Below are 260,022 nucleotides of genomic sequence, written 5' to 3'. Positions count from 1 at the left end.
TACAGTCGGGGCCATAAAAATTTGGACAGTGACAGAATATTGGTATTTTTGCCACTGTACACAACCAAACTGGATTTGAAATGAAGCAACCAAGATGTGATTAAAGTGTAGACTTTCTGCTTTAATTCAAGGGGTTTTACAAAGCTATTGTGTTAACCGTTAATTTAGGAATCGCATAATGAAAACATAAGGATTATTTTTAATACTTGATTGCAAGTCCTTTTCAGTCAGTGACTGCCTGAAGTCACCCATGGACCTTACCAAATGGTGAGTTTCCTTCTTTGAGATGTTTTGCTGTACCTTTTACTGCAGCCACCTTCAGTGGCTGTTTTTAACCCCGCCGACAGTAGTCGGAGGGGTTATTATTTTCACCTGCGTCAGTCTGTGTGTGTGTGTGTATCTGTCTGTCTGTCTGTCTGTCTGTCTGTCTGTGTGTCTGCAAGATATCTCAAGAACCAATGGATCGATTTGGACCAAATTTTGTACATGTGTTGCCAATCACCCAGGAAGGAAACCATTAAATTTTGGAGGTCAAAGGTCAAGGTCATGGCAGAACTTCAAAATTTTCGCCCAATGTATTTTAATAGGGAAAAGGCGGGGTTTGCACTCGTTAGAGTGTCCCTGTCTAGTTTTTGTAATAAATTAAAGCTGAAAGTCTACACTTCAATCACATCTTGATTGCTTTATTTCAATTCCATTGTAGTGGTATACAGAAGCAAAATTACAAAAATTGTCATGTTCCATATATCCGACTGTACATTTAAAGTGTCTGATTCAGAAACACTATTACGCCATTACCTCAGCATGATTTGGCTGACACATGTAATTTCTCCTCTGACCTTGCATCTGTGTAATTATTGCACTCAGTTTTTGTGTGCGTCAGTATTTCAACTAAAGTTATAATTCTGCCTATGAAACAAATAGCACTAAGGAAAGAACACAGACTGGGCTGTTTGTCTTTGTATTTATATTGGTTCTTGAGATCTTATGTACTTGTTTGGCATCATCTTCCAGTTGTATGATGTCACTTACTGTGTTTTCTTCAGCAAACACTGAAAATGGTTAAAACATTCATTCATTCATTCATTATCTGTAGCCGCTTTATCCTGTTCTACAGGGTCGCAGGCAAGCTGGAGCCTATCCCAGCTGACTACGGGCGAAAGGCGGGGTACACCCTGGACAAGTCGCCAGGTCATCACAGGGCTGACACATAGACACAGACAACCATTCACACCTACGGTCAATTTAGAGTCACCAGTTAACCTAACCTGCATGTCTTTGGACTGTGGGGAAAACCGGAGCACCCGGAGGAAACCCACGCGGACACGGGGAGAACATGCAAACTCCACACAGAAAGGCCCTCGCCGGCCACGGGGCTCGAACCCAGAACCTTCTTGCTGTGAGGCGACAGTGCTAACCACTACACCACCGTGCCGCCATGGTTAAAACATCTGTCAGCATTCTTGATCCTACTGTACCCAAACATTGAGGACACATCTGCTGGTGAATTGCCAAAGAGAAAGAAATGAAAGACCCATCATTCAGTGCAACAATGTAGCAGTGGCGTATCTTTCAGTTATTTAAAATTATTGCATATTAAAATCTGAAAAAAGTGGAAAATGAGTAATACAGTTCAAATACGGTTAGGAGTTTTAGGTAAGGGTGTTCATTCAAGTTCACTTTTTACATGGTAGTCTGGCAAGAACATTTTTCCCAGGAAAGCAAACCTGCACTTCACATTCTCAGAGAAACAGGTACACACTCAAAATCAGCAGGTGACTCTCCATAGGGACGTGGTAGCTAAGTGGCAATTAGGGCTTTGTGGGTTTCTGTATAATTTATTACAGAAAGATAAATTGTCCAATTCCATTACTAGGCATGTTTGACAGTGAGCGACTACTAGGTCATCCCTCACTCTGTCCTCATACTGTATATCTAAACGTGATACATGTAGAAATTAAGGTATTCATTCCTTAGACCATGATTGAGATATGCCGTAACGGACATGTTATTAAAGGAAGAGTTCAGCTAAAAAAAAAATTACACAATTTTCTCTTTAAGTCAAATGCAGATAATCTACGTTTGTTTGTTTGTTTGTTCTATATGCACTTCTTTAGTTTTGCGTTGGCGCTATTATGATAATCTACCTACAAGTAATAGAAGTTGTAGGCTGACTCACCAAAATATTTTCTATAAATAAAAATAACAATCTTTATGGACTTGCGTTGAATGAAAGTGTTAGTTGCATAATCTCATTTTAAGATAAACAATTATGTAACTTTTATTTTCTTACAAATTTAGACTTATCATTTTGTACAACTTCTTGTACAATTCCACAAAACGTCCCAAAATTCTTGTCATTCTCCATAACCACTTATCCTGTACAGGGTCGCAGGCAAGCTGGAGCCTATCCCAGCTGACTATGGGTGAGAGGCAGGGTACACCCTGGACAAGTCACCAGGTCATCGCAGGGCTGACACAGAGACAAACAACCATTCACACCTACGGTCAATTTAGAGCCACCAGTTAACCTAACCTGCATGTCTTTGGACTGTGGGGGAAACCGGAGCACCCGGAGGAAACCCATGCAGACACAGGGAGAACATGCAAACTCCACACAGAAAAGCCCCTGTCTGCCACTGGGCTTGAACCCAGAACCTTCTTGCTGTGAGGCGACAGTGCTAGCCACTACACCACCGTGCCGCCCTCTTGTCATTCTTCACAGAATATCAAATTATGCTAAGAAAAAAGCTATTCTGCTTGTAAATGCTGGCTACTCCAGGTCAAAGTTTTGCTCATGTATTCAATATTGGGGCGGCACTGTCGCCTCACAGCAAGAAAGCTCTGGGTGTGAACCTCACCGCTACCGGGAGCCTATCTGTGTGGGGAGAACATGCAAACTCCATCTGTGTGGGTTTCCTCTGGGTGCTCTGGTTTCCCCCACAGTCCAAAGACATGCAGTTAGGTTAACTGGCTACTCTAAATTATCCGTGTGTGTGTGAGAGAGAGAGAATGGTTGAGAGGAGAAAAGCTCTATAAAATAATCCAGTAGAAGGCAACGGGAAACCACTACTGTAACTTCCCTAGAAACTTTGATGGAAGTCAGGGCAGCCACATCATTGCAGTGCCATGCCAAATAGCGAGTGAGTGAATTCAATATTGTGTCGTAGGTGTTTTGACACGAATTTATGAAATATATTGTAGATAAGCGGCTTCTTTTACAGCCTCATACCGGTATGAAATGAAGAAAAACGCTGAGTATCTTTGCATACTTGCCAACTCTACCGATTCACGAGGTAGTCTACTGATCTTGAAAGGTGAATCCTGCCTACCGCTTTTAGTTCTAAAAACTACCGCATTAAAAATAATCACTGAACACTGTTGGATTTGTTCTTCTGATCTTGTTTCAGCTGTTTTCGGCACAGGGGATACAAGTATATAGCGTCAAATAGTCCTATGGAGTGAAGCAGAGAGCCAATGGAACTGCGCAATGATGTTGAATCTAAATTGTATCGCTCTATCGCACCATTCCATTGTTTTCGTTATGGCTCTAGCCAATCAGCAATGAGCTCACATGTTCCAACAAATCACATTATTATGTGTAAAAACCAAACACACTCTGGTGATCACAAATAATGCAAACTCTGAATTAAAGATTCGCGATGACAAGTTTAGGGCGAGTTGCTCATCAGATCATCCATGCATTAAAGCATTGAGGCAAGGTGAGAAGCATGCATTTTGTGAAGTATGTAGGTCTGATTTCGTGATCAATTTGCTTCAGATGTGGCACTCAGAATGCAGGAGAATGTGCTTTTTTTTTTTTTAATTTTTCATGGGGAGGGCATGCCCCCGGATCCCTCTAGAACGGCACAACTGTCACACAATGTGATCTACCACTCTTCATTCTCAGAGGGTTGGCAAGTATACCTTGGGTAATGGACTACATTTGGAGTAATGTTAAAAATTTGTGTAAATGTGAATTTTCACCAAACTATTCATGTAACCTGTACAGTAAAGTGTTCTCAGTGGGGAAACAAAAGACTCTAAATAAAATATGGCTTCAAGGAGTTTGCCTTTTCAGACATGGTATATAGCAAAATCTTACACATATAACATTCAGTAGCCCACACAACTTTAGACATCCAGCTCATGGAATATGATCACTCGCTGAATCACTTCTCCCATGACAGTGATCCAAGGAGGTCCACTTGAAAATGCGTACCGGCTCAAACAGTTTCACTTCCACTGGGGAGGAAAAGACTGTGATGGCTCTGAACACACTGTCAGTGGGAAGACCTACGTGTCTGAGGTGTGAACACAAATTTGCGATTAAAAAAAAAAAAATCACCAGAGCCAATCTCTGTCTCTCAAGTTTTACTCCCATCTTTCCTTTCCTACAGCTACATCTGGTGCATTGGAATGCTGTGCGCCATCGCACGTTTGGTGAAGCCGCTGCAGCTCCTGATGGCTTGGCTGTGCTGGGCATCTTTTTGGAGGTTGGAGCTTCTAAAATGAATCAAACCATTATATATTAAACATTTTTTATTATTAATTTATGGAAGTTCATTTAAAATACACTAACTGGTCAAGGTGAAAATATTGTCATTTTCACCTAATTGGAAAATATCTTTATTTTGGTGGCAGTAGATGGTATTCAGAACATTTTGTGTGAATTTACAAATAAGAATCTAACCTGATTAGAATGGCGGCTACAGTTATCGACAGTCCGTAATTATCGACACTTTTTTTCAGACTTACCAATAAAAAACAATTTTACAAAGGTAAGTTTCAATTACAGCAGTTATTATTAGTTAATTAATCACCCAGAAGACCCCCCTCGCCCTTTGATCTTATCGTCTGATGATACAGCTCGTTACCTAAGATGGAATTTTTTCACATGATCAGCAATTTTAGGAAAACCTGGATGTTATCATCGCAGGTAAGCATGGTGGAAAGATCATGGGCATGCTTTTACTTATAAAATTCACCAATATTTTGTGATCTCCTTGTCGAAACCTACTTTGTTTCTTGCTCTTTCATTTAAGTCACCATTTTGTATCTAAACGTGCGTTTGAGAAGTCACGTGAGGTGTCGATAATAGGGATCACTTTCACCAGTATCCACCATTATCGACACCCTGTGGAATTAAGTGACATTTACAACTGTTATGGATCAATCTTTGTGTAACATTGTTGAAGTAGATGAAGTACTTTAAAAAAAAAAGTGCTGTAATTTATAATAATTTTTTTCTGGTTCATATCATAATGGAATGTTTCTAGAGTGTTTGGAATCCTATTGCAATAAATAGAATTAGACCAGAATTAAATTCCTAGCATATAAAAAAAATGACATGGTTGAAATATTCAGATTTTTCTATTCCATTCAGAACATTTTTTTTTTTTTTTTTGCAGTTTGTTGTAAATATCTACCACATATTACAATATCAGTAGACATTTTATATTTTGGCTTGAGGAATGACATGTGACCTTTGACCTGGATTTTCATGTGGTTACAATGTCAATTTCCTGTTGACATTTATTGGTAAACTACAAAACTAGAAATTAATACAAACAACAGTGAAAATAATTAGAAAGTGGAACAAAAAGATTTTCTCACACAGGTTAAACATTATCCGCTCATTTGTTTACAAACATTAGAATTACTTCCTCATTTACGTAAGCATTGACATCAGTATATTTATATAAAATATATTTTGTACTAAATATAAGTCTACGGTGGTGTAGTGGTTAGCGCTGTCGCCTCACAGCAAGAAGGTCCGGGTTCGAGCCCCGTGGCCGACGAGGGCCTTTCTGTGTGGAGTTTGCATGTTCTCCCCGTGTCCGCGTGGGTTTCCTCCGGGTGCTCCGGTTTCCCCCACAGTCCAAAGACATGCAGGTTAGGTTAACTGGTGACTCTAAATTGACCATAGGTGTGAGTGTGAATGGTTGTCTGTGTCTATGTGTCAGCCCTGTGATGACCTGGCGACTTGTCCAGGGTGTACCCCGCCTTTCACCCGTAGTCAGCTGGGATAGGTTCCAGCTTGCCTGCGACCCTGTAGAACAGGATAAAGCGGCTAGAGATAATGGGATGAGATATAAGTCTATGTAAAGCAAATTTTAAATAAACTGTTTTGTTAATACCGCATACTGATTATTTTTTATAAATAATCATCTGGATGTCGATAATTGTGGAAAAGTTTCGATAACTGTGAAACGGTGTCATGTGATCGGGAATCAACTCTCCTCCCCCCCCCCCCCCCCCAGTGGAAGTTTGAGTAATTATTCATGCACAATATGCACAATTTACATATTGAAAGTCTTTTCTACTTTAGCAATGGCCAAAAGATCGTTAAGGTGTCAATAATTGTAGCTGCCACTGTAGTAAGTATGCATACAGCAGTTCAAACGGGGCTTTATGAAATTCCCAGGTTTTTGTGCAACATAACCCTTTTAATTGTATTTTGGTGTGGTTAATTACAGAAAGGAGATGGACACAGAGATCTACATACTATAACTGATGCCTTGTATATGGTCAAATTCAAGGTATGTTTATGCTGTCTTGGGCACATGCAAAGAAATGCTGTAAAGCAAAGATGCCTTCAAAAAATAATGAAATTAATGTTTATACATCAAAAATGCTATAAAGTAACAGTACTGGGTTAACACCAGTTTACTTTTTCAATTTGGGCAGTTGGAAATTCACTGGTAAGTTTTATTGAACATCTTGGATCTGCCACAATGGATCTTCTGGAGAATTTGACGTCATCAAAACGTTAATGCCAGCAAAACCCAGCAGTTTTCGTGATTTTTTTTTTTTTTGTCTGTAAAGTGGTCTATTGCATATTATTATACTTACAGTACACACTTTTTTTTTTTTTAGAATAAAAACATTTATTTTTTTCGCAGTCCAAATCCTGCGCTCTGATTGGCTGGCGAGTGGGTCCATATCCTACGGTACAGACCCCAGTTACGGACCCCGGTTACGGACCTCTGGCGACTCGCTCGTTCACAACAACAAACATAGTAGAATTTTTTGTCAACATTTATCTTTTTTTTTTTTTTTTTATAAGATTTTCAAAAATTCCCTGAGGAAGAAGAAATAAAATAAAACATTTCAGGAGAAAGCTAAAAACCTGTAATTTGCTAACACCGAGCAAAAACATGGCTGAATTCTGAATGACTCCTATTTGTATAAATAGGGGACTACATAGGCGGCAAAATGTTTTTTTCCTGCCATGGAAGTGCACTTGTATACTGAGGAGAAAGCAATTTGCATTACAGCCGTGAATGAGGATTCAAAATGGCGGCTTGCCTCTGTTTTCCCTTTCGGGTGCTCTCGTTTTCTGTTAGAATTTGGTAAAGAAAAAAGATATATATTATTTACCAGCTTAAGGTCGGTCCGTATGGTGAAATACCGTGACCTCGGCCTCGAATACTGATCTCGGCCCAGAGGGCCTCGGTCAGTACTTTCAAGACCTCGGTCACGGTATTTCACAATATGGACCTCCCAGCTGGTAAATAACATGTATGTATTCTATTCCCTTCTAGTGGGTTTATTGATGGCATGCAATATTGTTACATCGCTTTTCCTCCATGTATTACGCCACTCTCCCCAATGGAGAATGAGCGTGCAGTATTGTTACAATATAGCACATTGTCAAGACAACACAACGTCACATGTTGGAGACGTAAAACTTCCATGCTAGCGAGTGACTGTGACAGTTTGTAAACAAACATGGCCGCGAGGTTTGCTTCGTTAAAAGCAGAAGATTTTGAGAGAATTTTGGCTGCCAGGTCGCTCCGTTGTGTGTAGTTGCCAATGTTGATTTTAAAAGTAACTAAGTAAATTACACAGGAAAAATAATATTTGACTTGACTGCGCTAGCATTGGCCTTCGCTAACACCACACCGGCTGGAAGGTAACTGTACTGCTGCACTAACAGCACCGATTCGTGGGTAAGCTAGTGTTGGCCTTCGAGAATGCTGATATAAAGAGTGTGTATGTATAATAATAATATTGGCTGGCTTTTTTTCGTGGTCTCTCAGATATATTCCATTCAGCTAGCATGATATTAAACTCCTCCGACTCGTTCACTATCATGCTAGCTGAATGGAATATATCTGATAGACCATTCAACACCAGCCAATATTACTTAAATATGTTGCTTTCTTTACTGATGTACAAACTTTCTGTAATATTTTCTTTTTTGTTGGAAAGATAATGTTTGGAAATCCCAAAATGTTTTTGTACTAACTCAATTATGCAGAAGTTATTAAAAAAATCTGTTTAAGAAAATTTGTACAAAAATATTTAGTGAGAACATTTAAAAAATTTTAAAAAATCATGTATTGAGAGAGATGGTGCTTGCTGCATTTTCATGTCCTCATCACCATCCTTGCTGTATACACTCAAGCCTTGACTTGTTTTATTCTTTGATTTCAAGGGAAACGTCGCAAATTTCAAAGGTTTCAACCCAAAATGCCTCCTACCTTCTAGTCTAAGGTTTTGGACCTACCCTGGCTCTTTGACCACTCCTCCACTGTATGAAAGTGTCGTATGGATCGTTCTGGCTGATCCTATTACCGTCTCGGAGAAGCAGGTGGGTTACCTACCTTTAAACACCTGCAGGTCTGTGTGTTTATGCATTTACATCTTGCCACAGGACTTCCTCATGGTAGACAGATTTTCTCTGGTCCTTGACCATCATATTGGTTTCAATCATTTGGGTACTTAATGGAGAGGTTAGCCAATGGAAATGCATGGTGAATCTATGGCCAAAAAAAAACAAAACAAAACACCTTTCCTCGGGTCAAGATCAGTTTGACATCTGTGTGAAGTTTGCCATTTTAGTTTTACACTGGAGCTATAGCTGGCTAATAATCATGTTGAGTAGCTGGCTGTGAGTATCAGATCTTGCATCATGCACTTGCATCGAAACTGAGGTTTTTCAGGAGCTCAAATTGACCTACTTATGTGGTTTGTAACAGTGTAGATTACTGATATCTTTTAAAACGCACTACAGGCATTTCAGAGCTAAAAATAATCACAACAGCCATGCTGAAATTAGAATCACTTTTCTTCCTCTGCACATAATTTAGTGTCCCTTCATGTAAGGGTTAGGTTCAAGTGGGAGTTGTGACCCAAAGTTTGGTTTGCATGATAAAATTAAATCTGAAAAAGTATGTACAACCCCGATTCCAAAAAAGTTGGGACAAAGTACAAATTGTAAATAAAAACGGAATGCAATGATGTGGAAGTTTCAAAATTCCATATTTTATTCAGAATAGAACATAGATGACATACCAAATGTTTAAACTGAGAAAATGTATCATTTAAAGAGAAAAATTAGGTGATTTTAAATTTCATGACAACAACACATCTCAAAAAAGTTGGGACAAGGCCATGTTTCCCACTGTGAGACATCCCCTTTTCTCTTTACAACAGTCTGTAAACGTCTGGGGACTGAGGAGACAAGTTGCTCAAGTTTAGGGATAGGAATGTTTAACCCATTCTTGTCGAATGTAGGATTCTAGTTGCTCAAGTGTCTTAGGTCTTTTTTTGTCGTATCTTCCGTTTTATGATGTGCCAACTGTTTTCTATGGGTGAAAGATCTGGACTGCAGGCTGGCCAGTTCAGTACCTGGACCCTTCTACGCAGCCATGATGCTGTAATTGATGCAGTATGTGGTTTGGCATTGTCATGTTGGAAAATGCAAGGTCTTCCCTGAAAGAGATGTCATCTGGATGGGAGCATATGTTGCTCTAGAACCTGGATATACCTTTCAGCATTGATGGTGTCTTTCCAGATGTGTAAGCTGCCCATGCCACACGCACTAATGCAACCCCATACCATCAGAGATGCAGGCTTCTGAACTGAGCGCTGATAACAACTCGGGTCGTCCTTCTCCTCTTTAGTCCGAATGACACGGCGTCCCTGATTTCCATAAAGAACTTCAAATTTTGATTCGTCTGACCACAGAACAGTTTTCCACTTTGCCACAGTCCATTTTAAATGAGCCTTGGCCCAGAGAAGACGTCTGCGCTTCTGGATCATGTTTAGATACGGCTTCTTCTTTGAACTATAGAATTTTAGCTGGCAACGGCAGATGGCACGGTGAATTGTGTTCAGATAATGTTCTCTGGAAATATTCCTGAGCCCATTTTGTGATTTCCAATACAGAAGCATGCCTGTATGTGATGCAGTGCCGTCTAAGGGCCCGAAGATCACGGGCACCCAGTATGGTTTTCCAGCCTTGACCCTTACGCACAGAGATTCTTCCAGATTCTCTGAATCTTTTGATGATGTTATGCACTGTAGATGATGATATGTTCAAACTCTTTGCAATTTTACACTGTCGAACTCCTTTCTGATATTGCTCCACTATTTGTCGGCGCAGAATTAGGGGGACTGGTGATCCTCTTCCCATCTTTACTTCTGAGAGCCGCTGCCACTCCAAGATGCTCTTTTTACACCCAGTCATGTTAATGACCTATTGCCAATTGACCTAATGAGTTGCAATTTGGTCCTCCAGCTGTTCCTTTTTTTGTACCTTTAACTTTTCCAGCCTCTTATTGCCCCTGTCCCAACTTTTTTGAGATGTGTTGCTGTCATGAAATTTCAAATGAGCCAATATTTGGCATGAAATTTCAAAATGTCTTACTTTCAACATTTGATATGTTGTCTATGTTCTACTGTGAATACAATATCAGTTTTTGAGATTTGTAAATTATTGCATTCCGTTTTTATTTACAATTTGTACTTTGTCCCAACTTTTTTGGAATCGGGGTTGTATTTAGTTTTTATAACACTAATGTATTGTTCTATTTTTAGCACTGAACTAAACAGTGTCCTTTGTGCTTCAGTTAGCATAAACCTAACGAGTACAGTTGTGGTCAGAAGTGACCTGCATGTCATCTTGGATATGAAGGTCATGGCAATATTTGGGCTTTCAGTAATTTATTTGAACTGTTCTTTTTCTGTGGCAGAATGATTGTACAGCGTACATCTTTAATTAAAAAAAGCACTAGAATTTGGTGCGCAAGTTTTAATTTTCTTTGGGTTTTCTGAAATCAACACAGGGTCAAAATTATACATACAGGGTCAAAAGTTTACATACGCTCACTTAGATTATTATTCAGAGTTACTGAAACTTCCAAAATGTCTCTTATCTTGCCAAGGCCGAGGTCTCTTAACTTCCTGTTAGTGATCATGATTGACTACAGCTGGTAGCTTCTCTGTGCCTTCATAAACAGGGTTTGTTTACAGCACTCATTGGATTGACCAACACACAATACAATAGGAAAGTCCATGGGGCTCAGTGCAGATCTGAGAAAGAGGATCACAGATATACACAACTCCAGAATGTCTCTTGGAGCCATTTCTAAACAACTGCAAATTCCAAGATCAGTTCAAACAATTGTATGCAAGTTATTGTGAGGTGTAGTCACTTTGCCAAGCCACTTTGCTTCAAGAAAATCCAATCTGTCACCCTCAGCTGAAAGGAAATTGGTTTGGATGGTCAGGAACAACCTGGGAACCACCGTGGCACAGCCCTGCCATGAACTGGAAGCTGATGGATCACGGTCTACAGTTCAGTGAGTTTTACATCACCATGGACCAAGAGGCTGCTATCCAAGAAATAACCCCCTGCTCTAAAATCGACACCTTCAAGCTTAAGTAAAGTTTGAAGCTGTCCACATGGACAAAGAAAAAAGCCTTCTGGAGGAAAGCTGTATGGTCAGATGAGACAAAGATTGAGTTGCTTGGCCACAATGACCACCATATACAGAGGGGCACTGTAACAAACAAGCCCTGACTTCAACCCTATTGAAAATAAATGGACCGTGCTTATAAGTCGAGTCCATGCCAAGAAAAAAAAATTAATTGAACTCTACCAATTCTACCATGAAGAGTTGTGAAATATCCAACCAGAATTCTGCCAGAAGCTTGTTCATGGTAAACAAAAATGTTTGGTCAAGGTGTATCTTGCGAAGAGACATTTTACCCAAATATTAGGTGTGCTGTATGTATATTTTTGACCATGTATGTATAATTTTAGCCCTGTGTTGATATCAGAAAACCGAAAGAAAATTAAAACTTATGCACCAAATTCTAGTGGGTTTTTTTTATTAAATATGTATGCTGTACAATCATTCTGCCACAGAAAAAGAACAGTTCAAAGAAATTACTGAAAGCCCAAATATTGCCATGACCTTCATATCCAAGATGACGTTCATGTCACTGTATGTAAACTTCTGACCACAACTGTATGTAGCAGCTATTCCAGGCCTTATGTTAACAATAGGAGCTTTGAAGCTTTAGTAGTTTATTTTGTATGAACAATCATTTTAACTCTGAGTTACTAAAAATAGTGTCAGTTTTATCCTCCATGTGTACAAATACACACTGTTCCTGCTTTATGATGTTAATAGTTCTCATGTGTTTGGGCTTGACATACATTTGTCAGCCTGCACATTTTGGCAGTGGAACATTTGTCCAGCTAGTATTTAATTATAGAATATAGAAACGGGGCGGCACGGTGGTGTAGTGGTTAGCACTGTCGCCTCACAGCAAGAAGGTCCGGGTTTGAGCCCCGTGGCCGGCGAGGGCCTTTCTGTGTGGAGTTTGCATGTTCTCCCCGTGTCCGCGTGGGTTTCCTCCGGGTGCTCCGGTTTCCCCCACAGTCCAAAGACATGCAGGTTAGGTTAACTGGTGACTCTAAATTGACCGTAGGTGTGAATGTGAGTGTGAATGGTTGTCTGTGTCTATGTGTCAGCCCTGTGATGACCTGGCGACTTGTCCAGGGTGTACCCCGCCTTTCGCCCGTAGTCAGCTGGGATAGGCTCCAGCTTGCCTGCGACCCTGTAGAACAGGATAAAGCGGCTAGAGATAATGAGATGAGATGAATGAGATGAGACATATTTAACACATCAGCGTGTTTATATAAGGACAACACAGTTTGTGTTAATAAATGTGTTGAACTCTATAACACAGTAACTGTGTTGAACTATTTAACACACTAGTGTGTTAAAACAACACAGTTTGTGTTTTTATTTATTTAAATAAATAAATAAAACACAAACTGTGTTGTTTTAACACACTAGTGTGTTAAATAGTTCAACACAGTTACTGTGTTATAGAGTTCAACACATTTATTAACACAAACTGTGTTGTCCTTATATAAACACGCTGATGTGTTAAATATGTGTTGTTTTTAACACATCTCTTTTGAGAGTGTTGAAAGTTGGTATATGTGTTGATTAAGTAATGTGTATGTACCTTTTGATACTAAGAAATATGAGATTTTAATTTCTAGCTCCCCTGGACTAAAGGTCAGGTGGGTTTATGCCATGGGCTGCTGAGGTCAGTGTAAAGAGGTAGGGTTGGTTTCCTGCAGCAGAACTTGAAAAATGTGACAAATAATATCTTGAAACTTGGTATATAGTTGGTATATAGGGTGGGGGATATAGATGACTCTGTCTTCTTGTTTTTAATTACTATTGACTTTATAAACAAAACAGTCCCAGTCAACAGTTTAATACTTGGTAATGTCAATAACGAGTGCTCTGAGAGCACAATGTCTCCCGCTGGCAACTATGCCATAAATCTGGTAAAATGTGACTGAATTGAATGAAATTACAATATGTGTATTACCAACATATAACAAAGAATATTGTCAAGTTTCGTGAAATTCCTTGAAAAATTGTGAGAGGACTTGATTTCAGAAGGTGAGTACCCTTACCGGGACGGACGGACGGACGGACGGACAGACAGACATTGTCCATCCATCCATTATCTGTAGCCGCTTATCCTCGGACAGACATTGCCACGATATAATCCCCCCTTCAGGCCTTTCAGCCAGCAGGGGATAAAAATTAACCAAAAATTCATTTTTCAAATGATCATATATTGGAAACAGCATGGCAATGGCAGATTGGGTGACACATAACTATAATTTTCAGTCATTTTTAAAATGGGTGTTAAAATTGGGGTCTGAAAAATATTTACTAACAAGAAGTGCTTAATATTGTCCTACAATGAAAGAAAGCACAACTTTATTCATCACAACTTGTGCATTTAACAAGTTTAACTCTGCATTTAACCCATCTGAAGCAGAGAACACACACATGTATGTGAGCAGTGACCACACACACATACCCAGAGCAGTGGGCAGCCATGCTAACAGCGCCCAGGGAGCAGTTGGGAGTTGGGTGCCTCACTCAAGGGCACCTCAGCCCAAGGCCGTCCCATATTAACCCTAACCGCATGTCTTTTGGATTGTGGGGGAAACCGGGGCACCTGGAGGAAACCCACGCAGACACAGGGAGAACATGCAAACTCCACACAGAAAGGCCCTCGCCGGCCGCTGGGTTCGAACCCAGAACCTTCTTGCTGTTAGGCAACCGTGCTAGCCACTACACCACCGTGCCGCCCCACTATGTCCCATCTAGGGTGTATTGTCTTGGACTACAGCGTTCCTGGGACAGGCTCCAGATCCACTGCAACCTTGAGCCGAATTAAACTGCTACTGAAGAAGAGCCCCTGCGAGTGGCAAAACCTGTGTAAATGAGCTTCTCTATGTTGAGGATGTGGCAATATTCTCAAAGTATTACAGATCTTTGAGATACTTGACAATACTTTCAGAAGATTTGGCATACAAATGTCCTCAAGCAAGATTGAAACTATGGCATTCAATGTGGATGAATCCATCAAGGACAAGAAGTCCTTAATAATGGTCAATAACTATGATATCAAGAATGTCAGGAGTTTCCACTACCTTGGATATGAAATTACCAATACTAAAAACTCCTCTGCATTCTTACACCCTAGAGTCTCTTTTTCCTTCTAGAAGTGGAATGAGCTGAAACAGGTTTTGACTGGGATGGCACAGTGGTGTAGTGGTTAGCACTGTCGCCTCACAGCAAGAAGGTCCTGGGTTCGAGCCCAGTGGCTGATGAGGACTTTTCTGTGTGGAGTTTGCATGTTCTCCCCGTGTCTGCGTGGGTTTCCTCTGGGTGCGCCAGTTTCCCCCACAGTCCAAAGATATGAAGATTAGGTTAATTGGTGGCTCGAAATTGACTGTAGGTGTGAGTGTGAATTGTTGCTTGTCTCTGTGTCAGCCATGCGATGACCTGGCGACTTGTCCAGGGTGTACCCCGCCTCTCGCCCATAATCAGCTGGGATAGGCTCCAGCTTGCCCATGACCCTGCACAGGATAAGTGGTTACGGATAATGGATGGATGGATGTTTTGACCGATTGTGAGATTCATCTGAGCACACGCATGAATATTTTAAATGCATGTGTCCACTCTCGGTTGCTCTATAGTACCCAGGCATGGGATCTTTCCACTAAAGAAGGACAAAAATTAGAAACAGTATGGAATGGTTTCCTGAGGAAAATGGTATCTGGAGGGTATACTCACAAGAATATCCCCCCCACGCAAAGATATGAAGAAAGGAATAAACCCAGCAACTCAAGTCGAAGGTCAGCTAAACTGGGCTTTTAAGATATCCAACCAGCAGTTGTATGAAATCACTAATTCACAGCCCATTCAAGGGTTCTGCCATTTACAGTGAGCGAGTCAGAGTTTTATTTACTCCCTCTGAGTGAGGGGCAGTGGTGACTCAACAGTTAAGGCTCTGGGTTACTCATCTGAAGGTCATGGGTTCAAGTCCCAATGCTGACAAGCTGCCACTATTAGGCCCTTAACCCTCTCTGCTCCAGGAGCACTATGTCGTGTAACCCCTTGTTATACTTCGCTCTGGATAAGAATGTCAGGTAATACTTGGCTCACGTTTGCCGAATGGAAAATGACGCACTACAGAAACATTGTTTTGTTTGACGTGTGTTTATCAAACAAGACATGGAGAAAAGTGGAAGACCTGTTGGTGATTGATTAGCAGCAGGTGCAGAAGACAATGATGGACAAAAAAAAAAATTGAATGTCTATTGGAACATTGGCCTTGGGGCGTGCCATTGGAAAACAACCATGTGCCACATAGGAAGAAATTATGATGAGATGAATGAAGGGCTAATGTATTACTTTGTACGGTTGTCATTGTAAAGAAAAATTCAGTCAGTAATTACTCAATGACATAACTGCGGGAAAAGTCTGAGGTTGACTCTTGATCATCTTGTCACGGCCTGTAAAGCTGTAAGCCATTAGCACTAAACGAAAGTAGGCAGAACGTTGTAGTGCATTCATTTTTACAACTTGGCCAGCAGGTTTGTTCCATAAATGCAAGCCTATTCTTTGCATTCTTCTTATTGAGAGACCACTTTTGTATTTGAAGTTGTCCCATTGATTGACTCGGAAGTCAATTTTTCCAGCTATATATCAGTGTTACTGATTACATTGTGGCTAATATTCATCAAGCTTTCAGTGTCCTGATACATTTTTGTAATCTCCTTTCTATCCTATCGTTTCCTGCGTACAGGGATAGGTGTCAATACAGAGTTCAGTAAAGAGCACAGATGCAATTCTGAGATGCTTTGAAGTCTCAGGAATGCAGGTCAAAGGTTTTAGCTTTTATTCTGAGAAACTGTCACTCCTGGTGAGTCACAGCAGTGGAGTCCTGCATGTGTGCACAGCAGTACAGCTCATACTGCATGTCTCCTCACAAACACCATTTATTCTGAACGCAAAAATGAGTCTGAATTTGATTTACATGTACGCAGTTCACAAATTAACGAACAGAGCAGTTGGTTAATAACGTTTTTTTTCTATGCTGCTTTTCTAATGTCGACCATTTTTGCCTTTAGTTTACCTTGTGTCTAATTATTTTTCTCTTCCAGAGAGCTCACTGTGATGGTCTCTTCTTGCTAACATGCAATCGATTATACACAAACTGCACAAATTTACAACTGCACATGAAGAATTGCAAGAAACTCCATAACCCGTATTTGAATTTTGAATGTTACCAGTGGATCAGTTAGAATAGAATATATCAGGGCCTCACAATGATGACAAAAATAATAATAGGGCGGCACGGTGGTGTAGTGGTTAGCGCTGTCGCCTCACAGCAAGAAGGTCCGGGTTCGAGCCCCGTGGCTGGCGAGGGCCTTTCTGTGTGGAGTTTGCATGTTCTCCCTGTGTGCGCGTGGGTTTCCTCCGGGTGCTCCGGTTTCCTCCACAGTCCAAAGACATGCAGGTTAGGTTAACTGGTGACTCTAAATTGACCGTAGGTGTGAATGTGAGTGTGAATGGTTGTCTGTGTCTATGTGTCAGCCCTGTGATGACCTGGCGACTTGTCCAGGGTGTACCCCGCCTTTCGCCCGTAGTCAGCTGGGATAGGCTCCAGCTTGCCTGCGACCCTGTAGAACAGGATAAAGCGGCTAGAGATAATGAGATGAGTAATGGCTGTTTTATTCAATACTGAAATCGGGCAGTCTGGCAACAGAATAGTTCTTCTGCACTTTATCATGGCCTACAATAGAAATGTACAATATTATTTTAAAGCTTGATAATTGATGAGTGTGGGCAGCATGGTGGTGTAGTGGTTAGCACTGTCTCCTCACAGCAAGAAGGTTCTGGGTTCGAGCCCAGTGGCTGATGGGGGCCTTTCTGTGTGGAGTTTGCATGTTCTCCCCGTGTCTGCGTGGGTTTCCTCCGAGTGCTCCGGTTTCCCCCACAGTCCAAATATATGCAGGTTAGGCTAATTGGTGGCTCTAAATTGACCGTAGGTGTGAATGTGAGCGTGAATGGTTCTTTGTCTCTATGTGTCAGCCCTGCAATGATCTGGTGACATGTCCAGGGTGTACCCCACCTCTCACCCATAGTCAGCTGGGATAGGCTCCAGCTTGCCCATGACCCTGCACAGGATAAACGGTTACGGATAATGGATGGATGGATGGATGGATGGATGGATGGATGGAATTGATGAGTGCATTACAAGCTTTTGTATACATATCCATAAAATCCATCTGTAAATATTTTACATCACAATTAGAAACTTCAAAACAAAAACTGTTGCAAGTATCAACTGCACTATAAAACAGTTGCAGTAAAAATCTGAATGTGTTCAACAATAATCATCAGGAAATCTATAGCGACGTGAATTTAATAATAAAGGGATTCATTTTGCCATATACACCCGTGAACTGGTTCAGATCCCCTGAGTCCATGCTTTGAAGAACCACTGAGCGATATTAACCTGTTTCGTGTGTGTGTGTGTAAGTAATTGCAGCAATATACCATGTTATAAGTACTACATGTGTAGACTGATTCCCAAGTCTTTGAAAAATTTATACGTGTGTGTTTTATTTTCACCCCCTATAGCCATGTTACATACCAACACACAAAGCACTCGCATGTCTTTCTTTTCATGTCTGCAGAAAATTTAGAATTGCTTTGCCTTGCCTTCAGTCATCCAGTGCCATCAGGCAGTGGTGAAACATTAACAAAATGTGCATTCCATGTCCCTCGCTCTTTCATCACTGCCAGTTGATTTGATCTGTTAAGGCTCGTCTCCATCTCAATGAGAGACTTCGATGTAGTGTGTGGTTTCCCTTTTCTACTTTTTGGCACTGGAGACCACACGAGCAATACTGTATTTAGAATAAACATGATCTAAACACTTCACTGTGTACACTCTTCCAAAAAAAAAAGTTTCCTTGTTTGTCCTTCAGAATCGTGGGGTTCAGTTCCTATAACGGACTGTAGCAGGTGTGTTTGGGTCGAACCGCGCTGGATGGGAAGCATTCAGAGTAATTATTAATATGGCACATATGAACCCTGTTTTCCCTCAATCCCTCATCTGCTACACAGAAGATAATGGGTTTGAGAAACCCTTCTGGAAACTAAGAACCCTGAACTATTCAAAGAGCCCATGAGGAACCCTTGTGCACTTTATGTAACCTAGCTTTCTAGAACCTTCTTGAAGCATTTCTAACACATACTAATCAATCTTGACTTATCATTTTTTCCTTATGGAATGTTTGTCATCTTAAGGGTCTTTTGCAATACTTTATCAACTTGATTAAGGCCAAAGCATCACATCAACCTGTTAGTTATTAGTTATGGCTGGGGTCTTGCCCAAACTGATAATCACATCATCAGTTTTTCCTCTGGCTAATCAGACACAAGGCACACCACCACTCTTGCTAGAGCAGTTGGGGGTTAGGCGCCTTGCATTTGGCCATTGCTTCACCCCCAAACATCAACCTGACTGTCTTATAAGCAGTAGAATATTGCTGCATTGCTGTCTGATGCAATTTTCTGTTCAAAAAAAAAAGGGGGGGGTGTACCCATGTACTGTATTTTGATAGCTGTAACAGGACATCAGGGCTGTCTTAGGTTTAATGCAGTGTATGTAATTACATTTGCATGAACTCCTGGTTTTTCAATGAGAAATTCTTTCTGATTTTGATTCTAGCTATGTAGAAGCGAAGTCGACAGTTCCTGTGTAATCTGTATGTAGGAACTGCCAAATTGGTGTTTGATTGGCAATATAATTGGCATGGGAATTATATAAAAGTCTTTTGTTAAAATACGCTTACGTACTTGCACAGCTTTGGTAGCAGACCATCCAATATTAGGTGAGAAATATTGGAACAGAGAGTCTTGAAGTAAACAACACTTAATATTTGGCTGCATATCCTTTGCCTACAATAACTGCATCAAGCCAATGACCCACTGACATCACCAAACTGTTGCATTCTTCTTTTTTCTTTTTTGTGATGCTGTTCTGTGCTTCTACTACAGCTTCTTTCAGTTGTTTGTTTTGTAAAGTTTAAGTGTCCTGTTCAGGTGGTGAAATGCATGCTCCATTGGGTTAAGCTCTGGTGATTGACTCAGCCAGTCTAAAACCTTTTACCTTTTCCTCCTGATGCGTTGGTAATGTGGTTTGTGTCATTGTCTTGCCTTGCTGCATGATAAAGTTCCTCCCAATCAAACTGGATGCATTTCTCTGTAAATTGTCAGACAGAATCTTTTACTTCTCTAGTCATTCTGCAGCTACCATCATGAGGTATGCCGAGATCAGACTACATGAATTCAGCCTAGTTTTGACATAATTTTGTCACAGCTGACAAATTTCCAGTATTGGGCCCAAATACGAATGTTGGGAATGACAAACGGGCCTTGTAGTGTGACAGTCAATGGATAGCGATGTGGTATCTGGGATGGCCCATGACACCCTGGTGAGAAGTCTAGCATGTCAGACTTTTTTGTACAACCCTGATTCCAAAAAAGTTGGGACAAAGTACAAATTGTAAATAAAAGCGGAATGCAATGATGTGGAAGTTTCAAAATTCCATATTTTATTCAGAATAGAACATGGATGACATATCAAATGTTTAAACTAAGAAAATGCATCATTTAAAGAGAAAAATTAGGTGATTTTAAATTTCATGACGACACATCTCAAAGTTGGGACAAGGCCATGTTTACCACTGGGAGACATCCCCTTTTCTCTTTACAACAGTCTGTAAACGTCTGGGGACTGAGGAGACAAGTTGTTCAAGTTTAGGGATAGGAATGTTAACCCATTCTTGTCTAATGTAGGATTCTAGTTGCTCAACTGTCTTAGGTCTTTTTTGTCTTATCTTCCGTTTTATGATGCGCCAAAAGTTTTCTATGGGTGAAAGATCTGGACTGCAGGCTGGCCAGTTCAGTACCCGGACCCTTCTTCTACGCAGCCATGATGCTGTAATTGATGCAGTATGTGGTTTGACATTGTCATGTTGGAAAATGCAAGGTCTTCACTGAAAGAGACGTCGTCTGGATGGGAGCATATGTTGCTCTAGAACCTGGATATACCTTTCAGCATTGATGGTGTCATTCCAGATGTGTAAGCTGCCCATGCCACATGCACTAATGCAACCCCATACCATCAGAGATGCAGGCTTCTGAATTGAGCGCTGATAACAACTTGGGTCGTCCTTCTCCTCTTTAGTCCGAATGACACGGCATCCCTGATTTCCATAAAGAACTTCAAATTTTGATTCGTCTGACCACAGAACAGTTTTCCACTTTGCCACAGTCCATTTTAAATGAGCCTTGGCCCAGAGAAGACGTCTGCGCTTCTGGATCGTGTTTAGATACGGCTTCTTCTTTGAACTATAGAGTTTTAGCTGGCAACGGCGGATGGCACGGTGAATTGTGTTCACAGATAATGTTCTCTGGAAATATTCCTGAGCCCATTTTGTGATTTCCAATACAGAAGCATGCCTGTATGTGATGCAGTGCCGTCTAAGGGCCCGAAGATCACGGGCACCCAGTCTGGTTTTCCGGCCTTGACCCTTACGCACAGAGATTCTTCCAGATTCTCTGAATCTTTTGATGATATTATGCACTGTAGATGATGATATGTTCAAACTCTTTGCAATTTTACACTGTCGAACTCCTTTCTGATATTGCTCCACTATTTGTCGGCGCAGAATTAGGGGGATTGGTGATCCTCTTCCCATCTTTACTTCTGAGAGCCGCTGCCACTCCAAGATGCTCTTTTTATACCCAGTCATGTTAATGACCTATTGCCAATTGACCTAATGAGTTGCGATTTGGTCCTCCAGCTGTTCATTTTTGTACCTTTTAACTTTTCCGGCCTCTTATTGCCCCTGTCCCAACTTTTTTGAGATGTGTTGCTGTCATGAAATTTCAAATGAGCCAATATTTGGTATGAAATTTCAAAATGTCTCACTTTTGACATTTGATATGTTGTCTATGTTCTACTGTGAATACAATATCAGTTTTTGAGATTTGTAAATTATTGCATTCCGTTTTTATTTACAATTTGTACTTTGTCCCAACTTTTTTGGAATCGGGGTTGTATTTCCTTTTCTTTTTTTTTCGTTTATTTAAAAGGGACAATGCACATTAATCAACATCTCCATCTGAATTAAAAATGTAAATGTGCCAGAGTTAGCAAATTAGCTAATTTTCATCTGTAGTCCCTTGGCAGGTCAGTACAGCAACATAAAACAACAGCAACAACAACAAAAAACAATACAAGCACCCAGCACAAAAATGAGTAATTTTGTATAAGAGTGATGTGTGACCTGAGGGCTATTCATGGTTACAATACTGGTTAATTTTGATCCATCTCTTAAGTCTGGTTTTAAAAGTTGTATAATTTGAACTTTCCGTTACCTCACAAGGAAGACTATTCCAGTAGTTAGAGGCCCTTACTGAGAAGACTGTATGCCCTTGTCGAGTTTGACAACGTCTATAATGTGGTCCTTAATGGCCATGATTTCAAGTTTCTTGACCCTCCTCCTGACGACACGCAAGGACATGAACAAAGATTGGCCTCAGGATAAAAGCTGTAGTGTTGCCAGTATCACAACTACGGTAAGACACAGCAAGCATTTATGGCACCATGATATAATAATCTGACATGGCGACCATCATGAAAGATAAACATTGTTTAGTCTGATCCTGGCGTTACATCATCAATAAAATTTAGTGAGCCCGTTCCAGAACCAGTCATGCAAGCCATAATACTCCACCATGCTTGACCAATGAGCTTGTATGTTTTGGATCACAAGCAGATCCTTTCTTCCTCCACACTTTGGCCTTTCTCTTACTTTGGTTGAGGTTAATCTTATTTCCAAGATTTTGTGGCTTATTTTTCTTTGCCAATTCCAATCTGGCTGTCCTATTCTTACTGTTGACTAGTGTTTTGTGTCTTGTAGTATTTCTGCAATATTGTTTTTTTTTTTAATGGTGGATTGTGATATCTTGACCCCTGCCCTGTGGAGGTTGTCAAAGATGTAACGGTGTTGTTTTGGGGGTTTTCTTCACAGCTCTACAATGCTTTGTCCTCAACTGCTGTTAATATTTTTTGGCCGGACTATTTAATGTACACATGAATAGTCTGTGTACTAATCTGTGCCAAGTTTCCCAAAAGCATCATAACACAAAGATCATCGTTAAATGGTAGAGCGAGCAGCACAATGAACACTTTGTCTCCTACTTAAGAGCCTTTTAGCATTAATTATTGTTAGTACACTAGTGGTGGTGGTAGCTACCCCCCAAGGGCATTGCAAATTGTTGTATTTCTGGGTTTCATGTGACATCACAGCCGCCTCATTAGTTATTCAAAACTTTAGCTGGTGGTCTACCAAAGCTCAGTTGATGAAGCGTTTGTACGGAGAAGGTGCATTGCTCGCATGAAAAATGCCTTACGCTTGCGTCGTTTTAGGTTGTTCGAATTGATCAAACCGTGAAACTGATAAAAGTTTCTTCAGGGTTCCCTGTGAACTAATAAAGGGTGAACGAACACAGGATTTCACAAAAAGATGTTGAGAAAGGTGGCTTTTGAACCTCTCACTGAAATCAAAGGGAGCCGAGTCGAAGCATGCTCAAGTTTGCAGTGACCACTTGGTGAAAGGTTTGTATTTCCCTCTCAGTTATGTCCTTATTGTTTAAGTACTTCTCTTGCTATGTGTCGTTATTTTATGGTACTTTTTTTTTTTTTTTTAAGTCATGAAGCACTAAAGTCCCCAGCTGTTTCTTTGTTTACTCCTCACTCCTCACAAAGTCCATATGCATGAAGGTTGCGACAAAATTATTACCCAGCCGTATAGTTACAATGCGCCGTGATCACTTCTCTGTCTTGTTGAACTAAGATCCAGGTCTTTAAAGGGGTTTCTGATGATCTTTGTGAATGATTTACCTGAGAGATAAGAGCCAACACAAGTGAGAATCAAGCCAACTGTTGTTTGTTTACACTTCAATTTGCAGCGCTTCATTGTAAAGACGTGAACAAAAAGCTTTAAAAAAACAAACTTACACGGGCAAAAACTATACAGGACTCATTCGGCAGCGACTTGATCCCGAGGTCCTTTACCCAGCCAAGAAAAAAAGTTGTAAGCCTCCATACTCTTCCATGCTTTCATCTGTTTTGTGGTGTAGAAGGATGTCTGCAACACCAGATAGTTTGAGATGTCGGGGAACTCGACTGAAGGGTAGTTTTCAAGATTGTATGACAAATCCTTCTTTCCCAGACTGTAGGGGTCGATTCCATTGCACATAGCAATTTTCTGAATATATTTAAAGCAAGCAGTGGCTTCTAGATTACGAGCGTACTCTGATAAGTTATCGCTAGTTGTTTGTACTACGGCAGGTTTAGACCACCAGCTATTTCATTTCCAGTAAAACCGCAAAGAAAAGTCACGTGACTGAAACCCAGCAATTGGCTGTGTTGAATGGCTGTGATTTTTCTTACCCCTTTTCTCAGCTTCACAATGGTTTGCGTTTCTCCCATAGACAACTGTATGGTCATTGATCTATTGGATCAGATTCACCTTTTGATCTCCAGCTCCATTGTCTTCAGTGTACAGCAACAAAAAACAAAAGAATTGGTTTTGCTGTTCCAGTACTTTCAAAAGGGACTGTAGCATTGTTTTACACTGCTGACTGGTGAACATTTCAACGAGTTAGCAAACCCATATCAGAGGAAAATAAAAATTGCAAATCAAAATACTTAAAATCCATATTTTATCTTTTTGCTCTCAAGCACGTGTATTCTTATGTTAGGAACTGGATTGTTGCATTTCTAATGTTCTCCTTTTCCTTCCTAATGGCTATAGATGGGGAAGTTCAGGATGTTGCTCTTTAACACTGAAGAGGAGGAGCAGAGGAAACGCATGGAGAACAACATTCGCCCTCCACAGCCGCTGAAGGGAAGGACAGTCCGTGCCTCCTTTCAGTAGCCAGCCAGTCACCATACTGACACTGAAATGTTTTGGCGTCCTATTTCTGCAACTCTGAAGTCTAGACACTGTTTGTTTTTATTTAATTGAAGTCAGGCATATTGTGAGACTCAGTAAAATGATCAACCCAACCCCAATAAGCACTTAGGAAAGGCATCACTTGCTGTGTAGGCATACATGTTACGTCATAGCCTGCTGAGAAACATAAATCATGTATTGACGATGAGCTGATTAGATATGAGCTGAAGATGCAAAAATACAACCAGGTATTATATTTATTTTTTTTCTCATTGTGGATTTGCTTTTCTATCAAAAGGATGAATCGTAAAACAGTAGAGGAATGATGTTTTTACAAGTCCTTCCTAAAATGCATTGAGTGCCAGAATGAGTCTTGCAGAATTTCTATAATCCATCGTGATCAGACTTATGCTGAGTGAGCCACCCTCAGTTGTGGGCAGTGACTCAAACTTCATGAGCCAGGACAAGCCTTCAGATTTTCCACAACATTTGGATAGTAACCCACATCTGGCAGGTCACACTTAATCTCTTCACCGCTTATTATCCTGGCCAAATAATGGAACATGACGAAATAATCCAGAAATTTCCAGGCTTGTAATCTAACAAAATGTTCCGTTACTGGAAAAGATTTCTTTGCGTTCTTTGTCCTTTACAAATTTAATGCATTTTGCTAAGCTTGTATTTTCACTACACCATGCTCTTTCTCCTTTATGATGATTCATTTCATCTCATTATCTCTAGTCGCTTTATCCTGTTCTACAGGGTCACAGGCAAGCTGGAGCCTATCCCAGCTTACTATGGGCGAAAGGTGGGGTTCACCCTGGACAAGTCGCCAGGTCATCACAGGGCTGACACATAGACACAGACAACCATTCACACTCACATTCACACCTACGGTCAATTTAGAGCCACCAGTTAACCTAACCTGCATGTCTTTGGACTGTGGGGGAAACCGGAGCACCCAGAAGAAACCCACGCAGACACGGGGAGAACATGCAAACTCCACACAGAAAGGCCCTCGTCGGCCACGGGGCTCGAACCTGGACCTTCTTGCTGTGAGGCGACAGCGCTAACCACTACACCACCGTGCCGCCCCACATGATCATTTATATTGTCCCATTTTTAATTGGTATTAACCCCATCGATTAGCAAGTCATATCTAGGTGGTTAGTCAAAATGAGTGACTGAAATTTTGCTAACGCTTATAGACAAACTAGTATAGGCTTCCTATGAAGTAAAATTAGTGGAATATTTCTTATCCAGGCGGCATGGTGGTGTAGTGGTTAGCGCTGTCACCTCACAGCAAGAAGGTCCGGGTTCGAGCCCCGTGGCCGGCGAGGGCCTTTCTGTGCGGAGTTTGCATGTTCTCCCCGTGTCCGCGTGGGTTTCCTCCGGGTGCTCCGGTTTCCCCCACAGTCCAAAGACATGCAGGTTACGTTAACTGGTGACTCTAAATTGACCGTAGGTGTGAATGTGAGTGTGAATGGTTGTCTGTGTCTATGTGTCAGCCCTGTGATGACCTGGCGACTTGTCCAGGGTGTACCCCGCCTTTCGCCCGTAGTCAGCTGGGATAGGCTCCAGCTTGCCTGCGACCCTGTAGAACAGGATAAAGCGGCTAGAGATAATGAGGTGAGATGAGATTTCTTATCCAAATATTGGCTGTCTTTTAAAAGTGGAATTAAGATTTTTGATGCTATTGGGTGTATGTGAGGTCTCAGTTCTCCAGAACACTCGAGCCTGACTCAAGCCTGACAGAATTAGAGAGCCATTGGACCACAACTGATACTGAATCTCAAAAAAAAAAAAGTGTGACATCACAATTTAAAGTCTGTTTTGCATGAGTGTTGGGATTACTCATACTGTTTCTTCTTAGGCGTGATGCTTTTTTGAAATCCAGATCAGCTAATTAATATGGTTTTAAATCTACAGAAGCCTGGAATGCTTTCAAAAGAGTTGATTAAATTTGCATCAGAGATTAATGCTGCTGCAATTATTTAGTCCATTCTTCACAAGGATGTCTGGTGGCTGCTTCAAAATTGTTACTGTTTATACTGAATCAATACTATTCTAGCTGGGTTGTATTGTGTAGAATGGATGAAAAACTCGGTCAGTGCTCTGAAAAGAGAGGCTCTGTTTCTACCAGTATAACCCTTAAAGAATACTTGGACATTACTATAAAGGGCGTTATGGCAGCTTTATATTCTTTATTTAGTTTAAAAAGTTTTCTTAATTTAGACAGACTTTATGGATGGGTTGCTAGCAAGTATATGATTTCTTGCACCAGGCTTTCAGCTTCATACATAGTTTGTCACGTGTCTGTGTAGTCATAATATGGGTTACAAAGAGCTATCTAATAATTAAATAGTCTCCTAGGGTGAATCGTTGAATTTGTGCTTGAAATTAGCTATTTATTGTCAGTTAGTATCTTGTGATTGGAAAAATGTTAATTACAATAAAATTAAAACAATTACATTTTCACTGTTTTTGTCTTTTCTATTTTATACATCACATGTTAGAAACACTCCCAAACCATCAGTTGATTAGGAGAGATACTTGACTGGCATTAGTTACTTATTCATGTTCTGGTAATCTAAGACGAGTGTTGAAGTTTCACTGAGGATCTCTTTGGGTCCATTTACCCAAGCACAATGATTACATTTTCACTGTAAGAGGAATAAAATGTATATCCTATTGTTTTGGGATAAAGAGTTGGCGGTGGGAGGGATATTCAATAAGAAGAGGGATTACCCCTCCTACTGCCAACTCTTTATCCCAGAACAATAGAACATGCATCCTTTGATGGCCATTTAATTGTCCAAATCAATGGAGTGTATGTAAGTTTTTGTGCTTGATATATTCCTGAGATTTAACAAAATCACCTCAAGTGACCAGAACAGTTCGTCACAATGGGTAATGTTTTTTCACACATTCCAACACAGTTCCAAAACTGCTTTTTACAACATCTTCATTTATCTGTTGTTGTTTTTTTTTTAAGTACAACCATGACATGCATACTACATAGATATTGTAGCTGAACTTGTGCTGAATACAAAAAAGTTATATGACTTTTTGAAAATACTGCTTAGGTTTGTTGAAATTGACAACATCAGAGCATGCCAAAATCATTAGAGTGCCAGAATATGCCCTCAGACCCCAGAGGGTTAAAGTAATTGTGTTCAGTTTTGGTAGTATGATACTTTTGGGGATCTAGTAATGAAATGTGAATGCAAGTCAAATGTTGCAATGCCCTTTACTGCCACTTTGTGGCAAAGGAAGAATTAACAATAAATATGCATCAATTTTTCTCAGTGTAGAGAGATGCAATGTTTTACGAAGGTTTATACACTCTTGGAAGTGTATGATTCAGGGAATGTGTAAATAAAGAGAGTTGGTCTGTATGTTGCAATTGCAATATGATACACTTGTTCCAAAAGGGACTTCTGGGTCAAACAGGTGTCCAAAATCATCTCATCTCATTATCTCGAGCCGCTTTATCCTTCTACAGGGTCGCAGGCAAGCTGGAGCCTATCCCAGCTGACTATGGGCGAAAGGCGGGGTACACCCTGGACAAGTCGCCAGGTCATCACAGGGCTGTGCATAGACACAGACAACCATTCACACCTACGGTCAATTTAGAGTCACCAGTTAACCTATCCTGCATGTCTTCGGACTGTGGGGGAAACCGGAGCACCCAGAGGAAACCCACGCGGACACGGGGAGAACATGCAAACTCCGCACAGAAAGGCCCTCGCCGACCAAAGGGCTCGAACCCGGACCTTCTTGCTGTGAGGTGACAGCGCTAACCACTACACCACCATGCCGCCCCGTCCAAAATCATTTTAGTTGTTACTTTTTTGCATATTAATAGTAAATATATATTTTTTTAAAAGTATCATTTAGACACACCTTCTAATTCAATGGTTCCCCCCCCCATCTTTATTAAGTCACTTCCTGTCTTAAAGTAATGATGGATCTCATCTCATTATCTCTAGCCGCTTTATCCTTCTACAGGGTCGCAGGCAAGCTGGAGCCTATCCCAGCTGACTACGGGCGAAAGGCGGGGTACACCCTGGACAAGTCGCCAGGTCATCATAGGGCTGACACACAGACAACCATTCACACCTACGGTCAATTTAGAGTCACCAGTTAACCTAACCTGCATGTCTTTGGACTGTGGGGGAAACCGGAGCACCCTGAGGAAACCCACGCGGACACGGGGAGAACATGCAAACTCCGCACAGAAAGGCCCTCGCTGACCACGGGGCTCGAACCCAGACCTTCTTGCTGTGAGGCGACAGCGCTAACCACTACACCACCATGCCGCCCCGTCCAAAATCATTTTAGTTGTTACTTTTTTGCATATTAATAATAAATATATATTTTTTAAAAGTATCATTTAGACACACCTTCTAATTCAATGGTTCCCCCCCCATCTTTATTAAGTCACTTCCTGTCTTAAAGTAATGATGGATGTTGTTTCTCTTTACTTAGTTGAGCAGTTCTTGACATGGATTACTACAGTTGTGAAATAGGGCTATTTACTGTATTTTTATTATTTACTGTTTACTGCTTGATCTCAAAAGCAAGAAATTGCACTAATTAATTTTTTTCTCGAGGCACCTGTTAATTGAAAAGCATTCCAGGTGACTATCTCATTAAGCTGGTTAAGATAATGCCAATAGTGTACAAAGCATCATCAAGGTAAACAGTGGCTAACGTGAAGAATCTAACATTTGTTTTTTAACATTATTTTTGTTTACCATATAATCCCTACATGTTCCATATGTTATTTCATAGCTTTGATGTCTTCAGTATTGTTCTACAATGTAGAAAATAGTCAAAATACAGAAAAACCTATGAATGAATGGGGTGTACAAACTTTTGACTTGTTAAATAGGTAGATAGATATTTATTTGTATAGCACTTTTAACAAACCAGCTTTACAGTAATATATAAATTTTAGAAATGTATCCCTGATGAGTAAACTAAAGGCAGCTGTGCCAATGGAAAACTCCCTGAGATGACATGAAGAAACCTTGAGAGGAGCCAGTCTCAAAAGGGAACCCATCCTCATCTGGGTGTCACTGAGTAGTGTAATTTATAAATAATTTCTTTTCTATAATTGTATACTATATAGTCATAAAGTGCAATTGTGTTAACAGGAACTAATGAGCTTATGAACAACTTCTTGAGTATATGAGCATCAGAGTCATTTCCATTTCTACTGTATTGAGTTCATGTTATTAACTGTTAAATAATGGAGACTTGGGTGCAAATAGTTCTTCGCAATGCAGCCCTACGTGTAGCGTGCAGCATGCAGCGTGCAGCGTGAACCTTCTATGGCCCAGCTGCCTTAGGCTAACCCGGAACACCCCACAAGATATACCATTTTGGAGATGTTCAGACCCAGTCATCTCACCATCACAATTTGGCCCTTATCAAAGTCACTCAGATCCTTACACTTGCCCATTTTTCTTGCTTCCAACACATCAACTTCAAGAACTGACTGTTCTCTTGCTGACTAATATATCCCACCCCTTGATAGGTGCCACTGTAATGAGATAATTTATGTTATTCACTTCAACTGTCAGTGGTTTTAATGTCATGGCTGATCATTGTATATATCTGGGGTCTTCAATGTCATTTTTCATTTCAAAATTCACCACACATTCTCTATTGGGGACAGAGGGGACAGGCACCCTCTTCTTCCACAGCTACGCTATGGAAGAAGAGGGTGTGTGTGTGTGTGTGTGTGTGTGTGTGTACAGGTGCATCTCAAAAAACTTGAATATTGTGGAAAAAGTTCATTTTTTCATAATTCAGAAAGGTGAACATTCATATATTCTATATTCATTACACATAAAGTGAAATATTTCAAGCCTTTTTTTGTTTTAATTTTGATGATTATGGCTTACAGCTCGTGAAAATCAGAAACTCACTATCTCAAATTATTAGAATATTTCATTTTGAGTTTGAGTAAATTACTATTCAAACGGTATAAATACCATCCAAACTGATACCAGCAACAAGTCCAAAAGCCAGGGTCTGTCATGGTATGGGGTTGTATCAGTGAACTTGGCAAAGGTGACTTACAATTCTGTGATGGCAGCATTAATGCAGAAAAGTACAGTGAGATTTTGGAGCAACATATCCTGCCTTCAAGACGACATCTTTTCCAGAGATATTTCAACAAGACAGTGCAAAACCACATTCTGCACACATTATAAAGCCGTAGCTGTGGAAGGAGAGGGTGCCTGTCCCCTCTGTCCCCAATAGAGAATGTGTGGAGAATTTTGAAATGAAAAATGACATTGACGACCCCGTACTGCTGCACACCTTAAGACCTGTTTGCAGGAAGAATGGGACAAAATAACACCTGAAATGCTTCACTCTGTGTGTGTGTGTGTGTGTGTGTGGGTGGTCGGTCAGAGGTTTACATACACATAACCTCATGGATGTCATGGCAGTATTGGGCTTTCAATGATTTCTTTGAAATTTTCTTTTTCTGATTGTTCAACATACATCTTTAATCGAGAAAAAAGCCAGAGATGACTGTGACCAGCAAAACCTCCTAAAGTAAGCTGCAGAAGAAAAATAAATGTGGGAGGAACTACACTCAAAGGGAAACCCATCCTCTTCTGGGTCATACAAGATAGTGGGTTTTATCCCTCATATTCAAATAAGTCCTGTTGTCTTTCTTACATCCAAGGCTGTGTTACAGTATTACAGAGAAAAATATAAGGCATTGACTTACATTTATTCATCTGGCAGACATTTTTATCCAGTTTTTATCAGTAAGGAAGAATCCAATCCAAACACAGAGATAACCAGCTAAGGGTTAAAAGCCTGATTACTGCCTGGCTCAAGGGCCCAAATGTGGCTTGCTGACAGCTGTGGAATTTGAATTTGACCTCTCAACATTCTGGATAATTACATTGTCCCAGGAGGCTGAGAAGCAAGAGTGAAGAGAAGCTGAGAGAAAAGTTGTGTTTGATGAAAATATGTCGTGAAGGAGGAATGAAGAACAGCAATGATAGACTGTATAATCTGCAGGACGAGTGTGGAGCAAATAGCAGCACCATGTTGTTTTGATAATTTATTAATATTCACAATCAGGAAGTCATCCTAAATCCACATTTTATTCAAACTTAGATTTGGGAGCAGTTTTCCAACTGATGGTCAGGAAGCTGGCTGTGTTAACTAACCTTGTCAGACTGTGATTCATATCTCGGCGTTGAGAACAGGCTGCAGCCGCAGGCGGTGTACTTTAGTATGTTCATGCTGTGAGTGGAATATTCTCAGGCTGTGATTTGTTCCATTAGGTAATCAGGCCAAGGCTCATTTCACAGGGAGAAACAGACTAATGAGGAGTGGAAGTGCAGAAAAGAAAAAAAAACAGTATAGTTAGCTACACAAGAGCACACCATCTAATGCTTGTAATCAATCAAGATGTTTATTCTGAGTGAACTAATTTGAATATTGGCTATTTTATATGTGGCTCCCCCCAAAAAAGCACCGAACAAAACAATAACGGGTGGTGGCGGCGGCGGTGGTGGTGGTGGTGATTTTTTTTAGCTCAAACAATTTAACAACTTTTTTTTTTTAATGGTCATTTCAGTGACCATTGGAATTGTTCTAATGTCTTACATCCCCCCCCCCCAAAAAAAAAAAAAAAATCTGGATTTGGATGTATAAAACATACACTGCTGTTGGATTTTGTTTGTATGTTGGATGGTTGGTTGGTTTGTTGGCATAAATTGCATGTTCTGCATATATTCTGCTGGTTGTTTGTCACATTGTCCACAAGATAGCAGTGTAGACCAAAGTTTATCATTTTGTCCAAAAAGCTGCCCCAACTAGAAAAAGCTCTGATATTGTACTAATAATAAAGCATGGATTCACCATAATTCACCATTGATTGATTCACCATAAATTTAAAGCTAGTCTCAACAAATCAGGTGTTCTCTATCACCATTCATATTCATACAGCATTGGAGATACGTGCTAGTTATTGTTTTAAAAATAATGACCTTTGTCTGTGAAGATTCTCAGTCATCCAGGTCATAGTAATACCACAATAATGACCTTATTTTTTTTTTAGCCTATTCATTTGTTAGATATCTTCTTTTTCTGAGGAGGTGTTAGAATCAAGCCACATCTCCATTTCCAAGGTCATGCACTAGTAATGATATATCAGCATTTCAGTGATGAGGTCATTCTTTTGAAAATCTCATGGGAGGCCAGATCTGCATTTCACATGCCTATTGTTTGTCACCTGAGCAGTCTTATTCACAGCTATTTTCAATGTACATCTTGATTAATAATGAATGAGGCATGGGTGTCTATTTAACATATGCAGAAATAGATCTCCCAGAATAGCAGCACTGAAGTACCTGAGCAAGCAGAAAATATATAGGCACGATCAATGTGGTGTGTAATGTAAACTGCTGTTCGGTTCCATTGCTTGTATAAATAACTGCCATCAGATTTTTTTTGTCGCAGGGGATATCAGTTATATCTACTGACGTTACGCTCCAAGCTGATGGAGCATGATGAGTATGACTGAATCCAGATACATTTCCACACAGCCTGCTGCACTCTTACATTGCCTTCAGGAAATGACACATGACATAATGCTAGTAGTTGGTTGAAAGCATGTGTCTGGTCATGCCTGTGTTATGTCCGGTCATGCTTCTTTGATTACACCTGTTAATTATTTAGCTTCGATTCTTTTGATTTCATGTCTTCCAGGCATGGCAGACCAATCAATAAGAGACATAAAGAATTTATAGAGTACACATTGTTTTCTTTTCTATTGGTAGAGGTTATCCAGTTTCTTTTCAGGGTTTGGTCTCAAGGGACAGCAGGAGCTCAGTTAAGGTTGTGTGTGACAGCAGTGGCAAAATTGGAATTGAAAAAAATCAGGGGGGGATGGTGGTTTGAGACAACAAAAGGGTTGAGGAGTTGGAGCTATACATTGATTTAAATTCTGTTTTAGTTCAAGAAAAAGAACAAATTCACTAAGTTAGCAAATACATAAATAAAATGCCATGGACATCTCATAAAATCCAGTTTAAAAGATACAACAACAACAACAACAATAATAATAATAATAATAATAATAATAATAATAATCCCTGCGATGACCAGGCGACTTGTCCAGGGTGTACCCCGCCTTTCGCCCATAGTCAGCTGGGATAGGCTCCAGCTTGCCTGCGACCCTGTAGAAGGATAAAGCGGCTAGAGATAATGAGATGAGATGAGATAATAATCCCTGCAATGACCAGGCGACTTGTCCAGGGTGTACCCTGCCTCTCGCCCATAGTCAGCTGGGATAGGCTCCAGCTTGCCTTCGACCCTGTAGAACAGGATAAGCGGCTACAGATAATGCCTAGATGGCTGGCTGGATGAATAATAATAATAATAATAATAATCCATTATCTGTAACCGCTTATCCTATGCAGGGTCGCAGGCAAGCTGGAGCCTATCCCGGCTGACTATGGGCCAGAGGTGGGGTACACCCTGGACAAGTCACCAAATCATCACAGGGCTAACATATAGAGACAAACAACCATTCACACCTACAATCAATTTGGAGCCACCAATTAGCCCAACCTGCATGTTTTGGGGGAAACCAGAGCACCTGGAGGAAACCCACGCAGACACGGGGAGAACAAGATAACTCCACACAGAAAGGCCCCCGTCAGCCACTGGGCTCAAGCCCAGAACCTTCTTGCTGTGAGGCGACAGTGCTAACCACTACACCACCGTTATTATTATTATTATTATTATTATTATTCTATGCTTCTATTATTTATTATTCTATTATTCTAAGCTTTATTTCTGTTCATTTTAATGTTGTTTTATGTTGTTTCTATCTGCCTTTTTAATGATGTTTCTACTTTGTAGCACTTTGAGATTTGCTCTAAATGTAAAGTGCGTTACAAATGAAATGTGTTATTATGATTTATACAGGGGACACACTTCAACATAGCTGTTCTCCCAGGTGCCCCAATACAAAATAAAACACAAAATTATAATGAATAAAATAAATTACAATTCTTTACAATATGAGATACAATATCAAACAATTCAATAGGATTCCAATTCTTGAAGAGGCCAATATATCTTTCTATTGAAAAAGACCCGAAAGACTGAGGAACCTGTTAATTAGTTAGCTAGCCGGTTTTAAATGTAATAGCCTAAAGACAGTCAGCATACATAAGATATCTTAGGTGATACCACATAACTTGAATCTAAAAGAGACAGTTTTCACTTTCTTTTATTTTTATTTTGTGAGTTTTTTAAGGTTGTAATGAAAGTTATGAGTTTGAATCCTATTCACTCCAGAGTCATTGCTGTGCTCATCAGAATGAATATGTAAATGATATTATGCTTTGCATTGTTCTAAATTACATAAGTCTGTTCTTTAATTAGAGTTCTTACTTTATTATTTACTGTTTAATGTGGTTTTAGTTGGTTGTCTTAGTTTACTAATTTTACTGGTTTTGTAGTCATGTTACAACCCCAAATCAGAAAAAGTTGGGACGGTATGTTGAAATTGAAATTAAAACTGAAAATAATGATTTGTAAATAATCTTTGACCTGTATTGCACTCAGAATAATACAACAGCTCATTATTTGATGTTTTACCTCATGATTTTTGCTGTTTTTTCAAAGTAAACATTTATTTCAATTCTGATTCTTGCAACACACTTCAAAAAAAGTTGGGACAGTAAAGCATTTACCACTTTATAATGTTAACATTCCTTCTCACAGCACTTAAAAGATGTTTAGGGACTGAAGACACCAAGTGATGAAGTGTTTCAGATGTTATTTTGTTCCATTCTTCCTGCAAACAGGTCTTAACATGTGTAACAGTACAGGATCATCACTGTCATATTTTTCATTTCAAAATTCTCCACACATTCTCTACTGGGGACAGAGGGGACAGGCACCCTCTACTTCCACAGCCACGCCTTTGTAATGTGTACAGAATGTGGTTTTGCATTGACTTGTTGAAATATCCCTGGGAAAGCTGTCGTCTTGAAGGCAGCGTATGTTGCTCCAAAATCTCAATGTACTTTTCTGCATTAATGATCAATCACAGAAGTGGAAGTTACCTTTGCCAAGGGCACTGACACAACCCCATACCATGACAGATCCTGGCTTTTGGACTGGTTGCTGATGACAGACTGGACGGGCCTTTTCGTCATTGGTCCAGAGCAAACATCGTCCATTTCTTTTAAAAAAATATATACCTAGAATACTGATTCGTCTAGTAGACATTTCCACTGTATTATTGTATTGTAGTGCTTCACAAAGGTTTACCAAAGTAATCCTGAGCCCATGTGGTTATATCAGCTATAGATGAATGACGGTTCTTGATGCAGTGCCGTCTGAGGGATCAGAGATCACGGGTGTTCAGCTTAGGCTTGGGCCCTTGCCCTTTACACACTGAAATTCCTCCAGATTCCTTGAATCATTTAATGATATTATGCACTGTAGAGGGTGAAATATCTTCCTATCTTTCTTTGAGGAACATTGTTTTTAAACATTTCAATAATTTTCTCATGCATTTGTTGACAAACTGGAGATCCTTGGCCCATCAGTTCTCCTCAAAGACTAGGCTTTTCCTGGAGATTGATTTTGTACCGAATCATGATTACAGTCACCTGCTGACATCACCTGTCTCAAATCACTTCATAATTTAATTGTTTTACGTCATTACTAGCCCTAAATTGGCCCTGTCCCAACTTTTTGTGGAATGTGATGCAGGCCTGAAATGCAGAAATGGATGCATATTAACAAATGAGCCCAAGTATATTTGGGCATATGCAGAATGAACCCATGATATTTCTTGTTTTGTCTGGTCAACTTCATTAGTTGACCAGACAAAACGTGAAATAACTTGGGTTCATATCGTCTGCAGTGAAATAAAGTAAATTATTATGTATCTACTGTACGTATATCTATATAATATTTATCAAAGTAAATTTAGAAATCAACACATTCCTTTTTTATTTGCATTTTCCATACTGTCCCAACTTTTTATGATTTGGGGTTGTACATATTACAGTAAGCAACCATGTAGCTAGTGGCAGGACATGCTCTCCATCAGCATCTTTTATGAGGCCTATGATTCCTTTTTTTCATATCAGAAATGTTGTTAATTCCATGCTGTTTATTCATCATATCATTTTACCGCTACTATTTCAGTTAGTTTAATTTAATAGCAATTATTATTTTGGTCTCAATTTAGTCTCAATAATTTATACTTTCATTCACATTTATTCAAGTGTTTTCTCTTTAATAGTTTATCATTTATTAGTGATCACTATAATAAATTAAGCACAGTGCTATGACCTAGAACTCACTCTGCTCCAGTGTGCTTAACAAGTACACAGCATCCGTGTTAGCTAGAGAGACCACTTGTCTGATTAAGTACCCTTCTAATTTTATAAACATTGCATTGTTCCTTCAAGGATCAACCGCCTGTGGGCTTGTATTTATGGCTATAGAGGGCAGGCTGTGAAGGCCAGGTCACACACACACACACACACACACATGGTCGGTCTCTGCCTCATTTCACTGCAGGACATCACCATGGTTACAAACAAACAGGCTGACTCTTACCTTTATCACTCTCCCTCTCTCTTTCTATCTCTCTCTTGCTCTTAACTTGCAAGCTGTCACATCAAAAATAAAACAGATTGCAGGCCCAAAAATATGCCAGATTTTCTTTCTACATCATGTATCTACTGTACTCTCCTTTTTGAGATTATGCTTGTTTATTGTGAGTCCTGTTTTGATGTGAGGTTCAGGTACAATAAAAAAAAGCCTTGACCTTGAGTTTGAAACTTAAAGGATGCTTTGTAAAAGCAGGACAAATGAATTCGGCCTTCGGAAAAACTAAATCATGCAGGGTCACAAATGGCTTTACCGTCTTTGAGCCACATCGTAGAGACTGTTATGGAAGAATAACTGAAGTATAACTGAAATGAAACAGATTCATGCTTGTATCATTAATATTTGATTCGCATTGGTGTGTACGTTGAGGTTGGGAGGGGTTACATATTCAATATTTGGCATATAATTCCAAAAATCTTTTTATCAACTCTTTTGGCAGTAGAACCATTTAATTTGAGATGGAACCAAGGTCAAGAGTACAGGTGTTCAGAATATCCATCCATCCATCCATTATCTCTAGCCACTTTATCCTGTCCTGCAGGGTCGCAGGCAAGCTGGAGCCTATCCCAGCTGACTACGGGTGAAAGGCGGGGTACACCCTGGACAAGTCGCCAGATCATCGCAGCGTTCAGAATATAATAATGTCATTTCAGTGCATTTGAATTTTTTTTTATCGAGACCATTATATTTTTTCACAAAATCAAGATCAGTATAATAACAACACTATATTCTCCTTCATTCTCAGTGACCATTTGCCAGTATTCTTCCATTTTTTTTCAATTCCATGCTTGAAGGAGTGATTTGCAGAAATCATCAAGCTGTTGTTTGTGCTCAGTGTTGTTGAACAGAACTCTACTGAGCTGATATTAGAGATATCAGAAGAGATAAAGGTGCTAATCTAAATGCATAAAGTCAGGGTTTGAATGCTGGAGGTGGCAAAACTTTCCAGTCAAGCTCATAAAAAATGTCAGTCTGATTTACAGCACCAAATACAACTTGACCCTGGTTTTGTTTTTATTTTATTTATTTACTTGTTGTCCCATGACTTTTCCAGCAAATCGTTTCACACCTTAAACTTATAGCTTTTCATGGAGTTATTCATCTTAAAGAAAAGGAATTATTTATTAAACTAAACTAAAGTGAGACAAAGTCTGGACTCGCCAACAGGACAATGACAAATAGGGGTAAATTTCCAGGTAAAATATATGTGTGCCAGAATTAACTGGATCAAGATATCACAGTTTATCTACTCAGAAAACCACTCTACTGCCATCCCACACACATATACCAGTCAGCAGAGCTCAGCAGTGTGGGATTACATTATAGGCAAATGAGACTGGTGGAAAAATGTGGCACTGCTAAAAACTGTTGGCACACTCACCCGGTGCACATTGCTGCTGATTCACTGATATATTAATATAGGATTTGATTCACTGTCTTCATGGACACCCTGAAAAACATTACAGATGACACATTATGACCGTAAGGCCAGCTGCCGGATGAACCATTCACAAATCTCACACATGGTTGGTGATTACTGGCTCTGAGGAATCCTTATGACCTTGTGTCACATATTATATGAGAAATTAATTGACCAAACATTCATTATGGTATTACCAATCAGTGCAGCAATGTTCTGGATAATATAAAGTTAGTTGCTTGATATTTTCACTTGGTAAATGTGAGTTGGTGACATTGCACCAAGGAAATGACATCACATGCATCTATCCTCTGATCTATACACAATTTTTTTAAGGTATTGTTTTTCTGTATTGATTCTCTAACTGTAACCGAGAAAAATGTTGACCTTAACTGGATGGCCCCTCCATATTTCTTGCTCTATCACAAGACTAACAGTCATCTTGAAAAATTCATTGTCATTAATTTTCATTAATCCCTATATCCTGGTCAGGGTGATGACATTTCTTTTACCTTTAACCCTATTCTGGGAAACGTCTGTCGAGCGTTTGTTATGCACCAGGAGTAAATTCTTCCAGGAACATCACCACAAGGGTGCACTAATTTAGCAGAATTGCCTGTGGGACCGTCTCCAGTGTACACACTACCTTGGCCTTGTGTGTTGTTCACACTATATATGCTTATTATCTCTTGAAATCCCATCACACACAGGCTACGGAGGTCAGTCATGCACCCGTCACAAGTTTCCATCAGCAGATCAAAAAATAGCACGTCAATGCCTTTTATAAATCGAAGCGCGCCTATAAAAAGAGAGGTCGGTCAGAAGAGATAGTGGTGTGACCCTATCTTTAGCTTTATTTATGTCCCAGTGTTGACAGCAACACTCATAGGCTTTCCACTCACCATGCTGGGGATCATGAGTCTCATGGCTCTGTGTTGCTGGAAATCACTCTCTTGGGAGAAAATCCCAAACACAAATAATTCTAAAAGCCCCCACATTAAACTAATGACTAAAGACAGATGGCTGACTTCTCTCTGTGCACTTACTGTTTATTTTTAAAATGCCTATTAAAATAAATTGTGCACAATGCAGCAAGACTGACGGATTTTGTTCATAAGGAGGATTTCTGGAAACTACAATTTCATATAAATAAAATGTATACTGTAACTATTTTCCCTGTTCTGCTGACTAAAACAGTAATCAGCTAATTTAGACAGGCAACAAACATGAGGAGCAGTATTGCCAAATGGAGATGGAAAAACTAAAACACAAATATTGCACTGTTATGCAATATAAATGAACATAAGTTTCTTCCAGCTTGAAATGTGTACTGAAATGAAATCCCTTACAATGCAATTTAGAGATTCAAATAGTGGAACTAGATTCAATGTTTCAAGGACAAGGGGACATAATTTGAGAAAAAGCCACAATCCATCATTTGATAGACTCAGTAAATGGTGTGTGGAGGGATTCTAGGAACTAATGGTATGAGGCAATAGTTTAACAAATAAATCTGAAATAGGTATTCACCTTAATCTTAGGCTGTACAAGAATAAATCATGATGTAACAACAAAAAATGCTATGTAAGGAATAAAACACAAATATTTATAATTATCATTGTTATTATTATGGGTGGCACGGTGGTGTAGTGCTTAGCACTGTCATCTCACAGCAAGAAGGTTCTAGGTTCGAGCCCAGTGGCCGATGGGGGGCCTTTCTGTGTGGAGTTTACATGTTCTCCCCGTGTGTGTGTGTGGGTTTCCTCCGGGTGCTCCAGTTTCCCCCACAGTTCAAAGACATGCGGTTAGGTTAACATGGGGTGGCCTTAGGCTGAGGTGCTCTTGAGTGAGACACCAAACCCCTAATTGCTCCCCGGGCACTGTTGTGCAGCTACCCACTGCTCTGGGTACGTGTGTGTGCTCATTGCTCGTGTGTGTGCACGTGTGTTCGCTGCTTCAGATAGGTTAATTGCAGAGAGGAATTTTACAAGTGTACATGTAATGAATAAAGTTCTGCTTTGTATTATTATTATTATTATTATTATTATTATTATTATTATAAGAAAAGCAATTCATGACAGGGTGGTGTGATGCTGTTACCACCCGAAAGTTGATTATTTAATAATAACAGCACATCGTAAAGCATTTTAATCCTCCATAGTTATTTATTAAATAATACTGCATTATACCTATTAGTTTATAGTTACATGTCATAGTTACATTGTTGGAGAATGGCCACAAAACATGTTAATTACCACTTATGAATATTATAACATATAAATGGTATATTCCTTTGCTTTGTCTTAAACTTAATGAGACAGAAAAAGTTTTAGCTCGCCATGGTACCAATTAACCAGAAAGCACAAAGTCCTTAGACTTTCCTGTGGCAGAAAAGGAACTGCTTCACCTTTAACTGTTACACAGTGATGACACTGGAGACTCCTTTCATAAATATCTAAATAAAAAAAAAATCACATGAACAATTTATATATATATATATATATATATATATATATATATATATATATATATATATATAAAGAAAAAAACAACAACAAGAAGAAGACGGGTGGCACGGCAGTGGTTCTGGGTTCAAACATCATGGCCGATGGGGGCCTTTCTGTATGGAGTTTGCCTGTTCTCTTGCATGTTCTGTGTGGGTTTCCTCCAGGTGCTCTGGTTTCCCCTACAGTCCAAAGACATGCAGTTAGGTTAACTGGCTACTCTAAATTGTCTGTAGGTGTTAATGGTTGAAAGGAGAAAACTTCTATAATAATCCAGTAGAAGACAATGGGAAACCACTACTGTAATATTCCCTAGAAACTGGTGGCTGGGAAAGCTGTCAGAGTGACCACGTCACTATTGTGATACACCAGATAAATAGAAAAAACAAGACACTTATTAATCTGTTTATCTATTTGGCTTAGATAAATCTATGATTGGAATTTGAGCTAGTTTTGCCAGCGTTACTCACTCACACACTTCCAGTAACCTCTTTATTTCTGATCAGGGTTGTTGTGGGTCTGGAGCCTATCCCGGGAACACTTGGCATGAGACAGGAATACACCCTGAATGGGATGTCAGTGTTGCATACTTTTAAAAGATGTGCAAATCCTAGGAAACTGTATTTCTGCATTTTATATTTATATATTAATAATCTCACAAGTTTCCTATTTGAGTAATTTCATACTCACACTGTCACTATGGGATATAATGTTGGTATGCTGTTTAATGTTCGTTAATAGAAACCAAAAGCACCTTAGGACTAATGATCAACTGTGCTCCCCATGAAGTCCTGTCGTAGTTTCCATTGTACAGGTTCAGTAATAGTTCTGCTTATCCAAGGCTCAGTAAGCTGCTTTTGGTAGAATGATACCTCTCAATTCAAGACAAGCTGAAACAAGAGGGAGAAGGGCAGACTGCCATAATGTAAGGGACCTCAGTTGATTTAAAGCTTTGCATACCAGGTGATATCTAGAGAGGGTTGTGTGAGCTTTCGTACAGCAGATTGAACCAAGTCCAGGCTTGCTGGATGTCCGACCAGGTGTGGAAACTACATTGGGAAATTTTACAATAAAGGTCTCAATATGCCAAGACATAAGACACAGGTTAACCCAGGGATTTATACACAGCTGGAAACCATTCATTATGTTTGTCATTCTGAAGAAGGAAACTTAGATTTATCCTTCCTTCCTTCCTTCCTTCCTTCCTTCCTTCCTTCCTTCCTTCCTTCCTTCCTTTATTTATTCATTTAACTTTGTTAGATTTACTATTTGGATCCATATTGCATTATTTACAAACATATTTATTCCCTCGAACATGTATTACCAAATTCAGTGGCAGTCACCTTTAACCTGTTTATTCTCTTCTCATCAAAATGCAAAACACTATTTTTCCAACATGAAAACTTACATAGCCTAATTTCATTAATAAACATGACATTTAATCTTCATCATCTTCATCTTCCAGAGATAAGCGTATCCAGGGTCAAATAACAGTGATAAAAATGGGTAAAGTTTAATTAAAAATGTAAAGGTGATGGAATTTCATTTGCTCTGTCATGTGAGAAGAACTTTTGAGGCTCTATTTACATCAATAATGAATATATTGCTAATAATGTAAAGTATACACCCAGACTATTGGGTATTTTACAATAACCTTTACAATTTATCCTATACAGCAAAGAAAATGGATCATTGACAGTTAGTTTATAAAACTCATGTTGATACAGTATGTCTTTTGTGTACTCTGTGTAAAATAAAACTGTACAATTATTAGAAGGTATTTTTGTATTTTATATATATATATACGATATATATATATATATATATATATATGAATAAAGACAGGGCAGCACGGTGGTGTAGTGGTTAGCGCTGTTGCCTCACAGCAAGAAGGTCCGGGTTCGAGCCCCGTGGCCGGCGAGGGCCTTTCTTTGTGGAGTTTGCATGTTCTCCCTGTGTCTGCGTGGGTTTCCTCCTGGTGCTCTGGTTTCCCCCACAGTCCAAAGACATGCCGGTTAGGTTAACTGGTGACTCTAAATTGACCATAGATGTGAGTGTGAATGGTTGTCTATGTGTCAGCCCTGTGATGACCTGGCGACTTGTCCAGGGCGTACCCTGCCTTTCGCCTGTAGTCAGCTGGGATAGGCTCCAGCTTGCCTGCGACCCTGTAGAACAGGATAAAGCGGCTAGAGAAAATGAGATGAATAAAGACGTATTCTAAATGGTAGAAGATAGAAAAAAACATAATATAAAATATTATTTTAAAGGTAGACTGCCTTTCAGATTTTTCAAGTTTAGGTCATAAAAGAATTTTCCCTGACACCCAATTATTATTATTATTATTATTATTATTATTATTTTTTTTTTTTTTTTTAGTGGACCAAAAGCTACTGAATTCGAATCACAGACTTCCAATTGTATTACTTTTTTTTCCTAAAAGAACTATTTAATGAATTTAGAGCCACATGGCCCTAAATTCTCCGCCATTTTTTTCTTGCTTCACCGTGACCTCATTCAAGATACTATGTCATGCATCACATGGTGGGCTTTCCCCATTCGTGTAAGGCATTATGGGATACAAATTTGAAACAGGAGAGAAAAATGGAGGACATGAGCGTGCGAATGAAATGTGAAAGATTGACTACAGTAACATAAAGCGAGAAGAAAAGACATTGTGTTGCAAAGGAAAGGAAACGCAGGACCAAACTAATAAATATCGGCGGTCAGCGAGCACCTCGGTGTGATCAGCTGTTCATTTAGCGACAGAATGATGGAACTGTCAGTGCACGATCAAAGGTAAACCTGTAGATGACAGTAATGCAACACTGGATGTCAGCTGCCATAAAAGGCAAAAGATGAAGAAGATGACAACGACTCAGTAAATGTGCATACTGACTTCCTCTGTCTGCTTGACTGCACAAAGTGAGCGACTTCATGCACATTATTTGCTCGGGAATCTCTTCAAATTAAATAACTTCCCAGCCATGGAATGTCCTGTTTTTTTTTTTTAAGATATTACAAAAATAAACATATATCACAATGACTAAATTTCAGAGGGAACCAAATTTCACCAATTTTATGAAATCAAAAGGTTGTCAAGCTTTTAACGTATGTATGAATGTTTAACTCCTTGAGGATCCATTGGTGGGTTCAGACTTGCATTCTCTACACCCTTAGCTAGTAACCAAGAAGAATATTATTAGGCTTATAGTTTACTGAATAATTTATTGTAGCTGCTTAACAATAGATTTTAAGATGAATACGTGAATAAGAAATGAGTCTGGGGAGATAAATTAAGCAGGTGGGTGGGGTGGTAATGCTAAAAACAAATCGAAATAACTTATTTCCCCCCAAAATGGGAATGGGGAGGTATGAGAATGTACTCTGCATCTGTGTATATTATTCCTGTACTGTATTTCTGAATGCAAAGTCACTGTGATGAGGGTACAGAGTGATCACTGCTCAAGAGTTCAACAATGCAATTATCCTACTGGCCACAATAAACTTTTAATGCAGTCATATCTGGGCTAGTGCAGGAAGATAAAAACCCCTGATAGTCCCCTCTCTGTGGGCGGTAGAGTGAAACTCTATATTAGAGAACTGTTCTTCACTCACTTGTACCAGAAACGCACGTCAAAGGGGCATAGGTTTAAAGAGAAGACGTCAGTGTGTGGAAAAACAGTTCAAGGCCTGCCATAAAAACAACTAAAGCTAACTGAGAGACAGCACAAGTGGCACCTGGGTGCGCACAAAAAAAAGGGGGGGGAATCTTTATTTCCTTCTTTTAGGATATAAAAACTTTGGCACTGAGGCAGTAGTACACTGAAATAAAGTGTACTTTCTACTTAGGTTTGTGGAATGTTTTTATAGCCTTTTTTTTTTTTATAGTTTTAGAGCATTCAGACGTTCTCTTAGCAGTGATGTTGTGTACTGGACTGACTTAGATTGCCCCTACCCTTACAAAAAAGAAGTTTATTCAAGTGTGCTTCTAGTATACTTCTTTTAAACTAAAAATAAGAGAGTATGCTTTCAGTTTACTTTTTATCTACTTATCAGAGATATACTTAATAAAGTTATACATTATACATCCCCTCCTAGAACTGCCACCTTATTGTGGTGGAGGGGTTTGTGTGCTTGAATGATCCTAGGAGCTATGTTGTCGGGGGCATTACGCCCCTGTTAGGGTCTCCCAAGGCAGACAGGTCCTAGGTGACAGGCCAGACCAAGAGCAGTTCACCAAAACCCTTATGGAGAATAATCAATCAAGGACCGTGACGTCGCCCGGTATGGCGCAGCTGGGGCCCAACCCTGGAGCCAGGCCCGGGGTTGGGGCTTGTATGCAAGCGCTTGGTGGCTGGGCCTTTGCCCACAGGGCCTGGCTGGGCTCAGCCCGAAGTGGTGACGTGGGCCCGACCTCCTGTGGGTTCACCACCCACAGAGATAGCCGTAGGGGGCCGGTGCAGTGTGGATTGGGCGACAGTCAAAGGCAGGGGCCTCGACGACCTGATCCCCGGACACAGCGGCTAGCTGTTGGGACATGGAATGTCACTTTGCTGGGGGGGAAAGAGCCTGAGCTTGTGCGGGAGGTTAAGAGGTACCGGCTAGAGATAGTCGGGCTCACCTCCACGCACAGCTTGGGCTCTGGAACCCAGCTCCTCGAGAGCTGGACTCTCCACTTTTCTGGAGTCGCCCATGGTGAGCGGCGGCGGGCTGGTGTGGGCTTGCTTATAGCTCCCCAGCTCAGCTGCCATGTGTTGGAGTTTACCCCAGTGGGTCACCTCTCTGTGCCTTCGGATTGGGGAGAGGGCTCTTGCTGTTGTTTGTGCCTATGGGCTGAATAGCAGTATAGAGTATCCGGCCTTCTTGGAGTCCCTGGGAGAGGTACTGAGAGGTGCTCATACTGGGGACTCCATTGTTCTACTGGGGGACTTCAATGCTCATGTGGGCAACAACAGTGACACCTGGAGGGGCGTGGTTGGGAGGAACGGCCTCCCCGATCTGAACCCGAGTGGTGTTTTGTTATTGGACTTCTGTGCTAGTCATGGTTTGTCCATAATGAACACCATGTTCGAGCATAGGAGTGTCCATAAGTGCACGTGGCACCAGGACACCTTAGGTCGGAGGTCAATGATCAACTTTGTTGTCGTTTCATCTGATCTCCAGCCCTATGTCTTGGACACTCGGGTGAAGAGAGAGGCTGAGCTGTCAACTGATCACCACCTGGTGGTGAGTTGGATCCGCTGGCGGAGGAGGAAGCCGGACAGACTTGGCAGGCCCAAACGTATGGTGAGGGTCTGCTGGGAACGTCTGGCCGAGCACTCTGTCAGGGAGGTCTTTAACTCCCACCTCTGGGAGAGCTTCTCCCAGCTTCCGAGGGAGGCGGGGGACATTGAGCCTGAGTGGACCATGTTTTCTACCTCCATTGTAGACGCAGCTGTTCGGAGCTGTGGCCGCAAGGTCTCCGGTGCCTGTCGTGGCGGCAATCCCCGAACCCGGTGGTGGACACTGGAAGTAAGGGATGCTGTCAAGCTGAAGAAGGAGTCCTATCAGGCCATGTTGACCTCCGGGACTCCTGAAGCAGCTGATGGGTATCGGCAGGCCAGGCGTGCCGCAGCTCAGGCAGTTGCGGAGGCAAAAACTTGGAACTGGGAGGAGTTTGGGGAGGCAATGGAGAAGGACTATCGGTCGGCCTTGAAGAAATTCTGGCAAACCATCTAGCGCCTCAGGAGGGGGAAGCAGTACTCTGCCAACACTATTTACAGTGCGGGTGAGGAGCTGTTGACCTCGACTGGGGACATTGTCGGGCGGTGGAAGGAATACTTTGAGGATCTCCTCAATCCCACCATCATGTCTTCCATTGAGGAGGTGGAGGCTGAGGATTCAGAGGTGGACTCGTCCATTACCCAAGCCGAAGTCACTGAGGTGGTTTGCAAGCTCCTCGGTGGCAAGGCACCGAGGGTGGATGAGATCCGCCCTGAGTATCTCAAGTCTCTGGATGTTGTGGGGCTGTCTTGGCTGACATGCCTCTGCAACATCGCGTGGCCGTCGGGGACAGTGCCTCTGGAGTGGCAGACTGGGGTGGTGGTCCCTCTTTTTAAGAAAGGGGACCGGAGAGTGTGCTCCAATTATAGGGGAATCACACTTCTCAGCCTCCCAGGGAAGGTTTACTCCAGGGTACTGGAGAGGAGAATTCGACCAATAGTCGAACCTCAGATCCAGGAGGAACAATGCGGTTTTTGTCCTGGTCACGGAACACTGGACCAGCTCTATACCCTTCATAGGTGCTCGAGGGTTCATGGGAGTTTGCCCAACCAGTCCACATGTGCTTTGTGGATCTGGAGAAGGCATTCGACTGTATCCCTCGTGGTATTCTGTGGGGGGTGCTTCGGGAGTATGGGGTTCGGGGCTCTTTGCTAAGGGCTGTCCGGTCTCTGTACGAACGGAGCAGGAGTCTGGTTTGCATTGCTGGCAGTAAGTCAGACATGTTCCCAGTGCATGTTGGACTCCGGCAGGGCTGCCCTTTGTCACCGGTTCTATTCATAATTTTTATGGACAGAATTTCTAGGTGCAGCCAGGGGCCGGAAGGAATCCTGTTTGGGAACCACAGGATTTCATCTCTGCTTTTTGCAGATGATGTTGTCCTGTTGGCTTCTTCAAACCAGGACCTTCAGCATCCACTGGGGTGGTTTGCAGTCGAGTGTGAAGTGGCTGGGATGAGAATCAGCACCTCCAAGTCCGAGGCCATGGTTCTCAACCGGAAAAGGGTGGCTTGCCCTCTCCAGGTTGGTGGAGAAGTCCTGCTTCAAGTGGAGGAGTTTAAGTATCTCAGGATCTTGTTCACGAGTGAGGGAAGGATAGAGCGTGAGGTTGACAGGCGGATCGGTGCAGCCTCCGCAGTGATGCGGTCGCTTTACCGGTCCATTGTGGTGAAGAAGGAGCTGAGCCAAAAGACGAAGCTCTCGATTTACCAGTCGATCTACGTTCCGACTCTCACCTATGGTCATGAGCTTTGGGTAAGGACCGAAAGAACAAGATCGCGGATACAAGTGGCCGAAATGAGTTTCCTTCGCAGGGTGGCTGGGCGCTCCCTTAGAGATAGGGTGAGAAGCACAGTCACTCAGGAGGAGCTCAGAGCAGAGCTGCTGCTCCTCCACATCGAGAGGAATCGGCTGAGGTGGCTCGGGCATCTCTTTCGGATGCCTCCTGGACGCCTCCCTGGGGAGGTGTTCCAGGCATGTCCCCCTGGGAGGAGGCCCCAGGGAAGACACAGGACACGCTGGAGGAACTATGTTTCTCAGCTGGCCTGGGAACACCTCGGTGTTCTTCCCTAGGAGCTGGCCGAGGTGTCTGGGGAAAGGGAAGTTTGGGCTTCCATGCTCAGACTGCTGCCTCCGCGACCTGGCCCCGGATAAGCAGATGAAGACGAGACGAGAGACGAGACGAGATGAGAAGTTATACATAACTATACTTGGTTTATACTGAAAAGTATATCGAAAAGTCGAAGTATATTAAGCTTATACTTAAACGTTTGATCAAGATATACTTAACAAAAGTGTAATAAAGTATTAAAATATTTGTGCTTTATGTTTATTGTGTACTTACCCTGTAGTTGTGCTTATCCTTTTGACAGTAGCCTATAAAACACTTCTTTTTCACACATATTGGCTTCTTTGTGATATACGGCAGCATGTTTTAAATCCCATCTTTTAAACCTACATGTACCATAAGTTTGTCATCAGCTCTGGGGTGGAATAGCTTAAGAGTCAACAGTGTTGGAACTTAAACTTATCTTTTATGTACATAGTGTTATTAACTAGATGTATATAACCAATAACTAATAGTATATTTCCAATATGATGTAAAGTATACTTTTATAAACTAAAAAGTGGACTAGAAGTGTGTAACGAGTAAACCAATAATATATTTCCAGTATACTACAAAGTATACTTTAGTAAACTAAAAAGTGGATCAGAAGTATAAAACAAGTAAACTCATAGTATTATTACCAGTATACTATGAAGTATGCTTTTGTAAACTAAAGAGTGGACTACAAGTATAGAACTAGTAAACTACTTGTGGTATACTTGCAGCACAAAATAAAACATACTAGCTGTATACTCAAAGTTTACTTCTCTTAGACTTAAAGTATACTTTTTATAAACTAAAAGTGGGCCGATTTAGTCCCAAGAAGTATTAGATTAGTTTACTTACAAGTATACTGTAAGTACATTGATATCAGCATACTTGGTACACAAATGTATACTTCAGGAAATATACTTTAACTTTACTTAAGTATCCTTAATAAAATGAACTTGAAGTATACTTCTTTTTGATAAGGGTAGTTTGTCCCCCTTCACATCATGAAAGCCTTTTAAAAAAAAGTCCTCGATGAGCCCACACCCCCATTACTACAGCACATATGTGAAAAAAAAAGGATTTCTCTAAACAACCCACATTATTACTACAACCTGAATCAGAGACGAAACACACACCTACAGTGTAGTAACTGTGAGTCAATAGACTACTAACCTACAGAATGTTACAGATTTCATATTCAGCCCACTCATATTCAGAGCAGTGGATGCAATCCCACTCATTGTAGTGGCCTGTGTGTTCGTGATTCTCTGTGTTTACGCCAAGCCTGAACAAGAACTCTGAAGGTGGGTGGTATGAGTGGGTGGCTGAGAGATGGGCAGTGGATAGAGGGAGCAGGCAAGGCTGGATTCATATTCGAGTCACCTTTTATTATAATATGACAGTTGACAGCCATGCCAGATGATGGTGTGTGCCTGTTGCTATTCTGAAGTCCAACTCAAATAGCAATGTTAATGCACGAAAGTGGTGTAATGGAGAAAAAGGGAGATCAGAAAATCAAAGAGAACAAAAAGGTACTGTAGATATTATACCAAATAAAGATGATAAAAAGAAAGAACATGGCTTCCATGCTCTGATGGCAGTGCTGTCCTTTCTCTCTCTCTCTCTCTCTCTCTCTCTCTCTCTCACACAGACACACACACACACACACATATTCCATTGACGTGATTATTAACCTAAACCTAAAAAAAAAAATGTTTTCATGGTGGGAGACCATCTGATGTTCCCACAATTTCAAGATGGTCAGATATTCCTATCCTTATAGGCACATCTGGTCCCCACCAAGATATAAAAACATATCCCCCCTTTCCACATGGACACACAATAAAGACCTTCTAAAAATGTCTATCACTTATTGCAGTTACTATAGTGACCAAGACATAGTAGTGGATGTATGTGGAGTAAAAAAAAAAAAATAAAAAGAAGGAATCGGCCATTGGTGGGATTCTGGAAATCTGGCAAACAGCAAAAATGACAAAAAAAATTTGGTTTAATAATCATGGCTGTAAAAATGTCAGTCTGCATAAACATAAGAAAAAAAAGATTTTTAAAGTTTTAAACATGTCTGTACCATAATGCAATGGATTTGTAAACAGTCAGATGTGAAATAATCTGCAATGCACAGGTGCTGTCAGGGGTACGATACAGATGGAGGCAGAAAGTTTAAATGCGAATAGAAAAAGTAGGATTGTTCGCCAAGAGAACAAAACCCACTGAAATAATCCTTGACCATTTCAGAACTGTGGTAAGAGCAAACAGCAGTTAGTCAACTAAAGTCGAGTATCATGGTCGCCTCACTGCAAGAACATTCTAGGTTCAAACCTTGTAGCCGACTGGGGCCTTTCTGTGGAGAGTTTGTGTGTTCTCCCTGTGCCTGTGTGGATTTCCTCCAGGTGCCTTTCACAGTCCAAAGACATGTGGATTAGACCGGCCACTTTATTAGGTACACCTATCCACCTGCTGTTTTATGCAGTTCTCTAATCAGTCGATCCCTTGACAGCAGCACAATGCATAAAATTATGCAGATACAAATCAAGGGCTTCAGTTAATGTTCACTTCAAACATCAGAATGGGAAAAATTGTGATCTCAAAGTGTGACTTTCACTGTGGCATGGGTGTTGGTTTGAGCCATGGACTGGTTTGAGTATTTCAGAAGCTGCTGATCTCCTGGAGTTTTCACACACAATAGTCTCGAGAGTTTACACAGAATTGTGCAAAAAACAAAAAACAGTGAGTGAGTGAGCGACAGTTCTGTGGGTGGAAACAAACATCTTGTTGATAAGAGAGGGTCAGAGGGAAATGGCCAGATTGGTTCAAGATGCTAGGAAGGATATAGTAACTCATAGCAACTCTTTACAACCGTGGTGAGCAGAAAAGCATCTCAGTATGCAATAGCAGAAAAACACATTGGGTTCCACTCCTACAGCCAAGAAAAGGAATCTTAGAATCAAAAATAAGTTCCTATTAAAATGGCCAGTGAGTGTATATTGCCCATAGGTCTGGATGTGAGTATGAATGGTTGTTTGTCTCTTTGTTAGTCCTGTGATGGATTGGTGACCTGCCCAATGTGTACCCCATCTCTTGCCTGAAGTCAGCTGGAATTGGCTCTAGCTTCCCATGCAACCCTTACACTTAAACAGTATAAATAAGGAATGGACGTTACAAATATTGTTTATAAATAAAGTAGGCTACAAATGTAGAAGTAGGTGGGACATTTGCATGACATAGCCTGTTTTCTCATGATGATATTAAATTAGGCTACGATAATTCCAAATAAGATGACAGAGATAACAGAATATTTGAGCACTCCAGCTCAAACTTATGCTGTAAGCATATTCCAATATATATATATATACAGTGGTGCTTGAAAGTTTGTGAACCCTTTAGAATTTTCTATATTTCTGCATAAATATGACCTAAAACATCATCAGATTTTCACACAACTCCTAAAAGTAGATAAAGAGAACCCAGTTAAACAAATGAGACAAAAAATATTATACGTGGTCATTTATTTAATGAGGAAAATGATCCAATATTACATATCTGAGAGTGGCAAAAGTATGTGAACCTCTCGGATTAGTAGTTAATTTGAAGGTGAAATTAGAGTCAGGTGTTTTCAATCAATGGGATGACAATCAGGTGTGAGTGGGCACCCTGTTTTATTTAAAGAACAGGGATCTATTAATGTCTGATCTTCACAACACATGTTTGTGGAAGTGTATCATGGCATGAACAAAGAAGATTTCTGAGGACCTGAGAAAAAGCGTCATTGATGCTCATCAGGCTGGAAAAGGTTAGAAAACCATCTCTAAAGAGTTTGGACTCCACCAATCCACAGTCAGACAGATTGTGTACAAATGGAGGAAATTCAAGACCATTGTTACCCTCCCCAGGAATGGTCGACCAACAAAGATCACTCCAAGAGCAAGGCGTGTAATAGTCGGTGAGGTCACAAAGGACCCCAGGGTAAATTCTAAGCAACTGAAGGCCTCTCTCACATTAGCTAATGTTAATGTTCATGAGTCCACCATCAGGAGAACACTGAAGAAGAATGGTGTGCATGGCAGGTTTGCAAGGAGAAAGCCACTGCTCTCCAAAAAGAACATTGTTGCTCATCTGCAGTTTGCTAAAGATCACATGGACAAGCCAGAAGGCTATTGGAAAAATCTTTTGTGGATGGATGAGACCAAAATAGAACTTTTTGGTTTAAATGAGAAGTGTTATGTTTGGAGAAAGGAAAACACTGCATTCCAGCATAAGAACCTTATCCCATCCGTGAAACATAGTGGTGGTAGTATCATGGTTTGGGCCTGTTTTGTTGTATCTGGGTCAGGACAGTTTGCCATCATTGATGGAACAAGGAATTCTGAATTATACCAGCGAATTCTAAAGGAAAATGTCAGGACATCTGTCCATGAACTGAATCTCAAAACAAGGTGGGTCATGCAGCAAGACAATGACCCTAAGCACACAAATCGTTCTACCAAAGAATGGTTAAAGAAGAATAAAGTTAATGTTTTGGAATGGCCATGTCAAAGTCCTGACCTTAATCCTATCGAAATGTTGTGGAAGGACCTGAAGCACGCCGTTCATGTGACGAAACCCACCAACATCCCAGAGTTGAAGCTGTTCTGTATGGAGGAATGGGCTAAAAATCCTCCAAGCCGGTGTGCAGGACTGATCAACAGTTACCGGAAATGTTTAGTTGCAGTTATTGCTGCACAAGGGGGTCACACCAGATACTGAAAGCAAAGGTTCACATACTTTTGCCACTCACAGATACGTAATATTGGATCATTTTCCTCATTAAATAAATGACCAAGTATAATATTTTTGTCTCATTTGTTTAACTGCTTTCTCTTTATCTACTTTTAAGACTTGTTTGAAAAGCTGATGATGTTTTAGGTCATATTTATGCAGAAATATAGAACATTCTAAAGGGTTCACAAACTTTCAAGCACCACTGTATTAGCACGGCCTTTCTTTGCGGAGTTTGCATGTTCTCCCAGTGTCTGCGTGGGTTTCCTCCAATTTCTCCTGCAGTCCAAAGACATGCAGGTTAGGTTAATTGGTGGCTCTAAATTGACTGTAGGTGTGAATGTGAGTGTGAATGGTTGTCTGTGTCTATTTGTACAGGATAAGTGTTTATGGATAATGGATAGATGGAAAATAGAGGATATTATTATTAAACAGAGATGACTGTTGGATGAGAAGGACTCCTCAATAATCTGTTAATCTGTAGGCTGTATGTAATGGCTTATATACATATAGACAGTTTTAATGGTCATATTTATTATTTATATACTTTAATTAGGGTGGCATGGTGGTGTAGTGGTTAGCGCTGTCGCCTCACAGCAAGAAGGCCCGGGTTCGAGCCCTGTGGCCGGCGAGGGCCTTTCTGTGCGGAGTTTGCATGTTGTCCACGTGGGTTTCCTCTGGGTGCTCCGGTTTCCCCCAAAGACATGTAGGTTAGGATAACTGGTGACTCTAAATTGACCATGGTTGTCTGTGTGTTGGCCCTGTGATGACCTGGTGACTTGTCCAGGGTGTACCCTGCCTTTTGCCCGTAGCCAGCTGGGATAGGCTCCTGCGACCCTGTAGAACAGGATAAAGCAGCTAGAGATAATGAGATGAGATACTTCAATTATTTGTTTATTCATTTTCAGTCAGTGTTTTATCCTGGTCAGAGTCATGGGGAATACAGAGCCTATTCCAGGAACAATAGGTGTGAGGTGGCAGTTGTTTGCGCAGCACCAAGAACATACACATTCACACACACATTCACACACAGGGGTAATTTAGCATATCTAAACCTGTTGGCATGTTTTTGTGAAGTTAGGGGATACTAGAAGAAACATAGGCTGACATGGGGAGAACAGGTGAAACTCTGCACAGACAGTAACCCAAGCTCAGGCTCAAACTGGGAACCCTGGAGCTGTTAGGTGGTGATGCTACCTGTCTCGGCCTATTATTATTTATTACATATTAACTAATGAAATAAAGCCCCATAATGGTGTTAAATGTGAAAATAAGAATTACATTAATGGTGTATTTTTCCCACATTCTCCATCTTTATATCTCATCACTTGTGTCTCACATTGAGAGCAAGGCCAATTCTAATGGCCACACTGTCTGTGGGAATTTATGTCACCAGTGATGAAAGGATGAATCATACACTGTTGGCATTAGATCTGAATGTCACAGCAAACAAATCAGTCGATGATATAAAGATGCATTGATTGATGGAATCTGTTTCGTCCTTCAAACAGTCATACACTGATGAGCGTCAGTCTTTGAACCCACACGCTCCCAGGAGCAAGCTCTTTAAAATTCATCAGAATTGATTGCATTCATTGTGCAAATGCAATATATCCTAACCACTAATTAGGTTCTGTGGGTGAATCATCTCATCTCCATACTGGCACTTGGACAAAGGCAGACCACTTGCCATGTGTGGCATTCAAAATTCTCTGCTATTCAGTTAACATGGCCAGTCACTATTCACACAACAACTGAAAGGTCTATTGCATTAACCCTAACTATTTTCTTCCTTCCTTCAGCTGGGTGGCAATTCAAAATTGCCTTTCTGAAAATAGATGGTCACATGTTTATATGGCTTGAAGGTTCCTTCAAAAACGTAATCACAGTCATCATCGACATTGTGGTTATTGTCGTCATCCTCCTCCACCTCCTGCAAACCAGTAGTTTACAGATTCACATGTAAAAGAAGTCTTCCAACCCATGTTCAATTTGACAGAGACGGAAAATGTCAGCTTTTTTGCTTTTAAAAGAGAAGGAAGTAGAGAAAAAAAGATTTAAAGTGCACATAATTATAGCTCTGGCCCTTTCAGAGGATCCTACAGAGCACAGACCTGAATGTACATCTCATCTTTTCAGGGACAGACTGCTGTTGCTTAGCAAATAATGGTTGCAATGTGTCTGAGGTGAATCTTCATGGCTGCATTAACAGCTAGTTCTGTGGCACTCAAATATATCAAATATATTACACAAGAAAACCAACAGTATGTGGAGATGCAACTTAAAATCCTTAATTTTAGCAAAGAATAAAGGGTAAAGAAGTATAAATACAGAGAGTAAAATACAATTGGATGTGCTATTATAAGAAAATAATCAGTGACAAGCTGGCGTCACACCATTGTTTACCATCCTGATGTTGATTATGTTCCAAAACCAGTACATCCTTGTGGCAGTGGGGGCGTGGTCAAGTGTCGGTCTGTGACCGGAGGGCGGAGTCAGGGAAGGTAAGTGGCAGAATCACTACACCTGATGTGAATTAACCTGTGTTTGTGTGTCTTCCCAGTAACCACGCCCTATATAAGGAGAGAGAGAGGGCAGAGGAAGGGAGCTCTCTCCCGCACCAGAAGACTTGTGTGTGTGTGTGTGTGTGTGCGTGCCCGTGCGTGCACGACTGGGAGAGTGTGAAAAGTTAAAGCTGAAAAGCAAAAATAAAAGAGTTTTGGAACTCAGTTCTGGCCTGCCATACTTCTGTGCTCCACCCACCCACGCTGACTTCTACAGTGGTGCTGAAACCCAGAACCAAGCACAGAAGAGAACAGCCCCATGGAGTCCTCCCCCTTCGCAGACCTGATCCACGCCCTCACCACGGCCCAACAGAGCCAGCACCAGGCGCTGCTTGCCCTCTGAAAGGAGCAAGAACAACAGTTCGAGGCCCTGGTGCTGGCGCAACAGGAAGATCGTCAGGCGTTCCGGCACCTCCTCGCATCGGCAGGGGCCACCATCTCCACCGCTACGGGCCCACTCCACCTCACCCCCTTTTTTGGCACCAGGAGTAGGGGTTGAGGTGGAGTGGGTCCAGTGCCATCGCCCGGCGTAGCTGGATCGGGCCATCGAGTTGGCGGAGGAAAAGAAACTAACCAGGATTCCCTCAGTAGCGGCGAGCGAAGAGGGAAGAGCCCAGCGCCGAATCCCCCGTCCCGGAGCGGGCGCGGGGAAATGTGGTGTACGGAAGCCCGCATCTCCCGGCACGGGCCGGGGGCCTGAGTCCTTCTGATGGAGGCTCAGCCCGTGGGTGGGTGGAGCACAGAAGTACGGCAGGCCAGAACTGAGTTCCAAAACTCTTTTATTTTTGCTTTTCAGCTTTAACTTTTCACACTCTCCCAGTCGTACGCACACACACACACAAGTCTTCTGGTGCAGGAGAGAGCTCCCTTCCTCTGCCCTCTCTCTCCTTATATAGGGCGTGGTTGCTGGGAAGACACACAAACACAGGTTAATTCACATCAGGTGTAGTGATTCTGCCACTTACCTTCCCTGACTCCGCCCTCCGGTCACAGACCGACGCTTGACCATGCCCCCACTGCCACAATCCTGAAGTGCTTTATACCGCTATTTGACAACTATTACAATACTTTTTTATTAATTAAAGAACAACATAATTTATTCTATCCACATTCACTGGATATGAGCAATCATGCGCTCTGATTGGCTACTCCACTACTAGGCTATCAGTTCATATACCTTGAGTAGAGAAAAACAAAATGGCAGAGCATGTTGCTGAACCAACCGAGGACCAAATAAAAACTCTACTTGAAAGCAAAACCCCTTAAAAATACAAAAAAGCAACAAAATATGGAATGAAAGTATTTGATGATAAGAACTATCTTTTTTATTTTTCAAGAATTATTATTATAGCATTTTTCACAAATTGATCCTGTCATTTTGCCGGTTTGTTTACATTCTAAGCGGAAATAATTTTGTTGGACATTTTGTATAAAGCTTTTATTTATCAAATTTGCACAAAATAAAAATGCTCTGTTTCTCAAAATCCAGTGAATGTGGATAGAATAAAACAGTTATTCCACTCAATCTCGTTATGCATGGCTCATAGCTGACTCGGTGCTACGCTCGAGTACAGTCGGCTATCAGCTCATGTACGACTCGATTTAGTGGAATAACTGTTATACATTTAATAATAATAATAATAATAATAATAATAATAATAATAATAATAATAATTTAAATTTATATAGCGCCTTTCTCAAAACCTAAGGTCGCTTTACAATTATAGGGGAAAAAAATCCACCAAATAAAGGTCAGGGTGTCATTCCAATGGTGTAGCAGCCACAGTCCCACCAAAAGGCACACGAAAACAAGTCCCACACTGCCAGCACAGCCGCCACGACGGCACCGGGTAACATCACTCGGAACACCATGCCATAGATCCACAAAGTGAGCATAGATGCACCGCCATGCAGAGTGCTGGTATGTCCCAAACCTCCTGCACAGCCGCCACAACGCCGCCGAGCAACATCGCTTGGAACATCACATCAAGCACTAAAGCACTGCTGCACAGAGCGCTGGACAACCATGATGTTAAAATGAACAACGAGCTCACTGCAGTCCATAGCTAGGAGCGCAGGCATCACTCACGGTGAACCAAGGCCTGGAGGGAACCGACGCCCAAAACTGGGTCCGGAGCTACACCACAACCGGCGAACAAAAACACTCAAACAAAAACAAACATTAAACTACACAAACACAAAAAAGAAAAACAAAAGAGAAAATAAAATAAAAATAAAATACAAAGCTCCGGTGAGAAGCAGCAGCCAGAATGTGCACAGCGTACTCTCAACCGGAAACGGAAATGCTTATCCATAAGGGAGCCATTTAATGTTGTGGAATGTCCATAAAAGTTATTGCCCATTATCAATTACATTAAAACAGCTATAAACAGTCACTCCCTCACCAGCTTCTCTCTTTTCACTCACTTGAAATTCATGAGAAAAAAAAGTCTTTGTCTCAAAGACTCCCATGGTGTAAAATTTAATTACAGCTTTACCTATGACTGTTGCAAAAAAGCTGACACCGGAGACTCCCTAAAAATGTTAAATAAACACAGAATAAAACCAGAAACCATCATAATATCAATGATTACACCATCCATCCATTATCTGTAGCTACTTATCCTGTTCTACAGGGTTGCAGGCAGGCTGGAGCCTATCCCAGCTGACTATGGGCAAGAGGCAGGGTACACCCTGGACAAGTAGCCAGGTTATCACAGGGCTGACACATAGAGACAAACAACCATTCACACCTACAGTCAATTTAGAGCCACCAATTAACCTAACATGCATGTCTTTGGACTGTGGGGGAAACCGGAGCAAACCCACACAGACACGGGGAAAACATGCAAACTTACTCCATACAGAAAGGCCCCCGTCGGCCGTTGGGCTCGAACCCAGGACCTTCTTGCTGTGAGGTGACAGAGCGAACCACTATGCCACTGCAATGATTACACATTTATAAAATCAGTTGATGTGAAAGATCCACCATACAAATAGAAACAATAATGAACTGAAACAGGCGCATTAATACAAACTATGCAGTCGGAACTGCAGTTAAAAAAAAAAAAAGCCATGTTGTTATAAAAATTTAATCAACACCTTTTGACCAATCAGGTTCAAGAATTCAACAGTGCTGTTGTATAAAAGTATACTGCATGTATATAACCAGGAGTATTTCTATTTCTATATATTTGAGCCTTACCCAGCAGACACCACCTAACTGCACCAACCTACATGTCTAATGTGTGCATACAAGATGTTAGACTGTGTTACTGAAGGTTATAAATTGATGCGTGGGTTGACAACAACTGTCTTCTGTGGAGTGCTGTGTTACTGTAATGCCCTTCACAATGGCTGTCAGCCAGCACATAGCTCTAGCTCTTTCATAGCCCTGACATCATCCTGCACCTGGAAAAGCTTTGCTTACCTCTTCCAGAAAAATCACTGTTCCTGGAAGAGCTTCTCGCCTACAAGAAGACCCCTGCCTTACACTGCCTATTGTTAATTCAACAAATAAGTCATACAATGAAAATTCTATGAAATTGTGTGTATAACTCATATCCCTTTCAGCAAGCTGTCTGGTGCCGAAGCGTGACTTCCTGGGAAGACAGCATTTCTTTTTGTAACAGCTGGGGATGAGGGAAGGAGGGGGCCACATGGCAACGGTTGCTATAGAAGAATTGTGACAAGGTGTAACATTTATTCAGCTTTATCACTCTCATACTTATCAATGGCTAAAGAAACATTGAATATGCTAAAGAACAGTGAATATGTACGATGTACAGTGGTGCTTGAAAGTTTGTGAACCCTTTAGAATTTTCTATATTTCTGCATAAATATGACCTAAAACAGCATCAGGTTTTCACACAAGTCCTAAAAGTAGATAAAGAGAACCCAGTTGAACAAATGTGACAAAATTATTATACTTGGTCATTTATTTATTGAGGAAAATGATCCAATATTACATATCTGGGAGTGGCAAAAGTATGTGAACCTCTAGGATTAGCAGTTAATTTGAAGGTGAAATTAGAGTCAGGTGTTTTCAATCAATGGGATGACAATCAGGTGTGAGTGGGCACCCTGTTTTATTTAAAGAACAGGGATCTATCAAAGCCTGATCTTCACAACACATGTTTGTGGAAGTGTATCATGGCATGAACAAAGGAGATTTCTGAGGACCTCAGAAAAAGCGTTGTTGATGCTCATCAGGCTGGAAAAGGTTACAAAAACATCTCTAAAGAGTTTGGACTCCACCAATCCACAGTCAGACAGATTGTGTACAAATGGAGGAAATTCAAGACCATTGTTACCCTCCCCAGGAGTGGTTGACCAACAAAGATCACTCCAAGAGCAAGGCGTGTAATAGTCAGTGAGGTCACAAAGGACCCCAGGGTAACTTCTAAGCAACTGAAGGCCTCTCTCACATTGGCTAATATTAATGTTCATGAGTCCACCATCAGGAGAACACTGAAGAAGAATGGTGTGCATGGCAGGGTTGCAAGGAGAAAGCCACTGCTCTCCAAAAAGAACATTGCTGCTCATCTGCAGTTTGCTAAAGATCACATGGACAAGCCAGAAGGCTATTGGAAAAATATTTTGTGGACGGATGAGACCAAAATAGAACTTTTTGATTTAAATGAGAAGCATTATGTTTGGAGAAAGGAAAACACTGCCAGCATAAGAACCTTATCCCATCTGTGAAACATGGTGGTGGTAGTATCATGGTTTGGGCCTGTTTTGCTGCATCTGGGCCAGGACGGCTTGCCATCATTGATGGAACAATGAATTCTGAATTATACCAGTGAATTCTAAAGGAAAATATCAGGACATCTGTCCATGAACTGAATCTCAAGAGAAGGTGGGTCATGCAGCAAGACAACGACCCTAAGCACACAAGTCGTTCTACCAAAGAATGGTTAAAGAAGAATAAAGTTAATGTTTTGAAATGGCCAAGTCAAAGTCCTGACCTTAATCCAATCAAAACGTTGTGGAAGGACCTGAAGTGAACAGTTCATGTGACGAAACCCACCAACATCCCAGAGTTGAAGCTGTTCTGTATGGAGGAATGGGCTAAAATTCCTCCAAGCCGGTGTGCAGGACTGATCAACAGTTACCGGAAATGTTTAGTTGCAGTTATTGCTGCACAAGGGGGTCACACCCGATACTGAAAGCAAAGGTTCACATACTTTTGCCACTCACAGACATGTAATATTGGATTATTTTCCTCAATAAATAAATGACCAAGTCTAATATTTTTATCTCATTTGTTTAACCGGGTTCTCTTTATCTACGTTTAGGACTTGTGCTGAAAATCCGATGATGTTTTAGGCCATATTTATTGCAGAAATATAGAAAATTCTAAAGGGTTCACAAACTTTCAAGCACCACTGTATATACAGCAGTTTGGGCAACTATTGTTGTTGAAGATGTGTCTTAGAAATAAAAGTTACTTACTTACTTACTTACTTACTTACTAATATCACCTGAGCAACATCAGTGAATAATATACTGATAAGATTTGTCTATTTATTAAAACACAAACCCAAATATACTGTAAATGAGACCTAAATTTTTTCCTGGTGATTTTCATGCTTCTCATTAAGCATGCTTTAATCATCAGATACCAGAAATAAGCTATATTACCCATAATGTTGGTGGGTAAATTTAGACTTGGCATTCACCTACATTTGGTGCAAAGGGCAAAAGCGTGGAAACTCTCAACCTTCCAGCAAAGCTTTATCTCTGGGATAAGGCACCTCACAACTGTGTGTGTGGGAGTAGGCTGGCACATTCCCTGTATATGCATTAAATGCATGTGTAGGTGGCATTATGTGCTAACCCCCCCGCCACCGCCCCATGACCTCCACTTTCCCCTTTATTTGAGACTTTGAGAACTTACAAACTATTTAATGAAACAAAAATCAAAATAATTATATATTTACAGTGAACGAAAGTGAAGGTGCCTCATCAGTGCATCTTTCAAGTGGAGAGCTCAAAACATCTGCACAACTGTCAATCACTCTGGGTTCATATGTCAAGTCAAGTCAATTTATTTGTGTAGTGCTTTTAACAATAGACATTTTCACAAAATAGCTTGACAGAAAAATAAAGATTTTATTCATATGAACTAATACATTTATTCCTAATAAATTTATTTATCCCTAATAAGCAAGGCTGAGGCAACAGTGGTGAGGAAAAACTCCCTCAGATGACATGAGAAAGAAAGAAAGAAAGAAAGAAAGAAAGAAAGAAAGAAAGAAAGAAAGAAAGAAAGAAAGAAAGAAAGAAAGAAAGAAAGACTCAGATACAGTCTCTGTGTTTAAGTATAGGCTAAAAACATATTTGTTTACTCAAGCCTTTTATTAGTAGCTTTTTATTAGGGTAAGGAACAGATCTGGAGAGTTCTTGGGTGTAAAGTATTTTGGTAAACTGGGATGTATGGATGCTGTCACCCCCCCACACACACACATTCTCACATGTTCACTCGGGTTTATTGATGGCGGAACGGCTGGGTGCTTTATGTCCCAGGGCTCCCTCATGTCTGCGGTACCTTCTGGCTCTCCCTTTGAGTTATGCTGTCATAGTTAGTCCTACCGGAGTCCCTGCTTGCACTCAATGCAAAATGTGTACTGTTCTTACTCATTAAGTGACAATGGGCATACCTAATTCTCTCTCTCTCTCTCTCTGTCAAGTTGCATGTCGATCCTGAGACACCAGTGATGCTGACCTCTTCTATCCTCGAACCTGCCTGATCCATCCTGATGCCCTACTTCTGGCTGGAGTTCTCATCACTTCACTCCTGTGGAGGATGGCCCCATATGGACAGTCAAAAGAGGCACTTAGAAGACAGCTCTGGACACTTACAGTTTTGCTATGATGGCTGAGGACTACAATTCCCATGATAACGTTAGGATTGCTATTGTCATGAACACTTCTGCACTCAAGTCACTATCAATGAACAGTTGATAGTGTCTACAAAATAGACTTCATGTTAAAACTACAATGAATTTCCCAGTTACACAATTGCACTTTTTGACCATATAGGGCACACTTATAGAATGGGTTCCCAAATGAGGATGGGCTCCCTTTTGAGTCTGGTTCCTCTTAAAGTTTCTACCTTATGACATCTCAGGGAGTTTTTCCTTGCCACCGTCGCCTCAGGTTTGCTCATAAATGTGTTAGGGATAAATGTACTAGCTAATATGTTTAAAATCTTTATTTTTCTGTAAAGCTGCTTTGTGACAATGTCTATTGTTAAAAGTGCTGTACAAATAAATTGACTTGACTCACCTTGAACTTGTATTTGAAAGTTCTTTATTTGCCACATACAGGGGGCTATAATCAGGGACGGCTCCAAGAAAATGTGTGAATGTGTGTGGGTGGGTGGGTGGGTGGGGGTGTTATTATTAAATCTGCGCCAGATAATATTTGCAGTGATATTCTTAATTGCAAACCTTGACTGTGCAAACCTTATATTACAAATGGCAAAGACACATAAGACCTGTAAAGCACATAAGACACATTGGACATAAAGTGCACAACAGTGCAGGACAATGCTCTGTGTTGTTTTCATGCTGCTGTAACATTTACCTGAGCATAGTAGTGAAAGCAAACTGTATGGCTAGAGTCCTTGATTGTCCTCCTAGCCTTCTCTCTGGATCACTGGATGTAGATGTCCTGCAGGTCTGGTAGCTGTTCAACAGTGGTACACTCAGCTGATCGCACCAATCTTTTCAGGGCTTTGTGCTCCAGACCATTGGTGTTTCCATTCCACACAGTGATGTTGCCTGTCAAGATGCTTTTAATGGTGCTCCTGTAGAAGAAGGTAAGGAAGCAAGCAGGCAATCGGAACATCTGTGAAGTTCAATTTCACAATCTATCAATCTGTGAAGGTAGTAAAGGTTCTGTTACGCTTTATTCACCACCTTGGTGTGTGCAAACCTCCTCAGAGATCTGAATCCCTAGATATTTAAGTGTGGGCCGCTTGTCATTGGGGCCCCATTATCAAGAGTATCCAGTAGCTTTTCCTGTGCTTAGCCCTTCGAAACACTATTGTGAGTGCTATAGTGCTATTGGCTGGTAGTCAATGAGTTAATGGTTTGGTTCATTGTTGATTTTTATTAAGTGGAAAAGACACATGCTGAAAATCACTTGCAATAGAAGTAAGGAAAACAAACAAACAAACAAAAAAGAAGGTAAATCCTGTTAGCATAATGGTGCTGCTCAGAGTTGTCTTCCCAGGTTGGCTGGCTTATGTTACCCAGGGAGGGACAGATTGACTGCAAATCTGTGGGGCTCATGGGGTATTTCTGCTTAAATGGCAGAAGGTCCTGCTGAAATAGCAGAAATAGCTATTGCTTAGCAAGAAAAAATAATTAGAAAGAACACTGCATGCAAGCTGGAAATTATTTAGAAAAGAGTCGAGCATATTAACATACCCGCCAATTCTCTAAATGGCATTCTTGCTAGGCATTCATGTTAGATATTTCCTGCTTGTCCCTTTTTACAAAGACCTACATATGTGTGATATTACCTCCCTCAATATGCAGATGCTGAATATATATTGTATCAAGTTAATTACTGGTACAAGCTTCTTGGTACTGGAAGGCTTCTCTTATTTGGCCAGCTAACCTTCACTCGACTCCTACGTTTCTGGCAGCGCGAAACAGTCCTGGGTGATGGAGAGCGCTGGAGAGGGGCTAAGAGGCTGAGGACCTATTAAATTAATCAGGCAACTGAACTGTTGTCTCATTTGCATAGATTAAATGCAGCTATAAATAAATGCTGATATTTGTTCAACTCTGGGTATTTGCAGGTGTCTGTTGAGCTCTTTATTCTTGCCTGCCAGTCTGATCATCAATTTTAGGCTGCCAGCTTTCCCTTGAGTTCATGTGTGTTGAGAATATATGATAAGAGCTTTTGGTACTGTATAGAGTGAGCCTCAGTAATGTTATAGCACTGCACTGTTTAAGCTCAGAATTAGTGATAGCAGAAAGGGATGTCTACCCACAGCTCTAATTTTATTATGATGTCATACAAAACAGACAACAGAGCTTGTAAGAATTTTCCTGACATTTGAGTTTACTCTGAACAAACAGTTTCCAGACTATCAATAAGTAAACTTGCGTTGGATATAAACGTCATTCCTTGCTGGTGCAATCAGGGAAAAAGAAGAAGAAAAATAAACTCTAAAAAGAATCTTAAGGACGAGAAACTGAATGGAAGGAAGTGACACATATTTTCCACAAAGTTAAAAAACCCTGCGTCATGGGGCGCTTCATCAGCCTGAAGAGTGTTTACAGGCTGAAAAGTGTCTACAGCTGCTCTCTTCTTGGCACAGAAAAGGACATGCATATACAGATGATGGAATCTTTCCAAAAGTACAACAGACAGCAGTACAGATGACATTAACCCAACTGCAGGTTTTGGGCCATAGCAAAATTAGCTGATGTTCAATAATCCTTATTATCATTCATTGTTAGAACTTACCACCATCTGTATTTTGATTGAAGTGGATTTCAGGATCATAAAATACAGGTAAATCTGATTTTGGATTCAATAATAGAAAGAGGTCAGAGGGTCCATCCTCTGTTATTAGAGCATCCATTTGCAGTAAATTGCCTCCTGAGGCCAGGGTGAATGACAGCGTTGTTACAAATCTCAGCCTTTTCCATGGCTCGCCTACTAGCTGAAACATTTTGATCCTAAGAGAAGGAAAACAAGGCCAGTATATCTAAATATAGTGTCTGCCTCTGTCTCAGTGGCCCTAAGGTTTGACCCATACTGAGTCTTTTTGGAATATTCCACTGGGCTTTTCCTTTTTCAAAAATTACACATACACAACCTTTCATTGCCTTGTGTGCTTTTTCCATGTTGAGAGTTCAAGAAGCTATTTGAGGCTTTTTAAAGCTAAACCTGTGTATTTTTATATTGAGACGCATGAATGAATATAAATAATCACAGTTATTTTTGGGTGTGACAATGCCATTTTTCCATTATGATCTCTTGGAATAAACAAACACTTGGTTGAGCTTTGACAGTCCAGTGCTTCTGAATGAAATCTGCCCTACTTGCTTACACATGGATTTTGCAGGTGAACTGCCTTTATTTAGTAATACAGATAAGGCAAGCATGATGAATAAGTGAATGACCGGTTGCCAGAAACACATTACAAGCAATTGAGGGGATGCATATTAACTGCACATGATAATGCATAGCCTATACCTGAAAGTAAATCTGATTTATTTAAAATAAAAGGAGGCTAGATACAAGGAGACATCAGTGGAGCATCCCATTAGCAGGTTTATTTATAGCAAACTACAGGTTTATATATAGCCTGCTTGGAAGGTCATGTAGGTTACACTCTGCTGTTGTCATCCTGCAATAATAAGGGGTTACATGGGTAATCTTTCCTGCATCCTTAACTCTGGTGTTCATTTTATCTCCAGAATGGATGAATTAATTTCTTCATCTAGAAAGCCTTCAAAACAAAGATGAACATGAACGAGTTTCAGCTCTCAGCAACCCCTTTAAAGAATAACAAACAGCAGATATTTTTTTTCCTCACTTTTATTACAATCAGATTTAACAGATGACACAGTGAAAGGTGTAAATTAATTAAATGTGTGATTATTCATTTAAAGTTTTTTTTTTTAAACATAATGAAGTATAAAAGTAAATAGAAAAGATAAATACAATTGTAAAAGGGTGAAGTTACCACACAGGCTCAGATTAAGTAAACAATAGATAATCCTGCTAATCCTAAATGAAGGAAGACTATAATCATATATGACAACACATAAATAACAGTATGCACTGTCTGGTTTACAGTACTAGTAGAAAACCTACTGTCCATAGAAATATTTCACAGTCCTGCACCTTCGGTCACCCTACACTATACATTTTTCATTAGCTCAGTAATTAACTCTTCATACGGTATAATATGTGCTTTTAATACAGGATGCCAGTGAATTGTACAGTGCAAGGATACTTCAAGATGAGGATTAAGATTAAGAAATAATCAGGCAAAGCATGATGGTGAGGAAACACTTATTGCTGCCTTTGTGTTATTAGTGTGTGCTGAACAAAGGATCCAGTTGATTGATGAGTTACAGTGAGACGCGGAGAGGCACTGTCTCCTGATTGGCTTTTCCAGCCGGTGGAGATTTCTGGTAGGACAGTCGCACAAAAATTACTATCAGTATGATCCCTGTTAATAAAGAGACAAAGAAATGTTACCTCCCAGATATCCTATAACACACAGCATCTTTCTTTCTGTTCACGATGTTAAACTTTAACTGACCGAAATCAGATATATTGCACTGCACAGGGTGTACACAAAACCTACCCATATAGGATAAACAAATAATGTGAGATCATGATATTTACTCTGTACTACCGTCATTATTATTAAAATTATTTCCAAAGGTAGTAACATTGTGGTTAAAGAAAATTAAATTAATTAAATTATAGTGGTGCTTGAAAGTTTGTGAACACTTTAGAATTTTCTATATTTCTGCATAAATATGACCTAAAACATCATCAGATTTTCACACAAGTCTTAAAGTAAATAAAGAGAACCCAGTTAAACAAATGAGACAAAAATATTATACTTGGTCATTTATTTATTGAGGAAAAATGAACCAATATTACATATCTGTGAGTGGCAAAAGTATGTATGTGAACCTCTAGGATTAGCAGTTAATTTGAAGGTGAAATTAGAGTCAGGTGTTTTCAATCAATGGGATGACAAGCAGGTGTGAGTGGGCACCCTGTTTTATTTAAAGAACAGGGATCTATCAAAGTCTGATCTTCACAACACGTTTGTGGAAGTGCATCATGGCATGAACAAAGGAGATTTCTGAGGACCTCAGAAAAAGCATTGTTGATGCTCATCAGGCTGGAAAAGTTTACAAAACCATCTCTAAAGAGTTTAGACTCCACCAATCCACAGTCAGACAGACTGTGTACAAATGGAGGAAATTCAAGACCATTGTTACCCTCCCCAGGAGTAGTCGACCAACAAAGATCACTCCAAGAGCAAGGCGTGTAATAGTCGGGGAGGTCACAAAGGACCCCAGGGTAAATTCTAAGCAACTGAAGGCCTCTCTCACATTAGCTAATGTTCATGAGTCCACCATCAGGAGAACACTGAACAACAATGGTGTGCATGGCAGGGTTGCAAGGAGAAAGCCACTGCTCTCCAAAAAGAACATTGCTGCTCATCTGCAGTTTGCTAAAGATCATGTGGACAAGCCAGAAGACTATTGGAAAAACGTTTTGTGGACGGATGAGACCAAAATAGAACTTTTTGGTTTAAATGAGAAGCATTATGCTTGGAGAAAGGAAAACACTGCATTCCAGCATAAGAACCTTATCCCATCTGTGAAACATGGTGGTGGTAGTATCATGGTTTGGGCCTGTTTTGCTGCATCTGGGCCAGGGCAGCTTGTCATCATTGATGGAACAATGAATTTTGAATTATTCCAGCTAATTCTAAAGGAAAATGTCAGGACATCTGTCCATGAACTGAATCTCAAAAGAAGGTGGGTCATGCAGCAAGATAACGACCCTAAGCACACAAGTCATTCTACCAAAGAAAGGTTAAAGAAGAATAAAGTTAATGTTTTGGAATGGCTAAATCAAAGTCCTGACCTTAATCCAATAGAAATGTTGTAGAAGGACCTGAAGCGAGCAGTTCATGTGAGGAAACCCACCAACATCCCAGAGTTGAAGCTGTTCTGTATGGAGGAATGGCTAAAATTTCTCCAAGCCAGTGTGCAGGACTGATCAACAGTTACCGGAAACGTTTAGTTGCAGTTATTGCTGCACAAGGGGGTCACACCAGATACTGAAAGCAAAGGTTCACATACTTTTGCCACTCACAGATATGTAATATTTAATCATTTTCCTCAATAAATAATTGACCAAGTATAATATTTTTTGTCTCATTTGTTTAATTGGGTTCTCTTTATCTACTTTTAGGACTTGTGTGAAAATCTGATGATGTTTTTGGTCATATTTATGCAGAAATATAGAAAATTCTAAAGAGTTCACAAACTTTCAAGCACCACTGTAATTACTGATTTGTATTTCATTATTTATCATAGAATAGATTTGAATAAAATTATTTCGCTGTACAATGCTCATCTGAATATTTTTTGAATATCCATCTCATTTGCTTCATATATTTCTTTGAAACATTAATACAACAATTAGCACTGTGTTAATAACATTAATATAGCTCTAATTAATTAGAGTGGTGCTAACCACTGTCACCTCTTGAATACTTGATACTCTGTACACTACTCTGAAGAGTGTAAAACACTGTTTTTGGAATTACATTTGGCAGTTTATTAGGTATGTTTACCTTACAGTGTCTTGCAAAAGTATTCATCCCCTTGGTGTTTGTCCTGTTTTGTCGCATTACAAGCTGGAATTAAAATGGATTTTTTTTTTTTGGGGGGGGGGGGGGGGGGGGTAGCACCATTTGGTTGACAGAACATGACTACAACTTTAAAGGTGCAAATTGTTTTTATTGTGACACAAACTATAATTAAGATGAAAAAACAGAAATCTGGGGTGGGCATAGGTGTTCATCCCCCCAAAGTCAATACGTTGTAGAGCCACCTTCTACTGCAATTACAGCTGCAAGTCTCTTGGGCTATGTCTCTATTAGCTTAGCACATCTAGTCACTGGGATTTTTGCCCATTCCTCAAGGTAAAACTGCTCCAACTCCTTTAAGTAAGATGGGTTGCATTGGTGTACAGCAATCTTCTAGTTATGCCACATATTCTCAATTGGATTGAGGTCTGGGCTTTGACTAGGCCGTTTCAAGACATTTAAATGTTTCCCTTTAACCCACTCCAGTGTAGCTTCAACAGTATGTTTAGGGTCATTGTCCTGCTAGATTGTGAACCTTCATCCTAGTCTCAAACCTCTGGCCGACTCAAACAGGTTTTCCTCCAGAATTGCCCTGTATTTAGTGCCATCCATCTTTTCTTCAGTCCTGACTAGTTTTCCTGTCCCTGCAGATGAAAAACACCCCCACAGCATGATGCTGCCACCACCATGCTTCACTGTAGAAATGGTGTTCTCAGGGTGTTGGGTTTGTGCCACACACAATGTTTCCCATGATGGCCAAAAATGTAAATTTTAGTCTCATTTGACCAGAGAATATTCTTCCATGTGTTTGGGAAGTCTGCCACATGCTGTTGGGCAAACTCCAAATGCATTTTCTTATTTTTTTTTTCTTTCAGCAATGGCTTTTTTTTGGCCACTCTTCCATAAAGCCCCACTCTGTGGGATGTACAGCTTAAAGTGGTCCTATGGTCAGATTCTCCCATCTCCGCTGTGGATCTTTGCAGCTCCTTCAGTGTTATCTTTGGTGTCTTTGTTGCATCTCTGATTAATGCCCTCCTTGCCTGGTCTGTGAGTTTTGGTGGGCAGCCTTCTCTTGTCAGGTTTGTAGTGGTGCCGTATTCTTTCCATTTTGCTATAATGGAGCTCCCTGGGATATTCAAAGTTTGGGATATTGTTTCATAACCCAACCCTGATCTATACTTCTCCACAACTTCGTCTCTGACCTGTTTGGAGGCTCCTTGGTTTTCATGTTGCTTGCTTAGTAGTGTTGCAGAGTCAGGGTCCTTCCAGAACAGGTTGATTTATACAGAGATCATGTGACAGATCATGTGACACTTTGATTGGACCTAAATCAAATGGTGCTAACCCTCCAAAAATCCATTTTAATTCCAGCTTGTAATGTGACAAAACAGGACAAACACCAAGGGGGATGAATACTTCTGCAAGACACTGTATATACTTACACACACAGACCATTTTATCAACACTGCAAACTCAAAGTTAACTTTATTTCAAGTGAAACAAACAAACAAACAAACAAACAAACAAACAAACAAACAAACAAACAAGCAAGCCAGCAAGCATTTTTAGTACAGCATAAATTAACTATTCCACTTTACTTATTTAATGCAGTCAGTTTGCATGCTTTTCTTTTTAAACTGATTCAAATTTACGGTACAGTGAAGTGAACCTAAATTCACTGCAACATTTACTGCAGTGCACAATTTGCAAGCCCTCTGCTTCTTCTCATAATTAAAAAACACCACCACTGACCAGACATCATTTGGCTTATGGATCATTTTAAGCACTGCTGTGACACTGCTGTGAGAGTGAATGGCGCTTGAATGAGCGCATCAGGCGCAGTAACATTTGAAAGGTTGATAATACTAATGGAACAAAACCAATTCTTGGTATTGCACTTGGATCATTACAATCAAATCCTTGTATGTTGTGAGAAAGCGACCATTTTAGACAGAGTTGGGATTCTTACCTATAGCTCCCAGAGTTCCGAGCAGGACACCCAATGTGGACTGGATAGTGGGCATCCCTGCAAGTTGCTTTGCTGCAGTGCGGCAGTTCCCTCTTACGTTACATGTGCATACAGTTACTAGTAGTGGAGAGGTAAAATGTGAATGTTTGGTCTTTTTTACACATAAAAGAGCAGAAGTGCACTTAGAGATGTGACAGACTAGGGTAGATAGGAGCAACACTTTCACAGGTTCACCATGTCAGCTTGTACAGGACAAAAAAAAAAAAACACCTCAAGTACGCAACACACACAGATGAGCACCTACATGCTCACACACACACACACACACACACACACACACACACACACACACACACACACACACACACACACTTCTATCTTTGTGGGGGCACTCACTGACAGAGCATTTCCAAGCCCCTTACCCTAAAAGGCATTTCACTACTAAATGCTTACTTCCAACCCTTACTCTAACCCTAACCTAATTCTGACCTGACACTGAAAACTAAATCAAACAGCAATTCCAAAAATCAATTCCAGTCCTCAATATATAGCTAATACAAGTACTCTCTCTCTCTCTCATTCAATTGCACACATTCCCATCAACAGGCCTGAGTACTGAACCGCTGAATATTAGCTTTATATGGAACTTGACACACAACGGAGCCTGTGCTGTGACCAAGCAGCATACATCAGAGAGTGTAATGTGAACAAAACCAAATGCTCAGAGAACGCCTGGTACACTGGTTCAGCAAACCAAACAGACTGGGTTTATTCTCTGTCCTGAAAATCTGTTCCACTACACCTACATTTTCTGTGTTTTTCTGCTCTAATACAATTGATCCAGATGTGACAGGCCTGAAGAATGGAATCAGCTGTACTTGAAGAGGGAAAACATAAAACTGTGTGAAGACACTTTTCATTCAGGGTGTAAACCTCAGGCTTCTACATGATAGAATACAATTCAGTAGTTTCCTCTCGATATATGAGCAACTTTGCTCAGAACCTGAGGGCATGACAACCATTAATTCACAGATGAGAATCACATAAAGGAGGACTATTAAAAGTGAGATGGTCTTTCGATTTCATAAAATCGGTGAAACTTAGTTCCCTCTGAAATTTGGTCATTGTGATATGTTTATTTCCGTAATATCTAAAAAAAAAAACCCAGGCCATTCTGTGGCTGGGAAGTTATTTAATTTGAAGGGATTCCCAAGCAAATAATGTGCATGAAATTGCTCGCTTCGCGCAGTCAAGCAGACAGAGGAAGTCCGTGTGTGCATGCGCAGGTTTACCTTCTTCTTCTTTTGGGTTTTACGGCAGCTGGCATCCACAGCATTGCATTACTGCCATCTACAGGTTTACCTTTGACTGTGCACTGACAGTTACATCATTCTGTCGTTAAATGAACAGCTGCTCACACCGAGGTGCTCACTGACTGCTGATATTTATTAGTTTGGTCCTGTGTTTCCTTGCTTTCACAACATAACATCTTTTCTTCTCGCTTTCCGTTACTGTAGTCAGTCTTTCACGTTTCATTTGCACACTCACGTCCTCCATTTTTCTCTCCTGTTTCAAATTTGTATCCCACAATGCCTTGCGCAAACGGGGAAAGCCCACCACATGATGCATGATGTAGTATCTTGTATTGCGTCATGGTGAAGCAAGAAAAAACAGCGGAGAAATTAATTAATTGCTCTATTTTAAAAAAACTAATAAAATTGGAAGTCTGTGATTCGAATTCAGTAGCTTTCGGTCCACTAAACAAAAATAATTGGATGTTGGGGGAAATTCTTTTTATGACCTAAACTTAAAAAATCTGAAAGGCAGTCTACCTTTACCGGTAAGTATCAGAGTTAAGGGCAAATCACCCCATGAGCGTATTTACACATCAGTTTCACTTTAAAAAAAAAAAAAACAATTGTCTGTCCTTTTATAATCAATTATAATTGATAATTATCTCATCTCATTATCTCTAGCTGCTTTATCCTTCTACAGGGTCGCAGGCAAGCTGGAGCCTATCCCAGCTGACTACGGGCGAAAGGCAGGGTACACCCTGGACAAGTCGCCAGGTCATCACAGGGCTGACACATAGACACAGACAACCATTCACACCTACAGTCAATTTAGAGTCACCAGTTAACCTAACCTGCATGTCTTTGGACTGTGGGGGAAACCGGAGCACCCGGAGGAAACCCACGTGGACACGGGGAGAACATGCAAACTCCACACAGAAAGGCCCTCGCCGGCCCCGGGGCTCGAACCCAGGACCTTCTTGCTGTGAGGCGACAGCGCTAACCACTACACCACCGTGCTGCCCTTGATAATTATAATTAATTAAAATTGAATTTGTTGTAATTAATTATAAATAAATTACTACTGATAATTTAATTTAGATAATTAAGTTAAAATCACTTATATTAAAATAATAATTGATTTATCATTGCAGCCTTGATTCTTTAATTTAATCCAATCCAAATGTCACAGTTACACTCCTACTCTACACTCAATTAAGATTAAGAATACACACTATATAATAAGTGCTATATGCTTTTAAAATGCAGGCTTTATATCTTATTGCAAATGTCATCAACCTGTACAAAACATGTATCATAAATGAAAAGGATGATCTTTCAAATCATGTTATGCGTATTCAATTTCTACAATTCATTGAACACATTTAGTGACCTGCAGTGAAAAAGTCACAGCCTCCGATTAGATGGGACAGTTATGTCATGCTGACATCAAAGTAACCTTTTTTTCCTTCACAACTCTATCACTGTAGATATACTGAGCCCTGGACATACTGACTTACCAGGCAAGTTAATGAAGGTGCTTCTGGGAGGAGAGCTGCTATCTGAGATGGTGAAGGGCACCGTATAAACATCAGGGGTCAGATAGTCGATATTCAGAGACAGGTTGGTGTGAGTGTCTGTGGAGAGTAAAGAGTATTGAGATTACAGCACTCATGAATGAACTGAACTTGGTGCAACCACCAGCATCTGCAAATTTTGATTAATTCATGATTCTGTGATGGTTGAAGTAATATCCAAACTTTAATTACTTTGCAGATTTCTTCCAGATTGAAGACAAAGCACATCCAAAATGGGCTCAGCTCTCACCCTCTGAATGTGTGTGTGGGATTTGAACCTTTATCTCAGGAGCTCATTATCTCTGATGAACCACTACAGCCTAAATTGACTTGCAAGTCCCGTTGAATAAAAGTGTCTGTATTTTATGTGCAACACATAAAAGTATTTTAATCATTATGGTGGCTCCACACTAGGCATTTTTCCTCAACTGTCAGCACACGTTTTACATGAAACTTGATTAGAAGTGGCTACAAAGCACAATGCGACTGATTTTAAAAAAGTGCTGCCACTAGAGTTTTGTTTGTCGTATTGAGGAGCTTCCAAAATTTGGAGAAATTTCAACTTTTCAGAAAAGCACAGAATGATGTCAAGCACTTTTTTGTTATCACCCTACCAATCTGGCTACAGCTCAATGAGCAATCTAGAAAAAAACTACACAAAGGACATAGTGTCAGTAGTGAACTGATGAAGCCTATGCAGGGCATTTCGAAGTTGAACTGCCCATGGCAGCCATTTGTAGGGTCATTCTAAACTTCAGTGATGAAACTCATTTCTTTCAGAGAGACATTCACAAAGAGAACAACTAATGGACACTTCCCTCCCAAGAGCATTTTCACTGATTATATGCTGAAAGAAAAAAAAAAAAAAAAAAAAAAAAAAAAAAGGCCATGACACAAGGCTAACTTGCCTATAGGTTAAATCCAAGTAAGAAAAATTATGTCTAGAAATATTAAATTGTAAATGAAATGGAATAAAACAGGCAAAAGTAGTGCTGCGGAAAATAAGCTGTCTGTTGTAATTTTCATGTTTTATCTCTTCATGAAGATAAAATGTACTTTCATATTCATTTCAGAATGGTCCACGACTTTAGTTGTGTTAGTAAGCAAATATAAGCATCTTTATGATATATTTACAACTGAGATATTTCAATACGGTCAATTTAGAGTCACCAGTTAACCTAACCTGCATGTCTTTGGACTGTGGGGGAAACCGGAGCACCCGGAGGAAACCCATGCAGACACGGGGAGAACATGCAAACTCCACACAGAAAGGCCCTTGCTGGCCATGGGGCTCGAACCCGGACCTTCTTGCTGTGAGGCGACAGCGCTAACCACTACACCACCGTGTCGTCTGCTTTTTTTCATATCAGCAAAAAAGAAAGCTGAATTTAAAATTAACACAGCTGCTGATGCATAGAGTTATTGACATTTCTGTCCATGTCCGAAGTGCTTGGGTAGTTATAGTACCAACTGTTTGTCATGGAAGGCGTGTTGTACTGTTAGCAAATGCTTGTGGTGGTATAGCTTGGAAAACACAGATATATCAGTCCTGTATCTAATCAGAGCTTAGTTAGGTGACATTGAAGTAAGAGCCCAGTCCAGTAAAGAGGTCATGTTATCACTCTTGGTTAAATCTTATCTCAGCTCCTAAAAGGCCTCTACTGTCTTTTGACACTAGCATCCTTTAATGTTCCACTGAGTTTGAGGGGTTCAAGAGGTTGTGATAATGCCAGGAGTAAACTGAAAAACACACCTATCTTCTGCAGTATCTATGCTGTCATGGGTGAGGAGTATGTTACACACTCTCCACACTTTGAAACAGACCTTGTATATTAAAGTGTGGCAGCAATGATGGCTCTTACTGGAATCCAGGTTTGGTCTGTGGCCTTGAGAGCACAACTGATTCATTCTCGTTTTGGAATAATGGTGGCTTTCTTACTTGTTACTAAGCAACACGTTTAAAACTGTCCACAAATCTGCAGAAGTTCTGAGGTAATGCTATGAATAACAGACAGACAGACAGACAGACAGATAGATAGATAGATAGATAGATAGATAGATAGAACCAGTCAAAGGTTTGGACAACCCTACTCTACTCATTCATAGGTTTTTCAGTATTTTGACTATTTTCTACACTGTAGGATAATACTGAATACATGAAACCTATGAAGTAACATATGGAAAATATATGTAATTATGTGGCAAAAAAAAAAAAGTTTGATATTTTAGATTCTTCAAAGCAGCCAGCGTTTACCTTGACACTTTGCACACTATTGCCATTATCTTAACCAGCTTCATGAGGTAGTCACCTGGAATACTTTTCAGTTAACAGGCACTTCATCAAAAGTTAATTAGTGGATGAGTTTCTTAACTTGTTCATGAGCTTGAGATCAAAAGTAAATATTAAATCATAAAAATACAGTAAATAGCCCTATTCCACAACTGTAGGAATCCATATTATCCACATTATATTATCAAAAACCACTGAACTAAGTAAAGAGAAACGACATCCATCATTACTTTAACCCATGATGTGTTTTCAAATTAATAAAAAATAAAGAAAACCATTGAATTAGAAGGTGTGTCCAAACTTTTTGGTACTATATCTATGTGCAGGGTCTGGCAAAAGTATTCATGCCCCTTGGTGTTTGTCCTGTTTTGTTCCATTACATGCTGGAATTAAAATGGATTTTGGGGGCGTTAGCACCATTTGATTTACACAACATGTTTACAACTTTAAAGGTGCATTTTTTTTTATTTATTGTGATATAAACAATAATTAAGATGAAAGAAAAACAGAAATCAGGAGTGTGCATAGGTATTCATCCCCTTTCGTATGAAACTCCTAAATAAGAGCTGGTCCAACCAATTCACTTCATAAGTCACAATTAGTTGATTAAGATCCACCTGTGTCCAATCAAAGTGTCACATGATCTGCCACATGATGTCTGTATAAAGCAACCTGTTCTGGAAGGACCCTGACTCTGCAACACTACTAAGCAAGCAACATGAAAACCAAGGAGCCTCCAAACAGGTCAGAGATAAAGTTGTGGAGAAGTATAGATCAGGGCTGGGTTATAAAAAATATCCCAAACTTTGAATATCCCAGGGAGCACCATTAAATCCATTATTGCAGAATGGAAAGAATATGGCACCACTACAAACCTGACAAGAGAAGACCACCCACCAAAACTCATAGACCAGGCAAGGAGGGCATTAATCAGAGATGCAACAAAGACACCAAAGATAACACTGAAGGAGCTGCAAAGATCCACAGCGGAGATGGGAGAATCTGTCCATAGGACCACTTTAAGCCGTACAGTCCACAGAGTGGGGGTTTATGTAAGAGTGGCCAGGAAAAGGCCATTGCTTAAGAAAACCCATTTGCAGTTTGCCCAACAGCATGTGGCAGACTCCCCAAACACATGGAAGAAGATTCTCTGGTCAAATGAGACTAAAATTGATCTTTTGGGCCATCATGGGAAATGCCATGTGTGGCGCAAACCCAACATCCTGAGAATACCATTCCTATAGCAAAGCATGGTGGTGGCAGCATCATGCTGTGGGGATATTATTCATCTGCAGGGACAGGAAAGCTGGTCAGAACTGAAGGAAAGATGGATGGCACTAAATACAAGGCAATTCTGGAGGAAAACCTGTTTGAGTCGGCTAGAGGTTTGAGACTGGGATGAAGGTTCATGTTCCAGCAGGCTAATGACCCTAAACATACTGCGAAAGCTACACTGGATTGGTTTAAAGGGAAACATTTAAAGGTCTTGGAATGGCCTAATCAGAGCCCAGACCTCAATCCATTTGAAAATCTGTGGCAGAACTTGAAGATTGCTGTACACCAATGCAACCCATCTAACTTGAAGGAGTTGGAGCAGTTTTGCCTTGAGGAATGGGCAAAAATCCCAGTGGCTAGATGTGTTAAGCTAACTGAGACTTACCCCAAGAGACTTGCAACTGTATTTTTTTTTTTGGGGGGGGGGGGGGGGGGGGGGAAATACTACGCACACTCCAGATTTCTGGTTTTCATCTTAATTATTGTTTGTGTCACAATAAAACAATTTTCACCTTTAAAGTTGTAGGCATATTGTGTAAATCAAATGGTGCTCACCCCCAAAAATCCATTTTAATTCCAGTTTGTAATGCGACAAATAGGACAAACACCAAGGGGGATGAATATTTTTCCAAGACACTGTATCTATTTACTGGTATCTATATACTGTTTTTTTTGTCTTATTGATTTTAAGAGAGAGAAGAAAAGACAAGCTGCTGAGAGGAGTGTTTATAGCTGATATAACATCAGTGACACGAGGAACTAACTTCTCTTGTGGACATTGCACAACATGTAACTATAAACAGTTAAACGATTTTCAAACCACTGTGGTAGATTCTGCTGTACTACTTGCGATATTTTTGTAAAAGAAGAATGACTTTCCTTTGTGTATCCTATCAAAGAGTGTTAAAACTTTTGCCAAAATATTTTGACGTCATTAAGGCAAAAGTTTCCCATCATCCATCCATCCATTATCTGTAGCCACTTATCCTGTACAGTATCGCAGGCAAGCTGGAACCTATCCCAGCTGACTATGGGCGAGAGGCAGGGTACACCCTGGACAAGTCACCAGGTCATCACAGGGCTGAGACATAGACACAAAACAACCATTCACACTCACGGTCAATTTAGAGCTACCAATTAGCCTAACCTGCATGGTTTTGGACTGTGGGGGAAACTGGAGCACCCAGAGGAAACCCATGCAGACACGGGGAGAACATGCAAATTCCACACAGAAAGGCCCTCATCAGCCGCTGGGCTTGAACCCAGGACCTTCTTGATGTGAGGTGACAGTGCTAACCACTACACCGCCGTGCCACCCAGTTTCCTATCAGTTACATCATTTTATTTTCATCTTTTGATCCTTACACACTGATACCAACCAGGGAGGGTGGCACGTGAAGCCAGGCAAACATCTTTTCAAGCTGATGCTGCATCACAGAGAAGTGTAACACACTTGGAGAAAAGCACTATCCGTCTTCTTCCACATACCTCATCTCACAGATGCTCACAACTGGCTCGTGTTGGTGTGATTGATAGTGGAGAAAATGTGTGCCATCCCTCCCACGCAGGGAGCCCAGCCAGTTTTGCTCTCTTGCCTCCCAACAATGGCTGGCTGTGGTGTTGTCACTATAACCCATTTATCATTGCTTTTTGTTATGATTTGTTATGAAACAAGATAGTGCAAGATGATAATGCACTATTTGGTATTACATGTAGTTTTTGCCTGATTTGGTCCTCATGAAAATATGAATAAAAATAGAACACACGCATAAATAAACAAGAAGTGATAATTCGACTGCTATTGGCTGAGTAAGTGAAAAAGAAAAGAGAAATCTTTCCAGTGAATACTCCTCTGTCCATGGTGGGGGGATTTCTGTGGTACTTCATAAGACCTGCAGCATTTATGTGGAGAGGAAATGGAATTCCAGAGGAGCACACACTCAGTAGCCACGGCAGGAGGTAAGATCTAATGAGAATCCTGAGGATGCATGACTACATCACAGCCAGGACGAAGGAGAGTAGATAAAAAGGGAGCCATGGTATAGGTCACCTGTATTTGTATAATTAGGAGAATGATAATGCTAAAAGCACATTTAGCCTTTCAGTTAATAAGGCCCCAGCTGTGAGAATTCAACTCAACATAATTATCCCATAACAGGAAAGGATGTGTTGTCATCTATTAACAGCTTGAAAAGAAAAAAGGGAGAAACAAAGCACAAGGGTATAGCAACCCAGACTGAGACTGACTCAGAGAATCAATGCAGTCATCTCAGCCATGTTCACCGGAATCTGTTTGTGACATTAGTGATGGTTATGAGCAGATGAACAGGACTATTGCACTTATTACTATCAGCTCTGGAATACTCAGGTCAGGAAGGCAATTTCCTTGAGATGTCGGTCATTCATCTTTTCAGATCATTCTGCTCCTCACACACAGCATGAATCAGCAGGTCTCTATAATACACCTAATTCAGATGACGTCTTTCACTTACTGGACTGGCGCATTTCCACTGAAATGTTATTTTCTAACGAGCCATTTTTAACTTGGCCTGACGTCAGCATTTGGTACCGCCTTTGTGTTTGAGTGCATTGACGTGCTTTAATCTCCTTTATTTTCTTTTTGTTGCATGCGCCTGAAATGCTGTCATTCGGTCTCAATTGCAGCTGAGCCAGAATAAAGTCAGTGAGGCAAAGTGACTGTATAACCTCACAGTGCTATAATAGCCTTGACCACAGTGATGGAGGTGGTAATAATCTCACTGGTGAACCACACCACTCTTTATGAACGATGATGTACAGATCTCATCTCATTATCTCTAGCCGCTTTATCCTTCTACAGGGTCGCAGGCAAGCTGGAGCCTATCCCAGCTGACTACGGGCGAAAGGCGGGGTACACCCTGGACAAGTCGCCAGGTCATCACAGGGCTGACACATAGACACAGACAACCATTCACACTCACATTCACACCTACGGTCAATTTAGAGTCACCAGTTAACCTAACCTGCATGTCTTTGGACTGTGGGGGAAACCGGAGCACCCGGAGGAAACCCACGCGGACACGGGGAGAACATGCAAACTCCACACAGAAAGGCCCTCGCCGGCCCCGGGGCTCGAACCCAGGACCTTCTTGCTGTGAGGCGACAGCGCTAACCACTACACCACCGTGCCGCCGATGTACAGATCTTTAAAAAAAAAAAAAAAGTTTGTTTACTGACTGAATCACACACTTTTGAAGCATAGCTTTAGAAGACTAGCCTAGTTAACCATATTGTTTTCTGTTTATTGCACCAGGGTCTGTTTTTTTACTGTAGCACCGTCTGTGGTTACAAAGAATTTCCTTCTTCCTGTGAAAATAGTGATGAAAGGTAATGGACTTTCTTATGAATACTTAGAAAGTCTGCCTTCCACGACTAGCATAAAGATAAGCACATACAAATCTGCCATGGTGTCTAACGCAACACAAAACAAACAAACAAACAAACAAACACAAACAAACATTCACTTGCAACTTATTTGTGGCACCTTCTGTATTACTATTAAAGATCAACATATATAGAAGGTTCTGCAAATAAGTTTCATGGGAACATTTTTCTGGAGACTGGGTTGGTCTAAGGGCCCTGTCACACTATAGCGTTTTGTTCGACGTTTGGTTGCGTTTTTAAAAATTTGAGAAACGCCGGGGAACGTCGACGTTCTTCAAATTAAGTTTCTAGGTCAACGATGTTGTAACGTTCTTGTAACGCTTGGGTAACGCTCAGCCAACGTTCCCTCAGTGTCAGGCGACGTTTGTGGTCCAAAATAGCAGCAAAACCTAGCGTTCTCATAGCGTCCACAGCGCTTTGATAGCGTTATCATAGCATTTGGGTAGCGTCTGCCTTGCGTCCAGGTAATGTTCTGGACGTTACACAGACGCTGGAAAAATTCAGAACGCTGACAGACGTTAGAAAGATGTTGAAAGAGCGTTACATGAGCGTTAAGAACGCTCGGCGAACGCTGAAAAACGTTGGCGACACGCTGGACAGACGTTCGATGGACGTTACACAGGCGTTAGGCAAGCGTTACCCAAGCGCTAGGCACGCGCTGGACACTCGACCCTGATGGGCCGGCGTCCGCCTAGCGTCCAGGGAACGTCCTGACTTTCGAGTAACGTTCGAGTAACGCCCGCAAACATTCGTGTAACGTTCCTCTAACGTGTAAGTAGCGTTTTGATAGAACGTCCTGAATTTTTGTGCACACCCAAAACTATTTTTCACCCTCAGCGTTCGCCGACGTCCCTCGACGTTCCCCAACGTTTGCCGACGCTCGTCTAACTTTCTTGTAACTTTTTTCTAACGTTCTCGACGTTCCTCTGCGTTTCGCAACACGTTACTCGAACGCTGGTGAGAACGTCGTAGTGTGACAGGGCCCTAAGGAGCTACCAGGAGCATTAACACTGTACAATCAGTAAGAATGTCATGACCATATTAGCACCGATCTGAGTCTATTAGGACTTAATAAGCATAACAGCACTGGCCGTGGTGAATAAGGAAACAACAAATAGATGAGTAGCTGTCAGAGTGTATTAGTTTAGTTTTTTTTTAGTTTAGTTTAATAGAGTGTGTCATAAATCCATACAGAACTGATTGACAGGCGAAAATTACAGGACGGATAGTCCCAATTGACAATTTTCCCTTGCACAAATACAAAAATATAAAAATATAGATTGCTAATAAACTATAAAAATACAAACAAACTATGTATAATTTTTTAAAAAAAAGTTTCTAATGTCCTATAATTAATAAAGTAGATAACTGACTATGGTGGCCGGTACGTAGGTAGCTTTTCAAAATATAAAATATGAAGTCGACTCTTAAATACAGTTAGACTGGTTGCATTCTTAATGTTTGAAGAAAGGCTGTTCCATAGTTTAACAGTTCTTGGGAAATAGGATTCCTGAAAATAGTTTATGACTAGAAAGAGGACAGTAGTTAGCAACATCAAAGTTCCGGGTGGAATAGCAAGATGTAGCAGAAATTAGTAAGCTGGAAAAATTTGCAGTAGTAATGCTAGACCGACTCTTATAAAACAGTATCAAGTCACTAATCTCACGCCTATGTTCCAACGGTAAAAGTTTCAGAGATTTAAGTCTTTGTGTAGCAGACATCAGAAGGAGGGTAATTTAGAATAAACTTAGTTGCATGTCTCTGAATGTTCTCTATTAGAGCTTTGTGCTTTACTGTGTATGGTGACCATAAATTCATGCATATTCAAGGCAGGGCCTCACTAAAGTACAGTAGAGGAGCTGCCTTGTCGCAGTATCACATATGTCCCAGCAGACACACTTCACAAGCCCTAACAATTTGTTGGCCTTTGCACACGTGCTTGATGCGAGTTCCCCATGACAGATCCTTAGTCACAAGTACACCGAGGTCTGTTATCTGAGTTGCAGATTCAAGGACGTGCTCATCCAGGTGATGTATTTGCTTAATGCTTTTTTCTTCTTAGACATTTGTAAAACTTTTCACTTTGAAGTACTGAATTTCATTCCATGGTCTATACTCCAATTATGTAATGAGTCTATGTCCGCCTGCAGAGAGCATGCTGAGCTTGTAGAATCAATAGTATGATAAAGTTTAGAATCGTCTGCATAGAGTGCAAGGGTTGATCCATGACGCACATAACTAGGTATATCGTTGACATAGATGAGGAAGGGCAGAGTAGAGGTCTGCGCGGGACAGAATTTTCAGTCCCGCTCCCGCATTGTGCAGTCCTGCTCCCGCAAAGAATTATGATTTTCAGTCCCGCTCGCCATATTTTGTCCCGCTCCCGTCTGCAAATCCCGCATGATGCAGACATTCGCGTAATTTCTCACGAAAGCTCGTCATTGGCTTGGGGAATTAAACATGCTGAGCTTAGCTGAGCTCTCCACTGACCGATCCTTCACGTAGCGAGGGTGCGCGTTGCCAGGCAGCATGCGCAGCTGAGGCTTTACAGAGATACCCAACACACCTACCAAAATCTACAGTGGATATTAAGAATATTGCACATTGCACATAGCTTATAGGTCACTCCTCACATTTACATTCTAGGAAATACAAGTAGGCCTATAGAGGTTTTCGACCCACGTGACCGTTGCCATGTCAACAAGTAGCCGGCGCTATTTTGACGGTCACAAATATGGCGACTACCGGTAGCGATACACTGTTGATCATGACGAAGTCTCATTGTCGAGTATTTTATCCGGCCTAGATGACGCGAGTAAGAACCGATATCACCAGAAAATCAATGATGCTGGTGTACGTGATCCGTACACGTTACCAGGCTATCTTTTTCTGGCTTTGCAGCGCTGCAACGTGGGTGATCTTCCTGACCTGCAGTCAGGCGTGTGAGAAATACCAGGGAAAAAACATAAAAGAAAAAGGAGCGAGATGCAGAAAACACCTTCACTATCCAGCGACGTAGGGCATTTACAGGGCGAGCAGAGGGAGAGGTATTTGCAAAAATTGAGGTTAGCAGGCTTAGAGAACGACGTTTACCTGCTTCCACCAGGATTGTTCACTGACGTACGGAAGTACACGAAGCCCTCGTCTTTACCTGACTTCGGCCCACATGATCTGTATACCTATGTCGTTAAAAACCAGGCTGGGTAACATGCCTACATCAGCGGGTCGTCCCTGGAGCCGGTGGTCACCATCTTATTACAGCTAAGGTTTGTTCACATTTTCATTTACTTTCGGTCCTCAGGATAAACAAAATGTTATTAAATGTCATTGAAATAACTTCTTAGTCTGTTGAGACATGGCCCGTTATAAATTTGCTGTTACCAGGCAATGACCAAGAACTGTATTATTAGGGTCGGTGTAGTTGTAACAGTGCACTAGCAGCTAGCTGTTAGCACTAGCTAATGTCAACAACAGTAGCTAGTATGTTACTGTAGCAATGTTTACGTTCAGTCATTTGGATGACTGTTAAAACCTTTCAGTCTCAAGTTTTTCCTTTACTGTATTTACTAGTTTACTGAGCGAGCGCGCTAGCTCGGGCAGGCTGGGAGCGAGCGCGCTAGCTCGGGCAGGCTGGGAGCGAGCGCGCTAGCTCGGGCAGGCTGGGAGCGAGCGCGCTAGCTCGGGCAGGCTGGGAGCGAGCGCGCTAGCTCGGGCAGGCTGGGAGCGAGCGCGCTAGCTCGGGCAGGCTGGGAGCGAGCGCGCTAGCTCGGGCAGGCTGGGAGCTCCCAGCCTGCCCGAGCTAGCGCACTCGCTCAGTAAACTAGTAAATACAGTAAAGGAAAAACTTGAGACTGAAAGGTTTTAACAGTCATCCAAATGACTGAAGGTAAACATTGCTACAGTAACATACCAGCTACTGTTGTTGACATTAGCTAGCTTGACCTTCAAAATGGCGGACACCGGGGCGTCACATCACGTCGAAATCCTCTATAAGAAATTAATATAATTTAAAGACACAGCGTGATGGTGCCCCGCCCCCTACTTTCTTTTTAAAAGCAGCACTTACTTCTGAAGCACTGTGAGCTTCACTAGAGGAGCTCTGCTCTTCTGCCATGATCGGAGATCTCAAACACGGAAGAGCGGAAAGGAATCGGAAACGTACGTGAGATTAGACCACATCCGCAAATTTAGGCATCTTAAAATGTTTGTATTAATGCCAAATAAAATATCCAGCACAAATTATATATGATAAATTAATAATTTATAAATTTTATTTTAAACACGTTTTTAGTTAGCGGGACTGCAGCTTATCACCTCTCCCACCCGCTCCGGCATTGTGCACTCCCCCTCCCGCCCGCGCCCGCAATGAGCTTTCAAAATTTGTCCCGTGCTGCACTGCTTTGCGTCGGGTCCCACGGGAGTGCAGGGCTCTAGAGCAGAGGCCCCAAAATTGACCCCTGCGGAACACCAGATGTTACGGGTAACCAGGAAGAGAAAGCACCATTAAGTACCACACGTTGTTGCCTATTCATTAAGTAACTTCGAAACCATTCAAGTAGTGAACCTGTAATACCATATTTCCTTAGCCTTGTTAACAGTTGGTGGTATGGGACCTTATCAAAGGCCTTTGACAGGTCTAAATAAACTACATCTATCTCACCACCCCCTACCATTTTGTCCAAGATGTCATTGTATAAATCCAAAAGTTGTGTTACTGTAGATTTTCCCTTTAGGAAACCATGTTGTAGATGGTAAAGAGATCTGTCAAAGTGGGCAAAGCATTGATTGTAAACAGTGTTCAAGGACTTTGGCTACGATGGAAAGTAGTGAAACAGGTCTATAGTTCTCTGACAAGGATGGGTCATCTCTTGAATATTGGCGTAACATTAGCACATTTCCACAAAGCAGGAACTGAACCAAATGATAAGGACATGTTGAACAACTGACACAGGGATGGCGCCATCTTGCTTGCAGTGTTCAACAAGGCACCAGGGATATTGTCTGGACCGCATGCTTTATTTAGGTCAAGATTTTGAAGAACTTTCTCCACTTCAGCAGCATTGAGGTTAACATAACTCCTCACCCACTCGGTTGGTAGACTGGACACTAGGTGGTTGTACAGGTGTTGCCGGATTAAACACAATGAAATAACTGGTTGAGGACATTTGCCATTTCTTCAGTGTTAGTTATGAAAGAGTGACCAGATGGCAGAAAAGTTAGATAGATTGTCAGTTGTGCGAGACTTAACATATTGTGAGAAATGTTTGAGGTTTTCCACAATAGCACTTTTAAGATTTTCAGCATACTCTCTCCTCTTTTGAATTAGTAGTTTTTTTCATAGAACGCCGAAGTCATTGTACTTTTTCTTAGCCAAGGGCGAGCCAGTTTTGTCTTTCATCTCTGTGCATCTCTCTTTTTAAGCATTAATCAAAGCTGATTGTTGATCCACAGATGATTGTTTACATTCTTTACTTTCAATTTAGGAATGTGCTCATCAACAACAGAAAAAAAAAATCATTCCAATTAGCAAGTGATAAGTCAACATCACTAGGAACAAAAGCACAAGTCCCACGAGATTCTCTTCAAGGATTCTTTAAGTCCCGTCCAATCAGCTCTTTTGAAATTGTAAACAACGTGTTTGGATTTTGGTCTTTTTAGAACTTTAAGGTCTAACTCAAAGCTTATTAATTTGTGGTCAGTAGAAATAATATCAAATCCATGAATATGCTGAAACTTGGTGGGAATGGTAGCCAAAATTAAATCCAGTATATTTTGTTCTCTAGTTGGGAAGTCTACCAGCTGCCACAAGTAATTGTCTTTAACAAGCTTGGTGAAATAATTAATTATGCAAAGGATCATTAGACTTTGCTGTTCCCATGTTCCAATCTATTTCCACCAAGTTGAAATCACCAACTAAAATAACTTGATCAAACTTAGATTTTGATGCCATGCACAGGGTTTTCTTGAGTTGTTTTAAATAGTAAATGTCAGTGTGAGGAGGTCTGTAGAAGGCAATTACTAAAATCTTGTGTCTTGAATCGGGATGGAGTTCGCATACCAAAATTTCTGCATCTGCTTCAAGGTCACTTCAGCGATGGCTCAATATGTCGTTTCTGATGGCCAGAAATACTCCACCTCCTTTTCGGTTTTCCGTGTCTCGTCTGTGGATTGTGAATTCAGAGCAGGGAAGTAATTCACAGTTCAGATAGTTTGGGTTTAACCACGATTCAACACAGAAGATAAGATCTCTTCCTATCGACAGTGCTTGAAGCTCATTCATCCTTTTAATGATACTTCTGGAATTCATATACAAGCCTTTTATGGTTGAGCAGTAAGAGCTTTTATCATTAATTTCAGTCGTAGGTCCAGGTTGGGTTGCGATATTGTTAGGGTTGGTGGAGGTGTGGTGGAATTAGGATCCAAAAGCAGAACACAGTAATCCAATAAATAAGACGATTTAATCTAGAGAAGAAAGGCCGTGGCAAAAAAGGTAAACAAACAGGACAATAAACAAATGGCAAAAATAGTCAGGGCAAAAAGAGACAAACAACTTGACAAAAACACAAGACAGGCAAAGACAAAAACGCTAGTGTAAAAAACCATGAACAAGAAAAACCCTTAGTGCAAAAACCATGAACCAGAAAAAACGCTAGTGCAAAAACCATGAACAAGATAACAGACCCTCCAGTATTTCACGATGTTGTGATTTGCAACTTCAACGCAAATTCAACCAATCCCCACGAATTCAGGCTGGTGTTGCAATTATATCCAATCACCGCAACTTTTCCACAAATTTGACCAATCGTTGGCGTCGTCTTGAGGTGACGTCAACAAACTACCTTCCGCCTTACTTCTACAGTATGTATACGTTCAAGAGAAGCAGCATGTGCGAGTCAGTGTTTATGTAGGCTTAAATTCTGTTACTGAAAGTGTGTTATGTTTACAGTGAAGGACTGTGTGCACTTTTTTTTACTTAATACAAGAAATTAATGGATGCCAACATTTTTGCCAAAATGGTATTTTATTTTCCATTGTTTAGGCAGCTTCAGAATCATACTGTGAGATTCCGTTCAAATTGGGTTTTTTTCCTTCTATGAAGCCTGAGCCATTTATTTTATTAGTTTATAATTGTTTAATTTAGTCTTCAGGAGAGACTGCCTGCACACAGTACTAGTATTAATAGCTTTTTTTTTCCTTACATGAAAGCTGAGGCTTTCCCTTCATTAAAGGAGGCATTTATATTATATTTTAAGGTAACTTCATGTTGTGCTGTGAAGTTCTATGCACTAACTTTTGAACCAACAGATGCATTTGGATAAGTAAAGCCTATTTTTCTGCATTTTTGTAGTCGTGGTAATCTTTTATATTGGTAAAGTTGTTTATAGGACTATTTCTCAGTGTCTTTTTTTTAAATCAATAGTTTCAGTAATAACTTAATATTTAACATACTCAATTTTAAAATCACAAAAAGAAAATCGCAACAATTTCTCACAACTTTCACTTCCTCCCGCAATGTAATCGCAACAAAAACCTAAACACCGCAACTTTCATCGCAATTTTTTTCGGAAAAATATCTATGAAGATACTCAGTCGTCCAGGTACATAGTAATCTGCGGTTGGTAGAAGAGAGCAACTGGACTTGCTTGAAAAGTCTTGAAGACGTTTCGCCTCTCGTCCAAAAGGCATCCTCAGTTCTGCCTGTCTAATAGGGAGTATCAAGTATTTATCCTCTCATGGATCATCATAGAATCCGAATCCTGATGGCTGCATTGTAGGTGGCTGATCGATGTCATAGACACCCACCTCTGTTCAGTGATGGTCGTTCCAGGTTGACAAAAATGAACAATCCTCTCTGGCTAAGATGTCTGCCAGTTTTCTGGAAGTCCTCTCATACTCCCGCACCAGTCGAAGGGAACTCATCCCAAAGTGCGTAGAAACATACGCACTTTCTACGCACTTTGGGATGAGTTCCCTTCGACTGGTGCGGGAGTATGAGAGGACTTCCAGAAAACTGGCAGACATCTTAGCCAGAGAGGATCGTTCATTTTTGTCAACCTGGAACGACCATCACTGAACAGAGGTGGGTGTCTATGACATCGATCAGCCACCTACAATGCAGCCATCAGCATTCTGATTCGGATTCTATGATGATCCATGAGAGGATAAATACTTGATACTCCCTATTAGACAGGCAGAACTGAGGATGCCTTTTGGACGAGAGGCGAAACGTCTTCAAGACTTTTCAAGCAAGTCCAGTTGCTCTCTACCAACCACAGATTTTTCGGAAAAAACCCCGCAACAGACATTTTAGCCTGCAACAATCACAAAAAAGGCCTGCGAAATCCTGGGAGGACTGAAAATAGAGAGAAAAACCATGAGAAGCAAGAGCGGCACAGAAACGGGTAGAGTAGCAAACAAAATGTTCTGGCAAAAACAGTCCGAGAATGGCCTTTAAATAAGCAGCAGTGAAAACCAGGAAGTAAGTTCAGGGGAGAAGGAATTCCTGTCCCGGATTGGCGCTGGCATGAGAGATCCGTAAATCTCCGGATTGGACGTCTGGGGTGGAAGATGGCAGTACCCCCCCCCAACGAGCGCCTCCAGGCACTTTAGGAAGAGCGTCAGGGTGTTGCCGGTGGAAGTCAGAGATGAAGGTTGGGTTCAAGATGAACCTGGCGAGGACCCAACTTTTCTCCTCAGGACTGTAACCTTCCCAGTCCACCAGGTACTGGAGTCCTCTGCCTCACCGCTGCACCTTCAGCAGTTTCTTGACCGTGTAGGCCTTGCCGCCATCAATGAGCCTGGGAGGAGAAGGGGGTTTGGAGGGTGGGAGCAAAGAACTAGAGACCAGAGGTTTAAGCTGTGACACATGGAACGTGGGGTGGATGCGTTGCATGGCGAGTGGTAGTGCCAGTCTGATGGAACATGGGTTGATTACCTTTTTGATGAGGAAGGGTCCTAGGTACCTGGGAGCCAGCTTGCAGGAGACGGTTCTGAGTGGCAGATGGCGTGTGGAGAGCATGACTTGTTGCCCCACCCAGTAAGTGGGCGCCTTAGAGCGGCATTGGTCGGCCTGCCTCTTGGATGCTAGGGCGGAGCAAATGAGTTTTCTCTGGGCCAATGCCCACATCCTCCTGCAGCAGCGTATGAAGGTCTGGGCTGAGGATACAGCAACCTCCTCCTCTTGGTTGGGGAAGAGTGGTGGTTGGTAACCTAGGGAGCACTGGAAGGGTGAGAGACCTGTGGCAGACGAAGGAAGAGTGTTATGAGCATACTCGATCCAGGGTAGGTACTTACTCCTAGAACTGGCATCCCTGGATGCCACGCACCTGAGTGCAACCTCCAAAGCCTGGTTCACCCATTCTGCCTGGCCGTTGGTCTGTGGGTGAAAGCCTGAGGTGAGACTACAGGTGGCCCCAATGAGTTTGCAGAAGGCCCTCCAGAACTGTGCAGTGAACTGAGGGCCCCAGTCAGAAATGATGTCAGTGGGTAGTCCATGTAGGCGGAAGACGTGGTGGATGAGTAATTCTGCAGTTTCTTTGGCTGAGGGGAGCTTGGGCAGAGGAATGAAATGGACGGCCTTAGAGAAACGGTCAATGACAGTGAGGATGCATGTGTTGCCACCCGAGTTGGGGAGTCCAGTGACGAAGCCCAGGGCGATGTGAGACCAAGGTCGATGTGGAGTCGGGAGGGGTCTTAGCAAGCCGGCAGGGGGTCAATTGGCTGTCTTGTTCTGGGAGCATGTGTTGCAGGCTGCCACGAACTCCTGGACGTCCTCTTTGATGGATGGCCACCAAAAGCACTGCTGGATGAGTGCCAGGGTTCAGGTGGCTCCCGGATGACAGGCCAGCTTGGAGCCATGACCCCACTGCAGCGCCTGGGTTCACACAGGGCAGGGAACAAACAGATGGTTAGGAGGAGTGTTGTTGGTTACCTTCACCGGGGTCCTGCTCCAGGGCTTTCTGCACGAGCATCTCAATCTCTAGAATGGCGGCTCCCACCAGGCAGCGTGGAGGAAGGATTGTCTTGGGCAGCTTGGATTCCTCTTGGTGGGAAGAGAACATCCTGGACAGGGTGTCAGGTTTGCCATTCTTGGAGCCTGGGTGGTAGGAGTGCATGAAGTTGAACCGGGAGAAGAGGAGAGACCAACAGGCTTGACGGGAATTCAGGCGTTTGGTGGACTTGAGGTATTCCAGATTCTTATGGTCGGTCCAGACTAGGAAGGGGAGCCCCAACCCCTCGAGCCAGTGCCTCCATTCCTCCAAGGCTAGTTTAACACCCAGTAGTTCTCGGTCACCGATGTCATAATTCCATTCAGCTGGGGATAGCCAGTGGGAGAAGGAGCATGGGTGGGCCTTGTCGTTACTGGACCTCTGGGATGGTATAGCTCCGACCCCTGACTCGGAAGCGTCGACTTCAACAATAAACTGCTTGGTAGGACCGGGTATGGTGAGAATGGGTGCTGTGGTAAACTTGTGCTTGAGCATGAAAAAGGCTTTCTCTGCTTCCTACCCCCGCTTGAATTGGGTCTTGGTTGAGGTCAGGGCTGAAAGAGGTCTGGCCACTGTGCTGAAGTTGTGAATGAAGCACCTGTAGAAGTTGGCAAATCCTAGGAAGCGCTGGAGTTCTCGTCTCGAAGATGGGGTGGGCCAATCGGCAACTGCCTCGAGCTTGAGGGGGTCCATCTGGATCCTTGCCGGGGAGATGATGAATCCCAGAAATGAGACAGCTCTGGTGAAATTTGCTCTTTTCCGCCTTGACGAACAACTTGTTCTCTAGCAGGTGCTGGAGGACCTGCCGGACATGATCCCGATGTTCCTCCAGGGAGCGGGAGAACATCAGGATGTCATCCAGGTACACAAAAACAAAGATGATGTTTAGGAAGTACCTTAAGACATCGTTAACGAGTGCCTGGAAGACTGCGGGCGCATTGGTCAGGCCAAAAGGGACCACAAGGTACTTGTAGTGACCAGTGGTGGTGTTAAAGGCCATCTTCCACTCGTCCCCCTCCCTGATCCTGACGAGATAGTATGCACTTCGTAGCTCTAGCTTGGTGAATACCTTGGCTCCCTGGAGTAGTTCAAAGGCTGTGGTCATAAGCAGTAGTGGGTAGCGGTTCTTGACCGTGATGGCATTGAGACCCCAATAGTCAATGCAGGGGCGGAGCAACTTGTCCTTTTCGATGAAGAATCCTGCCCCTGCTGGGGAAAAGGAAGGACTGCTGATCCCAGCTGCCAAAGATTCAGAGATGTACTTCTCCATAGCTTGCCTTTCGACGGGACAGTAGTCCTTTGGGTGGCATTGTCCCAGGTAGGAGGTCAATACCACAGTCATAGGGTCTGTGAGGAGGGAGGGACACTGCTCGGGTCTTGCTGAAAACAAGTTTGAGATCCAGATATTCCAAAGGCACATGAGAGGTCGGGGAACTCGCTGGCTGAAGGCTGCAGTGGTTTGGCGGGAGGCGGAGCAGAGTTCAGACAGGAAGCTAGGCAGGACTGGCTCCAGCCTAGGATGGTGTTGTCAGCCCAGTTAAGGTGGGGGTTGTGCTGCATTAACCATGGTAATCCTAGGATGATGGGTACATGGGGGTTGTTCATGACGTGAAGCTGGATGGTTTGAGTGGTTACTGGAAATCCTTAGGGTGAGCAGGGCGGTAAGATGGGTGATGCTGGTCAAGCCGGTGCCATTGAGTGTCAGGACAGTGAGAGGGACATCAAGAGCAAGTAGTGGGATTCCCAGACGCTTGGCAGTGGCGGAGCAGATCAGGTTCCTGTCCGCCCCTGAGTCAATGAGGGCCTGGAGGTGGTGATGCTGGTTGTCATGGATAATGATGACAGGAAGTAAGGGATGATTAGCGGGGGACTGGTTCCGAGTGTTGCCCACCAGGGCCCCTTGATTCACTGGTGGGCTTGTCCTTTTAGTGGGCAGGCTCAGCAGATGTGTCCCAGCTGACCACAGTAGAAGCAGGCCCCTGTGCTCCACCGGCGATGTCGTTCCTCCGCTGACACCCGAACCTGATCTACCTGCATGGGTTCGATGGACGTGGTGGGAGGTGAAGAGGAGGTGAATCTGGGGCGGTTCTTCTCTCTCCTCCATTGCTGGATTCGAGCGTTGATGCGGTTGGCAAGGTCCATGAGGCTGGGGAGGTCTGACGGCAGTTCCCGCGATACCAATTCGTCCTTGATGGTGTTGGACAAGCCGTGCAGGAACATGTCAATCTGGGCGTTCTTGTTCCAACCGCACGAAGCCGCCAACGTCTGGAACTTGATGGCGTAACCCAAGGTAGGCCGGGACCCCTGCCGCAGCTCCGCCTCTCGGCCGGACAGAGAGCAGTCGAAAGTTTGCCTCATCTCCTCGGAGAAATCCTTGAAACTGGAACAAAAGGGTGCATTGGCTTCCCAGACTTCAGTTCCCCACTCTCTGGCCTTGCCGGTGAGGAGCATTATTATATATGCTACCCGTGAGCATTCTGTGGGGAAGGCCAGAGTTTGCAGTTCTAGAGTCAACAAACATTGAGACAAAAATGATCTGGAAGTACCTGGTTCTCCATTGTAGGGCTGAGGTGCTGGAAGTCTCGGTTTGTGTAGAAGGAGCTGAAGTAGGAGACGGCTGAGCAGGGGTAGGCATGGCTTGACAGTGCTGCATCTGTGTGGTGAGAAGGTTGAGTTCGTTGGACAGGGTGGCGAGGTTCTGGGTAATTTGTTGTAGGTCTTGTTGGTGGGTCCCAAGGAGAGTCCCTTTGCTGCTGGATGGCCGTTCTCAGATGGGCGAGTTCCGCTGGATCCATGTTGGCCAGAACGTACTGTTAGGGTTGGTGGAGGTGTGGTGGAATTAGGATCCAAAAGCAGAACACAGACAGTAATCCAATAAATAAGATGATTTAATCTAGAGAAGAAGGGATGTGGCAAAAAGGTAAACAAACAGGACAATAAACAAATGGCAAAAATAGTTAGGGCAAAAAGAGACAACTTGACTAAAACACGAGACAGGCAAAGACAAAAACGCTAGTGTTAAAAAAAAAAACATGAACCAGAAAAAACCCTTAGTGCAAAAACCATGAACCAGAAAAAACGCTAGTGCAAAAACCATGAACAAGATAAGTAACTAGAGAGAAAACCCATGAGCAGCAAGAGCGGCACAGAAACGGCTAGAGTAGCAAACAAAACGTTCTGGCAAAAACAGAGTCTGAGAATGGCCTTTAAATAAGCAGCAGTGAAAACCAGGAAGTAAGTTCAGGGGAGAAGGAATTCCTGTCCTGGATCCGGATCGGCGCTGGCGTGAGAGATCCGTAATCTCCGGAGTGGATGTCTGGGGCGGAGCATGACAGATATCTCCACACAAAAGCAAGAGACTGACTAAATATCCTCTCGAACTTGTAAAATTACGACATGAACGTAAGTGAAGATGATCTTAGCGAGATGAATCAGTCGAAAAAGTCTTATCCACTGGGATTGTCTTGCATAATCTCCATAGATGGAAAGGAAACTCATAAGGATTTCTGTATGCAAGTTCTACCTGAACAAGAGGTAGCAAGAAATGTATTGCAACTAATAAGATGACGGAGCTCAGTTGAGAGCGTCCAACCACCATCTTGATTATCAGATGACAAGAATATTACATTGACCACAATGAGTAATGAGTTACCAAGAACATTTGCACTGAATGCAGTGAGTGAGTAAGGGGCAGGGCTAATTATATATACTATAAACTACAACATAATATAAACTTTGTAAAGGATGTGTGTGAAATTATAAAATATTTGGTCAAAAATCATGTTTGTCATTGCAAAATAACAAAATGAGTCATCAACTGCACATCTTGTATTCTTCTTCTTCTTCATTTGCCTTGTCTAGAGCAGACATTGGTGGTCATGATCCTCCATTTTTCTCGGTCATTTGAGGTCCTTATGAATGTGTTATTGTTGATGCTATTTTCAGTAGCCCTCTGCACATATTTTATTCTTTACCTTTCTCTGCTTTTCTTTCCATGGATCTTACCCGTCACACTGAGTTGTTCTAATCCTCCTTTTCTGTTTACATGTCCAAAAAATTTAATTTGTCTCTTCCTTATTGTTTCAATTAAGCTCCTCTTAACTCCTTCAAGGATTAAGACTTCTTGGTTCATCTTCATCTCCTTCCAGGATATTTTCATGATTCTTCTGAGGAACCACATCTCTGCTGCTTCTAATTTTTTTGATGTCATTGGTAATTGTCTAGCACTCACATCCATATAGAAGTACTGACCAGACACATGCTTTTAAACCTCGCATTTTGGTATCTATTTTGATGTTTCTGTCTGCCATTATGGACTCTAATTTCTTGAGGTTTTCTTTGTCATTGTGATTCTCCTTTTTACCTCTGAGATACATTTCCCATCTGATGTTAGCATGCATCCCAGGTATTTGAATTTGCTCACTTGCTTAATAATTTCTTCTTTATTGCTTACTGTACAAGGTGGAGGCTTTGCTTTCTTGGTGACAACCATGCATTCTGTTTTCTTAATGTTTAGTTCTAATCTTTTAGGTTGACTTTCCTTCACCACCAAGTCAAGTAGTTTTTGCATGGTAATTTCCGAATCTATGATAAGAACTATGTCATCTGCAAACCTGAAATTATTAATGTTTTGCCCTCCAACTTTAACACCATTTATATGTTCAGTGTTCCTCAATATTATTTCACTGTATAGATTGAATAGATCTGGTGACAATGCACAACCTTGCCTTACTCCTCTTCTGATTGGTATTGGTTCACTGTATTCACCCTGAATCCTAACAATTTCCTTTTGTTCCCAGTATAGGTTCCTAAGGAGTCTAAGGTTTTTTCCATCAATGCCCAAATGACTCAGTGCTTTAAAGAGGTCTTCATGTCATACCTTATCAAAGGCTTTGGAAAAGTCAATGAAACATAAGTACAGATCTTTCTGAATCTCAATACTTCTTTCCATTATCATTGAGAGTGTGAATATTGCATTTATAGTACTGCTATCTGTAACAAATCCAAATTGTGTCTTTGAAATTTCTGGGCTTAACTTGTTCCTTATTCTTGCCATGATTATACTTAGGAGGATTGTGACGGTATGACTCATAAGACTGATTGTCCTATGACATTCACATTCTGTGGTCCCTGGTTTCTTTGGTAGTGTTATAAAGATAGAAGAGATCATGTCTTGAGGAATTTCTCCTGTATTATATATTGTGTTGAAAAGTTTGGTCAGTTCTTCCATCCCCCACTGTTCAAGGGCATCATATACCTCAACTGGGATTTGATCAGGTCCTATTGCCTTGCCCCTTTTCATGGACTTGATTGCCATCTTGACTTCTGCTTTGCGAATCGGTGGTCCTTCCATGGGGTTGTTTATTTCTGGTTTCCCATTTCTCTTATCGTAGAATAGCTCTTCTATATACTCTTACCATCTTTTTAGTATGGCTTCTCTTTCCATTAGAATGTTTCCATCTTTTGATTTTATGCATCCTGTTTGTGCATGACTTAAAACTGCAACTGGTGGTAGGGGCTACACTTGAGGCAAATGGAGTTACAGTGGTGCTTGAAAGTTTGTGAACCCTTTAGAATTTTCTATATTTCTGCATAAATATGACCTAAAACATCATCAGATTTTCACACAAGTCCTAAAAGTAGATAAAGAGAACCAAGTTAAACAAATGAGACAAAAATATTCTACTTGGTCATTTATTTATTGAGGAAAATGATCCAATATTACATATCTGTGAGTGGCAAAAGTATGTGAACCTCTAGGATTAGCAGTAAATTTAAAGGTGAAATTAGAGTCAGGTGTTTTCAATCAATGGGATGACAATCAGGTGTGAGTGGGCACCCTGTTTTATTTAAAGAACAGGGATCTATCAAAGTCTGATCTTCACAACACATGTTTGTGGAAGTGTATCATGGCACAAACAAAGGAGATTTCTGAGGACCTCAGAAAAAGCGTTGTTGATACTCATCAGGCTGGAAAAGATTACAAAACCATCTCTAAAGAGTTTGGACTCCACTGATCTATAGTCAGACAGATTGTGTACAAATGGAGGAAATACAAGAACATTGTTACCCTCCCCAGGAGTGGTCGACCAGCAAAGATCACTCCAAAAGCAAGGCGTGTAATAGTTGGTGAGGTCAGAAAAGACCCCAGGGTAACTTCTAAGCAACTGAAGGCCTCTCTCACATTGGCTAATGTTAAGGTTCATGAGTCCACCATCAGGAGAACACTGAATAACAATGGTGTGCATGGCAGTGTTGCAAGGGGAAAGCCACTGCTCTCCAAAAAGAACATTGCTGCTCGTCTGCAGTTTGCAAAAGATCACGTGGACAAGCCAGAAGGCTATTGGAAAAATGTTTTGTGGACAGATGAGACCGAAATAGAACTTTTTGGTTTAAATGAGAAGCGTTATGTTTGGAAAAAGGAAAGCACTGCATTCCAACATCAGAACCTTATCCCATCTGTGAAACATGGTGGTGGCAGTATCATGGTTTGGGCCTGTTTTACTGCATCTGGGCCAGGACGGCTTGCCATCATTGATGGAACAATGAATTCTGAATTATACCAGCGAATTCTAAAGGAAAATGTCATGACATCTGTCCATGAACTGAATCTCAAGAGAAGGTGGATCATGCAGCAAGACAAGGACCCTAAGCACACAAGTCGTTCTACCAAAGAATGGTTAAAGAGGGATAAAGTTAATGTTTTGGAATGGCCAAGTCAAAGTCCTAACCTTAATCCAATGGAAATGTTGTGGGAGGACCTGAAGCGAGCAGTTCATGTGAGGAAACCCACCAACATCCCAGAGTTGAAGCTGTTATGTACAGAGGAATGGGCTAAAATTCCTCCAAGCTGGTGTGCAGGACTGATCAACAGTTACCGCAAACGTTTAGTTGCAGTTATTGCTGCACAAGGGGGTCACACCAGATACTGAAAGCAAAGGTTCACATACTTTTGCCACTCACAGATATGTAATATTGGATCATTTTCCTCAATAAATAAATGACCAAGTATAATATTTTTGTCTCACTTGTTTAACTGGGTTCTCTTTATCAACTTTTAGGACTTGTGTAAAAATCTGATGATGTTTTAGGTCATATTTATGCAGAAATATAGAAAATTCTAAAGGGTTCACAAACTTTCAAGCACCACTGTACCTCTTAACTACAACTACTCCCAGGTCACCCATGGGTGGGGTGTAGTACCTGTTTAGCCACCCTATCAGGGTTACATGAAGCCATGGAAAGCAGGTGGTGGATGAGGTTAGGGAGCAGCTGGAAACATTTCAGAACTGGTCCCTGATTTCAGTGTGCTAGGCAGACGATCCAATAAGTTCAATGGCTAGGACAGCCTGCCCAGTATGGGAACTGCTCTGACAGTAAGAAATTGCAACCTACTATCAATAAAATTGCAAAGAAAGTCATGAAAAGAAGTTTATCTAGTCATTCGAGGAACAGTGTGAATGGGGTTCAGGAAAAGAACACCTCACTTGTTAAGGATTGCCATATGGGACAGGTGACACCAGACTGTCATCAAGTTACTGTCCAGAACAAGTTTTCATCTACTATATTGATTTAGAAAAATAGTGTCGTTGTTACCTCCGCAAACATTGCTGGAGGAGGTTAGCTGCCTGCCTGCCCGCCCGCCCGCCCGCCCTCCCCCATTGTAACTCAAAATATAGTGAATGGATTTTGATGAAATTTGGAGGAAAGGTGAGCCATGGGCCAAGGAACAATTGATTAGATTTTGATGCAAATCTGGGTGTGTGCATCCAGAATCCAGATATGCCTGCGAATCCAGGATTTTTTTGTCTGTTCCTAACATTACTCAAAAAGTAGTGAGCAGATTTTGATGAAATTTGGTGTACAGCTTTTAGGTTCAAGTGATATGATTTTGATGTTGATAATATGTGGCTTAGCGGAGGTACACACACTATTGAGTACCTTGCTTTTTTTTTTTTTTTGCAAGCGCTTTGAGCAATTAATAAGATAAATGTTCAGTTGAATTGGAGAGCTAATGGGACCTCAAGTTAAACGACTATTCAAACTGCTTAGCATGGGAAGCATTTTTTTCCTCATTATACTATTGCTGTTCCATTTATACTTTTTGTTGATCAATTAGGGAATCATATCATTTAATTCCTTCACTTTGTCTCAGATATTTTTTCCTCTATTAGTATCATAGTATTGCTCAAGTTTCAAATTTGACTTATTTTTCATATGTCCAATATTTAATATTATAAGTAAAGTTTTTTTGTTTCTCAGGCTAGACAATTTTCTTATATCTTTTAAATTTAGTATTATAAGTTTAACAATTAGTATTTAGGATTTTTAACATTAGTAGAGTATGTATATTTAGCTTTTATATCAGGTGAAGAGCCATATTTGTGGAAACTCTGATATTAAACCATTATTATTATTATTATTATTATTATTATTATTATTATTATTATTATTATTATACCACATTTTGATTTAGAGCGAGTGTAGATGAGTTTGTTCATACCAGGGTTTGAATGAAAAAATAAAGTGAACTAAGGAGGCAAACAGACCCAGATTAGAAATCAGATCAACACTGGCTACAGTACCTAAGAAGATAGTGTCTTTAGGTTCTGTCTTTCTTGTGTCTGTGTTCTGTATTATATGTATTTGATGTTTCTTGCATAACATTTGGCTTTGTTTCAACCTATTGTTTTAATTACACTGATAATTGGATTAAAAGCCAACTTACCATTGATGGGAGTGAGTTTCCAGTTGCGTCGCACTGTGGGCTCACTGCTGAGAGAGAAATTGAGGCGGCCACCATGCTGCGGTCCATCACTGTCCCGAGACGCCAGGACCAAGGCCTGATCCTCCCAGCGTGGAGTGCAAAGGTACTTCCATGAGTAATTGCCCACCAGAACAGGGCTGTTATCATTCACATCCAGAATATGCACTGTCACTCGTGTAGAGGCGGACAGAGATGAGTTACCTGCAAGATGCAGAAACGAATTCAATATATGGTTAAAGTAGGAGTAACTGCTGCAACTTCTAACCACGTTAGAAGCTTTTTTTATGGTTAATCTTGTTTCTTAAAGGTGTTTACTGTTGAATACTTGAACTATTTTATTCCAGATGCTCTACTGTATTACTTCCTACTTCCTTTCCAATGAGTCATTCTATAACTTGGGGTAAATTTCACATCAATAAAAAAAAAAGTACAGAAATAATTTTCTTTCTCAAGAGAACTATCAGTGGTCCAAGATAATCTATTCCTTCAGTGTACTATATCTGCTAGTTGCAAAGCTTAAGCATTAACATTTGCTTTTAATTTTTTAAGGGAAAGAATGTTTTCACTACTCAGTTTGTCAACTATGTTACAAACAAACCGGATGTCATTACAGTCATTTGATTAATCTTGCACTTCAAGTCAAATAAAAATTTAAGGGTTCTCGAGTCTATTCTGCCATATATACAATGATGTTTTAAATTTTTTTTTCAGATATACACATGTTCAGTACCGTCATTAAGGGCAGAGGTATTGCTTTTATTATAAAACTATCATACAAGTCATTCTGATCACTTTAGGAGATGTCATGCAAAACTCCAACCTGTATATATGCCAAAATGAATTGTATACGTTATTAAAGGATATCAGAAGCACCATTTTACATGTTTAGTTATTTTAAATGTGAAAAAGATGAGGTATAACATAGTTGACAATGAAAGTCATACAGTTTATGCCATGTATCTCTCTGCTTCTCCAGATATGCTGGATTTGTGCTGAGGCAGAATGGAAAAAATGTGCTGAGGCAGAATGGAAAAGTGTGCCCATATAAATAATGTGTGTTGTGCTGATAATGATGATATCATAATGATGACTGATGATGTAGACTACCTCTAACTTAGTTGACAGGTAGCATAGTTGACAATTTCCCTTTTTTGGCCCATAATTTTAATGGTAGGTCTTACCTGGTTGACCACATGTCATTTTCTTGAACAGGATAAGGTCAGATTTGAACATATAATTGAATTAAAGTCATTACAAATTTGTAAATCATAAGAATGTGCATAATATTGTTGAGGGTCAATTAATATACTCATTCATAATGTTCTATTATAGATAAAATATTGGGGGGAAAAATGAGAGGACAATCTCCACAGTGTGTTCAACATGTCTGCCACATAGGAAAATGACATCATGTCATGCTGGTCACATGGTGTTGGGACAAACCATTTTTGAGTTGCAGGGGGACTTCTGTTAGAACATATTGTAGTTGACAGTACTTCTGCGGACATTAATAAATTAAGATATTTAAATTATTGAAATGATAAAATCTATTGAAATATTTTTCTTTAGTACTTATACTTTTGAAATAAATAAAGAACAATTGTTGTTGTCGACTTTAATGTTTTTTATTCATAATTTTTGAAACCATGTCTCCATCAACTGAAAAACGGACATAGCAAGAACTGTCAATTTAGGAACATCATGACAAATTTCAAGCTGAATAAAGCATAGGATGCACATAAAATTTGTGTTAGAATAAATTTTATCATCATCAATGGACATGGAATGTACCCCAATTATAGAATGGCTCATTCTGGTTGTGGTGTGGCCAGATCTGTGCTGTACAGACCCAGTTAACCCCCAGTTTGATTCAAAACAGTATGGAGAAGTACGAAATTATTTCAGAAAATCTCAGGTTTAAGTTCATATAGATTGGAACTCAAAAGATGTGTCCCCTTTGACCTTTCAGTGGACCACTTCAGATGAGACATGATCACTACAACTGAAGAAAAGAAAAAAACCCTGATCTCAGGAGATTCTGCTTTTAGACATGATCTAAAGGTGTGGAAACTATGAGTTAAAGGTTAAGGGCAGTAGGCTGCTGTGCAAACATTTTTACTATTGAAAGTATCCAAACATGATTGCTTCCCATGAAGAGAGTGCCTAGTGTGTATTTTTATGTGCTTTGTAAGGATTTACAGCTTGTGAGTGAGCACGTGCTATTGCACAGCACTGTGCAACAAACCCATGTATGTGTCAACCTAGAAATTGAGCACAATCTGCTCGTGGAATGGCCAAACTCTGCATCAGCAGCTTCATGGACAAGGCTCCATCACGGCAGACAGCAAGATATTATGGACATTAAAAACCACTAAAATCAGAGTTCTGATCTTATTAAATTTATACATAGATATAAAACTCAATAAAGTATTGCAGCCATCATGTAGCTTCTAGCGTCTTCTATATATAAAACCCTATTTGTCTAACTGCATCTCTCATAGAGAACTGATTGAAACCCATTCCCAACAAGTGTTGCCAGGCAAAACAAACCTCGCCCGGCAGTACTTATTTTTTTTATACCTATATGTTGATAATGGTAATATTTTTCAATCATCAGCTGTCAGGTTATAGTCCTATGAAAATCCATGACCTTGAGTTTGACATTTCAAAGTCACTCATGGTGCCAAATGAAAGCCCATATGGCACTTCCTATAAGTTAATAATGGTAAATATTTGTCTACCATCAACCGTTTTCAAGTTACAGCCCTCTGAAAATCTGTGACCTTGAGTTTGAGCTTTTAAGGTCAAAGATCATGGTGCCAAATGAAAGGCCATATGGGAGTCCCTACAGGTATATGCTCATAATAGTAAACATTTGTCTATCGGCAACTGTTTTTGAGTTATAATGGAAAATATGTTATTTTGACTGAAAGGTTGATCTTTCTGGTAACCTTGACCTTCACCTTGACCTGATTACCCTCAAAATTTAATCAGGTAATCTATGGACCATTGCCCACCTACACTGAAAATCTGAAGTCAATCGGTGCAATCGTGTAGACGCTAGATTATTAACAGCCACACACAAACAAACAAGCAAATAAACAAACCGCACTGATTACAATACATCGCCCTGCTTACTCCATCGTGGGCGAGCTAAAAATTATGATGTTATTTTTTCAGTTTATTTACAATTTCTCTACATGCACTGGGCCTTGTATGTGCAAGCTTTTTAATCCTCAAAACTGTCTGTGACAGCAACTGTCTATGACCCTTTTCAAGGTGACTCCTCTGCACCTTTTGTAAACATCTGTGGAGAAGCAGTGCATGCTGGGATTGGTGATTAAACTGAGGCATATCATATGTGCCTCATTTCTATGCGCGTGCACACACACACACACACTTTACCACCTCCCTTTCTCCCTAAATACTGGGTGGCTCGTGTATTTTGGATTCCATTTTCTGGGATTTTGCTCACTATGTTGCTGTGTGGTCTTGAATACACAATGAGAGCTTAGATGCACTTTGTCTGTCATTGCAGTCCAAAATGTCAAATGTCTCAGCTGTGATGAGAATTTCTGAAGCCTACACAAAACATCTGAGGCCTGTTTATTCTGCCTTTGTGGCTGCATTCAGGTATCACACTTTTTTTATTTATTTATTTTCTTTTTAACTGAAACACTACAGGTTGAAAGCTGAATTATTTCGACAAAGTAAATCTTCTTACCCATATATTTTGCATACTACAGTAACTGCTACTATGGTACTACTGTAATTAAATAATTAGTGTGACACATTCATATTCTACATGATCAGTTTTTGGCTTCCTCAACAATTAAACAAAATTAACTAATTTATTGTCACATCTGTACAGGAATCCATTCAAAACTCCTCTTCCCTGAGTGCATTGTGGCCTAGAAACATGGCCACCATGGACTATGACTCCCAACATCCACGCACACTCTCACGTTCACAGTCACCAGACTGTTTGCACATTGGCTGATATTTTTGCCTGTCACCGGCTGAGTTTTATTCACGTTTTGGATCTATTTGCCTGCCTCCTTAACAAACTCTTAAACTGCGCCTGCACCTGCCTCCAGACCTTACCTGACAGGTATAGGCAACAATCTAGAAGGAAATTAAAAATCTCTTTTTATAGACTTGTGAAGCAATACATTTTTATCATTCATTCATTTATCTTCACTATACACTTTATCCTGGTCAGCATTGTCGTGGGCTGTGAACCTGTGCCCGGAAAACTGGAGGCAGGGCAGCATTACAACCTGGACAGGATGCTAGACTATCACAGGGTTTTACACACACACACACACACACACACACACACACACACACACACACACAGCACCACTGTGCTGCTGCTGCTGTATTACATTAAAATTCTCTTTCTTTCTTTCTTTCTTTCTTTCTTTCTAACATTCTCATACTCATCAAACAATTCAGTGAGCCCTCCTGCCCTGTGGAGAGGGGCAGGGTCATCCTGGTAGAGGTGGTCACCCGTGTGCATATACTGTATGTGTATGTCAAAAGTTTGTACACCCCTACTCATTCATAGGTTTCTCTGTATTTTGACTATTTTCTACATTGTAGAACAACACTGAAGACATAAAAACTATGAAATAACACATGGAACATTTCTGGAATTATGTAGTTAAAAAACGTTACAGATTTTAGATTCTCTAAAGTAGCCAGCTTTTACCTTGATGACGCTTTGCACACTCTTGGCAGTATCTTAGGCCCTGTTTACATTATTTCGAATCAGCGGATCATCAGATTAACGTTTTTAAAACAATTCGCGTGCACACAGCAACGCCAATACACGATTCACGTGCACACAGCAACGCCAATACACGGATACGCTAATCACATGACTAATTAGATGGCACGTCACATGATCCCAGTGCATATCGGGCATGCGCAAGTCACTCACCACTTGCAAGTGGAAGGATGGCAAGTGAACACCTTCTCCAGCAGATAAACACACCTGGCTGTGATGTTCATGTTCTCACTGAGTTTAAGCACCTGAAGGAGGTTGAAATGTGTAAATAAACCTCAGTACAGCTCAGCGCTTCCTCCTGCGCTCCAAATCACTCCGCCCTGAACAGCGAGTGCCCTCTGGAGGGTGCGCACTCTGGCCCTGCGCAGCTCACAGAGCGCGTTAGTGAAGCGCACGAGCAGTGATTCGGGACTGAGCCGCTGTGTGTGTGATCCCAACGCCAGCGAATCAGGAAGGTGGATGTCACAGTGACGTTGTCCAATGACGACGTCAGCTAGAGCTCAGCACAGCGTATCCGCGTATCCTCAATGTTTACACAGCACCGGACCAGACACGAACTGGATTGAATACGTGGGCTCTGGCGGATTCCCGTTTCCCGGCGTTTTAATGTGAACGGACAGTGCATCCGCGAAGAAAACGAGACAGATACGGTCTAATGTAAACTTGGCCTTAACCAGCTTCATGAGGTAGTCACCTGGAATGCTTTTCAGTTAACAGGTGCCTTGTCAAAAGTTAATTAGTGCAATTTCTTGACTTCTTAATGCATTTGAGATCAAACAGTTAATAGTAAATAATAAAAATACACTAAATATAGGATATTACACAGTTGCGTGAAGATATGAAGTTTATCTTCGAGTGGTGAATATATTCACGAGTGATTGAAGCAAACGAGTGAAAATATTTTCAACACGAGAAGATAAACTTCATGTCTTTGTACAACCATGTAATGTTCTTTAAATTTTATGGACACATTCACAAAAAAATACACAGGTTAATCAAAAGAATTTTAATTTTGAACCGGTTCACCATTTTGACAATGCGTGTCTAGTCAGCGGGAAAACACTGGGAGTGACATCATCCCAGTGAAATATTGGGAATTATTATACATACAGGACACTTTTTCCATGGAATAAAAACATGTATTCTGTTCCCTTCTAGCAGATTTATTGATGGCATGCAATATTGTTATCATATTGCTTATCCTCCTGCATTACGCTACTCTCCCCAATGGAGAATGAGCGTGCAATATTGTTATAATATTGCATGTTGTCAAGACAACTCGATGTCACACATCAGAGCTCATGCGAAGATCCACTGACAAAACTTTGCATGCTGCGCATGCACACAATCGTTTCTTTGTCTGCCGGAAAAGAGAGACGACAAGGTTAATCCAGTGCTAGGTTTAAGCACTAAATAAATAAACTGAAACTAAAGATGCGCCAAACACCCGAAAGGCTACCAAAACTTCATTATATATATTTTTACACATATTTACAAAAGAAAAACATACCAATGGACATCGAAAAACTGGAAAAGAGACTCGTAGGAGATGTAAAATTTAAGCACTAGCAAGTGACTGTGACAGTTTGTAAACAAACATGGCCGTGAGGTTTGCTTCATTAAAAGTGGAAAATTTCAAGAAAATTTTGGCTGCCAGGTTGCTCCGATGTGTGTAGCTGTTGATTTTAAAAGTAACTAAGTAAATTACACAGGGAAAATAATAATAATATTCTGCTTGACTGCGCTGGCATTGGCCTTTGCTAACACTACACCAGCTGGAAGTTAACTGCACTGTCACGCTAACAGCACCGAGTCACAGGTAAGCTAGCATTGGCCTTTGAAAATGCTGACATGAAGAGAGTGTGTATGCATTATAATAATAATAATAATAATAATAATAGGGCGGCACGGTGGTGTAGTGGTTAGCACTGTCACCTCACAGCAAGAAGGTCCTGGGTTTGAGCCCAGTGGCCGGCAAGGGCCTTTCTGTGTGGAGTTTGCATGTTCTCCCCGTGTCCACGTGGGTTTCCTCCAGGTGCTCCGGTTTCCCCCACAGTCCAAAGACATGCAGGTTAGGCTAATTAGAGGCTCTAAATTGACCGTAGGTGTGAATGTGAGTGTGAATGGTTGTCTGTGTCTATGTATTAGCCCTGCAATGACCTGGTGACTTGTCCAGGGTGTACCCTGCCTCTCGCCCATAGTCAGCTGGGATAGGCTCCAGCTTGCCTGCAACCCTGTAGGACAGGATAAGCGGCTACAGATAATGGATGGATGGATGGATGGATGGATGGATGGATAATAATAATAATGGCTTTTTTCATAGTATATCAGATATATTCCATTCAGTTTGTCTTCAACTTGTTCAATATCATGCTAGTTGAATGGAACTCAACGCCAGCCAATATTATTTAAATATGTCACTCAGATCTGTAATGTATTTCGTATGAAAATTGTGAATTTTTCAACACAAGAAGATAAACTTCATATCTTCAAGCCAATGTGTGATGTTCTTTTTATTATATCGACACATTCACAAACAAAAAGTACCCAAATTTATCAAAACAATTAATCAATTTCCTCGCAAGTAACACATCGAGATTTATGTCACAGTTTTGACTCTCCATGTCCTAGATGTACAGTGGTGCTTGAGAGTTTGTGAACCCTTTAGAATTTTCTATATTTCTGCATAAATATGACCTAAAACATCATCAGATTTTCACACAAGTCCTAAAAGTAGATAAAGAGAACCCAGTTAAACAAATGAGAGAAAATTATAATACTTGGTCATTTATTTATTGAGGAAAATGATCCAATATTACATATCTGTGAGTGGCAAAAGTATGTGAACCTTTGCTTTCAGTATCTGGTGTGACCCACTTGTGCAGCAATAACTGCAACTAAACTGTAGTATGTTGAGCAGGTGGGTGGAGCACAGAAGTACGGCAGGCCAGAACTGAGTTTTGCAAAACTCTTTATTTGCAGTTTTTCAGCTTTTTTAACAAACTCCCAGTCACACAGACACGCACACACCCATCAGTCGTCTGGTTGGGGAGCGAGACTCTTCTCTCCTCTCCCCCTCCCTTTATACTCCATCCCTGCAACACACACACACAAATTAACATCAGGTGTAATGACCTAGCCACTTACCTTCCCCAACCCCGCCCTCCATTCACAGATTGCTGCTTGGCCACGCCCCCGCTGCCACATACCCCCACCGCCCGACTCAGGCCGGGGAGCCGTCCGGCCTGAAGCTGACTCCCCCCCCCGACGGGACAGGAAGTCCGCCACCACCATCTGCGCCCCCGGCCTGTGGATCACCTCGAACTTAAATGGCTGGAGCGCGAGATACCAACGGGTGATCCGCGCATTGGCATCCTTCATGCAGTGGAGCCACTGGAGGGGTGCGTGGTCCAAACAGAGAGTGAAAGGGCGCCCCAGCAGGTAGTATCGGAGGGCGAGGACCACCCACTTGATGGTGAGACACTCCTTTTCAATTGTGCTGTACTTGCTCTCGTGCATCGACAGCTTCCGGCTGATGTACAGCACCGGGCGCTCCTCACCCTCCACCTCCTGGGACAAAACGGCCCCCAGCCCCGTCCGATGCATCAGTCTGTAAAATAAAGGGGAGAGAGAAGTCAGGGGAGTGTAAAAGTGGCCCCCCACACAGTGCAGCTTTTACCTCCGAGAATGCCTGTTGGCACTGCTCCGTCCACTGGACCGGATCTGGAGCCCCCTTTTTAGTGAGGTCGGTTAGCGGGCTGGTGACGTCCGAATAGTTAGGTATAAACCTATGATAATAGCCAGCCAGCCCCAAGAACCGCCTCACCTCCTTTTTGGTCTTGGGCCTCGGGCAGGCCGCAATCGCTGCAGTCTTGTTAATTTGGGGACGCACCTGCCCATGACCCAAGTGGAACCCCAGATACCATACTTCCACCCGCCCAATCGCACACTTTTTCGGGTTAGCTGTGAGGCCCGCTCGCCTCAGCGACTTTAGAACAGCCCTCAGGTGTTCCAAGTGCCGCGGCCAATCATGACTATAGATTATTATGTCGTCTAGATAGGCGGCCGCGTAGGCAGCATGAGGGCGGAGGACCCTGTCCATAAGCCGCTGGAACGTAGCGGGCGCCCCAAATAACCCAAAGGGGAGCGTGACGAATTGGTGTAAACCAAACGGTGTGGAAAAGGCCGTTTTCTCTCGGGATAGAGGAGTCAAGGGGATCTGCCAATATCCCTTGGTTAGATCCAGTGTAGAATAAAAGCGAGCCGCGCCTAACCGATCAAGCAACTCATCAATGCGAGGCATTGGGTACGCGTCAAATTTAGACACTGCGTTGACCTTTCTATAGTCCACACAGAACCGGACCGACCCATCAGTCTTGGGAACCAGGACCACTGGGCTGCTCCAGTCACTGTGGGACTCCTCAATTATGCCCATTTCGAGCATGGCCTTGAGTTCATCCCGAACCACCTTTTTCTTGTGTTTGGGCAAGCGGTAAGGGCGGCTACGCACTACCACCCCCGGGGGGGTTTCAATGTGGTGTTCTATGAGGTGGGTACGACCCGGAAGGGGCGAGAACACGTCGGAAAATTCCTTCTGCAACATGGCTACCTCCGTGAGTTGGGTCAGTGAGAGGTGGTCTCCACAAGGGACCGGAGTGGTCCGCGATGTTATCTTTTTTACCTCCGGCCCCAGCTCTGCCTTCTCTGGGACGACCGACGCCAACGCCACAGGGACCCCCTCATTCCAGCATTTTAAAAGGTTGAGGTGGTATACTTGCTTTGCCCCACCCCTATCCGTTCACTTTACCTCATAGTCGATGTCCCCGACTTGCCGTGTGACCTCGAACGGCCCTTGCCACTTGGCGACTAATTTAGAACTCGACGTGGGCAATAATACGAGTACTTTTTCTCCCGGTGTGAATTCTCTAAGGCGCATGCCCCTGTCATACAGCCGGCTTTGACGTTCTTGTGCCTGCCGTAAATTCTCCTGTGTTAATTGCGTGAGAGTGTGGAGTTTTGCGCGCAGGTCAAGAACGTACTGGATTTCATTTTTACTCGGTGAAGGTCCTTCCTCCCAATTTCCCCGCAGCACATCCAGAATGCCACGCGGCTTACGCCCATATAATAATTCAAAGGGAGAAAACCCTGTGGAGGCTTGCAGGACCTCTCGTACTGCGAACAACAGGGGTTCGAGCCACTTATCCCAATTACGCACATCTTCACTAACGAATTTCCGGATTATGTTTTTGAGTGTCTGGTTGAATTACTCTACTAATCCATCCATTTGTGGGTGATATACACTGGTGCGGATGGACTTAATCCCCAGTAACCCATACAGCTCGCGCAGTGTGTGTGACATAAACGAGGTGCCTTGGTCTGTCAGGATTTCTTTTGGAATCCTGACCCGGGAGATAACGCGGAAGAGCGCTTCCGCAATACTGCGTGCTGAGATATTGCGGAGAGGCACTGCCTCCAGATATCGCATTGCATAGTCCACCAGAACTAAAATAAAGTGATATCCCCGTGCTGACCGATCTAATGGCCCAACAAGATCCATCCCAATTCGCTCAAACGGGGTCTCGATTAGAGGAAGAGGGCGCAACAGCGCTTTTGGAGTGGCTGCGGGATTTACTAATTGGCATTCACGGCATGCCGCACACCACCGACAGACATCCCCGCGAATCCTAGGCCAATAGAACCGGGCCATTATTCGGGCTAGTGTTTTGTCTTGCCCCAAGTGTCCAGCCATGGGATTAAAGTGAGCCACATGGAATACGAGTTCGCTACGGCTCTTTAGGATTAACAACTGGGTTACTCGTTCCTTGGTTTGAGTGTCCTGCGTAACTCGGTACAATCTATCTTTCATAATAACAAAATAGGGGAAGGTTGGCGCCGCACTCGGCTGAAGAGTTTGACCATCGATTACTCTCACTTGGTCAAACACATGCCGCAGAGTCTCGTCTCGCAACTGCTCTAACGGGAAATCCCCAAGGGAATCCCCGAGAGAGGGAGGAGGAGCGGAGTGCTCCTCACTCCGACGTGGTGTTGATGCAGAGGGTTCTGTGACAGCTTCTCCAGCCAATGCCACACCAGGATCTTTCCGTGACCTACTAGGGCAGGACCCACTGCGTGTTAAATATTCCATTAATTCTTTAAATCCCAGCCAATCAGTACCCAAGAGTGGGTGAGACGAGGATTAACCGCTGCCTCCATTTTATGCATTTGGCCCCGGAATAGAATATGGACAGACGCTAGAGGGTAATGGTGAACATCCCCATGCACACACAACACTTTCACCGCTTGTGCTCCCCCCAATGCCTCACCTTGCACCAGGCGTTGGTGAATTGAGGTCTGATTGCAACCGGAATCCACCAAAGCGTGATATGTATCCCTTTGAATACTCACCGGTACACGATACGCTCCAGCCTGATCGGGGGTGGTTTCTGGTGTGTCGGGGATCCGGATGACAGCCCCCACCTCCCTTGCAGGGCTCTGATTCGGGAGACGCTCCGATTCCCCGCCGCGCCAGCACACCGGCCCAGGCTTTCCCTCTGCACTGGTGTTATGGGTGTCACTCACCTGAGGGGGAGACAACACAGACACAGAAGAGGGAGATAGGAGGACACCACGGGTGCTACAGGCCGGCTGGGGAGGAGCCAGCCACCGCCTTTGTGGCAGGGGAATGGGGTGGGGAGGGGGACAAAAGACAGGAGAGAGAGAGAGAGAGAGAGAGAGAGAGAGAGAGAAATAGAGAGGGGGAAGAGAAGCGAGGGGAGGCGCCTCGTCTGCCTGCCGTCAGCGCCGCCTCCAGATGGTCCTCCGCCAGCTCGATGGCTCGTTCCAGCGACGCCGGGCGGTGACACTGGACCCATTCTGCCGTTCCTTCCGGAAGTTGAGAGATAAACTGCTCCAGTGCCACCAGATCGATGATCTCCTCGGCGTCGCGGTCTTCCACCCTCAGCCACCGCCGGCAGGCATCCCAGAGTTGCTGGCCGAATGCAAACGGCTGGCCGACCTCCTCCAGTGTCAGCGTCTGGAAGTGCTGACGGTGTTGCTCCAGGGAGCGGCCGAGCCGCTGCAGGATGGCTTTCCTCAGGTCGGCAAAGACCAGCCGGCTGTCAGCAGGGAGCTGCTGCGCAGCAAGCTGCGCCTCGCCAGTTAGGAACAGGAGGAGGCGCACTGTGCGCTGCTCCAGCGGCCACCCCCACGCCTCAGCTGTTTGCTCAAAGAGAGCGAGGAACGCTTCTGGATCGTCCTGCGCTCCCATCTTCGTGAGGGTGGCGGCAGCGGCGGCCGGCGGCCCTGCTGACGTGAGCCGGTGCCGGAACGCCTGGCAATCTTCCCACTGGGCCAGCATCAAGGCTTCGAAGCGCTGCTGCTGCTCCTTCTGGAGGGTGATCAGCTCTTGATGCTGGTTCTGCTGGGCGGTAGTGAGGGCAAGGATGAGCTCCTTGAACGGGGAGGACTCCATGGGGCGGTTCCCTTCTGTGCGTCCCGGGTTTCGGCACCACTGTAGTATGTTGAGCGGATGGGTGGAGCACAGAAGTACGGCAGGCCAGAACTGAGTTTCGCAAAACTCTTTATTTGCAGCTTTTCAGCTTTTTTAACAAACTCCCAGTCACACAGACACGCACACACCCATCAGTCGTCTGGTTGGGGAGTGAGACTCTTCTCTCCTCTCCCCCTCCCTTTATACTCCATCCCTGCAACACACACACACACAAATTAACATCAGGTGTAATGACCTAGCCACTTACCTTCCCCGACCCCGCCCTCCATTCACAGACTGCTGCTTGGCCATGCCCCCGCTGCCACATAAACGTTTCCCATAACTGTTGATCAGTCCTGCACACCGGCTTGGAGGAATTTTAGCCCATTCCTCCGTACAGAACAGCTTCAACTCTGGGATGTTGGTGGGTTTCCTCACATGAACTGCTCGCTTCAGGTCCTTCCACAACATTTCGATTGAAATAAGGTCAGGACTTTGACTTGGCCATTCCAAAACATTAACTTTATTCTTCTTTAACCATTCTTTGGTAGAACGACTTGTGTGCTTAGGGTCGTTGTCTTGCTGCATGACCCACCTTCTCTTGAGATTCAGTTCATGGACAGCTGTCCTGACATTTTCCTTTAGAATTCACTGGTATAATTCAGAATTCATTGTTCCATCAATGATGGCAAGTTGTCCTGGCCCAGATGCAGCAAAACAGGCCCAAACCATGATACTACCACCACCATGTTTCACAGATGGGATAAGGTTCTTATGCTGGAATGCAGTGTTTTCCTTTCTCCAAGCATAACGCTTCTCATTGAAACCAAAAAGTTTTATTTTGGTCTTATCCGTCTACAAAACATTTTTCCAATAGCCTTCTGGCTTGTCCACAGCAAACTGCAGACGAGCAGCAATGTTCTTTTTGGAGAGCAGTGGCTTTCTCCTTGCAACCCTGCCATGCACACCATTGTTGTTCAGTATTCTGATGGTGGACTCATGAACATTAACATTAGCCAATGTGAGAGAGGCCTTCAGTTGCTTAGAAGTTACCCTGGGGTCCTTTGTGACCTCACCAACTATTACACGCCTTGCTCTTGGAGTGATCTTTGTTGGTCAACCACTGCTGGGGAGGGTAACAATGGTCTTGAATTTCCTCCATTTGTATACAATCTATCTGACTGTGGATTGGTGGAGTCCAAACTCTTTAGAGATGGTTTTGTAACCTTTTCCAGCCTGATGAGCATCAACAACGCTTTTTCTGAGGTCCTCAGAAATCTCCTTTGTTCATGCCATGATACACTTCCACGAACATGTGTTGTGAAGATCAGACTTTGATAGATCCCTGTTCTTTAAATAAAATGGTACCCACTCACACCTGATTGTCATCCCATTGATTTCAAACACCTGACTAATTTCACCTTCAAATTAACTGCTAATCCGAGAGGTTCACATACTTTTGCCACTGACAGATATGTAATATTGGATTATTTTCCTCAATAAATAAATGACCAAGTATAATATTTTTGTCTCATTTGTTTAACTGGGTTCTCTTTATCTACTTTTAGGAGTTGTGTGAAAATCTGATGATGTTTTAGGTCATATTTATGCAGAAACATGGAAAATTCTAAAGGGTTCACAAACTTTCAAGCACCACTGTAGCTCGTATGAAAAATACAAGTGTTGTATTTCCAAGTAGAACACTTGTTTCCTGTGGCGGCGTGGTCAAGCGCCGGTCTGTGACAGGAGGGTGGAGTCAGGGAAGGTAAGTGGCAGAATCGCTACACCTGATGGCAATTAACCTGTGTTTGCGTGTGTCTTCCCAGTGACCGCGCCCTATTTAGGGAGGGAGATCGAGAGCAGAGGAACCGCAGGTTCAGACATTTGGTGCGTGTGTTTGGCTGAGGAGCCACTGGTGCGAAGCTACCATCTGTGGGATTATGACTGAACACCTCCAAGTCAGAATCCCGCCTAGACGTGACGATAGTTGTTGCAATAGTAATCCTGCTCAGTACGAGAGGACGGCAGGACAGAGATCAGGTTTGTAAATTAAGGCTTTTATTGCCACACTTTTCAGTCTAACAATATGCTTCACACAGATGCACACACACAACCGGCATCTGGTTTCGGGATCAGCTCCTCTGCTCTCGCTCTCCCTCCCTAAATAGGGCGCAGTCACTGGGAAGACACACACAAACACAGATTAATTGCCATCAGGTGTAGTGATTCTGCCACTTACCTTCCCTGACTCCGCCCTCCTGTCACAGACCAGCGCTTGACCACGCCCCCGCTGCCACATTCCATATAATATATATCCCTATTCTACAACTGTAGTAATCCATATTGTCAAGAACCACTCAGCTGAGAAAGAGAAACGACATCCATCATTACTTTAAGACATGAAGTGTCTTTTAATTAATAAAAATAAAGAAAAACCATTGAATTACAAGGTGTGTCCAAATGTTTGATGGGTACTGTATGTATGAAATTAATAACTACAGCAATTGAATTATTCGTCTATGAGTATATTGATTTGTATGGTAGGATGAAACATCTCTTACGTCCATCCTCAGCCACCACTTCCATAGTGTAGGTACTGTTCTCCTCTCTATCCAAAGCCTGCACTGTTTTCAACTCTCCTGAGTACTTCCCAATTGAGAAATATTTCTTTGTGTCCCCTCTCAGTGAGTACCTATGAGGAAAAAAAAAGCACAGAAGTGAAAAGAACGTTCTGTTCAGTTCTAGTGCTGTAACGACGTTTTGTTCCTCAGCAGGTGTAACTGCTGAGCTGCTCAGCATTACGTGTCCTATTCTTCCACCTCCTGCAAGAACAGAACATGTATCACTGGATTGATAATTTTATAACATAAATAGCAAAACAAATTTACAGAGACCCTTGATAATGAGATGATTTGATGAAAGCAACAGTTTTCATTTAGCTGGATAATGTACTCCTGAAATATAAACTGTGCAGCAGTCACATTGCTGAGACTTTTTGCTTTGAGTCAGTGTTAAGTTTTGAATTGGATTTCTGTGTCAGAAGCAGCTGGGTGTAATTTTAAGGGTCTATTTACATTTTTTTCCACAAATCATAATCCTTATTGAGGTGGCGTGGCACGCAGAGCTGTAAGAGCAGCTAAAGGAAACACGAGGTAAACAGGATGCCTTGTGATCAATACCACATGCACATTGCACACCACAGAAAGCATGTCCTTTGACTTTTGTTGGGAAAATTTAAAGCAGAAAAAAGTCCAATGCCATTCATATATGTACCCACCCATATTCTCCCAAATTTTGTGAGCCAGCTAGTCATGATGCGCTCACCTGGCCGGATTTCTGAGAAGATTTTTAAGTCATATTTATAAGGTGATTTTATTTATATAGCACAAATTCATACACAAAGTGATTCAGATTGAGTTAGGGATTGATTGATTGATTGATTGATTGATTGATTGATTGATTGATTGATTGATTGATTGATTAAAGGTGCTAACTGCAAAGTTGAATTGTGGGCAAAATGTTCTATTTCTGATGGAGTTTCGAGATGTTTTGCTGCTGCACACACTGTGTGTCCTATGTATAAATGTTTTGCCAAGATAAAAAGTGTCCCACATTTTATGATTCCAGAGATTGCCAAAGCAAATGAGCAACAATATCACGTGACCCCCATGAAGTGTGTTTGACCTACTTTTACCCAAAACAAGTCAGCGTGGGCAAACATGGCGGACTCAGCTCTCTTGTCAGCGGAAAAAAAAGGAAAGTCTGCCGAGTGAGTGTAACTGCAAGATAGAGCAAAGTTAGATGACGTGTCATTTTTCTGGACAGATAACTAAATCATTCTAGCTAGTGCTTAGCTATCCTCATAATGTCCACACCTTGTAGTGGTGTGAGGGCTTGAGTGCCTCAATGACCCCAAGAACTATGCCAGCGGGAGTGCATAGCACTCCTAGCAGGGTCACCCATGCTGGACAGGTCAAGGGGTAGAGGCCAGACAAAATGTGGACCACCTCATCCCTGAGGTAAAAAAGGGTTAGTGTAGGGCCAACTACTCTACCTAGAAAAAAGATGAGTTACAGAAGCACCGATGATAAGAATCCGAGAAAAACTCGTCATGGGAAAGGAAGGGACTCCACAAAGGAGGCTTATGACACAGGGCAGGGAAAGCCAGAAGGAAGTTGCAAGGCCAACTCCCCTTCTGACACCCAAGACAACTATAAAGATAGGTACATGGAATGTTAGAACAATGTATGAAACAGGGAGGACAGCACAGGTAGCAAAGGAAATGAGGAACTGCAAAATCTCTCTACTAGGGCTGAGTGAAACAAGATGGCAGCAGGCAGGACAGCTTAGGCTAGTAACAGGAGAGATGTTACTGTATTCTGGACACACAGAAGATGGAGCTCCCCACTCAGAGGGAGTCGCCCTGATACTGGCACAGGAAGCACAGCGGGCACTCATCGGCTGGGAACCTGTCAGCTCACACATCATTACTGCCAAGTTTGCTACAAAGAAAAGCAACATCAACCTGAATGTCATACAGTGCTATGCTCCTACTAATGATGCTGAGGAGGAGAAGAAGGATGCCTTCTACCTGCGACTCCAAGCTCTGTTGGACAAGAGTAGAAACAAAGACATCACATTACTTATGGGCAACCTCAATGCCAAGATAGGGTCGGATAACACAGGCCATGAGGAGGTAAGGGGAACACAAGGGCTGGGTAAGATGAAGGAAAATGGGGAAAGATTCACAGACCTGTCTTCACTCAAACAACTAGTGATAGGAGGTAGCATCTTCATGCACAAACAAATCCACAAAGCTACATGGAGATCACCCGACCATGAAAACCAGATCGATCACATGTGCATCAGCCAGAAGTTCCGACGACTGTGGAGTGATGTAAGGGTGATGAGGGGGGCAGATGTGTCATCAGACCACCACCTTCTTGTGATGTCAGCATGGCTGAGGCTGAAGAAACACTCCACAACCACCAATCCCCGTAAAAGATTCAACGTAGGCCTGCTCAAGAATAAGGACATCCAGACATCATTCAAATTCAGCCTTTCTAACAGGTTTCAAACACTGCAGGAACTCTTTAAAGAAGAGGATACAGATATCAAGAACCAGTGGCAACAGGCCAAGAAGGGTTGACTGGACACATGTAAGGATGTCTTGGGCAAGAAGAAACCACAACACAAAGAGTGGATCTCCTTCAATACTCTGCAGAAGTTGGAAACAAGGAAACAAAAGAAATCTGCACTGAATACAACCCTGACAAGATCAGAGAAGGCAAAGGCACAGAAAGCATACACAGCTGCTGACAAAGAAGTTAAAAAGAGCATCAAAAAGGACAAAAGAGACCACTTTGAGGACCTAGCTAAACAGGCAGAGGAAGCAGCAGGGAAGGGAAATCTGAGGGACCTCTACCTGACAACAAGAAAGCTAGCAGGTAAATTCCAACAAGTGGACAAACCTGTTTGGGACAAAGATAGTAACTCACTCACAACAACAGAAGAGCAACTGAGAAGATGGGCAGAACACTTTAATGAGCTTTTAAACAGACCAGCCCCAGAAGCACCACCAGACATTCCACCTGCAGACTCAGAGCTACCTATCAACACTGGAAAACCCACAAAGGTAGGGATTAAGAAGGCCATCATGTCTCTAAGGAACGGGAAGTCAGCAGGACCAGATGACATACCAGCAGAGGTCCTCAAAGCAGACATCATGAGCTCAGTCAATATGCTGCATAGTCTTTTCAGTAGGATTTGGGAAGAGGAGCAGGTTCCCTCTGAGTGGAGAGAGGGTATACTTGTCAAACTACCAAAGAAGGGGGATCTCAGTAATTGTAATAACTATAGGGGGATTATGCTTCTATCAACAGCAGGGAAGGTTTTCAACAGAATTCTCCTAGAGAGAATGAGGGATGCAGTGGATGCCAAGCTGCGAGATGAGCAGGCAGGCTTCCGTAAAAACAGGTCCTGTGCTGATCAGATTGCCACCTTACGCATCATAATAGAACAGTTGCTGGAATGGAACTCTCCTCTTTACATTAATTTCATAGACTACGAGAAAGCCTTTGACAGCATAGACAGAGCCACCTTATGGAAGATGCTAAGACACTATGGTATACCAGAGAAATTTGTATTTCTAATCCGGAGTACATACAAGGACATGAACTGCAGAGTAGCTCATGCAGGACAGCTAACAGAGAGCTTTGATGTGAGGACAGGAGTACAGCAGGGGTGCTAACTGTCGCCACTTCTTTTCCTCCTGGTTATCGACTGGATCATGAGGACAACTACTAGAGGAAAGAGCAAGGGGATCCAGTGGACACTCTGGACACAGCTAGAGGATCTAGATTTTGCTGATGACTTGGTACTCCTCTCACACAACCACAAACAGATGCAAGATAAAACAACTCATCTGGACACAACATCAGTCAGTACAGGACTCAAAATCAGCAAAAAGAAGACTGAACTCATGAAGATTAACACTACAAACAGCACACCAGTCACAATCAGAGGGGAAGAAGTGAAGGAAGCTGAGTCCTTTGTGTACTTGGGAAGTGTAGTAGACCATCAGGGGGGCACAGATAGAGATGTAATAGCCAGGATAGGGAAAGCAAGAGCAGCCTTCATCATGCTGAAGAATGTCTGGGCTGCTAGAATGATGCGAGTAGCCACCAAACTCCAGATCTTCAACTCTAATGTCAAGTCAGTACTGCTTTATGGATCTGAGACATGGAAAACAACAAAAGCAACACAGCACAGGATACAAACCTTCATAAACACCTATCTGAGAAGAATCTTTAAAATCAAGTGGTCAGACAAGATCAGTAACCTGGAGCTGTGGGATAAATCAGGACAAAACCCAGTTGGAAACAAGATCCTCAAGAGGAAATGGTCCTGGATAGGGCACACACTCAGGAAGCCACCATCCAGCATTACACACCAGGCCCTAACCTGGAATCCACAGGGCAGAAGAAAGAGAGGAAGGCCAAAAAACAGCTGGAGAAGGGACACAGAGGAGGAGATGAGGAGTATAGGCAACAGCTGGCATGACCTAAGGAAGAAGGCCCAGAGATGAGTGCAATGGAGGAACATCATCGGTGGCCTATGCTCCGATCAGGGCAAAGGGCCCAAGTAAGTAAGTAAGTGCTTAGCGATCTTAGCCTTTAAATGCATGGGCTCGACTCCACGGTAGCAAGTTGATGGTGGAGTTATACACCTAATGTTTTGATCTTACCAAGAAAGAAACGATAACACAAAGGCAGTAACAGAGAAAAGATATATTCGATTTTTGTTTCACGGATCTATTTGCGAATGTCAACCACAAATTACATCCCTGCAACTCAAACTCTCTGAGGTCAGTGCAGAGTCATGAAGTTTTCTGCATGTTGCCATCTTGGTGTGACGCAGTTCCATAGTTATACTAATTAGTTAATGCTTCTAACGTTCAGCTGTTTCCATAGGACCTCAAGAGGTAGGATATTCAGTCCTAAAATGGAGAAAAGCGACCCTCAGCACATCAAAATGATCACATCTCATCCGCATTATATTGTTCTTGTGAGACATAGGAAAATGCCATGCATAATAAAAAAAAAAATTGAAAATTTTAGATGACTTTGCAGTTAGCACCTTTAATTAAAGGTAAAATCAAGAGTAAAATTAATGATTAATCCTGATGATAGAATATATTAAATTGAACTAAAGGTAAACTATAAAAGAGCAACTCCTTTATGATACACTCTAAAGGAGCAATACAATTGCTGAAGATTTACAAACTTACAGTGATTCATAAACTTCACAACTAACTCCAGCTAGCTGGTGGATGTAAGCTAACCTGACAGGATATCTGAGAAAACCTTACCTCCTTGACTGCAATTATAAAACTGCATGATCACTATTGTTTTGGTGAAAAACAAAAAAAAAACTACTTTTCATAAAGTACGTCACTAAAATCCCCTTGCCTGATTGGATGGGAGTCGGGGTCATAAGCCCTAATTGTAGCTATGACCCGTCCTGGCTCCTCGCCTTCTCTAACAGTGACCTCGTAGTGACTCTGTGACAGAACTGGGCCCTCATTGATGTCATCAATGAAGATGGAGACGGTGGCGGTGGATGCAGGGCCATACCTCCCCCTCACCAGAGCCACAGGGTTTTGAGCACTCAGAGCCAGAATGTACTCACTCTCCCGCTCAAAATCCAGCACCTGAGGGGAAACGTTACGTTAGTGCCATGTGAGAACAGGTTGAGGTTGGGCTCTTTTGTTGTCGTGGCTATGGCCATTATACAACGTAGATGGATTTGGGAATTAAATTGTTAACCCTGTGTTTGGCAAATAAGCAAAATAAAAAATACAGGAGTCAGAAGAAAGTGACAGATCTCAAATCTTGCAGCCTGTTCCAGAAGGCTATTATTGTTCAACCTGAACAGCTGAGTTGCTTTTCCACACAGAGACAGTGTGTCCCTGCAGTCAGTTTGCTCAGTGCTTCCATTGCACATCTGACAATGCACCCAGTTAAACAAAGGGGCCTGTTCTTCAGAACACAGCACATTTCCCATCAAGAGTCTACATCAGTCATTCATGACACTTTAAAAAACTGTTTAAAAGCCTTTAGCTTTCCGGAAAGGTAATATCTGTTAATAAAAAATAAACACACATGCATATGTCCTGTCATTTCCAGGCAGTACAAAGTCTACTTAATGAGAGAGAGAGAGAGAGAGAGAGAGAGAGAGAGAGAGAGAGAATAGGGGGTGTTCTTAGGTCCATCTTTTACAGTTTATATTTCCTCATGATACTTAGCTGATTCCTAGTGGTATGTTTGATCTTTTGAACAGTTCTTCAATGGGTATCTAAAGTGAATTATTGTAAAAGTGTTCTAGCCCCAATCAACAAAGATATAGTGTCTTGCAAAAGTATTCATCCCCCTTGGTGTTTGTCCTGTTTTGTTGCGTTACAAGCTGGAATTAAAATGGATTTATGGGGGGTTAGCACCATTTACACAACATGCCTACCACTTTAAAGATGCAAATTGTTTTTTTTTATTGTGACATAAACAATAATTAAGATGAAAAAAAAAAACACAGAACTCTGGAGTGTGTATAGGTATTCAACCCCCAAAGCCAATACTTTGTAGACATATATGTCAACCTATACGGAATGTCCGTATTTTATACGGATTTGATTCAATAAACGTAGTATACGGGCGTATAAATAAAGTTATACGGATTCTTAAAAAAAACTTCAATATTTATTTAGAGCTATAAGCAATTCCCACGATGATAAAAGAGCGCACAACATTTACAAACGTACTGTACACCACAGACAGCCAGTAAAGAGTCTTATGAAATCGCGCGTTATCTTGTGGTAGCGAGACTTCGTTCCACTTTTGATCATGCGCACACCGCATTGCGAGAATCCCGCCAACCGTGAAGTCATAGACATATAAACATAGACGCCGCCTTCTGCGGAGAGTCATACGTCATCCTCGCCGCCATATTGGATGTGGCAAAGTGGAGACAGTAGCCGAGAATAAAGATGCCTCATTCGTGTGCTGCGTTTAACTGTACCAACAGGTTTACCGTCCAAACGAGATCACATGGGATTACCTTTCACAGGTGAGACTAGAAAAATACTTTTCATTGTATTTGGTCATTATAATGTAATTTTACGAATAGATTTTCCTGACTTTGTGGCTAATATGAAGTCTCGTGCATAATAGCCGCTCGGTGAAACCTGTCTCCAAACAACGAAGTATTTCCTTCGTAACTACACTGATAACACTTTGTGTTTTTGTCAAACATTGGAGCTTTGTATTCATTCTGAAGGTTTATTGTTATTAATATTGAATAAAAAGTAACTGGAATATATCATTGTTAATTATCATTCAAATTTTAGGTAAATTATTTTAATTTGCATCTTATACGGATTTTATAAGGGAAATACGGATTTTGGAGGTTGGTTATACAGGTTTGATTGACCAAAGGTTGACATGTATGTGTAGAGCCACCTTTTGCTGCAATTACAGCTGCAAGTCTCTTGGGGTATGTCTCTATTAGTTTAGCACATCCAGCCACTGAGATTTTTGCCCATTCCTCAAAGCAAAACTGCTCCAACTCCTTCAAGTTAGATGGGTTGTGTTGGTGTACAGTAATCTTCAAGTTATGCCACAGAGTCTCAGTTGGATTGAGGTCTGGGCTTTGACTAGGCCACTCCAAGACATTTAAATGTTTCCCTTTAAATCACTCCAGTGGCGCTTCAGCAGTATGTTTAAGGTCATTGTCCTGCTGGAATGTGAACCTTCATCCCAGTCTCAAACCTCTGGCCGACTCAAACAAGTTTTCCTCCAGAATTGCCCTGTATTTAGTGCCATCCATCTTTCCTTCAGTCCTGACCAGCTTTCCTGTCCCTACAGATGAAAAATATCCCCACAACATGATGCTGCCACCACCATACTTCACTGTAGGAATGGTGTTCTCAGGGTGTTGGGAAGTGTTGGGTTTGTGCCACATATGGCATTTCACAACATTGTCATCAAATACCTTCATGACAGTTCCATTGAAAACAATTAAAATAACATGCTTGTATAAAAACCAGATCTACACTTCTTTTCACAAGCTAGATGGAGTACAAAGTGGCAAAAGTGCACAATTCCCACTTTGCACCTGTCTTTGTCTTATGATTTAGGTTGTTTATTTTACTTAAATAGCTCAATGTTTAGATAGCTAAATGTCTACTTAGATAGCTATAGATAGTTATTTATATACTTTGTTTTGTAAACTTCTATTTTCTCTGTAAATGCACCATGGGGAGCCTGAAGGAAATGGTACTTCAATACACTGTATACTTGTATATGGACATATTAACAACAAGTGTTGCCAGGCAAAACAAACCTTGCCTGGCAGCATTTATTTTATATCTATATTTTGATAATGGTAATATTTCTCAATCATCAGCTGTCAGGTTATAGTCCTATGAAAATCCATGACCGTGAGTTTGACATTTCAAAGTCATTCAAGGTCAAAGGTTATGGTGGCAACTGACAGCCCATATGGGACTTCTTATATGTTGATAATGATAAACATCTGGTTATCATGAACCATTTAAAAGTTATAGCCCTTTGAAAACCCATGACCTTCAGTTTGACCTCTCAGGGTCACTCAAGGTCAAAGACCATGGTGCCAAATTAAAGGACATATGGGAGTTCCTATATGCTCATAATAGTAATCATCTGTCTACTGGCAACTGTTTTTGAGTTATAATGGAAAATGTTATTTTTGATCTTTCTGGTAACTTTGACGTTGACCTTGACCTGATTACCCCCAAAATTTAATCAGGTAATCTACAGACCATTGCCCACCTACCCTGAAAATTTGAAGTCAATCGGTGGAACCGTCTAGACGCTAGATTGGTAACAGACAGACAGACACACAAACAAACAAGCAAACAAACAAACCACACTGATTACAATACCTTGCCCCATTTACTCTGTCACAGGCAAGGTAATAAAGCTCTCTTGAATCTTGAATACTGAATCTTTTTTCTCTTCCTGCAGTAAAACATCGCATTTAATCAGCTGTCACCTTGATATACCTGAACTCACATTGTAGTTTTCTGACTAGTATCTTTTAAAAAGAAATGAGGAAAAAAGCATGATCCCCATTGGTTAATCCTGTTTCCCCATTTGATATCTAGGGTGTTTAATACTGGAGGAATTGTAATGATAACTTTTTATGAACAGTACAATTACTGTGCAAAACAATGCTATCTGACACATATATAATGAGCTGCGCTGTATGTGTGTTATATTAACCACCCACAAATAAGCATTAGGAACTGTGACAAAATACTTCAGGGGGTTCAGACCCAAAATCTCCACCAGCTGTGCCTCTGTAATTCAAAGTTATGCAATCATCATCCATCATGTTAGGTCACATTTATATATAGCATTACATCTTTGTAAATTGAGTTAAAGTTGTTGAATGTCATTGCAGAAACCTGAGATGGAGCAATTATACAGTTAGGTCCATAAATATTTGGACAGAGACAACATTTTTCTAATTTTGGTTCTGTACATTACCACAATGGATTTTGAACAAAACAATTCAGATGCAGTTGAAGTACAGACTTTCAGCTTTAATTCAGTGGGTTGAACAAAATGATTGCATAAAAATGTGAGGAATTTTGACGTTGACATTTTTTAAACACAATCCCTTCATTTCAGGGGCTCAAAAGTAATTGGACAAATTAAATAATTGTAAATAAAATGTTCATTTCTAATACTTGGTTGAAAACCCTTTGTTGGCAATGATTGCCTGAAGTCTTGAACTCATGGACATCACCAGACGCTGTATTTCCTCCTTTTTAATGCTCTGCCAGGCCTTTACTGCACCGGTTTTCAGTTGTTGTTTGTTTGTGGGACTTTCTGTCTGAAGTTTAGTCTTTAACAAGTGAAATGCATGCTCAATTGGGTTGAGATCAGGTGACTGACTTGGCCATTCAAGAATATTCCACTTCTTTGCTTTAATAAACTCTTGGGTTGCTTTGGCTTTATGTTTTGGGTCATTGTCCATCTGTATTATGAAACGCAGACCAATCAGTTTGGCTGCATTTGGCTGGATTTGAGCACACAGTAGGTCTCTGAATACCTCAGAATTCATCCGGCTGCTTCTGTCCTGTGTCACATCATCAGTAAACACTAGTGACCCAGTGCCACTAGCAGCCATGCATGCCCAAGCCATCACACTGCCTCCGCTGTGTTTTACAGACAATGTGGTATGCTTTGAATCATGAGCTGTACCATGCCTTCGCCATACTTTTTTCTTTCCATCTGGTAGAGGTTGATCTTGGTTTCATCTGTCCAAAGAATGTTCTTCCAGAACTGTGCTGGCTTTTTTAGATGCTTTTTTAACAAAGTCCAATCTAGCCTTTTTATTCTTGAGGCTTATGAGTGGCTTGCACTGTGTAGTGAACCCTCTGTATTTACTTTTATGCAGTCTTCTCTTTATGGTAGATTTGAATATTGATACGCCTACCTCCTGGAGAGTGTTGTTCACTTGGTTGGCTGTTGTGAAGGGGTTTCTCTTCACCATGGAAATTATTCTGCGATCATCCACCACTGTTGTCTTCTGTGGGCGTCCAGGTCTTTTTGCATTGATGAGTTCACCAGTGCTTTCTTTCTTTCATTCTTTCTTTCTCAGGATGTATCAAACTGTAGATTTTGCCACTCCTAATATTGTAGCAATTTCTCAGATGGGTTTTTTCCTGTTTTCGCAGCTTAAGGATGGCTTGTTTCACCTGCATGGAGAGCTCCTTTGACCGCATGTTTTCTTCACAGCAAAATCTTCCAAATACAAGCACCACACCTCAAATCAACTCCAGGCCTTTTATCTGCTTAATTGAGAATGACATAACGAAGGAATTGCCCACACCTGCCCATGAAATAGCCTTTGAGTCAATTGTCCAATTACTTTTGGTCCCTTTAAAAACGGGGTGGCACAGGTTAAGGAGCTGAAACTCCTAAACCCTTCATCCAATTTTAATGTGGATACCCTCAAATGAAAGCTGAAAGTCTGGACTTTATGTCCATGTCCATTATATAACTATAACTTGAATATGTTTCAGTAAACAGGTAAAGAAAAAAATTGTGTCAGTGTCCAAATATATATGGATCTAACTGTATATTATTTACTCAGGTTCAAGCTATAAAGAAGCCTTACATTTCTCTAAATTATCTACTCTCAGTGATTGACGTGAGGAATTACGTGTGATGTTTATGAAGAAGTACAGTGGGGTCCATCTCATAAAGCGCCTTATTTCCCCTCCTGAATTCCATCAACCTTATAATCTTAGGTCAGAGCACTTTAAGGTAGTTGAAATGGTGGCTAGAACCAAGCGCTTTAATGATTTCATTACCATCTACCACCAAAAGTGCGTACTGGATAGATCATAAGTTGATACTAAGATATAATGTAGATTAATATCACCTGACTTGAATTTCCCCATTTATAGTATTTATAATATGTGTTTATTCATTCTTCTTCTTCTTTTGGCTGCTCCCGATTAGGGGTTGCCACAGTGGATCTTTCGTCTCCATTGCTCCCTGTCTTCCGCATCCTTCTCTACCACACCTGCCACTTTCATGTCCTCTCTCACCACATCCATGTATCTCCTCTTTAGCCTTCCTCGTTTTCGTTTGCCTGACAGCTCCATCCTCAACATTCTCCTTCCAACATGCTCTGCATCTCTTCTCAGGATGTGCCCATACCATCTCAGCCTCATCTCTCTTAGCTTAATTCCCAAGCTTTCCACATGTGCTGTCCAAGATGCACATGTGCTTTTTCCAAGATGGCCGCCGAGGAGTGAGTGTGTTTTGTAGCTCTAGTCAATTGGCTCAATATCTTTGTCTACTAAACATGTGATGCTTTACATCTTGAACTTATACATCTCTTGGTGCTTATGAATTGACGGTGGTCCATCAAGTGATAAAACTAGCAGCCTCAAGAACCAAATCCAAAGACTCTTGTCTTGACCTCATTTTTCTCTGTGAGTTGGACGCTGGTGGCCTCACAATGAGTAAGCCAATTACGCTACAAAGTATCGTCGACTTGATGCAGCAAACGAAGCGCGAAATGTTTTCGTACATTGACTCGAAAATGGATATGCTTGGATCTAGTCTGACGAAGATAAATGATTCCCTCCATATGCTTGGTGAGCAAATCACTGAGGTACAGCAAAGAGTCAGCGCAAATGAAGACAACATAATGGAGCTGCTCAAACGCATAAATGTGCTGGAAAAAGAAAATACGCACCTTAAAAAATGGACTGAAGATGCCGAGAATCGAAGCCGACGTTCCAATCTGCGTTTCATCGGTATTCCTGAGAGGGCCGAAGGGAACAATATCCATGGTTTCATGCGTCACCTGATTCCACAGCTCCTCGGAGAAGAAAACTTTCTTGGTCTGTCTGTGATCGAAATCTGCCACCGTGTCGGTAATGTGGATAACAACAACAAAGCCACATACAAGGGTTCCAGGCCGATCCTGGTAAAGTTTCAGAACCTCCAAGATAAGTCGAAGATATCGAAACTAGCCAGGGATAACAAAGGTCCTCTTCTCTTCAAAGTTATGGCTACGAATCGAGATGGCTCCTTAACAGAAAAAGAAGTTCAAGTCCACATTTATCCTGACTTCTCTGCTGAGGTCGTCAAGAGGCGCAGAGAATTTGATCAAGTGAAGAAAAAGCTCCGTGAACGGGACATTGATTATGGTCTAAGAGTTACTCACGCCGGTAAGACCCATCTCATCTCATCTCATTATCTCTAGCCGCTTTATCCTTCTACAGGGTCGCAGGCAAGCTGGAGCCTATCCCAGCTGACTACGGGTGAAAGGTACACCCTGGACAAGTCGCCAGGTCATCACAGGGCTGACACATAGACACAGACAACCATTCACACTCACATTCACACCTACACTCAATTTAGAGTCACCAGTTAACCTAACCTGCATGTCTTTGGACTGTGGGGGAAACCGGAGCACCCGGAGGAAACCCACGCGGACACGGGGAGAACATGCAAACTCCACACAGAAAGGCCCTCGCCGGCCCCAGGGCTCGAACCCAGGACCTTCTTGCTGTGAGGCGACAGCGCTAACCACTACACCACCGTGCCGCCTCCGGTAAGACCCTTTTTTTTTTTTTTTTATACACCTGATGATGCTGAGAAATTCTACCGTGCACTAGATTCCACTATTGACTCTGAAATAACAGACTGATGGCTATCACTGTCCTGTAGTGCCGAGGCCAGCGCACGGTTCGCAGTTCCTGGTCTTCTTTTTTTTTTTGTCTGTAGCTATCCTCATGAACATTTCCCCCTGGGCGATTTATTACCCAAAGTGCAACTCCGCCGCTTAGTGAATTGTTGGACTATCTGTTTTCACTTTTTCTGTTGGACAATGACAGCTGCTCCACGCGACGTGGAAATGATTTAAGTTTATGCAGCCTGAAATGCGCTATTATTAGTTAACTATTGCATGTCTGCCACTAGCTCTATATTTCATTATTTGTGGTATTCCTCACATTTTGCGGGGCCATGTAGACTGAGTTGCAATCTGTTTTGTTTTTGCTCTCTCCCTCTCTCACTCTCTTTTTCTTTCTCTTTTTCTCCTCACTACTCGAAAGTGCGGTATGCAATTTTTTAGTGCCTTATGTGTGTTTTTGTCTTGTGTCTTTGTGGGTGTGAATGTGTTAGTGTTAGTGTCTATTGCTCTCTACTTGCCTCCCTCATCTAGGTCTACTGACCTTGTTTGTTACTCATTCATGATGTATGATGTGTTTCATCACCCTTGTTATATCTTAATCTTATTTATAAGTATTAAGGATTAATGAATTTTGCTAAAGGACTACTTGTTGTCCATTTAAACATTAGGAGCTTGATGCCTAAAATTGACTTATTGCGAATCTGGCTTACTTACAATAAACCTCATGTGATTACATTGTCCGAAACATGGTTAAACAGCAGTATTTCTGACGAGGAAATTAAACTTGATAACTATGTCTCATTTAGGAAAGACAGAGGATCTAGAGGTGGGGGACTATTAATATATGTCACATCAAATTTGACTGCTGAACTCGCTCTTCCTGGCGAGAGCCCCCAGCATTTTGAAGGACTTTTTATTAACATTACTTTTCATGAAAACAAACATCTGAATATTGGAAACATTTATAAACCACCGTCTGCTCTGGCAGAAACCACTGATTGTATTTTGTCTACTATTAATTCCCTAAATTGTTCTACTGAAAAAATTATACTTGGTGATTTCAATTCTAACTGGTTGGACCGTTCTTCACAAAAGGATCGCACCCTTTATAATAGTATAAATTTAACACAATTTCTGAACCCACTCGAGTTGGTCCCAGCTCTTTATCTCTGCTGGATTGGATACTAGTCTCCCACCCAGGCAGAATAATTCAATCAGGTGTGCTACCTGACTATTTTAGCAACCATTCAATGGTATTCTGCGTTTGGAAAATTAAAATGGTCCATCAGCCTCCTAAGCTAATTAAAGTTAGGCATATTAACAAAATTAACTCTGAACACTTCATTCAAGACATCTTAAATGTGAATTGGGGAAGATTTCAACTAATTCCAACTGTTGAAGAAGCCTGGCACTTTTTTTACTCTGAGTTTTTGCAGGTAATTAACAAACATGCACCATTGATCTTAAAGAAGGTCAGAGGTCATAATCTACCCTGGATTAAAGGAGAACTTATCAACTTACTTAAACAAAGAGACAAGGCCTGGGAAAATTTTCGTAAAACCAAAGATGTTGCAGACTGGAACATCTACAAGGAGCTAAGGAATAGATGCAAAACTAACACAAGAAATGCTAAGGCAAGTTATTTTAAAGATAGTCTAGCAACTGACTTTAAAAACCCCAAGAAATTCTGGAAAAAAATTAATAATCTTACAAACAAATCCTCAAAAACCTCCACAACTCATATTAGCTTAAATAACCAAACGGTAAGTGAACCTTTATTAATTGCTGAGGCATTCAGTCATCACTTTGCTACAATAGGCCGCTCTATGTCGGTTAACCCCAATTGTGTGTCAACCCTGACACAAGGTAGGGGTAGCAGTTCCTTCTGCTTTAATTCTATATCTCCAATTGACGTCCAGCGGGTCATTGATAGCTTAAGATCTGGATGTAGTGCTGGCCCAGATGGCCTGGATATAAGGTTCTTTAAAATGGCCTCTCATGTTTTGTCATTCCCTTTAGCTGATTTGTTTAATTTATCCTTAATAACATGTGAAATACCTTCCTCATGGAAAAGCATTAGAGTAATCCCTCTTCATAAGGGCGGCACCACTTCTGACATGAATAATTACAGACCAATTTCAATAATTAATAGTATATCAAAAATATTTGAAAAGCTAATATTCAATCAGCTATCCACATATCTCACAGACCACAACATACTATCGCAACATCAATCAGGCTTCCGACCTGGCTACTCAACCACCACTGCTCTCCTAAAATTATCTAATGATATAATGTCAGCGGCAGACAGCAACATGACTACTGGGGCCATATTTATTGACCTTTCTAAGGCGTTTGACATGGTTGACCATTACCTTTTATTAGATAAGTTATATGCCATTGGCCTCTCCAACAAGTCTTTATTATTTTTTAATTCATTTTTTCATAATAGAACTCAGTGTGTTTCCTTTCAGGGTAGTGAATCCAAATTTAAATTAATTGACAAAGATGTTCCTCAAGGTTCATCGTTGGGCCCGCTTTTGTTTTCAATTTTTATTAATGATCTGCCTCAAATATGCTCAGATAGTCAAATTCATTTATATGCCGATGACACTGTATTGTACTCTTCCGGTGCCAGTATTTCTCAAATTCAGAATTCTCTCCAATCAGACTTCAACAAAGTGCAACAGTGGTTTCTTTCAAATAAGCTTCTCCTGAATAAGGAAAAATCATACTTTTTTGTACTCGACTTGGCTCTCTGTCATTGACTAATTGGTCAATCACTCTTCTTGATGGAACATTACTTGAAAGAGTGGAGGAGTTTAAATACTTAGGTGTCTGGCTTGACTCTCAGCTATCCTTCAAACCCCATATTAATGCAATCTCCAAAAAAATAACCGGTTGTTTAAAATTTCTTTATCGTTCAGTAGACTGCTTTTCACAAGAAGTCCGGAAAAGAATTGTAACCCAATTAATTCTTCCAATATTTGATTATGCGGATGTTGTCTATGGCAACACCTTTGAAACACATCTTCGCCCTCTCAATGTACTATATAACAGTCTTTGTAGATTTGTACTTAGATGTCCGTATAGGACACATCATTGTGTGATGTATGAAACTTTGGACTGGCCAGCTCCCAAGACCAGAAGGCAGCTCCATTGGTCAACCCTAATTTTTAAATGTATTCACTTAAAGGCTCCTCCTTACTTGAAACAGTTATTAACTCCTCTAAGCTCTCATTACAGTTTACGGCACATTGACCATTTGTTTTTAGTTACACCTAGAATTCGCAAAGAAATTGGTCGTCGTGCATTTAAGGCTACATCCACACGACAACGGCAACGAGATGTTATTTAAAAATATATCGCGTCCAAATGGGCAACAATCAGTAAAATATCAGGTCCATATGGCAACGCAACGCTTGCTGAAAACGATGCAATACACATGCCACACCTCTAGGGGCGCTGTAAGACAGTCCCTTCGGAGACACCAGAACAATAGAAGAAGTAAGGACGCATGCGCATAAACTATTATGCACGAGACTTCATATTAGCCACAAAGTCAGGAAAATCTGTTTGTAAAATTACATTATAATGACCAAATACAATGAAAAGTATTTTTCCAGTCTCACCTGTGAAAGGTAATCCCATGTGATCTCGTTTGGACAGAAAACCTGTTGGTACAGTTAAACGCAGCTAATCTTTATTCTCCGCTTTGACCTATCCAAAATGGCGGCGAGGATGACGTATGATTCTACGCGGAAGGCGACGTCTTCAATGGTCCGGAATAAAGTGAATGATACACGTTGATGGAATTAATTTGTTGTTTCTCACCTGTGAAAGGTAATCCCATATGATCTCGTTTGGACGGTAAACCTGTTGGTACAGTTAAACGCAGCTAATCTTTATTCTCCGCTTTGACCTCTCCAATATGGCGGCGAGGATGACGTATGATTCTACGCGGAAGGCGGCGTCTTTAATGGTCCGGAATAAATTGGATTAATTTGCTCTTTTACGCCCTTTTTAAGGAATGTATTGTCGGACTTAAATCAACATCTGAAGAGGTGAGATCGCTCTTTTTTCCCCCTATTTTTGCTGGCGGGATTGCACCATTACACAATAAATATTCACAGTGAAAATATTTTGTAAGCGCGTTTATGAACCAAGTTATAGGATTTGTTGACAACTCGCATCGCAATGAGAAGATCATTGGTACTACTGGTGTTAAGAATCAGACCATTTCATAAATGAATAGTTTGCTGTAGAGCTGCAGTGTTTGTACAATTGCATGTTTTTGCTTCACTATTACTGTCACTATTCTGCTTCTTGCATTACTACTGTGAACTAACACTGAACATAATAATAATAATAATAATAATATCCAAGCTCGTGTTTCACTCTCACTAGTGCTCTGTAAGGCTTTTTCCTGGTGATATTCGTTACACTTCTACCCGGCGTGAAGCACTCACAGTCATGTGGTTGTGACGTCATCGTAAACAAATCCGTTCTACTCATCCAGACGACTTCACAACGGCAACGTTGCCAGATCTTTCCACTCTGGAACCCGTTCTCAAAAAGATTGTGTTTTGGGCACCCAAAACGCCGGTGCCGTGTGGACGCCAGGCCTAAACGATAAGCAATTGTATCGGAGTCACCTGAATCCGTTGCCGTGTGGACAGGGCCTAAGTTTAAAGCACCATCAGACTGGAACAGTCTTCCTTCAACACTCAGGTCCATTTCTTCCTTTCATATTTTCAGATCATCTCTAATCACTCATTTTCAAACATCCTGCTCCTGTTTCTGAATGTTTTTTGTTTGTTTGTTTTTGTTTTTTCTCTCTTTCTTGGATTAGTTGTGCTGACACTGTATGATACCGTATATAAATGACATTATTGCAGTATGCTGGGTGGGGGTAGTGGGGTAGTTTGGAGAGCAACCTTGGTAAGTGTGTGTGTGTGTGTGTGTGTGTGTGTGTGTGTGTGTGTGTGTGTGTGTGTGTGTTTATGTGTATATGTCTATTGTGTATATGTTTAGTGTGTGTATTCAAGTCCTGTTTTTCTTTTTTGGTATTGTCATTAGGACCCCCTTGAAAATGAGATGCCACATCTCAAGGGGTTATCCTCAAAATAAATAAATAAATAAATAAATAAATAAATAAATTAAAAATGTGCTGTCCCTCTGATGTGCTCGGTCCCTATCCTGTCCAACCTCATCACTCCCATTGCAAACCTTAACATCCTCAACTCCACCACCTCCAACTCTGTCTCCTGTCTCTTTGTTAAGGGTACGGTCTCCAATCCGTACATCACTGCTGGTCTCACTACTGTCTTATACAGCTTACCTTTCACTTTTGCTGGGACTTTCTTATCACAAATGACTCCCGAAATCCTTCTCCAACTGCTCCACCCTGCCTGCACTCTCTTTCTCACCATGTGACGTCACAGCCGATCCAGATTGTGACAGACGCCATCGTGTCGGTCAAACGCCATATTCCGCCTTCTACTTCTACTTCTGCTTTTACTTCTACCTTTTCTTCTGGAAAACCCTACTATATACAATTCTACTGCAACGGCTGTGGCTACAAGCTCTCCCTACCTGTGCACGTTTTTTATGTTTTTTGTGTGTATTTTTGCGTGTTGTTCGTCTGCACCGGACTTCAATATCCACTACAACCGTATGGACTTACTGGACATTGGTTTCCAGCAGAAAATGACGGTTTGTAGCGATTTCCATCGCATGCACAACATTCTGGACGAGACGAAAAAAAAAAAACATTCCAGACGAGACAGCGAGGTCTCCGTGGATTGTTATTGGAAGCAAAGCGAAGGAGGCGGCGCTGGGAGCAGAAGCAAAAGCGAGGCTGCAGGCAGAGCCGGCCTGTTGACTAAGCTCAGAAAACAGCTACTCAAACCTCCACTGCCAAGCCTCTACCTCTCCAACGCCAGATCCATGTAAACAAGACGGACGATTTGGAATTACCTTATTCTATTCTATAATTGGCTGGTCAGTGCTATACTCAATACTTAAGTGACTTACCCATCCAATGAGGATTATTTTATTGCTTACAAGATGCCACATCTGAGTCGCTGACAAATCCTGAATATCTGTAAAGAAAACTGTCCAGAGATTTATAAGCACACAGTGCTTCACCACTGAACAGCGAGGGAAAGTTGATGAGGTAATCATACAGGGGTATTCCGCTGGCAGTTCAAAATCCAGTCGTGAAAACTCCGTCCGGAAAGCCATAAGGGTCACAAATCTGTAGATCGTTTATTTTAGACATATATCTAGTTATCTGTTCATTAGAAAAGTGAGCCGTGTAGTCCGTCGGTTGAAATTGATCCATTCTGTACACGAGTGCAGCAGTATTCAGCGGTGTTTTTGACCGACAAGATGGGGGTTGTGTACTTTCCGGTCACGTGACTGCAAGATCTCTGTGCAGCCCCCATTTTCCTGCACAGTTGACCCCAGGTACTTGAATATGTGTTTATTCATTATTGAGTCATATTTTTGTATGTAGTGTTGTGTCTTGCTGACATTCCTTGTAACTCAGTCTTTACTGCTAAAAGGAATAAATAAACGCATTGATAATTGATGAATAACTGACAGTCAGTGAATTGAATTTGCAGCTTCGTCACTAGATTTGTGTGTGTGCGCCACCCTACACACCTATACAGTGTATGGCCTGCTCTTATAAGATTCAATATAACAAAAACTAGTCATTTCTCTCTTTCTCTTGACAACTTTATCTCAGTCACAGCTCTGTTCTTACAGAGTAAACAGTTTTATCAGAAAGCTGTGAAACAGTACACACAGTGAGAACTTGAAGCACTGCAATTAGTTATTTTTAAATTAGACCACAGTGTAATTATTCAGTTTGGCTCATTCACACTGCAGCAGTAACAGAGAGGGTTGCCTGTGGTACAGGAGCACTAATCACGAAGCAAAAGAAACAGCTCAGTACATGCAACTTCTGTTTTATTTGGAGTGCATTAGCAAGTGTTTGTTCATTTTCACGGCAATTCATTATCATCTCACATCCCATCGATATTTTCATTAATGCTGAATATAAAAGGCAATCAATAATTAATAGTATGCAGTATGAAAAATTAGCAGAGCCCAATAATATAATTTCTATCATTTACTTTCCAATACTATTAAAAATATTTCTAAAAAGTTGTGGGGTTTTTTGTGAGGTTTGTTGTTGTTGTTGTTTTGTTTGGCAACTTTGCAGATATTTATCGTCTAATGAGGTTCTGTGTTTAAGCCCAGTGGCCGGTGAGGGCCTTTATGTATGGAGTTTGTATGTTCTCCTTGTGTTTGTGTGGGTTTCCTCCAGGTGCCCCGGTTTCCTCCACAGTCCAAGGACATGCAGGTAGGATAACTGGCTACTCTAAATTGCCCATAGGTGTGAATGTGTGTGAGTGTGCAGAAAGGAACTGGCCACCCTACTGCTGCAATTCTGGCCATGTCAACCAAATATGGTTTGCCTCAAGCCCGGATCGGGTTCAGCAGTGATGATGATGACGATCTTCTAATTACAACCCCGATTCCAAAAAAGTTGGGACAAAGTACAAATTGTAAATAAAAACGGAATGCAATGATGTGGAAGATTCAAAATTCCATATTTTATTCAGAATAGAACATAGATGATACATCAGATGTTTAAACTGAGAAAATGTATCATTTAAAGAGAAAAATTAGGTGATTTTAAATTTCGTGACAACAACACATCTCAAAAAAGTTGGGACAAGGCCATGTTTACCACTGTGAGACATCCCCTTTTCTCTTTACAACAGTCTGTAAATGTCTGGGGACTGAGGAGACAAGTTGCTCAAGTTTAGGGATAGGAATGTTAACCCATTCTTGTCTAATGTAGGATTCTACTTGCTCAACTGTCTTAGGTCTTTTTTTGTCGTATCTTCTGTTTTATGATGCGCCAAATGTTTTCTATGGGTGAAAGATCTGGACTGCAGGCTGGCCAGTTCAGTACCCGGACCCTTCTTCTACGCAGCCATGATGCTGTAATTGATGCAGTATGTGGTTTGGCATTGTCATGTTGGAAAATGCAAGGTCTTCCCTGAAAGAGACGTCGTCTGGATGGGAGCATATATTGCTCTAGAACCTGGATATACCTTTCAGCATTGATGGTGTCTTTCCAGATGTGTAAGCTGCCCATGCCACATGCACTAATGCAGCCCCATACCATCAGAGATGCAGGCTTCTGAACTGAGCGCTGATAACAACGGGTCGTCCTTCTCCTCTTTAGTCCGAATGACACGGCGTCCCTGATTTCCATAAAGAACTTCAAATTTTGATTCGTTTGACCACAGAACAGTTTTCCACTTTGCCACAGTCCATTTTAAATGAGCCTTGGCCCAGAGAAGACATCTGCGCTTCTGGATCATGTTTAGATACGGCTTCTTCTTTGAACTATAGAGTTTTAGCTGGCAACGGCGGGTGGCACGGTGAATTGTGTTCACAGATAATGTTCTCTGGAAATATTCCTGAGCCCATTTTGTGATTTCTAATACAGAAGCATGCCTGTATGTGATGCAGTGCCATCTAAGGGCCCAAAGATCACGGGCACCCAGTATGGTTTTCCGGCCTTGACCCTTACGCACAGAGATTCTTCCAGATTCTCTGAATCTTTTGATGATGATATGCATTGTAGATGATGATATGTTCAAACTCTTTGCAATTTTACACTGTTGAACTCCTTTCTGATATTGCTCCACTATTTGTCGGCACAGAATTAGGGGGATTGGTGATCCTCTTCCCATCTTTACTTCTGAGAGCCACTGCCACTCCAAGATGCTTTTTTTTATACCCAGTCATGTTAATGACCTATTGCCAATTGACCTAATGAGTTGCAATTTGGTCCTCCAGCTGTTCCTTTTTTGTACCTTTAACTTTTCCAGCCTCTTATTGTCCCTGTCCCAACTTTTTTTAGATGTGTTGCTGTCATGAAATTTCAAATGAGCCAATTTGGCATGAAATTTCAAAATGTCTCACTTTCGACATTTGATATGTTGTCTATGTTCTATTGTGAATACAATATCAGTTTTTGAGATTTGTAAATTATTGCATTCCATTTTTATTTGCAATTTGTACTTTGTCCCAACTTTTCTGGAATTGGGGTTGTAAATCATACACAATCATTAAAGCTTGCCTGTTACAATGAAAGCTACAGCCACTGGGAAAATGAAGGCTAACACATGTCTCCTCCTACAAATGTGAAGTTACTGTATGCATGAGCAATTGCCTAACATTGGTCTAATCAATACTGAAGAGAGGTAGGCTATAAACAACAAGGGAGCATGGCCAATTATGCTCTCTTGAACTCTTGGCCATGAACTGTGTTAGGATTCAAACTTACAATCTCCCAGCAATAGGAGGAAACCTTAGACAAGTGCACCTCTACAAAGTCCTTGATGTCATTAACGGCCAAGGATTCCAGTTGAGCTTCAGCACACAACAGCTAGTTATATGGCAAAAGCTGGTGCAATGTGAGCTACTAGGATATAAGGGTTGCTAAGGATACTAGGAGTTTAAGAGTTTTAGCAGAATTTGAAATCTGGACTGTTGACTCAAATGCAATGATTGTGTGGCATTTTAATGTTGTTAAATTACTGCCTTATCAAAGTGGAGTTTACTATTCAGATTTGGATGAGTTCATCAGTGTCATTGGTGAGATGTGGGCCTGATGAAGTGGAAAATGTGGGCCATCATGGAGCCGTTACTCATTTGCTATCAAGGGCTATAAATATAATGGATTTCATTACCTTTTCACAGGACGCCTTAATTCTAGCATATCATCAAACCCCAAGTGTACACATTTATGCATGACACTATCCGTGATAAGAACAGAACAACTTTCAGTCAAAATGAGCGTCAGCTAATGATACATTAATACAGAAAATTTTAATGCTTGATGGTTCATCATCTTTCACCAGTGCTTTATATAGAGGACATAGTGTGGATGACCCATATTAAAAAGGTGCACTTTTCAGACAGGAAGTCATGTGACTTTTACACTGGTGTGCAGCCAGATAAAGAGATGAATTTAGAGGGGATTAAAGATATTTTGTAGTGGGTGCGACATGTGGTAAGGGTTGAATACAAGGCCAGATTACTTGGGCAGAGGGAGTTTATAGTCAGAGCATAATCTCTTTAAATATCAAACTCTCTCTCTATAAAACTAATATAATACTGTCCAAAATCTTAGGCACACAAAAACAGTTTAGAGTTCCAAATGTTCATTTTCCAGCACAAAATTAAATGTTACAGAAAAAAAAAAGTTTGTATCTGAGCAGCATGTTACACAAGAGAGCACTTTTCAGATTAAAAAAAGAAAATATAATGAAGGATACTGGGTTTTGCTGCAAAATTAAGAAGCAAGTGTGGCAGTCAAAGTGTCTAGAAGAACTGTGGCTCGTTCTGCAAGATGCTCAGTAAAACCTACAGCTCATTTCCTTATAAAACTCCATTCATTGTTCCTGAGACTACTTTTTATCCCCCTGGCATATCCTTCTGGAAACCAAGAAAAAAATGTGCCTCTCAATTTCTCTTTTGTTGTGATTTCCTTACTAGGAATTTCCCAGCAACCCTCCTAGTCACATGATATATCACTGGAAAGCCCAGGATGTACTCTTTACAAGACACCAGGATTCAAGTGAATAGCTTGAAAGAGTAAGAGGGTGTGCACGTAAAACAAATGTCAACTACAGAGGACACAAGTCTATGGGTTAGTTCTCAGGAGGTTACAATGCCAGAGGGATATAGCTATCACTCTGTCCGTCTGTCTGTCTGTAAACATTTTAGCTTCTGGAGCATAACTCAAAAACTATTAGAAATTTTTTCATGAAACCTGACAGTTATGTTAAGTGACTAGAGGAGTTGTACCTTTTGACATTTTGGGATTTCTGTGATTTTAATTTTTTCCGTATTTCCATGGCAACCAACTCAACTTAGGAAAATCTGGAGTGGGGTTTCATGTGGGGGCCGGGGGGATACATCATCTCCTGATGGCTCTTGTTTTTTGTTTTGTTTTTTTTCATTTTTTTTTAAAGCAAAGGGTTGTCTCACACCAAATATTGATTTTTTTTTCATTTATTATAGCTTACTGCTGTTTATAGAATTTTTTTTAATGTTGAAACATTCCATTTCATTATTTTTAAGCCTCATGTATGGGTCTTATCTTAAAATCACTCCAGTGAATGAGGAAACATGAGGGAGTACCTTAGCAAGGACAAGAGAGACCTCGTTAGTCTGCTTATCTGTCACCAAAGTGAAGACCTCATCCTCGTTCCCTGACTCTAGTCGATAGTCGACCAGCCAGCTGTCTCCACCCCATTCATCAGCATCCCACGCGGTCACTGACGTCACGGTGGCACCCACTGGGGTATCCTCCGCCAAGTGAAACGGGCCATACTGAGAAAGACAGACAGGGAGAGAAAAAATGAGCATACACAAAATCAGATACGAACAACACAGCAGTGAAAGGTTTGCAATACATACAGAGAGAGAAAAATACAGAAAGATAAAAAAGGGGAAATAGTGAGACTGAGACAAGGCCAAGGAAGATTACAGTGGGGTAAGACTAATATTAGAGAGAGAAATGCGGCGTGAGCTGTATAATAATAAAATAGAGGAGAAAGGAGCATGAGGAATGGAGTTCAGTATGAAGCTCCGTAGATAAACGCGCTGGAGGAAGTGTTGAAGGAAATGTGAAGGTGAACAAAAGAGATAAGTCAGGAAAATTGTGGCCATCTTAAAATATACTTCGATAAAACCTTGTTGCATCAGCACCTAGATACTCAGCAAGGTTAATAACATGTTAATTACTTTAGCTACCAGAGGCTAAACACATTGTCAGAAAATCTTCTCTGGTCCTCACGTGGATGACACACAGGGTGAGATTTAAAGAAAAGCCTGACTTAAAATACAGTTTTCCCTTTTACCTCAAATGTAGTCAATCTATCAAAAGGACTAATGCAAATAACAATATTGAGCATGTTGAGCTCGTTAACAGATTTTACACTTAAAAAATAATAAAACATGCAGCTGTGTGCATTTTTAAATGTGTGGAAAATGTGTTCTCATATGATATGTGGTAGATATGTGGTAGATGTGATCAATGGCTAACTATTAGTGCACAGATTAAAAATTGACCAGAGTACTTCATATACACATCCCATCTGACTGCTATTTATGACTGTTTACATTGACAAGTTAGAGTGTCGTGCCTAAATTGACTGTCCGGTCAGAGTGATTCTGAATATCCAATGTTGTCGTGGGCGGCACGGTGGTGTAGTGGTTAGCGCTGTCGCCTCACAGCAAGAAGGTCCTGGGTTTGAGCCCCGGGGCTGGCGAGGGCCTTTCTGTGTGGAGTTTGCATGTTCTCCCCGTGTCTGCGTGGGTTTCCCCCACAGTCCAAAGACATGCAGGTTAGGTTAACTGGTGACTCTAAATTGACCGTAGGTATGAATGTGAGTGTGAATGGTTGTCTGTGTCTATGTGTCAGCCCTGTGATGACCTGGCGACTTGTCCAGGGTGTACCCCGCCTTTCGCCCATAGTCAGCTGGGATAGGCTCCAGCTTGCCTGCGACCCTGTAGAAGGATAAAGCGGCTAGAGATAATGAGATGAGATGTTGTCGTCTTTTTACTTCTGTTCTGAACAAAACTAGATGAGCAAGGCCTGTGCAAACCTTGTATAGATGTTAATAAACAGGTAGTAGAAACAAAAGGCATAGTGAAGAAGTGGATCTTACATCATTTGTTGATTGGATAGTCAATCTTGGCACAGCGTTTTTACTGAATCACCAAATCATGGTCATCAATTCATTGTTGGAAAAAAATACACACATTAACAGAGAGTCACACTGGTAAGCTTGTGATGGTACATCTCCAAGTAGCAGGAAAATCAGCAGAGTTTGCCTTTATGGAAACATTACAGCATTGCATTATATTTATACTGGTTTTAGGCACAAAAATGAAGACTTTTAAATCTCATATGAAGCTTATTAGGTTAGTTGTGAGTGCTAAGTAGATGACTAGTGATACTGAGCAAGGATATGAGGTGCTAAATATAAAAAGTTTTCTACTTTACCCTTTTCTGTCTGACTGTTTTGAGGCCATTCTGATACATTTAGATAGTGGTTCATGTAAAATAACAGTTTTAAGTTTCAGTGTAAATATTAAATATGAATTTTACATCTAAAACTAAATGTCAAATGTAAATAATAATATAAATGTTAAATATAGAAGGTAACTGTTTTTACTCTATCCACATTCACTCGATATGAGCAATCGTGTCTTCTGATTGGTTACTCTACTACTAGGATATCAGTTCATATACCATGAGTAGAGAAAAACAAAATGGCAGCTTTGTTATTTAAAAGAAATAGAAATTTTATTTAAAATTTATAAGAAATAGAAATAGCTAAAAGAATATAGTTTTTGTGTCCCCCCCCCCCGCCCAAATATCTCCTGTTCTACACTCCAGCCCAGTCGGTGGTGGTAATGCACCTTTTAAGTTGGTTTGCCAACTGCCAAAAAAAGAAGAAAAGAAAATGGCAGAACATGTTACTGAACTAAGCGAGGACAAAATAAAAACTCTACTCGAAAATAAAACCCCAAAAAATACAAATATATAAAATGAAAGTATTTGATGGTAAGAACGTATGTTTTTTATTTGTCAATGTGGCAGCGGGGGCGTGGTCAAGCGTCGGTCTGTGACCGGAGGGCGGAGTCAGGGAAGGTAAGTGGCAGAATCACTGCACCTGATGTGAATTAACCTGTGTTTGTGTGTCTTCCCCAGTGACCACCCTATATAACGAGAGAGAGCAGAGGAGGAGCTCTCTCCCCAACCAGATGACTGATGTGTGTGTGCGTGTCTGTGTGACTGGGAGATTGAAAAAGCTGAAAATAAAGAGGTTTTTTGAAACTCAGTTCTGCCCTGCCGTACTTCTGTGCTCCACCCACCCGCTCAAAGTCCTACAGTGGTGCCGAAACCTGGGAAGGAGCACAGAGGAGAACAGCCTCATGGAGTCCTCCCCCTTCGCGGACCTGATCCACACCCTCGCTAAGGCCCAACAGAGCCAGCACCAGGCGCTGGTCGCCCTCCGAAAGGAGCAAGCGCAAAGGTTCGAGGCCCTGGTGCTGGCGCAACAGGAAGATCATCAGGCGTTCCGGCACCTCCTCGCATTGGCGGGGTCCACCACCTCCACTGCCGCGGGCCCTCCCCACCTCACCCTAACGAAGATGGGTCCGCACGACGACCCCGAGGCCTTCCTAGCACTCTTCAAGCAAGCAGCAGAGGCCTGGGGCTGGCCGGTGGAACAGCGCGCGGTGGGCCTCCTCCCCCTGCTAACAGGCGAGGCGCAGCTGGCCATGCTACAGCTCCCCGCCGACAGCCGGCCGGGCTGTCCTCCAGCGTGTGGGGCGTACCCCTGAACAACAATGTCAGCGCTTCTGCGCTCTACGCCTAGAGGAGGTTGGCCAGCAGTTCGAGTTTGGCCAGCAACTCCGGGATGCCTGCCGGCGGTGGCTGAGGGCTGACAACCGCAACACCGAGGGATTCATCAATCTGGTGGTACTGGAGCAGTTCGTCGCCCGGCTTCCCGAAGGGACCGCGGACTGGGTCCAGTGCCATCGCCCGGCATCGCTGGATCAGGCCATCGAGTTGACAGAGGATCATTTGGCGGCTGTTCCAATGGCAGGATCGCAGATCTCCTCTTCTCCTCTCTCTCTCCCTCCCCTTCTGTGTCTCATCCTTGCCCCATTCCCCCACCGCGGAGGCGGGGACCAGCTCCACCCCAGCCTGCCCGCCGCACCCGTGCTGCCCTCCCGTTTCCCGCTTCCATGTCTCTCTCTCCCCCCCTCAGGTGAGTGAGCCCCAGAGTGCCGGTGCAGAGAGAGAGCCTGAGCCAGTTTGCTGGCGCTGCAGGGAGCCGGGGCACCTCCAGCATCAGTGCTCGGCAATGGAGGTGGGCGCGGTAGTCCAGATCCCTGACGCGCCAGGAACTGCCCTCGATCGGGCCGGAGCGTATTGCATACCGGTGAGTGTCCAAGGGGATACGTATCAGGCTTTGGTGGACTCTGGCTGTAATCAGACCTCAATCCACCAAAGCCTAATGCAAGACGAGGCATTCGGGGGAGCACAATTGGTGAAGGTGTTGTGTGTGTGCACGGGGATGTTCACAACTACCCTTTAGTGTCGGTCCACATTCTATTTCGAGGGTAAAAATTTAGTGTAAAGGCGGCAGTTAATCCTCGCCTTACCTACTCGATAATTTTGGGGACTGATTGGCCAGGATTTCGGGAGTTACTGACTCATTTAGGGAAAAGTGGGTCCTGCCATAGTTCAGCAGGGGGAAGTCCCGGTGTCGCATTGGCGGGAGCAGCTGTCACAGAGCCGTCTACGTCATCTCCGTGTCAGAGTGAGGAGCAGCAGGCTCCTCCTCCCTCTCTCGGGCAATCCCTCGCGGATTTCCCGTTAGAGCAGTCGCGAGACAAGACTATGCGGCATGCGTTTGACCAAGTGAGAGTAATCGATGGTCAAATGCTCCAGCCAAACGCCACCCCGTCCTTCCCCTATTTCTCCATTATGAAGGATAGATTATACTGAGTGATGCAGGACACTCAGACTAAGGAGCCAATCACACAACATTTGATCCCAAAGAGCCACCGGGAATTGATATTCCAGGCGGCTCACTTTAATCCCATGGCTGGACACTTGGGGCAGGATAAGACACTAGCCCGAATAATGGCCCGATTCTATTGGCCAGGGATTCGCGGCGATGTCCGTAGGTGGTGTACGGCATGCCGCGAATGCCAGTTAGTAAATCCAGCGGCCATTCCAAAAGCGCCTTTGTGCCCTTTACCATTAATTGAGACCCCGTTTGAAAGAATTGGGATGGATCTCGTTGGGCCATTAGATCGGTCAACACAAGGGTATAGCTTTATTTTAGTTCTGGTGGACTATGCAACGCGATACCCGGAAGCAGTGCCTCTTCACAATATCTCAGCACGTAGTATTGCAGAAGCACTCTTCCACGTCATCTCCCGAGTCGGAATCCCCAAAGAGATTCTGACTGATCAAGGCACTTCGTTTATGTCATGCACACCGCGCGAACTGTATGGGTTACTGGGAATTAAGCCGATCCGCACCAGCGTTTATCACCCACAAACGGACGGTTAAGTTGAATGGTTCAATCGCACCCTCAAGAATATAATTAAAAAGTTTGTATGCGAGGACGCACGCAATTGGGATAAATGGCTCAAACCCCTGTTATTCACAGTGCGAGAGGTCCCACAAGCCTCCACGGGGTCCTCCCCATTTGAATTTTTATATGGGTGTAAGCCACGCGGCATCCTAGAGGTACTGCAGGAAAATTGGGAGGAGGGACCTTCACCGAGCAAAAATGAAATTCAATACGTTATCGACCTGCGCGCAAAACTCCATACACACACCTAACCCAGGAGAATTTGCGGCAGGCCCAAGAATGGCAAATCTACCTGTACAACAGGGGTACGCACCTTAGGGAGTTCGCACCAGGAGATAAAGTACTCGTACTGTTGCCCACGTCGAGCTGCAAATTGATCGCCAAGTGGCAAGGACCCTTTGAGGTCACACGGCGAGTAGGGGACGTTGACTATGAGGTGAGGCAAACAGACAGGGGTGGGGTGCTACAGATTTACCACCTCAATCTGCTCAAACTCTGTAACGAGGAGGTCCCCGTGGAGTTGGTGTCGTTGGTTCCAGAGAAGGCGGAGCTGGGGCCGGAGGTTCAAAAGGGAACATTGACATCGCTTACCTTTCCGGTCCCCTGTGGAGACCACCTCTCCCCGACCCAACTCACGGAGGTTGCCCAGTTGCAGACCGAATTTTCGGACATGTTCTCGCCCCTGCCCGGCTGCACCCACCTCATAGAACACCACATTGAGGTCCCCGGGGGTGGTAGTGCACAGCCGCCCTTACAGACTGCCCGAACACAAGAAAAAGGTAGTTCGGGAAGAACTCGAGGCCATGCTCGACATGGGCATCGTCAAGGAGTCCCACAGTGCCTGGAGCAATCCGGTGGTCTTGGTTCCCAAGGCCGATGCGTCGGTCCGGTTCTGTGTGAACTATAGAAAAGTCAACGTGGTGTCTAAATTCGATGCATACCCAATGCCTCGTATTGATGAGTTGCTCGATCGACTAAGCACGGCTCGCTTTTATTCGACACTGGATTTGACAAAGGGTTATTGGCAGATTCCCTTGACTCCACTATCCCGAGACAAAACGACCTTTTCCACACCGTTTGGCTTACACCAATTTGTCACACTTCCTTTTGGGCTGTTTGGGGCACCCGCTATGTTCCAGCGGCTTATGGATAGGGTCCTCTGCCCCCACGCCACCTATGTGGCCTCATACTTAGACGACATTATATTCTATAGTAATGACTGGCCACGGCATCTGCAACATCTGAGGGCCATCCTTAGGTCGCTGAGGTGAGCAGGTCTCACGGCCAACCCGAAGAAGTGTGCGATTGGGTGGGTGGAAGTACGGTATCTGGGCTTCCACTTGGGCAACGGGCAGGTGCGTCCCCAAATTAATAAGACAGCAGCTATTGCAGCCTGCCCGAGGCCCAAGACCAAAAAGGGGGTGAGACAGTTCCTGGGGCTGGCTGGCTACTATCGTAGGTTTATACCTAATTATTCGGACGTCAACAGCCCACTGACTGATCTCACTAAAAAGGGGGCACCAGATCCAGTCCAGTGGACGGAGCAATGCCAGCGGGCTTTCTCTGAGGTGAAGGCTGCACTGTGCAGGGGGCCACTGTTACACTCCCCTGACTTTTCTCACCTCTTTATGTTGCCGACGGACGCGTTGGACAGAGGGCTGGGGGCTGTTCTGTCCCAGGAGGTGGAGGATCGCCCCATGCTGTACATCAGCAGAAAGCTGTCGGTGCGTGAGGGGCGCTACAGCACGATAATGAAAGAGTGCCTGGCGATCGAGTGGGCGGTCCTCGCCCTCCGCTACTACCTGCTGGGACGCCCTTTCACCCTCTGTTCGGACCACATGCCCCTCCAGTGGCTCCACCGCATGAAGGATGCCAACGCGCGGATCACCCGTTGGTATCTGGCACTCCAGCCCTTTAACTTCAAGGTGATCCGCAGGCAGATGGTCATGGCGGACTTCCTCTCCCGTCAAGGGGGGGGGAGTCGGCTGCAGGCCGGGCGGTGGGGGTATGTGGTAGCAGGGGCATGGTCAAGCATCGGTCTGTGACCAGAGGGCGGAGTCAGGGAAGGTAAGTGGCCGAATCACTGCACCTGATGTGAGTTAACCTGTGTTTGTGTGTCTTCCCCAGTGACCGCACCCTATATAATGAGAGAGAGAGCAGAGGAAGGGAGCTCTCTCCCCAACCAGATAATTGATGTGTGTGTGCGTGTCTGTGTGACTGGGAGATTGAGAAAGCTGAAAATAAAGAGTTTTTTTGAAACTCAGTTCTGGCCTGCCGTACTTCTGTGCTTCACCCACCCGCTCAAAGTCCTATAGTCAAGAATTATTATTATAGCATTTTTCACAAATTGCTACTGTCATTTTGCCGATTTGTTTACATTCTAAGCAGAATTATTTTGTCAGATGTTTTGTATAAAGTTTTTGTTTCTCGAATTTGCTAAAACTAAAAATGCTCTGTGTCTCAAAATCCAGTGAATGTGGATATAATAAAACAGTTATTCCACCCAATCTCGTTGTACAACCCCGATTCCAAAAAAGTTTGGACAAAGTACAAATTGTAAATAAAAACGGAATGCAATGATGTGGAAGTTTCAAAATTCCATATTTTATTCAGAATAGAACGTAGATGACATATCAAATGTTTAAAGTGAGAAAATGTATCATTTAAAGAGAAAAATTAGGTGATTTTAAATTTCATGACAACAACACATCTCAAAAAAGTTGGGACAAGGCCATGTTTACCACTGTGAGACATCCCCTTTTCTCTTTACAACAGTCTTAATGTCTGGGGACTGAGGAGACAAGTTGCTCAAGTTTAGGGATAGGAATGTTAACCCATTCTTGTCTAATGTAGGATTCTACTTGCTCAACTGTCTTAGGTCTTTTTTGTCATATCTTCTGTTTTATGATGCGCCAAATGTTTTCTATGGGTGAAAGATCTGGACTGCAGACTGGCCAGTTCAGTACCCGGACCCTTCTTCTATGCAGCCATGATGCTGTAATTGATGCAGTATGTGGTTTGGCATTGTCATGTTGGAAAATGCAAGGTCTTCCCTGAAAGAGACGTCGTCTGGATGGGAGCATATGTTGCTCTAGAACCTGGCTATACCTTTCAGCATTGATGGTGTCTTTCCAGATGTGTAAGCTGCCCATGCCACACGCACTAATGCAACCCCATACCATCAGAGATGCAGGCTTCTGAACTGAGCGTTGATAACAACTTGGGTCGTCCTTCTCCTCTTTAGTCCGAATGACACGGCGTCCCTGATTTCCATAAAGAACTTCAAATTTTGATTCGCCTGACCACAGAACAGTTTGCCACAGTCCATTTTAAATGAGCCTTGGCCCAGAGAAGACGTCTGCGCTTCTGGATCATGTTTAGATACGGCTTCTTCTTTGAGCTATAGAGTTTTAGCTGGCAACGGCAAATGGCACGGTGAATTGTGTTCACAGATAATGTTCTCTGGAAATGTTCCTGAGCCCATTTTGTGATTTCCAATACAGAAGAATGCCTGTATATGATGCAGTGCCGTCTAAGGGCCCAAAGATCTTGGGCACCCAGTATGGTTTTCCGGCCTTGACCCTTACGCACAGAGATTCTTCCACATTCTCTGAATCTTTTGACGATATTATGCACTGTAGATGATTGATATGTTCAAACTCTTTGCAATTTTACACTGTCGAACTCCTTTCTGATATTGCTCCACTATTTGTCGGCGCAGAATTAGGGGGATTGGTGATCCTCTTCCCATCTTTACTTCTGAGAGCCGCTGCCACTCCAAGATGCTATTTTTATAGCCAGTCATGTTAATGACCTCTTGCCAGTTGACCTAATGAGTTGCAATTTGGTCCTCCAGCTGTTCCTTTTTTGTACCTTTAACTTTTCCAGCCTCTTATTGCCCCGTCCCAACTTTTTTGAAATGTGTTGCTGTCATGAAATTTTCTAATGAGTTAATATTTGGCATGAAATTTCAAAATGTCTCACTTTCGACATTTGATATGTTGTCAATGTTCTATTGTGAATACAATATCAGTTTTTGAGATTTGTAAATTATTGCATTCCGTTTTTATTTACAATTTGTACTTTGTCCCAACTTTTTTGGAATCGGGGTTGTACATGGCTTATAGCCAACTTGGCACTAGGCGCCTCATCGGCTATCAACTCATATACGACTTGATTTCATGGAATAACTGTTAAATGTTTATACATTTATATGTGAATTGATGGTGGTGTAGTGGTTGGCACTGTTGCCTCACAGCAAGAAGGTTCGAGGTTTGAGCCCAGTGGCCAACAAGGGCCTTTCTGTGTGTAGTTTGCATGTTCTCCCCGGGTTTCCTCCAGGTGCTCTGGTTTCCCCCACAGTCCAAAGACATGCAGGTTAGGCTAATTGGTGATTCTGAATTGACCGTGAGTGTGAATGGTTGTTTGACTCTATGTGTCAGTCCTGGCGATTTGTCCAGGGTGTACCCCGCCTCTCGCCCATAGTCAGCTGGGATAGGCTCTGGCTTACCCATGACCCTGCACAAGATAAGTGGTTACGGATAATGGATAGATGGATGGATGTGAATTGATCTTGTCCTTTCAAAATGGGAAAGGTCAAACATTAGGAAAACAAAGCACCAGCTGGGTTGCCAGGGTGGTTATTTGCACTCCTAGTGCTAGTTTTGGAATAGCATAACATATTTGGAATAATATTAGCATATGAACAAAACGGTGAACTTCTATGTTTAACATTTAGATTTACCATTTAGACTTGTATTTAAAATTTACACTGAAACTTCAAACTTAGGCGGCACGGTGGTGTAGTGGTTAGCGCTGTCGCCTCACAGCAAGAAGGTCCGGGTTCGAGCCCTGTGGCCGACGAGGGCCTTTCTGTGTGGAGTTTGCATGTTCTCCCCATGTCCGCGTGGGTTTCCTCTGGGTACTCCGGTTTCCCCCACAGTCCAAAGACATGCAGGTTAGGTTAACTGGTGACTCTAAATTGACTGTGAGTGTGAAATTTGAGTGGGACAGTTGAGGGTTATAACTGTTAATATTATAGTCAGGCTGTCTGTTGTTGCCCAAATGAGGATGGGTTCCCTTTTGAGTCTGGTTCCTCTTGAGGTTTCTTCCTCATGTCGTCTGAGGGAGTTTTTCCTTGCCACCGTCGCCACAGGCTTGCTCATTGGGGATAGATTAGGGATAAAATTAGCTCATGTTTTAAGTCGTTCAAATTCTGTAAAGCTGCTTTGCGACAATGTTTATTGTTAAAAGCGCTATACAAATAAACTTGATTTGATTTGATTTGAATGGTTGTCTGTGTCTATGTGTCAGCCCTGTGATGACCTGGCGACTTGTCCAGGGTGTACCCCGCCTTTCGCCCGTAGTCAGCTGGGATAGGCTCCAGCTTGCCTGCGACCCTGTAGAACAGGATAAAGCGGCTACAGATGATGAGATGAGAAGAGATGAGATGAGACTTCAAACTTGCATAAATCACAACCTAAAAGTATCACAACGGCCTCCAGTGTTTAAAAAAAGGTGAGCTAGAAAAGAATATTAAACATTTTACAAATGCATGATTCATGTCAAGAGAGGTATCAGACTATATATCTTCTTAATGTTCTCAAGAGCCAGAGAAGCAACAGAAGCAGAAGTTTTGCAGATCCACTATATCACTCTCTTTATAATAGTTTGTGTTCCTGCAGTGAGTCTTGGCAGGTTCATGCGAGGTGGTGAGCTTCTCTATCTCAGCCTGTATGTCAGCATGTTTGGGAGAACAGTAATCAGCTCTTCTCACTGAGCTTCTGATCAGCCAGGCTAAACCTGTCAACACTCACACTCCACTGCACCATCACACACTCACATGGCTACACCATCTCAACCTGCTTAAGAGTTTTTTCCACCTCTTGCTTTGTGTGTGTATGCATGTGTGATAGAGAGAGGGAGAGAATGAGCACTGATTTTGGCAAACACTTCAAAATAACAACAGCATGTCATTTAATTTAAATAACTTACAGTAGAAGTAGCAATAGCTGGATATTTTCAGCAGTGGCTATTGCTTAAGTTTTAAGGTAAGCTGTTTGCCCTCAAGGTGCATGTTCCCATGATTCAGCACTGGCAGCCTGACTCTGTAAATGCATTCGCTCAGACTACTGTACATCCATCTTATAAATCTTGGCTTTGCCTCAGAGAAGGGCTCGACCTCACTGTCAGCAGCAGGGGGAAATACATGGTGCCTATGCATCTTTCTCCTGGCATGCATCCTGAGCATTTTAAGGTTAGAATACCAAGCTGAAAGTGACCCCTTTTTGGGGTCTCTGGAACAGTTTCTGGCTCCACTGAGACCGTGATTAGGATAAAGAGGTTAAGAAGCCAAGCCAAGAAGCCTTTGTTTGGGCAGCACAGTGGTATAGTGGTCAGCACTGTCACCTTACAGCAAGAAGGTTCTGGGTTTAAGCCCAGTGGCTGACGGGGGCCTTTCTGTGTGGAGTTTGCATGTTCTCCCTGTGTCCCAGAGCACCAGTGCAGAGAGGAAGCCCGGGCTGGTTTGCTGGCGCTGCGGGGAGCCGGGCCACCTCCAACAGCAGTGCTCGGCAATGGAGGTTGGCGCGGTGGTTCGGATCCCCGACATGCCAGGAGCCGCCCTCAATCAGGCCGGAGCATATCGCATACCGGTGAGTGTCCAAGGGGATACATATCAGGTGTTGGTGGACTCTGGCTGTAATCAGACCTCAATCCACCAAAGCCTGGTGCACAACGAGGCATTGGGGGAGCACAGTTGGTGAAGGTGTTGTGTGTGCACAGGGATGTTCACAACTACCCTTTAGTGTCGGTCCACATTCTTTTTCGAGGGGAAAAATTTAGAGGAAAGGCGGCGGTTAATCCTCACCTTACCCACTAAATAATTTTGGGGACTGATTGGCCGGGATTTGGGGAATTAATGAGTCATTTAGTGAAGAGTGGGTCCTGCCGTAGTTCCACAGGGGGAGGTCCCGGTGTCACATTGGCGGGAGCAGCTGTCACAGAGCCGTCTACGTCATCTCCGTGTCAGAGTGAGGAGCCTCAGGCTCCTCCTCCTTCTATTGGGGAATCCCTTGCAGATTTTCCATTAGAGCAGTCGCGAGACGAGACTCTGTGGCATGCATTTGACCAAGTGAGAGTAATCGATGGTCAAACGCTCCAGCCAAATGCCACCCCTTCCTTCCCCTACTTCTCAATTATGAAGGATAGATTATACCGAGTGATGCAGGACACTCAGACTAAAGAACAAATCATGCAGCTTTTGATTCCAAAAAGCTGCCGGGAATTGGTATTCCAGGCGGTTCACTTTAATCCCATGGCTGGACACTTCAGGATAAGATTCAAGATTCAGGATTCATTGAAAGGACTTGATGTTTTACATATCCCTAGTATTTGCACCATTTGTAGGACGGGTGGGTGCTACACAGCTTTTACAGCAGGACACATCGTCAGTTGTGTACCTGAGCGTCACCGGGTGTTTCGGCCACTTAACACAATACACCCTCTGCTGAGGCAGGCCCACCACAGGTTGATCAAGCCTGGGTGTGTGTCCCGCTGCTAGCTGTTCCTAGCAGCCCAGATGGTATCGCCTCTCTTCAGCCATAACCAATGGCTTGTTCTCTCTGCAGTGTTGGCTAGTTCTTTGATGGCTTGTCTGTGCGCCTGCCCCCTGACTCCAATCTCCCTAAGGAGCTTTGCTGTTGTGCTTGCCACAAAGCCCCTGCAGCCCACCTCCACTGGACGCACCCTTATCTTCCAACCTTTGTCCTCTGCCTCAGCTGCAAGGTCAGAATAATGCAGCTTCTTGCACTCAAAGGCTTCTTCATGGGCATCCTCCCAGGGAACTGTTAGCTCAATGATGTAGGTGAGCCGGCAGGAATTAGACCAGAGGACGATGTCTGGACGAAGGGTTGTTATTGCAATCTCTGGAGGGAAGATGAGCCTCTGGTCTAGATCCACTCTCATCTGCCAGTCCCTGGCTGCATTCAGTGGGGACAGATCCACGCTTGAGGGCCCCCCCCACGCTTATCTCCCTCCTGCACAAACAATGGCTGGTGACTGTGCGCATTCTGGATGCTGACGAGCTTGCTGTTAGTTGCTACTCTCTTGCGCTCAAGTTTGTCAGCCAAACACTTGAGAACTTGGTTATGTTTCCAAGTGTATCTGCCTTGAGTGAGGCTAGTCTTGCAGCCAACCAGAATGTGTTTGAGTGTTGCAGGGGTTGTACACAGGGGGCAAGATGGGTCCTTTCCAAGCCACAGGTGCAGATTAGTGGGAGAGGGTAGGACATCATATGTAGCTCGGATGATGAAACTCAACCGGTTGGACTCCATGCCCCAAAGCTCGCTCCATGTTAGTTTCTTCCTCTCAACCCCCTCCCACCTCATCCAGCGGCCCTGTTTGGCTTGTGCCACAGCTTTGGAGCATCTGGCTGCTTCTTCCTGTCGTCGCACATCCTCCACCACCAAAGTGCGACGCTCAGTTATAGATGCATTCTGCCAGAGAGGTGTCATAGCTCCAAGGCCAAATCCTGCTCTTCCTTGTTGGACGTGGCCCACTACGTCCCGGTGCAGGAGGGCAGATTTGGCCTGTAGCACCGCTGTGGCAGGGGTCCACTTCCTCCCAGTTGCTAGGGTAGGAGCAGCACCTCTTACCATGGGGTCCCGGGAGTCAGCAAGGGACATGTCCAGCCTCACCTTCGCATACTTAAAATCTTCCACCAGACTTGAGATAGGCAGTGACAGGGCTCCTTTACAGTACAGTCCAACACTGCTGACGCACTTCGGAAGCCCAAGCCATTTCCTCACATACGTGTTCACTAGCCTTTCCAAGCTATTGGCATGGCTAAGTGAAACCTCGTACATGGTCAATGGCCACAGCAGCCTGGGTAGCAGCCCAAACTGGTAACACCACAGACACTAGCCCGAATAATGGCCCGGTTCTATTGACCAGGAATTCGCGGCGATGTCCGTAAGTGGTGTATGGCATGCCGCGAATGCCAGTTAGTAAATCCAGCAGCCATTCCAAAAGCGCCTTTGCGCCCCCTCCCATTAATCAAGACCCCGTTCGAAAGGATTGGGATGGATCTCGTCGGGCCATTAGATCGGTCAACACGAGGGTATCGCTTTATATTAGTGCTAGTGGACTATGCAACGCGATACCCGGAAGCAGTGCCTCTTTGCAATATCTCAGCACGCAGTATTGCGGAAGCGCTCTTCTGCGTCATCTCCGGAGTTGGAATCCCCAAAGAAATTCTGACTGATCAAGGCACCTCGTTTATGTCACGAACACTGAACGAACTGTATGGGTTATTAGGAATTAAGCCGATCCGCACCAGCGTTTATCACCCACAAATGGACAGTTTAGTCGAATGATTCAATCGCACCCTCAAAAATATAATTAAATTCGTAAGTGAGGACGCCCGCAATTGGGATAAATGGCTCGAACCCTTGTTATTTGCAGTGCGAGAGGTCCCACAAGCCTCCATAGGGTTCTCCCCATTTGAATTTTTATATGGGCATAAGCCATGCAGCATTTTAGACGTGCTGCGAGAAAATTGGGAGGAGGGACCTTCACCAAGTAAAAATGAGATTCAATACGTTATTGACCTGCACGCAAAACTCTACACACTCACTCACCTAACCCAGAAAATTGGGAGGAGGGACCTTCACCAAGTAAAAATGAGATTCAATACGTTATTGACCTGCACGCAAAACTCCACACACTCACTCACCTAACCCAGGAGAATTTGCGGCAGGCTCAAGAATGGCAAACCCGCCTGTACAACAAGGGTACGCATCTTACGGAGTTCGCACCGGGAGATAAAGTACTCGGCCTGTTGCCCACATCGAGCTCCAAATTAATCACTAAGTGGCAAGGACCCTTTTGAGGTCACACAGCAAGTAGAGGACGTCAACTATGAGGTAAGGCGAACGGACAGGGGTGGGGCGCTACAGATTTACCACCTCAATCTGCTCAAACTCCGGAACGAGGAGGTCCCCATGGCGTTGGTGTCGGTGGTTCTAGAGAAGGCGGAGCTGGGTCCGGAGGTTCCAAAGGGAACATTGGCATCGTGTACCTCTCCGGTCCCCTGTGGAGACCACCTCTCCCCGACCCAACTCGCGGAGGTTGCCCAGTTGCAGACCAAATTTTCGGATGTGTTCTCGCCCCTGCACGGCCACACCGACCTCATCGAGCACCACAGTGAGATCCCCCCGGGGGTGGTAGTGCACAGCCACCCTTACCGGCTACCCGAACACAAGAAAAAAGTGGTTCAGGAAGAACTCGAGGCCATGATCGAAATGGGCATCGTCGAGGAATCCCACAGTGACTGGAGCAGCCCGGTGGTCTTGGTACCCAAGGCCGACGGGTTGGTCCGGTTCTGTGTAGACTATAGAAAAGTCAACGCGGTGTCTAAATTCGACGCGTACCCAATGCCTCGTATTGATGAGTTGCTCGATCGACTAGGCACGGCTCGCTTTTATTCGACACTGGATTTGACAAAGGGTTATTGGCAGATCCCCTGGACTCCATTATCCCAAGAAAAAATGGCCTTTTCCACACCGTTTGACTTACACCAGTTTGTCACACTTCCTTTTGGGCTGTTTGGGGAGCCCGCTACGTTCCAGCGGCTGATGGATAGGGTCCTCCGCCCCCACGCCACCCACGTGGCCGCATACTTAGATGACATCATTATCTATAGTAACGACTGGCCGTGGCACCTACAACACCTGAGGGCCGTCCTTAGGTCACTGAGGCGAGCGGGTCTCACAGCCAACCCGAAGAAGTGTGTGATTGGGCGGGTGGAAGTACAGTATCTGGGCTTCCACTTGGGCAACGGGCAGGTGCATCCCCAAATTAACAAGACCGTAGCAATTGCCGCCTGCCCGAGGCCCAAGACCAAAAAGGGGGTGAAACAGTTCCTGGGGCTGGCTGGCTACTATTGTAGGTTTATACCTAATTATTCGGATGTCACCAGCCCGCTGACTGATCTCACTAAAAAGGGGGCACCAGATCCAGTCCAGTGGACGGAGCAATGCCAGCGGGCTTTTTCTGAGGTGAAGGCTGCACTGTGTGGGGGGCCACTGTTACACTCCCCTGACTTTTCTCTCCCCTTTATGTTACAGACGGATGCATCGGACAGAGGGCTGGGGGCTGTTTTGCCCCAGGGGGTGGAGGGGGAGGACCACCCAGTGCTGTACATCAGTAGGAAGCTGTCGGTGCGTGAGGGGCGCTACAGCACCATTGAAAAAGAGTGCCTGGCAATCAAGTGGGCGGTCCTCGCCCTCTATTACTACCTGCTGGAACGCCCTTTCACCCTCTGTTCGGACCACGCGCTCCTCCAGTGGCTCCACCGCATGAAGGATGCCAATGCACGGATCACCCGTTGGTATCTGGCACTCCAACCCTTTAACTTCAAGGTCATCCACAGGCCAGGGGCACAGATGGTCATGGCGGACTTCCTCTCCCGTCAAGGGGGGGGGGGGGGGAGTCGGCTGCAGGCCGGACGGCCGCCCAGCCACCCGGCCTGAGTCGGGCGGTGGGGGTATGTGGCAGCGGGGGCGTGGTCAAGCGTCGGTCTGTGACCGGAGGACGGAGTCAGGGAAGGTAAGTGGCAGAATCACTGCACCTAATGTTGATTAACATGTGTTTGTGTGTCTTCCCCAGTGACCGTGCCCTATTTAAGGAGAGAGCGAGAGCAGAGGAGGATCTCTCTCCCCAACCAGACACCTGATGTGTGTGTGTGTCTCTGTGTGTGTATGAGAGACCACTGAAAAGTGTCAAAATAAACAAAGAGTTACGAAACTCAGTTCTGGCCTGCCGTCTTCTGTTCTCCTCCCACTCCTACAAACTGCCACAGGCACCTAACCCACAACTACTCCCTGGGCGCTGTAGCATAGCTGCCCACTGCTCTGTGTATGTGTGTGTGCTCATTGCTCACGTGTGTGTGTGTGTGTGTGTGTGTGTGTGTGTGTGTGTGTGTGTGTGTGTGTGTGTGTGTGTGTGTTCACTGCTTCAGATGGGTTAAATGCAGAGGTTAAACTTCACTGTATGCTTAAGTCTGAGTTTGAGTGTACATGAGACAATAAAGAGGCTACTGAAGGTGAATGAACAAATTTTTTATTATTTTCTTTATATAGCTCTGCTTTTTTGCTTTCCCATCCTGCCTCATCAAGTTTTACATCTAACTGTGATTTGATCACTACAGGACTATGTTCAAGTCAGTACACTTGATTGGCACTCAAATTAGGGTCCACATTTGATCACTTGACATAAAAACCGTTGGGTCTGATCAAAGGTGCATTAAAAATTTATATTCCTTTTTATAAAAATACACTTTTCATAAAAAAGTTGCCGGAATTCAGGAATTTGGGCGTCCCCTGATCGAGTTTTGCAAGAATCTCGCTCTTTCGGAGCTCTCAGTGTTGTTACTTTGCTACTGCTCTATCTTAAAAACACCCACGTGCATCTCTGTGCTCCTGCATTATTCACACAGTGTGGGTGAGTGCATGGAGGGGATTTTCCACAAAACAGCTTCCCTTAAAAAAGTGAAGAAAGGTGGCCATTTTTAGAAGATCACCTCAGGAGAAGAAATTGAAAGTTTCCATGAGGAATTACAATTTTTAACTGTTATGTAAAAAAAATGGGGGGTTGGGCATCCACTGGAAGAAGGAGATTTAGGAGAATGCATTACTTTATCTGATTTATTTACACTAAGCGGTGCCGGACCAAGGCCAGGAAGATAATGAAAGACCTCAGCCACCCCGAATATGGACTCTTCTCTCTGTTGAGGTCAGGGAAGCGCTTTCACTCCCATAAGGCCAACACGAAGAGAATGAGGAGGAGATTCTTCCCTCAGGCCATTCAGATTCTTAATCAGGGCAATAACAGTAATAGTAACAAACAATAAAAGACAACACTGGAAAACTACTAGGTATCGTCACCACTTCACCCTCATCCCCTCCATCTCTTACATCCTCTTTATGTAAGTTCATCTGACTACAGTACAATATGTACAATGCATTTCTATAGCAAACCTCTTTGTGCAACCTAATTATAATGCAATATACATTTCAACATATTCGGTGCAGTGCAATCTATTTCTTGTGTGCAATATATTTATACATATTCTGTAAGTTGTATATTCTATATTATTCTATCCACATTCACTGAATATGAGCAATCATGTACTCTGATTGGCTACTCTACTACTAGGCTATCAGCTCATATACCATGAGTAGAGAAAAACAAAATGGCGGAGCGCATCAAGTCAGATATATCACTTTATCAAGTATTTAAAAGAAACAGAAATAGCTAAATAAAAGAATATAGATCCCCCCCATATCGCCTGTTTCATACTCCAGCCCAGTCGGTGGCAGTAATGCACCTTTAAGTTGGTTTGCCAACCACCAAAAAAAGAAGAAAAGAAAATGGCAGTGTGTGTTACTGAACTAATGTTTTGTATAAAGTTTTTATTTATCAAATTTGCTAAAAATAAAAATGTTCTGGGGCGGCACAGTGGTGTAGTGGTTAGCACTGTCGCCTCACAGCAAGAAGGTCCGGGTTCGAGCCCCATGGCCAGCGAGGGCCTTTCTGTGTGGAGTTTGCATGTTCTCCCCGTGTCTGCGTGGGTTTCCTCCGGGTGCTCCGGTTTCCCCCACAGTCCAAAGACATGCAGGTTAGGTTAACTGGTGACTCTAAATTGACCATAGGTGTGAATGTGAGTGTGAAATGGTTGTCTGTGTCTATGTGTCAGCCCTGTGATGACCTGGCGACTTGTCCAGGGTGTACCCCGCCTTTCGCCCGTAGTCAGCTGGGATAGGCTCCAGCTTGCCTGCGACCCTGTAGAACAGGATAAAGCGGCTAGAGATAATGAGATGAGATGAGATATACACACACACACCAGGGCTCGAAATTCATATATTTTTTCACCAGACAGCCGGACTAGTTACCTTCCAAACTAACTAGCCAAACAGAAAATCAACTCACCAAAATTTGTTCATGTATGAATTTTACTTCTGTCAAAAATAACACAAAAGAGAGTAGTTACCATTGTTCATGACTAATGTGCATTTATTTCAAGACCTGAGTATTTTGATACTGTTTATTTTTTTGCACACTTTACAAATTGGCATTTGCTGTTCCACGTCCTCCTCGCAATATCCAAAAAAATGCCAGATGACTAACCCCTTACTAGTTCTTTTAGGAACCAATTCGTCCACTTCCATTTTTAACTTGTCGCTAAAATTGACAGAGCTTACACGGTAGCCTATGCAACACCAGCGATTGCACGAACTGAGTCAGTGCTGTAAACCCTAACTAGGAAATCTTCCCGCAAGTTCCTTTCAGCACCGAGATGTCACCCGGGATTGGTTGGCGATTGCGTGACATTATTGTTTTTTTACCCTTAGGCAGCCTCTCACGTTACTGCCTGAGGGACAGGGAGAAAACCACCGGAAAAGGTTTTGAACAAACGCAACAAACACGAAACAAATGCAAGTCGGCAGATGACCATAAAATACTCGATAGTTACAATATAATAATTATATGTATCTCACACAGAATTTTCGGAGATATATCGAGTATATTCGATATATCGCACAGCCTTAGTCTGAATCTTCGCTTCATATATATTTTTTATTTTCAACTAGCCAGCCGGGCTGGCTAGTGACAGGAATTACCCGCCAAATGACAAATTAAGTCGCCCCAGGCGACCGGACCACCGCAAATTTCGAGCCCTGCACACACATTCTGTATATTGTGTATATTCTGAAGAGCTCCATCATTACATTCTTATTTTTTAAATTCTTATTTTTTATATTTATTATATTCTATTTTACTCCCTTTCCTTTTTTACCACTCCTCCCCCCCCAAAAAAAAAATATCCTCACGACCTACGGAGCATTGCAATAAGCATTTCACTGCACGTCGTACTCTGTATGATTGTGTATGTGACAAATAAATTTGAAATTAAAATGCTTAATGTTGGAAACCCTCATGCTATTTATCTGAAATTTTGTTCAAAAATAAATTAATTGACATCATCATTAGTGATTACTGTTGCCCTTTCTGTTGAAAGGTGCCAATAATTCTGGGGTTGACTATTTTTTTTTCTAGTTTTATGTTTGCAGTTTACACTGTTCATAGTTTAATATCTTCCAGTTTTGACATCCTGTTAGTTGTTTGCTTCAAAGTGTTTTGAGTCCAGCTGAAGATTCATGGAAAATTCTGCATTTATGTCTTAATCCTGGATCCAAAATAATAACTATGCTAGCTATCAAAAAAATTTGTGTTAATTTCAAATAAAATTTTAACTGCTTTGTTTAATGTGTTGGAATGTGTCTATTTTCAGAGGCCTTATCTTACTGCAGTATTGACTAAAGGATACATGTTACTGAGGTGGTATGATTTGCTTTTGAATAACCGGTCTTCCCAGAGATTAATCTGATTAGCACTGAGAACACTGTCCATTTGGAGCTCTGAACAGGAAAGCCCTTTGCAATATCAGCCCTTTCCTATAAGCCTGAAATTAATTTGTGGATTCACCTGAAAGGTCTTTACTTCGTTCACATCAGTAAATCTAATCAGCATCTGCCAGACTAGAGCATAGACATACACCTGTTCATGCAGCACCTCATACACACAAATACATTAGTGAAATTTAATGAAAATTGAAATACACAAATCAATAACAGCGTACACAAAATATAAGCATACAATGGTCAGACACAAATACACTAAGTCCGCATTAGCAATTTCTACAGATTCAAAAACATGCAGAATCACTCACAGAGTAATACTTATCCTCACAAGACCTCACAGAAAGACAGACACACAGCAGTGCACATACCTCATGCTGAGAGAAGACAGGTGGGTTGTTGTTCTCATCCAGAACTTTAACTATCACTGTGCAGGAGCTGTTCAGCCCTGCAGAAAGAGTAAGACACGACTTATGGTCACTTCATAACATTATCATTATTACTGTTAACCTCCATCACTGATCATCCAGTTATATTTAATAACCAACAGCATGACATGCAATGAACAATCTTTCAAATAATTTATTATGTGTCATGTAACACTTATGTGTCATAGTGTACATGTATCAACCTAAACAGACACATAAAGTTAGTGTTTAACTAAAATACTCATACAAAAATGTATTTATCTACAATACACTATAAATACCAAGAAGGACATCTGGACTGTAATGCACTGTTTCCTATAAACACCACGTCTTGTGCACATTTGCTTCCTCTGTCTGATATTTAGCATGATCTGAAATTGACGCCAAAAACTGGAGGTCATTTTCAGTTGGTGGGAAAAAAGACCAGCATAGATCTTTCCTCAAATCTTTTTCTGTGACTGTGCTTCTTTTTCTACTTTCAAAACTGAATTAAAGACGTTTCTGTTCAATGAACACTTCTCTTCCTCCTTTACTGCTTAATCTGCGTTTTTTTTCTCCTTCCTCTATATAAAGTAACCTTGGGATTGTGAAAGGCACTAGATAAATGAGACTTAATTATAATTATTTTCAGAGGTGGACAGTAAAGAAGTACATTTACTTGAGTACTGTACTTAAGTACACTTTTTGAGTATCTGTACTTTACTTGAGTATTTTTTTTGGAAACTTATGACTTTAACTTCACTACATTTGAAAGACAAATATCGTACTTTTCACTCCACTACATTTCTATCAAGGTCCTCGTTACTCATTACTATGAAGCGGCTTTGAAAGTGGATGTTTTTTTCTTTTCTAAAACACAATTGATTTTTTTCGCAGGTGACACTGAGACAGCCTATCAGTTATCACTAGGGTCATTTCATGTCCATAGACTGTATAAAATCAAGTTCAGTGATTTCTCAGCAGTGTTATTTGAACTCGATCAGTTGATGGCAGAATTGAAGGAGGCGGTTCTTCTGAGGAATGCATGCACCCATGGCCCATGAACCCATGCTTCAGTTTTCTGAAAGGATTAACGATTCATTTAGTTTTAAATGTTTGCTTTGTTTACCTAAAACGAACCACATCACGGCCTACAAAAACTCGCCATCCAACCTGCGGAAGCATATTGAGGTATGTAAACCTTTTATTCCAAGAGAAAGTTTGCAATGAAGTTGTCTGTGCTTTTAGAGCTAGCGAACATTGCAATAGCTATGTAGTCTGGTTAGTCAAATGAATTTCTATGGATTTGCCCGCCAAGTTGCCATCGCCTTTTCCACAACTAACGTTAACACATAGCTAATTAACTTGGACACTGTTAGTTAGCATGTAAAAACGGAGTTATGCTAACATGAATAATGTTAACTTATCTGAAGTCCTTTCAGAAATGTTTTAGCATAATCTTGCCAAATAAACAATGTAGAAATCTTTCTTTTCTAATAACATTAGCTACCCAATATGATTTTGAGTTTAAAAAGAGTTTGCTAGCATGTCAGGTGGAGTTTCACTGACTAGCTAGCTTAAATTTAAACCAACATGATGCACAGCATGCATTCATTTTGTGAATTCACAGAATAATCCAGTAGGTTGCTTCAGAGGTTTTGTAATCATTGTGTCAATAATATAACAATGTGTTGACAGAAAATGTACTTTTAATACTTAAGTATTTTTAAAAACAAGTACTTCAGTACTTTAACTTAAGTAAAAATTTGACTGGGCAACTTTCACTTGTATTGGAGTAACTTTTGACCAGTGGGATCAGTACTTTGACTTAAATAATGAAGTTGGGCACTTTGTCCACCTCTGATTATTTTTTTTCCCCCCACAAACAGAGTTTATTGAATATAACAAAGGAGTGTTCTACCCTTGTGAAATGACATAGTATTGTATCTCGATACATGATCAATGTGTGTGTGTGTGTGTGTGTGTATATATATATATATATATATATATATATATATATATATATATAAGACCTAAGTATCTAATAGTCCGAAGACCTAAGTGACTTAAACGGTCAATAACCAGTATAATAAAAATGAGCGCCATTATGGCAGAGAGACCACACCTACTTTATTAGAATGGGCAGGCTTAGTGACCACGCCTACTTTATTAGGACTGACAGGCAGAGAGACCAAACCTACTTTATTAGAATGGGCAGGCTTAGTGACCACAGAGAGGTTAAACCTACTTTATTAGGCCCAACAGACAGAGATAATACGTCTACTTTATTACAACTGATAGGCATAGAGAAACCATGCCTACTTTATTAGAAGGGACAGGTTTAATGACCACATCTACTTCATTAGGACCAACAGGCAGAGACCTAACTTAGTTTATTAGGACCAACAGGCAGAGACCACACCTACCTTATTACAAATGGCAGGCAGAGAGACCACACCTAATTCATTAGGACTAACAGGCAGAGAGACCTAACTTCCTTTATTGTGACCAACAAGCAGAGAGACCTAACCTACTTTATTAGGACCAACAGGCACAGATGTCTAGTCTACTTTAGTGGAACCAACATGCAGAGAGACCACACCTACTTTATTACAAGTGACAGGCAGAGAGACCACACCGACTTCATTTGGACTGACAGGCAGAGAGACTCAATTTACTTTATTTTGACCAACAGGCAGAGAGATCTTCTATCCATCCATTCATTATCTCTAGCCACTTATCCTGTTCTACAGGTAAGCTGGAACTGATCCCAGCTGACTATGGGAGAGAGGCAGGATACACCCTCAACAAGTCGCCAGCTTATTGCAGGGCTGACAGGCAGAGAAACCTAACTTGGTTTATTAGGCCAACAGGCAGAGAGTCCTAACTTACTTTATTGGGACCAACAGGAAGAGAGAACTTACTTTATTAGGACCAACAGGAAGAGAGACCTAACTTACTTTATTGGGACCAACAGGCAGAGACCACACCTATCTTATTACAACTGGCAGGCAGAGAGACCACACCTATTTCATTAGGACTGACAGGAAGAGAGACCTAACCTACTTTATTGGGACCAACAAGCAGAGAAACCTAACTTATTTTATTAGGACCAACAGGCAGAGAGACCTAATTTTCTTTATTGGAACCAACAGACAGAGAGACCTAACTTAGTTTATTAGGACCAACAAGCAGAAAGACCTAATGTACTTCAGTAGGACCGACAGGCAGAGAGACCTAACTTAGTTTATTAGGACCAACAGGCAGAGAGACCTAACCTACTTTATTGGGACCAACAGGCAGAGAGACCTAACTTACTTTATGGGGACCAACAGACAGAGAGGCCGAATTTACTTTATTAGGACCAACAGGCAAAGAGACCTAACTTACTTCATTAGGACTGACAGGCAGAGATATCTTCCATCCATCCATCCATTATCTCTAGCCACTTATCCTGTTCTACAGGGTCACAGGTAAGCTGGAGCCAATCCCAGTTGACTATGGGCGAGAGATGGGGTACACCCTCGATAAGTTGCTAGATTATTGCAGGGCTGACAGGCAGAGAAACCTAACTTAGTTTATTAGGGCCAACAGGCAGAGAGTCCTAACTTACTTTATTGGGACCAACAGGCAGAGAGACCTAACATACTTTATTAGGACTGACAGTCAGAGAGACCAAACCTACTTTATTAGGACTGACAGTCAGAAAGACCTAACCTACTTTATTGCAGTAGGTTAGGACTCTCTCAATGTGAGAGAGGCCTTCAGTTGCTTAGAAGTTACCCTGGGGTCCTTTGTGACCTTGCTGACTATTACACGCCTTGCTCTTGGAGTGATCTTTGTTGGTTGACCACTCCTGGGGAGGGTAACAATGGTCTTGAATTGCCTCCTTTTGTCTGACTGTGGATTGGTGGAGTCCAAACTCTTTAGATATGGTTTTGTAATCTCTTCCAGCCTGATGAGCATCAACAACACTGTTTCTGAGATCCTCAGAAATCTCCTTTGTTCGTGCCATGATACACTTCCACAAACATGTGTTGTGAAGATCAGACTTTGATAGCTTCCTGTTCTTTAAATAAAACAGGGTGCCCACTCACACCTGATTGTCATCCCATTATTTTAAAACACCTGACTCTAATTTCACCTGCAAATTAACTTCTAATCCTAGAGGTTCACATATTTTTGCCACTCACAGATATGTAAGATAATTTTCCACAAAAAAATGACCAAGCATACTATTTTTGTCTCATTTGTGTAACTGGGTTCCCTTTATCTACTTTTAGGACTTTGAAAATCTGATGAGGTTTTAGAGCATATTTATGCAGAAATATAGAAAATTCTAAAGGTACTCAAACTTTCAAGCACCACTGTAACTTATTTTATTAGGACCAACAGGCAGAGAGACCTAACCTACTTTATTAGGACCAACAGGCAGAGAGACCTACAGTAACTTGGTTTATTAGGACCAACAAGCAGAGACACCTAACTTACTTTATTGGGACCAACAGGCAGAGAGACCTAAACCACTTTATTAGGACTAACAGGCAGAGAGACCTAACTTAGTGTCTTAGGACCAACAAGCAGAGAGACCTAACTTCGTTTGTTAGGACTAACAAGCAGAGAGCCCTAACTTACTTTATTGGGACCAGCAGGCAGAGACACCTAACTTACTTTATGAGGGCCAACAGGCAGAGGCCACACCTACCTTATTACAACTGGCAGGCAGAGAAACCACACCTACTTCATTAGGACTGACAGGCAGGGAGACCTAATTTAATTTACTAGGACCAACAGGCAGGGAGACCTAACTTAATTTATTAGGACCAACAAGAAGAGAGACTTACCTTAGTTTATTAGGACCAACAAGTGGAGAGACCTAACTTACTTCATTAGGACTGACAGGCAGAGAGACCTAAACCACTTTATTAGGACCAACAGCCAGAGACACCTAACTTACTTCATTAGGACTGACAGACAGAAATACCTAACCTACTTTATTGGAATGGGCATGCTTAGTGACCACAGAAAGGCTAAACCTACTTTATTAGGACCAACAGGCAGAGAGACATAACTTACTTTATTGTGACCAACAGGCAGAGAGACCTAACCTACCTTATTAGGGCCAACAGGCAGAGAGGCCTAACTTACTTTATTGGGACCAACACGCAGAGACCACACCTACCTTATTACAACTGGCAGGCAGAGAGACCACACCTACTTCATTAGGACCAACAGGCAGAGAGACCTAACTTAGTTTATTAGGATCAACAAGCAGAGAGACCTAACTTTCTTTATTAGGACTGACTGAAAGAGAGACCTAACCTCCTTTTTTAGGACAAACAGGCAGAGAGACCTAACTTACTTTATTAGGATGAACAAGCAGAGATACCTAACTTACTTTATTGGGACCAACAGACAGAAAGAACTAACTAACTTTATAGTGACCAACAGGCAGAGAGACCTAACCTACCTTATTAGGACCAATAGGCAGAGAGACCTAACTTATTTTATTGGGACCAACAGGCAGAGAGACCACACCTACTTTATTACAACTGGCAGGCAGGGAGACCACACCTACTTCATTAAGGCTGACAGGCAGAGAGACCTAACCTACCTTATTAGGGCCAACAGGCAGAGAGACCTAACTTACTTTATTGGGACCAACACACAGAGACCACACCTACCTTATTACAACTGGCAAGCAGACAGACCACACCTACTTCATTAGGACTTACAGGCAGAGAGACCTAACCTACTTTATTAGAATGGGCAGGCTCAGGGTCCACAGAGAGGCTAAACCTACTTTATTAGGACCAACAGGCAGAGAGACAATTGACATTAGGATTAACAGGCAGAGAGACTACATCTACTTTATCACAACTGGCAGGCAGAGAAACCATGCCTACTTTATTAGAATGGGCAGGCTTAATGACCACACCTACTTCATTAGGATTGACGGGCAGAGAGACGTAACCTATTTTATTAGGACCAACAGGCAGAGTGACTTAACTTCCTTTATTAGGACAAACAGGCATAGAGACTAGAGGTCTGTGCGGGTCGGATTTTTCAGTCCCGCGCCCGCCCGCATTGTGCAGTCCCACTCGCGCCCGCAAAGAATTATGATTTTTAGTCCCGCGCTCGCGCGCCCACAAAAAAATTATGATTTTCAGTCCCGCTCCCACCCGCAAATCCCGCATGACGCAGACATTCGCGTTATTTCTCAGGAAAGTTCTTGTGACAAGACTCTTGACACAGCGTGATGGTGCCCCGCCCCCTACTTTGAGTGGATTTCAGAATAAATATCTAAAGCTCACGTTATTATTTACCTTGTTTTGGAATTCAGCATATACTGTCTCCAACAATAATAGTTAATGCTGTCAAACAATTAAGATATTTAATCGCGAATCACACATTTCTGTCATAAGAGAAACCATTGTAATTCTCTGATCAGTATAAGAAAGTGAATGGGCTTGCTTTGTACCAACGGGGTTTTTTTTTATTACAAAGCAGAGTTAGTAAGAAAAGTGAATTGACTTATTGCTTGAGTTAGTCTACAACTTTAGTCAGAGAGACATGTTACACAGTGACGGTAGGCTTGACTCAGTGCTATCCCAGAAATCCTTCCTGTAATATGCAAATTTGGCCGCCTCTGATTGGACAGCCAAATTTGCATATTACAGGAAGGATTTCTGGGATAGCATTGAGCAGGCCCGGCGCCAGGAACAGTTTACTAAGGGGGCAATTAGAAATCGCAAGGGGGCAAATATTTTTCATATAGTGTGTAGTAGTGATGGCGGTCTGACAACGTGTTTCAAACAATTAACTGCGCCAACCACAAAACCACGGCCCCGAAGGTTGCTTTAGTCCGGGAAAATCATGTGACATGTTACCAGGGCAGTTGCGCTTTATCAACACCCGTGCCCACCTGTTAACCCTCCCCTCCGATTTTCTCACAGACACGCGTTACAACCGGAAAGATGCCAAACATACAACAACACACACAAACCTACAGGCAAGTCCTTTAAATTTAAAATACATACAAATAGCTCCGCGGCATGAAAACAAAACGTCAATGCAAGTCTAAGGTACTTGGCTCGGCGGCCAAAATCATAATTTAAAAAAATCAACAGACCCCGCGGCTGCACCAGTAATAGCCTTCCTGACTCGCACCGAGTCAACGCTAACCACTTAATCCGCGATCCCAGTTTAGGCGTGAAGGGGACTAAACACTCTGAAGTGATGAATTTTCACCCCCGCTGCATGGGGGGTGACGTCAACGACACATATTCTTACGCTATTTGCGCACAAAGCGGACCATATATGAACACATGCACCAACATAAACGGAGATAAACTTAGCCTACAAAGAAAGAAAATAGATTCATAACATTGTGATTGAATTCGTTTAATTCGGTGGGGGAAAGACTACTCCCGTAAACTGACTGCATATTACAGGATATTGCAGAGACAGTGCACTTGTAAGTGTACATGTAAAACCCCCGCCCGCACGACCCCTCCCCTTGTCCTTATCACAAGTCTGTGTGTGCGCGGCTGTGTCAGCATTACATATCTATGTCTAAAACAGGTGATTTATGTGAAATGTATTTTTGTGCAATACGCAACCACTTAATATTTCGTATTTGAAAATGCAAATTATTAATACGTCTATAATACATTATATTTTCATAAGAAAACAATAAAGTGATCTGAGTCTCCGTTGAGGGGGCGGGGCTGTAGCCACGAGGGGGCGACGCCCCCTTTCGCCCCCCCACGGCGCCGGGCTTGGCATTGAGTCAAGCCTACCGTCACTGTGTAACATGTCTCTCTGACTAAAGTTGTAGACTAACGCAAGCCGTAAATCACTTTACTCATGGTTCTCTTGCTAGCTGGGTGTGAACTGCGAGTTATTAGAATGATCAATGGCAATCTAACTCTCTCTACAAATTTAGGCATCTTAAAATGTTTTTATTAATGCCAAATAAAATATCCAGCATGAATTATATATGATAGACATAAATTAATAATTTATATATTTTATTTCAAGCACGTTTTTAGTTAGTGGGACTGCAGCTTATCACCGCTCCCGCCCGCGCGCTCATATGTGCACTTCCGGTCCCGCCCGCGCCCGCAATGAGCTTTCAAAATTTGTCCCGCGCCGCACTGCTTTGCGGCGGGGGCTCTAAGAGAGACCACACCTATTTCATTAGGACTGATAGGCAAAGAGAGACCACACCTCCTTCACTGAACCTACATTGATTCAGTCACAATCATGTTCCATCTTTTGACCAATGCACAGTACTTTATTTAAATATTGGGACTGATGCATCAGGCAGTCTTTTCAATCATGTGGTTAAGGGTCTGGGTTACTGATCGGAAGGCTGGGGGTTCAAGCCCCAGTATCTCCAAGCTGCCACTGTTGGGCTCTAGTGCAAGGCATTTAACTTGCTATGCTCCAGGGGCCCCATATCATGGCTTACTCTGACCTCAACTTCCTAAGAAACAGGGATATGTGAAAAAAAATTGTCACTGTAATGTATATGTGACAAAGTAATCGTTGATTGTCATGGGGATATATTGTGTGTAACCTTTAGCATCCTCAGCAATGATTGTGAGTGTGTATTGTGCTGCTGTGCCCTCCATGCTGTCAGCCTGCACTGTGATCACCCCGGAATCTCGGTCCACACGGAAAAGTTGGCGTGGGCTTTCTGGCACCTGCCCTGCCAATCTGTAAAATATCCGCACGTTATCCGTTTTGGGGTCATCATTATCAGCAGCCTGGACTGTGAGAATTTCAGTTCCTGTTGGACATCGAGGAAATATAATAAGAAGGATGAAAATCCCTGTAGCCATACCCTTAACATCCTATTTATTACTTTAAATTAATTTGTTTTGAAGACTATAAATTTTTGTGTATATTATATAATAAATTGCTTGATATGACAGTTCTACAAAAATGCCATAAGATTTAATTATGTATGACACAAAATAACCTGCATATAAAGTTAAATACTAGAGCAGCGGCTACAATTATCGACACCTTAACGATCTTTGGGCCATTGCAAAAGTAGGAAAGACTTTCAATACATAAACTGTGCATGAATAATTATTCAAACCTCCACTTGGGGAAAAAAATGAGTTGATTCCCGATTACTTAGCATATCCGATCACGTGACACCGTTCCACAATTATCGACACCTTTGTCCACTGTTATCAACACTGTTCCACAATTATCGACATCCAGATGATTATTTATTCAAAATATTCAGTATGTGGTATTAAGTTAACAAAACATATTTTTTATTTAAAATTTGTTTTACATAAACTTATATTTAGTACAAAATATCTTTTATGTAAATATATCGATGTCGGTGCTTATGTAAATGAGGAAGTAATTCTAATGTTTGTAAACAAATGAACTGATAATGTTTAACGTGTGTCAGAAAATCATTTTGTTCCAATTTCTACCCACTTTCTAAGTATTTTCACTGTTGTTTGTATTAATTTCTGGTTTTGTAGTTTACCAATAAATGTCAACAGGCAATGGACATGAAAATCCTGGTCAAAGGTTGCATGTCATTCCTCAAACCAAAATATAAACTGTCTACTGATATTGTGATATGTGGTAGATATTTACAACAAACTGCAAATATATATATATATATATATATATATATATATATATATATATATATATATATTAGCACTGTTGCCTCACAGCAAGAAGGTCCTTGGTTTGAGTCCAGTGGCTGACGGGGGCCTTTCTGCGTGGAGTTTGCATGTTCTCCCCGTGTCTGCATGGGTTTCCTCTGGGTGCTCTGGTTTCCTCCAAAGACATGCAGGTTAGGTTAATTGGTGGCTCTAAATTGACCATAGGTGTGAACTGTTGTTTGTCTCTATGTGTCAGCCCTGCGATGATCTGGCAACTTGTCCAGGGTGTACTCCGCCTCTTGCCCATAGTCAAGAGTCAGCTGGGATAGGCTCCAGCTTGCCTGCGACCCTGCACAGGATAAGTGGTAACAGAGGATGGATGGATGGATGGATGGATGGATGGGTGGAATATTTCAAGGATGTAATTTTTTATATGCTAGGAATTTAATTCTGGTCTAATTCTATTTATTGCAATATGATTCCAAATACTATATAAGCATTCCATTCTGTTATGAATCAGAAAAAATATTATTATAAATCACAACACTTATTTTTTTAAGTACTTCATCTACGTACTTCAACAATGTTACACAAAGATTGATCCATAACAGTTGTAAATGTCACTTAATTCCACAGGGTGTCGATAATGGTGGACACTGGTGAAAGTGATCACTATTATCGACACTTCATGTGACTTCTCAAACGCGCTTTTAGATACAAAATGGCAACTGTCAAATGAAAGAGTAAGAAACAAAGTAGGTTTCGACAAGGAGCTCATGAAATATTGGTGAATTTTATAAGTAAAAACATGTCCATGATCTTTCCACTATGCTTACCTGTGATGATAACATCCAGGTTTTCCTCAAATTGCTGATCGTGCGAAAAAAATTCCATCTCGGGTAACGAGCTGTGTCATCAGACGACAAGATCAAAGGGGGGCTTCTGGGTGATTAATTAACTAATAATAACTGCTGTAACTGAAACTCGCCTTTGTAAAATTGTTTTTTATTGATAAATCTGAAAAGGTGTTGATAATTGTGGACTGTCGATAATTGTATCCGCCTCTCTAGTAGCTTTTCAAAATTTTAAGCTTTCACTGTTTCTTGAAAGTATCTGCAACTACAGTGTAAATATTTGCTATTTTGATTAGTTTACACACTCAAATTAATTCCCCCAAAATATTATCACATATTTATACCTTAGGGTATAAAGATTCAGATTTTATAGTATATAGCAATGCAAACTGCTTTGCTTTCATTCCAATATATCGCTTCTATTCAGTGATCAATCAATATAATCAATATTGATTTAAATGGGTTCCTTCTCATGAAGCCCTTCTTATGCTTGAGGATTATAAAAGTTGCCACTAACCATCATTTCTTGTTCAGAGTAATATAAAGTGCACATTTTAAGACTTAGGTCACCCTGTTACTCTCAAGTATGGTGATGTTGAGTATTCAAAATCCATCACTTTTAGGTTATTTGTATTTAAGCAATAATTACTGATTCATTCTGCAATAACTGTCATACAGTGGTGCTTGAAAGTTTGTGAACCCTTTAGAATTTTTTATATTTCTGCAGAAATATGAACTAAAACATCATCAGATTTTCACACAAGTCCTAAAAGTAGATAAAGAGAACCCAGTTAAACAAAGGAGACAAAAATATTCTACTTGGTCATTTATTTATTGAGGAAAATGATCCAATATTAGGCGGCACGGTGGTGTAGTGGTTAGCGCTGTCGTCTCACAGCAAGAAGGTCTGGGTTCGAGCCCCGTGGCCAGCGAGGGCCTTTCTGTGCGGAGTTTGCATGTTCTCCCCGTGTCCGCGTGGGTTTGCTCCAGTTTCCCCCACAGTCCAAAGACATGCAGGTTAGGTTAACTGGTGACTCTGAATTGACCGTGAGTGTGAATGGTTGTCTGTGTCTATGTGTCAGCCCTGTGATGACTTGGCGACTTGTCCAGGGTGTACCCCGCCTTTCGCCCGTAGTCAGCTGGGATAGGCTCCAGCTTGCCTGCGACCCTGTAGAACAGGATAAAGCGGCTAGAGATAATGAGATGAGATCCAATATTACATATCTGTGAGTGGCAAAAGTATTTTTGCTTTCAGTATGTGGTGTGGCCAACCCTGCGATAACCTGGCGACTTGTCCAGGGTGTACCCCGCCTCTCACCCACAGTCAGCTGGGATAGGCTCCAGCTTGCCTGCAACCCTGTAGAATAGGATAAGCAGCTACAGATAATGGATGGATGGATGTGGTGTGACCCCCTTGTACAGCAATAACTGCAACTTAATGTTTCTGGTAACTGTTGATCAGTCCTGCACACCGGCTTGGAGGAATTTTAGCCCATTCCTCCGTACAGAACAGTTTCAACTCTGGGATGTTGGTGGGTTTCCTCATAAGAACTGCTCGCTTCAGGTCCTTCCACAACATTTTGATTAGATTAAGGTCAGGACTTTGACTTGGCCATTCCAAAACATTAACTTTATTCTTCTTTAACCATTCTTTGGTAGAACGACTTGTGTGCTTAGGGTCGTCTTGCTTCTCTTGAGATTCAGTTCATGGACAGATGTCGTGACATTTTCCTTTAGAATTTGCTGGTATAATTCAGAATTCATTCTTCCATCAATGATGGCAAGCCATCCTGGCCCAGATGCAGCAAAACAGGCCCAAACCATGATACTATCAACACCATGTTTCACAGATGGGATAAGGTTCTTATGCTAGAATGCAGTGTTTTCCTTTCTCTAAATATAACGCTTCTCATTTAAACCAAAAAGTTCTATTTTGGTCTCATCCGTCCACAAAAGATTTTTCCAACAGCCTTTTGGCTTGTCCACGTGCTCTTTAGCAAACTGCAGATGAGCAGCAATGTTCTTTTTGGAGAGCAGTGGCTTTCTCCTTGCAACCCTGCCATGCACACCATTGTTGTTCAGTGCTCTCCTGATGATGGACTCATGAACATTAACATTAGCCAATGTGAGAGAGGCCTTCAGTTGCTTAGAAGTTACCCTGGGGTCCTTTGTGACCTCGCCAACTATTACACGCCTTGCTCTTGGAGTGATCTTTGTTGGTCGACCACTCCTGGGGAGGGTAACAGTGGTCTTGAATTTCCTCCATTTGTACACAATCTGTCTGACTGTGGATTAGTGGAGTCCAAACTCTTTAGAGATGGTTTTGTAACCTTTTCCAGCCTGATGAGCATCAACAACACTTTTTCTGAGGTTCTCAGAAATTTCCTTTGTTCATGCCATGATACACTTCCACAAACATGTGTTATGAAGATCAGACTTTGATAGATCCCTGTTCTTTAAATAAAACAGGGTGCCCACTCACACCTGATTGTCATCCCATTGATTGAAAACACCTGACTCTAATTTCACCTTCAAATTAACTGCTAATCCTAGAGGTTCACATACTTTTACCATTTACAGATATGTAATATTGGATCATTTTCCTCAATAAATAAATGACCAAGTATAATATTTTGTCTCATTTGTTTAACTGGTTTCTCTTTATCTACTTTTAGGACTTGTGTGAAAATCTGATGATGTTTTAGGTCATATTTATGCAGAAATATAAAAAAATTCTAAAGGGTTCACAAACTTTCAAGCACCACTGTATATTCTATGATTTTATGGAATGATCACAAACTATCTAATTAATTACACAGTTAAAGTGTCTCATTACTCTAGAATCTACCCAGTGTGTTCTTGTAATCATACTGTCATGATTAACTGAGTGCGTGACTGTATGTGTGTGCAGATGTGTGTGTGTGTGTGTGTGTCAGAAAGAGAGAGAGAGAGAGACCTTTCTGTGTGAGTTCCTTGACAACCGTGTGGTACTGCATCTGTGGGAAGGTTGGTCTGTTGTCATTGGCGTCTCCCACCATGACCCTCAACTCTATGGGTTTTGCAATCCTTTTGCCATCTGGCCTCTCTGCTACTATGCTGATCAGAAACTGAGAGACAGGAAGAGAAAAAAAGAGACATATTTACATGGCAAACAATTTTTTCCAAGTGAGCCAGAATCCACTCCAAGCAGAGAGGTTAGCAGATGAGGGTGTCTTGCTCAAAGGCTGGTGGTTGTTTTTACAGAGCTGGCATTTGAACTCACAACCTTCTGGTCACAAGCACAGAATCTTAACCACTGAGCTGCTGCAAAATAATTTTAAACTGCATAGTTTAAGCTTGGACAGATTATTCCTGGAAAACTCTGCCCTTGATTTTCTTCTCTTGCCTCCATTAAGCTCACTGCACACCCATCCTGAACACAAAAATTCAGTGTGACAATTGATTTATAGACTAACATGTAGGCCTGTTCTCTGAGGCATGGAAGGCCACTGATCTGTTTTGAAAGAGAAACAATGGAAAAAAAACAGCCAGAGTTTCAGAGAACTAGAATACAGCACAGCCAGATTCACAGTGACCCATTCAAACAACCTTTCCAACACTGGTTTTGGTTTCAGAGAGTTATGAAAAGGAACTGAAAGGCATAAAAACTATATGAACCGGCAAGAACATTATAGAAACTAAACATACACTCTCAGAAAATAAAGTATTTTATTGTAGCTTTCGGGATACTATAGCTTTTCCCTGTGGCAGGGCCATCTAGGTATTTATTTTTACCCTTTGGGAACATATATTTACCTGTTTGGCCCTAAAAAGGTACACATAGTTACTTTAAGGTCCAATAATGAGCCCTGGGGGTACATTAGTGTAGAGTGTACCTTGCGGGACAGAAATGGACTCCTACTGTACCCCTTTTTTTGTCAGTGTAAGTATGGCCCACCAACCCAATGTCCTTACCAAAACTTAACCACAAATTAGCCTTTTTTTTGGCACAAATGAAAACCAGTTTGCAACTACTATGCACAACTATTACAGTAGTTACATATCATCATTGTCCATTGAAAAATGTCTCAAAAAGTCTAATTTTTTTTTCAGAAATACCTGTAGAATTACGGATTTATAATATCAAACTCCCTCCCATGTTAGGACCTGCTCTTCCCAGGCAGTCTCCCATCCTAATACTAACCAAGCCCTTAAGGCACACCAGGGGCCCTCAATCTCTTGCCTATTACATAGCGAGGGTTATAGTGGGGGGCTGGTCCTCTGGTAACCACAAGAGTTTGACTCCCTATTCACATCTGTATTGTGTTGTGCTTTGCCAGATGGTGCCATTTTTATGATGATCTTTGGTATAACCCGACCACAAGTAGAACTCATGATCTCCCAGTGAAGAGGCAAACATGCTAACCTCGAGGCCAGCTCATGGTTGGGTTTTTAATATAATTCACAGTAAATCCAAAATAATGGAAATTCAGCACAGGTCAGCTTAGAAATTCAAAGTATAATTATCTTTTCATCTCATCTCTCATCTCATTATCTCTAGCCGCTTTATCCTTATACAGGGTCGCAGGCAAGCTGGAGCCTATCCCAGCTGACTACGGGCGAAAGGCGGGGTACACCCTGGACAAGTCACCAGGTCATCACAGGGCTGACACATAGACACAGACAACCATTCACGGTCAATTTTAGAGTCACCAGTTAACCTAACCTGCATGTCTTTGGACTGTGGGGGAAACCGGAGCACCCGGAGGAAACCCACACGGACATGGGGAGAACATGCAAACTCCACACAGAAAGGCCCTCGCCGGCCCCGGGGCTCGAACCCAGGACCTTCTTGCTGTGAGGCAACAGTGCTAACCACTACACCACCGTGCCGCCTTATCTTTTCATTTACAGTAAAAAAGAAATATATGAAATGTGTGGAGTTCTGAAAAATTGAGTATTAATGTCTTTATCCCAGGAGGAGATAAAATTTTAGCCTGGACTGTACAAGATAATTTGAAAAGGTAAGGGGTAAGATCACTTTAATGTGTAATAGGATAACATTAAGTCTAAACAGGGCTGAAGTTGAGGGGGATTGTGAGGTAATGGCGTCTCACAGGTTAAAAATTTAATTCAGTCTAATTTATCACTTTTTCACATTTCTCATGTCAAAATTATGTAAATGAATGAACTGACTGTTTACTGAATGAACTGACTGTTTACTGAAAACTAATGGTTTTAAATTAAACCTCTCCCACTGGATCAGGTTTATCAGATGAACTAGAATAAGCCTACCCCTACTCACAAGACCTGATCTGACAATGGTGATGAAACATTTCATTGGTAATGCTGTGTTTAAAGGTGTAGCACAAGAGTTTCAACCTTCTGAAGCAATAGCAAGTACATTTCAATAGACGATACAGTGTCTTGCAAAAGTATTCATCCCCCTTGGTGTTTGTCCTGTTTTCATGCATTACAAGCTGGAATTAAAATGGATTTTTGGAGGGTTAGCACCATTTGATTTACACAACATGCCTACATCTGGAGTGTGCATAGGTATTCACCCCCTTTCGTATGAAACCCCTAAATAAGAGCTGGTCCAACCAATTCACTTCATAAGTCACAATCAGTTGACTAAGATCCACCTGCATGCACTCAAAGTGTCACATGAGCGGTCACATGATGTCTGTATAAATCAATCTGTTCTGGAAGGACCCTGATTCTGCAACACTACTAAGCAAGCAACATGAAAACCAAGGAGCCTCCAAACAGGTCAGATACGAAGTTGTGGAGAAGTATAGATCAGGGTTGGGTTATAAAAAATATCCCAAACTTTGAATATCCCACAGAGCACCATTAAATCCATTATAGCAAAATGGAAAGAATATGGCACCACTACAAACCTGACAAGAGAAGGCCACCCACCAAAATTCACTCACTGGGCAAGGAGGGTATTAATCAGAGATGCAACAAAGACACCAAAGATAGCACTGAAGGAGCTGCAAAGTGGAGATGGGAGTATCTGACCATAGGTACACTTTAATCCGTACACTCCACAGAGTGGGGCTTTATGAAAGAGTGGCCAGAAAAAAGCCATTGCTTAAGAAAACATGTTTGGGGTTTGCCCAACAGCATGTGGCAGACCCCCCCCCCCCCCCCCCCCCCCCAAACACATGGAAGAAGATTCTCTAGTCAGATGAGACTAAAATTGAACTTTTTGGCCATCATGGAAAACACCATGTGTGGCATAAACCCAACACTTCCCATCACCCTGAGAACACCATTCCTAAGTGAAGCATGGTGGTGGCAGCATTATACTGTGGGGATGTTTTGCATCTGCAGGGACAGGACAGCTGGTCAGGACTGAAGGAAAGATGGATGGCACTAAATACAGGGCAATTCTGGAGGAAAACCTGTTTGAGTCAGCCAGAGGTTTGAGACTGGAACGAAGGTTCACATTCCATCAGCACAATGACCCTAAACATACTGCTAAAGCTACACTGAAGTGGTTTAAAGGGAAACATTTAAATGTCTTGGAATGGCCTAGTCAAAGCCCAGACCTCAATCCAATTGAGAATCTGTGGCACAAGTTGAAGATTGCTGTTCACCATCACAACCCATCTAACTTGAAGGAGTTGGAGCAGTTTTGCCTTGAGGAATGGGCAAAAATCCCAGTGGTTAGATGTGCTAAGCTAATAGAGACATACCCCAAGAGACTTGCAGCTGTAATTGCAGCAAAAGGTGGCTCTACAAAGTATTGACTTTGGGGGTGAATACCTATGCACTCTCCAGATTTATGTGTTTTCATCTTCATTATTGTTTGTGTCACAATAAAAAGCAATTTGCACCTTTAAAGTGGTAAGCTTGTTGTGTAAATCAAATGGTGCTAACCCCCCTAAAATCCATTTTAATTCCAGCTTGTAATGCGACAAAACAGGACAAACACCAAGGGGATGAATACTTTTGCGAGACAGTGTATATAGACTTCTTTTAAAAAGAAAATTTGGTATGATAACCAGAGCTATGCAGCTCTCTAATGTATATCATAATGTCTGGAGTAAGTTTAAATATTTAATTAGTCAGTTTTACATCAATAGTCATCCATCCATTTTCTATACCACTTGCATTGAACCCAGCAGGCCTCTGCAAGCTGAATTCAAACTCAGCACCTTCAGGTTTGTGACGAAACTTGTTAACCACTACACCATAGAACATGCTCATCAACAGTCAAATTAATCAAATTAATGAAAAATACCAAAAACAGGGGCAAGTTTTCCATAAGTTTCTCTCATCATATGGTTTAATTCTCAAACCATCTGTGAACTGGGCATTCTAGTTTATTGTATTGTTCAAACCAATGATTTCTGAAGGCCTAGGTACATCTGCATGTGATTGCTTGGTTGATATTTGATCAGCTTGGCTGTTCTGAGTCAATAACTCATCTTGTGAGCTTTGAGTTGGTCACAGCATCTATAAAAGTGCATGCACAAATGCTCAATTTGATAATGCTTAGTTCAGTGCACTAAAAGTAATGCTCGAATGCACAGTGGTGTCATGAAACATTGTGGACATGGACAGCCGAAGTTGGATAGCAGTAATACAACTCAATAAAAATGACATGAGACAGTCAGTCAGTGAATAAACTGGTTATCTATGAGCATCACTACCATATAAATAGGTTTCTATGAAACTACATGTTTATGATGTAGATTTTTTTTTTTAAAGGAACTAACTATGTGGAAAGATGCAACTTTAGTCTAAGAATGCGAGATACAATCTTATAATGTTACAAAGTGTTATTTAAGGTGCAATTTCAGTGGATTTCTCTGAGGTTTATGATCCACATGTGTGCACTAGTGAAAAAGAGAAAAAAAAGGTTTAACACAAGGGCAGGATGATATGTGGGCTTGGGTTTTATGTACCTCTGACACAGATGGTATTAATTGAAACCCTTGTTAAAATGGAAGCATAATTGCTTTATGTTTTATGCCTCTCGTGTGCATTAAAAAAAAAAACAGAAATACATCCAGGGTTCGTCCCTCGATTCCTGCACAGGAACAGGAACCAATAAATAATGAGAGAACTATAAAATAAACTTACATAACTGAACACTTTTTTGTATTTTGTGATGCACTGTGTGTTTGTGTGCCTTTGTCCTTTACCTGATCTTGGGTTTCTCGGTCCAGAGGGGCATTCAGGTAAATGACTCCTTCTCTACTGATGGTGAAAAGCATCTCTGGAAACTCTCCCTCCAGGCTGTACTGTACCAAACTGCCACTCCATTTAACCTGAGGAGCATGGCACACATATGCACGCACGCGCACACACACACACACACACACACACACTTACTTACTTTACACTTTTGTTTAATCATCTGGCAGATGGTCTTTTCCAGAGAAACTGCCAAATACTTTCAATGAACAGAGTGCAGAGTAAATCTGAAAGGTATGAAAACCTAAAGGAAGCTTATCTCTGTCTGATGAAGTACAAGTGTAAACGAAGGAAAATACAAGACGTTGTTATTTAAAGCTGACAGTGGACGTGGGGCAAATGAGCCCTGCTTAACACATTTAGTGTGAGTTCTCAAGAAAATGAAATCCTAGTCCTAATTTAGATGACTAAAAGAAAGGAGGTTGAATATTTACCATTTAAGCTTTTAGATTAATAATGCTAAACTAAATGACGACTAAATAATAATAAAGACATCTAAATACTTTATTTACTTTTATTTCTGCACTTCAAAAAGAACTAAAAAAATACCACTCTTAAATTTCTTGATGTCACGGGGCAAAAAGAGAAATAATCATTGGTGTGTGAATAATTTTTGGAGGCACTGTAGATACACTGCACAATTAAAAAAAAAATTTATTAGACTGAGAGAAATGTTTTGGAAAGTGTAGTCTACAGAAAGCAATCTGACATTTAAAATGGTCTACACACTGTAGCTGGAAATTTGGACAACAACCAAAAGCCTGAAAGCACAAGACGACCGACCAATCAACCTGCAGGAGTTCATGTGTGTGTGTGTGTGTGTGTGTGTGTGTGTGTGTGTGTGAGTTAACAAGCAAGAAGTATCTGTTTGTTCCTGAAGTAAAAAAAAAAAGTACAAGCAAAGAAAATGAGGGCAGATTATGTGACATCACATGTACACAGTATTCCCCTCTCTCCAAATGTAGTCAATAAGCCAAGACATGTTTGGTGTCTCAAGTTTGCATGTTTTTGTCCTGGAGCTACAGTGCTAACGTAGAGAACATGTAAGGAATACTTATGTCTATCAGATTGTTGTTAGTAGTAGTATTGGGTGGCACGGTGGTGTAGTGGTTAGCGCTGTCACCTCACAGCAAGAAGGTCTGGGTTTGAGCCCCATGGCCGGCGAGGGCCTTTCTGTGTGGAGTTTGCATGTGTGGAGTGTCTGTGTGGGTTTCCTCCGGGTGCTCCGGTTTCCCCCAAAGACATGCAGGTTAGGTTAACTGGTGACTCTAAATTGACCGTAGGTGTGAATGGTTGTCTATGTCAGCCCTGTGATGACTTGTCCAGGGTGTACCCTGCCTTTTACCCGCAGTCAGCTGGGATAGGCTCCAGCTTGCCTGCGACCCTGTAGAACAGGATAAAGCAGCTAGAGATAATGAGATTATTATTATTATTATTATATGCTCACCTTATAAATGCTCATTATCCTAAATAGACTGGGTTTTGTGACTCTGTATGACATGCTGTTTTCTATAAAAATGAACAAAAGTGCAAAGATATTGATGTTACAGGTGATTTTTGAAATCAGGTGGATCTGGATTCACCTAGGTGATTCTAGATTTGCCTAGGTGAATTAAGAAGAACAAGAAGAAGAACAACTTTTATTCATCACACATACACTTGTGAAATTCCTCTCTGCATTTAACCCATCTGAAGCAATGAACACACACATGTGAGCAATGAGCACACACACATACCCAGAGCAGCAGGGCAGCCATGCTAACAGCACCTGGGGAGCAGTCTGGGGGTTAGGTGCCTCGCTCAAGGGCACTTCAGCCTAAGGCCACCCCATGTTAACTTAACCGTGTGTCTTTGGACTGTGGGAAAAACTGAAGCACACGGAGGAAACCCACACAGACATGGGGAGAACATGCAAACTCTGCACAGAAAGGCCCGTGTCAGCCACTGGGCTCGAACCCAGAACCTTCTTGCTGTGAGGGGACAGTGCTAACCACTACACCACCATGCTGCCCAATTAGGTCGATATTCTTAAAAGGTTGTTTTTTTTTGTTTTTTTTGGGGGGGACTCGTTAAAAAAAAGGGGGCTTGGAATTTTTAGGGGGTTCATAAAAGGATGAGAATACTTCAACAACTACTCTTTCTATACCTCTCTACCAATAATCACACTTACATATCTGTCTTTCTGTCTAAGATAACTTGCTTTTTATTCCCACTTTTTACTGTCCTTGCTAGGACTCAAGCTCAGGACCTTCTGCTTTGAAGTCCAACACTTTATCACCACACCACAGAGGATTCAGTTACATGAAAGAAATCAACCCTAACCCATTCATTATTTGTAGCCGCTTATCCAGTACAGGGTCACAGGCAAGCTGGAGCCTTTCCCAGCTGACTATAGGTGAGAGGCGAGGTACACCCTGGACAAGTTGCCAGATTATCGCAGGGCTAACACACAGAGACAAACAACCATTCGCACCTACGATCAATTTAGAGCCACCAATTAGCCTAACCTACATGTCTTTGGACTGTGGGGGAAACTGGCGCACTCGAAGGAAACCCACACAGACACGGGGAGAACATGCAAACTCCACACAGAAAGGCCCCTGTCAGCCACTGGGCTCGAGCCCAGAACCTTCTTGCTGTGAGGCGACAGTGCTAACCAGTACACCACCATGCCGTCCCTAATTCACCTGGGTAAATCTAGATTCACCTGATTTCAAAAATCACCTATAACATCCATCCATCCATCCACTATCTGTAGCTGCTTATCCTGTTCTACAGGGTCACAGGCAAGCTGGAGCCTATCCCAGCTGACTATGGGTGAGAGGCGAGGTACACCCTGGACAAGTCACCAGGTTATTGCAGGGCTAACACAGAGACAAACAACCATTCACACCTATGCTCAATTTAGAGCCACCAATTAACCTAACCTACATGTCTTTGGATTGTGGGGGAAACCGGAGCATCCGGAGGAAACCCACGCAGACACGGGGAGAACATGCAAACTCCACACAGAAAGGCCCCTGTCAGCTACTGGGCTCAAGCCCAGAACCTTCTTGCTGTGAGATGACAGTGCTAACCACTACACCACCATGCCACCCCTAACCCTAATTCACCTGGGTAAATCTAGATTCACCTGATTTCAAAAATCACCTGTAACATGAACAAAATTATTTTTTCTTTAGAATTACAAAAAAGGCACACCAGATGTCCTGCATTTAATCTGATTAATACATGCATGTTCTTGTGAAAACATATGCAACAAGCATTAGCATGCTCAGAAGAGCAAAATCCACAAGCAAAGCCGCAGCCACAAGGAACAGTGCTACAGAGATAATGTTTATATTTGAGTTAAAGTGAAAATTTAGCAGAGACCCAAAGCAGTGAGGAGGCAGAACTGAACTCTGTTACTGGAGAGTGTACCGAGGTCAGCAGTTGCCAAAACAAAGCTGCTGCTCTAACCACAGAGGGATTTTCCACTCCGCTGGGAAAAAAGAGTGACAGCCGATGATGGACGGGGTGTGAAAAAGCACCGAATTAGGAGAGGAGTTTGGAGCTGAGTGTGACTACCCCATGCACGTCCACCATGCTCCTGCACCTTCTCCATTTGTTATGGAGATGGCTTCCCAAGACTCTTGTCTCCTTCTGTCTGTGTACATGCCAGCCCGTTTCTCTTTACACACGTTTCTCTTGCACACATTTGCAGAGCTTTGCTACAGGGCAGCTGTGCTTGGAAGGGATTAACAAGCAGCCCTGTGTTCTAAAAATGGTGCTCCAAAACAAAAGTGATGTCATCTATTTAGTTTCCAGGCTTCGGTTGTCCATACAAATGATTAACTTGTCTCAGGGTTGAGGCTGATAATGCATGTCTTTGAAGTGCAAGCTGTATGAAGTGAGCAGTGATGCACTGATGGTGATAAACTTCTAAAGCAGGTCTTAATTTAGCTGCTCTTAATGGAGGAGGATCCAGCATTTGGATGTGACTCTTAGTAATTCGTTATCAGTGGATACAGCTTTGGAAGAAGGCTTTTGGAAAAGCTGTTTTGATGAGTAGTCTAGAGGAGCGATGTGACATAAATCTGGATAATGCAGATGGAAATGTGAATGACTGGGCAAAGAACAGGGGGCATCCATAAAAAAGCTGCAGGAGTACCAAAACAAGTGAGAAATGCTGTTTTGTTACCAATTGAATGTGAGTTAAGGGAAATATGTTCTTATACGACTATGCCAGTTTATAAGAATGTGAATACGAAATATAATTAAATTGTATAAACATGGGTTAACACAGGGCTTTTCAAAGTGTGGGGCGTGTCTCCCCTAAGGGGCGCCAGAGTTCTTCGGGGGGGCGCAACATGAGGAAAAATGAACCAGAATAAGTTACTATTGCGGACATTTAGCGAACTTCAGCTAGCCTTTGCCAGAGACAAAAATGGATCGATTTTTAGTACCTAAAGCTACAGTGAGTGAGAAGACAGAGTCTGGGCCAAGCAAAAAAAGAAGGAAGTATGACCACGATTATTTAAAGTTTGGATTTTCATGGACTGGATCTGAAGATGCTCCACTGCCACAGTGTGTTGTCTGCCAAGAGGTGCTAGCTAACGATGCTATGAGATGTTTAAAATGTGTAAAACAAGATGTTTGAAAAAAAGCACAGATGTTTAAAATGTGTAAAAGAAAAAAATAAAAATGTGTACAACCATTTTTTGTTTAAATACGAATGGAACATTAAGTATAGCAACAACAAAAATTGTAAGGGGGGGCGCTGTTGTTTATTTGCTCTCTGGGGGGGGGAGGGGGGGGGGCTGACTCTCCCACACTTTGAAAACCCCTGGGTTAACATATTATACAATCAAGTAAAGATTACTGTATTTGCCTGATTTATACCACTTTGCTGAGTGGAAGGTAGATATTTCACAAAATTTGAAATGATGACCATCTGCCAGGGTGCATGCTGCTGCAGCAGCTCATGTATGTAGAAGATGGGAGATAGCGCTTTCCTCTGAATGTGTTTTTCCTGCCCTGTGACATAGCATGAACAGCATTTCGAAAAGATGTGGTTGGTTGGCTGGCTGGCTGGCTTCAGGCGGCATGGTTCTGGGCTCGATCCCAGTGGCTGATGGGGGCCTTTCTGTGTGGAGTTTGCATGTCCTCCCCGTGTCTGCATGGGTTTCCTCCGAGTGCTCCGTTTTCCCCCACAGTCCAAAGACATGAAGGTTAGGCTAATTGCTGACTCTAAATTGACCGTAGGTGTGAATATGAGTGTGAATGGTTGTTTGTCTCTATGTGTCAGCCCTGTGATGATCTGGCAACTTGTCCAGGGTGTACCCTGCCTCTTGCCCATAGTCAGCTGGGATAGGCTCCAGCTTGCCTGTGACCCTGCACAGGATAAGCGGTTACAGATAATGGATGGATGGTTGGCTTCACATACATTCTCAGAGGATGCATGTGTTTGCCGTCACCCTCCCTGGTTGGTGCCTGTCATATGATAGGGGACAGCTGGCTGGTAGGTGCGAACTGGCAGGTGACCAAATTGGGGAGAAAATGGGGATAATTAAATATTTTTAAAACAACACTAAATCATTCTTGTGAGTATATGCGATTTAAAGATCTCTGCTGGACTCTTCAACTCTATTCTTATGCATGTAGAGCATTTACAGTGAAATATAAAGAGAGAGAGAGAGGGAATGACTGTTGGCCTATTTTCATGAAAATAAATGCATTAGTCTTTCAGCACCAGTTGTAACAGTTGTGACTCCTACCACCCACATATACATCTCAACGCCAAAAAAGTGGGCAGAATGAGGCCTTCCAACTACACATAAAAAACCCTTCAGTGCTATGACTCTTCATGCACACGCATGTATTACAGTAGAGAGTGCACACAGAACAAGCACCAACCTTGAGATTTCAGGAGTGCAAACATTTTCTAAACCCACCTTAAAATCATTCCATTATGGTGCCTTTATTCAACAGAAACAACACACACACACACACACACACACACAAACTTCCTCTCTCTCTCCTTTCCTCTCTGCTTCCATTGTCCCTATCTCACATGGACATGCACGCATGCTCTCTCTCATATGCGTACATTCAAGGACATACACAGACATGCTCCATCCTCACATGCACAGACATCCACACTCACTCACTCCCTTTCGACCTTTACCTTGATATTTTTGTACTTATTAAAGCTACTACACTGTGTACAACCAAAGCAGCTGACCTTGCTATTCAGGCAGTGTTTGTCACAATATTTCACAAATATGTAGTAGCTTGTATAAGCCTAAAGCACAGCACAGTATGACTGGTCCTTCATTGGTCCAGTTAAGGGAAGGAAACAGAGGAAGTGTGTGTGTGTGTGTGTGTGTGTGTGTGTGTGTGTGTGTGTGTGTGTGTGTGTGTGTGTGTGTGTTGTTTCTCTTTAATAAAGGCACCATAATGGAATGATTTTAGAGTAGGTTTAGAAAATGTTTGCACTTCTGAACTCCAGTCTGTAAACTAGACATGAAGACTGTGGGCATCAACACTGACTCCTGGAAAGACCTTGCAGCAGACTGCTCTTAGAGGAGAAGTGCCGTACAGCAGCACACCAAGTCTGGAGAGGTCAGTCTCCGCAGTGCAGCTGAAGCCAAATGAACCTGCAGGAAGGAACGCTGCACTTCTGCCAGAGGTGACTCCACATATAAGTGTGACGTCTGCAGTCGTGACTGCACTCCAGGATCAGTCTTTTCAGTCACCTACGAAGATGCTCTAACACAGTGACTGAGAGACAATAAACCCAAAATTGACATCGACTGACGGAGGTCGTATGGATATATAGACACATGGTCCAGTTACTATGGCTCCATGTCTGTACACAAATGTGTGAGTTCAAGCCTAGGGTTGCTGGTGAAAAACTGCTGGGTTGTTAAACATGGCCCTTGACTATCAGCTGCTCACTGTGCTTGGATTGCTTTGGATAAAATGGCAAATTTAAATGAATGCATCTACAACCGATAACTAGTAGATGTAGCTTCAGTGGTTTGTTAATATTCTCAAAAACAGTGCATAAACAGATTCTACAAATAAGCTATATCTGGAAAAAGATCACGCTGAATTTAGAATGTGATCATATTTCATATCAAAGGAACCAAGACAGGGTGTCATGGTGGTGTAGTGGTTAGCCCTGTCGCCTCACAGCAAGAAGGTTCTGGGTTTGAGCCCAGCAGCCGACGGGGGCCTTTCTGTGTGGAATTTGCATGCGCTCCCTGTGCCTGTGTGGGTTTCCTCCGGGTACTCTGGTTTCCCCTGAAGACATGCAGGTTAGGCTAATTGGTGGCTCCAAATTAACTGTAGGTGTGAATGGTTGTTTGTCTCTATGTGTCAGCCCTGTGGCGACTTGTCCAGTGTGTACCCTGCCTCTTGCCCATAGTCAGCTGGGATAGGCTCCAGCTTGCCTGTGACCCTGAAGGGGACAAGTGGTTACAGATAATGGATGGATGGATGGAACCAAGGAAGGGGAAGAAAAGAGGGTGAGCAGTATGGAGTGGGGGGCTATAAATATACAAACCAACTATTTCTTTGAACACTATCTCATTTCCCTGACAATAACTCCTACTGGCCATGTTAAACAAGACCTCTAGCTGAGCTTTGTGTCATTCTTTCCTCTACTGTGAGATTTGCAAAGTGCTGCTTACTTTTTCCAGCCAATTAAAATTTAATGGAAACAAAAGACAAGATCCATAGTGCTGAGGACACACTGTCTCCTTTCTTTCTCTCTCATTGGTTCAATTATCCTGTGTTACTTTTAGTCTCATGCCATCTTTGTACCATGACAGACATCAGACCACGACTAATAAAATTTGAATAACAAGTTAAAGATCAGGCTATACTGAGAGCCAGGCATCATAGACGTGTATGGCAGAGACTGAGCAAGAAAATACTGGGACATATTAACACAGATCAATAACAGACTCCAATACAATGAATAGAACTGCATCGGTAATATAAACATTTAACATTACTAGTTGTTTTTGTGGGAAACTGTTTCTTACACCCTCTGAAACACTTACACAGCTTGTACATCTGGTGAAGGATTTTATGGACTGTCCAAAATGTCCTGTTTCTCTGGAGTCCAGACTTGTACAGTACTGTGATTTTGCTACATTTGCATTTAATATTGAAGTACAATGTAGTTATTGCCCAAATTCATCCTTTAAATCAGGCTTGTAGTACTCGAGTCCAGGACTCAGACTCGAGTCCGACTCGTGCCCTAATTTTAAGGACTCATGACTTGACAGGCTTGAGCACAGATGACTCGGACTTGGACTCAGACTCGTGCATTAACTGCATTCGGACTTATAAATTGGAGACAAGGACTCGGATTTTTTTTTATTTTTTGTAACATGCCATAATAATTTGCCATAAGATATTTACATCTGGGCGGCACGGTGGCGTAGTGGTTAGCGCTGTCGCCTCACAGCAAGAAGGTCCGGGTTCGAGCCCCGTGGCCGGCGAGGGCCTTTCTGTGCGGAGTTTGCATGTTCTCCCCGTGTCCGCGTGGGTTTCCTCCGGGTGCTCCGGTTTCCCCCACAGTCCAAAGACATGCAGGTTAGGTTAATTGGTGGCTCTAAATTGACCGTGAGTGTGAATGGTTGTCTGTGTCTATGTGTGAGCCCTGTGATGAACTGGCGACTTGTCCAGGGTGTACCCCGCCTTTCGCCCGTAGTCAGCTGGGATAGGCTCCAGCTTGCCTGCAACCCTGTAGAACAGGATAAAGCGGCTAGAGATAATGAGATGAGATATTTACATCTACGTTAATTTTTTACTAATTTCATGCAAGAGTGTTACACCTGCACGCCTTGGCGTGTGCATCAGATAGACTCTCGGGCGCGCTCCAGACAGCGCATGAGCCAAGCGGACTCTCATATGTGTGCTGTAAACGACTTGCACCTGCACAGGATTAAGGCACAATTAGCACACCGATATAAAAACTGTGAAAACACACTTACTTTGCGAAATATTGAGTTGTGTTGCTGACACATTACTGAGCCTTATTTCCTTGTTTGGGTTCCTGATCCCTGATTTCCTGTTTCTCATCTTTGATTCTGCTGAGTCTATGATAGCCTGTTTGTGCCTCGCTCGACCTATTGCCTGTTTCACTGTTTTACGATTTTGCCTGCCGTTCTGGATTGTTTACCTGTCTTCACTCATATCAATAAACACACCTTCTGCACTTACATCCGTCTCCCAACCATCTCTGACAGAATACTTCACACTCCCTGACAAAGAGAATGTACTTTCACCTGTTCATACGTCATGTTCAGGAACAAACTAACGTTAATGGTGCTAAAACAAATGGTGCGGTTGGAGTCTTGTTCTCAGACTCGACTCGGATCAATAGTGGACTCAGACTCGACTCGAATTTTTTTTTAATGTCTTGGACTTGACTCGGACTTGAACACTGGGGACTTGAGACTGGACACAGACTCAAGGTGTAATGACTCGACTACAACACTGCTTTAGATATACATACAGCATGGTCTAGTTATATATAAAATGGGTGACATGAAAACCAACAGAAGTTAAATATAAAACATGAACAAGAATGTTATTATGAACTGTTTCACAATCATGGGTGTCTTTTTGAATAACACCAACTAACTCCTGCAACTAGGCCCAGTAATCAAATATACCATGCACTGAGAAGCTCTGGTTGAAATTATCGATTCTCTGAGGTGACTGGCATAGTACTATTTTCCCCTCAGAATATAGCAATATGCCAGTCACCTCAGAGAATCATAATTCCCAGAGCCTCTCAATGCATGGAATGTTTGATTTATATTCCTCATTAAATAATTCCAAGCTAAAAGTGTTAAGATCGAATCTCAGGATAAACTCACTGGAGGCAGCTATGTTTGTTGTTTACATCAGTGCGACCTTCGACCTGTGCATGTGCAGTGTAGCATACTATCTCCTGCCTCATTAGGCAAGATCATGATACGTAGATCTACACACACAGAAATGTTCACGGAGCCACAGCTGTGACTCGAGTCGGCTGTATAACTTGAAATTGTGACGTCAGTTCATGGTATATCCAGGATAGCTCATGATTGATTCACACCATATCCATTTTTTTTTTGACATCAGAAGATACATTGCTTAATCAATGGTGAAATTATTTTATGTCATGTAAGCCATCCTTGGCCAATCCCTGCACAGGAATTTTTTGATGAGACATACATACATACATACATACATACATACATACATACATACATAGAACCCCAATTCCAAAAAAGTTGTAGATGATGTAGATGATGATATGTTCAAACTTTTTGCAATTTTACACTGTCGAACTGCTTTCTGATATTGCTCCACTATTTGTCGGCACAGAATTAGGGGGATTGGTGATCCTCTTCCCATCTTTACTTCTGAGAGCCACTGTCACTCCAAGATGCTCTTTTTATACCCAGTCATGTTAATGACCTATTGCCAATTGACCTAATGAGTTGCAATTTGGTCCTCCAGCTGTTTCTTTTTTGTACCTTTAACTTTTCCAGTCTCTTATTGCCCCTGTCCCAACTTTTTTGAGATGTGTTGCAGTCATGAAATTTCAAATGAGCCAATATTTGGCATGAAATTTCAAAATGTCTCACTTTTGACATTTGATATGTTGTCTATGTTCTATTGTGAATACAATATCAGTTTTTGAGATTTGTAAATTATTGCATTCCGTTTTTATTTACAATTTGTACTTTGTCCCAACTTTTTTGGAATTGGGGTTGTACATATATATGTCTCATCAAAAAATTCCTGTGCAGGGATTGGCCAAGGATGGCTTACGTGACATAAAATAGTTCTACCATTGATATATACTGAAGTTTTTTCTACCTGATGTTACAGGGATACACCAGCCCTACCTACAGCAGTAATGCATCTTATAATTTCTTATAAATATGTCTGTAAGAGTCAAATGTGGGCTCAGTTTTGACCTTGTGATCATTTCTTTAAATTCTACTTTAATTATTACACTTGGATTTTACTGGTGAAATTCTGAATTTTTTTTTTTGGCAGTAACTAGGTTTTACTTTGGGACATATACAGTACTTTCATTCACAACAGACAGATATTTAAGTGGAAATTACATTTTTTTGTAAACTAACTGCCTCCGACAGAATGCTTTGTCTGTCAAAAATGTCCTCTCCGGAAAACACTCACCATATGATGAGGTTGTAAATGATTTTTAAGAAAATATTTCTCTCTTTTAAAGCATAATACTCTGTTGTTGCACAGTAAGAAACAGGACTTGAAACAGATAAGAGACGCTTTTGCAGCAGAGCTTCACATGTGGTTGAAATGCGAGTCTGTCAAAAAGCGTCCTCTCCGGAAAACCACAAGGATCATCACCACATCACTAGTTCTTACAGTTACCACCATGTACAAACATCGCTGCACAGGACTTGAAAATTTGTACTTAAAATCACATCCCTTACTCTTATGGACTATAAGAAAGGTGGTCAGTTTTAGAAACATACGGTACTATATGCCTCTTCTCACTACAAGTAACATGCCCAGTATACGACCTGTAGCTCTCAAATTCTGTGCAGTTCATTTCCATCTTATAAGGTCATTTTTGGCAGCAGAGAAGCACAAATATGTGAAGTTTGATTTTTGGACTATTGTAGACCTGAAAAGTTTAATCTGATTGTGAAATGGCTCTTATAGGAAATTATCAACAATCCTGTGATTTATTTTCCGATAACAAGCAATTTATTTCTCTTATAACACAGTAATTTGCAAACAATTGTACATTTACTGTATATTTATTTAAACAAAACACATTATACTTTCTATCCATTTATAGTTACATTTAATGTTTTAATGTGGAATGTCTATGAGACAAGTTTGTTCTGTTATCATTTAAGTTAAAGCTGCTCTCTTACCAGCCTTTCTTTTTTCTCTCTGTCTTAATGTTAACAAGATGGAAATGCAATGTATCAGAAAGCTTAATGAAGAACATCTATTGCTACTGGCATCTCTTTCCATACATTATATGAATAATGATTGTATGTTTTACTTTGTTAAATAACACCACTTCTTCCTCTTTTGCAATATGTTTTTACTCGATTTCAGTAATGTACAGTACTGTGCAAAAGTCATAGGCACATGGAAAGAAAAGCTGTAGAGCAAAGATGCCTTCCAAAATATTAAAATAATAAAAATTAAATCTTTCTACATTTAAAAATACTATAAAAAGCAGTCAACAGTAATGAATGAAACAAAGTGTGACAACCCTTTGCTTTAAAGAAAAAAAAATGGAGGATCAGGTACAATTTGTGCAGTTTTATCAGGAAATTAGCTGGGAGGTGTCATGCCGTCGCGCCCTTTGGACAATTGATCATCGCGCACAACTGTCCCAGATTAAAGCGCAATCAGTGCATGCTTATAAGGACACTGAAAACTCAACAACATTGCAAAGTATTGCATTCCCAGTCATCCCTATCAAAGTTTATGTTTAGATTGTCATTCAGGTTCTCAACTCTGATTGTGTATTTTGGACTTTGCCTTTTGTCTGTGCCTCCGATTATCTGTTTGTGCCTCACTTGACCTTCACCTGTCTACTGTTTATTGCGTTCAGCCTCATGTCATCGCCTGCATGTTTTATAATAAACACTCCTCTGCAATTACATTTGCTTCACCACCATTTCCTGACAGAAGGTTTTAGCAGAACTCCTCACTCGCTTTGCGTGTGCAGAGTGGAGCCCCATACTTAAGATAAATGCATTGTCCTGATTTTTGATGGCTTTGATCATACAACATTCATACGAATGACAAATGTGTATCACCAAAGGGAACCCGATCGTAAGTGCAAGGCAATGTATCTCAAATGCTTGACCTCCAGACAACAAAATTTGTATCTTTATTTATATAAGATGAATGGGTTTTTATCCAGCGCTTATTTTTAAATTTGTTTTTTTTTAATGATGTGGGATTATTTGCACATTTTATGGAAAATATTCACAATAGTTTAATATAAAACTAGTTCAGTTTTATTAGTCCACTAGCTTGTTGAACAATTGATAGTCTGTCATGAAAGGGCAATAGATGGATGTAAGTGCAGGAAGAGTTTTATTGAAAACACATTAGCAAACAGATTGAAAATGTAGACCAAGGCAGAGTTGAAAAACAGGCCTTGGTCGAGCGAGGTACAGACAGGATATCAGAGAGAATACAATACTCAAAGTCCAAAAACACAAACAGGGTCAAAACCAGAAAAGTGATACAAAATACAAGGTTTTCCCAAAGACTGTGTGTCACTGAGAGTCCTTATATGTCTGTGCTGTGACTGAGCTCCAATCAGGAACAGGTACAAGGTAATTAGTCCTAATGGCGTGCACATGCTTTGTGACTGCGCTCCGAGTTCCAACATGCCTGGCCATGACAGATGTAACCAGACAACTGTTTGACATATCAAGTTTGATATTCAATCAGACTATATCTATATAATCTCTATAGTAATGATGTAAAGTGAAAGCACTGGTTCACTGCTGTCTACCAGGCACCCAGCAGAGTCACACCATAATAAATGTCATGGTGTTGTTTCTGGCACATGGCATACCGTGTCAAAGAAAGGAATAAATATGTATTCGTAACTGTGATGCATGTCTCATTATTGGTCCCACTGTCATGAGACAATTCAGCAATTTATTGATGTGAAATACAACCCCGATTCCAAAAAAGTTGGGACAAAGTACAAATTGTAAATAAAAATGGAATGCAATGATGTGGAAGTTTCAAAATTCCATATTTTATTCAGAATAGAACATGGATGACATATCAAATGTTTAAACTGAGAAAATGTATCATTTAAAGAGAAAAATTAGGTGATTTTAAATTTCATGACAACAACACATCTCAAAAAAGTTGGGACAAGGCCATGTTTACCACTGTGAGACATCCCCTTTTCTCTTTACAACAGTCTGTAAACGTCTGGGGACTGAGGAGACAAGTTGCTCAAGTTTAGGGATAGGAATGTTAACCCATTCTTGTCTAATGTAGGATTCTAGTTGCTCAACTGTCTTAGGACTTTTTTGTCGTATCTTCTGTTTTATGATGCGCCAAATGTTTTCTATGGGTGAAAGATCTGGACTGCAGGCTGGCCAGTTCAGTACCCGGACCCTTCTTCTACACAGCCATGATGCTGTAATTGATGCAGTATGTGGTTTGGCATTGTCATCTTGGAAAATGCAAGGTCTTCCCTGAAAGAGACGTCGTCTGGATGGGAGCATATGTTGCTCTAGAACCTGGATGTACCTTTCAGCATTGATGGTGTCTTTTCAGATGTGTAAGCTGCCCACGCCACACGCACTAATGCAACCCCATACCATCAGAGATGCAGGCTTCTGAACTGAGCGCTGATAACAACTTGGGTCGTCCTTCCCCTCTTTAGTCCGAATGACACGGCGTCCCTGATTTCCATAAAGAACTTCAAATTTTGATTCGTCTGACCACAGAACAGTTTTCCACTTTGCCACAGTCCATTTTAAATGAGTCTTGGCCCAGAGAAGACGTCTGCGCTTCTGGATCGTGTTTAGATACGGCTTCTTCTTTGAACTATAGAGTTTTAGCTGGCAACAATGGATGGCACGGTGAATTGTGTTCACAGATAATGTTCCCTGGAAATATTCCTGAGCCCATTTTGTGATTTCCAATACAGAAGCATGCCTGTATGTGATGCAGTGCCGTCTAAGGGCCCGAAGATCACGGGCACCCAGTATGGTTTTCCGGCCTTGACCCTTACGCACAGAGATTCTTCCAGATTCTCTGAATCTTTTGATGATACTATGCACTGTAGATGATGATATGTTCAAACTCTTTGCAATTTTACACTGTCGAACTCCTTTCTGATATTGCGCCACTATTTGTCGGCGCAGAATTAGGGGGATTGGTGATCCTCTTCCCATCTTTACTTCTGAGAGCCACTGCCACTCCAAAATGCTCTTTTTATACCCAGTCATGTTAATGACCTATTGCCAATTGACCTAATGAGTTGCAATTTGGTCCTCCAGCTGTTCCTTTTTTGTACCTTTAACTTTTCCAGCCTCTTATTGCCCCTGTCCCAACTTTTTTGAGATGTGTTGCTGTCATGAAATTTCAAATGAGCCAATATTTGGCATGAAATTTCAAAATGTCTCACTTTCGACATTTGATATGTTGTCTATGTTCTATTGTGAATACAATATCAGTTTTTGAGATTTGTAAATTATTGCATTCTGTTTTTATTTACAATTTGTACTTTGTCCCAACTTTTTTGGAATCGGGGTTGTACACTACACAATTCGATTGTTCATATGCTATATTATTATTATTATTATATTCAGGTTGATTTTGTGCCTTTGCAAATATTTTACTCTTACACTCATCAGGAGCTCTGCTTTTAGGCAGTACATAAACATATTTTACTGTGCTTCTTGCAGAACAGAAGTTCTCCTGGAGACTTTGACTGTCACACTTGCTTCTTTTTTTTGCAGCAAAACCCAGCAGTGTTCATTATACATATAAGTGTATATTTTTAAGCCTTTATTCATTACATGTACATCAGAACACAATGAAATTCTTTCCCTGCATTTAACCCATCTGGGGATGTGAGCACACATACCCAGACCAGTGGGCAGCTGTGCTGCAGCACCCAGGGAGCAGTTGGGATTTAGCTGCTTTGCTTAAAGGCACTTCAGCCATTCCTGCAGGTCCATGGAATCAAACCAGTGATCTTTTGAGCCCAAAGCTGCTTCACTAACCTTTAGGCCATGGCTTCCCCTAACTTCTAAACGTTGCTGCATTGGCCAAGAATCAAACCCAGGCCTCCCACATGGCAGGTGAGAATTCGACTGCCCAAACACCAATGTGACCAATGTGAATTCCTACATTATCAGATCAGTAGAAAAAAAAACATTTTAGATTTCCAAACAGTAGTTTACCAGCATAAAATTAAACATTATAGAAAATGTAAAAGACCACTTTTCAGACAAAAAAAGTGAATTATCTGAGCTCTTTCAATTCACTTTTTTTTTGTCTGAAAAGTGGTCTTTTACATTTTCTATAATGTTTAATTTTATGCTGGTAAACTACTGTTTGGAAATCTAAAATGTTTTTTTTTTCTACTGATCTGATAATGTAGGAATCATAAAATAAAAATCTATCACAAAATGTGGCCTAAAAAAACTGAGTGCCCAAGACTTTTGCACAACGCTAAATATCCACCATGCAGCTTCCTGTGAATTAGTGGTTACTTTAAAAACAACAATTTGTTTGAATGAGTACATTGATTGATTGATTCACTGATTGATTGATTGATTGATTGATTGATTGATTGATTGATTGATTGATTGATTGATTGATTGATATTAGGTATTAATATATACCTTCAAATTGCCTTGCAGCCAACACTGCTGTTATAGAAAAATTAACACCTGACTAATTTGAATGGAGAACTCAAAAGTGCTATAAAGTGTTTTCGCAAGGTGCCACCATGAGAAACCAGAACAGCTTCAATATGTCTTGGCAGAGATTCTTTGGAAACGTACTGAAGGAACGAATCCCATTCCTCTAAACAATATTCTTCAGTTTGTGTTTTAAGATTTTATGATGGCAGTGGAGAGCACTGTCAAATACATCACTCAGGGGTATTCAACTGGGTTGAGAAAAGCCGAATGTGGTTTACATTTGAGACTCATCAAATCACTCAGTGACCCCTTGTACCATGAGCCATCTTTAGATTAAAGGTGATCAGTCAGACTCACTTTGGCTTGATGTGCAGTGACATTTCTTTCTAAGGGGACGCAAATCAGACAAGCAAAATGCCCCCACAGCATAACACCCCACCCCCTCCATTGTCTGGGTAAAAATCAAAAGAATAATAGCCTGAAATGTTTTCCTTCTTCATTTTCTCTTATGCTATGCAAAATTTTGCATGTAATTATATTATTTATTCATCTCAGCAGTAGTTTCAGCAGCTGTACCACTACCTTATGAATATGAACCAAATACAGTGTCTTGCAAAAGTATTCATCCCCCCTTGGTGTTTGTCCTGTTTTGTCGCATTACAAACTGGAATTAAAATGGATTTTTGGAGGGTTAGCACCATTTGATTTACACAACACGCCTACCACTTTAAAGGTGCAAATTGTTGTTTTATTGTGACACAAACAATAATTAAGATGAAAAAACAGAAATCTGGAGTGTGCATAGGTATTCACCCCTTTTCGTATGAAACCCCTAAATAAGAGCTGGTCCAACCAATTCACTTCATAAGTCACATAATTAGTTGATTAACATCCACCTGTGTGCAATCAAAGTGTCACATGATCTGTCACATGATATCTGTATAAATCAACCTGCTCTAGAAGGACCATGACTCTGCAACACTACTAAGCAAGCAACATGAAAACCAAGGAGCCTCCAAACAGGTCAGAGACAAAGTTGTGGAGAAGTATAGACCAGGGCTGGGTTATAATAAAAATCACAAACTTTGAATATCCCAGGGAGCACCATTAAATGCATTCTAGTAAAATGGAAGGAATATGGCACCACTACAAACCTGACAAGAGAAGGCCGCCCACCAAAACTAACAGACCAGGCAAGGAGGGCATTAATCAGAGATGCAACAAAGACACCAAAGATAACACTGAAGGAGCTGCAAAGATCCACAGCGGAGATGGGAGTATCTGTCCATAGGACCACTTTGAGCCATACACTCCACAGAGTGGGGCTTTATGGAAGAGAGGCCAGAAAAAAGTAATTGCTTAAGAAAACACATTTGGAGTTTGCCCAACAGCATGTGGCAGACTCTACAAACACATAGAAGAAGATTCTCTGGTCAAATGAGACTAAAATTGATCTTTTTGGCCATCATGGGAAATGCCATGTGTGGCGCAAACCCAAAACCTTGAGAACACCATTCCTACAGTGAAACATGGTGGTGGCAGCATCATGCTGTGGGGATGTTTTTTCATCTGCAGGGACAGGAAAGCTGGTCAGGACTGAAGGAAAGACGGATGGCACTAAATGCAGGGCAATTCTGGAGGAAAATCTGTTTGAGTCAGTCAGAGGTTTGAGATTGGGACAAAGGTTCACACTCCAGCAGGACAATGACCCTAAACATACTGCTAAAGCTACACTGGAGTGGTTTAAAGGGAAACATTTAAATGTCTTGGAATGGCCTAGTCAAAGCCCAGACCTCAGTCCAATTGAGAATCTGTGCCATACCTTGAAGATTTCTGTACACCAACACAATCCATCTAACTTGAAGGAGTTGGAGCAGTTTTGCCTTGAAGAATGGGCAAAATTCCCAGTGGCTAGATGTGCTAAGCTAATAGAGACATACCCTAAGAGACTTGCAGCTGTAATTGCAGCAAAAGGTGGCTCTACAAAGTATTGACTTTGAGGGGTGAATACCTACGGTATGCATGCTCCAGATTTCTGTTTTTTCATTTTAATTATTGTTTGTGTCACAATAAAACAACAATTTTCATCTTTAAAGTGGTAGGTATGTTGTCGAAATCAAATGGTGCTAACACTCCAAAAATCTATTTTAATTCCAGCTTGTAATGCAACAAAACAGGACAAACACCAAGGGGGATGGATACTTTTGCAAGACGCTGTACTTTAAAATATTCACTCCTGAATTTATTAATTTTATGTTGCTTTCAGCATTAACACATTATCGGAAAATAATTATTGGCAAAAATATACACATAGACAGCACTTTAATAGAAAACAAATCAGGATAAACATTTGCCTTGTTTAAAGTGACACAAATCATCTTTTATTTTTCAGTGCCTGGTAAGTTTTGGCCCATTGCTGTTACACTTAACATAACCATTCACACTTTGATTTGAATTACAAATTGTTTAGGCCTGTTGGGGAAATGTATAGTAAGGCCTATGTAATAAATAAATGTATATGTATCCTTATACATGTTATGATGTCATTCTTGTGTGGTTTGCATACAGGAGAGACTGGCACTGGTTATAAGTGTACATATCAAATATCTGGGTTGCCTGATTAACAGCAGCTGTCAAGACAGGCATGTGAAATCCTTTCCCACTGTGCTCTAACCCAGAGTAAAGCCTAACACAAACAGAGTACAAAATATTCCATGATCCTTTGAATGATTGCTTTCAGAAGATTAAGCCTCGCTATCTCTCTCAGTGCCTTTGCCAGACTGTTTTGATTGCCTTTGGCAGTAAACCCAGAACTAGACATGGTGTTCAGCCTCTCAGTGACACACTCTTTAAACCCTAGGCTGGATGTAAAATCTTTTTCTGTCAATATAAATGTATTAAACCACTGGGTAACAGTTTAGTATAGTATACACAAATATCATGCATTAATTCATCAATTTGCATTTAATTTTTGAATACAGCAGTTATTTGGCAACATTAACAGCTTCAAGGATTGTGAGCTTTCTTGTAGTACTTAAAGATAATTTAGTACTTAAGGGTTTTGGGCAAAGCACCAGGTCCAGATGAGGTAAATGTCATTCACAGAACAACTTCTACTTAAGGAAATACAAAACCCTAATGCTATAGGTCCTTGTGTTCAGGCATGTTTCCTGGATAGGTATGTTAGAAACCACAGTCAGTGATTCAAACTGGCCAGACCCACAGATACAGGTGACCTGGCAGAGGGTGCTGATTTTCAGTGCCTATATGGGTGAGTAGATTTGCTTGGGGAGGAAGCAGACACAGCGTTCTGACAATTATGAAAGTGGTAGTATTTTCTTGTAAACTATCTAGGGGCCATGAGCACATCTCTCTAACTGTTGAAATATGTGCAATGAGGGGAAAATTGGAGGTAGAGGAGAAAATTAATAAAATAGGTGATGAGGCCAGTTGTAGGCTAACACATCCTGTTGGCCGCATGCAAAAGCATTATTAGAAACCAAGGTCTTGCAGACCATCTTGGGGCCATGATCAGGACTCTCTAGCCTAGTTGCTGAATTATGTGCAACAAGAGAAAAATCAGTGGTACAAGGAGGAAAAGTGTATAAGAGGTAGTGAGGGAGAACCACAATAAGCAATATGAGGTCCATCTACACCTCAGCTAACACATCTGGGTGCACATGCCACTCCTCATCAATATCTTGCACTATTGTACAGTCCCGGTAATTTAATTGCTCTCAGTGAGTCTAGGGATGAGCCCACCTGAGAAGATTTCATGCAGGGTGGATAGAGCTGCTTGAGTACCCTGATGGTTTTTATAGCTGATCAAGATGGCATTGTCTGAGCAAACCAAAACATGGAAATGTCAATGAACCAATAAGAATAACTTGAAGGTCAGACAGACTGCCTTCAATTCCAGTTGGTTGATATGTTCTGACCCCACAACACATCACACAGTTCCCCAGTCTGTAAGGGACATGTTTGTTTTCAGTGGTGCACCACTCTCACCTGGACTCCTTTTTTTCAGGAATGCATTGCATCTCCAACATGCTACTGTTTCCAAAAAGCTAGTTTGCCTTTGGGGATTAATAAAGTTATCTATCTATCTATCTATCTATCTATCTATTGCTCGCTCGCTCGCTTGCTGAGACAAAGAAATGTTTCTGTCCATGGAATTTGGGGTTCAGGATTATAACTACCTTCTGAAAATCACATAGATCCAGAAAGCCTAACAGGATCACCACTGTAGTTGTTGTTATCAGTCTTAGCATTTTCAACATGCACTGGTACAGTCTGGCTGAATCTGATTGGCAAGTCTAATAATCTCCACCTAGCATTCTAGCATTCTGGCTAGCATTCTTTGCATAGATTAAAGAGTTCATGGCACAAATGGTGTGCTCCTTGGTTGCTGCACATAAGCTGTTGCACAGTTTCACAAAAGAAAGAGTTTTCCAATATGGCTGGATCCTAGTGCCACTAGCCATCAGGAGTGACAAGGCTGTTTGCATACGTATCAAAAACACCAGTGGTGCAAGAGCTGACAGAATGGTAGGACTTTGAATTGGAACTTCTGTCCTTGGAAGGTCTTGTCTCGTCTCGTCTTCTTCCGCTTATCCAGGACCGGGTCGCGGAGGCAGCAGTCTAAGCATGGAAGCCCAAACTTCCCTTTCCCCAGACACCTCGGCCAGCTCCTCGGGAAGAACACCGAGGCGTTCCCAGGCCAGCCGAGAGACATAGTCCCTCCAGCGTGTCCTGGGTCTTCCCCGGGGCCTCCTCCCGGGGGGACATGCCTGGAACACCTCCCCAGGGAGGCGTCCAGGAGGCATCCGAAAAAGATGCCCGAGCCACCTCAGCTGGTTCCTCTCGATGTGGAGGAGCAGCGGCTCTACTCCGAGCTCCTCCCGAGTGACTGTGCTTCTCACCCTATCTCTAAGGGAGCGCCCAGCCACCCTGCGAAGGAAACTCATTTCAGCCGCTTGTATCCGCGATCTTGTTCTTTCTGTCATTACCCAAAGCTCATGACCATAGGTGAGAGTCGGAACGTAGATCGACCGGTAAATTGAGAGCTTCGCCTTTTGGCTCAGCTCCTTCTTCACCACGACGGACCGGTAAAGCGACCGCATCACTGCGGAGGCTGCACCGATCCGCCTGTCGATCTCACGCTCCATCCTTCCCTCACTCGTGAACAAGATCCCGAGATACTTAAACTCCTCCACTTGAGGCAGGACTTCTCCACCAACCTGGAGAGGGCAAGCCACCTTTTTCCGGTCCTTGGAAGGTAAACTTTAAAAAGCATGTCTTCTAAGGCAATGGAAACATGAAAGTAAGCATAGCACAGCTCCACTAATATGAACCAGTCTTGTGGTTACACAACTTGAACTTCACCAAAGACCCTTACCTTAGGAACCTTTCAAAACAAGTTCAGCCCTCTCAATTATTGAATTGGACAAAAAAGCCATCCTTCTTCAATACACAGAAATAAGTTAAATAGAACCTCTTGCTTTGAACTGTACAAGAGGGAACAAACTTCTCAGGAACAAATAATTTTTTTGGGTCAGATATCAATGAGGCCTTGAGCCCTGAAATGGTTGGGAATTGGTGGAAGAACTGAGCTCATCCTGCTGTCTAATTAACAATGGTTTTAGCTATAAAGAATCTCTTTGAGACTCTTTATTGGCATGGGGTGTTGTCTGGGACCCGACTCATGGGATCTAAGGGCATGAGGGGGTCTGTAAGAACCAGGGAGAACTCTTGTGGGCATCATAACACAGAACTGTGGCCTATAGTTCCATGGAAGTGGGTCAGTTGGCCATGTTGGTTTTGTGATACAGAAACTTGCACCCCTTCTATTCAACGCATCTTTGGTGGCAGGCCCAAAGGCTGACCCAGCCAGACAAGGCAGACTCTGCAGGATTGCTCTGGCAGAGCAGACTGTTCTAACCACACCTAACACCACATTTTCATCAAGAAAGTAAATCAAAATGCATGTATAAATTAAGTTAGTGTCAACCCATATCTTGGTCTACTAGGAGAATCATTTCAATCATCTCTCGAACAGAGGGCTCAACAGTTGGTTTGCTCCACAGCAGTGGAAGCCAGAAATTGAACAGTTGGTGGGCCGGGCAAAAACAGCATAGTCAAGGGGTTTAAAAGAAAACTTAAATGCCAGTAGTCACTCAAAAGAAATTAACTGATTGCAGAAAGTAGCCAATGAGTTGAAAGGCTATCACTCAAGAGGCTTCTTCTTTTGCCAGTTCAGTAAGCCTAATTGTGGCCTAATTCATTTCAGTTTACAAGACATAGCTCTGTCATCACAAATGTCAGTTGTTTACTGTAGCACATACACACTAAACCCATTAGTTTGCCATATGCTTGATGTGTCCCCTAAAGTGTGTTTCCTTCATTTCTTTATAAGCAAAAAAAAAAAAATTACCTAACACATTATACCCTCAGCTCATAACTTTTAAATCAGTTTGAGCCCATTTCCATTTTGTTCCTAAAATACATTGTAATTCATAAGAAACCCACTCGGTCATCAGGCGATGTCATACTCACTTGTCTCCTAAAAGAGGTATTTGCTGCTTAACTTCTTGTATTATCCCTGCAAGTTTCAAACATTCAATGGTTCAAGCTCTCCTTAAAAAAAACAACCTTGTTCTTAATAATTTTCACCCTATTTCAAAATGACTTTTTCTTTCCAAAGTTATTGAAAAGTTGGTTATTTCTCAGGTGTGCCTTATCTGAATAAATACAACCCCAAATTAGAAAAAGTTGGGATGGTATGGAAAATGCAAATAAAAAACGAACCAGTGATTCCTAAATATGGTTTGACTTGTATTTCATCACAGATAGTATGAGCCCAAGCTACTTCATGTTTTGTCTGGTCAACTTCATTTCATTTGTTAATATGCATCCATTCCTGCGTTTCAGGCCTGCAATACATTCCAAAAAAGTTGGGATAGGGCAATTTAGGGCTAGTAAAGAGGTAAAACAATTAAATAATGATGTGATTCGAAACAGATGATGTCAACAGGTGACTGTAATTATGATTTGGTACAAAATCAGCATCCAGGAAAGGCTTAGTCTTTGAGGAGCAAAGATGGGCCAAGAATCTCCATTTTCTCAACAAATGCATGCAAAAATTGTTGAAAGGTTTAAAAGCAATGTTCCTCAAAGAAAGATAGGAAGGGATTTGGATATTTCACCCTTTACGGGGCATATCATTATTAAACGATCCAAGGAATCTGAGGAATTTCAGTGAGTAAAGGGCAAGAGCCCAAGCCTAAGCTGAACACCCATGATCTCCAATCCCTCAGACGGCACTGCATCAAGAACCATAATTCATCGATCGTGGATATAACCACATGGGCTTAGGATTATTTTGCCAAACATTTATCAAGCACTACAAAATGGAGTTACATCCTCAAAAGCCAGTTCAAACTTTATTGTGCAAAAAGGAAGCCTTATGTTAACAATGTTCAGAAGTGCTGCCAACTTCTCTGGGCTCTGAGGCATCTGGGATGGACCATCACACAGTGGAAATGTGTATTGTGGTCAGATGGATCAGTATTCCAGATCTTTTTTGGAAGAAATGGACACTACATGCTCCAGACCAAAGACAAAAAGGACCATCCAGACTGTTACCAGCAACAAGTCCAAAAGCCAGGGTCTGTCATGGTATGGGGTTATGTCTTGGGGTTGGTTGGTTGGGGCCTGTCTTTTTCAATATATATGCTTCCATCCAGTAACATGCACAGCCAACGTTCTGCTTTTTATAACAGTTTGAAATAATTTTGTTTTAGCATTGCACTATGGATTCTTAAATGAACTGCACTTCTTTCTTCAACTCCCTGATGAGTCTGATCCACACTCTGACAGCATGTTTCAGTGATAATGGAAACTGAAATACATTTTATGTTATTATAGCCTCTGATTACAGAGTAATCAGTGTGAGTTTACAGTGTAAACTCTTTATTGAACTAGCCTGCTACACAGGTACACATTATGGTGGTTGCTGAGCAACATCACACCACCAGCAGCAATGCAACAGTAGGCATATGGTCACATCTAACGCACCTCTGTTTCATCATATTAGCCAGCACCATCACGCTACTCAGGCCACTGCCACCTTTAGAGTGGCTGCCACAGCTAACTTAGAACTCATCAACAATGCCTGTAAGCCAGCAAGAGCTGACTCAGGCCCTTCTTCAGAAGCTACTGAGCATGGTAGTTGTATTCACATTAGTCACATGCCCACTAGAGGGAATGTGCTACGATTTGTGCCAACAGCAGATGAAGAAACAAACCCAGTAATTACCACTTGCTGAGTAGAGAGTAATACTATACCAGGGAGATAATGTAGTGTTAGCTAGATATGTAGATAGATTCATAAAATAAAACAAAGAAAGATTTTTTTTCTTTAAACTGACAGAAATAGAGGAAAATTATGATCCTCTAGGAGGTCAGCTGGTGAGTGTAGTGGTTTATTTTTCATTTGACGAAACACAACACTTGTCTAGTTGTGTGTATGTGTAGTGTCTAACCTGAGAAATGGGGATAGGGTATGGGCCTGGTAGGTTCTCCTGCAATCGGACAGGGTCGGGTGAAGCCCATGTGTTCCCTGTGACTTCCACCAACACAGTGCCTGTGGAGAAGAAAGCGTTGGCCTTCCCACCCATGTCTTGGACCATAACTGAAAGTTTATAGCGGCCACACATTTCAGGGTCCAGAGCAGAGGCACCTGCCGATAAACACACACATACCCAAACACACTAAAAAAAGACAATACATCTTGCAACTGCAAGGAAAACACATGTATACATGAGCCATACAAAGTGATTTAGAATGCATTTTGTTCATTAATCTTCATTATACTACAGGTTACAAAGCTTCGCAATAAATGTGTATGTATCAAAATGTGTACATATCAAAATATACAGTAAATGTGTTTCATAGACACTGCAATTTATAGGCCTATAATACGTATATCCGAGTCAGTGATGCAACTGTAAATTTTATATTTTCATCGACTCACTCAAATAAAGTGATACAGTGTTGGTTCTTTGAATCCTGATTTGATTCCTATCAGGATTTGATTGGTTTGAGTGTGAGTGACAGTGTACATGTGCAGTGGAGATTAAGATGAATATAATAAGATAGACACAGAAAGTGCCATCAGAAGCCATACTGCATTAGTTTATTCATTGAAACCTTTAAGCAGTGAAAACCAAACAAAAATACAACATGGAGCCACAATATTTTGTATAAAATATATGTTAATTAATTAATATATGAATTAATTATCAGGTTCACTTTTGGTTTTTTTACATTTTTCTATTTTTAAATGAGTAAAATATATTTTAATGATTTTTTGATACTGAAGACATCAAGACTATGAAATAAATATGGAACATATATGTGATTATGTAATAAACAAAAAAAAGTGTTTAAAAAAAATCCAAAATGTTTCATATTTTAGATACTTTAAACTGACCACCCTTACCTTGATGACAGTTTTGCACACTGTTGGCATTACACTAATAATCCATACTTCACTTCATCCAAACTTTTGACTAGTACTGTACATACTGTGTAGGTATATATATCAGATTAGATTGATAGGTAGATATACAGATATGTATACTGTATAAACACACACACACATACATACATACATACATACATACATACATACATACATACATACACACACACACACACATACATACACACATTATATAAAATTTCGTTATTCCACGAAATCGAGTCGTACATGAGCTGATAGCCAATGAGGCACGTAGCACCGAGATGGCTATAAGTCATGTACAACGAGATTGAATAGAATAACTGTATTATAATATCCACATTCACTTGATTTTGAGAAACAGAGCATTTTTATTTTTAATTTTTGCAAATTCAATAAATAAAAACTTTATACAAAACGTCTGACAAAATCATTTCTGCTTTGACTTTAAACAAACCAATGAAATGACAGTAGCAATTTGTGAAAAATGCTATAATAATAGTTCTTGAAAAAAAAGATGCATTCTTATCACCAAATACTTTCATTCCATATTTTGTTGCTTTTTTTATTTTTTGGGGTTTTGTTTTTGAGTAGAGCTTTTATTTCCTCCTCGGTTGGTTCAGCAACATGCTCCGCCATTTTGTTTACCTCTACTCATGGTATATGAGCTGATAGCCTAGTAGTAGAGTAGCCAATCAGAGCATGTGATTACTCATATCCAGTAAATGTGGATAGAAAAAAAATTATATATCCTCCTGGGAACCAAGAAAAAAATTTGTCTCTCAATTTCTCTTTTGTTGTGATTTCCTTACTAGGAATTTCCCAGCAACCCTCCTAGTCACATGATATATCATTGGAAAGCCTAGGATGTACTCTTTACAAGACACCAGGATTCAAGTGAATAGCTTGAAAGAGTAAGAGGGTGTGCATGTAAAACTAATGTCAACTACAAAGGACACAAGTCTATGGGTTGGTTCTCAGGAGGATATATACCGGTATATGTGTGTGTGTGTGTGTATAAATTTTTCCCTGTATACATCTCCCAAATTCAGACCCTGTGCTCATTACCATCCTCTGTGAGAAACACCTCCCCACTAGTGGCATCTATGTGGAACATGTGACTGGCCGGGATGCGAGGCATCTGGTCTAGGAGGCGAAAACGCAGATCAGCATGGGGTGTGTTTCGGTCGTCACGGTCTAAAGCCCCCACTTGCATGAACGGGATCCCTGAGTTTGGAGAAGTAAAGACAGGATTTGAGACACAGCTGCTTCAGTTGGCACAATTATGTTTTTTTAAGTATTTTTTAACTTTTTTTTCTTACTTTTAAAGTTATCAAAGCTCATGGCTTTAAAAATGTCTTGTACTGTTATAGTTGCACTGATTATGCAACTTACTTCCTGTTCTGTTATAAGTAGAAGTGGAGACAGCCATTTTAACTTACATCCCCAGCATAAAAGTAATGTTTTGAAACAGACTTCTTTGACTTCTTTCGTTACTTTTATGGCCCTTTAGGTTAAGCTAAGCAGATTGTGTGGTAACTAAGTTCTTAACTCAAGATTACACAAAGGTAGCTGAAAAAAATCCCCACCATGACCCTTTGGGGGCTACAGTACATTAAGCTACTTTTTCATTCCCTCACAACACTTTTGTGTTAACCCTAACCCTTATAACGAGGTAATGCAAAAGTAGCTCCAAAAAAATTCCGACCATGACCCTTAGGGAGCACCGTAGAAGCCATATGGCATCATGACTACTGCTATCTAGGTCTTTTTGCGTAGCAGGCCCAAAGAATGAGCTTGGTACCCAAGGTATGTTCAGCAGGGCTGAATAGTAGACATCAAGTAGAGTGGTCAATGTTAGCCCAGCTGATATACTGCCAGGAGTGAAGTCTAAATTAAATCCCTTACAGAGGGGTCTGCCAGCTGGTTGGACTGTGCCAAGGCAAGCAGCATAATGTGCCACATGCAGTGCTATAATAAGAAGTTTTTACCAGGAAGTCAAACTGCCTCAGCAATTGGGCAGCACATATCTCACTATAGTGCTTCAGGTTCATGGAGTCTGGCCACAGCTGAGCTGGGGCCTGCCCAAATCACCCATGAACACTGTCAATAAAGTCCTTGCACTGTGGCATAACAAACCCTGCTATCACAGGTGCTGTGAGAAAGAGTCTACAGTGGTGCTTGAAAGTTTGTGAACCCTTTAGAATTTTCTATATTTCTGCATAAATATGACCTAAAATATCATCAGATTTTCACACAAGTCCTAAAAGTAGATAAAGAGAACCCAGTTAAATAAATGAGACACAAATATTATACTTGGTCGTTTATTTATTGAGGAAAATGATCCAATATTACATATCTGTTAGTGGCAAAAGTATGTGAACCTTTGCTTTCAGTATCTGGTGTGACCCCCTTGTGCAGCAATAACTGCAACTAAACGTTTGCGGTAACTGTTGATCAGTCCTGCACACCGGCTTGGAGGAATTTTAGCCCGTTCCTCCATACAGAACAGCTTCAACTCTGGGATGTTGGTGGGTTTCCTCACATGAACTGCTCGCTTCAGGTCCTTCCACAATATTTCCATTGGATTAAGGTCAGGACTTTGACTTGGCCATTCCAAAACATTCACTTTATTCTTCTTTAACCATTCTTTGGTAGAACGACTTGTGTGCTTAGGGTCATTGTCTTGCTGCATGACCCACCTTCTCTTGAGATTCAGTTCATGGACAGATGTCCTGACACTTTCCTTTAGAATTCGCTGGTATAATTCAAAATTCATTGTTCCATCAATGATGGCAAGCTGTCCTGGCCCAGATGCAGCAAAACAGGCCCAAACCATGATACTACCACCACCATGTTTCGCAGATGGGATAAGGTTCTTATGCTGGAATGCAGTGTTTTCCTTTCTCCAAACATAATGCTTCTCATTTAAACCAAAAAGTTCTATTTTGGTCTCATCCGTCCACAAAACATTTTTCCAATAGTCTTCTGGCTTGTTCACGCGATCTTTAGCAAACTGCAGATGAGCAGCAATGTTCTTTTTGGAGAGCAGTGGCTTTCTCCTTGCAACCCTGCCATGCACACCATTGTTGTTCAGTGTTCTCCTGATGGTGGACTCATGAACATTAACATTAGCCAATGTGAGAGAGGCCTTCAGTTGCTTAGAAGTTACCCTGGGGTCCTTTGTGACCTTGCCGACTATTACACACCTTGCTCTTGGAGTGATCTTTGTCGGTTGACCACTCCTGGGGAGGGTAACAATGGTCTTGAATTTCCTCCATTTGTACACAATCTGCCTGACTGTGGATTGGTGGAGTCCAAACTCCTTAGAGATGGTTTTGTAACCTTTTCCAGCCTGATGAGCATCAACAACACTTTTTCTGAGGTCCTCAGAAATCTCCTTTGTTCGTGCCATGATACACTTCCACAAACGTGTTGTGAAGATCAGACTTTGATAGATCCCTGTTCTTTAAATAAAACAGGGTGCCCACTCACACCTGATTGTCATCCCATTGATTGAAAACACCTGACTCTAATTTCACCTTCAAATTAACTGCTAATCCTAGAGGTTCACATACTTTTGCCACTCACAGATATGTAATTTTGGATCATTTTCCTCAATAAATAAATGACCAAGTATAATATTTTTGTCTCATTTGTTTAACTGGGTTCTCTTTATCTACTTTTAGGACTTGTGTGAAAATCTGATGATGTTTTAGGTCATATTTATGCAGAAAGAAAGAAAATTCTAAAGGGTTCACAAACTTTCAAGCACCACTGTATTTGATGTTGTGGGCTGCATTGCACCACACAGAGCCATCTTCAGGGTGGATGGCACAACTTCATCGTGACAGCCTGCTTTAGGTACACACATGCAGACAGAGGCAGAACCAAACTTTTCCCAGAAACTGCTGAGGCCAGAGTTCAAAGCAGCAACTCATCTGGTAGGTCATTGTTAGCCTGGAAGTACCTCCCAGAGATAGCTTTAGACATAGCATTCTCATGCTTATCTGAGAAGTGCTAAGAAGGATGGCTGACAGCTGAGGCAGAAGGAGAATTCTGTTTAGATGTGCAATCATTTCAAGTCACAGGATCAGTGATTTAAGCTGAGCCATGTCTGCCACCAAGTCATTGATTCAAAGAGTAACTTTGAGAATAAGAATGAATGATGTCTGTTGCAAAGTTACTGATTTGTCAAGAGGGCTTCTTGTTACCGTATGTTTGCTGGGCATTTGTGACTAGCAAGCTATTTAGACTTAGGTGCATGAGCTAGATTCAAAATTTTTTTGTCTTATAAAGTGACTATAGTCTAGAGATATAGATAAATGTAGGGCAGTAGAGATAAATAGATAAATCTATAGACAAATGCAGGACAGTAATGCTCATGAGGGAAAAACAATTCCAGGCTAATGAGCACTGTGAAGCCCAGTAGCATTCAACACAGAGTATAAATAATATGCTAGTCAAAGTAACTGTGGTTCTGTGGACATTGTCAAGACATAGATATCCACTCATGCAATACACATGCATGCTGAAACTTTTAACAAAGTTGCAAAGTGACAGTGTTTGCTATAAATACCTTCACTCCATTTGCTGAGTGTTTATTCAGTCATCTGATGTTCACAGAACCACAAGTACATCTGTAACTAGCGATGTAGTTCACTCATAATGGCAGGGGCAGTGTCTAACACCTGGATACCCCCTTCCAAGGTAATGAGGAACCAACCCACCTATGGTAGCTGCAGCACAAACCTCCTGGAGCAACATGTCTCTCAGTAATGCCCATGAGGATGAAATACTCCTCACAGAATGGCAGTTCTCCTACCCTGAGAGAGGCTACAGGCACTAGAATTCTAGATCATTTCCTGGTTGCTCACTGGTCCAAGGGGCAAAACCCATAGGCACAGACAGTATAGCCGGGAGTGCAATAGTTACGCATTTATCTGAGATGTTAAGTCTTCACAGGGAAGGAGTGTCTAAATCAAAAGTAAAAGCATCAATGGGAACAAGTGACCACCACTTGGCATGTAGCTGATGGCTGCTGAAAACCTGCCACATAGCTGTCAATAAAATCCTTACATTGAAATACAAAGATTTCAGTGACAACCAGTGAGTGGAAGAGAAAGTTCAGTGTTGGTTTGAACCACAGTACCCAGTTTGGGCTGCTGTTTTTTTAAATGTACCAGTCATGGGTGGTCAGTCCTGCTGTGTCTGTGAGCCGGTGGAAACTGCTCTAGACCCTCCTTTGAGACTGGAACTGGGCAACATGGCTCATCTACCAGTTCATGCTCTATAAGGAAGAGTCTCCCAGATATGTCCATGGACAAGGTCTGGATCCTGAGCTATCAGGAAGGCTCCATTATAGGGCCCTAAAATTAGCAATTATAACTGAGCTATGTCTGATGTCCATATGCTCAGTGAACATTTCGTAGTTTGTACTGGATGTCAGCCAGCGCTGGGTCTGGATTTTATGGCTAGTGACCTGATTATGTTGATACTGAGGCAGCAAGCATAAAGCTGAAGGCTGTTTTCTGAGTTGGGACTCTGAGAATTTGGCAGAGTGAGAGAGAATGCTCAGGCTCTCTTTTTACAAAAAGCACCAAGTCTCTTACAGGCCTATTATTACAGGTCTGCTAGCCAACATGGGCTGTGAAAAACAGTTGCCTCTGAGTACATGGCAGAGTAGGGCACATACACTCAGGCTCTGTTAGCAGCATAGCACAGGTGGAAGTGAGGGGAAAACAGGAGCATGCATACTCCTATCCCATGAACTGGAGCAAAGGTCTAGTGCTGAGAATAAGAACAGCTCTGGAAGGATGTATTTGCTAGTGTAAGGGGGATGGAGGGATGCGCACACACACACAAGCGCGCGTGCACACACACGCACAAGCACATCCACATATCAGCCCAGTTAAGGGAAGCCATGGCTTAATGGTGAGAAAAGCAGCTTTGGGACCAAAGCTGCCGGTTTGATTCCCTGGATCAGCAGGAATGGCTGAAGTGCCCTTGAGCAAGGCACCTAACCCCCAACTGCTCCCCAGACTGCTCTGGGCATGTTGTACATTGCTCTGGATAAAAATGTCTGCTAAATCCCTGTAATGTAATGTAATGTAATGTAATGTAATGTAGTGGCAGTAGTTTCACTGGATGTAAGGTAAGGACATAGACACTCATCCTGTGATCCAGGATGCAATACTGAAAACAACACACTAGCTGATTAATGTGTAACGGTGGTCATTTGTCACTAAATGACCTTCATGGAAGATTTTCCCATGTCTACACACATGCAGGAGGGCTTCAAGTGCTAATACTACCTCATCAGTTAATGGTGGTGAAAAAGAACTTACCATTGTCCAATAAACCCCAAAAAACCTCACTCCAATAAACCTAACCTAATACTCTCATAAACTAACAAAATCAACATTCTCCAGTAAACCTTATTAAACCCAAACCTCCCAATACGCTTCCCAAGAATCTCTACATTCTAAACATTTCCTATCAGCCCCAAAGCACTCAATAAAGCTCAACATAATTACAAACACTCCCACCACTTAAACCCTGCCAAATTCTTCTCAACAATTTCCAACATTATAAAACTAACTGCTAACATAGGTGTGTGTGTCGGGGGGGGTTGAGCTGTAACTTTCGAAATTTAATGTATATGGGGTGAGTACAACACACACTGATATCTGAGGTTAGAGCTAGTGTTAGGGTAATTCCATCTTGAAATGAAAACATACAATGTACAGTGGTGCTTGAAAGTTTGTGAACCCTTTATAATTTTCGATATTTCTGTAGAAATATGACCTAAAACATCATCAGATTTTCACACAAGTCCTAAAAGTTGATAAAGACAACCCAGTTAAACAAATGAGACAAAAATATTATACTTGGTCATTTATTTATTGAGGAAAATGATCCAGTATTACATATCTGTGAGTGGCAAAAGTATGTTAACCTCTAGGATTAGCAGTTAATTTGAAGGTGAAATAAGAGTCAGGAATTTTCAATCAATGGGATGACAATCAGGTGTGAGTGGGCACCCTGTTTTATTTAAAGAACAGGGATCTATCAAAGTCTGATCTTCACAACACATGTTTGTGGAAGTGTATCATGGCACGAACAAAGGAGATTTCTGAGGACCTCAGAAAAAGCATTGTTGATGCTCATCAGGCTGGAAAAGGTTACAAAACCATCTCTAAGGAGTTTGGACTCCACCAATCCACAGTCAGACAGATTCTGTACAAATGGAGGAAATTCAAGACCATTGTTACCTTCCCCAGGAGTGTTCGACCAACAAAGATCACTCCAAGAGCAAGGTGTGTAATAGTCGGAGAGGGCACAAAGGACCGCAGGGTAACTTCTAAGCAACTGAAGGCCTCTCTCACATTGGCTAATGTTAATGTTCATGAGTCCACCATCAGGAGAACACTGAACAACAATGGTGTGCATGGCAGGGTTGCAAGGAGAAAGTCACTGCTCTCCAAAAAGGACATTGCTGCTTGTCTGCAGTTTGCTAAAGATCACGTGGACAAGCCAGAAGGCTGTTGGAAAAATCTTTTGTGGACAGATGAGACCAAAATAGAACTTTTTGGTTTAAATGAGAAGCGTTATGCTTGGAGAAAGGAAAACACTGCATTCCAGCATAAGAACCTTATCCCATCTGTGAAACACGGTGGTGGTGGTAGTAGCATGGTTTGGGCCTGTTTTGCTGCATCTGGGCCAGGACAGCTTGCCATCACTGATAGAATAATGAATTCTGAATTATACCAGCGAATTCTAAAGGGAAATATCAAGACATCTGTCTGATGTCAGTTACCGGAAACATTTAGTTGCAGTTATTGCTGCACAAGGGGGTCACACCAGATACTGAAAGCAAAGGTTCACATACTTTTGGCACTCAGAGATATGTAACATTGGATAATTTTCCTCAATAAATAAATGACCAAGTATAATGTTTTTGTCTCATTTGTTTAACTGGGTTGTCTTTATCTACTTTTAGGACTTGTGTTAAAATCTGATGATGTTTTAGGTCATATTTATGCAGAAATATCGAAAATTATAAAGGGTTCACAAACTTTCAAGTACCACTGTACATGTGTATGAAGTACATTCCTCTGCATTATCATCCCTGAAAGCTTTACGAACAGTGCAAGAAAGTGACAAGGTGCTGTCACCTTGAATAAAATCATTTTCTTTTAAATTGCTGTACACTCAGAAGGTGCATCTTAAGGTTACAACATAAAAGCAAGACTGATGAAAGGGATGAAATTTATTTTTTGTGGTACACATGTTTGAACAAAGGGTTTTCATTTACAGAAAAAAGTCCTTAAAGCAAATTAAGTCATTATTCTTTCACACTGCCCTGAAAATCCAATATACACACAATTTGTTACTGCTGAGTTTCAGTGGTCTGTTCCAGTGCATCTTCGTTGTAAATCACGGTTTATATTGGGGGATGTCATGGTCTAAGGGTTAGCGAAGCAGATTTGGGACTAAAAGGTTGCTGGTTCAATTCCCTTGATCAGTAGGAATGGCTAAAGTGCCCTTGAGCAAGGCACCAAACCCCAGATGCTCCCCAGGCTATGCTGGGTGTGTTATACGTCACTCTGGATAAGTGTCTGCTAAATACCATTCATGTAATATATCACTATTTAAATGTCCCAAACAAGGGGGGGTGTTTTTTGTCTTACTTGAAGCTTTAAGGATTTTTTTCACTGTTTTCATAGTCAAGGTGATTCTAGTAGAAGTAAGTCTACTAAACTATAATCATGAATTTATTTAGATTATATTTGAAGGTTTTTTTATGTAATCAATGACCTGTGCTCCTTGTGGTTGCTAATATTTGTCTTTTGTTATTGTAAGTTACTCTTCTCCAGCTCACAAGATTTCATTTATTTGTTTCATTTCATTTCAGTTCATTTGTTTCATTTGTAATCTGCTTTATGATCGATGTTTGTAACTAGAGGTATAAATTGGGCTAGGATCCACAGGGAGCAGCAGGTATTTAGTCAGATATGAGACCCATGGGACAAAGAAAGACCAGTTAACATAGGAGCATATTGACACAGCATGGAGCTTATGTGGTGTTCATTCATTTATCTTCAGCATCTGCTTTATCCTGGTCTTTTCTTATTTCTTTATATTCTGGGGAAGCAGAACCCCAAGACGTTCATTAGAAAACAACACAGGGGTTACAGGGGACATTTGGTTGATCTTTTTGTGGAGGCAGGTGGGATTACTTCAGAATTCCTGCACGCACCACAATTTGTAGCATTTCACTAGGACTTACTCCAAATCAAGAAATCAGTTAAAGGACTCAGGCAGTATGACCTCTGTTCCTGAGTTAACATTAAAATGCTTGCATCATACTGAATCACATTGAATTATATTGCATATGTTATTGCATATATGATATGTTATTGCATTCTATTTCATCAACAACAAGCTGGATAGAACTGTTTGGAGTCTCATCTCATTATCTCTAGCCACTTTATCCTTCTACAGGGTCGCAGGCAAGCTGGAGCCTATCCCAGCTGACTACGGGCGAAAGGCGGGGTACACCCTGGACAAGTCGCCAGGTCATCACAGGGCTGACACATAGACACAGACAACCATTCACACTCACACCTACGGTCAATTTAGAGTCACCAGTTAACCTAACCTGCATGTCTTTGGACTGTGGGGGAAACCGGAGCACCCGGAGGAAACCCACGCGGACACGGGGAGAACATGCAAACTCCACACAGAAAGGCCCTCGCCAGCCCCGGGGCTCGAACCCAGGACCTTCTTGCTGTGAGGCGACAGCGCTAACCACTACACCACCGTGCCGCCCCACTGTTTGGAGTCACGACCTCAAAATATATTTTTTAGACATTGAATCTTCTCAGAAAGATCAGCACTTGTTTTGTTGACATGCTGGATTTTATGTTTATTTGGATAAATGTAATGTTAGTCAAGTACTAAATATGTAAATGTGACCTGGATAATATAAACTCTTTATAAAGAAATGATGAAAGACTCATTATGTAGCCCTGCTGAATTCTCCCACCTTTCAGCAGGCCAAGTTGAACAGTGCCTCGCATGCTCTCTTGCAGGAACATGGGCACGTTGTCATTCTTGTCGATGACGGACACCTCTACACTAAAGCTCTGCTGGTGCATGGATGCCATGAAGGACACCTGGGAGAAAAACGCAGGTGGATTTAATGGTCATGTGGCAAGTCTTTTCAGTGCCCACAGTGAACCTCTTCATCATGTGATGTGACTGGCAATTTTCCACAGCACTTGTCAGGTATTTTTGGTGCAACCTTGAAAATGTATTACATTGGATACACACTGCCAGTCCATGCTTTTTTTTTTCTTTTTTAATTTTGCTAAACTGCATTAATATTCGCCCATCAAAACTAAACAATGATTAAATCAATCATGATGGATTATGAAGGTAAATAGTGACTACATTCATGACCATTCTGACAAAGCTTTTGAAGTAGACTGTACTTAATGTTATCCGTGGCTCATTGATTAAGTCATTCTGTAGTTTTATGCCATATTATGACATTTATATTCATACAACAGTCAGTTCTGGTCCACTAATTTGATTGTTTGAGCAATGTTCCAAATATGAAAGCTCGTCAGATGAAGATGCCAGCTAGCCTAAGTGCAATAATATGAACGCGGCTTCTTCAGGATCTATTTCTGGTCACAGAGCAAAAATACAGAGAATATGTGGCCATATTGTGTCCAAAATGTCACTGACTCAACACTAATTTCTTGTTTAAAAAACTGTTGTATAAAAGCAATATCATACTCAAGGTCATGCTGTTCTGAATATCAGCACAACTGTGATTAACTGCAACCGAATCACAGCTGTGCTGATATTCAGTACAACAGCACTTCCTCTCATGTGATATTGCTTAAGTTATATAAATAGAGGATGTTACACAGCTGCACAAAGATATGAAGTTTATCTTCGAGTGGTGAATATATTCACGAGTGAGCAAAGTGAACGAGTGAAAATATTTTCAACATGAGAAGATAAACTTCATATCTTTGTGTCACAGTGTAATGTTCTTTATGTTATATGGACATATCTAGACAAAAAAAAACACAAGCTAATCGGAAGAATTTAATTTTGATCCGGTTCGCCATTTTGACAACATGCATCAAGTCAGCAGTAAAACATTGGGAGTGACATCATCAGAGTGAAATATCGGAAAATATGTCACTCAGATCTCCGATGCATTTCATATGAAAAATGCGAGTTTTTCAACACAAGAAGTGAAACTTCATATCTTCAAGCCAACGTGTGATTTTATTTTTATTATATAGACACATTCACAAACAAAAAGCACCCAAATTTATCAAAACAATTCATCGATTTCCTCACAAGTGACCTATAGAGATTTATGTCACGGCTTTGGGCCTCCATTTTCCAGAAAAAGCTCGTGTGAAAAATACGAGTGGCGTATTTCCCAGTAAAACACTCGTGTCCTTATAATATTTAAATAATATTGGCTGGTGTTGAGTGGTATATCGATATATTCCATTCAGCTAGCATGATATTGAATGAGTCGAAGACAAATAGCTAAATGGAATATATCTGATATACCACAAAAAAAGCCAGCCAATATTATTGTTATTATACATACACATTCGATGGCGCTTCCAGCGAATAAAGTAATGGTTCTGCGCATGCGCAGCAGAAAACTTTCTCATTGAATATTCGGATTATCTCTGACGTGTGATGTCAAGTTGTCTTGACAACCGCGTAATATTGTAAATAATATTACACGCTCATTCTCCATTGGGTAGAGTGGCATAATACACGTAGAATAAGCAATATGCTAACAATATTGCATGCTATCAAACCAAATGAATGAAACCCGCCATAAGTGAATAGAATACATGTTTTTATTCCATCAAAAAAGTGTCTTGTATGTATAATAATTATATTTATATAATGTACATTTATTGTTTGTTCTTGGATTTCAGTTTGTCTCTAAAAAGTCCATTAAAAAAAGTTTTACCCACACAATACATAATAAGAAAAAACTCATTGGATTTTAACTGTAAAATCTACTCACTTGCAAGGAGTATGATGGCTTTTTCTCTCGGTCCAGTGGTTTTAGGGCATACAAGAAGCCTGACTCTACACCAAAAATCCCCTCATCATCACCAGTCACCATCAAATCAGCATAGTTTAAAGGAAGATCAGGAAGCTATAAGAACAAGCCCAACAATAACAACGTAAACTTCCATGAAGATAAAAACTGATTTGAAGGAAAATTTGATTTCAAGTATTTCTTTGTTACAGGGGTGTGATCAAAAAATTATATTGATTGACAGCATGTTAAGTATGACAGTGATTTTTGTCACTGCAACTGACAACACTAAAAAATTGATTGTAAATTAGACAGTAACTTACAGACAACAGAGTTGCCAGTAACATACTGTAAGATTTATAGCAAATAACTGCATGACATACTTACAGTAAAGTATTGGAATATATTGTATAGTCTATAAATAATATATAACCCAATACATTTGCTAATTTGCTGATGTTTAACAAAATGTAAAAAATAAAAAAAGACTTATAATTCATTCAGGATACAACCAAGCTCAAGATTTAAGGCTTTTGCTCAAGGACTAAATCACAGTAGTTTGGAATGCTGGGATTTGAACACATGATCTTCTAATCTGTAAATCAAAGCCTTAATAACTGAGCCACCACAACAACCCTGTTCCTCATAAATTACTGTAAAAATCACATGCATTTTTATGATGTTTTAGTTAATATCATTGCAATATTAGTGGACTTAATTTGTTTTTAGAACCTCGTTATTATTTGCTTTGACATCCAGCTTTGTGTGTGAGACACATCTACTGGGGGGTGATTATTAAGATGCGAGCCATACCATGTAACCCACTGAGCCACATGTGGTGAAAGGGATTCCTGCTACAGGCAGTGATAAAACTGGCACTTTAACACATGCTAGAGTTGCGTTAACTCTGGTATGGATTGTGCCAGTGTTCAATAGAACACATCCATACTGGGTGCACAGTCTAGCTTCTAAGTGGCAAAGCATACCACATAGTGGGTCAACATCATCAGCCCATGCCACACAAGTGATTTGTAGGTCATGAACACTTAAATGTTTTTTTTTGCATATATACACAGTGTCGTGCAAAAGTATTCATCCCCCTTGGTGTTTGTCCTGTATTGTTGCATTACAAGATGGAATTAAAATGGATTTTTTGGGGGGGTTAGCACCATTTGATTTACACAACATGCCCAGCACTTTAAAGGTGCAAATTGTTGTTTTATTGTGACACAAACAATCATTAAGATGAAAGAACAGAAATTTGGAGTGTGCATAGGTATTCATATGAAACCCTTTCATATGAAACCCGTAAATAAGAGCTGGTCCAACCAATTCACTTCATAAGTCACGTAATTAGTTGATTAAGATCCACCTGCATGCACTCAATGTGTCACATGATCTGTCACATGATATCTGTATAAATCAACCTGTTCTGGAAGGAACCTGACTCTGCAACGCTACGAAGCAAGCAACATGAAAACCAAGGAGCCTCCAAACAGGTCAGAGACAAAGTTGTGAAGAAGTATAGATCAGGGTTGGGTTATAAAAAATATCCCAAACTTTGAATATCCCAGGGAGCACCATTAAATCCATTATAGCAAAATGGAAAGAATATGGCTCCGCTACAAACCTGACAAGAGAAGGCCACTCACCAAAACTCACAGACCAGGCAAGGAGGGCATTAATCAGAGATGCAACAAAACCACCAAAGATAACACTGAAGGAGCTGCAAAGATCCACAGCAGAGATGGGAGTATCTGTCCATAGGACCACTTTAAGCCGTACACTCCACAGAGTGAGGCTTTATGGAAGAATGGTCAGAAAAAAGCCATTGCTTAAGAAAACAAATTTGGAGTTTGCCCAACAGCATGTGGCAGACTCCCCAAACACATGGAAGAAGATTCTCTGGTCAAATGAGACTAAAATAGATCTTTTTGGCCATCATGGGAAATGCCATGTGTGGCGCAAACCCAACACCTTGAGAACACCATTTGTACAGTGAAGCATGGTGGTGGCAGCATCATGCTGTGGGGATGTTTTTCTTCTGCAGGGACAGGAAAGCTGGTCAGGACTGAAGGAAAAATGGATGGTACTAAATACAGTGCAATTCTGGAGGAAAACCTGTTTGAGTCAGCCAGAGGTTTGAGACTGGGATGAAGGTTCATGGTCTAGCAGGACAATGACCCTAAACATACTGCTGAAGCTACACTGGAGTGGTTTAAAGGGAAACATTTAAATGTCTTGGAATGGCCTAGTCAAAGCCCAGCCTTCAATCCAATTGAGAATCTGTGGTATAACTTGAAGATTGCTGTACACCAACGCAACCCATCTAACTTGAAGGAGTTGGAGCAGTTTTGCCTTGAGGAATGGGCAAAAAGTGGCTAGATGTGCTAAGCTAATAGAGACATAGCCCAAGAGACTTGCAGCTGTAATTTTAGCAAGAGGTGGCTCTATGAAGTATTGACTTGGGGGTTGAATACTTATGCACACTCCAGATTTCTGTTTTTTCATCTTAATTATTGTTTGTGTCACAATAAAAAAAAACAATTTGCACCTTTAAAGTTGTAGGCATGTTGTGTAAATCAAATGGTTCTAACCCCCCCAAATCCATTTTAATTCCAGCTTGTAATATGACAAAACAGGACAAACACCAAGGGGGGGGGTGAATACTTCTGCAAGACACTGTATAGTGTAATTATGAACAGTAGCCAATTCAGGTATCTGTGCTCCCAAGTAGGCCAGTCAAATTGGTTCACTGCTGCTCAGAATTATTAAACCGAAATGTATAACTGCAAGATTATGAAAAAGTATTTTGTAGAAAATAAGCCAGTGTAAAACACTACATCGTGTTTACACACTACTCTTTATGAAAAGTGCAGCGTGTTCTTTAACATGCATTGGGTGTTGCTCTCCAATACACGGGACCTCCATTTTACATCCCGTCCAAGGGACAAAAGTTGATAATCACATACAGTAGAACTAAAATTCATGGAGGAGGTAGCATGCAAGGCTGGAAACCCATGTGATCAGAAAAGAGCTTAACCCTGCCAGGAAAAACAGAACCAGGTCTTACTGCACTGTTCTCTGGCAGTTTAAGGAGCAAGTCCAGCCATCTCAAAAATCACAAGTGCACAAGTAAGCCAGGTGGTTTACCAATAACACATGAGTCATCTGATCATGCATATTACCATCCTGAACTCCAAACATATGATAACCTGCCAAGGACAACATGGTTAAGAATGGTACAACTCATGGGCTCACTGCAGAGCACAGATCCTGTTTGTTTGATAAATTAGTAAACTATTTCCCGTGTTCTCTTACAACAAATATATTCCATCAGCCAAAACGTGTGGTGTCTGTAGATTGCTTCTTTAATTTTGCACTGTAGTTGTAAGGCTGACATAATTAACAAGCAAGTAAAGCTGACTAATTCATGAAAACAGTGTGTCCAGTTTATCTTGAAAGGCAGTGTTTGACATAGTAATACTATTTGTTTCATTTAAGCAAAGCAGAAAAATCCATATAGAAAACAACATTAAATCAGAACTACATTATCACAATTTAAACATTCAATTATAACTTCAAACTCTGGAAATCAAAAAGATCACACCTCCAAACCTGAGTATGATGCTTATGTGATTCTGACTTCAAGATGGTTTTCATTACTCTGCAACATACTTTTGCTCAGTGTGAGTGTGTGATGATTTATAGTTAGTGCAATTCTACCCCAGCTATGTCTTTCTTACTTGTTAACTGCATTAACCTTGTAATTCCAGTATATCACTAAAGAAGCAAGCTTTCAACACCAACAGCTTTCAGCATCAGCTATATTTGGGATAAAATGAATATGTACATTTAATTTTCTTTCTTTTTTTCTTTTTTTGCAACTAAAGCAGCGGCTACAATTATCGACAGTCTACAATTATCGACACCTTTTCAGATTTACCAATAAAAAACATTTTTACAAAGGTGAATTTCAGTTACAGCAGTTATTATTGGTTAATTAATCAACCAGAAGACCCGCCTCACCCTTTGATCTTGTCATCTGATGACGCAGCTCATTATCTGAGATGGAATTTTTTTTAGTGCGATCAGTAATTTGAGGAAAACCCGGACGTTATCATCGCAGGTAAGCATGGTGGAAAGATCATCTACATGTTTTTACTTATCAAATTCACTGATATTTCTTGAGCTCCTTGTCGAAACCTACTTTGTTTCTTGCTCTTTCATTTGACAGTCGCTATTTTGTATCTAAACGTGCATTTGAGAAGTCATGTGAGGTGTCAATAATAGTGATCACTTTCACCGGTGTCCATCATTATCGACACCCTGTGGAATTAAGTGACATTTACAACTGTTATGTATTGATCTTTGTGTAACATTGTTGAAGTAGATGAAGTACTTTTTAAAAAATAAAAGTGTTGTTATTTTATAATAATTTTTTTTCTGATTCATAACAGAATGGAATGTTTATAGAGTATTTGGAATCCTATTGCAATAAATACTAGAATTAGACCAGAATTAAATTCCTAGCATATAAAAAATTACATTCTTGAAATATTCAGATGTTTCTATTCCATTCAGATTTTTTTTTTTTGCACTTTGTTGTAAATATCTACCACATATTACAGTATCAGTAGACATTTTATATTTTGGTTCGAGGAAAGACATGCGACCTTTGACTTGGATTTTCATGTGCTTACAGTGTTAATTGCCTGTTGACATTTATTGGTAAACTACAAAACTAGAAATTAATACAAACAACAATGAACAATTAATAAAACATGATCTATGAAAATACTTAGAAAATGGGTAGAAAGTGCAACAAAAAGATTTTCTAACACAGGTTAAACATTATCAGTTCATTTGTTTACAAACATTAGAATTACTTTTTCATTTACGTAAGCACCGACATCGATATATTTATATAAAATATATTTTGTACTAAATATAAGTCTATGTAAAACAAATTTTAAATAAAAACTATGTTTTGTTAGCTTAATACCACATACTGATTTTTTTTCATAAATAATAATCTGGATTAACGGTGTCAATAACTGTGGACAAAAGTGTCGATACTTATGGAACGGTGTCACGTGATCTGATACGCTAAGTAATTGGGAATCAACTGGGTTTTTTTCCAGTGGAAGTTTGAGTAATTATTCATGCACAATTTACATATTGAAAGTCTTTTCTACTTTTGCAATGGCCAAAGCATTGTCAATAATTGTAGCCGTTGCTCTATTGCTATTTAAATATTCCTGATTTGGATTACTGATAGGTGCATACAATGAACATGTATCATAACCCATTGTCTGCCTTCTTTCTGAAAGCTTGAATAAACATAATGACCATTAAGTCCTTTCAGTACCAGCACAATAATTAATCGGTCCTCAGTACATTCAGAGAACATTTTGAGAGCTAAACACTCTCAAACACTGAGTGTGACAAGATTGTCTCTTGCAATTTCCTTCAATTACAGTGTCAGAGCAAAGAGGCAATCCAGAGGAGACAGAAATGCTCATTATTACTATGGCCTCTGGTAAAAAAAAAAATCTGCCATTTTGGACACAGCATGAATGGCCCTGTGACTTTGTACTGGAACATCATCTAAAATTTAGTGGCACATGCAGCTTACTCATAATCACACCTTGGATCATTGAATTTTGTGAAAGATGTAAATGAACAGCATGTACGCAAGCTGCCTGTTTTTTAACCCTCACCCCTACTTCAACCTAGAGAGTCTTTAATAATGTTCACTCAAACCAGCAATACAAGGGCATCCATTAATAGCCACTCCATTTAGATCTAAAATGTGATAAAGAGGTTCCTTCCACTGTGCTTTGAGATGCATTAATGACGCCAACGGAAGAGCTGGAAGCTCAGTTTTGGTATATCAGACAATATCAGCAGCATTATTGAATCATCCATTAGATTCTATAGCAGGGGTCACCAAACTTTTTTTCTCTGGGGGCCACATTGTCGTTCCTGACTGTGATGGGAGGCCGGGGTCGAGTCAGCTATATAACATAGAATTGTATGACCCAGACAAATATGATCACCAGCAGGCCTCATTGTGTAGTAGAGATTACTAGCCTGGCACAGCCATCCCCACTACTGTATCCCCACTACTATATCAACACTTGATTCCTGGCACATATTTGTTTATCTTTACTAGTGGTTTGCAAAAGTAGTACTCGAGTCTTCACACTTTGTTTTAATTTGAAATACCACAGATATTCCATTTATTTATTTTCTAATAAAAATAACATCAAAGCTGTCAAGGTAAGAAACATCTGCCTAGTTGAGGTGATTGACACTGGCAAAGGTGAGTGGAAAATTATAAATTGTAGGTAGGCCTGTTGATATTATTAATAATAATTGTGTGCAGCACTTAATAAAGGTCAAATAAAAAGGCCTATAAAATAAATACACTTAAAAAAACAGTGAAATTATAATATGAGCAATACATCACAGCAGTTGTGCTGTGTCCTGCACGTCATTGCTCTCATCCATGGCCAAAGCAAAAAACTTGAATTCTGACGCTTTCTCATTCAGCTGGTCATACACGTTGTCCCCCAAATCTTTGGTTCGCCTGGTCATAGCAGGTGCGGAGAGACTCACCGCGTTGAGCGCATCCTTCTTGTCGGGACACACCTCCTTGGCCACAGCAAGCATGCATACTTTAACAAAGTCCCCATCAGTAAACGGCTTTCCATGGGTAGCTAGTAGGTGAGCTACCTTATAGCGAGCTCGGACAGCAGCCTGGTTGATCTGGGTTTGGCGAAGGAATACATTCTGTTGTGCAGCCAGTCCGCATTTCATCCTCCGAATCCTGTCTTCTCTTGTTTGCCCTCGCAAACTAGCATACTCTTTATGGTGGGTTTCGTAGTGACGACGCAGATTATATTCTTTGAAAACCGACACACTTTCTTTACATACAAGACAAACTGCACAGTCCTTACACTGAACGAAAAAATAATCGGTGGTCCACTGTTCTTTAAAAACCCTGCACTCTCTGTCAGCTTTTCGCTGACCGCTCGCCATTTTGCTGTCCTGAACACTGACAGTTCTCTGCGCGTGCGCTGCCTGTCACTGCTTGATCGCGAGCATATGACGAAAATTCGGAAAATATGAATAGTTCATTTTATAACTAAATATCAATTTTAATTGATAAAATCAACAAAATACAAGATGCAGACATGTTATTTGCCAAAAACCAATTTAAAAAAAATAGGTCATGACCACTTTTGGGGATTGTCTCATAGGGCTGGTTCAAGTGGTGGGGGGCTGGGGGGCCGGTCAAAGGGGGGTGGCGGGCCGGAGTTGGCCTGCGGGCCGGAGTTTGGTGACCCCTGTTCTATAGGAAAGGCCTAAAAAGTAATCCTAAATGAGGAACTTTTGTATTTTGTATTTTTGTTTTTGTTTATATTTTTCCTTTGACATTTTGGAGAAATACTCTGTGATTTGAAGTCTGTTCAGATTTAGAGCAATAGTGCTAGTTTGTCCTTTTTGGGAAGAACTCACCTTGGTGAGGTACCAAGGGAAAATACCATCATAGTTTTCTGGAACACCAATCCTAAGATGTGCTGCTTCTCCATATAAAATCGACAGAAAAAGCAGCAGCTAAAATAAAAATAAAGAGCATAAAAGAGCATTTATATCCACTAAAATGTCAGCGTTGTCTAGGCAAGATATAGTTTCATGTTGTTTACACAGCATTACATGCATGATGGAACATTATGGAACTAAACACATAGTAAAACAAACAAAAAAAGACCCACGTTCAGTGTTTTGATCCACGAAGACATCTCATTCATTGAACACCCTGTGGCCTATAGACTCCTACACAAAACATAAGTCATATTTTGTCATTCTGCATGGTATAGAGATCAGTGATGGGTATTTTGACTCACTAAAGTGAATCGATTTGATTCACCAATCAGAATAGCAGTTGAAAACACTGAGATGGCTAACATACCTAAGAAAGAACTTCAGTTTAAGTGCTAAAAGTAACACCGGACATATTTACAATGTAGAGTTCACACTGTGCAGTTTGATTTCCTAGTTATGTACAGAGCATTACAAACTAAGGGCTAGCAGGAAACATGTTTATTATATTTTAAGAAACTTTTATCATATAGTGGAAATCAAGGTTTAGATGCAGATAGGTGTTCGGATCTCTTTTGATAATTACTTTACATTTAGTAATGATTGGAAGATTTCCAGACATGCGCATTGTAACTAAAGATCTAATTTCCAGTCTGTTCAATTCATGCACAAGAAGAAGTGATTTGGAATTATGTCTGAATTGAAAGCCAAATATGTCAGTTTATATGTTAATATTGGCAAAAACATAAGACCTACAATCCTATAAAATAAGTCACCTTATTACTGAACTGATGAGGCCTACGTGTCTACTGTAGATCTATTATAAATGTATCCTTCATATTTTGTATGAATTTTTGAAAAACATACCTTGTATAAGTAGGTGAGTGTCTGCTCTGGTCCTCAACAAAGACAGAATGGGTAAAGTTAAGTGTGAGGGAACTGTGTCTACTCTCAGAAAATTAATGTTTAACTTCTTTAACTTCATGCAAAAGCTCTTAAGTGCCTTGTTTCCTTTAATGATACTCCTGGTCAACAAGTCTCTGAATAATTCCACACCTACATATGGATGAGGGAATACATTAAATGTACCTGAGCTTCTCGAGGAAATTGTCTGTGTGTGTGTGTGTTAGCAGTAAAAAAATAAATTAAAAAAAGGATATTGCTCATTAAATTAACTTTTTTTATTATAAAATCAGTGTAAACTTGTAATAAAATTAACAATTGAATAATATTAAATGGAATTGCAAATCAAACATTTTGAAAAACAACACATAATTTATTGCTTCTACGATATTCAATTACACCTTGCATTTAAATAATATTTTGATGATTAAATGTTTGACATTTCTCAGTCCAGAGTCCCTCCCCAAACACCATGCTGTGTTTCTGAAGTGCTGAAGTACGTACCTGCGCACTCAGATTCAAGTAAATATGATTCCATTTCTCATATCAGTGAGGAAAATTAATTGTGCTCATCTTTTAGACATGTACATGAGAAAGTGTGTCCCACTTTTGGGAGCGGTACATCATTACAATTGCTACTGCATTCACAAACCCTTCCCTTGAGAAAGCATGCCCAGAGCTCTCAGTACACAATGAAATGGCTTTGAGAACTTCACTTCTACTTGCACTGCTAGATTTTGACCACTCAACAACTTTAAGGCAAAATAAAAGAACAAAAAAATATTAAATAAAATATAGAAACTTAAAAAGCCTCATGCAAGTCTATACCATTGACTATTGTTGGTTTCGGTTTGTCTGTTTTACAATACAAAATATGTAAAGATATCTCTGTACAATTGTCTTGTCCTTGAGTTAGTGTCAAAAACCATACACAGCTTCTGGTCTTAGTGGCTCTACAAGTCCATTTTGCTCAGAGCACTGAAAGGTCATGGCAGGACTTGGACTTCTGTCTAAAGGCCATCTTCTTGTTCTTGCGTGCGACCATGCGACCCAGAAAGCGCTTGGCCTTCTTGCTGATGCTCTCACGGCGTTTGCAGTTAGCCATGCGCCGTGCATTCTCCTCCTTGCTGTCCCTGCGTAGGCGGATCTGCCGCACAATACCCTCGAACAGAGTGCGGACATTGTGATGTAGCGATGCTGAGGTCTCGATGAACTTGCAGTCGAACACGACAGCACATGCACTGCCCTCTACAAGGAAAATGGAGGGAAAATGAATACAGGTTAGAGGAACTGGCTGTTACTTAGTGCACAGGGAGAGGGGGATTTAGGGACTTGTTTACTTAACCTGCCATGAAATGAGTAACCTAGGAATAGATATATTCTATTAGGAGCTTTAAATGTTTGACGTGAGAAAGCAAGTTAGAAGGACCAAGGATGGGGGTGGGGGGCAGACTTAATATGTCTTTGATGTTTGCAGTCATTAGGGTAATTTGCAAATGCCTAAAAGTGGAGCCCTTTTAATCAGTTAATTATTATGTTCATTTCTGCACTTCGGTTATTCCCTTGTTTCGTACTTCACTGGACAGAGGGAGGGGGATGCTGACTTTATTATGGTGATGACCCAGTAGTTGAGGAAAATTAGGGTCTTGTTTACTTGGTCTCCCATACATCAGTCAGCTAGGAATGGCTACATAACACCAGCAGTGAGGAATTGGACTGGCGGGGGAATGAGTGAGCAAGGAATGAAAGGAGGCAGGGTTTGCTCACTAATAATCCTAGAGCAGACAGAGGGTACCTACCATCTACGGACACTTCTCTGGAGCGTACTAGATCAGTCTTGTTTCCCACCAGGATGATAGGGATGTTTTCCGACTGCCGTGCCCTGCGGAGCTGTATGCGCAGTTCGGATGCCTTCTCAAAACTTGACTTGTCTGTCACAGAATAGACGATGATGTAGGCATCACCCAGACGCATACACTGATCCTTCAGCCATTGGCTGTTGTCCTAGGAGATCACACAATTTGTATCTGGTTATTACATTGCTCTTGTATGTTGTGTGCAGTGTGTTTATGGTAATGGTATGTTTCTAAGAATTTGTATTGACTGATTAGCTCACCTGTTCCCAGATGTCATATAATAAGATATTTGCTTCCTCTCCATCCACAGCGAAAGATCTGTCGTATGTATTTCCTGGAAGAACCGAGCAAAATATATGATCAGTATTATGATATGTGTTGCAGTAGGTATGATTTTCAGTTCTATTCAATGCTGTTGGCCAGCCTAGCACTGCTGTTATATTAATGTGTGCAGTGATTGATTGACAGCAGCTCTCTTTATGGCTAATGGAGGTAAGGGTAAGTGGATGGAAATAGCAGCAATCAATAAGCTTAGTTTCCATTCCAGAGCAAATGCTATTGCCCTATAAAAACACTCAAACACACACAGTCTGATCAGGTCTTAATGGCTCTGGTTGTCCTTGGGATGCACCCTATAATCAGTGTGATGTAATTGTGCATGGATGCGCGCAGTCCTTACCTGCGTCCTCGTAGTCGTGAGTGTCCTCCACTCCACCGAATATCCGCGCGAGGGTGGACTTCCCGACGCCGTGCTCTCCCAAAAGTACGACCTTGTAGATCTGTCCGTCGGAGTCGCTACCGGACGAGATGACCGAGTCGGAGGAGTCGGACACGCAGCTGTCGCGGTGCTGCTCGCCGGGACTGTAGGACGTGCAGCGCGTGAGGCTGGACAGCTCGCCCGCCAGCACCGGAGCTACGGAGGAACGCAGCTCGCGGTCATCCACCGGCATGCTCCTCCGGTGCAGGGTCTGAAGGTGCATGGGAAACGGCGTGCTCCCTCTCCTTCTGTCCATGTTCCTCAACTTGTCGCCTTTGTTCAAAGTCATGGCTGTGATGAACACAAGCGGTTCCTTAATACCTCACTCGATAAAGTGGCCTCCGATCTGAAAGATGCAGAATGTGGAATAAGGAATGAGGCTCTATAATAAACTAAATGTAACCTATTCAAGTGCTGTATGAATTATTATTATTACTGTTTATTTCCAGTTTTAAATTTAAATCAGGGGCAAGCCATTGCCTAATGGTTAGAGAAACAGCTTTGGGACCAGAAGGTTATTGGTTCGATTCCCTAAACCAGCAGGACTGGCTTAAATGCCCCTAAGCAAGGCGCCCAACCGCTCCGGCAAGAGTGGTGGTGTACCTTGTGTCTGATTAGCCAAAGAAAAGCTGATGATGCGGATTATCAGTTCGGGCATTGAACCCAACCAACTGAACTGATTGTTATTATATCTAAATGCATTCTCTATAGATCTTAACATTTTAAAATAATTAATAAATCAAAATAATACATACATATTAGTGTGTCCAGTGCCTTACTCCTGAATACAGAACTCCAGTGGGTCCTAAGCAAATAAAATTCCTTTTGCTTGCTTTGCTAGAAAGCTTCCGCAGTGAGATCTCGGTTTTATGGTGAGAGATGAGACGGGTCTCCCTTTATTTATGACAGAGTAGAGTGAGTGATGTCATATATGGGGCGGGGCATTTTGCGGAGAATCACCATCACCCCGCGCGGGGGCTGTGTGTGGGCGAGGAGCCTATGACTATGGAAGGCCAGAAGTATCAAAAGTGAACTAGTCAAGTCAAGTCAGGTTTATTTATGTCACATTTTTAGAGATCATTCAGTGCGCTTTTTTTACAGAGATAAAATGAGCATAAAAGGATAAACGAAAATCAGGATAAAGGAATAAAAGTAAGGTTTAAAAGTTAAAATGTTCAAAAAGGTTTTTTTAAACAGTTAATTTTAAAAAAGCACGATACAATAATGCAAGGGCGGCACGGTGGTGTAGTGGTTAGCGCTGTCGCCTCACAGCAAGAAAGTTCGGGTCGAGCCCCATGGCCGGCGAGGGCCTTTCTGTGCGGAGTTTGCATGTTCTCCCCGTGTCCGCGTGGGTTTCCTCCGGGTGCTCCGGTTTCCCCCACAGTCCAAAGACATGCAGGTTAGGTTAACTAGTGACTCTAAATTGACCGTAGGTGTGAATGTGAGTGTGAATGGTTGTCTGTGTCTATGTGTCAGCCCTGCGATGACCTGGTGACTTGTCCAGGGTGTACCCCGCCTTTCGCCCGTAGTCAGCTGGGATAGGCTCCAGCTTGGCTGCGACCCTGTAGAACAGGATAAAGTGGCTAGAGATAATGAGATGAGATGAGACAATAATGCAAGCATTACAAAGATTATTTTTCAGTTTAACACAGTTACAAATGATATTGTCAGCAACAACATGAGTGAAAAGTAGAATCTTAAAAATTTCAGAACGTCTTTGTATTTGGTACCCCCCCCCTTTTTCTTTTTGCTTTAATGACAGCATGCACTCAAGCTGATACAGACTCCACAAGTCTGTGTAAAACCTAATGATCCATGTTAGATCAAATCTAATGGTATGTCACCAGAACGGACAGCACGGTGGTGTAGTGGTTAGCACTGTCACCTCACAGCAAGAAGGTCCTGGGGTTTGAGCCCAGTGACCGGCGAGGGCCTTTCTGTGTGGAGTTTGCATGTTCTCCCTGTGTCTGCATGGGTTTCCTCCGGGTGCTCCGGGTTTCCCCTACAGTCCAAAGGCATGCAGGTTAGGCTAACTGGTGGCTCTAAATTGACCGTAGGTGTGAATGTGAGTGTGAATGGTTGTTTGTGTCTATGTATCAGCCCTGCAATGATCTGGTGACTTGTCTAGGGTGTACCCCGCCTATCGCCCATAGTCAGCTGGGATAGGCTCCAGCTTGCCTGCGACCCCGTACAGGATAAGCGGCTAGAGATAATGGATGGATGTCACCAGAACATGTGCTTCAATAGAAGGAATAAGACTTGTGGAAAATCTGACCTTTTGTACAAAGAAGATAATGTGGTCAATGTCACAAAGTGAGATAGTGACCTAGAAATTGTGAAGCATCTTGAATATTGAATAGACAAGAAGTTGCGCATTTCCTTTTTTGTTTGTTTGATTGATTTAGAATTTTCAAAATTCTAAAACTTTCTGTTTATTTCCAGTTTCAAATTTTAAAAATCCCATATTTTCAGTGTGGCCTCAGACATTTACATCCCACTGTACATACAGTGTGTGAACATTTTGGCATAGAATCAACACAAAATAGGGTATGTGTCATAGTCACAATTCAGGATATTTACATAGGCTATAGTTTCATTTTATGTAAATCTGTTTTCTTTTCATGTGGTAAAGCTTTTTTTGCTGATCTTTTGGATGTGTTGGCCTTCCATATTCTGTAGACGTGATTCAGACTCACGGGTCCATCAGAGGGGATTTCCCTCCTCTTCCTGTTCTTCCCCTCCTCCTGCTGCAGGTCTGGGTGCATTCAGAAACGCTTACTGTTGTATATAGATGGTGGGAGCCATAACCGGAGTGAACTATAGTGATGATTTTAACATATTTCATAGTGTCTCGGAATATCAGGCAACCGATGCAGTTATAGTAACCTAAGGCCTATGGCTATAAATATGGCAGAGCATATTTCTTAGTGCAATATGTGCTTTGTAATGTAGCCCATGTGATGGAGGTCATTTGGAGGTTTTAGTCTTGGTAAAGGCATGCAATCATATTTTCAACATGAGTAGATGGAGAAAAAATCCAAACCCAGTCAGGTATAACAGAGATTAGTCATCACTGTCACTATTAAAGCTGAAGAAGTATTGACTTGAATGTCCAAGATAGCAGAGATTTTATAGATTTACCAGTTAAAGCCTTACCAATGATATTTATAATAAACGTTGTGTCAGTGTCAGCTGTGGTCATCCTACTGTTAATATCCAGCTGTTCAGCAGATAGACACAGGATGATTCATTCAGCTTTAAACCGAAGATGACTTTATAACCTCAGCGCAGGTAACGGGAGAAAACGGTCCAATGTTGCCATCTGGTGGTTATCTTGTAAACTGCACTCTACCTATGTTGACGGTATGACAACATTTTTACTTTTTATTCATTGTTCATTCATCTTAAGTGCTGTTTATCCTGTTTTTATGAATCTTTTGACCCATTTTCCCCAGCTACCAATCACTCACCTTTTCACAACAGCTAAACACCTGCTTAACACAAGTTCATTCATTCATTCATTGTTTGCAGATCAGCTGGAGCTAATCCCAGCTGGCATTGGGTGAGAGGTGGGGTTGTCAATCTATCACAGAAATTCACAAAAATTCACATTCCTACCTACGAGTGAGCCATGGCCTAATGGTTAGAGAAACAGCTGTGGGATCAAAAGGTTGCTGGTTCAGTTCCCTGGAATAGCTGAAGTGCCTTTGAACTAACCCCCAACTGCTGCTCTGGGTATGTTATATGTTGCTCTGTAATGTAATGGGCAGTTTAGAGTATCTAGTTGCCCTAATTCATGTCATGGGAGGGAACCAAAGCACCTGGAAGAAATGCATGAGGAGAATGTGTAAACTCTACACAGAAAGGACTGATCAACCAGCAGGATTGGACCTGTATATGCTGTGAGGCAGCTAACCACTGAACTGCCCACTTAACACAAGTGCTTTAACCCAGTGATTCCCAGCAGAAACATATTGTTCTGATCACAAAATGATTTTTACTGGAAAACTATAGGGCAGCAATAATAAGGCCTCTAGTTTAGATCTCAGTTTTCAGTGTTTTGCAATTGTTGCTCATTTATGTATGAAAAGACATAGATTAATTGTATTGTTTATACACAAAGACTTTTGTTATAGGAACAAGGAGTCTGCAGCAGCTGTAATAGGTTTTGCACTGTAAATATTTTCACTGAGACAAACAGTAGCCTTTACCATCACACAGCTTGGAATTAATGTTCACAACAATTTTGGGAATTAAATGAAGTATTATTTTATGACGATGTTCTAATATAAGCATGAGGTCACTTGCAGAATAATGTATTTATTTTTAATTGGTGTTGCTTTGTTTAAATTTACTGCCATTGATATTAGTTATGAAAGGTACAGGTACATTTATTATTCTGTAAGGTAGAAAGTGTGTGGCACTGGTTGCAGGTGCAGGTACAAAAATGTAACTATCTGAGTACCAGCCCAGGGAATAGCATGTCTATGTTAAACCCTGGATACTAATCCTACTAGTACTTTTTCTGAAAGTACTAGGATACTAGTACTTTTAAAAAAAGAGTGCAACGGTATATTTTTTAAATTATTCTTATTATTACATTAAATGTTACGGCTCAGGACACAAAGGTTAAAGGTCAAACACAATATTGACCATTTATTTTTCAGGTCTTGGTTGGACCGTCAATGTTTCAGTACAGAATTTTCTATGTTCCTCACCCACCTCCTGTTACCTAGTTTTGTTTTGTATTTATCCTGTTGGATATTGAGGAGGTGCCACCTGTGTCCTGTTTTTCTGCTGCAAATATGGGAAGGGTATTGTGTTTCTTCCAGGAGGAACAGTCAGCTCTGTATGTGCAGAAGAGCACATGCCGCTGTTTATGAGAGCTTAGGTTTACTCTCAGTGTCCTTCCATGACAGATATACACACAAGTGAATGTGGGGGTAGTGGAGATGTTTGTATGTGCCTTGGACTGCTTGGCAACAAGCTTCTCTAGCTGAGGTGACTCACGGCTGGCTTTGGATCTCTCTGTTTTACACTTTCATTTGCATAGCAGTTGGAGAGGTGTGCGTAGGACTAATGTAACCATGCTGGTTATTGTTACAAACAAGAGTATGGACATGATCAGGCTGGTTAAAAAAGGAAGAAAATTATACAAACACAGCTCCAAGTAGCAGGTCATTTATGGCAGTATGTTTCATAGCACAGCTTTAAAGAGGTAATTAATGCTAAAATCAGAGACGTGAGAATGAGCGACTTGTCATTGTACTAATATGAAGTACAAGCTGCAGCTTCTGATTTTGCTCTACAACTGCGTAAGGAGCTTATTAATGATTATCAGATATATATGAGGATCTTCTTTACTAAGGAATATAGAACAAATTTGAGCCTTAAAAATACTGCCTTAATCATACTTTTTTTCTAATTTTCAACAATCCAGTTTGGGTGAGTCTGTGCCTATGGTCATGTCCAATTTCTGTTCTTGGTTGATGACTGGAGTGCTATTGTAGTCCAGCCACCTCAAGGTTGATATTTTGTACATGCTAAGATGCTTTTCTGATCACCATGGCTGCAAAGAGTGCTTATCAGAGTACTTATTATAGACTTACTGTCAGCTCAGACCCATCTGATCATCCTCCATTTTCAACTGATCTCTCTGATCAACAAGGTGGTTCAGCTTGCAGCCCCTTTGCTCACAAGAACTTGTTGTTGTTGTTTGCACTATTCCATGTAAACTCTCGAGACTGATGTGTGTGAAAATCCCAGGAGATCAGCATTTTCAGAAATACTCAAACCAGCCCATCTGACACCAACATCCATGCCACAGTTAAAGTCATAGAGACCACACTTTTTTCCCATTCTGATGTTTGATGTGAACATTAGCTGAAGCTCTTAGCCTGCATCTGCGTGATTTTATGATTTTATACAGGTGTTCCCATTAAAGATTAATAAACAGGACAGTGAGTGTACATCATAATGACACATTACAAATGCAACTTATACCAATGTGACCAAAACTGGTGTTTCTACCTGTAGTATCTTGCCTTAATGTGAGGTATGTTTAACAGTTCTGTGATTCATAACCTCAAACACTGGTAATCTGCAACAAATTCATTCAGGGACTCTGATGTGAGGAAGTATTGTGTCTTGATATAAATAGTGAGTGTTTCATTGGGTACAGGCTGCCTTCTTCTGGGTAATACAGAACAGTTCGTGAAGGACAAATTATCTGTGTCACTAATAAAGAAACTCAGTCTTCCTGACTTAATCCAAGGTTACAGGCACAACAGGTCATTTAGCAAGGAACAAATTAGTTCAGAAAAAGCAACATTTGGGATTGCGGAAGCAGAATGCTGACTTAACTTATAAAACAATACTTTGACCTCAAATGAAACATACACAGTTTCCACCAAATGTTATAACAGCCAAGACATATTTGGTATAAGAGGTTATATGAGGGGAAAAGAGAACAAATGCAATAATTTCAGCCTCTTAGTTCATTAAAATTTCTGCAACAACATATAAAATACAGTACTGTGCAAAAGTATTAGGCACCCTAATGTTTTAGTACAAACTTTGCTATCGATTTTTATTTTATGACTTTATTGAGTCAGTACAAAAACAGTTTAGATTTCCAAATATTAGTTTTCCACCACAAAATTAAATATTACAGGGAAATGTTTGTATGTCAGTAAAGCAAGCAGCATATTACATAAGAGACAATTTTCAGGAAAAAACATAATGAATGCTGTTGGGTTTTGCTGAAAAAATAAGAAGCAAGTGTGACAGTCCAGAAGAACTGTGTCCAGAAGAACTGTTGATTCTGTGAGATACTCAGGAAAACTACAGCTCATTTCTTTATAAAGCTGCACTAACTGTACCTGAGGCTGCTAATTTTTTTAAGCAAAGGGTCGTCTCACACCAAATGTTGACTTTGTTTCGTTTATTACTGTTTTCAGCTTTTTATTGTATTTTTAAATGTAGAAACATCCATGCATTATTTGTAGCCGCTTATTCTGTTCTACAGGGTCGCAGGCAAGCTGGAGCCTATTCCAGCTGACTATGGGTGAGAGGTGGGGTACACCCTGGACAAGTCGCCAAATAAACAGCCATTCACACCTACGGTCAATTTAGAGCCACCAATTAGCCTAACCTACATGGACTTTGGGGGAAACCCACGCAGAACATGCAAACCTCACACAGAAAGGCCCTCAGCAGCTGCTGGGCTCGAACCCAGGACCTTCTTGCTGTGAGGCAACAGTGCTAACCAGTGCGCTGCCCTGTAGAAACATTTTTAAGTGGTTATATTTTTAAAAGTATCTTAGCTCTACAGCATTTTTTGCATGGTACTGTGTATAACTGAAGAACAAGAACCCTTTATTTATCACACATACACTCAAGCACAGACTTAAGCATAGTGAAATTCCTCCTCTGCATTGAACCCATCTGAAGCAATGAGCACACACAAGTGAGCAATGAGCGCGCACACACATACCCAGAGCAGTGGGCAGCTATCAGGATCGCTTTAAGTGGAACAGGTAAGTATGATAGTCCTGCATGATTTTCACACAAACACCTTCCTTTATGTTTTCCTTATTCGTACGGTGCCACCTAGTGGACACGCTGAATAAAGCACTTAGGCGCGCCAAACCACGCATCCTATATATTTGTATAAGCTGTTTCAGGGCGTGTTTTCAGACAGCAGAGTGGCGCAGCGGAAGCGTGCTGGGCCCATAACCCAGAGGTCGATGGATCGAAACCATCCTCTGCTAAGTGGCTTTTACACTGACTAACAATACCACAACAAAGGATGCTGGTGTTTTATACTGTATAGGCTGTTCTGATGTTGACCTACAGTACCAGTCAAAAGTTTGGACGTCCTAATTCATTCATAAATTTTTCTGTATTTTGACTATTTTCTACATTGTAGAACAATACTGAAGACATCCAAACTATAAAAGAACATATGGACCATATAACTGCAGTAATGAGCATCAAACAAATTTTGGTTTGACCTCAGTTTTGTTCTTTTTCTGTCTTTGCATACAGTACCAGTCAAAAGTTTGGACACTCAATGTTTTTCTTTATTTGTATTAACTAAAAGACACTTTATGCCTTAAAGTAATGATGGATGTCGTTTCTCTTTACTTAGTTGAGCGGTTCTTGATATAATATGGATTACTACAGTTGTAGAATAGGACTATTTACTGTATTTTTATTATTTACTATTTATTGTTTGATCTCAAACCAATTAAGATGGCAAGAAATTGCACTAATTTTCTCTCCCTCACCCCCAAATCTGTCCCTCTGAGTTACGTCGGTCCTGGGATCGAGATGCTGACCTCTTCTGCTCCTCGGACCTGCCTGATCCATCCTGGTGCCCTGTGTCTGGTTGGAGCCTCATCGCATCGCTCCTGTGGAGGACGGCCCCATGTGGGCAGTTGGAGGTCGCACCTGGAGGACGCTCTGGACTCTTGCAGTGGTGCTTTTGTGGCTGGGGACTGCAGTTGACTTGCTGACTTTGGGACTACGGTTGTCGTGAACGGTTTTGCGCTTGGGTTTCTGTCAATGGGGGGTTTATAGCATAAACGAAGCCGACTTTATGTTAGGACTGTTAATGATATAGTCATGTTGTCTGTTGTTGCCCAAATGAGGATGGGTTCCCTTTTGAGTCTGGTTCCTCTCGAGTTTTCTTTCTCATGTCGTCTGAGGGAGTTTTTCCTTGCCACCGTCGCCACAGGCTTGCTCATTGGGGATAGATTAGAGATAAAATTAGCTCATATTTTAAGTCGTTCAAATTCAGTAAAGCTGCTTTGCTACAATGTTTATTGTTAAAAGCACTATAGAAATAAACTTGACTTGACAATAATTAACAGGCACACCTGTTAATTGAAAAGCATTCCAGGTGACTATCTCATAAAGCTAATGAAGATAATACCAGTAGTGTACAAAGCATCATCAAGGTAAAAGGTGACTACTTCTGGAGAATCTAAAATATGAAACATCTTTTGTTTTTTAAACAGTTTTTTTTTTTTACCACATAATTCCATATGGGTTTTTTTCATAGTTTTGATGTCTTCAGTATTGTTCTACAATGTAGAAAATTGTCAAAATACAGAAACACCTATGAATGAATTGGGGTGTCTAAACTTTTGACTGGTACTGGAGGTCAACATCAGAACAGCCTATTTGGTCGAACATGATGTATAAAACACCAGCATCCTTTATTGTGGCATTGTTAGTCAGTGTAAAAGCTACTTAGCAGAGGATGGTTTCGATCCATCGACCTCTGGGTTATGGGCCCAGCACGCTTCCGCTGCGCCACTCTGCTCCTTAAGAAGACGCATCATTGTGTACACACACATATATACATAGGATGCGTGCTGTGGTGTATCTACATGTCCTATTTAATTTGTCCACTAGGTGGCACTATGTGCACAAGGAAAAATAAGGGAAGGTGTTTGTGTGTAGATCAAGCAGGACTATCATACTCTCTAGCCGCTTTATCCTTCTACAGGGTCGCAGGCAAGCTGGAGCCTATCCCAGCTGACTATGGGCGAAAGGCGGGGTACACCCTGGACAAGTCGCCAGGTCATCACAGGGCTGACACATAGACACAGACAACCATTCACACTCACACCTACGGTCATTTAGAGTCACCAGTTAACCTAACCTGCATGTCTTTGGACTGTGGGGAAAACCGGAGCACCCGGAGGAAACCCACGCGGACACGGGGAGAACATGCAAACTCCACACAGAAAGGCCCTCGCCGGCCACGGGGCTCGAACCCGGACCTTCTTGCTGTGAGGCGACAGCGCTAACCACTACACCACCGTGCCGCCGACTATCATACTCATCTCATCTCATTATCTCTAGCCGCTTTATCCTTCTACAGGGTCGCAGGTAAGCTGGAGCCTATCCCAGCTGACTATGGGCGAAAGGCGGGGTACACCCCGGACAAGTCGCCAGGTCATCACAGGGCTGACACATAGACACAGACAACCATTCACACTCACATTCACACCTACGGTCATTTAGAGTCACCAGTTAACCTAACCTGCATGCCTTTGGACTGTGGGGGAAACCGGAGCACCCGGAGGAAACCCACGCGGACACGGGGAGAACATGCAAACTCCACACAGAAAGGCCCTCGCCGGCCACGGGGCTCGAACCCGGACCTTCTTGCTGTGAGGCGACAGCGCTAACCACTACACCACCGTGCCGCCGACTATCATACTATTAATCTTAACTGTTCCACTTAGAGCGATCCTGATACTGTATTTCGCTGATAAATTTTATTATTTAATATCAAACTACCACACAGAAGTTGCTGATTTACTCATCTTATCGTGCTCTAAACTGTCCATATTTTTAGGTGCCTAAAAGTTATAGATCATACAATAAAAGCCATACAAGTAATACTTAAAGTAGAATTTAATACATATCTTTATTTAAAAATGACATTGTATTGTTGATACATTCTGTACAGTGAATCTGAAATAATCAGGCCTACCTTAGGGTGCATCAGTTGCCCTCACTTTCATAAAACCTGATGCATTTTTGTTTGGGTGTTCCTTTTCACCAATAAAGACATCCTGTAAAAATTTTTGACCATATTCAGAAGTCTAATGGTGGCACCATGAGGTTCATTTTTTTTGCCAAAAAACGCTTATTTTATGTTTTCGCGTAAGGTTTGAATCACAATGTTGGACTCCATTTATTGATTTCTTGTGAGCCAGAGATCATGTTAAGAACCTTTGCAAGGGATTGAGAAGCGTTAATGTGATTCATAATACATTTGTATTGTTTAAAAGTAGTTGAACAATGATTCAATGAGCAGCTAAAACTCAAACTGTGCTTGATAATATATTTAGAATATGTACTAAAAATGTGTATCTAAGATATTTGGTATACTCTATAAGGTGCCATAATGTTTCATGAAAAGTGATCGAAATTTTGTCATAAAAGTCATAAAATAGCAGCTTTTTCCATAACTTTGAGCTCCTGGTGCCACCATTAAACTTTTGAATTTTGTCAAAATATTTCACCCAGTGTGTTTTCTTACCAAAAGGAACATAAAAACAAAAATGCATCATGATCGGAGGAACTTTTCATTTTTAGGGGGCAACTGATGCACCCTAGCCTACCTATGCTTGAAACAGCCAATACAAAATACACTGTGTAGCCAAAAGTATGTAGACACCTGACCATCACACCCACATGTGGTTCTTCCCCAAACTGTTGCCACAAAGTTGAAAGCACAGAGTTGTGTAGAATGTCTTCGTATGCTGTGGCTTTAAGATTTCCCTTCACTGGAACTAGAAGGCCCAAACCGTTTTCAACATGACAATGTCCCTGTGCATAAAGCGAGGTCAATGAAGACATGATTTGCCAAGGTTAGATTCAAAGAACTTGAGTGGCCTGCACTGAGGAATGACCATAACCCCCTCTGAACACCTCTGGGAGCAACTAGATCACTGACTGAACCCCAGGCCTCCTCATCTGACCTCACTAAGGCCAAGTTTACATTAGACCGTATCTGTCTCGTTTTCTTCGCGGCTGCACTGTCCGTTTACATTAAAACGCCTGGAAACGCCGGGAAACGGGAATCCGCCAGGGTCCACGTATTCAATCTAGATCGTGTCTGGTCCGGTGCTGTGTAAACATTGAGAATACGCGGATACGCGGATACGCTGTGCTGAGCTCTAGCTGGCGTCGTCATTGGACAACGTCACTGTGACATCCACCTTCCTGATTCGCTGGCGTTGGTCATGTGACGCGACTGCTGAAAAACGGCACGGACTTCCGCCTTGTATCACCTTTCATTAAAGAGTATAAAAGTATGAAAATACTGCAAATACTGATGCAAATACTGCCCATTGTGTAGTTATGATTGTCTTTAGGCTTGCCATCCTTCCACTTGCAAGTGGTAAGTGACACGCATGCCCGACATGCACTGAGATCACACACACAGCGGCTCAGTCCCAAATCACTGCTCGTGCGCTTCACTCGCGCGCTCTGTGAGCTGCGCAGGGCCGGAGTGCGCACCTTCCAGAGGGCACTCGCTGTTCAGGGCGGAGTGATTTGGAGCGCAGGATGCCTGCGGAGCCGAGCGTATCCATGTATTGGCGTTGCTATGTGCACGCGAATCGTGTATTGGCGTTGCTGTGTGCACACTAATCGTTTTAAAAATGTTAATCTGATGATCCGCTGATACAGTCTAATGTAAACCCCACCTAATTCTCTCTGAATGAGTCAAAATGCAGGCTGAGTTGGTTAAGCTTGGAAACTTGTAAATTATGTTCCAGATCAGTACATTTTTGAGATTTTCAAATTGCCTTACTGGTGTTGTTTTTCTTTGTGGCTGTAATCCAGAAACGGTTCCCATCTAACTAGCACTTATCATCTGGTAAAAACAGTCCAGCTTGATCAGCTCAGCCTGTGTTTGGGCATTTAGAGGCACTTTAATGCAGTGGTGGCTCAATGGTTAAGCCTGTGGGTTACTAACCAGAACATTGGGGGTTCAAACTGCCACTGTTAGGCCCTTGAGCAAGGCCCTTAACCCTATTTGCTCCAGAGATCCTGCATCATGGTTGACCCCAGTTTCCTAACAAGCTGTGAAATGTGAATTTCACTGTGCGGTAATGTACCAGTGTCTTGCAAAAGTATTCATCCCCCTTGGGTTTTGTCACATTACAAGCTGGAATCAAAATGGATTTTTGGAGGGTTAGCTCCATTTGATTTACACAACATGCCTACAACTTTAAAGGTGCAAATTGTATTTTTATTGTGACACAAACAACAATGAAGATGAAAAAATAAAAATCTGGAGTATGCATAGATATTCACCCCCTTTCGTATGAAACCCCTAAATAAGAGCTGGTCCAACCAATTCACTTCATAAGTCACATAATTAGTTGATTAAGTTCCATCTGTGTGCAATCAAAGTGTCACATGATGTCTGTATAAATCATGGGCCATCATGGGAAATGCCATGTATAGCACAAACCCAACACCCTGAGAACACCATTCCTATAGTAGAGCATGGTGGTGGCGGCATCATCATCATGCTGTGGGGATATTTTTCATCTGCAGGGACAGGAAAGCTGGTAAGGACTGAAGGAAAGATAGATGGCACTAAATACAGGGTAATTTTGGAGGAAAATCTGTTTGAGTCGGCCAGAAGTTTGAGACTGGGACGAAGGTTCACATTCCAGCAGGAGAATGACCCTAAACACACTGCTAAAGCTACACTGGAGTTGTTTTAAAGGGAAACATTTAAATGTCTTGGAATGGCCTAGTCAAAGCCCAGACCTCAATCCAATTGAGAATCTGTGGCATAACTTGAAGATTGCTGTACACCAACGCAACCCATCTAACTTGAAGGAGTTGGTGCACTTTTGCCTTGAGGAATGGGCAAAAATCCCAGTGGCTAGATGTGCTAAGCTAATAGAGACATAGCCCAAGAGACTTGCAGCTGTAATTGCAGCAAAAGGTGGCTCTACAAAGTATTGACTTTGGGGGGAACTTTGCATACTCCAGCGTTCTGTTTTTTCATCCAAATTGTGACACAAACAATTAAACTATTTTCACCTTTAAAATGGTAGGCATGTTGTGTAAATCAAATGGTGCTAACCCTCCAAAAATCCATTTGAATTCCAGCTTGTAATGCAATAAAATAGGACAAACACCAAGGGGGATGAATACTTTTGCAAGACACTGTACATGTGACAAAGAAAGGCTTCTTCTAGGTTAAAATGATATTTCACTTTACTCTTCTTTTAGGGGTATCTGGGACCAATAATTGAAATTACATTTTACATGGAAAGTGTTTGGGTTTTTTTTTTCCTTCTTCCCCCCACCAGAAAGCAACAGGGTCTGCCAACTGGCTACTATTTAAAAAATAAAAAGTTTAATATGAAAATATTCAAATGAATTACAGATCATGTCTAGTATTACAGTTTGTCCATCATTAAGAAGTTGTTTTGCATTTGTTTAATTATAAATATATGAAACATGGCATGGCAGTTACAAGCATATGTGTGTTTTTCTTTTCCTTTGCATTATATTTCGACTGTGCGCAGTAAAAGCACAGGACCAACAAGCTCTTAACTAACATAAGCATATCAGAAAGAATGTTACCAAGCATGTTCAATCTAGCGAGTGTGTGAGTTGAGAGAAGTGAGTGACGGAGTTTAATCCAGTGAACAGTAAACAAACACTGAATGGGTCACGCAGGTCTTGTGGAAAGGCATTGGTTGACGACCTCCAGAAGATGAGCGTTCTCCAAAGCTGCAGCTACTCTCTCCTTATCTGCGAGCTGCTTATTAACTAATAGGAAACAACAAGAGAAGGCCAAGTAAACTTACTGGCAATGAAATGCTATTAAATAATTTAGTTTGATAAGAAGTAGCAGGGTGACTATATACAGTAGTGCCTTGCGAAAGTATTCATCCCCCTTGGTGTTTGTCCTGTTTTGTCATATTACAAGCTGGAATTAAAATGGATTTTGGGAGGGTTAGCACCATTTGATTTACACAACATGCTTACCATTTTAAAGGTGCACTTTTTTTTTATTGTGACACAAACAATAATTAAGATGGAAAAAACAGAAATCTGAAGTGTGCATAAGTATCCCCCCCCCCCCCCCAAAAAAAAGTCAATATTTTGTAGAGCCACCTTTTGCTGCAATTACAGCTGCAAGTCTCTTGGGGTCTGTCTCTATTAGCTTAGCACATCTAGCCACTGGGATTTTTGCCCATTCCTCAAGGCAAAACTGCTCCAACTCCAAGTTAGATGGGTTGCGTTGGTGTACAGCAATCTTCAAGTTATGCCACAGATTCTCAATTGGATTGAGGTCTGGGCTTTGAATAGGCCATTCCAAGGCATTTTAAATGTTTCCCTTTAAACCACTCCAGTGTAGCTTTAGAAAATCCTGACCAGCTTTCCTGTCTCTGCAGATGAAAAACCACCACCACCATGCTTCACTGTCGGGATGGTGTTCTCAGGGTGTTGGGTTTGTGCCACACATGGCATTTCCCATGATGGCCAGAACGTTCCATTTTTGTCTCATTTGACCAGAGAATCATCCATGTGTTTGGGGAGTTTGCCACACACTATTGAGTAAACTCCAAATGTGGTGGGTTTTTTTTTTTAAGCGATGACTGACTTTTTCTGGCCACTCTTCCATAAAGCCCCACTCTGGATTGTATGGATTAAAGTGGTCCTATAGACGGATACTCCCATCTCTGCAGCTCCCTCAGGGTTATCGTTGGTGTCTTTGTTGCCATCTCTGATTAATGCCCTCCTTGCCCAGTCTGTGAGTTTTGGTGAGCGGCCTTCTCTTGTCAGGTTTGTAGTGGTGCCATATTCTTTGCATTTTGCTATAATGGATTTAATGGCGCTCCCTGGGATATTCAAAGTTTGGGATATTTTTTATGACTCAACCCTGGTCTATACTTCTCCACAACTTTGTCTCTGACCTGTTTGGAGGCTCCTTGGTTTTCATGTTGCTTGCTTAGTAGTGTTGCAGAGTCAGGGTCCTTCCAGAACAGATCAAAGTGTCACATGATCTTTCACAAGATGTCTGTATAAATCATTATACAGACATCTTGTGAAAGATCATGTGACACTTTGATTGCACACAGGTTTAATCAACTAATGTGAATTGGTTGGACCAGCTCTTATTTAGGGGATTCATACGAAAGGGGGTGAATACCTATGCACACTCCAGAGTTCTGTTTTTTCATCTTAATTGTCACAAAAAAAAGTGCACCTTTAAAGTGGTAGGCATGTTGTGTAAATCAAATTGTGCTAACCCCCCAAAATCCATTTAAATTCCAGTTTGTAATGTGACAAAGCAGGACAAACACCAAGGGGGATGAATACTTTTGCAAGGCACTGTATATATAAAATGCGAAATAAATCTAATAGATTTCCTATTAATATTATAATATTATTCTATCATACTGTGAATTAAAAGTAAACAGGTAAATTGATATTTCATTATCAACAAATGCACAGTGATTTTGGATTTCTGTAACCTCTTTTCATCATCAATATTAATTATCGGGTACAGACCAAGGTTCTTATCTTTTCCTTCTGAATGTAATGCAGGGTTAGTGACAGTCTTTTGCAGTGTATATCATTATCCTGTGTATAATTTTGTGTTACTTTATACACTGATCAGCCATAATATTAAAACCACTGACAGGTGAAGACAACTTTGTTTTAGCCAGTGTTAACCTTTTCAGTAGTTTATGCTACAGTAGCTCTTCTGTGGGATTGGACCATACGGGCTAGCCTTCGTGCCCCATGCGAATCAGTCAATTAGCCTTCGACACCCATGAACCTGTGACCGATTCACCGGTTATACTTCCTTGGACCACTTTTGGTAGGTACTAACCACTGCATACCGGAAACACCCCACAAGATGTGCCATTTTGGAGATGTTCAGACCCAGTCATCTTGCCATCACAAATTGGCCCTGATCAAAGTCACTCAGATCCTTACACTTGCCCATTTTTCCTGCTTCCAACACATCAACTTCAAGAACTGACTGTTCTCTTGCTGCCTAATATATCCCACCGCTTGATAGGTGCCATTATAATGAGATAATCAATGTTATACACTTCACCTGTAAGTGGTTTTAATGTTATGGCTGATCAGTGTATAACTGATTTATCAGCACTTGCCTGGATGCTCACCATACAAACACAGAGCACATAATAAGGAAAGTCTGCAGCGTTTTACACTGAGGCAGTGCTGACGTACCTGCATCTTCTGAAGCATGCGTTCCTGGCGTGATGTGGACGTCAATCTACAGACACCGATACAACACATGAATACCACTAGAAAGATCAATAACAAAATCTTCGATCTTAAAAAATAGCTCAACCATTGGATGTACCTTAAACCTGTCAGGCAGTGAGCGCAGTAGCTTGACTTTGATAGACAGACCGATGAGAGTAGCCATGCTACAGTGAGGGATGGTTGGTGTGAACTCCACAGACACTGTGCTATCCTGGTCATTCACCTGAAATGTAAAGTCTCTTTGAAACAGGAGTTTTCTGATTGCTTTACCCTTTCATTTTGCATTTTCTACAGTAGAATAACGTATGTCAGCAGGAATGTAATCCAATCCTTAAGATAATGATCCGAATAAACTCACTTTCACACGCACTTGCTCGACGACATTTAACTCCTCAAGGGACAGCGGGTGCTCAGGATCATTGATGGACCTAATGTGATGTAAGCATTACGTTAAGGTTTAATATATGTGGACTGATAATGAATTGAAAGTATAAAATAGAACCTGTGATCATCTGCTTAAGGTGGAAATGGCATTACACCTATTGATGACATTCTGTATTAATAATAATCATTTAGATGCTGGGCATTAAGGGATTTAACAGCAGGGAAGCTTAATCTGAGGGACAGTCAGGTCCATAAGTATTTGGACAGTGACAAGTTTCATAATTGACTGTAAATAGACAAAGACAGATAGCTAGATAGAGTGCAGGGCCACAGGCAGCTTTTTAAAATCACTGAGGTGCGTGATGCGTGCGCAAAGTGCGCACTGAAAAATTTACAACATATTTAAATCTGAGAAGGGTGAATTACATGTCACACAAGAGATCTATTCCTGAAATTACTTTTAATGGTGTTTGAACTGAATATCATCAGTTTTGAAAAAAAAAAAGTCATGTATGTGGCAAGAGTAAGAATAATTTAAGCTTGTTTAATGGTTTGATCTGGCCCAAGGCAAACATAAGTTGAAACTTTCCACTCTATTGCTTTGGCTTATCGAATGATTTCTTTTTAAAATCTCAAACAAGGTAGGCTACAACTGCACTGCTTCGAAAATGTTAATTTAACAGCTTCATGAAAGTGCGCTGATGGTTACCATGAAAAACCTGTGTCTACTGCACTGCGTTCCCTCCGCCGAGTCGCGCACTCATTCACTTTTGTGTTCTTGGTCTCAGAGCCGCGCACACGAAACAGACACAGAAGACAGAATCAACGTTTAACATAACTAACGATGCACTTTTTACGGAGATGTTTTAATGTTATTCTTTATTTTTTTATCCAGTTGAATATTTAGCATACAAATGTATTTTCAGCTCTTAAAAATGACCGAGGTCTGGACCTCAGTGGCCTCATAGCTGGCTACGGTCATGATAGAGTGTGTTGCAAAAGTATTCATCCCCCTTGGTGTTTGTCCTGTTTTGTCACATTACAAGCTGGAATTAAAATGGATTTTTGGAGGGTTAGCACCATTTGACTTACACAACATGCCTACCACTTTAAAGGTGCAAATTGTATTTTTATTGTGACACAAACAATAATTAAGATGAAAGAAAAACAGAAATCTGGAGTGTGCATAGGTTTTCACCCCCTTTCGTATGAATCCCCTAAACAAGAGCTGGTCCAACCAATTCACTTCATAAGTCACATAATTAGTTGATTAAGACCCACCTGTGTCCAATCAAAGTGTCACATGATGTCTGTATAAATCAACCTGTTCTGGAAGGACCCTGACTCTGCAACACTACTAAGCAAGCAACAGGAAAACCAAGAAGCCTTCAAAAAGGTCAGAGACAAAAGTTGTGGAGAAGTATAGATCAGGGTTGGGTTATAAAAAATATCCCAAACTTTGAATATCCCAGGGAACACCATTAAATCCATTACAGCAAAATGGAAAGAATATGGCATCACTACAAACCTGACGAGAGAAGGCCACCCACCAAAACTCAGACCAGGCAAGAAGGGCATTAATCAGAGATGCCACAAAGACTCCAAAGATAACACTGAAGGAGCTGCAAAGATCCACAGCGGAGATGGGAGTATCTGTCCATAGGACCACTTTAAGCTGTACGCTCCACAGAGCGGCGCTTTATGGAAGAGTGGCCAGAAAAAAAGCCATTGCTTTTGGAGTTTGCTCAACAGCGTCTACAGTGGTGCTTGAAAGTTTGTGAACCCTTTAGAATTTTCCATATTTCTGCATAAATAGGACCTAAAACAACATCAAATTTTCACACAAGTCCTAAAAGTAGATAAAGAGAACCCAGTTCAACAAATGAGACAAAAATATTATACTTGGTCATTTATTTATTGAGGAAAATGATCCAATATTACATATCTGTGAGTGGCAAAAGTATGTGAACCTCTAGGAGTAGCAGTTAATTTGAAGGTGAAATTAAAGCCAGGTGTTTTCAATCAATGGGATGACAATCAGGTGTGAGTGGGCACCCTGTTTTATTTAAAGAACAGGGATCTATCAAAGTCTGATCTTCACAACACATGTTTGTGGAAGTGTATCATGGCACGAACAAAGGAGATTTCTGAGGACCTCAGAAAAAGCCTTGTTGATGCTCATCAGGCTGGAAAAGGTTACCAAACCATCTCTAAAGAGTTTTAACTCCACCAATCCATGGTCAGACAGACTGTGTACAAATGGAGGAAATTCAAGACCATTGTTACCCTCCCCAGGAGTGGTCGATCAACAAAGATCACAATAGTCGGCGAGATCACAAAGGGCCCCAGGGTAACTTCTAAGCAACTGAAGGCCTCTCTCACATTGGCTAATGTTAATGTTCATGAGTCCACCATCAGGAGAACACTGAACATCAATGGTGTGCATGGCAAGGTTGCAAGGAGAAAGCCATTGCTCTCCAAAAAGAACATTGCTGTTCATCTGCAGTTTGCTAAAGATCATGTGGACAAGCCAGAAGGCTATTGGAAAAATGTTTTGTGGATGGATGAGACCAAAATAGAACTTTTTGGTTTAAATGAGAAGCATTATGTTTGGAGAAAGGAAAACACTGCATTCCAGCATAAGAACCTTATCCGATCTGTAAAATATGGTGGTGGTAGTATCATGGTTTGGGCCTGTTTTGCTGCATCTGGGCCAGGATGGCTTGTCATCATTGATGGAACAATTAATTCTGAATTATACCAGTGAACTCTAAAGGAAAAATGTCAGGACATCTGTCCATGAACTGAATCTCAAGAGAAGGTGGGTCATGCAGCAAGACAACGACCCTAAGCACACAAGTCGTTCTACCAAAGAATGGTTAAAGAAGAATAAAGTTAATGTTTTGGAATGGCCAAGTCAAACTCCTGACCTTAGTCCAATTGAAATGTTGTAGAAGGACCTGAAGCAAGCAGTTCATGTGAGGAAACCCACCAACATCCCAGAGTTGAAGCTGTTCTGTATGGAGGAATGGCTAAAATTCCTCCCAGCCGGTGTGCTGGACTGATCAACAGTTACAGGAAACATTTAGTTGCAGTTATTGCTGCACAAGGGGGTCACACCAGATACTGAAAGCAAAGGTTCACATACTTTTGCCACTCATAGATATGTAATATTGGATCATGTTCCTCAATAAATAAATGACCAAGTATAATATTTTTGTCTCATTTGTTTAATTGGGATCTCTTTATCTATTTTTAGGACTTGTGTGAAAATATGTTGATGTGTTAGGTCATATTTATGCAGAAATATAGAAAATTCTAAAGGGTTCACAAACTTTCAAGCACCACTGTAGCAGACTCCCCAAACACATGGAAGGAGATTCTCTGGACAGATGAAACTAAAATTGAACTTTTTGGCCATCATGGGAAATGCCATATGTGGCACAAACCCAATACCCTGAGAACACCATCCCTACAGTGAAGCATGGTGGTGGTGGTTTTTCAACTGTAAGGACAGGAAAGCTGGTCAGGATTTTCTAAAGCTACACTGGAGTGGTTTAAAGGGAAACATTTAAATGTCTTGGAATGGCCTAATCAAAGCCCAGACCTCAATCCAATTGAGAATCTGTGGCATAACTTGAAGATTGCTGTAAACCCATCTAACTTGAAGGAGCTGGAGCAGTTTTGCCTTGAAGAATGGGCAAAAATCCCAGTGGCTCGATGTGCTAAGCTAATAGAGACAGACCCCAAGAGACTTGCAGCAATAGGTGGCTCTACAAAGTATTGACTTTGGGTGAGGGTGAATACTTATGCACGCTCCAGATTTCTGTTTTTTCATCTTAATTATTGTTTGTGTCACAATTTAAAAAATAAACTATTTGCACCTTTAAAATGGTAGGCATGTTGTGTAAATCAAATGGTACTAACACTCCAAAAATCCATTTTAATTCCAGCTTGTAATGTGACAAAACACCAAGGGGGATGAATACTTTTGCAAGACAGGATGGATGGATAGATAGATGCAAACAAGACAGTAGCAATATCAAAAATTTTTATCCATTTCTATTTTTCTACATCACTGTCCCATGTTTGCTTGTTTTATTATGGTGTTTTGGTTTGTATTTTAAACTCGGTCTTTTAATTGTCCTCCATATTGATCTCTCTTTTTAAGAGAAACTACACGTGGAAGCATGAATATGCTTTATTATAGTGTAGCAATGTTAATTTTTAGCTATAATGAACACTTTCCCTTACTGAGGCGATTAGTGATGTGTCGGTCGCGAACGATCCGGTTCAAAGAGCCGGCTCTTTGAAGTGAACGACGGGAGCCGGCTCTTCGGTGGGAGCCGAGTTGGGGAGGCGAATTAGTTTTTTTTCCTTAGGTGCCTCAGAGAGAGAGAGAGAGAGAGAGAGACATATAATGGCGAGTCGCTTTGTAAAAAAGCGCCAGCTAAGTGTGATGTAATACACACTTAGTATGTATATTATTAGTATGACAAGAAGATTACAAATGATTACAAATGACTGAGAATAATATTGGTAAATGAATAACATAGTTCTTGGGATGACATGCAGATTAGAAATGACTGAAAATAATATTGCTAATGAAATAAAAATATCCTGACACCTCTTTTTTCATTTCAGGTTTGTTACAGCCTCTAAGATGTTAATACTGTGCAGGGGTTTGCAGAGAGTGACAGCAGAGCACCAGACCCAGATTTCCACAGAGATCGTGAAGGAGCTATTGCAGTCTCTCTCTGCTTCCATGGACAGAAAGTTCCACAGAATGGAATAGAACACTGTTCTGTCTGAAACCACCGTCCTCGACCCCCGTTACAAAAAAGTGGCGTTTAACGACAGCAGAGCACTCGATGAAGCTCTTCAAAGAATAACCACAGCAGCTGCAAGAATTGGCCAGTCACTACAAGGGGGCCAAGAGGGAGAAGCAGCAGCAGAGGATGTGCCGGAGGAGCCAGCATCTGCTGTGTGGAGGTTTTTTGAAGAGCGGGCCAGTGGAGACACTGCAAGCAGGAATCCCACGGCAGATTCCATAATGGAAGTACGGTCCTATCTTGAGGAGCCCCTGTTACAGTGAAACGCAGACCCACTAAGCTGGTGGGAGACCAAGGCTGCACTCTATCCACGGCTTACACACGTGATGGCACGGAGGATGTGTATAGTGGCAACATCTGTCCCCTCAGAGAGGATCTTTTCAAAAGCAGGACAGATTATAACTGAGAGGAGAAATAGAATCAGCCCTTCCAAGCTGAGACACTTGGTTTTCCTCAATGCCAATCTCCACTAAAGACTTATTCTGGGAGTTTGTGTAGCCTTAATGTAAATAGTTTTTTGTTATTGACACTTCTTCGTAATTTTTACTTCTTTGTTCATTGTACTTTATACTTTTTATACTTATTTTATATACTTATTTAATATTTTATTTAATAAAATATTTTGTTGCACATTGTTCTGTGTTTGTTAAAATAATTTCCAACTTTGCTTCATAGTTTCTTAGGCCTGATTTATACTTCATAATTTATTTTGTGGCATTTTGTTCAAAGTCGAGTGTGAAATAAAGCCATAAAGGATAAACAGTTGATGTCTTCTGTGTATTTTATATTGGTAATATAACACAGTTTTGCATTATGTTTGTGAGAAAATAATTTATTAATTGGTAAGTAAGTTTTATTTCTATAGCTAGAACATTGTTACACTGCTATACTTTACAAAGCTTTACAATGGCTACAAAAACTAAAATAAAATGGAAAACATCCTATTGATAAAATAAATAATAATGTAATTAATTAACTAGTTAATTGCAGCAATTAAATCAAAAATAAAATCTCAGGAGCCGTTTGGGAGCCGAAAGAGTCGGCTCCTTATAGTAAGAAGAGCCAAAAGAGCCGGCTCCCGAAAAAGAGCCGAAATTCCCATCACTAGAGGCGATGCATTAGCATATTCCGTTAAATTCCTGAGCCCCTGCTGTGATGCTGCTGTGTGAATTAACGCTCAGTGAGCGGAAACACATCGAGCTGTATCTCAAATTGCTGTCTATTAGACACGGAGTGCACTACATAGTGTAGAACCTGTTATACTCCTGCAGTGACCTAATTAAAGAGTGATTTTGAGATGCAAACCTTTGCTATCTGACCTGCCATCAGTGTTGATAGAATGTTTTAGTTTAAATAACTCGACAGAATTAAAAAGCTACTACAGATAATGCACTGCTGTTTTTAGCATTAAGCTAAGTTAGCACTCTGGCTTGTTTTGGGAGATAGAAAGAAAGGATATCGAAGATTTCTCTGTCATCAATGGGATCAGTCACATCTTCGTCCTCTTCACTCGCAGTCAGGAGTCTTTCTCCAGACCGCTGAAAAATTAAAGGATTCGCGTTTTCTAGCCGGGTTCCTCCAGACATCCTCCTCCTGACACTCAACCCGCAGCCGCTCTGTGCTAACTCTAAATAAGCGCGCGCTTCGTCCAAATTATTATTTTTATTTTTTTTTTAAATATGCATAAATAATTAACCAAACTGGATAAACGACACGCCACACGTGTACATGAAGCTCAATAAGTAAACAAATGTAAACCAAAACTGTCAGCGATAACGACAAAGCTCGTGAAGTAAACTTCCGGGTACAGGAAGTGGTTTTTCCACAACAAAAGTCTCAAACAGCATGGTGGAAATGCATCACATCAGTGTGATGAGCTTACACTATTAAGAATTACACTACCGTTCAAAAATTTGGGGTCACTTTGAAATGTCCTTATTTTTGAAAGAAAAGCACTGTTCTTTTCAATGAACATCACTTTAAACTAATCAGAAATCCACTCTATACATTGCTAATGTGGTAAATGACTATTCTAGCTGCAAATGTGTGGTTTTTGGTGCAATATCTCCATAGGTGTATAGAGGCCCATTTCCAGCAACTCTCACTCCAGTGTTCTAATGGTACAATGTGTTTGCTCATTGCCTCAGAAGGCTAATGGATGATTAGAAAACCCTTGTACAATCATGTTAGCACAGCTGAAAACAGTTGAGCTCTTTAGAGAAGCTATAAAACTGACCTTCCTTTGAGCAGATTGAGTTTCTGGAGCATCACATTTGTGGGGTCGATTAAATGCTCAAAATGGCCAGAAAAATGTCTTGACTATATTTTCTATTCATTTTACAACTTATGGTGGGAAATAAAAGTGTGACTTTTCATGGAAAACACAAAACTGTCTGGGTGACCCCAAACTTTTGAACGGTAGTGTAAATAAATCACAGTTCATGCCTAATGAACCATAACTTCTGAATAAAACTCAATGCTATGATGATTTCTCCAGTCAACAGCAGCAATGTTACTTTTTTTCATCTCAAGAGTTCTTCCTTTTGAGTGAAAATTATCATAGACCTGAGGAACTCTTTTTCTTCTGCAATCCATCTAATATACATTGTTGGTCCTGGGATCGAGATGCTGACCTCTTCTGCTCCTCGGACCTGCTTGATCCATCCTGGTGCCCTGTGTCTGGTTGGAGTCTCATCGCATCGCTCCTGTAGAGGACGGCCCCATATGGACAGTTGTAATGCTTTTATGGCTGAGGACTAAAGTTGACTTGCTAACTTTAGGACTGCAGTTGTCATGAACAGTTTTGCACTCAAGTTTCCATCAGTGAAGAGTTTATAACGTGACCAGACGTCCTGGTTTGACCGGGACAGTCCCGATTTTGAGTTGCGCGTCCCCAGTCCCAACAAAGGTCCGTCAGGACGCTGAAATGTCCCGGTTTACACCAAACACTAACAAACTGTCCCGGTTACAGCGATCATATATAGCCAACGAGATGTCAATAAAGCTTCTAGCAATTCAGCATCAATGTGCGTGTGTGCGCAGTCAACCTTACAATGTATCTATTTGTACAATGTTGCAATATAGAGGCCACGTTATAACGTTTTTTTTTCGCTAGCGGCTGTCAACTACTGTCAACTACTACGCGACAATGCCGAACAGATGAGCGCTGGGCGGAGATGTTCGCGCACTTCAAGAGTAGGAAGATTCCTTACAGCAATGTCAGACAGCTTTGCCAGTTAGCCATGTGCCTACCTGGCACCAATGTTCCAGTTGAGCGAATATTTTCACTCATGAGCAACACCTAGACTGACGAGAGGAATCGCATGACCATGCCTACTCTCAAAGCCTTGCTCATTACCCGGGCCAATTTCAACAATACTTGCTCGCAGTTTCACAGCAGGGTCTCGGGCAATAAAGCGCTACTGGAGCAAATTCACTCATCATGTAAATTCTGCAATAAAATGGCATCTTCTTTAGGGTGGGTGGGTGGGTGTGTTTCTGAAACATTTTTTGTTGTCTTTCATCTGTTTCATCTGTCTTTAATCTGTATCACAGATTGTCTTGACTTGTTTGATGCTGTTGTCAACTCAGGGTTCACGTTTTCAAAATAGTTAATAGCCGACACTGGTTAAGATTAAACAGAGGCATTTTGGGTAAAGGTTCGGAGGTGACAACGATTAGGCTTATGCGCTCGTTCCTGTTACAATGCATAGCCTATTGTTTAAAAAAAAGTTAATTGCATAAAATGTTGATGTTAATATGCAAGCAATGCATTTTCTTGGCGTTTTCACAAAGGTGAAATAAATCAGTTGAAATTTAGGCTATTGGCCTATTCCCTATCATCACATCTGTTGTCTGATTTTCTTACTTTAACTGAATTGTGATAGAAGTACATGTAGATAACAAAATACTTAATTTTTCTCTGAAATGTGGTGTAGTGTTAGCGCTGTCGCCTCACAGCAAGAAGGTCTGGGTTTGAGCCCCATGGCCGATGAGGGCCTTTCTGTGTGGAGTTTGCATGTTCTCCCCGTATCCACGTGGGTTTCCTCCTGGTGCTCCGGTTTCCCCCACAGTCCAAAGACATGCAGGTTAGGTTAACTGGTGACTCTAAATTGACCGTAGGTGTGAATGTGAGTGTAAATGGTTGTCTGTGTCTATGTGTCAACCCTGTGATGACCTGGCGACTTGTCCAAGGTGTACCCCGCCTTTCGCCCGTAGTCAGCTGGGATAGGCTCCAGCTTGCCTGCGACCCTGTAGAACAGGATAAAGCAGCTAGAGATAATGAGATGAGATGTTGATAAAAGTGAGCTTCTACAAAATGATAAAAGCACCTGTCTGAGCCATGGTTTGAGCCGGCACATGTTTACATCAAAACGCGTGTGCGTGCACAAGTACCACGGTCACGCGCAAAGTGTCCCGGTTTTAGACTCAAGAAATCTGGTCACCCTAAGTTTATAACATCAACGAAACTGACTTCATGTTAAAACTGTTAATATTATAGTCAGGCTGTCTGTTGTTGCCCAAATGAGGGTGGGTTCCCTTTTGAGTCTGGTTCCTCTCGAGGTTTCTTCCTCATGTCATCTGAGGGAGTTTTTCCTTGCCACCATCGCCACAGGCTTGCTCATTGGGGATAGATTAGAGATAAAATTAGCTCATGTTTTAAGTTGTTCAAATTCTGTAAAGCTGCTTTGCGACAATGTTTATTGTTAAAAGCGCTATACAAATAAACTTGACTTGACTTTAATATACACAGATCAGCCATAATATTAAAACCACCTGCCTAATATTGTGTAGATCCCCCTTGTGCCACTAAAACGGTTCTGACCCACCAAGGCATGGACTCCACAAGACCTCTGAAGGTGTGTTGTGGCACCAAGATGTCAGCAGCAGCAGATCCTTTAAGTTCTGTATGTTGTGAGGTGGGGCCTCCATAAATCGGACTTGTTTGTCGAGTACATCCCACAGATCCTTGAACAGATTGAGATCTGGGGGATTTGGAGGCCAAGTCAGCACTTTTACAGTGGTATGCAAAAGTTTGGGCACCCCTGGTCAAAATTGCTGTTACTGTGAACAGTTAAGCAAGTTGAAGATGAAATGATCTCCAAAAGGCATAAAGTTAAAGATGACTCATTCCCTTTATATTTTAAGCAAAAAAAAAATTATTTTCATCTTTTACACTTTCAAAATGACAAAAAAGGAAAAAGGCCCAAAGCAAAAGTTTGGGCACCCTGCATGGTTAGTACCTAGTAACACCCCTTTTGGCAAGTATCACAGCTTGTAAACACTTTTTGTAGCCAGCTAATAATCTTTCAGTTCTTACCTGGGGGATTTTCACACATTCATCCTTGCAAAAGGCTTCCAGTTCTACAAGTTTCTTGGGCTGTCTTGCATGCACTGCTCTTTTGAGATCTATCCACAGATTTTCAATGATGTTTAGGTCAGGGGACTGTGAGGGCCACGGCAAAACCTTCAGCTTGTGCCTCTTGAGGTATTCCATTGTAGATTTTGAGGTGTGTTTTGGATCATCGTCTTATTGTAGGACCCGTCCTCTTATCAACTTCAATTTTTTTTTTACAGATGGTGTGATGTTTGCTTCCAGAATTTGCTGGTATTTATTCGAATCCATGCTTCCCTCGACCAATGAAATGTGCCCTGTGCCACTGGCTGCAACACAACCCCAAAGCATGATCGATCCACACCCATGCTTCAGAGTTGGAGAGGTGTTCTTTTCCTGGAATTTGGCACCCTTTTTTCTCCAAACATACCTTTGCACATTGTGGCCAAAAAGCTCTATTTTGATTTCATCAGTCCACAGGACCTATTTCCAAAATGCATCAGGCTTATTTAGATGTTCATTTGCAAACTTCAGACGCTGAATTTTGTGGCTAGGATGCAGGAACGGTTTTCTTCTTATGACTCTTCCATGAAGGTCATATTTGTTCAGGTGTCGCTGCATAGTAGAACAGTGCACCACCACTCCAGGGTCTGCTAAATCTTTCTGTAGGTCTTTTGCAGTCAAGCAGAGGTTTTTATTTGCCTTTCTAGCAATCCAACGAGCAGTTATTTCAGAAAGTTTTCTTCATCTTCCAGACCTCACCTTAATCTCCACTGTTTCTGTTAACTGCCATTTCTTAATAACATTACAATCTGAGGAAACAGCTACCTGAAAACATTTTGCTATGTTCTTGCAGCCTTCTCCTGCTTTGTTAGCATCAATTATTTTATTATTCAGAATGCAAGGGAGTTGCTTAGAGGAGCCCATGGCTGTTGATTTTAGGGTCAAGTTTGAGGAGTCAGAGAATTTATACAGCTTTGAAATCTGCATCATCTGACCTTTCCTAATGAAGAATTTGAACAAGCCACAGCTCAGTAAGCTAATTAAGGTCTGGAACCTTGGTAAAAGTTACCTGAGAACTCAAATGTATTGGGGTGCCCAAACTTTCATATGGTGTTCCTTTTCTTTTTTCACTCTCTGATTGTACAAAACAAAAATAATACACAAATCTTGCAGAAAATGCTGAAAAGAAATGTGTCGTCTTTACCTTTATGCCTTTTGGTGATCAGTTCATGCTCTGCTCACTTAACTATTCACAGTAACAGACATTTTCAGTAAGGGTGCCCAAACTTTTGCATGCCACTGTATGTTCCTCAAACCATAGCTGAACATTTTTTTTTGCAGTGTGGCATTGTACTGTTAAAAGATGCCACTGCCATTAGAGAATACCATTGCCAAGGGGCATACTTGACCTGCAACAATGTTGAGGTGTCAAACTAACATCCACATGAATGCCAGAACCCAAGATTTCTCAACAAAACATTGCCCAGAGCATCACACTGCCTCCACCAGCTTGTCTTTTTTCCCCATAGTGCATCCTGGTGCTATCACTTCCCCAAGTAAGTGACGCACACACATTGGGCTGTCCACATGATGTAAAGGAAAACATGATTCTCCAGACCAGGCCACCTTTTTCCATTGCTCCATGGTTCAGATCTGATGCTCACATGTCCACTTTAGGTGCAGTAGACTGGTCAGCATGGGCACTCTGACTGGCGGGTGCCTACGCAGCACCATACATAGAAAGCAGTGATGCACTGTGTGTTCTGACACCTTTCTATCATAGCCAGCATTAATTTTTTCAGCAGTTTGTGCTACAGTAGCTTTTCTGTGGGATTGGACCATACGGGCTAGCCTTCGTGCCCCATGCGAATCAGTGAGCCTTCGACACCCATGACCCTGTCACCAATTCACCAGTTGTCCTTCCTTGGACCACTTTTGGTAGGTACAGTACTAACCACTGCATACTGGGAACATCCCACAAGACCTGCTGTTTTGGAGATGCTCAGACCCGGTCGTCTAACCATCACAATTTGACCCTTTGTCAAAGTCAATCAGGGGTGGGTTTCCTAAAAGTCTCTTAAAGCTAAGAGCATCTTAACTAGGAGAGAGAGTGTTCATTGTGCTGCTTGCGCTACCATTTAATGATGATTTTTGTACTATGATGCTTTTGAGAAACTCAGCACAGATCCTTACACTTGCCCATTTTTCCTGCATCCAACACATCAACTTCAAGAACTGACTGTTCTCTTGCTGCCTAATAAATCCCACCCCTTGACAGGTGCCACTGTAATGAGATAATCAATGTTATTAATTTTACCTGTCAGTGTTTTTAATGGTATGACTGAGAGGTGGGGGCGGCACGGTGGTGTAGTGGTTAGCGCTGTCGCCTCACAGCAAGAAGGTCCGGGTTCGAGCCCCGTGGCCGGCGAGGGCCTTTCTGTGCGGAGTTTGCATGTTCTCCCCGTGTCCGCGTGGGTTTCCTCCGGGTGCTCCGGTTTCCCCCACAGTCCAAAGACATGCAGGTTAGGTTAACTGGTGACTCTAAATTGACCGTAGGTGTGAATGTGAGTGTGAATGGTTGTCTGTGTCTATGTGTCAGCCCTGTGATGACCTGGCGACTTGTCCAGGGTGTACCCCGCCTTTCGCCCGTAGTCAGCTGGGATAGGCTCCAGCTTGCCTGCGACCCTGTAGAACAGGATAAAGCGGCTAGAGATAATGAGATGAGATGAATGAAATACAATGCTTACTTAAAATCCTCTCACTCTTTCACTTTCAACTGTATATATTTTACAACTAGTATAATTTATTTGAAGTGTAGTTGAAAGAATTAATTAACTACTGATTATATTATGATTATGCATCAAGATACAGTAGATTAAACTTTTAACTTTGATAAAACGTACTAAGTTGGTCTATTAATTCAGTTGCAAACTTTCATCCTTATTTAAAAATAAACAAGATTGCACTTAACTGCATCCATTATTTAATCCTTATTTTAGATTAGATTACCTTTAAACATTTTTCTCCATTATTTTATATTTACATTGCAATTATGGATTACCGTATTTTCCGGACTATACGTCGCTCCGGAGTTTAAGTCGCATCAGCCAAAAAATGCATTATGAAGACGAAAAAAACATATATACGTCGCACCGGACTATAAGTCGCACTTTTTTGAAGGGTTATTCTATCCATAGAATCTGTGATTCTATCTGATAAGCGGCGTGTGGTTACTGCGCGACTGCATTGTTTATTTAATAAACGAACAGCTGAGCAGTGATAACGCGCCCTTTGCCCTGTAAGTAGCCTAGTCTGATTATTTTAAATATCTACTACTATCTTTAATACTATCACTATCGTTATTACTAATAGCCTATATTATTATTATAACTAATATTAGTAGCCTATTACTGATGCATTAATCAGTTTGCTTTTAGATTATTTTTACCGGTAGGGCTTATTATCGCCCCATGGCTCTTTCATCTGTGTTATTAAAGCTGTAGTCATCATCGAGGAGTGTCATTCTTCATTTTTGTCGAATTTTATTTCATTAAATCAGAGGTCAAGTAGGCTATAGGTATATCATCTCCAAAGACAACCGTCTAGTGAAAAAAAAACAACAACCGCTTTTAAATACCCTACTTAAATCCTTAAAAAGAGTAATTTAACTCATGTCTTGTGTGATCTGATCTCCAATGGTGAAATAAACCGGTTGTGATATGAGTAGCCTGTTATTTTAGAAGATAAATTTAATATATAATTTAATATATAGCCTAATAAAAATAATATTTTATAACATATCACGACATATTACTGTCTGCAACTGTTCGTCACTAAAGCGTTTTCTAAGATCATAATGTCTGATATTATTATTATTTTTTTTACACACAATAAGCGCGTGTGCGTAAAGTTATAGTAAACCACCCCCCACCTTTTTTTTTTTTTGAGTCGCCGGACCCACCCACCTCCTGCGTTCCGGGACCTCCCACTTCACAAATTAAGCACTGCCTAAAATCATTACATAACTTATTTAAATAACTATAGGCCTATCATTAATAATAAAACACAGGTCAATCAAGTTTATCAAGCTGATGATTTCACTCCAAATCAGCAAATCCATTGAATTCCTCATCCTCGGTGTCGCTTCTGAACAACTCTGCCAACTCCAGCGGCAGACGAAGCGCCGTTTCCTCTTCTTCTGCGTGGCTGTCGTCAGACTCAGCATCAGCTCCAGTTATTCCGCGGTGAAAAAAAAAAAAAACATACGTCGCACCGGAGTATAAGTCGCATGGCTAGCCGAACCATGAAAAAAAGTGCGACTTATAGTCCGAAAAATACGGTAATTTTAATCTTGCAGCTGACTTTTTTTTTTAAACAAATTGTCGGTATACACCGATCAGTCTCATCTCATCTCATTATCTCTAGCCGCTTTATCCTTCTACAGGGTCGCAGGCAAGCTGGACCCAGCTGACTACGGGGGAAAGGCGGGGTACACCCTGGACAAGTCGCCAGGTCATCACAGGGCTGACACATAGACACAGACAACCATTCACACTCACATTCACACCTACGGTCAATTTAGAGTCACCAGTTAACCTAACCTGCATGTCTTTGGACTGCGGGGGAAACCGGAGCACCCGGAGGAAACCCACGTGGACACGGGGAGAATATGCAA

The 260,022-nt window shown here is 41.6% G+C and overlaps 4 protein-coding genes and 2 non-coding genes across 6 annotated transcripts in view; 2 read left to right on the top strand and 4 right to left on the bottom strand.

Moving 5' to 3' along the window:
* ca7 (carbonic anhydrase VII) overlaps window positions 1–24,749 on the top strand; it is a 29,777-nt gene extending 5,028 nt beyond the window's left edge. Inside the window, exons 3-7 of the mRNA XM_060911775.1 lie at window positions 4,191–4,309; window positions 4,401–4,496; window positions 6,480–6,542; window positions 8,444–8,599; window positions 24,536–24,749. Of these exons, the coding sequence (XP_060767758.1) occupies window positions 4,191–4,309; window positions 4,401–4,496; window positions 6,480–6,542; window positions 8,444–8,599; window positions 24,536–24,658 (557 nt within the window). The 3' untranslated portion in view covers window positions 24,659–24,749. The remainder of the gene's footprint in view (window positions 1–4,190; window positions 4,310–4,400; window positions 4,497–6,479; window positions 6,543–8,443; window positions 8,600–24,535) is intronic.
* A 42,348-nt stretch (window positions 24,750–67,097) lies between these two features.
* Window positions 67,098–224,674, bottom strand: cdh16 (cadherin 16, KSP-cadherin). The gene is made up of 17 exons (XM_060911626.1): window positions 224,639–224,674; window positions 224,382–224,480; window positions 216,837–216,971; window positions 214,803–214,932; window positions 205,820–205,978; window positions 203,772–203,968; window positions 178,753–178,878; window positions 173,568–173,718; window positions 168,695–168,907; window positions 160,075–160,151; window positions 139,237–139,428; window positions 120,207–120,448; window positions 114,798–114,928; window positions 99,917–100,156; window positions 74,155–74,271; window positions 71,343–71,459; window positions 67,098–67,198 (listed from the first exon to the last, which is right to left on the bottom strand). Exons 1-17 carry the CDS (start codon window positions 224,672–224,674, stop codon window positions 67,098–67,100), a joined length of 2,463 nt encoding a protein of 820 aa, XP_060767609.1.
* Window positions 224,675–225,759: 1,085 nt separating this feature from the next.
* Window positions 225,760–228,808, bottom strand: rrad (Ras-related associated with diabetes). Its single transcript, XM_060912042.1, has 5 exons — window positions 228,737–228,808; window positions 227,904–228,327; window positions 227,485–227,558; window positions 227,168–227,372; window positions 225,760–226,616 (listed from the first exon to the last, which is right to left on the bottom strand). The coding sequence occupies exons 2-5, from the start codon at window positions 228,268–228,270 to the stop codon at window positions 226,339–226,341; spliced, it is 924 nt and encodes a 307-aa protein (XP_060768025.1). The 5' UTR covers window positions 228,271–228,327; window positions 228,737–228,808; the 3' UTR covers window positions 225,760–226,338.
* A 6,873-nt stretch (window positions 228,809–235,681) lies between these two features.
* trnam-cau (transfer RNA methionine (anticodon CAU)) lies at window positions 235,682–235,753 on the top strand. The gene has a single exon. It is a non-coding gene; the product is annotated as a tRNA-Met (tRNA).
* Window positions 235,754–237,240: 1,487 nt separating this feature from the next.
* Window positions 237,241–237,312, bottom strand: trnam-cau (transfer RNA methionine (anticodon CAU)). The gene has a single exon. It is a non-coding gene; the product is annotated as a tRNA-Met (tRNA).
* Window positions 237,313–241,871: 4,559 nt separating this feature from the next.
* Window positions 241,872–251,820, bottom strand: ciao2b (cytosolic iron-sulfur assembly component 2B). The gene is made up of 5 exons (XM_060911236.1): window positions 251,464–251,820; window positions 245,152–245,226; window positions 244,891–245,016; window positions 244,755–244,800; window positions 241,872–242,312 (listed from the first exon to the last, which is right to left on the bottom strand). The coding sequence occupies exons 1-5, from the start codon at window positions 251,593–251,595 to the stop codon at window positions 242,212–242,214; spliced, it is 480 nt and encodes a 159-aa protein (XP_060767219.1). The 5' UTR covers window positions 251,596–251,820; the 3' UTR covers window positions 241,872–242,211.
* Window positions 251,821–260,022: the final 8,202 nt, after the last annotated feature.

This window comes from Neoarius graeffei, chromosome 27 (assembly GCF_027579695.1).
Source record: "Neoarius graeffei isolate fNeoGra1 chromosome 27, fNeoGra1.pri, whole genome shotgun sequence".
Lineage (NCBI taxonomy): Eukaryota > Metazoa > Chordata > Actinopteri > Siluriformes > Ariidae > Neoarius > Neoarius graeffei.
The sequence above is the reverse complement of the archived record's forward strand: the minus strand, read 5'-3'. Positions and strand labels throughout refer to the sequence as shown.

What these genes read in the sequence shown, in the direction of transcription:
- cdh16 (XM_060911626.1), bottom strand. Translation starts at nt 224,674, where the DNA reads ATGAATGAGATGTCTTCGTGGATCAAAACACTGAAC. An exon ending in ACCGAGAAACCCAAGATCAG is followed by an intron (nt 173,719 to 178,752) that starts GTAAAGGACAAA and finishes CCTGTCTCTCAG; the next exon opens with TTTCTGATCAGCATAGTAGC. An exon ending in CCCGACTCCCATCCAATCAG is followed by an intron (nt 114,929 to 120,206) that starts GCAAGGGGATTT and finishes TTTTCCTCATAG; the next exon opens with GTACTCACTGAGAGGGGACA.
- rrad (XM_060912042.1), bottom strand. Translation starts at nt 228,270, where the DNA reads ATGACTTTGAACAAAGGCGACAAGTTGAGGAACATGGACAGAAGGAGA. An exon ending in TCACGACTACGAGGACGCAG is followed by an intron (nt 227,559 to 227,903) that starts GTAAGGACTGCG and finishes CGGTTCTTCCAG; the next exon opens with GAAATACATACGACAGATCT. An exon ending in TATATGACATCTGGGAACAG is followed by an intron (nt 227,373 to 227,484) that starts GTGAGCTAATCA and finishes GTGATCTCCTAG; the next exon opens with GACAACAGCCAATGGCTGAA.
- ciao2b (XM_060911236.1), bottom strand. Translation starts at nt 251,595, where the DNA reads ATGTCTGGAGGAACCCGGCTAGAAAACGCGAATCCTTTAATTTTTCAG. An exon ending in ACAGAGAAATCTTCGATATC is followed by an intron (nt 245,227 to 251,463) that starts CTTTCTTTCTAT and finishes TGCTTACATCAC; the next exon opens with ATTAGGTCCATCAATGATCC. An exon ending in TCGAGCAAGTGCGTGTGAAA is followed by an intron (nt 245,017 to 245,151) that starts GTGAGTTTATTC and finishes TTTACATTTCAG; the next exon opens with GTGAATGACCAGGATAGCAC.